General features: G+C 51.8%; 3 protein-coding genes across 5 annotated transcripts; 1 reads left to right on the top strand and 2 right to left on the bottom strand.

Moving 5' to 3' along the window:
* Nucleotides 1-70,852: 70,852 nt before the first annotated feature.
* LOC121151642 (nodal modulator 1) lies at nucleotides 70,853-114,531 on the bottom strand. The gene is made up of 31 exons (XM_040973265.1): nucleotides 114,243-114,531; nucleotides 110,081-110,170; nucleotides 109,053-109,098; nucleotides 107,174-107,274; nucleotides 106,236-106,342; nucleotides 104,077-104,149; nucleotides 102,018-102,170; nucleotides 101,432-101,569; nucleotides 100,707-100,796; nucleotides 98,023-98,128; nucleotides 97,672-97,822; nucleotides 93,555-93,729; nucleotides 93,108-93,249; nucleotides 92,577-92,708; nucleotides 91,525-91,661; nucleotides 90,151-90,238; nucleotides 89,313-89,376; nucleotides 88,449-88,544; nucleotides 85,812-86,030; nucleotides 85,646-85,728; nucleotides 84,551-84,710; nucleotides 84,269-84,395; nucleotides 81,694-81,807; nucleotides 80,770-80,897; nucleotides 78,955-79,096; nucleotides 75,299-75,382; nucleotides 74,270-74,380; nucleotides 72,722-72,823; nucleotides 71,930-72,049; nucleotides 71,726-71,818; nucleotides 70,853-71,421 (listed from the first exon to the last, which is right to left on the bottom strand). The coding sequence occupies exons 1-31, from the start codon at nucleotides 114,408-114,410 to the stop codon at nucleotides 71,290-71,292; spliced, it is 3,672 nt and encodes a 1,223-aa protein (XP_040829199.1). The 5' UTR covers nucleotides 114,411-114,531; the 3' UTR covers nucleotides 70,853-71,289.
* Nucleotides 114,532-118,898: 4,367 nt separating this feature from the next.
* Nucleotides 118,899-157,833, top strand: ABCC6 (ATP binding cassette subfamily C member 6). The gene is made up of 31 exons (XM_040973724.1): nucleotides 118,899-118,937; nucleotides 119,978-120,160; nucleotides 122,774-122,899; nucleotides 123,056-123,184; nucleotides 124,671-124,796; nucleotides 125,729-125,790; nucleotides 128,851-128,982; nucleotides 132,439-132,636; nucleotides 133,089-133,266; nucleotides 135,506-135,667; nucleotides 137,854-137,946; nucleotides 139,266-139,469; nucleotides 140,195-140,341; nucleotides 140,719-140,806; nucleotides 142,743-142,818; nucleotides 143,542-143,668; nucleotides 143,773-143,949; nucleotides 145,571-145,738; nucleotides 146,507-146,681; nucleotides 147,927-148,002; nucleotides 149,098-149,182; nucleotides 149,745-149,952; nucleotides 151,213-151,523; nucleotides 153,252-153,451; nucleotides 153,842-153,968; nucleotides 154,840-154,941; nucleotides 155,477-155,623; nucleotides 156,473-156,631; nucleotides 156,747-156,913; nucleotides 157,300-157,494; nucleotides 157,725-157,833. Exons 1-31 carry the CDS (start codon nucleotides 118,899-118,901, stop codon nucleotides 157,831-157,833), a joined length of 4,476 nt encoding a protein of 1,491 aa, XP_040829658.1.
* A 2,602-nt stretch (nucleotides 157,834-160,435) lies between these two features.
* ABCC1 (ATP binding cassette subfamily C member 1) lies at nucleotides 160,436-262,963 on the bottom strand. 3 transcript variants are annotated; one of them, XM_040973263.1, is made up of 31 exons: nucleotides 262,744-262,963; nucleotides 229,213-229,389; nucleotides 223,541-223,666; nucleotides 222,481-222,618; nucleotides 220,643-220,768; nucleotides 210,853-210,914; nucleotides 209,153-209,284; nucleotides 205,031-205,264; nucleotides 204,669-204,846; nucleotides 204,357-204,518; nucleotides 200,743-200,835; nucleotides 198,957-199,160; nucleotides 192,899-193,045; nucleotides 191,865-191,952; nucleotides 189,140-189,215; nucleotides 187,161-187,287; nucleotides 185,739-185,915; nucleotides 184,560-184,727; nucleotides 183,017-183,200; nucleotides 177,957-178,047; nucleotides 175,670-175,814; nucleotides 174,123-174,330; nucleotides 172,018-172,328; nucleotides 170,142-170,341; nucleotides 168,605-168,731; nucleotides 167,979-168,080; nucleotides 165,615-165,761; nucleotides 164,407-164,565; nucleotides 164,046-164,212; nucleotides 162,729-162,923; nucleotides 160,436-161,804 (listed from the first exon to the last, which is right to left on the bottom strand). In XM_040973263.1, exons 1-31 carry the CDS (start codon nucleotides 262,789-262,791, stop codon nucleotides 161,696-161,698), a joined length of 4,608 nt encoding a protein of 1,535 aa, XP_040829197.1. In that variant the 5' UTR covers nucleotides 262,792-262,963; the 3' UTR covers nucleotides 160,436-161,695. The 3 variants fall into 3 exon arrangements, 2 of the variants coding, with proteins under 2 accessions (XP_040829197.1, XP_040829198.1); XR_005883190.1 differs by lacking the exons at nucleotides 160,436-161,804; nucleotides 162,729-162,923; nucleotides 164,046-164,212; nucleotides 164,407-164,565; nucleotides 165,615-165,761 and adding an exon at nucleotides 165,502-165,513 and having other exon boundaries at nucleotides 167,857-168,080; XM_040973264.1 differs by lacking the exons at nucleotides 210,853-210,914; nucleotides 220,643-220,768; nucleotides 222,481-222,618; ... (1 more) ...; nucleotides 229,213-229,389; nucleotides 262,744-262,963 and having other exon boundaries at nucleotides 205,031-205,260; nucleotides 209,153-209,252.
* Between the last annotated feature and the right edge of the window lie 23,007 nt (nucleotides 262,964-285,970).

Genomic DNA, 285,970 nt, shown 5'->3' with positions numbered 1-285,970 from the left:
TCCCAAGAGCATTTTGACATCAAGGTTTGCTCACAAAGTCTACTTAAAGATCTCCCTGAAAGACTAAAAACAACAGGGCTGCAGTCTGAGCACGTGAGCCCACCTAACTTTCTTTCCTGGAGTTGTAATTCTCTGTGCAAAACACCCAGCACACACATTAGACCTCTAACCACTGCTGCTGTGTCACTGAGGGTTGAGCAGTCTTACTCTGCCAATGCTGAGAAAATGACACCGATGAGTTGTCTAGCTACCATCAATAGGATTTCTAGGAAGAAATGAAGAGAACACTGGGCCATAAAGCATTTGACTTCCTTTCCATTATTATGGAAGCAGAGTGGGGCTGCATCCAAGCTAAGTTCACAGTTTTCCAAGCAAGTACTTGGATCCATAGACTTTCTGTTGAGTTAGGCTGGACACCAGGGCCTGCCTTCAAAGGCTCTATTCTCTCACTCTACATACAAAAGACAGTTTTAAGAATGTGCACACGATAAGCACATACAGCAGGTACCAATGTGATTGCACAGATAGGGGGTGATCAAACATATACCTTTTAGCCTTCCTTGCTGTAATAGTAGAATTAAAAAAAAAAAAAACTCTGGGCATTATTGCAGGATGAGTAGATATATCTAAAAAAAAAATACCTTTCTGATGTAGAACAAAAAAATAACAGCTCTGAGCCTTTTGGGACTGTTTGGAAATCACACTATTCCCATCAAGTAAGAACATGAAAACAAAAGGAAAAAACAAAACACAGTTGATAGTGATGGCTCAATGGCGCCATCGTGTGATGAGCTCTGCCCCATCCTCTGAGTGATGACTGGCCCTACTCTGTCAGTGTTTTCTTCAGTGTATCTGAGTCCCAGCAAGCAGTGAGGAAGGATCTGGGCCAGGAGCAAAAGGTGTCTTTAAGGAGAAGAGGTTTCAGATGGATCCTAAAACAGACACCCAAGCATCAAGGAGCAGGTATGGCAATGCTGATGAAGGACATGGCAGGAACCAGAGTCGGTGGCTAGAAAACGTCAGGTCCTACTAGAACGTAAGGTGCAAATCATTCCAGGCTGGTGACAACTCTGTCCTTGGCCTCCCTGGGGAGGTGTAACTTTGAGCAAAGTCAAAGAACATCTCAGTGTCACCTCTGGACAAGCAATGTGCTAAATCACATGGAGCCACCAGGTCATCCACCCAAGGAGAGCAATGACATGGTTATTTCCACTTTACAGACCAAAAAAGTAAGGCTCCAGGACATCAAATCACCTACATGAACTGACCCAGCTAACAAATGGCAGGGCCAAAATTTGAACCAAGGCCCCTGAAGCATACTCTTGCAGGTCTCTGCCAATCCTTGTTACAAAGATAGTTGTCAAAAGTGTCCTACCGCAGACACTTCTGCTTTGAGCCTAGGTGGCATCCTCACAGCCTGTCCGTGTGCCTAACATTCCTCCTACAGCCCTTTGGATTTCTACCCGGACTCTCTTGTCACCTGGCCATCTGGTCACTATGTCTTTGACCAACTGGAAGACCGATGTGGCAGAATGGGAAGGTCTGAGGTTAATTTTATGTGTCAACATGACTGGGCTGAAGGATGTCCAGATAGTCAGTAAAATATTGTACTTATGGGTATAACAGTGAGGAGATGTTTAAAGAGATTAAGATTTGAATCACTAAATGGAGTAAAGATGTAAGGGCATCATTCAATCTGTTGAGAGCCCAAATAAAACAAAAAGCACAGGAAGGGTAAACCTGCTGCTTGTTTGAGTGGAGACATCCTCTTCTGCCCTTGAACGTCATAGATCCTTGTTTGTGAGCCTTTGGATTTATATCATCAGCTCAGCAGCTCATGGGACATGTAAGCCTCCCTACTAGTGGGAGCCAGTGCCTCTGTGAACTACACACATGCCGTTGGTTCTATTTCTCTGGAGAACTCCAACCTCAAAATGTTGGGAAGCAAAGGGGACAAATCCCTCTATCCTTGAGTTGTTCAAGCATAACATATTTAAAACTGAGCCCAATGGCACCAATGTTGTGAATAGTGGGTAAAGTGACAGCCTGCAGCACCAGTATCTTAAAAAGGCAACAATTCCAGTCTTGGTTGTGTCACTTCCAATACAGCTCCCTGCTAATGCCCCTAGGAACGTAGTGGAGGATGGCTCAAGTCCTTGGGCCTCTGCACCCACGAGGGAGATCCAGAAGAAGCTCTGGCTGCTGGCTTCAGCCTGGCCCAAGACCTGACTGTTGCAGCCACTTGAGGAGTGTGAAAATAATGGAAGATCTCTCTCTCTCCCTCTCTCTCTCTCTCTCTCTCTCTTCTTCCTTCCCATCCCTCCTTCCTTCCCTCCCTCCCTCTCCTTCCTCTAGCTCTGTCTTTCAAATAAAAAAAATAAATTTCAAAAAAAAAAATCTGAGCTACTGAACTTTCCTCTAAACATGCCCAGGTTTCTGATCTCATCACTTGCCTCTGCCAACCACAATAATTTCCCTGAACACAGTAGATTCCCATCATGGGACTTTACATTGGCCGGTCCCTCTGCCTAGATGTGTGCTGCCCTCAGATAGGCACATGACCCACTCTGTCTCCTTCATGTCTGTTCAAATGCCATCAGCTCTGTCAGGCAATTCTGGACACCATCACCTTCAAGTGCAGGCCATAAACCCCTTCTGCTCTACATTCTCCATAGCAATGATGCCACCTTCCCAAATGCTACATGACTTATTCACAAAAGGACTTCAACAAGTTGATAGGAAATCCCTACTACAAAAATACTAGGCATGCAGTTCAAACTTTGCACAAAAATAAACTCGTCTTTTTTTACTCCATTTTCCATGAACTTTTTGAAGCATGCTCATATTTTGTTTATGTTTTATTGCACAATTTAAAACTTATGAATTGTTTATTTCTGGGATGTTATATGTAGTATTCTTTGGCTGGCATTGACTGTGGATAACTGAGATCAGGAAAAGTGAAACCCTGGATAAAGACAGAAACCACCATATCCATTTCTTCTTCCTTCCAGATTAATGGACTCCTCTCCACCCCTGATAAGACAAGCAACAGATCCAATCAAACACTTTTCTTTCCTAGGATCTCTTGCAGCTATGGCTGGCAAATAAAAGGAACAGTGTACAGAAAGCCTTAGCCTTTGGCCCTCTGTCCTCTTACATCCTCCACACCAGTTGACATGATATATGGAGATGAGGATGGACCGCATAGCAGAGAGGGAAAAGGAAGAGGCTGCCATCGCTGGTGGCATTTATGGTTTGCTCTATCCATCGTGGCTTGCCTACCGCCAAGGTAACCACCAATCAAGTTTCAATGAAACCTGTCTGTTGAAACCATTTTAGTAGAATTGTCTGATATTACAGCTGTAACCCCTTAAAAGATGTTAGTGAAAGTAACAACATGAAAGTGACATGCTCTAACCAAGGCCCAGAGCTATGGACCAATGAAGTCAGTTTGGCCAATACAAAGTTCAGTGCATCTGGAATAGAACAGATGAAAAGACAGTGGTAACTGAAGTGTTTGAAGACATAATCAAGGGTTCTATGGATAAGTGTTTGGTAAATCAGAGGTAGGCATGCGGCAAGCAGTTGTCACCTCCTGAGATACTTATGTTCTTTACAATAGTGCCTGGTTCAAGTTCTACTTCCAAATCAGCTTCCTGCTAGTGCACACTCTGGGAGGAGGCAGCATCTGATTACTACTTGGGTCACTGCTACCCATGTAGGAGACATAGGTGGAATTCGGGGCTGCTGCCTTCAGCACTGGTTGTTGTGGATAGTTTGCTTTCAAGCAAAATGAATAAATAAATGAATAACAAAATCAAGATAGTAAACAAGGAATGCTGTAACTGTTCTTTAGCAATCTTGATAAATCAGGGCCAAAGCATTTGCTCATCTGGTTAATTGTCCACCTCTCCAAGACCCAGGTTTCCATATGGGTACCAATTCATGTCCCAGCAGGAAGGCTGCTCCACTTCCTATCAAGTTATCTGCCTATGAGCTGGGAAAGCAACAGATAATCTCCCAAATCCTTCAGACCCTGCTCCCATGTGGGAGACCTGCAAGAAGCTCCTGGCTCCTGGCTTTGGATCAGCTTAGCTTCAGCTATTGCAGCCATTTGGGGAAATGAACCAGCAGATGGAAGATCTTTCTCTCTGTCTCTCCTTCTCTGCAAATATGCCTTTCCAATAAAAATAAATATTTTTTTAAAGTAGCGAAATCAAACTAGAGAAGCAGTATTAATTTATATGAAGTGTTCAACATACAAAGAGTTCCCCCAAAAAAGAAAAGCAGAGCCCAATGTGGTGGCCTAGTGGCTAAAGTCCTTGCCTTGAACACAGCGGGATCCCATGTGGGCACAGGTTCTAATCCCAGTGGCCTGGCTTCCCATCCAGCTCCCTGCTTGTGGCCTGGGAAAGCAGTCAAGAACAGCACAAAGCCTTGGGACTCTGCACCTGTGTGGGGAGACCTGGAAGAGGCTCAGGGCTTTGGATCGGCTCAGCACCAGCATTGCAGTCGCTTGGGGAATGAATCATCGGATGGAAGATCTTCCTCTCTGTATATCTGACTTTGCAATATAAATAAATAAATCTTACAAAAAAAAAGAAAAGCAATTTATCACTTGACCACTGAATGCACACAAACAACCCCTTCAATGTAATGAAATGACTGCACCTTTGGCTGCAAGTGTTTCAGAGGTCACATACACATGTGCAAACCACACAGCTCAGTGAGGCAGGGAAGGGAAACAGCACAAGGGGGCAGGGAGCGAGCCCTAGATACCTGCCACCCTCCGGCTGTGTTCTCACACAATACCTTTCCTCAGGCCCCCTCTCTAACCGACCTTGCTGAGCAGGGATGGCCCAGCTCATCTCAAAAAGCAGCAGACTCTCCAAGGCAAGGTGGCCACCCAAGATGGCCTTTTCCTTTCCTTTCTCGTCCCTGAGCTGTTTCCAGCAGACTGCAGTGAATGCCTAAATGAGGCTTTGATCAATGGAGGCCAGGTTGATATTGATAAAGTGGCTGCAGTTTCCGCAAATCACCCAGTGCTCATAGATACTGAAGATTAATCATTACAAATATGGGGCAAAGGGGGAGAGAGAAAAAAAACCAAGTCGATTTAGTTTCCGATTATTACTTTCTCCAGAAAGCACTGAAGAGTCAAAAGTTTAACTGATGTACATTAGACAGGGAGACAAATCCAGAAATATCACCCAATTACCCAGTAGCTTCTAGAAGGTATTTTTCATGACAGCAGGTGGGTTTGCTTTTCCTAAATCAGGAAGTAGACAAGACGCCTCTAAAAGGATGTTGACTTGGTCCAGTGCACAAGCACTGAACTCACCAGACAAAATTAAGTTTGAAATTTGCCCTCTGTCTATAGTGCGTCCTTGAAAATAGGTTTCCAATGATTTCCTCATTATTTTTATTTTATGCTGCACATAATCTTCAGAATTGTACTGACTATGCTTTCCTGAAATAAAATGGATGCTTGAACTTGCTTTGTTTTGCTTTGCTTTAACTAAAAAAAAAAAAAAAAAAAAAACAATAAATAAGTGAAAGTGCTGGTCAGTCCAGAGTTGCCACTTCACATCTGGAAAGTGGGTACAGTCAGGATGTAAGGATGGCAGGCTGTCTCAAGTGATACCATGTCACACCAGCGACATGTGAGGCTGAATGGTTCTATACAACGGAGCTGTCCTGTGCCCCATGGGGTGTTTAGTAGCATCCCTGGGCTCTCCTACCAGTGCCAATAGCACCTGGCCCACTCCATCCCCAGCTGTAACAACCAAAATGGCTCTTCACATTGCCAAGTGTCCGTGGGAGTCAAAACCACTTGTATAGTGATGACCAAGTAGGTCACTCATGTAAGGATTGGAACAATACTCTGACAAAACAAAAACAACAACAAAAAAACAAGCCTTTCTTACAATAGCCATGTATGCAACAAAACCAACCTCCTGATAACCTCATCTGCACCACAGCCAAAGAACTTCAGGCAGAATTGTTCAAAACATGAGTTACAAAGTATTGGTGTCACGGTTTTCGTGATATGTCTTGCGAAGTCCCATACTGCCCTTTCTTAGAAGATTTAAAAAGAAAAGGACACCCCCCACCCCACTGCCTCCATTTTCACTTTCCCCTGGATCCTATAAAATTATGTACCAGATTCTGCCCAGGGTAGGTGAATTGAAAACCAGTTCATGAGCTTCTATCCACTGATCCACTCCCTAAGTGACAGCATCAGCCGGACCTGAACTGATCCAAAGCTAGGAGCCAGGAGCCTCCTCCGGGTCTCTTATGTGGGTGCAGGGTCCCAAAGCTTTGGGCCATCCTCTACTGCTTTCCCAGGCCACTAGCAGGGAGCTGGAAGGGAAGTGGAGCAGCTGGAACACGAATCAGCACCCATATGGGATCCCAGCACATGCAAGTCAAGGATTGAGCCACTAAGCTATTGTGCCAGGTCCAGCTCCATTGCTTTTTTTCTCAGTTAAAGCCAGAGTGAGAATGAAAAGAAAGGAGATATACAAATGACAGACTAATAGATGCATAGGCAAACAGAAGTAAAACAGATAAATAGATGTAGACAGATGATAGCTACAAAGAGAAGGAGGAAGAGGGGATGGAGGGAGAGAAAGAGATTTCTCTCTAATATCTAGGGAATTCAATTAAAAGTCAACTCTCATTATCAACTGAGTCAATGCAATGTATGGCAGAGACACAAGATGGGTTGAAAGGCAGCAGGATTTAGCAACTTCACAGGAATGAATATGAAAATATTTAAATTATCTAACCTTTCTGTTTTTACTTCTAAATGAGCTGAGAGAAAAAAACGCAGATTATTTGAGAGGAATGAAAAAGAACAACCTTTCTAAAGCCGAAATCACATTCCTGAACCCTTCACCGGCTTCGCACGGGGGATGAGCGTGATGTAGACTCTTCCTTGCATGAGACGGAACACCAGGTCCCCAGTGGGGACACTTAGCTAGTTAGTGTTTCCAAGCAGAGCTCATGCTGCAGAACTTGCCTAATCTGATTTGGGTTTCTTATTTTTAATCTGTTTTCACTTGCACTCCAACTAGACTCTTAAAAAAAAAAAACAGAGAAGAAATGCAAACGAAGACCTTAACTCTTAGGAACATTTTTGTGAAAGAAATTTCCCAGGTTACATCAGGGTGCCTTTGTTAGGAGAGCTAGACAGAAGGCAATTCCAAGGAGTCACTTCCACGTAGCGATGTCACATTGCAATGTACGTGTCATGCACGTGACCTCACACTGGGTCATGTACGTGACCTCACGCTCAGTGAGGCATGGTCTCCGCTTCTGAAAGGCAAACAGAAGCAGAACATGGTCCCGATGAATTCCAAGTACTGGACCACATGAATGCTGAAACCCACCTTGCAAAGCAGAAGATGCAACCTGGAAGATTCAATAAAATCACAAAATGCTGCAAATGGGGATCTCCTCTGTTATTATGAAGAAAATGCATGCTTTGACTACAAGGAGGAAAAATAGCTGTGTTTTTTTTCTTAGAGTTTCTTATTGTTTATTTAACTTCACCAATAATGAGTTTCTTATTCTGCCAGAACATCTAAGGAAGAAAATTTGGAAGACGACGGGAGAGAAACAATCTATCTAATAAAACAGGAAAAACTTTGAAGGAGCAGGGGTAAGAGAACAGAAGGTTCTAGAAGCTTCCATCATGTGTCAGAAAGCCATCCCCCTCACAGCCTCCTGTCTGCTAGAGTCCCATGACCTCACCAGCCATGAGGCAGTTTCCTGCAGGCAATGGAGAGAGGCCGCGTTCTGTGTGTGAGCTCCTGTGGAATGAGGCAGAGAGGACAAGCTGGCCACCAGATCCAGAGGCAGATGTGTCTCTGAAAATACTTCCTGCTCCAGATTAGCAGGAATTTGCCTAAATGTTACCCAGATCTTTGACGATCTCCCCCCCATGGAAGATTCTAACTGTTCTCACTTTTTAACATTTTATTTCTGCATAGCTTTAAATCTACAAGACAAAATTTGTGAGGTCATAACACCACAATGAATTCTCTCATGCCCCTCACTCCATTCCCCTTATTAATATCTCATACTAGTTTTTTGTCAGTTTATGAACCACACTCAGTTTCCCCTACTTTTTAATCCACGTTTATCTCTCCCAGCCTCTCATCAACATTTTGTATTTAGATTAGGGTTTTTTTTTTTAATATGGAGATCCCAACTGGCAAATCCAGGTGATTCTACTTTGTAATAAAGGATTGTGACAGCTTCCAAACTTGCCTTGCTACCACGGCCTCCTGGAGGTGGGGCAGGGGGCTGGGGGTGGCAGGAACATGTTTCCACCTTCTTGGATACACCTGTACAGACACAGCACTCTCAGGTACCTTCCACCTTGAGCCTCATCATCAGCATCCATGCTCACCTGGCTCCCTGTATCTCTCTGCTTTGAGGCACAGCCCATACTACCTGTGCACCGCAGGTCAGAAGCATTCAGACATGAACACACCCTAGGATTAGGACTCCATTGTGCCTGATTAGGGAAAAGTGACCACACTCCAGCTCCCTCAGGTGGGGTAACATTAGGGTGTTCAACACATGGTGTAAACAACTTATTGTATAAAGAGCCAAAAAGCACACATTTCTGGTTTTGCAGACCATGCAGTCTCTCACAGCTGATCACTCCACAAAAACAGCCACAAACAATACACAGGGAACCAGCAGGCCTGAATCCTAATAAAATTGTAATTGAACCTCCAAACCTTCCAACTAAAGAAATTTCTTTTCTTCATAAGTTAGCTGCCTCAGGTGTTCGTTGTAGTCATATGAAAACTAATATATTCTATTGCATCATCTTACCTACCATGCCTATCCCTATACCCCACCTTTCTTAACCTAATGAGCCACTTGCACTCAGATTCTAACTTCATAGAGTGCTGGGAGACCCGAAAGAAAATAGCTAATTAGGACCCTACTGGCTGCAAAGTTGAACTAAAGGTGCTATTAACGGCATGATTTTATTACAAATGCTACAAAAACCTTAGGCATAGATGAGGAAAACAGGTTGATTCAATCATCCCTTGGCTTTAGTTTTCTTGATTTCCTCAGCTCATTGCCAAGAACACAGTCACATGCTCTGAGGTACACCAGTCACTGATGAGGCAAGCAGGATGAGCAAGCCTGGCTTAGGCCACATGACGACCACACCCTAAAGAACAGGAAGGAGGGTGCCACTTGGCACTGGGCATTAGGCAACAGATGCAGCCTTTGGCATTTTGTGATAGCTGCCAGAGCTAACACACACAAAAAAAGATGCAAACCATTAAAATCAATAAGTAAATTTGGTAGAGTCACTGAATACCAGGTCAGACTATAACCAAATTACATATCTAAATACTAACAACAAACAATTTAATTTTCTAATTTAAAAATAAAGTGACATTTAGGTTAACACCAAAGAAATCTAATTAAAGATATGTAAAACCTCTATCCTGAAAATTATGAAACACTGTTGAAATCTAAAAAGACTGAAACGAATGGCCCCAACAAACAGAGAATACATGAATTACAAAACCCAATGCTGCTAGGGTAGAAATTCTCCCTGTTTTAGAGAATCGATGCCACTTCAGTTCAAACCCAGCAGGGGGACAGATGTTTGGCTGAATGGTTAAGACACCAGCATCCCACATGTGAAAACTGGATTCAAGTCCCAGTAGGAAGCTAGATCAAGCAAGCTTCAAACAGCATGAGTAGTTGGGTCCTTCCCACTCATGGGGGGGGCACCTAGATTGAGTTCCTGACTGCCCCAGCTTTTGGCTTGGCCCAGGTCTGACAACAGTAGGCATTTGAAAAGTGAATGAAGAAATGGAAGCATTCTCTCTCATTTTCTTCCTCCCCCTCCCTCTCAAATAAAAAAGCAATCCCAGCAGTCCTGTTTTATTTGTGAAGTTGACAAAATGATTCTTCTCAGATTTATATGGAAATACTAAATGCCAAAAACAGCCAAGGCAATTCTGAAGAAAAACAATACTGTAAAAAATACATGACTGAATGTGAACACTTATTGTGAAGCTAAAACAACAAAGACAGTGAAGAAATAGCATGAGTCTAAACAAAGAACTAGAAGAGGAAGATCAAAATTTTATGACAGAAATATCACTGTGACTCAGAAAGGAAAAGTGGTCTTTCCAATAGGTGATGCAAGGTCAGCTTGGTACTGGTGACCATCGCTGGTCAATGGAGACAAAGGGCAGGTGGAACTCTGGCACAGCATTATGGGAATACAGCTTAGTTTGACTACCTCGAAGAGTTGGCTCTTGCTCTATCTTGTAAAGTTGAACCTATGTATGTCCTACCATTCAGCCAATTTCACCTCTGAGTAAATGCCTAACAGAAATTACTGCACGCATTCACCAAATACAAGGAGGCTACTCCCAATAATTCATGAATACAAGATATAGAAAAATGCATAAACTTTTAAAACTCACCTCTTACTTTCACTTTCCAGAAACTTTCTGAAGTGCCCTTACATAAGAATTTTGTAACAGTTTTATTTATAATTGCCATAAACTGAAAACAACTCAAATACCCATTCCCTATAGTTTATTTTTACAGTAAAATGCCACATAATAATAATAATAAGGCACACAAATTCACCTTAGTAAATATCTCAAACATGAAGCTGCCCAAAAGATATCAGATACCAAAAGAAAACGCATAAAGGATGCTTTCACATATAGCAAGTGAAGAACAAGCAAGTTCATGGGGGAAGGAAGACAAAATAGCGGCTACCACCCAGAAGCTACTGATGGAGAAAGAAAGGGCTCATAGAGCTTTCTAGGGTGTTCAAAATGTTCTGGATCTGTATGGTGGCTACCCAGCTTTTCACCTATGTAAAACTCTATCGTATATATTCTTATTTATATGCTTCATATATCATAACTCATTGCAAAAGAAGTTAAGGGGATATTAAGAGATATTCAATGGAAGATTTCCTGAAGTTCTATGTGCCTACATTTCTGAGGATTTGACTCGAAGCAAGGTGGAAAAGCCTAGAATACCAGAAAGACAGATAAGGAGCTCATCCTAAGGGTCAGCTTTTGAGTGACAATCATTTCATTCTCTTTTGTAGGGGCACAGAATCTTCGGGTGAACTGGGCAATACAAGATCTCTTAAAAGTATAATAGCCAGGTTTGACTGTCATAAAAAGATATCCGAAAGCCAAAATGGATCATACCAATGGAAAGACTCATATTTTGCATCAGGAAAGCAAGCATTTGCAAGTTTTTGTTTACTTTTGGCAACCTCACAACATCTAAAGAGCATACTTGTAGGCAGCAAAACAAAAACAGAAAAGTTCTCACTCCAATACTTATTAAGCAACACTAAGTCACGATTTTAAAAAGTAGTCCCTGCTCTCCTCTCTGCATAGAATCTCAGGTCTCTCCTATGGGTTTCTCTCTCCTCCTCAATACTCGTAACCCCTTCTTGTCATTACCTGGTTTTATAATAGCTTCCTAAACCTGACGCTATGCCTATTGGACTCAATGATCAGTGAAAGTAAAATAAATAAAAATCTACCAAACTCCAGATTTTTTCATGCAAAGTCAGGCTAGCTATCAAGAGCCATGGATATTAAGTCTCCTGTGATTGAGCCACCTCGCAGTACCATTCACTGGTCTAGAGCCAATGTTCAGCCCACAATGAGCACTGAACGTTGATCAAGCATCTTTGCCTATAATGCTGTAAGAAATCCTGAAGACGATTAACTACCTAGCCAGAACTTTCAGATTCATTCAAACCTAAATGTCCAACTCCCAGGGATTTCTAGGAAGCAACCAAAGCCTACCCCCATAGGTCATGAGTACCCTGAAGCTCTCATGTCATCTGCCTAAACTCAGGTCACTGCTGCTAAGGGCTATGGGGTCAGCAGAGCAAGAAGCTGAGCTCACCCTACAGCATTTCACAATCACCATATTTAAATTTTTACATCTTCTAGAAAGAGGCAATATCTACAGTGCTTGGTGAGAGGGAAACCATCTCAGAGTGACTGGCAAGAAGGAAGGGCTGAAATAAGGAAGAAACACTGTGAGGTTCTGCGATGGAAGCCACTGATGAGAAAGCCATCCTTCAGAAGCATCTCCCACAGTGATACCTACAGCCTCAGTACTGAGAAAGAGACAACATCGGTGCTTTGCACAACTCCAGCTCTGATCTCCGAGTGGCCTAAAAACAGCCCTCCAATGGGCCCAGGGCAAGCCCCCTTCAGGTGGATGCTCCTGGCTCATGGCACCTGCTCAGCCCCACCTGTCACTGGGATCACCAGTGAGGGTTCATGTTCTGTCCTCAAGACGGCCTCCTCATTGGTCTTTCACGGCCTTTCCTCTAAGAAGTTATTCAGGGACAGCTGAAACAATTTACTTCAGTAAGTAAAAAGCAACAGAATCTGTATTTTTTTTTAAGTCAGCTTACAATACAGTAAACAACACTGCCAAAAGCAAGGCAGAAAGTGCTGAGAATATTCATGTCCACTCCAATCACTCTGACTCTGATGCTCTCAGGAAAGAAACACACCCATGGCTGCAGCATCAGGTTGGTGAAATCTCTCATTCCTTCCCAGGAGCAATTTTACCATTTCCCTTCAGATTCTTTGTCTTCCAGCCCATAACTCCACTCCCATTTAGCAGCCAAAAATAAAATTCTTGTAAGGAGAAGGGAAATAACGTTTAAATAAAAACAATGCATTCCTAGTGTTCATCTGCCCTCTTCATCCTCTCCCAGCCCCCACCAAAAAAAGGAAAAAAAAATCTCATTTATCATGTTGATTTTCTCATCTCTTCTGAACACCACACAATTGAGTAAATAAGTTCCGTGTTCAATCTTTTAACGGGGGTTATTCAATTTACTCAAGCCAACGTGAATATTTCCCCCTGGTTTCCATGACAACCTTTCAGCACATTCAGTCTTCATATAAATGAGTTATTGCTTTTATGTTCTCATACCCTAAGACAATAGGGAAATTAACATAATGTGGTCATACCAGGAAAAAAACAATCAAAACAATCAAAATCCTCATATCCTCCCCAGAAATTCATAGATAGCGTTCAGTGAAAGAGAACCAAAGAGAAATGGGGCCTTCAGGTCTGACAAGGTGGTTAACATCAGAGATTTCACTTCAGATGAATTTAAATGAAGCTAGAGTATAATGGGGTTCAAAAACATGTATAGAGAGAGAAACAAACAGAAGCAGGGAAAATGCAAGGAAGGACACATTCCCTTTCAGGCTATGGATCCTTCCAACAAGCCACCATAAGCTGCCTCCCTGTCTGCATTCCAGCCACACCAACATCGCTGCCCCAGGTCCTTCACATGCACAGCTCCCAATACTAAGAATATTCTGGATTTGCAATTCTCACCACATCTGTTTTGCTTTGCTAATTCCTGTATATCCTCAGATCTTAGCTGAGAAGTTACTCCTTCTTAAAAGTCTTGAAAGCTTTGCCACTTGTCAAGATGAGCTTCATTGTCTTGGGCTCGGTTTCTCAAGAAGCAGAACCTAAGAGAAGGATTTGGAAGGTTGTCCCAGGAAACAAGGGTATAACCATAGAGAGATGAGACCAAGAAGGGGAAGAAGCCAATCCCGATCATCCTGATAAGCAGGTAGAGTTCAGTCCCACTGGGCCATCCTGAGAAAAACCTAGAGTATGCCTTAACCTAAGTGAGGAAGGTGGAACACCAGCCCTTAGTGCATGGTTAGGGAAGACCCTCCTCCTGAATACACATTTCTCTGCATTTGTGTCCTGCCCCACATGAGCCTAGCACATTATGGTGGCCAGAAAAAGTCCTAGAACATAGTAGCAGGTGCTGGTGATAGGAAGGGTGAGTACTAAGCGCAAGTGAACAAGGCGTCAACAGCATCTGCTGCACCACCCAACAAAAGAGACACAACTGCTACTGGACACTGGAGATCGAAGGAATAGACAATAAGCTGCTCAATGCAAAGTCATCAGGCAAAAGTGATGAAACAGAGGATAAGTTATCAATCCACTAGGTCTGGGTGAATGATGGGCTAATGGGTACAGCCTTCAACACAGAGCTGGAGACATTTGGGGAGCTAAGAGTCTAAGGGCCTTAATGCCCGACTGATCACCTCTTCACCCCATTATCTCTTCTGCCAGCCATGGACTTGCTGAGCAACACAGTCCAATCCAGACAGACTGCAGTTCACAGTTCAAGAAGGATGAACCCCTGGTCCCAAGTGCAGGAGAGACTGCTCCCCCAGAGCACCGCTTGACCTCTGTTTGCTCATCTTAGAATTCTAAGCCTCCAAGTCTCTAAGTGGTTCCTATCGAAAAATTTGCTTCAACAAGAAAAGCACAACAGAACCTATTGCTTTGCTCAAACATAGAGAGCAAGCGAGCTCATTAAACGACATACCCATTCATTTAAACATGATGCAACCATTCAACATGATGGCTATTTAGGGATAAACATTCAAAAGACTTATCTGAAGTGGGGCAATAATACACATGAATGTTACTGATCCAAAATTATTTTTAAAATGAAAGAATTGGGGGCCAGCATTGTAGCATAGCAAGTTAAGCCAACGCTAGCATCCCATCATCGTAATACCTATTTCAGTCCTGGCAGTTCTGTTTCCAATCCAGCCCATTGCTAATGCACCTGGAAAAGCAACTGAGGACGGCCCACGTACTTGGGACCATACCATTCCATGGGAGACCTGTCTGGAGCTCCAGACTCTTAACAGCCTGGCCCATTGTGGCCATTTGGGAAGTGAATTCGTAGATGGGAGATCTCTTTCATCTTTCCCTCTCTGCTTTTGAGTAAATAAAATAATCCTTTAAAAATAAATGAGTTAAAAAATATATAATCACTGAGCGTACTCTGGATGACAGGAAAGGCTGACTTCCATTATACCCAGAGATGCTGGATCCTCCGACAACTGCTAGGAGGAGCTGGGTGACATCGCTGCGCAGTGTCCGGGGGGTAGGCAGGAGAGATCCTGCAGATCAACCACTCCATGGGCAGTCCATGTGACAATACATGACCCATTCCATGAGATGCATCAGCACCTGTCTTCCCTGTGTGGCTCATCCTGCTTTCTCAGACTGTGGAACCCAGTGAAGCATCAACGAATCTCTAGCAGCCAGTGTTGCTAGGCTGAGATGATATCTTCCCTAATCTGCAGCACACAGAACACTCCCAGGAGGATACTATTCCGTTTAATCCCCAAATATCAAGGATTTCAGAAACACACACACGCGTAAGTTTTATTATAGCTCATAATGTTGACTGTCAGGTATCCCAGAAGACTCTGCCACAGTGATGCTGTCCAGAGTATCTGCTAAGATCACTGTGTAGTATTCCACTGGGTTTCCACCTGCTCTGAAAAGCCCAAGACGGCTTGGGTGTTGTACCAGATACTTTGGCGGAGCAGTGGGGCAGAGGCAGGCAATTGGGAGCTGGGCTCAAGATGGGCCCCACCTATGTCTTCTTGGAGTTCTCCCACTTAGATCTCCAGCTGGCTGCTCAGATTTTAACCTGGTAGAGTCAAAACTCCAAGGCCATGAGTTCCCGGAGGCAGGAAGCAGAAACAGCAAGGTCCCTTACAGAAATGTCCTTGTGTCACTTGCAGAGCACTCTATGAGTCAGTCACATGTCCACTAGGGTTCAGGAGCAGAGGAAGTAGACACCACTTCTCACAGCACCTTGGGTCCAGAGCTGGCAGCCACCATGAACCTACTGCAGAGACACAAGATGCTGGGCAGAGGAGAAGGGTCAAGATGGTAGCATTAGGGGAGCAGGAATGCTACCATTCCCCCCTACCATGGCTCTCCTTTCATGCACACTGCTGTCATCCAAGTAAAAAGTGAGAAAGGGCAGAAGGAGAGGGGGAGGAACAGTTGTCTGTAAGCCAAATCCTCATCTTCCCCGGCAGAGTCAATAGAAAATGTCTTAAATTGATAAATCAAGAAACAGCCACATAAGCATCTTATTTTGAGTTGCAGAGATAAACACCAGAAGACCTAAAAATGGAAACAACATTTCAAGCAGTTGCCTCTGGGAAGCAGGACTTGGGGAGGGGAGCAGGAGCGACAGGGGCGAGAATCCCCCAGCATCATTAGGAATCCTTCTGCATTCTTCACTTAGCACTATGATTTAAAATTTTTACAAAAGGGAAAAAAATAGTGATGATTATTTTTTAAATGATGTCATTGAGCCTCGGAAAAAAAACCTCATTTTGCTAAATGAAAAGTAACAGGATATAAAACTATATTCACAGTATGGTTATAACTATGCTTAATTAAGAAAAAAAACAGAACATGTGTGAGAGAGACTACAAATGATAAGTGGGTGAATTTTTCTTTTCTAGTTTTCCAAACTTGTAGCCATAGGATCCTCTTATTTGCACAAGAAAAAGCAAAAATTCATTATATTACATGAACTGAGAAGAGATTAAATGAAAATATCAGAAGCCTCTCTGAAGAACTCACTGGCCCTCCACTAGAGGTTTAAATTCCCTGAGTCTCCACCCCCTATCTACAAATGTGGGGCTCTGTCCTCAGGTTCCAGAAGATTTCAGTCAATCACTTTGATGTGCTTGATTATAACCTCTTCCCAGGAAGAATCTAGCCATTTCAGTTCAACTCAAGAACTTTAGCAGCCTCCCATGTCATCAGCTCTGAATCCAAAATGATTATCCAGCCATTAAATAAGCATTTAACAAGGACCTACTGTGTGCAGACAACATTCTAAATTCTGGAATAAAATCTCCCAACCTTTAAAGTCAACCTTTAATGAGAGAGGCAGATAGGTAGTCAGGCAATTGAATCTATCTTTTTAAAGATTTATTTATTTTTATTGGAAAGTCAGATTTACAGAGGAGGAGAGAAAGAAAGATCTTCCATCCACTGGTTCATTCCCCCAGTGGTTGCAACAGCCAAAGCAGAGCCAAAGCCAGGCAGCAGCTTCTTCCAGGTCTCCCACGTAGATGCAGGGTCCCAAGGCTTTGAGCCACCCTCTACTGCTTTCCCAGGCCACAAGCAGGGAGCTGGATAGGAAGTGAAGCAGCCAGGACACAAACCAGCACCCATATGGCATCATAAGCAGTGCCAAGCTCTGGGGATGCAGCAGATTCTAATGCATGCGTCTGTGCCCTAACAGGTGGTTGCTAAGGTGCATCAATAAGGATGGTTAAAGCCACATCATAGCGAACTGCAGCTCTGAGCTTGGTCTTGGAGGACACAGGAGTGGACATCTCAGTGCAGCCCCCACAATGCAAGTAAAAGTAGCCCTCTTTATGGCCGACAGACTCTAGGTCAATGGCAAGTGTCTGCCCCCTTTTCTCCTGCCCAAGGCCTCTGGGGAGCCTAGCAGCCTTTTAGTCTCCCAAAATTAAAGAACTCCTACCAAAGAAACAGCTTCTCCCTCCTGATACGCAACACACACACACACACACACACACACACACACACACACACACACACACACACACACACCAGCTTAGCTGATTTTCCAGTTATTCAATGCAAGAGACTTGGCCCAGCTAAAATTATTCAAAATCGACCTTGAGATCAGGAACAAATTGGCTACAGCAGTCAGCTATTGGAGAATGCAATCTACATGCCCCGGGTGCAATCAGAGCTTTCTACGCTGACAGGAAGAGCCAGTGTGCATCCTGGAAAATTCTGAAGGAAAAAAAAATTAAAGGTCATCACATTTGTAGGCAGAATGGATTTTCTTGAGACCACTGCAAACAGACTGCCTGAATTACAAAGATTCTGGAAGATTCCATGTGACAGTTCCCAGAGGACTCTGGGTAGAAAGAATGCCGCTCCTCATCCGTATGCAGCCATGTGGCCATCTGCGGACACCTGAAGGTTCTCCCAGGAAGATGTCCTTCTCCTGCTGGAATTCCAGCCAGCCTCGCCCCAGCAAGTCACTAACTTGGTGGGGAGTGTCCGTCTGGGGACAGCCCCAGGTTCCCAGGGTCTGACCAGGCAGGGCAGCTCCAAGGCACAAATCTGCAAGATGAACCCAAACATTTCTATAGAGGGGACGCCAGGAAGAAATCAGAGCAAAGAGGGATTCCCACAGCACTGGAAGGAGCCTGGATGGTCCCTGCAAGAAGAAGACAGGCTCCCAGCAGCACAGACCAGGGCCCTCAGACAACAGTGTTGGGTCCTTGCTCTTAGCAACACGGGAACATGTGCACTGTTTCGAGTTTTAAGAATCATAGTTCGATGAATACAACCGCTGATACTTCTTTGGTGCTTTCTGGAACCAGACATGGTGCTAAACTTTTCTTTTATTATTATAATAATAATATAATCGATCATGCCATGGTGATTGACTGGAATCTTCCAGAGCCTGAAGACAGAGGCCCCCATCTGTATTATTAAATTTTGGTGATCTTTACATAGTTGATTAGGGCACAAAGGGTCAAGGGCTAGAGGAAAGTGTGTGTGACCATTGTTTCCACATTCTCTTTTTTCTTTCCTGTATCTGGGAGACAAAGAGAGAAGCCCCACCTACCCTCCCAACCATCCCAGGGTCCCTGACATGGAGCATGCTCTGAGGGCACTGCTCAAGTGGTTTCAATAGTTCAACAGTTCTGAATTGCTGCCAGTTTTGCCAGTCCAAGCATGATGAAATCTTTCCAGAATCCACTGGCTGACACAGTTCACCTTAGAGACTCCGTTTGCCCAGGTATTCAATGCCAACACTTGGCTGGGGTAGTCAATCAATTTGTTCTGTCCTCTGTCATGGTACCAAGTGTCCTCTGCAGGCTCCAATGTATTGCCATATCCTCCATGTGTACCTGGAAATGCTGTCCACTGCTCCATCTGAGCCACTGAGGAGGCTCAGCTTTGAAACATGCACTCCACGATCAGACCATGGAACCTGCATTTCTCTTCATGGTTGGGGTTGAGTCCAGCAATTCAGTTGGATGGAGGGATCACAAAAGAATCTTCATCTGATGTGATCCCAGACATGATTCTTGTATGCTTGCCAGAGCAGGGTCCAGCACAGACCATCTCCCCACTCAGCCTATGCATATGCTGCTGGTTGCAATTGCTGGGTCAGTTCTGCCTCCAGCCCTGTCTTCTACACAAACCAATGGGTGTTGGAGCCCAGTTCGATCCTGCCCACACTCAGCCCTCACACAAAGCAGTGGGAGCTGCAGCCTAGTCGGAGCGACCCGCAATAACCCACACCAGGTCTGCCCCCTGCACTGATTCCCGTGCTTGCCAGTATGCATAACAGACTGGTGCAGTCTGTCCCACATCCCATTCAGCTCTCAACATGTCAATGGGCACTGAAGCCTAGTTCAATGCAAATAACCCCACACATTTCCTGGTGGGTGCCATTCTCTGTCTAGCCATGCCTTCCCCAGTTCTGATTTTCATGCTCACCAGTCAGAGTGGCAACTCAAGAGGGAGGTGCCTACTGTTTCTCTAATAGACCCACTCCCACTCCAGGATCTTGCACTCTCCAGGTGGTTCTGAAGTTTAACTTGACAGAATTAACCCCAGTGTCAGCATCTGACATCTGATGCTACAGCAAAAACCCAACCTGGCTTTTCCCTGATCCAGCTCACATGAGGTAAACAGGTATTGTAGCCCTGCCCAGTCCGGTCTGCTCCCATCTCAACTCACGCTTTCCAGTGGGAGTGGTGGTTCAGCAGGGGAAACCCCTGCAGCCCCACTCCCAGTTTTGTCCCCTCCTCCACCCCGCCAGGATCTCATGTGTGCTGGTTGGGTGCTGGTCTGGCATGGCCCGCCTGACCTTGGCATTTGCCAGTGAGTGTTGTACCCTGGCTAGGCCCAGCCCACCCCCAATTCCAGCTCACACTGGTGGAGGCTACAGCCTAGCCCAGCCCAGCCGGCACCAAGCCCCAGCCCTCATGCATACTGGCATGTGCTGTGACCAAACCTGGCCCAACCCACACTCCATTCTGGTGCTCAGATTTGCCAGTGGGTGATGTGGACTGGCCCTGCCTGGTTTGCCCCCAACCTGTGCCAAATGTATACCACGGGTTACCCTTCCCTGGCCTGGGCTGGGCTGCTCCCTATCGTGGTTCTTGCGCTCACCTGCGGGGACTGTGTCCCAACAGAGAAGTTGCCAAAGTTCCTCCATCAGAACCTACCCAATGCCAGATCTCATGCACATCGGTAGGGCCATGGGCCAGTCCGACTCAATCCACCTCCTGTCCTAGCAGGAACAATGGCCTTTCCTGACCGACCTTCAACCCATTCTGGTTTTTATTGCTGGATGTTACAGCCCAGTCAAGCCCAGCCAAGCCCGGCCCACACGCAGAACACAGTTCACATCTGGCTCAGCAGGGGCAAAAACTTAGCCTATCCCATCCTATACCTACCCTGGTTCTCACGAGCACCAGTTGGTGCTGGAGTCTAACCCAGTCTGGGGCACCCACCCCTGTCCACACTTGTGCCAAAAGACAATGCAGCTATATCCTGACCAGAACACAGCTCCTACTCTGGCTCCCACACTCACCAGTGGGAACCACATCCCAGCCAGAGCATCCTCTTTGTTCTTCAATCAGGCCTGTTCCAAGTCACAGATCACACCCATGCCAGTGGCTGCTCTGGCCCAGCTTGGCATAGTCCCTTACCCATCATGACTTTTGCCTTTGGATGCTGTAGCCTGGCCTGACCTGGTCTGGCCCCTGTCCTGACTGGGTACTGAAACCTGGCCCTGCTCAGTCTGCTCCCATCCCTGGCTCATGCAAACCAACAGGTGTGACAGCCTAGCTCGGCACGACCTATGCTCCAACCTGGTTTCTGCTGTTGCCGGTGAGCTAAGGTTTGCTCGGCCTTGCCCGGTCTGTCCCCCTCTAAAACCAACTCACACATCTGTCAACAGTTGGAGCTACCTTGCCCAGCTTGCCTGACTTGAAAGGCCTGAACCCTGTGATCACCAGCAGGAACTATGACCCATGAGGAGAGTTTTCCACATTCCCCCACTTGGCCCTTTCCCAGACCCAGATCTCATGCATGCCAGTGGGTGTTAGGCCCTTGCCCGGCATCCTGCCCCTCCAAATTGGCCTTTATGAGCTGGTGGATGTTGTGGTACAGCCCTCCCAACACCCTGTTTTAGGATGCACAAGTGGGAGCTGCAGCCTGGATCTGCCCAGACTGTTCTCAGTCCCTATACCTGTGAGTGATGGCAGGTTCCATGGTCATACCTAGCTCAGCCCATCACCACCCCAATTCTTGAGCTAACCAGTGGGACCTGTAGTTCCATAGGGTTGGACCCACATATTCCCCAAAGAGTCTACCCCCAGACCTGATTCTCTCATTGCTGGTTAGTATCTTGGCCCTGCCTAACATGACTGACTCGTCCCCTATTCCGGCATTGTTTCAAGTACTAGGATCTAGCCCTGCTATACTAGTCCCCAGCCATAGCTTTTACGTGGACTGGCATGTGGTGGTCAGCAATGTTCCATGCTAACAAGCACAACTCTGGGTTCCCATGTGGGCTGGTACATGATTCTGACCCATTCAGATCTTCTGGTCTCTTGCCTCCAAACCACCAGATCTTCTGGTCTCTCCCCTCCAAACCACCAGGTCTCAGTCCCCTTGCTTACCTGCAAGTAAGTGATCCTGCTGTTCGGAATCCCTCAGGATTCATTCCTTACCTACATACACAGTGACCTTATCCATGGATGTCACTAGGCAGCAATTCCATACCCCCAAGATCCCAGAACTCGCCACTGGGGGCCAGCTGGTGGAGCCTGGCGCCAGTTGGGGTGCTGGCCACCCAAAAGCCCAGGACTCACTCACCATGTGGCAGCAGTGGCTGTGGTTAGGCCCCAACCATTGAGTCTCACCTGGCTCAGGTACCCCCAGCAGCCACCACGCTGCTGGAAGTTCCTACTACTCAAGCTCCAAGGTTGAACTCCTGTGCTAAACTTTTCCCTACACCCTCACAGAGCTCTCTGAAGTGGGTTGTTTCACAACCATTTCACAGAGAAGATGACTAAGGCTCAGAGATGCCTCTACAAAGTCACACAGGACCTCAGTGGCATCTGAGCTCATGACCTTGTGCATGCCACATTATTACACATGGCAGCTCCGTGTGTGTGGTCACTTAAATAAGGACTCCAAGTTAATTCTCGACACAAATGGATCATTTTTATTCCAAGGAAATGAATGTCCAGTGAAAATGAAAGTCTTCATGGAAACATGGGGGTCACAGAAGCAAAAAACACAAACACAATTGCTAAGAGTCTGGGTGGATTGGTTCCAGAACTTTCCACAGATACCAAATCTGCCAGTACTCAAGCCCCATAGAGAAGAAGATGGTATGGTGTTCACACGTAAGCTACACTATCTGCCCATATATTCTAAATCATATCTAGATGACATACAACACCTAAGGCAACATACACACTTTGTAAATAGCTAGACTGTGTTGCTTAGTGAAGCAGAACAAAAAGAAAAGTCTGAGTTCAGTACATTTGTATTCCACCCCCCATCCCCTGAGTATTTTCAATTTGTGAGGTTGATTGAGTCCACAGATATGAAATACACGCATACAGAAGGTTGATTTTCCACCCACGGCTAGTAAAAACGCGATAGCTGGATGTGTATTCTTTTCAGCAAATTTCACTTCTTTCCCAGTCCCTTCACCACCCCCATTGAGTTTGTCTGGGCCAGTGGAACAGAGGTGCAGCTCAGGTCTGCAAGGCATTGATGATTTCTCTGCCAGTCCCCTCCTCTCGCCGGAAGCTGTCATAGGTCACCAGGAAGCCACAGTTTTTGCACTCTAGGATCTCAGAACTAAATACAGGGATGGAACCTGAATTTGACCTACAGCCTAAAGCAGAGTCTCCACAAGCCATAGATGCAAGGGCAAGAAAACAATGCTTGTTTTACAATTCCACAATGGGTGGCTGACAAGTTTACAAGTGGATGGATATGTGTCGGTATTATACACACACCGATGTATTGGATACCTACCTGGGAGTATGCTGCTTGGAGATATCTATGTAAATACTGAGTATATTTGCATGTATGGACGGGCGTACCAGATAAAGATACAGGACTTGGAGAAAATCAGAACTAAATTTGCATTATTGCTGTGACACATACTAGCTGTGTATCTAAGGGGAAAGTTATTTGACCTCTCTGAGGACATTAGTCCTTTGCACAGAGACAAAAAAAATGAAGGGATGACCATTTAGCATCAAGATAAAACACTGGTTAACATGCTGGTTAACACACCTGTTACCTAGCTTCCTGCTAAGTCAGACCCTGGGGGTACAACAGGAATGGCGTAAATAATTGGATCCTGCCACCCATGTTAGGGAAACCTGAATTGTGTTCTTAGTCCTGGCCCTGACCAGCCTCGGCCATAGCAAGCTGCTGAGGAATGAGTCAGCATTGGAAGTTCTCAGTCTCTCTGCCTCATGAATAAACAAATTTTTAAAACTTGGAAGGAAAGGACCCGGTATGACAGCCTAGTGTCTAAATTCTTGCCTTGCATACACCGGGAACCCACAGGGGCACCAGCTCATGTCCCAGCTGCTCCACCTCCCATTCAGCTTCCTGTTTGTGGCCTGGGAAAGCAGTAGAGGATGACTCAATGCTTTGGGATCCTGCACCTACGGGGGAGACCCAGAAGAAGCACCTGGCATTGGATTGGCTTAGCTCCGCCATTGCAGCCACTTGGGGAGAAGTGAGATCTTTCTCCCTGTCTCTCCTTCTCTCTGTAAATCTGATTTTCCAATAAAAATAAAATAAATATTTAAAAAATTGAAAGGAAAAAAATTATGCCCCTTACAGGATTACTGTGAGATCAAAGTGAAATAAAACACATAATAGGCTTGGCACAGCACGTAACACACACTAATTTATTCACTCAACAAGTAATTTTTACGCAACTGCATTTACCAGGCCTTCTCTCTCCTAGGTGTCAGGAACAGTTACTGGCTACAGACAAAGAAAGAGAGGTAAGGAGAGCCGAGAGCTGGGAGCCAGGAGCCAGGCGGGTGAGGGAAGCATTCAACATGAAGTTTCCCACACACCTTCTGGCACACAATAAGTACTCAATAAGCCACAGTCACCTTTATGCTCAGAATGATTAGCTTACAAGAAGAACAGAATCAGCCAGCCACAAAAATAAAAGTCAGCCTCTCCTGTCCCCAACACTCCCATGTCCTTGAAACTCTTGGCAAGCCACAGCTACAGATCAAGGGCCTCCAGCAGGTGGAGGCAGCCGCCGGGGTGTGCCCAGAGCTGACACACGGTGCCTGCCACTCGAGCCAGACTCACACGGCAGCTGAACACAGACAGGATAGCTGCTGGTGGGAGACTTGAGCTCTGCTTCTCCACAAAAGAAGAAGGTTCCTGGGGCCTGAGTCGGACTGCAGACCCACCAATCACATCAAACATGTGTTGCCAGGGGAGGCAAAGGGGCTCAGAAGCTGGAGGGCAAGGTCAGCTGGCCACAACCTTGCACGCCAGTGTCTGCAGTCAACGATGCCTGCTGGGATGTCAGGAGGTGGAGAAACACACACGCCTTTGAAAACACATGGAATGTGTTACCCTTGAGGCCGCCTCCTGGTTTCTGGCCGTAATTGCCATGCCTTTCTTGTCTCCTCGGAGGCAGCCACAAGAGACAACATTGCAAAACCCTTTAAAAATGCAGTCCGTGAAGTAAGACGGTCTGGATTTTGTATCCTGAAACTCACTCACACACCATGTCCTTGGCTTAGCCACCTAACCCAGGAGGCACCCTCTCCTGTTGTTACGAGGATTAGGTGTGATAAACTCCAAACACCTTGCATGTAAAACACCTGCAAACAAAGCACATCGCACAGAACCAGTACAAGATCCTCACAATCACGGCTCTCATGATCAATTCATTTTACAAATGAGGACACACTCAACTTAAGCAATTCACTCAAGATCAGATGCAGCACTCCGATCTTTGCCATCAAACCCTGAAACTTCTCCCACGCAATCCCCAACCAATCTAATCCTCAAACTTTAAAAATCCAATAAAGACAGATGCTCATCTACCTGGAGTCTTGCTGTCTTAACTCAAGGGCCTACAGACACATATTTTCTGAATAAGGGAGAGAACTAGGCCATGTCCTTAAAAACGTTGGGTGACAAAGTAATTACTAATAAAATTGGAAGTGGTTCTGGATCCCTAGATCAATAGGAATTAGCGCAAAAGATGAACTCAGTAGGTTGAACAGCACAATCAAGTCACGCACTCAGATACTGACAAAGTCTGCCTTCTATCACAGTAACCCTCCCAGCTTGAACATTCGAAGTTTCATGATCTGGGAAACTGCTCAGTCCTGGGCACACCAGACTGGCTGCTCACCTGAGCTGTCATATGACAATTGTGTGAGGTGTGGAAAAGCTGTGCCCCCGTCTGCTTGCTGGGGTTTTCCTTTGATAAGAAGCAATCCTATACGATGTTGGGTAGCCAGCCTTACTTGGTCTATATCCTGCCTCCATGGCTTGCCAGCTGTCGGGTGCCAGGCAGGATTACCCAACTTCCGCATGCCTCAGGTTCCTCACCTGTGAAAACAGAGACACTAGAGCAGTCAAGCCCAGAATAACAATTTTCGACCTCAACATCATTGAAATCTGGAACCTGCTTACTCTTTGCTGTGTATTACAGATGTAGAGCAACTTCCTTGGTCTCTATATACTGGATCAAAAATATCTCCAGACACTACAATCTTCCCCTTTGCAGACAACACAGCTGAGAACCACTTCATCTAGGCAGGATATGTAGAATCTGTCTCCACAGAAAGAGATGCAACAGGGAGGTAGTTAACTGAGGAATGCACAGGCAGGGCCTGGAATGGCCCAGAGGCAGAGTGTATGGTAGCTGCTGCGGGGAACAAACTCTGAAAATAGAGCCTGGACCATCCACTGCTCCTACAACATAAAATGCAAGTGAAGGCTTTTTATTTCACTCCCCATACAGAAAGCTCAGTAAACTCCTCCTTGGTTGCTGACCAAGTACAAAACTCACTTATTGGATTGGCTCCTTCTTGTTAATTTGGTCATCCAAGACTACCTGCTCACTGTAAACCAAGGATACATAGAGAACAAAACAGGCTAAACTCCTCCCCACACAGAGCTTCTGTTTGTACCTAACACACATTTAACCAATAAAAGCTGTGTCGTGCAACAAAGTGGATTTAGTGGTTAATGTTTTCCCCCACTTAGTGCTATCTCATTAAGATCTACCCACCTTGGCATGCAAACAGATCCAGTCCTTAACTGCTACACAGGATTAAGCCACATGTTCTGTTTCCCCTTGGATGGACTCACACTCTCCTTGAACATTTCTCAAGAAATCTGTGCTATGCTGGAAATCCAGCAACAGGAGAAGACTTTAATGTGTGCATGGCTCACCCAGGACGTGGCAAGGACACGCAAGACAAGAACGCAATGCAGATAAGCTACCGGGGGCAGACCGAGCCTGCCGGTCTGGGACCTCTGTGCAGCCTTCCTCTGCTTTAGAACCAGATTGCTCTGGAATGCTACACTCCTCCATGTTCCAAGGACTTGCCTTCCAAGGGAACCCAACTCCACTAGACTCAATGACAGCCTTAATTTGAGGGGGCCTACCAACAACTGCCACCAACCAAAAAAGTAATGTCTGGATTCTCTTCAATCAACATCCTCAATCTCCAAGCACAACATAAAATCAAAGCCCCTAAACACTGGGATGGAATGATAGAGGAGGGTATTCAGTCCAACATCCCAGTTATATAAAAGGGAGAAACTAAGACTCCCACAGATGAGCAGGAAATCAGAAAAGACTTTAGCAGCGCCGGGTTCAGAAATTCCTGCCTCTTGGTATAGTGCTCCTCAAAATAGAACAACACTCTCTAAAAGATGGGAAATTTCACTTTACCCATCTTTCCCCCATTTCCTGTTCCCCACCCCAGTCCCACCTCACCATCCCATATACCCCAACCCATTCTGCTTTTTAATCCTTGCCAGGACCATCCATTTTGTGACCAAGTGTTGAATTCCAATGAGAGATGGGACAATTGACATTTCAAATATTCCAAACAGGATACAGGATTCTGATCACAGCCCAGACAGAAGCACCTCCTCCACACCTCTTTCTTTATTCCTTCAAGGAAACAATTGTCTTCCCCCAGCACCCCCACCAGCCCAGCATCTCGCACCTCCACCCCAACATTCATTTCCCCTGATACATTTTTCATGCCTTTGAATGCTGCCTTTTTAAAGTAGAAGATGTTTCTGGAGCTGTTTCTCCTTCCTGCCTTCCCCTCATGAATATTTCAGATGCCACAGCGATAGGCTCGCTCAACCTCAGAGGCACACCAACTTTATTTATCTTACGGTGCTGCTTCCAAACCTGGGATTAAGTCCAAAACACCCTCTGAGAGTTTGTTTGGGTTGCTTTCCCCCAGGTCGTTGCTGCTGTGTGTATAAATTAAAAAGACAGGGGGCCTCTCCCCTCCACCCCAGGCCTTGTCCTGGGCGCAGTGCCCATGCCCCAGACACCTGCCCCACCTACAGCAATCCATCTCCATCCTGGGAAATGCGACATGTACTCCTCTCAAAGCCAATTGGCAGCCCTCCTAACAGATCCCTAGCACAGCATGAATCTCCTCTTATTGCCAGACCAGTGATCCCTTAGAAGCATGAAACTAACTCACAAGGTAACCTTGGGAAGGTCGTTTAGCCATGTTGGGGCCAAATTTTCCCTCCTGCAAACAAAAAGGTTGAACATCATGACCCTAAAATTCCTTCCACTCAAAGCTTCATGTGCAAGGATGTGAAAAATAGAAATGCAAGATTCTAAGTCAGGCACTGCCTGATTCAAACCCCGACTCCACCAGCAACTAGCTGTGTGAGCCCAGTTAGCCATGCCTACTGCCAACTAGTAGTGTGACTCCTACCATCAACTAGATACATCACCTGTAACTAACCATGTTCACCACCAACTAGCTGTGCGAGCCCAGCTAGCCATGACAACCACAAACCAGTCACTAACTGCATCACCTCTGACCAATCACAGCTACCACTGACTAGCTACCTGGCTCCAGGTTGTGTCTACCACCAACTTGCTCTACTAAATCATCCCATTTGGTTTGTCTGGGACAGAGGAAGTTTCAGGTATGTGGAACTTTCAACGCTTACCTAAGCAAAGTGCCTAAGAGGAGAAGACAAGCTGGACCCCGCCCCCAAAGCCACGGGGAAAATCAAGAGTGAATTGGGAGACATGTAACAAGCCCAGCCCAGGGCCCAGTACGGTAGCTAAATTTTCACCTTGCATGTGCCAGAATCACATCTGTGTACCAATTCGTGTCCCAGTTGTTCCAATTCCCATCCAGCTCCCTGCTTATAGCATGGAAAAGCAGTAGAGGACAGCCCAAAACCTCGGAACCCTACACTCATGTGGGAGACCTGGAAGAAGCTCCTGAGTTCAGATTGGCTCAGCTCCAGTCATTACAGCCACCTGGGGAGAGAGCTAGCAGATGGAAGATCTTTCTCTCTGCCTCTCCTTCTCTATAAATCTGACTTTCCAATATAAATAAATAAATATAAAGAAATAAATAAATCCCAGCCTTCTGATAAAAGTCAGTGTTTAGCATTGATCACTGTTGCTCTTGTGGCTAGAGAGGATTTTTCCCCTTCTGATTTTTTTTTCAAAAACTTTAGGTTTTCTTTTTATCAAAGCAATACAAGCAACATGATACAAACAGCTTGAAAGAGAAGACAACTCTCCTACTCTAGTCCCTGTCCACACCCAGCCCTCTCCCAAACCACAGGCAGCTTTCAGCCTTTGCAGCCTCTGGACTTCACAAGCGGACTCTGCCACATTCACTCTTTGTTCCCAATACCACCTGCCTCAAGGACCAGCTGCCCACAGCCGGGGGGGCCTCTCCTACTGACAACTCTCCAGCCAGGGCACCAGAGACCAGAATAAGGGGTAGGAGCAAGCCCTCGAGACCCCTCTGGTACACTGCACATCACCATTCAATACTGGGCAGCGGGGAAGTGGGTGGCCCGGATAGCAGTCAGCAGACCAGCTGTCTGGCCTTGGGGTGGACATATTCCGACCCTGGTGAGTGTCACTGAACATTAGCTGGGCTTGTGAGTTGCTCACCACTGCACCCCAGAGATAAGGAAATCAGCCAAGCAGAGCAACAGGAAGATGAGCCAGACATCTGGAAATGGTGGGCAGAAAGAGCCGGGTATCCTGGACACCTGTTCTGCATCTGGGTCTCCCTAGCAAACACTGTCTCCAGATCACAGTCAACAGGTCCAGGTCAAGACAAGTCCACCTGGAGCAAGAGTAAAAAAATTAGCTTCAGGAAACCACAACCTCCTGGCTAAATCCAGGTGGCAAAGGAGTCCCAGCAACTCATGTCCCAGACAGGAAGACGGCTCTATACTAGCTGCCAAGTGCCCTGCCTGGCCCAGACCATCAGTTTTCATTATCACCACCTGACAGGTGAGACAGCTGGTTCACAGTGCTGTCAGCTCATCAAACCTGGTAAAGCCCTAAGTTCCCAAACCCACCTCCCCGCAGCACTGAGAAGACAGCAAAGCAGTCCCTCCTCTGGTCTTACAGTTGGCGAGGCAAAGAGGGAATGCCCCAGATTCCAGAAGAGTCTGAGTGAGGTGTGAAAATCCAAGGATGGAGACATCAGAGACACTGAACATGAGCCTTGATTCAATCATTCATGGAGAGTTGCCCTCAACTAGTCATTTTTGTCTTGCTAAAAACGGAAAGGAGAACATTTATGGAGGGCAGACTGCCAGAGGTCCATTGGCCTGGTGTTTCACTTGGGCCTCATCTTTGAGCCTTCACTTATAAATGAGGGGTAATAGTGCTCCCTAACCTGTGAGTTACTGAGAGGTCTGAATGAGATGACACTTGTAATATTCTTAAGTAAAACATCAGGAATACTATAAACTCCCAATACACTTATTTTATTATATCATTATTAAATTGTGTTGTTCCTGGCAGAAGTGTTGGTGGTGTTAAAATATAACAGCCATTAAAGAATTCATAGAAAACTGTAATTTAAAGATATGTTTATTTGGGTGCAAAAAAAAATGAGCCCTGCATAGTGTTTTCTCCACAAAATGTACGTTATGTAGACTATGAACTCAATTATAAAAATCTACCAGAGACAACTGGAAGAGGATAATCCAAAAATTACCTATTCTGGGCCCTGAGCATGGGATTTCTTATGGGTTTGTGTGTTTTTCCAGACTTTCCTCAATAGCCACCTTTATCATCAAGGACTCCTGGATAGGCAATGATGCAATGGATTTGGCACACTAGATAATTAACCTAGATTAACTCTTAGTGGATATGCCAGGAAGTTACAAATCTATTCTTAAATGTGGGCAGTCTTTAAACTGGAAGTGAACTTCAAGCCTAGCAGTCAAGACACCCACATCGGGGTCCCCAGGTCCCATACTCAGTTCTGGCCCCTGACTTCAGCTTGCTCCTGCCGCAGACCCTGGGAAAGCAGTGATGGTGGCTCACAGGCATGTACTATTACTACCCATGCAGGAGACCTGGATGGAGTCCCCAGTGGATGGGAACTCCCACACTTGAGCTTCAGCCCAGGATCAGCCATCATGGACATCTGTAGAGTAGATCAGCAGATGGCTGTGTTCTTTCTCAAATAAATATTTTTTAAAGAGACAGACTGTTGAGAAGAGAATTGAAGAGAAGAACGGATAATCATAGCTTGAAATGTTCAGGGCATACATGGGACCAAAGACACCTGACACCTTGGTTGAGCCTGCTAGGAGTGGGAAGAGCAGAGGCAGCCAGATCAAAGTCTTCTGTCTCGTTCTCATTTCTGTGTCACAAACTAATGGCAGAACTAAAAGCTATATGATCTACGGATTGAGAAGGCTGGAGAACCATCCTGTTGCAGGTTGGCAGATGCTCAATTCAGACTGGCTGAATTAAGAAATTAACTCTTGGAGTAGATGTTGTGGTGCAGAGGACTAAGCCACCGCTTGAAATGCCTAACATTTCACATTAGAATGCTGGTTCAAGTCCTGGCTGCTCCACTTTTGATCCAACTTCCTACTGATGCACCTGGGGAGGCAGGAGAAAAAAGGATCAAGTATGTAGGCCCTTGCTACCTATATGGCAGACCTAGATGAGGTTGCTTCTCCTGGTTTCACTATTACAGGCATTTGCAGGGCAAACCAGCAGATTGAAGAAGTGTGTGTGTGTGTGTGTGTGTGTGTGTGTGTGTGTGTGTGTGTGTGTGACCCTACCATTCAGACTTTGGACTAAATAAACCGCTTTTTAAAAGAATTAACTCTGCGCCCAGCACATTGGCCTAGTGACTAAAATCTTCGCCTTGTATGCACCAGGATCCCTGATTCTAGTCCCAACTGCCCTGATTCCCATCCAGTTCCCTGCTTGTGACCTGGGAAAGCAGTCGAAAATGACCCAAAGCCTTGGGGCCCTACACCTGCGTTGGAGACCCAAAATAGTCTTCTGGCTCCTGGCTTCAGATCGGCACAGCACCGGCCATTGCAGTCACTTCGGGAGTGAATCTAAGGAAAGTGAGGTGGGGGCTGAGCAGGCAAAGCCCACTGAAAATCAGCACACGAAGATATCCCCAGTTAGAATATAAGACAAGGACCCAAATTATCCCCCAGGAGGTCCCAGGCAGAAGGACCCCACAGCACCATCTTACTAGGGACATGGTTCTTGGGCTGGGTGACTCCTCCCTCCACACAGGGGACATTTGGCAACAACCGGGTCTCAGAGTTCTACTCGACCTCTAATGGGTAGAGGCCAGGATTATTGCTAAACACCCCACATTGCACATCACAGGATCATCCATCCAAAATGTCAGCAGTGCTGAAGCTGAGAAATCCTGAATTAGGGTGACCCTACAACATAATTTGTCAGCTAAGCAAGATCAGTTTTAAGACAGGCCAAATCCAAAACAAGGCAAGCAAACAAGGGACATATGCCGGCTGTACTCCCAACACGCTGACCAAGAATGAGGTGAAACCATCGTTGTTTGGGCTCAGATTCGGCAGACACATTTCACTCTCTCTGTTGTCAATCACAGGACCCCAAAGATGCACACCCCTGTGGAGGCCTATTTTGAACCCCATCTGTCCTCTCCTACCTCTGGCAATGTTGACAATCTCTGATGTCCACTTCCACGAGGCCACTAAAATCAACTAGGGCCCTGCAGCCTTGCCGGGCTGCCCAAATGTCAGTACACAGATGTCGCTCGGAGAAATTGTCTCTGGTATGGCCCATGTGCAGCGAGAGGCAGGCTACCAGCGGGAAGCAGAATCACACCCCTACTAAATTGCAGGAGCCCTGGTGGCAAGGACTAAACGGGTAGAGGACAAGCGGGGGTCGGGAGCCTCGTGTGCCACTTCCTGCCTTTGCTTTTTCATCTTGGAAGAGCCAATTTCAAGCTTGCCTTGGGTCACAAAAGAAATTAATTTGATTCTCTCAACCTTGCTCCAAGTGGACACATGCTGTCCGCCGGAGCAGCTGCTGCTGGTAGATCCAGAGCAAGGAAACCATCCCTTGGAAATGGACCCGCTAACAGGACTCAGCCAGATTTGACTGCCTGGAGCTTGACAGACAGCTGCCTGGAATTCTAGGGGTGATCGCTTTTGCTGGTCAGTTCCAAAATCAGGCGTCACAACCAAGGTGAGTCCCAAGTCACAGGAGGTTTAGCCTAGGGGGCTTGTAGGGGAAGGGCTGGTCTCTATGGGAAAAAGAAGCCTTGAGACACACCACACCTGGTCCCTGGTGTTGTTTCTGTGATTCCCATTTGCTATTTCCCCACTTCTCCCTTCCTCCATGTCTCTCTGTGTTCCTCTCACTCTCTCTCCCTGCACACCCATTTTCTCTGCCACATGTCATTGCCAATGCTCCCCCTCCTCTAGTTTCACACACCCACCAGAGAGGAGCTCAGAAATCCTCAACTCCACGTCCTGGGGAAGGAGCTCTCATGGAGTGGCTGGGGTCCTTGGTCCAATTAGTCATGGTTGCCACAAGAAGTTCTGAATTGTCCAGGGCCCTGGGCAGGATAAGTCTCAGAAGGAGACATGGTGTGGGGAGCATATGAGTCCCTGAGAAAAGGGACAAAATTCCTGGTGCAGAAGGCCATAGGCCGCTCTGTTCTAGAACACAAAGCAAAGAGCAGACCTTCAGATGTCTCAGTGCCTTGAAGGACACACAGATCTCATGCTGCCAAATTATAATGACCATGAGAGGCCAATCTGGGGGAACAGCATTGTGGTGCATGAGGGTAAGCTACTACTTGCAGTACCTGCATCTCCTGTTGGAGTGCCAGTTGGAGTTCCAGCTTCTCCACTTCCAATCCAGCCTCCTGCTAATACCTGGATAAAGCAATAAATGATGGTCCACATGGCTGGCCCCCTGCCACTCACACAGGACAACAGAATGGAGCTCCTGAATTCTGCATTTGGCCTGGCCCAGCTCTGGCTATTGCAGACATTTTTCAGATAAATTGGTCAATTGAAAACTGATCTCTCAGTTTCTCTTCTCTCTCTCTCTCTGTTTCAAATAAACACATCTAATTTTCTACAAAAAAAAAAAGAGGACCAATCTTTTAATACAAGCCCTGCTCACCTTGCTGCCTGTGGCTTTCATTTCAGAGAATTGCAGTGCCATTGTGATGAGGACCACAATGTGATCACACAACAAACACTCCTAAGTAACTCCCTAGCATAAATACTGAGAAAATCCAGGCTTATCGCAGCTTCACGCACATGTCAGATTTTTGCTAAAATGGCCTTTGTTAAAGCATGCAGTCCACCTTCGTCACAGAAATCAGCCTCTCTTCTGGACCTCGAATTAGCAGCCCCAACTGGCAAGTGCTGGGTGCAGAGTTCCCTGCACACCAACAGTATCTTACCCAGGGAACATTTCAAGTTCTCTCCACCACTCCTGGTCCAGAGGGAGGAAGATAGGCAGCAGAAGGGATAAGCTGGCATAGTCACAGGAGCTGGCTGCTGCCCAGATAACAACCTGCCAGCCAGGCTGGAGTGGAGAGCTCAGACCCTCACAGAGAAGAATGTGGCTTGGCTCCAGGATAGACCAGATCTGGGGCCAGAATCTGAATTTTGATGGGGGCTGTACCACTTTGCCTAAATGACTCATTCTGATGATCAACACATCCACATGCCCAGACACTCAGAATGATGACTGACATCAAAAGGAAGGGTTATTCACCATGATTGAGAAAGGAGTTCTAGAGAAAGAGAACTGGATCCTATATAAGTGTATAAAGGCTGTGGAGGTGAGCAGGACCGTCCAAGTGGGCTTCCCCAGGGTTGTGACATCTAAACCAAGATTCAAAAGACACAGAGAAGCTAGCCAGGTATGAAGAAGAGAGTACTCAGAGATGACAATATGTGTGTGAAGACCCCAAGGTGAGGAGGCGTGGCATGTGTCAGAGGAAATGAGAGCCTTTGAGGGGTGGGGAGATGAGCTGGGGAGGCAGGCATGGACATTGTCAGGGTGAGTAAGCTCTGTCAAGGATTTCACAGAAACTCATCGGCACAAAGGCCTGAATGAGGTGATGAACAGATATGGGCTCCCTCTTCCTGGCCTCAAGTTGAGGAGGAGAAAGGCTGCTGCAAGTGCTGTGGATGGGCATTCCATTCTTGGGGGGAGGAGATACCACCTTCCCCAATCCCAGCTCCTTGAATGGGGTGCTACTCTCCCCAAGACCAAGAAGGACACATCCCTTCCAACATTAGAAGACATCCCATTGCACCTGCATATACACTTGTTTCTCACCCACGTACATTAGCAGGGAGCTGGATCAGAAGTGGAGTAGCTGGGACTTGAACCAGTGCACATACGAGAAGCCGGCATCACAGGCAGTAACTTAACTCATTGCATCACAGCACCAGCACCCACTCTTTTATATGACAAGGGCATGTCTAGAAGGTTTCCACAGAAGCCCATGATACTTGGGACTATTAAGAAAATAGCACTGGTGACTGGATGAGGAGATTTTAGTTTCACTGTAATCCTTTTTCTCCTGTTTGGTTGTTTTCTATATGCACCTGGGAAAGATTCCCTACTCAGAGAAGATATTTTTTAAAAAACTGGAAACCAGACGAAGTCTTACAAGCTTATGAACTAAATGAATTAGCCATTCCTCTAGCTCCATCATGCTCTTAGGTTGGCAAACGCCCTGGCCTCCAAGATTGATTGGCTGTAAGTCGAGAACCTCAGCATTTCATATCCTGGGACAGATGTTGACAGGGTTCCTGCATTTTTCACAGATGTTTGCCTTCCAGCATCTTGAAAGTCAGGGTTTTTTTTCCTGTCAATTTGGAAATCCCAAATTTTTCATATTGAATTGAGATGAAAGGAAAATCCAAAGCGATTTCCATGGTTTGAAAGAGTTGATGGATGGCAACTGGAAATCAGAGGGCAAGTGTTTACAGAGAAGCCGTCATCTCTCACTTAAGCCCTCCCCATCTCCGCTCAGTTCACCTACGTCAGCCAGCTGCGTGAGGGAGCATTCACCAATCCTGGACGCAGACTCTGCAGTCTGAATAACGGTGGGCTCTCACGTGGCTCCATGCCTTGCCAGCTATTTCAGCCCATGCTCTTCATCTGTTACACTGGAATGATGTCCCCTACCCTGCTGGGTGGTTCTGTGACTCATCGAGGCAAGTAGGAAGTGCTCACTATCTCGTGGCTTCCCCTTCCCTCTCCCTTCACCCTCAGGCATCTCTCCTTCCTTCTTTCTAGCCATCTTCTGCTTCCAGGCACCAGAGGCTCTCACAGGGTCTCCAGGTTTGCCCACTGTGGAGAAGCTAGGTGGGAATGTCCCCGAAACCCAGCAATGTGCCTTATGTCTTCCTCCATTAGGGCTCTGCTCTTCCCAAACAAGAGGTAAACAGAGGTGAGGAGGAGGCAGCTGCCCCGGGATGCCTCAGTTCATTTCTCCTGCCAAGGCACTGCCAGTGGATGCTTTTGTGTCCTGAATATAATCAGGGCCCAACTTCTGATTGTATTTAAAGAAACATCCTAGTAACCCTGAAGTAATTTATTTGTATTTAAAGATATATTTATTTTTATTGGGAAGGCAAATTTGCAGAGAGAAGGAGAGACAGAAAGATCTTCCATCTGTTGGTTCACTCCCCAGATGACTGCAATAGCCGGAGCTGAGCACTAAAATTCTCATGAGCAGAGTATTTAAGGTGCTAAGCCACAGCCAGGTAGAGGGCAGGATCCCACAGCTGAACCATCTCACACTGCCTCTATGTTGATCCATGACACTCCCTCTAGTAACAACAACATGAGAGTCGGGGAGCAGAAAGCTTCATCCCCTGCAGTTTTCAAAAACTAATTCAGTCGTAATCACAGAAGATTGAAACAAGGATTCGTGACACATCGCCCTTCCTCCTGGGCAGATGAATCTATGATTTGTATTTTGATTTTCCGTGTGATTCTCTGTATCTTCAGTGGGCTTGATTGATAGGGCGCAGGAGGCCACTCAGCAGAATGATACAGTGGAAATCAAAGCATGAAAGATCATTTTTGCCAAAACGTCTGCGGCTGACAGTGAGTTACAAGCCTCTGTCTCTCCCTTTATGGAACACAATTTCATTGAAAGCCCAAATCTGTCACTTCAGCATTGTTTATCGAGATGCATTCCCTACCGTGGTCCCCTGAAAAACACCATCAAGTCAAAAGCTAGAAAAATAAAATGGGCACAAACACCCCAGGACCAAACATAGGAAGGAGACGAGCTTCCCATCTGCATAAGTATGATTCAGTTGTGACGCACTGAGGACGAGGGATGAAGTCGTATGTGCAAGATAAACACCTGCTGTCATCGGAGGTGCCTGGCAAAGTGTAACTGTCCTAGCTGTCCTGCTCGGTGGCTCCCGTGTCTCTGCCCGGTGACTTGGCTTCATTCACAGGTCTACACAAGCCACAGCTGGGATTTTCCCTTCGCAAAACTCCTTTTAATGATTTTGCATTCATTTATATCTTCAACACATCTTGTAAGAGCAGAGGCATCCCTGGGAAGCAGAAGACGACCCAAGTATTATGCCTGAAATGGAATCCCAAGCTCCTGGATTGCCAACCCTGGCAATTGCAGCCATTTATGGAGAAAACCAGCAAGCAGCAGATGGAAGAGCTCTCTCTCCAACATGCTGCCTGTCACATAAACAACATAAATTTAGGGGGGGGAAAAAAAAACCTCCTCCAACCCAAAGAAGCTAATGCTTACAGGGAGCCGCTCCCTCCTTCCGCACCAGCAGCCAGCCAGCAGCGCCAGCAGCACCGTCAGCATAGAGCAGATACACTCCAAACATCTCTGCGAACTTCACTTCACCTGCAAAAGTTTCCACCTTGACTTTGCTCTCCAAAGGCCACAGCAATAATTACACAGCCCAGGAGCCCTGGAGCTTTCTGAATTTGAAGCCAATCTGGAGCTCAAGAGACCCAAGGAGACGTCTGCATGCTGTGAATCCAGACTCTGAGGAACAGCATAGGTGAGCAAACCCTCGCCAGGATGCCCATGCCCTTCCCTGGTACCACAAGCAGCAAACCCATGTGCTAATCTCTGCAGCTCCTTCACTTCTAACGTAGACATAACGGTGACTCTGAAGACAGCATCGCCTCCTGACACTGCAGCCCATACAGAAGAGAGAAATCTGCTCATCTCAGAGTCAAAAAGCATGAATTTAAGCCCCCGCTTCTTTCCACCTGGGGTCCACTAAGGCCTTCCTTCAAAGGACAGTGATGGTTTGTGGGGTTTTAGTGCTTCTGGGGAGAGGCAGGATTTACTAGTGGTAAGAAATAAAAAATGGCAAATGTTTTATTAATGAGATATGCATGGGCAGCACATGATTTAGAGCCTGACACAGAGAGAAAAACACTCAGGAAATGCTAACCATCAGTATTTATATCATCAAGTTTATTAATATTGTTCATGGGGGCTGGTTCAATGGCTAACCCTTCGCCTACAGCACTGGCATTCCACATACAATGGCCAGAGCTGAGCTGATCCAGAGCCAGTAGCCAGGAGCTTCTTCTGGGTCTCCCATGAGGGTAAAGGAAGTGGAACAGCCAGGACATAAACCAGCACCCATATGGGATGCCAGTACTGCAACCAGAATGTTACCCAGCTATGCCACCATGCCAACCCCACAATGCAAGGCTTTTCTTTTTTTTTTTTTAAGATTTAGTTTAGGGCCCGGCGCGGTGGCACAAGTGGTTAAAGGTCCTTGCCTTGCATGCCCGGGATCCCATATGGGCGCCGGTTCTAATCCCGGCAGCCCCGCTTCCCTTCCAGCTCCCTGCCTGTGGCCCGGGAAAGCAGTCGAGGACGGCCCAAAGCTTTGGGAACCTGCACCTGCGTGGGAGACCTGGAAGAGGCTCTTGGCTTCGGATCGGCATAGTATCGACCCGTTGCGCTCACTTGGGGAGTGAATCATCGGACGGAAGATCTTCCTCTCTGTCTCTCCTCTCTGTATATCTGCCTTTCCAATGAAAAAATAATAAAAATGAATCTTTAAAAAAAAATTTAGTTTAATTTTATAAGTAAGTCAGATATACAGAGAAGAGGAGAGACAGAAAGGAAGATCTTTTGTCCGCTCATTCACTCCCCAAGCAGCCGCAATGGCTGAGCTAATCCAAAGCCAGGAGCCCAGAGCCTCTTCCGGTCTCCCACACAAGTGCAGGGTCCCAAGGCATTGGGCCGTCCACGACTACTTTCCCAGGCCACAGGCAGGGAGCTGGATGGGACATGGGGCCACCGGGACTACAGCTGGCACCCATATGGAATCCAGGCATGTGTGAGGCAAGGACTTTTATCCACTAGGCTACCACACCAGGCCCAATGCAAGGCTTTTAAGACAGTTACCAAGGCCAATGCAATGGCTCACAGGCTAATCCTCCACCTGCAAGTGCCAGCGTCCCTTGGGACACCATTTCATGTCCCACCTGTTCTACTTTGATCCAGCTCCCTGCTTATAGCATGGTAAAGCAGTAAAGGATAGCTCAAAGCCTTGGAACCAGAGAATGGGAGACCCAGAAAAAACTCCTGGCTTCTGGCTTCAGATCAGCTCAGTTCCAGCTGCTGTAGCCATTTGAGGAGTGAACCAGTGGATGGAAGATCTTTCTCTGACTCTCCTTCTCTATGTAAATCTGGCTTTCCGATAAATGTAAGTTTTTAACAAAGATTTATTAATACCTCTGTTTTCCAGATCAAACACAAAGGCTCCAAACAAGGGTTGTTGTGAGCTGACTGATCTATCCCAAAAATGATACTCAGAGGCAGACTCTTAGAAGCTCAGGAGTCTTGACTCACTCACTGGCCAGCAGACTATCCCGTAATCACCACAAGTGATACTCCAACAGGTCCAAGTTAGGGTCTTTTAAACTCACATCGTCAAGGAAAACTAACTAATCAACTAAGACGAAGGTGGAACTGTCAGGAATTCTTGTCTTCTCCAGGTTGGGCACTCTTTCTTCCCAGAGTTGTAAAGACCTGTGTTTTGGCTTGGGTTATTAGGGGAAACTTTAAGCTCCGTGCTAACTTACGGATAAGGGGAGCCTGCAGCCCAGCTGCCAGCATCATTAGGAGTAACACAGTAACACCACTAATTATGTGAAGCTACCCAATGGGCAAGTGTTTATACAGACTAAGCGCTACTCCAGCTTGGTAACGAGAGGCAAGCAAGCCTGGTTTGCAGAAGCCAGATTTGCAGTTTGCAAAGTTTTGAAGTTGACAGTAGATGTCTTTCTCATACTCTGGTTCTGCCTATGTGTCCACAACAGAACACTTGCTTTTCTGCTCGCCCTGAGACTCCTGTAGACTTAGAGGACCTGACAAAACAAACACCATTTTGAATTTTCAGGCTGCCACAGGTAAATTAAATAGTGTTCCTAACATCTTTCAGGCATGAAGTGGTAGAAGTCAGCATCAGAATTCAGGGTTAACTGCTACCAGCCTGGGCTTGCCCAGCCCCATTGGATCACACTCTTCAATCAGCACTGCCTTCCCATATAATACTCTGACTGGAAAAGCAAGAAAAGGGTAAAGAAGAAATAATTTTTCAATTGGGAAGAGATTTATCCACAATAGGCCTCCACTCGATTGTACTGAGTTGAATTGAGTATGTTTCCATAACTCTGGTCTACATGCCCTTTTGCATTTGCTCATTTCCAAAACAATCAGTGTGAGCATTTAACATAGTGTTTCTTTCTCCCTTAAAAAAGTAATCATCAAAATCAGCGATCTAACTTACAAATCAATCATCTCATAGACAAAGAAATTCCGGTGCTAATGGTTTTCAGTGGGTAGGGCACCTACTCATCCAACAGGGAGTTGTCATGGTGGAGCTAAACCTCCACCTGCAAGTGCAGGCATCCCATACGGGTGCTGCTTCACTTCCGGTGTCCTCTGGCACTCTGTGTTCGGATGTTCCTGAAGAGACAGCTCACTCTGTCTTCCTCCCCTGCACCTACCATCCCCCATCCCCTACCAGCTCTCATCAAAAACTCACACTGAGGCAGTTTGGAAAGACAGCCCCATGATCCTGCGCTCCACCTGCTCACAGCCATGCACATTCACCTGCTCATAAACACTACAGGGCCACCAGACTAGGTGACCTTGGCAGGCCAGGTGAACAGCCTAGCTTCATTGACCAACACCAGATTTTGAACACATTTGAATGTGAAATGCTGCCTTTCGGAAGTGCAATAAAGTCTCCGGAGACGCATGTAGTAGGTTACCAGAACTGCAGAATTTCCTTCTTGCATCAGTTCAAGCTCACTTAGCTATCCCCTCCCTCCTGGGGAAGCAGGACTCTCATTCATCACCACAGAAAAGCAAACAGCTCAGGACCATCCTTGCAGATAATTTAACCATGTCAAAATCTCAAATAAGCATGTACCCTTCCAACCCAGCAATTAGACCTCTGGAAATATGCACAGGATCATTGATAAAACATCACAAAATAAAAACACTGGCAATGCCATCAACAAGAGACTGGTTAAACAAATTATAGGTTAGCCATTCTATGGAGTATTATTTAGCTGTGAAAATGACAGGAAAAATTCCTAAATACTGTATCCAGTATCTTTTTCCAAAACATCATACTCAGAAAAGCAAATTTCTAGAACAATATCTGTAACAGCTGTGTTTGGAGTAACACAGAACAAAGGATCTATATTTGCCTACCTTTGCATATGTAAATTCTGAAAAGAACCCAAGGAACTCTTGAGAGCGGGAGGTAGCAGTTATCTTGTGCTGAGTCCTACAGTATCTGAAACATAGCTTGAAACAAACATTCATCATCCTGCCATTGTCTTTGGAGCTACACAGCTTCCCTGAGTGTTTATGGCTCAGGTCTCTTGTGAAACTGTCAGTGGGCACTCAGCTAGAACTGTAGCCACCTGAAGGTGGTCTGGGGTGGAAGGCTGTGTTTCCAAGGGCACTCCCTTGGTTGCTGGCAGGCCAAGGCCTCACTGGCTGTTAGCCAGAGCCCTCAAATCCCCAGCCCTCAGTCCTCTCCTGAAAATACCCAATTATCTTCCTAGGGTGGCAACCTTTAAAGCAACAGATCCAAGAAGAGGGACAGAAAGCACTAAGGAAGTAACCAGCGGCCCTTCCTAGCAATCTCCAAGGGACACCTCAGAACCTCCACAGCATAGCCACTGGCCACACAGCTCAGCAGAGGGAACAGCAACCAACCCAGTCAGGGAGGGTGGGTTAGAGGAGTGTTGGGAATTTGGAGGTCGATGACAGGAGAGAGAAACGGTTGTGTTTCTCTCTCTCTCTTGCTTTCTTTTTCTTTTTTTTTTTCTCTCTACATCCCCATTGCTCGACCTTTCAAATCAAAAACTAAATACCTGTTTTAAAAAAGATTCCCTCTAATAGAGCCAAGATTCTCAAACCATGGCAACAGGTACCCCAGGAGAACCCTACTATAACCTGGTAGATACAAATCTGCTGCATAACTATGACTGTCTCCATTGGCTTATCAGCTAGACTTCACTAAAAATAAGCATTAATTGAAAACAGATGCAGCACAAAATAGATCTAGAAACCTCCAAGATAGAACTGACTTCGAAGAAATGTTCACCATTGAAGAGGCAGTTTCAGGCTCCACTCCACAGGGTTTGAATTCCTTCTCCTTTCCTCAAAGGAGCAGTTTGTTAAAAGTTTGAAAACCACGGCTCTGGGGAAATTGCACTCCAGAGTCGCACAAAAAAGATTCATCTCATTATGGTAAGATAAATTTCATCTCAATAAAAATTGTAATAATGAGCTTGATCATCCACCATTTTCACCCGACTTGGCTACAAATGACTTCCAACTGGTACAAAATCGAATCCCTCCTTACGGGAGCAATATGCTATGAAGTCGAAAGACGGCCCTCAAGGGAAGCTGCCTGCACGGTGTTGTCCTACAGTGGCTATCACAAAGGGCAACTTAGTAAAACCAGGAGCTTGGCTTTGGGTTTTTACTTTCGCTCATGCCCACCCACAAAGTGTCCGTCCCTTGTTCCCAATTTCTCAGTGTGCACTTTTCTCTTTCTCCCATGCCCTACCCCTTCGAAGCCAAAATGAATCTTTCCCTCTCTTGCTCAACATGAGGATGGTAACAGGATGAAACCCCGGACTCCAGCGCCTACCTACACCCAACTTCTAGCTGCCTCAATCAGCTTTTGTGTGACTGTGGATAAGTTCTTAGCTTTCTCAAGGCTGTTTCTTTACACTGAAAATAAAAGCAAGCATGGGACCATATAGCCAAGGCTTTTACTTAACCAAGACTCAGTAGGAAATCAACACTCAATAAATAGTAGCATCCCCAAGGACACAGCTCTCGAGAAAATGATTTTCATTAAGCAATGAATGTCTGCAACAGGAATGACCTCTGCCCAGCCAACCCAACAGACAGCAAGAGACAGATCTAACTTTACACTTTCCTTCCTTATAATTTCCCTTGTAGATTCCAAATTCTCTATAATGTACAGGGATGGCTTTAGTCATAAAGCTAACCTCAACGTTCAGCTTGTTCATGCTGATCCCCAAACCATGAGCCTTCAATTTCTATTTTTGGCTGAGAGACAACTACCCTACTTATAGACAGCCTTGTTTTGTGTTTTGTCTGGTTTTTTTTCCTCTTTAAAAATAAAAACAATAAATAACAACAAAGTGATACATTCTCCAGACAGCATGTAACTCCCTAAGCTGAAGAGAACTGGAAAAAAAAATTTTAAATGTGCGTCTTCTCCAATCCAAGTTTCCTACTGTCTCCCACTAGGGACGTTAAGACTTTAAGAGAGAAATCAAGCAGCTCACTTTGTGTCTTCACTCTGGACCATCACAACCGTGGGTGCGATAGCGCTTCCAGGGTGGAAATACTGGGGACATGGAGCTACATGTGAGAACTGCAAATTCTGGAGCATGCTTTTGCCACCCCAGTAGTCCTAAGCACGTGGAGCTTTCAACCCAAGGAGCCTCCAAGCCCCTACCCTTGAGTTATTTAAGAGATACGACATATCCAAAATTAGCATATAGATCAGAGCGTGCAGTCAAGTGCTGCTTCAGTGAGCTATAAATGCCAGCGGAGATGAAACAGTTGTTTTTCTGAAGAAGATCTACACCACTCCAAAATCTTGTTTTCCAAACATGTGAACTGTAATCAGATGAACCCCGCTGCTAGGGACTGAGTTGTGTTTCCCCTAAACTGGTGTTGAAACCCTCACCTCCCTTGTGATGGTGTTTAGAGATGGATCTCTAAATTCACCAAACAGAAATGCTAGTGGGCAGCCATACATGCAGTGCTCAGCACAACGTCTAGCACTAAAGCACACAGCGTACACACTACCTCCTCCCTCCGCCCCTCCCCAACATGCACACCACGCAGGGAGAAAGCCCACAGCTTTGACAGAGTCCAGCAGAACTGGCTCCTGGTCTTATCTTTTCTATATGGAAGGCATTAGCTAAGTCTTCCCCAAACCTCCATTCCTTCACATGGACATCAGTAGCTCAACTGTCCTCAAAGATGCACAGGGTGACAGGAGATGCTGAATGTCAAGGATCTAGCCTGGCAATTGTCAACAAACAACAGCTACTATTAATGTCACAGCTGTATATATCAGAGTGCCAATTCTTAGAGTAATTCAAGTAAAACCCCTCACGGTGCTTTAAGGCAACAAACAACAGCATTACCTCCTTCCTAAAATTAACATGAATTGCCTTTGAGAAAAGAGACCACAACAATAAATGTTCGCTCTGTTTCTCTTTTAAAAATATTTACAATCCTTACACGTGACGTGGAAGTGTAGTACTTTGTGGCACCCTACAAAGAGCAAATTTGGATTGAAGGAACAGAATGATGCAGAGAATCCTTGTTTGGACTTAGTTCGTAGTCAAGTTCAATAAAACCCTATCCTGCAAGCCAGAGTCATAAAACTAAAAGTCGGGAAGGAGAAGGATGGCTAATTAAGCACTAAAACAAAAATCTCTTTCTTTATCACTATTTCGCTAAGTCCTAACAATTGGTCAGGCACAGGGGCTTAGCAGTGCCATTCTAGTTAATGGTCGGTTACAAATTTCCACTATAAACTCATCTTCTTTCCTGTGCCTTAAATCTCAGGCACTGGAAGCTAATAAGGAGAGAAAGCTCTTAGGCCCAGGGCAATCTCTCTCTCAATCTCCATCTCCATCTCCCCATCAACTACCTCCCGCCCCACCATCATAACTGCTAGTGAAAGCTCTTGGTTGCATGCCCAGAAGTCAGACTCTAGATAAATTAATCAAGAAAGGAAAACAATGGCTCATCTAGCTGGGGTCATTTACATAAAGAGAAGGATAAGAACCAGAGCCCCAAAAGCTAAAAGCAGGACTCACTGCAACTAAGGGACATCAACTCTCCTATCTCTCTCCCTCCATCTCTCCTCTGTGTGCCTCTGCACAGCCATATTCCCCATCTGTCTCCATGTGGGAGGAAAAGAGTCGGGAGGAATCTTCAGGTTCCCATTCTATTGAAGTAACTGGGGGAGGAGGGGCGCCCGGTGCCATGGTTAAGCTGCCACTTGGGACACTGGCACCCCATTTCAGAGTGCTTGGGATCAAATCCTGCCTCCACTTTTGCTACAGCTTCCTACTGTTGCACACCCAGGCAGGAGTAACTTCAATGACTGAGTTTATATCATCCACGTGGGAGATTTGGATTGTGTCTACTGGTAACTCTGGCTGTTGTAGGCATTCAGGGAGTAAGCTCACAGATGGGAGATTTGGGGGCTGTCGGCATCCATTTCTTAGAGTAAGAACCAAGTGAAATCCTATGAAAGAACCTCACAATAGGACTTGGATGGATCCTGCCACTGTCAGCCAAAAGACTTATTCAGAACACCAGTGGAAATTAGCATGCTTTCCTGATCATTAGAATTAGAGCTCAAAGACTAAACACAAGCACGAGGAATGAACCAATGACAGCTGTGAATGGGGAGAGGTTTTTGGGGATGGAAATATTGGGCAACTGAACTATGACAATGATTATAAAGCTCTAAATCATCCTAATTCAGTAATGCATTCATGGGTGAATGTTCTAGCACATAAACTGTATCTCAAAAATATGTCAGAAACTAAGCAGGAAGAAGAATACTGCAGATCTCTTCTCAATCACTTCCAAGTGTAGCATTAAAGCACCTAGGTCCAGCCACACTTGAAGTCAAGGTCAATCTGTAGGCTTTGAAGGGGCATTGAATAATAACATGAGTTAACAAAGGGACTTTTGGTTAATAAGCCAGCTTACCTCTCATTCAGTTTCATGGCATAAGAAAGATATTCTGTTAAATTTTATTAAAGCAGGAACTGGTGTGATAACTCAACTGGCTAATCCTCTGCCTGCAGGCGCTGGCATCCCATATGGGCACTGGTTTGTGTCCCAGCTGCTCCACTTCCCATCCAGCTCCCTGATTATTGCCTGGGAAAGCAGTGCAGGATAACCCAGAGCCATGGGACCCCACATCCTGTGGGAAGCCCAGAGGAGGCTCCAGGCTCCTGGCTTTGAATCAGCTCAGCTCTGGCCATTTTGGTCATTTGGGGAATGAATCAGTGGATGGAACATCTTTCTCTCCCTGTCCTCCTCTCTTTAAATCTGCTTTAAAAGAAAAAAAATATATATTAAAGCATTAATAAAGGCATGTTTCTATGTCTTACTCTTTGCCTCCATGGCCTAAATAAATTCCTAATTTATTCTGAGTGTTAGTTTTTCTCTCACAAACAGAGCAAACATTTGTATTATTTACTGTGCCTGCCTTGGCAGGCAATCAGAATACTTTATTCAAGAAAGTATGGAGAAAGACACAAACATTATTTTCAAACAACACCTTAAATTTATTATTTTCCAGGAGCACCTGAAAAAGAACCTAAGGGCCAGACCTCCTAGATTCAGATTATAACTCTTGCTGGCTGCATAATCTTGGACAAGGCAACTGACCATTGCGACCACCTGTTTCTTTACTGGTAACACCTTAGGCCTATCTGTGGTGGAGTACAGTTACATAAATCAACAAACCCATAAACTGCTTAGTGCAACATCTGACACACACACACACATTGAGTATGTTCATTGTTGGCCTATCCATACTGCAGTAAGAGCTGCTAACATTGTTATTTTTGACTTGTCTCTTTTGAACCCAACATAATTGCCTGCACTCAATAGAAAATCCCTAGACTCTCCTAGGTGGTTTGCCAAGGAAATAACTTCTCTGATTAAAAAAAAAAAACACCCTTCCAGGAAGAATATAGCACAACCATCCCAACTCCAACTGCCACTCAGGAAAGTTTCCCAATTATGGCAACACTTCAGCACATCAAATATGAATTACTTTAATTGCCCCATAAGAACACACTGTTGAAACATTTGACTTGCCTCGAACTAATTGTCTGTCAAAAAGATATTCTGCAGCCAAGCAAATCGTTTAATTGGACATCTAATTTAACTGAAAACCCTTTTTTTTTTCTTTCTTAATTTGTGCTTTTGTCCCTTGTTTTTGCCAAATTCTGATCGCTGGGCACTGCTTTCAAAATGAACTTATCTTGGGATTTTTTTTTTCCTATTATAAAATTAACACATGTTCATTATAGAAAAACCGGGCGGGGGAGATGAAGATATGAAAGGAAGAACAATAATTGACCCTAGACTCTGCCCAGAGAAAGACTACCAACATTTTAGCAAATTTCCTTCCCACAGTTTGTGATAATAGATCCTTGTACAGTTAATAAAAAAAAAAAAAGTCAATTTGAGTGGCTTGATGCTTTTTTATTCCTTCAGCGGAACATTCCCACTAGATAGTCTAGGATCTACAGCAACATTTTTAGCAACACCCGTATCTCCCGACAGCAATCTGATCCCAGTGTGGGACCTGGGCTGCTTCAGGAACAAGTGAGAGTTTCTCCATAATGGGTAGTCATACTCTGTTGCTGCTCACATTTCTGTACATTGAATATTGGCTTTTGTCCGCATTGTCTTAATAAGGAAGTGTACATAACGAAATAACAGGTAGCAAGCCGGCATTGTGGCAGGTTAACACCAAAGTTATCATTGGTGAAGACATATGGGGACACACGGAGAATGGCCTAACGCACTACCAGCTCCTACTGCTCCGGTGCATTTCTGCTTCTACCATGGCATGACTGGGGGTCGGGGAGTGCGGCAGGGACCGGAAGGATGATCTGAAAGGCGCCCTCCAAAGCTTTAGGCTCACCTTAGAACGGAGGGAAGGTCCGCCGCTCTGCTCGCGGCTCATGCACGTGAGCGTGCACCGCCTCCTCTCTATTCTGAAGACGCCCCTGCCGTCCACTGCTCCGGAGCCCAGTGGCGAATTTACCACCATGGTAAGGAATCTTCGGCTCCAGTGTGCTTCCCTGTATCTGCCTCTGCGGATGCTGAGCTCACGGAGGGCTCTCGGCAAGAAGGAAAGCCAGCTTGCACCTTCAGGCTCACACTCCGATTCACCACACAGGAGAAGGGAAAGTGAGGTTCCTAACGCCCCCGGAATTTGTCGTGTGTTTGCTCATTCCAAAAGATGATTCTCTTAAACAGAAAGTCCTGTGGTGTATAAACGTTCAGGACCCCAAAAACCCTTGCATCCAGCTCTGCCAAAGAGATAGATGGTTCACGGCATTTATAAGCAAAGCCCTAGTTATTCCAAGGCAAGTTCAACTTTAAATGTCTGCTCAGTTAACGATAACCATGCCCAGAGGAAGCCGGGCCCTTTGTAGGGCCATGGAAGCTCGGGGCTGGATGGGCTCCAGGCGATGGGCTAACAGAGATGTCCGATTAATTACTAATGGGAAGGACAAAAGGTAAATCTCCATGCGCATTAGCCTTCAGAGAACTCCCTAACCCAAGGACCAGGCAGAAACGGAGAGTGAAAGAGAATTAAAACCAGTTAGTATTTGCTTACGGAGTGTACTTCATTAGGCTATTCTACCCTAAGTGACAGAAACAAGTGTTTCAAAAAAATTCAAGTCAAGGGCCCAGAATTATGGCTCAGTGTCTAAATCCTCACCTGGCATGCGCTGGGATCCCACACAAGTGTTGCTTTGAGTCCTGGACGCTCCACTTCCCTTCCAGCTCGCTGCCTGTAGCCTGGGAAAGCAGTAGAGCAAGGCTCTAAACCTTGGGACCCTGCACCTGCGTGGGAGACCTGGAACTAACTCCTGGCTCCTAGCTTTGGATCAGCCCTGGCCATTGCAGCCACCTGAGGAGTGAACCATGGATGGAAGATCTGTCTGTCTCTCCTTCTCTCTGTAAATCTACCTTTCCAATAAAAATAAATAAATCCTTAAAAAGAAAATTTAAGTCAAAATCTACATGGTGGTACACAGTAGCAAAAGTAATAGCTAACGTCCATCAGCACCTACTATGCTACACCCTAGCTTCAAACCTCAGCTTCTCTGCTTGTTAGCTGTAGGGCTTAGTTCCTCCATTTCCCCATCTAGAAAGGAACCCCTAAACTTCACTGGGATTAAGAATTAAATGAATTTATATAGAGCCCTCAGAGCAATGCCATAAAGGCACAAACTGTTGTATATTTGTAGTTATTATTATTATGTGCCAGGCCCTGTTCCAGATGCTGGAGTATATGTGGCAATGAATAGGACAAACAGGGACTCCCAGGTAGGGGAAAAAAACCTGGTTAGCCAGTCACCCTGATCCAGCCGTGCCTGAAGTCCATCCCAGAGCCACAAATGTTCCCATTTCCTGGGGCTGAGTTTATCTCTCTTCTGAACCACCGACACAGCCTTTAAACAGAGACTCAGAAACACTCAACAGTAAATTGCAACAAGCGCAAAATGGAAGCACGTGCTGCAACTCATTCCACGTGACAGTAATAGACCTCAGGGCCCACATGCTTTTCTAGAAACTATGCGTTTGAAAACATTTGTATAAAGAATAATTTGCTAAGTAAATGAGATGCCTTCATGTTTTATGTAATTGATCTAGCCATTCACATATGAAAGATCACTTCTTAATTGCCAGTTAATTCCATCAATAAAATGCATTTGCTCGCTCCTTAGAGGTCTTTCCACATCAACAGGATCCTGTCACTCTGGCAGGTGCAGGCACAAGAGGTGGTGGGATGCTCATCCACTACGTGGGGGTTGGGAGCCGGGCATGCCCAGCTGTAAATGATTTCTGCCACTCAGCAGCTGCATGCCTTAGTTTGAGTTCCTCTAACTCTGAGGATCCAAGTGCAAGCAGTGTCTTTGGGAAGAAGCTGGAACATGACTGGGGGAAGGGGACAGATGACGAAAGCCAGGCAGCACAAGCTGAGTTAGCAAACAAGTGATTCCTTTAAGCCAGGAGAGCTTTAGTTCGAGATGGGAACTCTGGAAGACAGTGGAAGCAGATGCGCTGGTCCATGTGTCACAACAGACCCTGCAGAACAACACACCAGCCCCGATGTGCAGCATCTGCTCATGTCCATGGTGCAAGCACTACCCATGGCTGATGATGCAGTAGCAACAAAATGGCTCTGAAGAAAGAACGTGGGGACAGGCGCCCTGGCCAGCTCCAGCACATCACTTGACCATGGCTCACATGGGGTGAGGCCAACAAGCCACCAGCTCCCATCAGCTTCTGGTGGAGGGTCGCTGTCATGGGAAAGTGTGAATTCCACCCCCTGCCCTCACTTCCTGCTATTGGGTAAGCGGGGGCAATAAAAGATTTTACAAGCAGGAAAAAGGTCTCAGCCCAGCCCTGGCTATTGCAGGCATCTGAGGAATGAAATGAACTAGCAGATGGGAGATTCCCTCCCCTCACCTACCTCATTTCTTCTCTCTCAAATTCATAATAATAATAATAATTAATAACAAACCCCTGCTATAGGAGCCTGGAGCAGAATGATATGAACAAGCACCATACATTCCCAGCAAGCAATCCTGTCTCAGTCCCACACGTTCGGGTTGGCTGCAGCAGCTCTGCCCCTCACACATGCCTCCTTTTCTAGAAGCAGCAACCGATGCATGCTTCTCAAGGAAGGACAGGGCACACCCAACCACACAAGCATGTTTCCTCTCACATCCTACTGGCTGAAAAAAAAAGAGAGAGAGAAAGTCCTCGTCAAGTCAGTGGTCAAGAGTGGGGAAGTACTATGCCCATCAAGAAGTCAAAGCAAGTCCCACGGGCCAGGTTGACACCAGTGAGGTAACAGAGGACAGGAATATTTGCTGGACAATAATCTGACCTGCCACAAAGCTCAAATATTTGACAGAAGAGCCACCTAGGGGACAGCTCCTAGCTAATCTATTTTACAAGTGGGTCAGAAGGACAGCAAGGCCCTTTTAATACTACGCACCCTGAACTCATGTACTTTTGGAGACACTCCCCTCCAACAGCATTTCAAGCAAATTTTAATCCTTGATTCTGCCTTCACAAATTCAGCCCAACCGTGCATCAAAAATAAGTTTCTCTTGTTTTAAACATTAGTTTTATCTTTTGTAAGATTTATTTATTTTTATTTGAAAGGCAAATTTACAGAGAGAAGGAGACAGAGAGCCTCCATCCACTGGTTCATTTCCTAAATGGTCACAATGGCTCCAATCTGGAGCCAGGAGCTTATTCTGGGTCTCCAAGGAGAGTGCAGAAGCCCAAGGACCTGGAGTATCTTCTTCTGCTCTCCAAGGCGACAAATAAGGCGGTCAATTGGAAGTGAAGCAGCCAGGATATGAATTGGCAACCATATGAACAGACAGAGGCTTAGCCTGTTAACCCACTGCACCAGTCCCCAAATCACATCCGGCATCTACCTTTGTGGAGCCACAGATTATGCTGCCATCCATGATGCTGGTATCCTGTATCCCAGATCAAGTCCCAGCTGCTCCACTTCTAATCCAGCTCCCTACTAATGCATCTAGGAAGGTAACGGAAGATGACCCAAGACCTTGGGCCTCCCACCACTACCACCCATGCAGGAGACCTGATGGAGTTCCAGGTTCCTGTCCATCGCAGCCATTTGGAGAGTGAACCAGCCGATAAAAGAGCTCTCTTTTCACTATTTCTATCTCTCTTTCTTTTAAATAAGTAACTTTTTTAAAAGTTACATCTGTTCTAAACATGTGCGGACTTGTTTTCCTTGTCATTATTCCCTAAACAATACAGCAGAAAAAACTATTTCCATCCCATTTCTATTATATTAGATATTCTAAGTAATCTAGGAACAATTTAAAGTGTGTGGGCAGATATGTATAGGTTGTATGCCAATACCACATTATTTCATATTTGGGACTCGAGCAACACTTGTGAGTTTTGCTACCCATGGGGTGTGCTGGAGCCTTTCCCTAAGAGAACTGTAGAATCTACCTCCATCTCATATTAAGTGGATTTGTTTTTTTTGCAATACTGTTTCAGAAAAATTGTAAAATTGTGCTCCTAAAATTATCTAGCAATAAGAGACTTTTTAAAATTTTTGACTGAATGTGATTTCTTGGTAATTGTACATACTTAGAAGCTCTTGAAAGTGAGAAAATCTAACCACGCACATTTTCAGATGTAATGAAATCCCAATGAACATTACATTTACCAATTAGAGATATTGACGGAGCAGCACAGCTTGTGGCTAATTTTTGAACTCTGCATTAATATCAATTTTGTCATTTTCATTTTTGCATGTTGTAGCCAATCACTCTTTTGGATTTGGGAGGCCTCAAACATTTTTGGAGACCCTTAAAAAGTCTTAAATCCCAGAAACACCTTATTCACTCCTAACACATCAAAAGCACATATGTTGCCTCCGTGGGGATGGGGCATAAGGCAGGCACCAGCCTAACTCCAGACTGCGGGTCTCAGGAAAGCGAGAACCACTCACGACCACAGAGCATAGAGACACTGCCTCCGTGAGGGTGAACAGTTATGGCCATAGCCCAGCTCAGTCACGCTGTATACACCCCATTTGTAAGACGAACCAAGCGTCATCTTGCAATCTTGCCTCATTTCATCTGATATGAAAGGGGCCCCCTTTCAATGCCTTTCCGTCATTTCTCTGTTTTGATTAAAACCAAAACAACAGGTAATAAAAGTTGGCCTAGCCGGTGGCTCTCAGAGGACCCAGACATGATTGAAGGAGCACTGGCTAGCCCCAATGCCCTAAGGAAAGTTTTCTTAATAATGTAACAGCAAACAGTGGCAGCCAGCAGGGGCCTCCCAGACCCCAACCCTGAGCCATTCAATTAATTATCTGCGTCTTAAAGCGGGTTGACATGGATGAACAGCAACCATTTCCAAGGACACAGACATCACAGGCATTTGGCTCTCCTTCTCTTCCACTGATTTGGCTGCGTGGGGCTCATCACGGGTCACGGAGGAGATTCAGGGAAGTGACTCATGTTCATCTCTGGCTGCTGGTACCCAGCTCCTACTGTGTGCCACACACTTCCCAGTTGCAAGTGAGGCTGTGTATGTCTCAAATGAGGTCACCCCAGTGCTACTTAAGATCCTTGCCACCTGGTTCAGCACCTGGCATGAGAGAGACACTCAGCAAACACAGCCTGATTGAACAGGTAAGAGACAGTGGCTCCAAGACTCTACTGTTCAGATTATCCACCCCAAGACCCTGTTTTTGAGGTCTCTACACAGTCTCCTTCCCCCCAGTTTTTCTTGGGAGTGTCTGGGGGATGTCTTCCATGACTTACCACATCAGCCACACCTGTTCGCCATATTTGCCTTGCCACAGCCATTCCTTCCCCAGAAGTGTGTTTATCCAAAGCAGCTGGACATTGCTTTGTCATAATAAATATTTGGTTTCTATTAGGAGAGTGTCTGTTAGCAAGTCAGGAAGCCGAGCAGCTAAAGTCCTCGCCTTGTAAAGTGCTGGGATCCCATATGGGCGCCGGTTCTAATCCTGGCAGCCCTGTTTCCCATCCAGCTTCCTGCTTATGGCCTGGGAAAGCAGTCAAGGATGGCCCAAAGCCTTGGGACCCTGCATCCATGTGGGAGAGCTGGAAGAGTTCCTGTCTCCTGGCTTCAGATTGGCGCAGCTCCAGTCATTGCAGTCACTTGAGGGATGAATCATCGGATGGAAGATATTCCTCTCTGTCTCTCCTCCTCTCTCTATATAATGGACTTTGCAATAAAAAAAAAAAAAAGAATTGGGATGGTGATGGGGTGGGGGGCTGAGCCAGGCATGACCATGGAACTTACTGCTCATCAGCACTGGGGCTGGGAACAAGTAGGGCAGGTCTAGGCTGCAGCACCCACATGAGCACCCTAAAACAGGATGTGGGGTGGGCGAGGCCACATCAGCTCATACAAAGGCCAGGACAAATGGGACAGGCCATGTTGGACAAGGGCCAACCACACACTGGCATGCGTGAGATCTGGGTCTGGGAGTGGCCCAAGTAAGGGAACCTGGGAAATTCCCCTAGTGGGTCATAGCTCCTGCTCCTGAGTATGTGGTCCAGGCCTGGGGGTTGGGCAGGCTGGGCAGGGTAGCTCCATCTGTCAGCAACTGTGTGAGTTGCAGGACCCACTGGCAAGTGCAGAAAACTGGAGGGGACAGGTCAAGCCAGAGTAGGCTGCCATACCTACTGGTTTGCATCAGTCAGGGATGAGAGCAGACTGAGCAGGACCAGGCTCTAGCACCCACCAGCAAGATTTGGGACTGGGGGCTGATTGGGCCAGGCCAGACTGCAGCATTCAAAGGCAAAGACCAAGGCAGGGTAGGGTCTATGCCAACCTGAGTCAGAGCAACCTACTGGCATGTGCGAGACTAGTGGCTGGGATCAGGCCTGGTTGGAGAGCTAATGGACACCCTGGGTTGTGGTTCCCTCTGGTGAATGTGGGGACCAGAGTGGAGGATGTAGTCTGGTCAGGATATGGATGCAGTCTCCCTCAGCACAGGTGTGTACAGGGCTGAGTGTACAAGACTCGGCTAGACTCCAGCACCCACTGGAGCTTGTGAGAACCAGGGTAGGTGTAGGACGGGATAGGCTAGGGTTTTGTCCCTACTGAGCCAGGTGTAAGCTGTGTTCTGCATGTGGGCCGGGCTTGGCTGGGCTTGACTGGGCTGTAACATCCAGCAATAAAAACCAGAATGGGTTGAAGGTCGGTCAGGAAAGGCCATTGTTCCTGCTAGGACAGGTGGTAGACTAAGTAGGGCTGTCCCATGGACCCACTAGTGTGCGTGAGATCTGGCATTGGGGGAGGTTCTGATGGAGGAGCTTGGCAACTTCTCTGTTGGGACCCAGTTCCCGCAGGTGAGCACAAGAACCAAAAAAGTGAGCAGCCCAGACCAGATCAGATTATGGTACCCATGGGCTTACCTTCGGCAGAGGTCTGGGACAAGCCTGACTGGACCAGTTCATATCACCCACTGGTAAATCTGAGCACCATAATGGTGTGTGGGTCATGTCAGGTCAGGTCGCAACACCAGCCAGTTCACACTAGGGCCAGGACTGGGGCCTGGCTAGGCTGGCTAAATTATAGTCCCCACCAGAGTGAGCTGGAACTGCGGGTGGACTGAGCCGGGCCAGGCTACAATACCCACTGGCAAATGCCGAGGTGAGGTGGGCTATACATACTAGACTCTGCTTCAGCACTCAACCAGCACACATGAGACTTGGGGGAGAGGGTGCAAACCTGGTAGCAGGGCTGCAGGGAGATCCCTTGCTGGACCACTATCCTCACTGGTGAAGGTGAGAGCTGGGATCGGGGCAGACCAGGCTGGGCAGGGCTACAACACCGATTGGAGTGCATGTAAGCTAGATCGGGGACAAGCCAAGCTGGGTGACCTGTACCTACTGATACATGCATAAGTCAGAGGGGGTAAGGTTTGTTTGGGTTTTGCCACAGCATCAGCTGGCAGATGCTGGCATGGGGCTAATTCTGTGGAATTAAACTGTAGAACCACCTGGAGAGTGCAAGATCCAGGAGTGGGAGTGGACCAAGTAGGGAAACAGTGGGCACCTCCTTCTTGGGTAGCCATTCTGACTGATGAGCTTGAGAACCAGGACTGAGACAGGCATGGCTAGACAAGATTGGCACTTGCCAGCACACGTATGGGCTGGATATTGGGGCTGGTTGGGTTGAACTAGGCTTCAAAGCCCTCTGATACATATGAGAACTGAAAGCGATGGACCAGTCTGCTATACATACTGGCAAGCACAGAAACCAGGGCAGTAGGCAGGCCTGGTAGAGGTTATTGCAGGTCACTCTCACTAGGCTACAACTTACATGGGAACCGAGTATGTGGTGGGCAGGATTGGGCTGGATTGAAGTACCCATTAGTTTGCACAGAAAACAAGGCTGGAGATAACTGACCCAGCAATTGCAATTAACAGTGTGCATGTAGGCCGATTTGGGCAACAGACTATGCTGGGCCCTATATTGGCATGCACACACAAGAATCAAGTCTGAGATCACCTCGGATGAAGTTTCTTTGGAAATTCCCCAACTGAACCACTGGACTCAAAACTCCAACCATGGAGAAAATTGCAGGTTCCATGGTCCGACGGTGGAATGGATGTGTCAGACCTGGGTCTCCTGAGTGGCTTAGACAGAGCAGTGGACAGCATATTCAGATGCAAATAGAGGAATTGGCAGTACACTGGAGCCTGCAGAGGACACCTGGTACCATAACAGAGGACAGAACAAATTCATCAACTGCCCCAGCCAAGAGTTGGCAGTGAATACCTGGGCAAACAGAGACTAAGGTAGAACATGTCAGCTGGTGGATTCTGGAGAGATTTCATCATGATTAGACTGGCAAGACTGGCAGCAATACAGAACTGTTGAACTATCAAAATCACTTGAGCAGTGCCCTCTGAGCATGCCCCACATCGGGTATTCTGGGATGGCTGGGAGGCTGGAAGTGGCTTCTCCCTTTATCTCTCCCCTTCCCCCAGATCAGAAAAGAAAAAAAAGAATGTGGAAACAACGGTCACACCCACTTTCCTCTAGCCCTTGACCCTTCGCACACTAATCAAATACATAAAATGTATCAAAAATAAAATTTATACAAAAAAAAAGAAAATAGTTTTCCCCCCCCAACTGCATTTAGTATAGTTCCTGGTACCTGTTAAGTACTTCATAATGTTTGTTGAAGAAATCAAGAAGCCTTATTTTCCATGTGTCAGTTCTACATTAACATGAATCGTTAATAAATTCAGCTTGTCAGGAAAGAAAAAAAAAAAAGAAAATGCACAGCATCATCAGTCGGCTTCAATTTGGGAAAGAGGCAGAGGCAAAGGCAGCGACACTTGTCCCTCGCCATTCTTTTTAATAAATGTGTCCTAGGGAGATGGCTGGCCAGCACTGGACAGGCTCCGAGATCCTGCCTAAGCAGTGGCAGAGGGGACGTCGGGAGGAACTCAGCATAACTCAGTATCCTCTGGGATAACGGGTCACACCTCCACGATGCAGACAAGACCGATCTTCCTTCCTCGTTGCCTTGGAGCCCTGAAGAACTGCCACAGCAATTTATGGGAAGGACAGCTCAAGGCAGACCGTGCCTAGATATTATTCCTGCCAGCTCATTTTAGCTCGTTCAGTAAACACTTTGTGTTTGCAAGTTGACACAGTTTAATAACAACTGTCATTGTCAATGATAAATGCAATCAGTATGGCACACATGTCCCTCTGGACCTGGGGGAGGGGCATGGGGGGTGTATGCTCCATTGTCTCCTGGCCCTTCTGTTTTTATTAATGATGGTGATGATTCCTTCCCGTGTAGCTTTCTGATTTCCAAGGGTTAGGGAGCTTTATGAGAGCTCCCGTCCCCCACCATTTTTCAATGAATCCGTCCACAGCATGGAATATCTGGTGGGGCCATCTCTGGGAACCCAGGGTTTGACAGGGTCAGGAAAGGTTGCACCATCCCAAGGTCAGTATAAAATAGGAAGCACAAGTAAAAACGCTTACTGCATACAAAGAGGAAACAAAAAATGGAGAGAGAAAGGAAAGGCTAAGAAGCAAAAGAGAGGACTGGACTGGAATGCACACCTCACCAAAGGGCAGGGCTTTCTGCTTCTTTTATCCCCACTCTTATGTTCCACAAAGGAATATGGGTGCTGCCAGAACTTCCACTACAGGAAAAAAAAATTAAAAACCAGGCATGATGTCAATTCTTCAACACATACATGATTGCAACCAAGCAAACAAAATACCTTAGGGTGCTAGAAACAGTCCTTGGGGTCCCCAGCTTGCAACCTCTAGAGCCACACCTTAGAGGGATTGATGGTGATCAACCAAAGCCAAGCCCTATTCCAAAAAAGCATTACAGTGGTTTACACATGGCTGCTCTCGATCAGAAACCAACTCAAACTGACTTAGACAGAAAGGATGAGAGTGGACTCGGGCCCAGCAGTCAAGAACACTTGGGGTGCCCCCTTCCCATGCCAGAACGTCTATGTTTGAACCTGGGCCCACTTCCAATTCTAGCTTTCTGTTAATGTGCACCCCTGGAGGTGGCACATCACATATGGCAGAAGATATTTCAGTTAGCGGAGTACCTGACATCCACACGGGAGAGTTCCTAGCTTCTACCTGGCCCAGTTGTGGTTGTTGTAGGATCTTAGAGAATGAACCATCAAATAGGTAATCTCTCTTTCTCTTTCAAATGAATAAAAGTAAAAATCACATTGCACCCTGTAAAAAATATGTAATCAATTAAACAAAACATTGAAAAGGAGGATTTAGTAAAATGGTAGCTCAAGGAAAGATTATGCAACCAAACCATGGGGAAGACAGATGAGACAGATCAACTACTCAAGCAACAGAAATTAAAAATGGCAGCCACCCAGGTCAAAACAATGCCTTGTTCTACGGCCAGGGCAAGATCAGGTTTTACAAAGTAAGCCCATTGCTCACCCTGCTCCCACATCCTCTTTTTAAGATTTATTTTCATTTGAGAGTCAGGTTAACAGAGAGACAGAGCGAGATCTTCCATATACTGGTTCACTCCTCAAATGGCCACAATGGGCAGAGCTGAACCTATCCGAAGCCAGGAGCCAGAAGCTTCTTCTGGGTCTACCATATGGGTCAGGGTCCCAAGGACTTGAGCAATCCTCCATTGCCTTCCCAGACTAAAAATAGGGAGTTGGACAGGAAATGGAGCAGTTGAGACATGAATCAGTGCCCACATGGGAACTTGATGCTTGCAGGTAGAGAATTAACCTGTTGAAAAACGGCGCTGCTCCATACTTTATGTCTTCTTACTCAAGGCAAACACATAAGAGTAAGGTGGTTCATGCAATCACTGACCAATCGCTTAAAGGAAGATGAATTGATGAAACCGCTCAAAGGGGCTAAACTGCGTCCTAGGAAAGAGCAATCCTGGACAAGGGAGAAGAGTAGGACTGGAGGAGTTAAGAAAAGTCCTGACTCCGGGAGGGGAAGTGTCATGATTGCAGCCAGCTGCTCAAAGCAGACCCTTCAGAGAAGCAGAGGAATGCCAAGCTTCCCTGCCTGCTTGCAGCATGGCAGCCACCCAGAGCTCAGGTGTCCCAGAGTAAAGAGGCCACAATGAGAGCACAAGGAGCTACAGCTGGGCTCTCACCCACAGTCATAGCACTCAGAAAGAAGGTAGCGAAAGGTCCTTCTGGAATCCATAGGAGGAGGCCAGGGAATGGGTGGGTGAGAGGGAAGGGAAGTGGGTGAGGAGGGAACAGCAGACACTGGGGACCATGCCCACTTTCCCATGGCACCCACAGGCGCTTCCACCCTCCTGGTATAGCTCTCACAGCTGAGCTTAAAGCCATATCATGCAGGATGGTGCGGTACATAAAGAGATAGTGGGACAACAAACATGTACCTGGTACTGTTGCCCCCATTGTACCAGTAAGATGCTCATGATCTCGAAACTGAGCTGGTGACCAACCTGGGCCAATCTGAGTCAGTCATCCCTGTTGTGCAAGGAACAAGGCTGAACCAGTGCACATGAAGGACCAGGCCTGCCCCAGGCTTTCTGCAACCAGAGGGAGGTGGCAGCTCAGATGAGCCCACTGTGGGAAGATGGGGGATGTCCTTCCTCACCATCCTCTAAATCAATGACTAGCTGACCCTGGTGGCTGGCATGGCCCAGATGCTCACTGGCTCAGCCCCTGTTGTCAGAGCCCTTATGGAGTGCCAGGAACAGACTGGGCAAAGAGGGTCCAGAGGTGGACAAGGCAGCCCAACTCCTGACCCCCCAAAACTTGCTCTAATGTAATGTGTCTCCATGTCAGTATGTCTGAGACCCAGGATGTGGCTGATGCCTGCAAGGCTGCACCAGGCAGCTCTGTGCACCTGGCCAGGGGCCTCTCCCTCTGGACCATCAGCAACCTCAGAACTGGCAGCTGTCCACGTTCACCAGACCCCAGGACCTGTGATACGGCCTTCACCCATTGGATTCCATTCACTCACAAGGACCCAATAGGGTGGGATGTGTCATTCTGCCCATCTTACAGTCCAAAGAATAGAGGCGGCTCTTGTCTGAGTTCTACATGGCAGTGCCAGGGTAAATGGAGAGACCCGTGCAGGAGGCCAAAGACATCAGTGGCTCTGGGGGGTGGTTTGGCTGAGTCGGATCTCAGGTCCTATGCTTGCCCATCACCCACCATGCAACCTGGACAGGGCTCCCCCTCAAAGCTTGGCAGCTCCATGCAGCTGGCCAGACTGCCTCTGACATGAGCATCAAGGGATACATGTAAAGGTCATGGGAGATACAGACAGTGAGACTGCAGGGACCATCAATGTAGCTCTCTGCCTTCCCTGCCAGCCTCCACGCCTGGCTTGAGTGCCCGCTGCCACTCTGTCTGACTGCCAGGAGTCTCATCAGCCCACTGGCGCACCCTGGAGAACTGGGCTGTTTGTCTTGCCCCTTGGAGGGCAGCAAAATGGACAGCCATCTCAGGGGCATCACAACTCCTGGTTGCAACCAAACATGACAGATTTACCATTGGGCAGACTGTTGCATTTATTATTTAACACCCGCAATAAATATTTGCATAACCCAATGCTGGAGGGAACAGCCCGTGATAACTCATGCTGCTTCCCTGCCAAACACTACCACTGCCATTGCATCCCAAAGGGTGGAAGGAATATTTTATGCGGGGCTAAGGACCCAGGAGCTGGCTCTCCAGTTGAATACATTTTCTCACCTATAAAAAAGGGAGCACAGGGCCTGACATTTCAAGAAGCAACCGGAAGAGGAAGAGGAAAAAGAGGAAGGAGGAGGAAGAGGAGAAGGACAGTTAACATTGATTTAGCACCTGCTGCCATTCCAGGTCCTATACTAAGGGCTCACATTCACTCCATACATACCTCTCATTAGAGCTTCCAGACCTAACAAATGAAAATACAAGATTCACATAAACAGTACATGGCATATTTTTTTAGGATAAGAACAACCTGTGTAACACTAAAAATTAGTTGATATTTACCTAAAATTCAAACTTAACCAGGGACCTTGTTTTTATCTGATAAGCATAATAAAGGTCCAATATGCCTGCACTGAGAGACAAAAGGGGCTTGGCCACAGGGCAGGAAGCACATTGGCTGTTTTTTAAGAGGCTTCATTTTTGTTTTTGTTTGTTTTGTTTTCTTTTTTTATGTGCTTCTTTCTTAGAAGCTTCATTTTTTAAAATGAGTAGGGAGGGGAATGCGAAGAGAGGGGACCTCACACAGCCTAAAGTCATCATAGAGAACTTAGATGCTGGGGGGCTTGTGTTGTGGTGCAGTGGGTTAAGCCCCACCACCTGTGACACCAGCATCCCACATGAAAGCGCTCATTTGAATCCCAGATGCTTTGCTTCCAATTCAGCTCCCTACTAACGCACCTGGGACTGAAGACAGAGTGCTTGGGCCCCTGTAGCTACATGGGAGACCCAGTTGGAGCTCTGAGCTCCCTGCTTTGGCACTGCCCTTCGGGGAGTGACCCAACAGACAGTATCTCATTTTATCTTTTTCCCTCATCCTCTCACACTCTGCCTTTCAAATACTATTATTTATTTTTATTATTATTGCTTGGGTTTTTGTTTGTTTTTTTTTTTTAGTCTGGGTTGCAGGACAGACCAGGGTCTGACCCCTTGCTACAAGGACGCCAGAATTCACATACGGCAGGAAAAGAAAACACAATCAATTGCTGGAGAAGAGAGCTGGAAAGATCCCACAGTAGTGGTTCAGGTAAGAAAACCAGTCACCCTCAGCCCCCGGCTAGGTGGTGGTTTGCAGTGGCGGGTCTTCTCCCTTCCCCCACCCCAGGGTTGTGCCCCCAAACACACACACTCTCCCACCCCAGCCAGACAGCCTGCGGGAGAACAAGGACGTGCCTGAGCTGACAACGCTGTCAATTTCCCCTGTGCTTCGGCCAAGTCCAGAAAAGGACTCCTCAAAGACTTTCACAAAAAACATGCAAACGAGAGGGATGGTGGAAGAGAGAGAGGAGAGAGAACCAGATCTCACAACTGACACACTGGCTTTTTCCCTTCCAACCCACTGGCACTCTGGGAAGCAGAGACTTGGCGCCAACAGTCTGAAGGCCCTAGGCCAGAACTCCCCAAGGTCCTCGGGGCTGGGGTGCGTCCCGCCACACCGCAGTCTCCCCATCTCAGCCTCCCTCCCGGCCCAGCTTCCCCATCACCCCGGCTCTGGCCTCCAGGAGCCTGGCTCCTTCAAGCGGGTGGCACAAGAACCGCCCAGCCATTTCCCAACTGGCTGAGAGCCCACCAATGGGGAAACTTCTCCCCTCAAGGTTCCCGCCCAGAGGTCAGGGGACCCTTAAAATCCCAAGGCCCTTCGGAAAACCTTCAGCGTCTCCCCCTCTCTCCGTTCTAGAGCCCCCCGGCACACCCCTCCCGTCCCTCTCTGAGGAGGTGCTTTCCCGTTGCCTCTATCTGTGTTCACCTCGTCACCTCACAAATAAAACTTCTCTCCCTGCAACCGATTTCCAGCTTTTTTTTTTTCTTCACTAAGCTGAGGAAAGAACTCACCGAGCTTTCCTGGTAACAGCCAGCCCAGCCCTTCTGTCGTCTCCCCGGGGCAGTCACACACCTCCGCACCGGTCACACAGGGCGTCCCAGCCGGGCGAGGAGCACGGCCGAGGAGCACGGCCGGGAGCACGGCCAGGGAGCACCGCCGGGGAGCACAGCCGGGGAGTACGGCCGAGGAACACAGCCGAGGAACACAGCCGACGCATTGGGACTTCTGAGTTAGCATCTCAGCTCCAGGGCTCCACTCAGGGGCCTCGTCACCTCACACAAGGTCGCCTCACGCCAGCCCGCCTCAGGCCAGCTCACCTCAGCGCGTCCGCTGACCGGAAGCCCGGGCATGGCCTTCCGCCGGGTGGGACTAGCACCGCCCACCCCAGGAGTGCAGTGGGTGTGGAGTCAATTATTGCGTCTGAAACTTGCAAAAGGTGGCTCGATTCAACAGTACTGAGGAACGCATGCAGGATTGATTTGGGGTGTCAGTGAGGGTGTTTGAGGACGAGACTGGCGCGTGCATCTCAGCAGGCAGAGTAGGAAAACCTGCCTACAGGACGCACCCCGGTGGTCACCACAATCTTGGGCCTAGCACTCAGAGTCATGCCAGCGGCTTCCTAAAGTCTTGGGACTGACACTGAGCCACACTCCCCAGGGCCTACCGCATGGGAGGAGCCGCTTCCCCTCAGAAATCCTTCCCTTGCTCGCACACAGGCAGCAGCCACTGCAGCCATGACACACTGCAGTCATGGATCGGCTACCTGTTTAAACCATTTGGTTAACATGAACACCTACAACATGCCCCAGGCACTTGCGGTGAGATGAGTGAGACACTCTTAAGGAACTTGGAATACAATGGAATGGATAGGCTTTGAGTATAATGAAACAAACACGTTTATTTTGAAGAAAAATTAGGGGCTAGTACAGTGGCTCAAAAGATTAATCCTTCACCTCCAAGTGCCAGCATCTCATACAGGTAACAGTTTATGTCCCAGCTGCTCCACTTCTGAACCAGCTCCCCAGCCTGTGGCCTGGGAAAGCCGTGGAGGATGGCCCAAGTGTGTGAGCCCCTTGCACCCACGTGGAAGACCTGGAAGAAACTCTTGGCTTCTGGCTTGAGATCAGCTCAGCTCAGCTCTGGCCATTGCAGCCATTTGGGGAGTGAACCAAAAAGTGGAAGATCTTTCTATCTCTCTCCTTCTGCTAGGGGGCAGCCAGTGAAACCACCACACCATTTTTTCACTAGCCCACCCTGCCCCCACCACCCTGTTCTATTTGCCTCATGGCATTAATCACAGACCAAGAGGATTCCGTCTACTCAAGCATTTATCTATCAAAGCCTGTCTTCTCACTAGAAAATCAAGCTCCATGAAAGTGAGGACTCAGTATTTTTTTTACTGACATATATGTCCAGGAGCGAGACCACTACCTGGCTCAGAACAGATGCCCCCTAAATTATTTTAAGTGAGTGAATGGTTTCATCTCACACACACACATTAAGAGGAAACTAACCTGTAGCAAATGTGATTCAGGCCAGATCTACATGCCCAAACACCATCCCTGCCTAGAACAGTGAGGCTAAAAGGTCTACCAGCCTGGACAAAAGAACCATTTCACAACTAAAAACTGGAGCATCCAAGGCTTGCCTCGCTGTCTTTGCAGATGGCTATCAACCCTTGGGAAAGCAATAAGCTAAGAAGCCTCAACGTCACGAAAATGTTCCCTCATTAAACAGAGTACTTAAACAATTCACAGTAACAAAGGTCTTTTACATAAGGGTGTTGGCTGCTTCTGTTTTCTAAAACTACAGCATGTCAGCTCTCCAGTCGCTGGCACACATGCAGACTCTGCCACCAACTGAGCCACACGGAAAGAGAATTGTGACAAAGGAAACTAAAATAAAACTAGACTATATGTGACGATCACAAGTTGGAAAGCAACTTGCAAACAAGGAATGGAAGAGAGTAAGAAACAGGGAGAATGCTACCGTGTGAACAGAGACTGCTGGCTGCTCTCAACCTCCACACTTTTCTTGCCCTGGACCATCTCCAAGCAACCCTTGCAGGAGGAGGTGGAGACCATAGGGACTGGGATGAAATTAGCAGAATGGAGATGGAAGCCATGTGCTGCTCCAGCCCATGAATCCCTACCACGTGTGCTCCACTGAGTTCTGCCTCCAGGGTGGCCTGAGAAGCCATGTGCTTCCCACAGCCCTGGTCCTCCCCTGCGCTTCACCTGGTGCCATCCTGACCTAGAGCAAAAGACAACCCTGACCCATATGCTGCAAAGGATGAAGGTATGGTGGGGTTGGGGTGGTGGTCCTGGCTAGCACTGCAGATTTGACAGCCAGTCGGGGTAACAGTGTCTGCTGTGTGACCTCAGGAGCTGCCTCTGATGGCCTCATCCATTTCTGTTGATGGTCTCATGGAATCATTCTATTCGGCCTCTTAGCACTGCACCTGAGGTGACAAGGGGCTTGGGTGGCAGTCTGTGTGTTCCTGAGGCTGTCTCTCACTGGGCCACCTTGGAGGCCTTGAGACATCAGCCTAGGCTAGGTTGAGTTGGGTATCTCTCCCTTGGAAACAACAGCTCTGATAGGACACTGCTTCAGATGTTAACCTCTTTCTCCCAATCCATCAACCAAGTGGAACTTGTCCAACCTGGGCAAACCCAGGAGGAAGCTAATTCTGCCCTAGGCTGGCCTACTGATTGACTCAATGTCCTCAAGGGCAAATGGGTCCGGAAGCCAAGCAGACCCCCAACCAGCCCTTCTCAGAACATGGAACAGAACCTGTACCCACTCAGGTCAGGCTGGGACATTTTCCTGGACAGAGAAGCCACAGCTATTGCAGACAGCCATCAGTGGGCCGTGCCCAAACTGACAACAGTCCCCAGACCAGATGGCATCCCTGGCAGGCCCTCAAATCCATCAGAGGCCAAGTTCCATCCCAGGGGCCAAAAGGCAGGGCTGGGCCAAAGTCCCGATGAACAAAGCATCCCGGTACCCTCCTGGTTTGCCAGCTACCCACTGTCTGGGGTTGCCTAGAGCAACAGAGGGGCAGGGCCACCCAGGCAGGAGCCCTGGGCCAGAAGGCAGGTTGGCAGGCTCAGTACACACACACACACACACACACACACACACACACACACACACACACACATTCATGCAGAATCCTTCTGAACTCAGTTCCTACTATAAGCACAGCAAACAACAGGGCCTCAGTATGGTATGCAGGAGCCCCTGGAGTCAGACCTCATTTTTTCGCATGTGTCAAAGAGGTAAAGTTATTTAACAAAACCCCTGCATTCCCTCCCCTGCAGCAGCCCTGCTGCCTGCAGACCCCACAAACTAGTTCCATGTAGATGGGCTCCCAGCTCCATCCCCCAGTGCATTTCCAGAGGCTGACCACTATCCTGGAAACTGCAGAAAGATCTAAATCTGTAACAGCAGGACTCAGCTTTCCAAGAGGCAGAGCAAGAGATTGGGACTCGAACAGAGAGGGGTTTCGTGAGAGAGAGCTCATAGCAAATGGGAAGTGGCAGGGGGGTGTTCACAGGATGCAAAAGGGACTGGAGTTCAGGGGGAGTGTGGCCTCCCAGAGTCTGGCCCTGGATTGCATCCCAGATGAGGCTCAAGGGTACAACCTGATCACAGAAGCATCCGAGCTGTGGGTCTGGGGCCAGCCATTCACACCGCTCTATCAGTCTGCCATGGCTAGAGAAGGGAACAGCTGGGAGCTCTTGGCCATGCCCAGCATGCCCAGCAGTGGGGAAAGGGAATCTGTCCAGGCAGAGTGGATCTGGGTCAATGATGACATCTCCAGTGTACACCTAAAGGGAAAGGGGATTCATCTGCAGCCAAGGACGATTTTTTAAAATGTCAGACACTTGACTCAACCCAAGCACTGCTCACACAGGACACACATGGGCATGAGCCCAGCGGCTGGTGGCCACCAACGGCTGTGAGCCCTGCCCCTGGGAAGTTATTTGACAAAACCCCTGCATCCTCTCTCACTGCTTCTCTCACTGATGTGGAACCACCTTTATCACCTTCTCATGGCTGAACACTTAGACAAGAGGTAGCCCCCTCAAGTCACTCATACCCCCCAAAGTCACACTGCGCTGTTGATAACCAGGTTTAAAAGAGAATAACAAAGGAAGTTAGTCTAGCAAGTCCCACTCTTAAGACACAAAAGGCCCCCAATGACACTAGATTGTGATTTCAGAGGAGAGTGGCAGAGCAGAAAGCCCGCACCGTGTCTCAGCAGGAGACACACTCTTTAGAAGGACATGTGCTGTACAAAATCCATGCACACTCAGGCCTCAACTCTGACCCTACACCCAGAGCCCCGTCAATAAAGACGCTGGAAATGAGGCTGAACCAAGCGGAGCCCGTGAATGGTAAAAGCCCAACATGAACCACCTGTTTTAAACCCAGAGAAGTCAGCCTGGGGCTCTGTCTAGCTGTGTGCTCTGTCACACAGCTTGGTACAACGAGTTGTTGGTGCAGAGAGTTAAGCTGCCGATTGAGATGCTCACAACCTGAGTTCAAGAATTGCCTCTGCTTCTGCTCCAGTCTCCTGCCAATGCATGCCCTGGGAGGCAGCTGGCGATGGCTGAAGCACTTGGCCCTGCCATCCATGTAAGGAACCCAGATGTAGTTTCTGGCTCCTGGTTTCAGCCTGGCCCACTTGGAGCTGTTGCAGGCACATTCAAGACGGGAAGGAACAGCAGGCACCCTCCAGAGGCACAGATGCATCCCCGTGCAGATTTGAGGAGCCCTTGTTCCAAAGCATTCATCTCATTTTGCACAAGTTCTAAGATCTGAACAGCAAGTACAAGAGGGCCTGTTGGTTCGCCCATGTGAGATGAGTGAAATGTTCTCACCCAAAAGGCTATGCACATGAGTGGCCTCTTAAACAACCCCAGGGGTTAAGGAGTGTCAGAAAAACATCCGGGGGGGGGGGGGCGCACTGGGCCTAGTGGTTTAGACATGGTTAGGATGCGCGGGGCGCACACTGCAGGATCTGGGTTTGATTCCTGCTCAGGCTCCTGATCGCAGCTTCCTACCAGTGCTGACCCTTGGGAGGCAGCAAGGATGGCTCGACCAGCTGGGTCCCTGTCACTTACAGGGTAGACCAGCTCCTCCCAGCTCTGCTCCAGCCCAGCCTCAGTCAGTGTGGGCATTTGCCGAGTAAACTAACAGAAGGGAATACCTGCTCACTACTTCTCTCCCTCTCCTTTTTATAACAAAAATGTCTGTGATCCAGCCAAAATCCCAGCCCTGTCTCACGAAGTATTAACACCTGCTCCTCCACCCCCTGAAGATGCCAGACTGGAAAAAAGGAAAAAGTGTAAATACCTTCCTCTACCTCCACCAAGTTCCAAGGCTGCAGGGGAGTGTCCTGGCCCCAGAACACGGTGGAATTCATTTCTTCCTTCTCTAGACACATCACGGTCAATGTCATAAGGTCATTTTGTTGAAAAAAAGATAAAAATGGTTGGCAGGGGACTCTGACCAGGCCTTGTCATCGAGGTTCTGAAGGAAGCAGAGCTGACTTCAGAAGCTTTCACCCACTTGGGGTACAGGGTCCTGTGGACAATACAGGACCCCTGCTTGTAGAAGCTGCGTTGGAGGCAGCGAGTGATGGCTCAAGTACATGGGTGCCTACCACCCTCGTGGAAGATCTAAATTGTTCCTGGCTTGGCTGTTGCAGTCACGTAGGACTCAATCATCACACAGGAGCTCTCGGCTTGTCTATGTCTTTGTCTCTCATCTGTTTGTCTCCCAGCTTCTCAACAGATATATATTTGTTTATTGTTAATAATATTGTATTATGTGATACAGTTTTATAGGCACTGGGATTTCCCCCGCCCCTCCCACAACCTTCCCCCCATGGTGGATTCCTCCACCTTGCTGCATAACCACAGTTCAAGTTCAGTTGATATTCCTTCATTGCAAGCACATACCCAGCATAGAGTCCAGCATCTTATTGTCCAGATAACTTTAACGGCTTCTTGGGGAGACCTTCTCTTGTCTGAAAGCAGAGCTAACAGAGTAAAATCCCGGTTAGTTAGAAGCCCCAACAAAACATCAGCAACGATATACAGTGTTATGGAATTGACATAGTATTGAGTAAACAATATGTTAAAAATAATGCAAGTTCAATTTTTCAAAACACGGTTCATCTACTTCATGGAATACTACTCAGCTACTAAAAAAAACCCAAAATGCAGTTCTTTGTGGCTAAATGGGCCCGACTGGACACTATAATGCTCTCAATAGATATTTAACAGTCCAAGTCACTTAAGAGTGACCTGGAGCCAGACAAGAAAAGACTGCCACTTACTGGTGGCATCCAGAACTGCAAGCGACACACCGACATTTATGCCTATCTTTCACAAGCTCTTAACCTTTACGCCTTGTCAATAAAAAGCCCCATTAATATTTACAAGGGTTGTTTCTGGGGGTCTCCCGGAGCAGGAGTTAGAAATGGAACTGGCATGAAATCTGCCCCAGATCTGCAGCCTGGTCCGCCTTCCTCCCACAGGAAGCAAAATGCAGACCCAATCAGAGGCCAACTAGGCAAGAGCCAGGAGTGGGAAGCATGACCCCTGAGTGCTGAGACTGTATGGGGGCGCCCAACAGACTCCCCGCTTTCCCTTTCCTCTCTTCCTCAGCAGGACTAAGGTGGGGTTTCCTAATATGCCTGTGGCCATGGAGCTTCCTCCATCGGGACGCCCACGACACCCTGCGCTGACCTCGTCCACTCACTGGCTTGTCTTCTACCCAGCAATGGGCCGTGAGCTCTCTGAGGGCAGTTGCTGTGTGCCCATCCGTGACACACCAAGCATTGGGAACGCAAGGTTAGAAGCAGACATGTAGCCTCATCCTCTGGAAGGCCCTGGAGAATGTAGCCAACTCCACTCTTCATCGCCCCCTTGGCTGTCTTACATGGGACCTACCTAGCATGTCAGACCTAGGAATGAAGGCTTCATCTCCCATACAAGGCAGCCAGGGGAGGCAGAGGCATGGCTTCAGTGATTGGGCTTCTGCCACTCAGCTGGAGGACCTGCATTGGGACTTCCTGGCTCCTGGGTTTGGCCCTGACCTGGCCCCAGCCTCGGTGGGCCTCCGCGGGAGTGAATGAGCCGATGTGAACTCTGCTGCTTCTCCAACAGATGGATGCGGCCCTGCCTCGCACACAACTGCTTCCTACAAGAATAAGGTTTAGGCCACTGACGTGCTGTGATCTTCTGTGGCTTGCATGAAAACCAGTGAGCAGCCCTCAAGCCTCCCTCGTGGGCTTGTCAGCCTGGAAGAACAGTATACAAAATTCTGTCTTTCAGGCTTTTCCAGAGAAATGAACGCACCCATGGACAGGGCAATCCTGGGCAGGAGATGAGTGAAAACAAGCCTCCTGTGAGGGCCGGTGTGGTAGCTGAACAGGCTAAGCCTCTGCTTGCAGCACTAGCATTCCATGTGGGCACTGGTTCTAGGCTGCTGCATTTCCAATCCAGCTCCCTGTTAATGGATTGGGAAAGCAGTGGAGGATGGCCCAAATGTTTAGGCTCCTGTATCAACATGGAGCTCCTAGAGGAAGCTCCTGGCTCCTGGCTTTGGAACGGCTCAGCTCTGGCTGTTGCAGCCATTTGTGGAATGAACCAGCAGCTAAGAGTATCTGTTCTCTCCATCTATCCTTCTCTGTAAAAATCTGCCTTTCGGGCCCGGCGCGGTGGCGCAAGTGGCTAAGTACCTCGCCTAGCACGCCCGGGATCCCATATGGGCGCCGGTTCTAATCCCGGCAGCCCCGCTTCCCTTCCAGCTCCCTGCCTGTGGCCTGGGAAAGCAGTTGAGGACGGCCCAAAGCTTTGGGACCCTGCACCCATGTGGGAGACCCGGAAGAGGCTCCTGGCTTCAGATCGGCATAGTATCGGCCCGTTGCGCTCACTTGGGGAGTGAATCATCGGACAGAAGATCTTTCTCTCTGTCTCTCCTCTCTGTATATCCGCCTTTCCAATGAAAAAATAATAAAAATAAATCTTTAAAAAAAAAAAAAATCTGCCTTTCAAGTAAAATAATAATTATTATTATCACTTTAAATAAAGGGAAAGCAAGCTTCCTGCAGCTGGAGAGATGGGCCTTCAAGCTGCTGCATGCCCTACTCCCCCCTTTACTCCGCCCCCGAGGCTGGCAGTCATGCTGTGTATCCCACCCACCCCCATTCCCCAGCCAGTGTCCTTCATGTCCCACCCACACCACTTAGGACAACCACTGACTCCATGGACACCTTGGCTTGTGGGCCCCAGCATTAGACCCACGTCACCCAAGAAACATGTACAGTGTGAGCTACAACACAGACGAACGGGCAGTTTTATTGCATTTTCCTCCTAACAGTTGCTCTTGGTGGTGGACATAGGCTGCTGTGGTTGCCAGCGAGGGGAGGGGATAGGAGGGAAGGGAAAGACAAATCTGAAAAGGGTTTCACCATGGAACCCAACACCACGTGAACCACTGAAGACTAGGAATCACATTCTCACGCCACCAGCTCAGCTTAAATACTTCTTTGACAAAAATAATAATAATAAATTATCTCCAACTCAGAAAACAAGTTGTGTTCAGCAGAGTGACAGGAGGGTCCATTCATTGCATTGCACCAAGGAGGGGGCGGGTGGCACAGGAGGCGCAGGCCTGTGGCACGGGCAGGAGCGACATTGGCATATGCTTTGCCCCGCGGGCCACTGGCCACCCCCTGGGAGAGCCCGGCCGCCCCTCGGGGTCCTCACGTCCGCCTGGTCTTCTGTTTCTTGGCTTGTCTCTTTGCGTCTTCAGGGCCGCTGTTGTCGGAGGCCGCCTGGCCGAGGGCACGTACGCCCTGCAGCCGACTTGTCAACTGCAGCAGTAAGGGAATGAGCTGCAGGAAAAAAAGAGCGTGTGATGGACAGAGGCCTGGATATGAGTTTGCCAGCCCACCACCCTCCTCCAGCTCCTTTCTGCAGGATGAGCATTTGCCCTGTGTCAAAGGCTGGCCTCCCAGGAGTAACACGTTCCCTGGGAGATCTCCCAGCTTAAGAACGAGGAAGGATGTAACTGGATGTTCACGGTCCAACCTGGTGGCCAAGGGCCTGCACTTCAGGCCTTTCCCATGCTGGCCAGGCTTCCACCACCCCCAGTGTGCAGCAGCTGTCCCGCCTTCTCTGAGGCCTCTGGTGCCCTACCTTGTCGTGGTTATAACCGGCCAGCAGAACGAGCAGCGTCAGTGGCAGGGCGATGTACGATCCTTGGGCGATGTCTTGCTCAGGGAGCTTCCTCTGCGAACACGAGCACTGTTAGACCTCACTGTCCTCCCATGGGTACTGCACTGTGGCCACGGTTCTCACCACCCGCTGTGGATTGATTCTGTGACTCGCCCTTGTACTCACTGTGGGGTTAAAAATCAGGGTGACGTGCTTGTGGTAGCCCACGGCCGCAAAGGACACTTGAGGCAGGACGTAGTCGTACTGTGATCTGGGGAGCGTGGAGTCCAGCAGTACCACGTAGTTCTGCGCACAGGAGAGGGACACTGTATATGCAGGAGTGAGACACTGGGCAGACGGGATCCCATGGGGGACAGCCAGGTGTCCCGAGGGTCTCTGAGGCCATGGCGGGACCTCCAACACCGTCTGAAGAGAGCGTTAAAACCTGACAACTTGCGGTCCTTGGAGGACGCGGCTTCAGGAGCCAGCTCTGATGCAGTGACCACACTGTGTACAAAGCCGTCTCCGTCTGGAACGAGGCTGACTTCTCAGGGACAATACCTAAGTGGCTGACAGACCGGCAAGTCCTAGAAACACAGGGTATCTTGAGCAGTCCCAGGGACAGTCCTCCATGCTGGGCCTCGACCAGGTGCCGGGCATCCTTACACTGTACACTGGGCCTGTGCCTGCTCTGTTCTCAACCACTGACAACAGCAAGATAGCTGTGCCCATTGCGCAGATGGGAAAGTAAAGCCTGGTGACAGGTACCTTGCCCCTGTTCACTCAGTTGGTCAGGAGACCAATCAACTGGACTACTTCTGAAGTGATGAGATCGTGTTCGATATCTTGGTCCTTCCCAAATCTCCTGTGAGTGGATATTATTTTTTGCAAAGAGGTGATTGAGAAAGAAGACTGTCTACCAAGCGCAGCCGCCTGTGGCCCGGGAGGAGGTGAGAGCAGAAGCCGCCCCGGCCTTACCTCACCATCTCTCAGCAGCGGGGGGAAGTGAAAGAAGAGGGACTGGCCCAGGGACACGGTCTGGATGGGGTTGTCCAGGTTCTCGCTTTTGTACAGTTTCACCTGAGGGAAGGAGCACAGTGACACGAGTGTGAACGGGAACCACGCATGACACGTGGCTCATTCCACACGCCCATGGCGGTTCACCCTGTAGGGGAGGAGATACAGCCGCCCTACCTGGCGTGTCACACACAGCACCCTCCTCGCTCCCCTGGGAGCCCAGTGCTGGCCATGCACGGAGGGTGCGACTTTAAACCAGGCTCTGAGCAGCAACGTCACTGCCCAGGGTTGTCAGAATTGTAGACATCTGTAATAGGCGCTTAGCCGATCACCGCCAAGCCCAGGAGCATCTTGACCACCCCTATGGGGACTCTGAGAGCTTATGTCACACCTGACGTCGCACAGCTCACACAAGCAAGAGCCGGGACTAAATCTGTGTCAGGGTCATGGCCATGTTGCGCTGCGCTGGCACACAGGGAGATCTTATCTCCCAAGTAGCAAACTGAGCATGCTCAGCCCGCACTGGTTATCCGGGCAGCTCCAAGCAGCCGCTGAGGGCTTCACTCCCCACCCTCGCTTTGGGTATGCTGGCTGTCCACACTCCCACGCAGCGGGAGCCAAAGGTAGGAAGGATTCCCTGGAGGGGAATCCTGGGTTCAGGCTAACACTTCAGACACATAGCACACAGGTCCCAGACTGTTCCAGCCTGGATAGTTTGGGTCACAGGTCACATCCATGCCCTTCTTGTTTCTGGCCTCTGGGAAGTTGGGAACTGACTCCAATGCTGGGTGGGAAATTCTAACAACAGAACAACTGAATGGAGCTATTTGCCACCCGTATGTGGGAGACTAGGTTCTCGACTTCCACACTTTAGCACCTCAGCACCTCCTGCCTGGCCCTGCAGGTATCCATGCTCCCAGCCGCAGCTGACGGGAAGCTGGGAGGTCAGCTGAAACCTAAGCACGTGTCCTCTGCCCAGTTCAGGCCCTAATGCACCCAATGCTGCTGGTGTCTTCACACAGGTGCTGCACTGGGAATCCATCTGCATCTCCCAAGGGAGGCATCCCAGGTCCCTTCACAGAACAGGTGCAGATCTGGGTAGAGCTGAAGCAGACCCTGAGGGTCCCCAGGTCCAAACTCCTGGTTCTACTGGGAGGAAACTGAAAACAAACTGACCAGGCCAATGTGGCAAGATGAGCAACTACTGGCTGGCGAGAGACTTGAGGCCGCTGCCCACGACCTGCACCTGTGCAGAATCAGAAAGTGACAAGGCATGTGGCCTTAAAACTGCCCACCCACTCTCAATTCCAGGTTGCAGAGATCTGGTGCTGAGAGCCGGCAGACACTCGTGTGCAAGTATAATGCATCTCCTCCCATCGTCAGCCACCCCTCACCCAGGCATGACCGCACTGTGGGGCGCTGCCCACCATGCAGGTGTGCGAGACAGGCACACATGTCCAATTTGTGTCCTGCTCAAACGCGGGAAGAAAATGGTTACCGTGGTCTTACCCATAGCGTGGGGAGGTACTCGGAGGAAGTGATCACGTTCCCACTCAAATCAAACTGATTAATCTGCCGGAAGACGATAATGTTCACGTCATCGATGTCATTATTACCAACCTGTGGGGAACCAGGGAGGCGGGCACTGAGACAGCGGCATTGGGCCGGCTCAGAGCTGTGTTACATGGAGCTTCCCTCCAGCCAGGAGGACCCCAGCTTCCTCGGCAGCAGCCCGATTCCCGGGCCAGCCCCAGCTCGCAGACACAGCTTGTTCTGTGAGCACAGGATCTCCTCCCAGCCCGTCGCATCCTCACAACTTGTCAAATCACAGACAAAGCTAGAGTTTTCTTTTGGCTTCTCTGGAATGAGGACAGTGAGACAGTGAGAGCACGGCAGGCCTTGTACCTGCTGGTCCACAGGCCACCTGCTGGTCCACAGGCCACGTGACTGTCCTGAACTAAGTCACTGAGGCAGGGAGACACAAAACCACATCTTGGGATGAGCTGCAGCTATCCAGCCATTTAAGATGCCAGAGACACTGAAAATACGCCAGCTTGTAAAATCCTACACCAAGGGCCCTCACCCGCCCTCTGAACTCAGCCCTCAACCTCTGAGGGAAAGCCTGACCTCCAATCATGCCAGGCCTCCTCCCTGGGACCTGCAGAGATCAAGTTCACCACGCCAAGACCTTGAACATTAATTCAACCCACCAAACGGTCAGGTGCATCTAAGTAAACCAGGCAGCCAGGTGCCATGGAAGCCCAGCTTCTCTTGGTGGCCCCGCCATGATCACAAATGCAGCCTGTGCTTTGAGACTCTCAACTCGCAGCATGAGACTCGGAGCCCGCAGGAGAGCAGGGCAGTGAGGTCGCAGTAGCATGTCTCCCTTCTGCTCGTGAAAACCCCACCTACACTGCTGCTTGTTCTGAAGAGGGTCTTTAATCAGCAGTTCACGTTCCGTAGTCAGAGCGGCACTGGAGGAGCTGCGATGGGGAAAGGCATCAGCCTGACCAGCAGCAGAAGAATGGGGTATCTTACCTCGACCACCCGATGGTGGGGCAGTGCCCGCTCGATGTGGTCGTTGCCTTCCGCCTTCAGCTGGACGTGGTACACGCACCCCGGCTGCAAACAGACCCAGGCGTCACACCTCTCCAGAGAGGGACAGTCGCGCACACCTGACCCGACCTGGCCTGAAAAGGCTTTCCCTGTCCCACTGCATTTCCGGTTCTCATGAGCCCCTGCCTACGGCCCTGCCATCACCTCAGTTTGCCAGCTGCCCCAGGGCCAATTCAGCACCATGTTCTTCTACCCCGGGGAAAGCAAATTGGGTTTCTCGTTTCAAAACTACAAGCAGCAATGCTCTTGGGGTTCTAAAGCTATTCTTTGCAGACTGGCTACCTCTCCTTTTTATTTGCATACAGTTGCCCCTCAGTAATCCATGGGACAATGGTTCCAGGACCACCCTCCCCTCCCCACCAAATCCAGACATCCTGGTCCCTTGTAAAAACGGTGTCGTTTTTGACAGACCCCTTTAGTCACCTCGGGGCTGCTTCTACCGTCAGTGCGATGTAAGTGCTACGCAGAGTTGCCGCACTGGGGTGGGTGGGAGGTGAATGCTTGGTGTGCAGCTGTTACCTGCTGCCTGGGACGCTGCAGCCCGTGTGCTGGAGTGTCTGCTTCAAGCCCGGCTCCTGCTCACGGGCACCCTGGGAGGCAGCAGTGAAGGCCTGCTGAGGCCCTGCCTTCCACACGGGAGGCCCAGATGCATTCCAGGTTTCTGGATTCCGCCTGGCCTGGCACTGACTGTTGTGGGTTGTTAACCAGTAAATGCGAACTTTCTTTTTATCTGTCTCTCCATTTTCCTCTCCCTCCTTTTTTTTTCATACATTTATTTTTCTTGAAAGTCAGATTTACAGAGAGAAGGAGAAACAGAGAAAGATCTTCCATCCGTCAGTTCAGTCACCAAGTGGCCACAATGGCCAGAGCTGAGCTGATCCAAAGCCAGGTGCCAGGAGCTTCTTCTGGGTCTCCCATGTGGGTACAGGATCCCAAGGCTTTAGGCCATCCTCTACTACTTTCCCAGGACACACACAGCTAGCTGGAAGGGAAGTGGAGCAGCTGGGACACAAACCAGAGTCCATAGAGGATCTCAGTGCATGCAAGGCAAGGATTTTAGCCACTAGGCTACTGCGTTGGGCCCTCTGCATATCTTTAAAGATAAGTGTTTTGTTTTTGTTTCTAAGATTCATTTACTTGGGCCTGGCATGGTAGCCTAGCAGCTAAAGTCCTCCCCTGGCAAGCAGTAGGATCCCATATGGGTGCCAGTTTTAATCCCAGCAGCTCCACTTCCCATCCAGCTCCCTGCCTGTGGCTTGGGAAAGCAGTTGAGGATGGCCAAAGACCTTGGGACCCTGCACCTGCATGGGAGACCTGGAAAAATCTCCTGGCTCCTAGCTTTAGATTGGCTCAACTCCTGCTGTTGCAGCCACTTGGGGAGTGAATCAGCGGACAAAAGATCCTCCTCTCTGTCTCTCCTCCTTTCTGTATATCTGTCTTACCGGTAAAAATAAACCTTAAATAAATGAATAAATAAAAGACTCATCTACTTGAAAGGCAGAGAATAAGAAAAACAGAGATCCTCCTTCCGCTGGTTCACTCCCCAAATGGCCACAAGAGCCAAACCTGGGATAGGCTGAGCCAGGAGTCCGGACCCCCGCTGCATGTCTCGCACACGGGTGGCAGGGCCCACGTACTCATGTCACCACCTGTGCCTTCCCTGGTACAGTAGGAGGGAGCTGAGTAAGCAGTCGGAACTCAAGCTGGTGCTCTGACATAGAATGCTCTTGTTGCAGGAGGCAGCTTAACCTGCTGCCCCACAGTGCCGGCCCCCCAAACGAATTAGAAGACATGGCAAACAGTCATTAAACTGTATTGTTTAGGGATTTAGGATAACAAGAAAGCCTGCGTATGTTCAATGCTGACACGGACCCTTTTTTCACGAAGTTTCAACCTCCAGTTGGCTGACTGTGCATACAGAGGGCAAATATGTATGCATCGAGGGACAGCTGGAATGAGCTTCAACTCTTTACAATGCATCCTATTTCTGGAGAGCAGGATTTGAGGGTTTTTCTCCTTTTTATATGTATATAAAAAAATTATCTGTATTTTATACTCTACTGTTCAAACTGACAGCATATAAGATTGGCTACTGAAAATCACTGTTCTTAAAAAGACTTAAAACACCTTTTGCTTTTTTCTCCAACAGTACTGCTGACTCAAGCTCTGAAACATTGAGTCAAGTTCAAGGGTGTCTGTGAGGATCTAAGGGAGATGGTCCTAAGATGTGATAGGTCACTGGGCACTAGCAGAAGGGGTGGGGACCACAGCCCTTGACTCCCAGAATTCTGTCGGCTTTGGTCACCTCTGGGCAGGCAGAGTGGTTCTGAAATAGCATTCCTTACACACTAACCACTCCCACTTCCCGGTGGTGGTTTGAAGGGTTCTCACCCTTTCAAGCTCTCCTTGCCTGTATGTTGTTTGAACCTTTTGCACACACAGGTGTTACTATTTATTAAAAATTATGAGGACAAATCAAAGTTCTGATCACCAATGCTGTGTTCAATGAGAAGTGCCAACACTGGGCTTGGTTCAGTAGCTATTTGCACTTCTATAGAGAAGCCAGGAACCACTATTGAGGGCAAGGGAAGACTGTGCTACCACAGCTTGAAGAGCAGGCCCAGCCGACTGCTCTAGGCCCAGGACAGTCAGGCTTTTCAGGGCAGCCACTCCAACCCTAACCACCTGAGATCTGCCTCTGTCCTCTGCTGGTATGGCCTCTGTCTAAGGCGTGATGATGAACACGCTGCCCGGTGCTCACCTGTCCCGTGTGGACCCTGCACTGCACTGGAGGAAAGACGGGAGCAGGCTCCCACATCTGAAAAGTGTGAGTTCCTGTGGTGGCAGCTCCACAGGGGCTGGAAAAGCTAGGGGGAGCATCTACAGTAGAGGTGCCCACAGTCTCGTGGATGGCAAGGAGTCACCATGATGACCTGCAGAGGGGAGTGGCAGGCAGCATTGGGCCCTGACAGCAGGTGGGCAGTCCACTCTGCCCATAGGATCAAGGAGTGGACATACTCAGTCAGCATGGCCACCCCAAGTCTGCCCACCTTCTCCACCCTTAATGCCCCAGGCTCCCTAAGCCACCTGCCAACCCAATTTCCAGGTACCTAAATGTGAAGATGCCCTGGACACTGGGCAGGAACATCCTTATCTTGGACAAAACAGAAAAAGTGAAACAGTATCCTCTACCTGAAATGCCTGGGACCTGAAGTGTTTCAGGTCTTGGACCTTGTCACATTTGCATAGCATGAAACCTGCTACCTTGGGCCTGGGAAGAAAAGCTACTGAACACAGAATCACACATGGTTCACATGTGTCTTATACACAGGGCCTGAGGATAATGTCATGCAGTATTTTTACTAATCGTGTGCAGAATGCAAGTCAAAGGTACACAAATTTCCACTTGTGCTTATGTTGGTGGTCGCTTGGGCTCTACGGCATTTGGGATGTCACGTGCTCAGAGCAAGAATGCTCCACCTGGCAACTCAACCGGCACCTCAAACTCTAGGACGGGGGTGGTCCAGAGCCCACCTCAGTTCCCCTGGCCACCCACAGGACCCCCTCCAGAGTCTCACCAGCAAGCCACGGAGCCTGAACTTGCCCTCCTCGTCCGTCACCGTGTCTTCTCCGTAAATGCTGCAGTCCTTCTGTCCCACAGCTTCCATGGCGACCCCCTGCTCTGGCTCTCCGTTCAAAGATGACACGGTGCCGTAGCAACTGGGGGGACAAGAGAGGCAATGGAAGGCATTGTTTTGGGGGCTTCGTGGGGCACACAGGTGCTGGCTCCCAGGTGAAGTGCTGAGCCCTATGACCAACAGCCCAGCTGCAGCTGCGCCGGGTCCAGATCAGAGCGTGCTGACAGAGAGGCTATCCTACGCTTTGGGGGGCTCTCTGGAGAAGGGTAATTTTCAAGGGCTACATTTCATTTTTACTCTTGTTAGGCATTATTTTCAACAATGAAGGATTTGGCAACACGGAAACAGCTCACTTCCTCTTTCGTTCACATATTGTTCAAAATGGTGCAACTGGGAGAGGTGCTGTGTCCCAGCAGGGAAAGCCGCCCCTTGGATGTCTACCAAGTACCTGGTTCAAATCTAATCTGGCTGCCCGCTAAGGCGGACCCTTGGGACATGTAGGTGACGGGCCATTTACTCGGGCTCCTGCTCCTCACGTCGAAGGCCCGAAGACCCAGATGAAGTCCCATGCTCCTGGCTTCAGTCCTGCCTGTCCCAGCTGTCGCAGGCATTTGTGGATTGAATTAACAGACAGAAGATCCCTCTGGGTTTTTTTTGTTGTTGTTCGTTTGTTTTTTAAGATTAATTTTTATTGGAAAGTAAGATATACAAAGAGGAAGCTCTTCTGTCTACTGACTCACTCCCCAAGTGGCTGTAACAGCCGGAGCTGAACTGATCCAAAGCTAGAAGACAGGAGTGGGTACAGGGGCCCAAAGGCTAGGCTTTTCGAGGCCACAAGCAGGGAGCTGGATTGGAAGTGGAGTAGCCAGGACACAAACCAGTGCCCATACAGGATACCAGCACTTCAGATGGAAGATTAACACATCCCGCCACCACACCAGCCCCTGATTTTTTAAAAATTATTTATTTGTTTGTTTGTTTGTAAACCCTTGTGTCAAGGGCTGACTTTCAATAGGTCTGTACGTACAAAACCCCGACTCAGAAGCAGGTCATCTATGAATGGTTTAGTGCCAGGCTAAACTTTTTTTAAATTCCATTTTTCTAAAGCCAATCTTTCCAACTAACCTTCACATAAGTTTTCTGTACATGTGTAAAATCCAACTACATTTGCGTTTGTTTATACCTGCATCTGTGTATTAACTACCCTTCTATATAGGAGGATAATCATAAAGTCTGTAGAAAAATAGAAATGAAAGAAAAAAGTTTTGAAACCCAGGCAGAATTGTTCCACAATATTTTTATGAATTTTCTGAAGCCCTCTTGAATGCACAAAACTTCTTCAGCAAAACGAAGTTGCCTTTTAACACCCTTTTCCACGAGAGTTTGAAATATCTCTGCAGATAGCCCATCTACCCATCCAAACACGCACAGCTCACATCCATCCATCCATCAGCAGTTCATATTGACATAAACTGTTTCCGCAAGTTGTTATACACACTGGAAATCCTGGCTGCCTGCTGGAAGGGGGCGTCATGTGGCATCTCCCTTGCCAGAATATGGGGCTGCGTATGCAGGGGGCAGCAGTAGTATGGCTCCCTGGCCCGGCCCCGTGGGGAGGGGAGGGACTGGGAGGGTTGAACATAGGGCTGGGTGTGGGGGGGCGGGCAGCAGGAGCCTGGGTCCCCAGCGCTGGGTGTGCGGAGGGCAGCAGGAGCGTGGCTCCCCAGCCCCTTAGGGAGGGCAGCGCCGGCTCACCTGTAGGCCGTGCGGTACCCAGTGATGGTGATCCTCAGGTTCTGTCCTTCTTGCACCTCGATCATCTGCGAGGATGGCTCAAACCGGAACTCCTTCATCATGGGCTTGAAGTAATACTGGCCAGGGCTCTGCCGGGAGACAGGCACAGCCTGAACCTCAGCTGGCTCAGAGGGAGGGGCTGGAGCCCTGATTCCAGAATCTTCCCCAAAGAATAACAGCAGCAGGGGGACTGCAGGTCCAACCACCCAAGGGCAGCTGTCACCATCACGTGCCTAGCACTGCTCTTGGGGGCGTGAGCTTTCTGAATGAGTAAACCAAGACTCAGAGAGGCACAGCAACCTGCTTGGTTAACACAGCAAGTTAAGTAGTAGCGGGGGGATCTGAAGCTGGGTGTGTATCCCCCAAAAAATAATTTCTCAGACACCCACAATTCCCATCTGTGAGACCCCCATGGCACCCACTGGATTCCCTATCAAGATGGGCCATTCACCTGCCCTCCCACCAACAGCATCTCAAATGAATACTTGGTGCCATGCTCCCACCATGCAAGATGTGCTTTGCAGGACAAACAGGAACTAAGCACGAACAAGTCCCCGTGTGGGAAGCAGCATGCTCCCACAGACACGCTAAGAGCCGCCTAAGACAGGAGCCGCTGTGGCGGCAGTAATTAATTACACCGCCTTGGTGACAAGCGGTGGCCAGAAAACAAGACGTGTGCGTGGAAGGGGACATGAATCACCAGCACTGAGTTCGAGTGGGAGCAATACTCTAATTAGATGTGGGCCCCGGAGGAATCGAGAACCCTCGGCCTGGCTTTTCTGTTCTCAGGCTGTCAAGCACTATAGGAGCCACACGCGTTGCTTCGCGTCCCTCCTCTCTCCTGGGGCGGAGGGCGGGGGCGGGAGGTGCTCGGGGACTCGTTACCAGGTTGGAGAAGGTCAGGATGCCGTTGTCTTGAGTCAAGAGGTTGGAACGGAACACGCCGCCGCTGAGGGATAAGAGGACCCCAGGGAGGGGCTGGTCATCTTCTGCTTTTATCTGGGATGAGGCAGGAAGGTTAGAGCAAGGTTAAAGTGCTATTAACTGGCAAGATGCCTTTCCTAAGTCAAGAGAACATTCTTAAGGCTTTTTGCTTTTTTTTTTTTTCTTCTTCTTCTTGTTATTCAGGCAGGCAAGAAAGCCTTCCTTTGCACAGATAACAAATGCTACCTAACACTCGACTGTGCAACCTCCCAGAAGGCTTCCTGTGCCCCGACACACGTCACCAACAGTACAGATACTGCGGACAGATGTGCAAGCTTGGGGTGGGGTGGACAAGTGAAACAAAGATGGCACTAAACAAAACCACAGGCAGATCACCAACAGTGCTGCTCTCTTCTCAGCAGCTCACCTGTGCCTCAACCACCGCAGAACACAGGCAGCCAGGCCAGCACCAAAACAGCCCTGAATACATAACAGAGGCATGGCAAAAGCTTGGGGCAGGAGAGGCAATAGAATTAAAGGATACGTTTATTTTGGTGCAAAAAAAAAATGCTGAGATTTGGGCCCGGCACGGTAGCCTAGCAGCTAAAGTCCTCACTTTAAATGCATCGTGTTCCCACATGGGCACCAGTTCTAATCCCAGCAGCCCTACTTCCTTCCCACTCAGCTCCCTGCCTGTGGCCTGGGAGAGCAATCAAAGACCCCAAGACCTTGGGACCCTGTACCCGTGTCAAAGACCCAGAAGCTCTGGGCTCCTGGCTTCAGATTGGCTCAGCTCCGGCCATTGCAGCTGCTTGGGGAGTGAATCAGTGGATAGAAGCTCCTCCTCTCTGTCTCTCCTCCTCTCTGTGTATCTTACTTTCCAATAAAAATAAATAAATCTTTTTTAAAAAATGCTGAGATTTGTGCAGTCATTGTGACAAGACATGTACTATGAAAAAACTGTCCATAGATCTCAAGATTTCTTCATACCAAAGTAAACTATCTTTTTGTTATATTTTTTTCATGAAATCTATGATGCCCTCATATATCTCCTTGCACACTTTTTTCCCTTTTTTCTGATCGGTTTCTAGGAACTCTTGAATGTGTACATTCTAAGCTCAGAGATACCGTTAAGCTGTATTTTGTAGTATCAGTGTCACTTCTACTCCCATAAACAACCTAAGCGCACCACAAAATGCCTACTGCCTTCCTTAGCGCAAATCTAACCTCCCAAATCAGTGATCCGGTGGGCACCAAGGCCGAGCATTTCCCTCCAGTGGCCAGGCACTTGCACTGCCTTCACACACTGCCCTTTCAGAAGCCAGTGCTCTGGTGGGCCTTGCGGCACAGCGGCTGAGTCTCCACTTGTGACACCCTCACGCTTTATTGCAGTGAAAATTCAAATCCCAGTTCCTCTGCTTCCAACCCAGCTCCTGGCTAATGTGTCTAGGAGGGCAGCCAATGACGAACTTGGGGACCTGCCACCCAAGTTCCGGGCTCCTGGCCTCAGCCTGAGCCTCAGACTGGCTGGTACAGAGTTATCTGAGGAGCAAACCATGCACAGAAGATACATCACTTCTCAAAGTCACTGGATGGAAGCTTGCTCTCTCACACACATACACACACATCCCTTGTCACTCTCTAGGTCAGTGGAGGGAAGTTCTCTCTCTCTCTCTGTCTCTCATACACACACCCCTACATCACTCTCTAGGTCAGTGGAGGGAAGCTCGCTCGCTCTCTCTCTCTCTCTCTCTCATATACACTCACACACACACACACACACCCCTACATCACTCTCTAGGTCAGTGGATGGAAGCTTTCTTTCTCTTTCTCTCTCTCTCTCTCTCACACACACACACACATCCCTAGCACTTCCAGAGCACTCACTCTGTCACACAGCTTTTCTGCACGCTGCCTTTCTAATAAATAACTCTTTTTTCTCCTCTGTGGCATTATCTTCCTCCTCCTGACTCCAAGCTCCCTGTAAACCAGATCTACTAATTATGATACAAATATTTCTTCTCATATTGGGTATCTTTCCATGTGACGGAAGACTGTGTTCAGAATGGTAACCTTCCCTGTGATCTACTGTCCTCCAGCCGGCAGGCCCTCGAAATCCCCAACACCCAGCGGGTTCTTCCCTGGAACAGCTGCCAGGAGACAGACAGAGGGTAAACGCTACCACGGGAACGTTCTGTGTCCTCCAGCACAGGACAGTGAAGGATGCTTAACGCTCCTCAGAGGGAGACACACGCTCAAGTCCGAGCTCTCCAGACCACACTGTCTGAAATAAGCACATCCTGCCTCATTCCATTGAAGTCCAAACTAAACCCGACCGACAGGAAGCAGATCAGATCCATGCAGATAACGACAGCAAGACCCAGAAGGGATCCCGGAGGTGAAGGATATGTCATTTCCACAGCCGTGGCCCTTCCCTGGGTCTACATGGCTATTGGGGGCCTACAATTCTGTGTAGCACGCCATGAGCTCACGTGCATGGACACAGGACCCCCTTGGGAGAGTGTGCAGGATTTACCTCGAAGCTCACGCCTGCCAAGGCGTAGGCCTTGAAGTCACCTATGGTCCCTTCCACGGCTGTCAGCACGTAGCCCTCCTTCTGGGAGCTCACGGTGTATTCCAGGTCACTGTGCAGGGGCCCAACACTGAGCGAGAGAAAGCAAAATGCTGCAAACACATCTGCTTCCAACCCTGGCGGGGGTGCCACCTCCCCGCTACTGCCAAGGAAACCCGGGTGCCCACTTTCTCTAGGAGGCACCCCGGCTGGTCCTGCACAAACACCCCTGAAGCAGAGGCTCACCTGTAGGCCCCTTTGTCATCAGTGAAGACTGTGATGAGGGGCGAGCTCGCCCCCTTCTCGCTAATGACAATCTCCACTCCTTCCAACTCGGGCTGGATCTGGCCCTCTAAGAACAAACCTGCCTTGCCCTGGATCTCGATCAGCTTCCCGGGGCAGCTTTCTGGAAAGAAAGGAAATCGACACAACAGGGGGACTCAGCTGCACAGGGGCAGGGGCTTCCCATGAGAGAAGAGCCCAGCGCAGCTCTATCAGAAACTCCCTCCAAATGCAGGTCTAGGCTGAGCACCCCAAATCCCAAGATCTAACATGCCCCAAATGTGCCTCCATGCCAACAACATTCCTGGTTTTGGTTAGGGATGCTCAACTGGTAGGGTCTATGCGGATACAGTCTTAAATCTAAAAATCTCACACATCTGAAACACTTCACACAGTCCCCATGAAGTCCCCTAGTTCGTGTTTAACACTCCATTACCAAGTGAGTGTGGCCCAGGCCCCTCCCCTTCCTGAAAGGCTCGGTTCTCCCTCTTCCTCAGCTCTCCCCACGGATGAAGAGGAGCCTCCAGAGGGACTGACATGCCAGCCTGCCTGCTGGCGCTGCGCCCTCCACACTCTCCACCTCCAAATGCAAACCGCATCACACCCACAGTGTCATGAGCCCAAAAAGCTGGGAAATGCCTGTGGGCGAGTAAGGGACCCACACTCCACAAGCAATGACTTCCACTGCCCGTCCTACAAACACCCGCCTCTCACGGCCAGTCACAAAGCAGGAACAACCTGAGCACTTCACACTCAACAACAGTGTTCACACTTTGCCCACGGGTGGCTTTGCTTTCCACCTACCTTCTGGGAGACACCCCATGATGTTGAAGAAAACCAAGTCCTTTTCCAAAAGGACTACTCCAGTCCCAACAGCAAGCATTGCTTTCTTTATGGAGACCATTCATTCATTCACTCACTCACCCATCCATCTAAGAGTGATGCCCACGTGCCCGTATAAAGCAGAGGTTTACAAAGAAGAGCTGTGAGAACCAGGAGGCAAGGTACATTTGTGAAGCCAGGCCAAGGGTGCGGCACAGGCTGGCAGAGCGGACTCACCTCCACTGACCACAGCCTCCATGGATGGGGGGTAGAAGAGCAGCTCCTTAGAAGACGGCGTGACAGTGATCTTCTCTCCAGACCTGAGGAGTGACAATGTACCTGCTGGGCTGCTCCGGGCCCTCCAGAGCCGGGGATGCCGCCGAGCAGGCCCAGGAGTGCTTACCGAGCCCAGTAGGAGAAATCATAGGAGAAAGGACCTTGCAACTCCTCCACCATCTCCTGCGCAGGGGGCTTGGTCCTTCCTTCTCCACCCTCTTCCTTCCCGTTCTTCTCCCTTTCCTGCCTGCGGGTCTCAATCTGGGCCAGCTGCTGTTCCCGCCGCAGCTCCTGCACAGACTTCAGGGGGCCTAAGACCAAGGCCGGCTCGCTGTCGATGGAAGACCTGGGAGAGAAGGAGGGAGGGATGGCCCACTGTGCCCGGTCAGTCATCCTGCCACCCGAGGGAACCTGCCAGTCCCGCAAGCAGGAACACAAATGAGGACACCACAAAGGCACAGTCTTGTTTCAGCAGACTAACAGTGAACAAAGACTGAAAACTTCTCAGCCAAGACAGCAGTGTCTACTGGATTTGAGCTACACTAAAACACCTCTGGATCTGTGTTGGGCTGACGGAAACCTGTCCATTTCCGTGCAGGAAAAGGAGCTCCAGGTTCTTCCGCTCACCCTGCTCAGAGACTATACTCTGTAGGAAAGCCAGCCTCCCTCTGGGACAGGGACATGGCAGCAATCAAAACAGACCACAGCCCCTGACCCAGCGGAAGGCATCTGCCAGCAGCAAGGGGTGGATGGTAAGATGAAAAGTAATATCTGAGGGGCAATACAACAAAGGAAATCAACATCAGCCAAGGCCCTTCCGACAGGGTGACCTTGGGCACACACACAGGTGCAGGAACGGAGAGCAGAGCCTAAGTGGCTCTGGGCTGCAGCAGCAGTCACGAGGGCTTGGGGTGGACCCTGGGTTTGACTCTGAGTGGGACAGGAGACGCAATGGGATCTCTATGGGACAGAAGCGCTCTGGCTACCAGGTGGACAACACATAGTCCTGAAGCCAGACAGGAAGCTGTGGCCATGATCCAGGCAACTTACAATGGTGGGTTAAGCCCAAAGGAAGCCAGCACAGAGCCAGAAAGGTTCCACTGCAAGGCTACCTGTGTGTTGTGGGACGGCTTGAATGAAGATGGGGGGATTGGGGGATGAAGAACCCAGGGGCAGCCAGGAAGCTGCAGCGCCCCTACTCAAGCCTGGGAGGAACAGGGAGCAGGCCTGTGAGGAGTGATCACCAAGGGTCTGGTTTGGGGCACTCAAGTGGGAGACACCCAGAGGGATCCAAAGGCCTGCATCCAGCTGGGAGAAGCATAGTTCAGGGTATCCAGCACAGGTGAACACCACAAAAACCCCACTGAAGTTACAGAAGCAAACTCCCTAAAGATCAAAGCAAACTAATAGGCAGTCACTCTTAGCAAGGAGGTATTCAGTCCTTCCAATAATGACTACATTCTAAAGAAGCAGATAGTGAACACCATGGCCCCAAACCAGGCACTGTGCTGAGCCCACTGTGGGTACTCAACAAACACTCACCCTAGGCTAAAAACCTGCTTCCCTGTCTACCCAGCCTCCCCAGACAGGTACCAAGGGCTATCTCTGCCCTTTCTCCCTCCTTTACCCCAGCAGCCAGTCTACTGGCATGACCAGTTCCTCAGCTTTCTCCAAAACTACCATGTGCCCACTGAAAGCCGTGCCCCCTCTCCCCTGGCTCCTGAGAGGGCCTCCTGTCCCTGTTCCATCTTCATCAACTCCCCCTCTTAGGCCTCTTCTTCCTGTTCTCCTCTCAGAAGTCAGGGGACCTTTCTGAGACAGAAGTCACCCCCTCTGCTGAAAACACTGCAGGGATGCCCAGGGGACAGAACTGGAGACCCTGCATACAGTGTGAGCACAACCAGCCTCTCTCTCCCACCTGCTGCGACCCTCAAGGTCTACTCCAAGCAGCTACCATGGTTTTCATCTCTCAGCTCCACACATAACCCTCCAATACTGTCTGCTTCCCCCACAAAACTCTCAGTGCTGGGAGGGCAGGGGCCGTGGCCTCACAGCCCGACAGTTCTCTAGAACCTGCTCTGCCTGGGTGATGGACAGATGAACAGGTGGTAGGGAGGCAGAAAGAAAGGCCACAGAAGGGCAGCTGCGATGAAGGGGAAATCTCGGATTTCCATCCTATTTGACACAGGGGCAGCTGGTCACGTGGTCGGAGTGCTCCCGTTTCCCGAGAAGATGAGGGTGCCAGATGAAGTTCAGCAACACCACGGACACAGCCCTCAGAGGTGGCAAGCACAGCACTGTGACCAGGCAAGAAAGGCTGCCTTCCAGAGTCCCTCTCTCACGACCCTTCTCCTACCAGGGGCCAACTCTATTCCCCAAGCCTTCCACAAAAGGTCTAAGAAAAACAGGCAATTTTTTTTTTTTATTTGAAAATAAAACCTTAAAATACAGAACAAACTCCAGGGATTGTGTGTGTGTGTGTGTGTGTGTGTGTGTGTGTGTGTGTGTGTGTGTGTTGCCACAGCAAAGGTGAGAAGCAGACAGAGTTCAAACAGAAACCAAAGATGTTGAATGCTGCTGGAAAGACCCCCCCCATCCATGCACAGGTAATTTGGGAACCATGAAGAAAAGGCTGCAGCGAATGCACGGCCACATCACAGACAGAGGGCCATTTGTACACTCGCCTGGTGACAAGAAAGCAAAAGCTAGTTGCAAGATGGAGTATGTTAGAGAACTCCCAGCCCACCTCGGGCACTCCTCTTACTTGATGGTCACAGTGACATCCATCATCTTGTCCGTGGTGATGGTCCCGAGGACGTGGTGGCGAATGGCTGTCAACGTCAAGATACTGGGCGAAGACCTGCAGATCAGAGAAGTAGACAGAGGCATTACAGTGTGACGTGGCTGCTCAGCAAGGACTGCCAACAGAGCCCTTTACGGGAGACCTCCCTGGCCCTGAAATTCAACTCATGAAACTACACTCGGAGCAGTCTGGTTGTGGGCAGGGGGAAGGAAGGGGTGGCAATTGTGGTTCAGTACAATGTCTGGAAGCTGCCATCCCAGATTAGCACACTAGCTCCAGTGCCAGGGTGCTCTACTGCCACTGCAGCTGCCTGGAACTTGTGCCCATGCCACTCATGTGGGAGACCTGGATGGAGTTCCAGGATCCTGGCTTCAGCTTGGACCAGCCTGGGCCATCACAGCCATTTGGGAAGAAAACCACTCAATACAAGTTTCTCTCTCTCTCTCTCCCCTTCTCCCTCTCTTTGTTTTTCTGCTTTTTAAATAAACAAGTCTTTTTAAAAGACTTTGGAAATGCATGAAAAAACTGTAACAGAACATTGATTCTCTACTACAAAACTTTACACTTCAAACTCCCACACGTGTTAAAGTATAAAAAGTCAGCCTTGACTGAGAGCCATTCCCAGTAGTGAGGGCTGGGGGATTGGATTAGCAGACTGCCTAAGCCACTTCGGACCCTTTTTACCCTGGGTCTGCAGAAGGCTTAGGGACTTCAGTTTTAATGCCTAAGCCTGCCTCTCACTTTTGTTCTCAGGAAGAAACCAAGAAGAGATGCCAGCTCGCCCTCCTGGCACAGGACGCACAGCCAACACCATGCCCCGCTTACGTGTCGTAGGTGTAGAAGGCTTGCTCGAACCGGTGGCAGGAGCGAGGGGTCACTTTGTAAACGCCTACGGACAGGAGATCAGAGGCAAGTTTCAGACAAAGGGTATCAATTATGCCAAGCAAGTCCAGCAAGTGGAAAACTCGAAGCTGTTGCACATGTGTGATAATGGCAGGAATCTCTTCTGCTGCCGGTGACAGCTCCCTGTCTGCACACCAGGGGGAGAGGTGTGGAAATTAACTCATTCCTAGAAAGGACATTCCCACCTGCTGGCTCACTCCAACAGGACTCAGAGAATAAGAGTCCCCTGAAGGATTTTTAGGCAAGGCGGGACATGATCCACTTTTTACAAGCTCATCAGAAGGGAAGATCAATGGCCAGTGGCATAATTTTATTATTATTATTAGAGAGAAAAAGCTCTCATTTGCTGGTTTGCTCCCCAAACATCCTCAACGGGATGCGGAAAGGGGGTTGAGCCCAATGCTGGGAACTCAGCCAGCCCTCCCACGTGAGTATCAGCAACTCAATCGCTTCAGCCATCACCATTACTGCCTCCCAGGGGCTCCGCTGTGAGCTGCGGACACACCAGGCAGCGCCATAACCCCGAGTCGCTCGCTCGCCCCGGCACACTGGTCTTAAAGGTGAGAGTACCAAAACACCAGGGTCATTTCTCCAACACCACTCCTTCTGGAGGAGAGATGCAGAGAAACACAAGTTTGCACTGAACACGCTGGACAGCTTGAAGTGAACAGAAGCAAGGCAGGCAGCAGGACATCAGGCAGACCCTCTTCAGGGCCTCTCCATTTTCCTAACGCGCATGCGTCCGTCCTTTGGGGCTTACCAGGCTTGGACAGGCAGAATCGGTTGACTCCTTTGGAGAGGTTATAAATCCCCACGTTCTCGGGTCCATTCCCATCCTGATAGAATTCCTAAGGGAGCAGAGCCAAAACGGTGACTCACTGGGGAAGATGGAGGCACCAGCATGATTAATAATATTTCTGTTTCCGGACCAGTCATCTGTTTCTCCCATTAATCACTGGAACAGTTGGGTGCCAGAGGAAAATTAAAAACCTTTCAGAGAGCCCACAAAAACATGCTCTTTCTCCTTCGATCCACTAATATTTATTGAGCATCCGCTATGTGACAGACACGGAGTTGGGCTCAGGGGGCATTAAGGCGGCACCTGTTCTCAGGGGGCTTACCCTGTAAGACAGAAAGCCAAGGCACCAAGAGATGCATCGGTGTGTGACTTCTGCTGGGAGGTCAGAGAGCTGGCTAGGAAGGGGGCTCTATTTAGCACGCTAGTCTGAGGGTAGCACACCCCTAGTGGGCAACATTGGGGTTGCAGTCTGGACAAGTACCCAGTCTACTCATTCCTGGAGATACTAGGGGAGGAAGCCCACTGCCTGGGGGCCCATTGCTACATTCAGATCTTAATGTCAGAAAAATGGGAATCCACTGAGGGCTTCAGGAAAGGCACAGTTTCCTAAATGTCTACCCACTTATTGTTCAGCCAGATACTACTGAAGCCATATCCTGGAACGAGTTAGTGGAGCTTTTATATCAAGTGGTTACAGTGCCAGACTGGTGATTAATGAACACTAGAAGCCACTCAGCGGCCTCTGGCCTCAGTTTCTTCGCTGTTATGTGACAATGGTGTTCACCACTGCTTGACATGGAAAACTACACAGAGCTCAGGAAGGAACCTATGCAGGTGTGTCCTTCGCTGGGCACAGGTGGCACAGGGACCAACAGCAACCCCTGCTGGACAGCTGAGCCCTCTGCACTGGGGGAAAAATATCCACAGGAGCAGATCTGCCTGCAGCTCACAATAAACAGTGCCAGGGCAGCTGAGGGAACCTGAAACACTGAGAGGGCCACTTCAACCCCACCCCCGGTGCCTCAGAGAAGCAGCCACCAATTCTAAGGGAGAAAAATCGAGCCTCAAAAACAGGAAACGAGCTTGCCCAAGGTACATGAACCAGAATGCTCAGCCCTCCACCAAAGAGCTGTCAGATGGAAGGTTGGACCAAGATAGGGAAATCCTCTAACCGCAGGTATTCCCTGCGGGATCCTGACAGCCTCCCATTAGGCTTCCCCCAACAGGTGCCCAACAGTAATCTTCCCTGACTGTGCCTGGCATGCTAGTCTTTTCTCCACATCCTCAGGGGCGAGCCTTCTCCTGGGCCAGGGGCTGTGGGTCAGCCTCACGTACCAGCGTGATGGCGTGAGACAGGGAGCAGCGTAGCATGTAGCCCGTCTGCCTGAACTCCACAGCCGCCACGTCCTCCTCCACAGCCTCCACCTCCACGCTCTTGTTCTTCCAGCACCAGTCCTCATGCACGATGCTCACTGCAGAAGGAAACAGCGCGGGGAGACATGGCCATGAGGCACACAGCCACACGGCGCGCCGCAAAAGGAGGGGGGACACGACGGCCACACACTATTCACTTGGACAGCTACATGCACGTGCAGACACATAAAGCTCGCAAGGCCTGGAACAGATGATCACCAAAGAGGAATTGGAACCAACGACCATTAATGTGACCAAGAAAAAAAATCCAACTGGATCTAAATGGTCGGGTGACCAGTAGGATATTTAAGATTAGCAATCATTTCTGACATTATCCGCAGGCAGGTAGTTCTCTGGGATTCGACTCCCACCTGGCAGCTCACAGGTGCCATGGACAGAATGGGCGCAGCTGTGTGCTGAAGAAAATTTTGTAAAAACATGTCATTGACCCTTAGGCTGTGGCCAAATTCTTGATGTGAGAGAAAGTATCATTCCTTAGGGAAAAAAATTAAAATCTGTTTTATAAACAATGCAACTGACAGTAACTCCAGGTTGATCTTGAAATACAGGTCAGAGGCAGCACCCCAAGAAGGGCAGGGAGAATGGGAAGGGGTTAGCCAGCAACTCCCGTACCAGATACCACAGGGAGCTTCTCTAATGGGACCATGTGTCCCTGCGTCCTGCACAACGGCCCTGTGACACACCCTCCCAGAAATGCTGTCATGCACTGAGAAATGAACCAGTATGAATTGTGAATTGGGGCCCCCTGCCCAGAATGGATGCAGCAGATGGCTCATCCTGAAGAGGGGGTGGGCAGTTCACAGAGCCCCTACTCCTGCCGCACTGCCCAGGGCTATGTAAAGCAGCCAAGGTCATTGGGAAAGGCATACAGCGGCAGAGGCACTACCTAAGAAAGGGCTGGGTGTTGGAAAGTTTCCAGAGACGGGACGGGAAGTGCTGTGCTCAGTCCTTACCTTTGTATTTCCCCGGGAGGACATTGTCAAAGGTGAAAGTCATGGAGTTGCCCTTGCCGGAGAGCTGGAGGCTCCTCTTCTCGCCCTGGCGGCTCAGGGCTTGCAAGGTCACCAGCAGGTCTCCGCAGGTGTCTGCAGAGGAAACACGGAGGGTCTCACATGGCTGTCCTCATGATTACACACATCTGAATAGATTTCTGCTCAAAACTGAACATCTGAGCCAGCGGGGAGGACTGGACTGTGAGGGCAACACAAATAGCGGCCCTCCTGAGGGAGACGCCATCAATGGGAGCACCAAAGACAGCCAGAGAGAGAAGGGGGAGAAAGCCGTTATTGAGTACCCACCGTATACCAAGCACAGGCCTGGGCCCTGTAAGCAGCAGTGACAAGGACTCACTGCGGTGCTTACACAACCCGGACAGGGTCTGCATCCTTCTTTGATGCCACCCAGTGAACAGCCATTTGCCCACACTCAGTTCGGCCTGCCCACTTCCCAGAATCCATCTGTCCTCACTGAGGCTTACATCTTACCCAAGCAGGAGACCTTCCCAGAAACTGAAGCCAAAAACTGCACGAAGGCCACATCCATCACGGGCCTGTCGGTCACGGTCAGAGGGAACAGCTGAGGCTTCAGAGTCAGGCCCGCTCTGGTCTCTGCCTCAGGCACCAGCACCTGCAGAACCACACAGCATGGGTCAGGGCCAGGGCCAGGGCTGCACTGCCCTGGGCCCACAGGACACTGGGACATCCATGTGGGCCCGAGGCAAGACAGATCACAAGTAACTCCTGGGACGAGGACACATTTCCCTACAGACATAGAGAACCAGTTCTACAAGGATGCCTGCTTGCTGATGGAAACCCTCCAAATCCACACCCCTCTTTGGCTTTTGGGCACTCACAATGCCGCACTAGCTCATCCCCCTCTGAAAAAACACTTCTGCTTCTCAGACACTTTCAATTAAACGAAGCTGACCATACCTGGACTTTGTAGTTGCCCGGTTTGGCTTTGAAACAGAAGGACCCATGAGCGTCTGTCTCCACGGTGACCACAGACTTCTCCTTGTCTTGAGAGGACAGGACGACTTTGTATTTACTCATCTGCTTGACAGTGTCAGGGAAGCGGAGAATGGAGATCTGACCGCAGACACTGAACCTGCAGGAAGGAGGCCGCGCACAGCAGTGAGCAAGTGGGACAACAGCACTGGTGCGACACCCTCCACGAGGCACGGCGTCCACCATGAGGCACACCCACCATGAGACACAGTGTCCACCTCAAGGCACAGTTCTCACCATGAGGCGTGGCACCCACCATGGGGCACGGCACCCACCATGGGGCACAACGCCCACTGCAAGGTGAGGTGCCCACCACAAAACGCAGCGTCCAGCGAAAGGCGCAGTTCCCAACAACCAAGGGGTGCAGTCCTCCACTGGGGCTTGTTCCTGACACGTGTTTTATCTGAGTTATCAGAGCGAACACAGCCCAAACGCCTGCAGCTTTGAAGAGCAACCTTGGGAAGGCACATGGGAAACCTGGGCCTCCTTCCATGGAACAGGGATCACAGCGGGACTGTGTGCTGAGTGACCACTGGCAATGCCCAGCTGCAGACACAACTGGCAGAAAATCTGTGTGTAATAACCATGCTTCAGGTAAGTGGATCACAGATGCTGCAGCAGCAGTGGACAGAGATGGTGGGCTGACATTGAGAGGCAAGAGCTGCAGGCTGACTAGGGAACCGAGGCAGGGCTACCCAGCACAGCTGCCTTGCGTGTGATGTCAACTAACAATGAAAGCCACCTGAGAGATGTGGGCAGAGGGTCACGAGGGTGAAAAATACACAGCTGTGCCCAGTATGTTAATCTAATGGGTAAAGTCCTCACCTTGCAATGTACTAGGATCCCAAAGGGGTGCCAGCCAGCCCCCTGCCTGTGGCCTGGGAAAGCAGTCAATAACAGCCCAAAGCCTTGGGACCCGGCACCCGTATAGGAGACCCAGAAGAAGCTCCTGGCTCCCAGCTTCGGACTGGCTCAGCTCTGGCCACTGTGGCCACTTGGGGACTGAACCAGCTGACAGAGGATCTTTCTGTCTCTCCTCTCTGTAAATCTGACTTTCCAATAAAAATAAATAAATCTTCAAAAAAAAGAAAAATGCACAGCTGCCAATAAATGCCTTAAGTGCTAGCAGCCGCAGAAGCCAGTGCTCACTGAAAAGCAAAAACAAAAACAAAACAATGCTGTTTCAAATGGCTGCACCAGTCAGGGCTGGGTCAGACTAAAGCCAGGAGCCAGGAGCTCTGTCCAGGTCTCCCACCTGAGTGACAGGGCCCAAGCACATAGGCCATCTTTGGCTGCCTTTGCTCACATGTTATCAGGGAGCCGGGTCTTAAGCAGAGACCAGCCAGTGTCCACATTGGAAGCCAGTGTCACTAGCAGCAATTAACATGCTGTGCCATAATACTAACACTCTAAAAAATTAATTTTAAAAAAAGTGATAGCAAGTTTGGTAAGAAAGCAAGAAAAAATATCAGGGTGTCAAAAAGATAAACACGTCATTCTGGCTAATTTCTTTTAGGGTTTTTCAAAGATGTTCAACAAACGTTACTTTTCTTTCCTTGACCCCCATGGTCCATTTTAAGAGAGAAAACAAATGAGGACATATTTCCCCCATCTCTTCCTGAAACTCTGACAGCACAGGTCTGTGGATTGTCTCTCCATCAGAACTATCAAATCCACCTGCTCCTCGCGCTGGTGCCAGGTCCCCGCTACCACCTTATCACCTCCTCCAGACAACTGCCAAGGCCTCCTATCTGGCCTCCCCACTAACACTCAGGCTTCCCTCAACACAGCAGCCAGCAAAAAAAAGGTGTCAAACACCATGACCTGTATCACTCCCCAGCTGGCCACACTCGCTAGGGGTTTCCCACAGCACGTAGGGGACAAAGCCCATCCCTACATAGGGCCAACATCACCAAGCTCGCCTCCGGCCTCCCACCATGCTGCTCTGTCTGTCCCCTTCAGGCTGGAGACATGCTGCTCTGTCTGTCCCCTCCAGCCTGGGGACTCGCTGCCCTCTGTCCCCTCCAGCCTGGGGACTCGCTGCCCTCTGTCCCCTCCAGCCTGGGGACTCGCTGCTCTCTGTCTGTCCCCTCCAGCCTGGGGACTCGCTGCTCTCGGGCCTGGGAAGTCCCTTCCTTAGCTGACTCCCTGAGCTCTTGGTCCACACGAGGACTTCTGGGAGCTCCAGCCTCTTCCCTGCATGACACAGCGACCTCCCGTGCAGGGAGGCTATCCCAGGCCCCTCCCAGACCCCCACATCCACAAGTGCTCAGCTAGCTCTCTTATACAAAATGGTGCAGCATTCGCACACAACAGCACACCTCCTCCTGTGTCCTTACTGCTACATAAGTAATATGACACCATACTGTTTAGGAAATAATGAGAAGCATATATTTAAAAAAAAGTCTGTACATGTTCAGTACCATCTCAGGGTTACTTAGAACACAGCAGCAGCGACACACCCTTTTCTCTTAAAGAATTACAATCAGACTGGTTGGTTGAACACATGGACCCAGAATCCATGGACAGGAAGCCCGAACCACATGACCACATGTCCTGTAACTTACAAATGTATCCATCTCCTGTCAGGCCTCTGAACACCAGAAGGTTCAGTACTCACTGTCTTGTATCTCACAGTGCCTTAAAGTTGTTTGGGAAGAGAGAAAGAGGGAGGATTCAAATCCCAGAATCAATTTCTGGTGCTGCTTTGCTTCCTCATCTCCCATTCGTCCTATGACCTACCCTAGCCGTCAGCCGTCTACAGAGAATGTTCTTTGGACTTCACAGGCAACCACGCCAGGGCACCCACCATGCTTCCAGGGCTCAGTCCCCTGGACCCTCCTTCCTCTCAGACATTACCTCAAAGCTAAAACTTACATAGTTCCCACGATCCCACATACCCTAAATCTCCTTTGAGCCACCCCTTAAATACAAAATCATCATCAGGCCTTGCCAAAGCAACCACAGGCAGGACTCAAAATTTAGTCCATCTGTAGCACTCTGGTTTTTAGGCTAATAATTCTGCACGGTTCACAAATAACATCATAAATATTCAAATGGATATATAAACAACAGGATTCCCCCGCCCATCGAAAACACTGGCATTCCATTTCTGGTCTATTCTTCCTCCTGCTTTACCTATATTCTTACAGATTCAACACCCTGGCTGCCGCCTCCAACTGATTCCTGAACTTACAATAAATCTGTATCACAGCACTGATTAGAGGGCTCCACCTAGCGGTCCTTCAGACTCCCACAGTCCAACTGGAGCTGTCGCCCTCTGACAAGTTCCTCCTTCAGCCCTCAGCAGGTGGCACCCATGGCCACCCCACCTCTCAGTCTGCTCGTGACTTCCCTCATCAGCTTTCTTCAGGCCCCCTGAACCCTAATCCCCTGAAATGTGACTATCCTGTGTGCCCTGCCAAAACATGCTCCCAACAAAAATGAAGCGATAATACCTTGATGCTCAACCCCACTATGGTAGGGGGCTCCTGGAGGAGAACGCCCCTGGAGCGAGAGTGGAGGACCCTGTGATCTGCCTCCTTCAGGCTTTCCTGCCCGCCCAGCACGTCACACGCCTGCAATGCCAGGCTTCATGCCCCCTTGTGCCCTGTGTGCCTCTGCTTGGGCCAGGTAAGAAAACTGTCTGATTTCAGCCAGAGGAAGCCCCTTCCTGTTCTCACAGTCAGTGCACCCAAAGCTGGAAAAACTGTGACTAACTCCCTCAACCAACCAAGCACTATAGCACCTTACAGAGTCTGCAAGGACCAAGAAAGAAGGCGGCCACAGATGCTGTCACAGATATTTCTCTAATTTAACCGACCCGTTTTAACACTAAAGGAAGAGAATGTTTTCTCTTTCTGTAGCATCTAATGCATCAGTTCTTCTGTTTAAGAGCCTTCACAGCGATCTTCCTGAAGAAGCCAGCCTACGCTTCCCAACAGCTGTCTGAGACAGGTAAAAAACACACTTACATCAAGGAGACTTCCCCAGCAACTGCCAACAGCAGCCTGGCCCTCCCAGACATGCGCAGGAAGCTCACCCTGTGGCGATGATGTCCGCCAGCTGTGGGGTGTTGGGCGCGATCTTAATGGAGACCGTGTCGAAGTAGAGGTGCTCCTTCTGTGCGTGGATGGTGTAGGTCCCCGTGGTGATGTTCTCCAGGCGGAAGGAGCCGTCAGCCTTGGTTTTGACTGCAAAATAAAAACGCGCACTCAAGACACGAGGCCGGCACCACTGTGCAGCCTCCCACCGGCACCATGGTGGATTCTCACACTACCATCATTGAGCTTTTGTCCCTTTCCGGTTCTCGCTCCAATCGTAAAACAGCCGATGCCAGCACAGTCCCCAGGAGGGGAAGGGGTAAGAGGGGGAGGTCAGCCTGTCTGCCCACCTTTGATCTGGTCGTTCAGAGTGACCACTGCCTCTGGAACCCCTTCTCCTTCGGGCCCGTTCAAGACTCTGCCGGTGACGGAGAACCCCATGACGTGGAACACGGGCTGTAAGTGAGGAACGGGAGAGGTGGGACCCACTTGTGAAAGCTCCCCAACCCTGTCCCCTTTCTGTCTCTTCCCCTCCAGACATCCCCATTTTGGGGAACCTCACCCACCTACCCTCTGGCTGCCCAGGCACAAACCCAATGTCATCATGGACACCCTGCCATGCTCTCTAGCCATCAGTCATTCAAGGACTTCATCTCATTGGTTCTCTGACTTAGCCACTGCAGCCTGTGCTAACTTTGTCAGTGGCTCCACCTAGGCCACAGGTTCAACTCCAGCTGCCGCCCATACCCCATGGTCTATCGCCAGTGTTTCTGCCTGCACCCCACTTGCTGGGAACACCACACATGTGCTCCCTCTGTGGGCCTTGATCTCAAACTCCTCTGTCTTTATCTCCATCAAAGGCCTGGATGGATATCCTGTGCTTTGCCTCGCTCCCACTAGAGGTTAAGCTCCCTGAAGACATGGACCTTTTCTGCTTTAGTCACATGGCAGGTGGCAGGCAACTGAGAAATGATGCCTGAATGAAGAAGGCAGCACCTGCACGGGAGCTTTGGAGAAATGAAATGGCTTCTTTTTCCTACAAGGTGGTCCTTCTAGATCCTTCCAAAAAGATGTGGTTGACCCCAAACCACTCACTCACCTATTAATTCATACAGGTAGGTACTCAATGACTATCTTCAGTAGGTGCTTGCTGTGTGGTAGGGACTAAGTCACGTTAGGAAAAGAGCAAAGGGACAGAAGGCTCTGGGGGCGAGCATCTGGCGCAGTGGTTAGCTCGCCATGGGGAATGTCGGCATGCTCTGCCACAGTACCTGGGTCTGAGCCCCAGATCTGCAGATTCCAGCTTCCTGCTGGTGTTACTCTGGGGGCAGCCAGGGATGGCTCCAGCAGACTGGTCCTTGCCACACATGAGATCCAGACTGAGTTCTCAGCTGCCAGCTCTATCTCCTTCTGTGGGCATTTGAGCATAAACAAGGGGATGGGGTTCTCACTCTCTCCTTTTTTCTGGTATGGCATTTGGGAAGTGAGCCAGTGGGTGGGAGAGTTCACTGTGTATGCATGTATGCATATGTATCTCAAAAAAAAAAAAAAAAGATAAGAGTTCCTGACCTCATGGAACTTACTGGCTGAACTCTCTGAAACTCCACTTGCTAATCTAACTAAAAATGTGTATTTGGCCAGGAGCTGGGAATGTCCTTGCCCATTCACCTGCTCCTAGGCCTCTGAGCAAACCTCTATGGCAAGTCAAGGCTTTATCTTTTCCCCTCCTCTTGGCTGCACAGAACAGGCAAAAGCTTTCCAGAGTCTTAAAAGGCAGTCAGCACCCCAGTGCACATGTGACCTCAAAGCCAGTGCCTACCAGCTCACACACCTTTATCACAGTGCTTTCAAGTACAACATTAAAAAATATGATTAACAGGCCCGGTGCGATAGTGTAATGGTTAAAGTCCTTCGCCTTGCGCGCCCAGGATCCCATATGGGTGCCGGTTCTGATCCCGACAACTCCACTTTCCATCCAGTTCCCTGCCTGTGGCCTGGGAAAGCAGTCGAGGACGGCCCAAAGCTTTGGGACCCTGCACCCATGTGGGAGACCTGGAAGAGGCTCTGGTTTGGGATTGGTTCAGCTCCAACCATTGCAGCCGCTGGGGAGTGAATCATCAGACAAAAGATCCTCCTCTCTGTCTCTCCTCCTCTCTGTAAATCTGACTTTCCAATAAAAACAAATAAATTTTTTAAAAATATATGATTAAAACATAATTTTTTCAGTAATTCTCCCACTGGGTGGTCCATTTAGGAGAGACTGCTATTTTCCCTGTGGGTTTGTTCCATTTAACAAGTGGGCCATGGTAACTATTTCCTTTTTCTGTAATTAAAGACAACCTGAATGTGACGAAAAACATGCTTACTGTCTATTTTTTAATCACTATCACACCAACAATTCCTGACAGCAGGGCCTAGGTTCTGCCAGCTCTCACCTCTGCCATGGCCTCCCTCCTGTGCTCTGGCTCCCTGCAAACCCCTCTGGGCACAGCAGCCAGAGGAATCATAGCACTGCCTGCACAGAACCTTCCAGAGTTACTGAACTTCACCAGACAACAGGCAGAAGGCCAAGCCCGCCAGGCCCTGAACAATCCACCCGACATCTTGCTGACCTTCTTCCTCTCCTTTCCCTTCTCAATCCTCACCCTGCCCCCTACTGCAACTACATCCCAAACCTCCCATCACACTCCTGCCCTGCGCCCTTCGCATCTACTATTGCCTCTGGAATATTCTTTCCAGGGATATAGGTATGGTTCACTGGGGAACAGAGCCTGAAATGTGTACCTTTGACATCCAATACATTTTCTTGAATGAAACAGATACAACTCTGAATCTAACTTGTACAAGGGGAGATGTTACCTAATGAATACCATACTAAACTGGGATAAAGTACAAGATCCATTTTTTCCAACAGCTCTTCTGGACAAAATATTGGTGTGTGTGTGTGTGTGTGTGTTTTCTTAACCATGTTTACGACACCTGTGCCCAAGGTTGGGAACTCAAACACCTGCTGCTACAGAAGATGAAGCCGTACCTCGATTCTCAGGCTGTCGTGCTCCACCGTAAAATCAAGCCTGGAAGGGGCAACATCAAAGGTGATCCTCTCCCCTCTGTAGAACGGGACCTGGAAGGCAGAGAGCAGCAGCTACTACCAACCAACAGTGTTAACACCGCCGCCAACATGCACATCAATCAGTCAGCTGCTGGCCCACAAGGGTTCAGGTCAGACCAAGAAAACATATTAGCCATCATCAATACTAAATTTTACATAATTTCAGCCAACAGGCCAAGGAGCAGTGCCACCACTGCCAATTTTCGGCAGCTAGGATGCAAGGGTCCAAGTGTCACTGGGAATACAGGTGGAGGAGCCCACATCCAAAATTCTTGAGCAGGAGGGCTTGTGAATCGGGATGGGATGACTTTGGGTTCCAGAGTATTTGCATATACATAAAGAGATATCATGAAGCTGGGACTCCACTTGTACATACAGCCCACAGGTCATTTCTTATAAACAATTTTGTGCATGAAACCAAGTTTTATAGCATGGAATTTTCCATTTGAGGGCTTCCTGAAGATATGGAAAAAGTGTCAGATTTTGGCAAATTTTGGGCTTCAGACTTGCCAGCAGAGGATGCGCAAACTCCACCTGCTAAACAGTGTTCCTACCACGCATGCCAAGCCTGCTTCCATTACCACCCAAACGGCACCCACTCTGATTGAAGCCAAAGTGTCCCTAACACCCACAGCCTCTTTACTCACCACAGTGTAGTCCCCACTGGGCAAGGAATAGAAGGAAAAGGAGCCATCTTCTTTGGAGACCGCATAGCACAAATACACCAAGCTCTCATCTGGGGGCTGGAAGCCGGGCACCGGCGAGACATTGCAGCCCAGGACATCCTATGCCACGGGGAGAAAAAATAAAAATGTCCTTTCCCACTCATGCGTCTTGATTACTGCCAAAGATACACACCATGAGTTTTATGTCACTATACATATGTGTATATGTGTATTTCTGCAACTGGGCACGTGTTCAAAGAGATAAAAGCAACATAAGTCTTCAGACACAGATTGAAAAGTTAAAAACTAGTACGGTCACCATTCTCCCAATATGTGGATAGAGGCTCTGGCAGACCAAATAACTGCTCTAAGTTGTACCTGTCAGAAGGGGTACCTCAAATCTTGGTACTGCCCCCACCAGGGGACACATGTCCAGTCTCTCAGGGGTCCCCAGAGACATATCATGTTCTTAATGCCACACTTTGCCTTCTGCAGCCTGTTCTGGGGGTCAGCCCCACCTCCCAGCTGTTCACACAGTCTCTTCTGGTCTTCCCTTTTCTTTGCTTACCTCTTTGGTCACTAGAGAAGAGAAGAGGAGAAACTTCACCCCTTTCATGGGCTCCCCATCACTCCGGACAGAGCCAGACACGTTGTAACCAGCAACTATGAGGGGACCAGCCGCGTTGGCATTGGAGTTGGTCACGCGCACCGTGGTGCTTGCCTACAGGAGAGGAAGTATTTCACGTACAAAAACTACACATGTGCTAAGCTGTCAAGTAACATATGGGCATCCTCAGGTGGAAATAGTAATTGGGGAAAAGTTATGGACTTAATACATAAAACTGTATGTGTAGTGTGATGGTTAACTACTTGTTTAATGCTCAAAATGAACAGAAAAGAAGTGTGGCACAATGTAATCACAACGATTTCATCTATACAGTGGAATCAGAGCGTGAGACTGTGTTTCGGGGCGTGTGTGAAACCACCACTTGGGATGCTGCATTCCATATTAGAAACCCTGGGTTCAAAGCCTGATGGTAATTCCCATCCAACTTCCTGCAAACGCACACCCTGGGAGGCAGGCAGCAGCAGGAGATGGCTCGAGTACTGGAGTTTGCATCCTGTCCATACAGTGACACTTTACTTTTAAACTTCACTACCTTCTAAGGCAGTGTCTAACGTTGTTTCTACTCCTTTATATTCCTCTGTGTGTTCCGGTTTTATAAAAAGAACACCTTTTTTCTGTTTCATGACATAGGGATATATACATGTCTAAACATTTTTTATTAAATTACAATTTGCATAGAGAAAAACATATACATTCCAAGTACACATGCACTGATCTTGTCACTTGAAACACAACATCCTGGGAAAGCAACACCCAGAGGCAAACAACCCCAGCATCCTCAGAACCCCCTCCCACTCACTTCTGCTCACTAACCCCAAAAGCTCATTAGCAGCTTGACTTCTGACAGCTTCACTTTCAAAATCACAACTGAAAAGATGTGTTCTACCTATAACTACGTAAGCTCTGGAGTTAGAAATAAAATATTTGTAAGTGTTGCCACAGAAGAGAAAAAAACCTGAAAACCAAAAGTCACAAACAGTATGTAGAACACAGAGCTACGAAACGGTGCAGTGGGGGTGGGCATTTGGCACAGCAGTTAAATCTCTACTTGGGACATCACAGCCCATCTCAGAGCCTGTGCTTCCAAATCCCAGATGTATTTCCTATGCATCTTCCTGCTAATGCATACCCTGGGAGGCCACAGGCAATGACTCAAATACCTGGGTCCCTACCACTCACAAAAGACCTGAAACGAGTTCCTGGCCTCAGCTTTGGCCTGGCCCAGGCCCAGTTACCTGGATGTGTCTGGGAAGTAAATAGAAGACGGAAGATCTCTTTATTGCTCCTTCTTTGTCTCTCTACCTTTCATATAAATAAAGAACAAACAGAAACTATGCCATCAACCATACATCCAGAAAATCTACAGAGGAAAATCTGCATTGCTCTTCAGCAAGATGAGACAGCTGGGGCCAGCACCATGGCAACGTAGGCAAAGCCTCTACCTGCGACTCCAGCATCCCATATGGGCACCAGTTCCTGCCCCAGCTGCTCCACTTCTCCTCCAGCTCTCTGCTTGTGGCCAGGGAAAGCAGTGAGGATGGCCCAAAGCCTTGAGACCCTGCTCCCATATGGGGGACCCAGAAGCAGCTCCTGGCTCCTAGCTTTGGATTGGCTCAGCTCTGGCCACTGCAGCCACTTTGGGAGTGAACCAGCAGATGGATCTTTCTCCCTGTATTTTCTCTCTGTATATCTACCTTAACAATAAAAATAATAATAATAAAATAAATCTTCTAAAAAAAGAAAAAGAACAGCAAATACATTTCCTTGGATTCTTCAGGTGTGGATTCAGCTTAAAAGAGCGCCAGCTCCTAACAGACTTTCTTTCATGACAGGAAAAAACACTGCTACCTACAACCGAGATCAACACAGCCACGGTGTTCCACCTTAGGAATCCCGCCAGTCGGAAGTACCACTGCTTCCGCATCTACATCTGGGAAAATCCTAAACCTTGTGCCCAGCCCCTGGGTGGCTTGTTCCCAGACACGGCTGAAATGCTCACCTCTTTCAGGGCCCAGGTTGGATGGGTTGCGAGGATTTCGTAATCTCCAGGAAGAACTTTAAAAAACGCAAACCTGCAAAATGCAACATGCTGCTTAAGCGTCTCAACATCATGGGATTTATTTCTACCAAGATTAAGAGCACAAGAAATTAAGGTTTGGATTATCATCACCTTGCCACTAGATGGTTACATCAGCGTGAACAGAATTCAATCCTTCACTGTACAAATCCACAGAGGATGCTTATTAATCACTTACTGTATGCAAAGAGGTGTGCACTGTGTGCTGACAAGAAGGAAGGCTTATGTCTTCCTTAATTGCAAGGAATTTTGGCTTAAAACCAAGTGACTGTCGTTATGCAGGGACTGGTCATAGGAACATCCAACTGAGTTGGCAGAGGCGACAGACACGGGTGGGCAAGAAGAGGAGGGACGTGTCTGGAGGAATAGAGATGAGAAGGCAAGGGTTGTGTGTCAGGAACAGAAAGCCCACCCCTAGACTGAGGCGCAGGCTAACACAGGGTAATGGTACCCAGCTTTGACCCCTACACACAAGTGTTCAGATCTGCTATGAGAAGCAAATACAAGCCATTCTGGGCTCTCATGCAAATCAACTGTCATGAGCCAACGGCCCACAGCAGTGCCATACTGCAACTGGCAAATGCCTAAGAGTTACTGGCAAATAGTACCGGAACAAGCCTGGCTGTGGCTGCAAGCACGATCGCCAGGATTCTGACAAGTCTGTGGGAAATCCGGAAGAAGCTTCTGGCTCCTGCTCCGGGCATTACAGCCATTTGGGGAGTAAACCAGGAAACAGAAGATCTTTCTCTCTGTCTCTCTTGCTCTCCATAAATCTGCCTTTCCAATCAAAATAAATCTTTAAAAATGTTCCTTTAAAAAAAAAGTCAAATACTATGGACAAACTTTACAAGGAACACAAACAAATTTCTGGCTGGAACTTGGGTGTAATCCCCATGATAATTAATAAAAGCAAATATTCAAAAATACAGGACATTCTGCATCTCTATACAATCAGATAAGGAACATTCAACCCACATTAAGTAACCAGCGAGAAATACAGCTCCACACTGCTGCTGCAGACCTGAACTGACAAGATGCCCATCAAGTAGGAGTGGATATTATTTCAAAAATGGAAAATCATTTCAACAGCACCTTTAAGACTGAATGACTAACTGACAGATCCATTATACACTTCTATTTGGCAATTCAGTCAGTTCTGTGTACTGAAGGCATTAGTGACGACTTGAATACTCTCAAAATTATCTGTTTGGATTATTCTAACATTAATCTTGGTATAACTGTTAACATTTGCAACTCAACTATCTAAACCCATTAAATAAATGCTTGAAATTTCACTCAGCAAAGTTAATTAGGTAATCACCAGTTTCTACAACAAAATGGTTTTGACATAACAGTTATAATGATATATATATTTTTTTATCCTAACTGAACTGTCCTACATGAAACAACCATTTTTCAAAACACCCACTCCAGGTGGTTCTGGAACATCAATCTTTCCGGTCGCCTACAACTGCCTTCATTCACAAACGTGAAAACTGGGGCACAGCAGGGTAAGTAAGTTGGCCCAGGTCAAACAGCTGTCAGACTGCCGTGCTCCAGAGCCCGTCCCAACCACTAAACGAAGGCCTACTGAGAGCCAGACCCCACAGCAGGTGCATGATGGGCAAACTCCACTGAGTCATCCGATCAATGCCAAGTCACAAGACCTCCATTTCCCAGTTAAGAAATTTGTGATGCACTTGGGGGCTGCCCTTTCAATGTCTGTTTCACATTTCAGAATGACATTCGAGTCCTGGCTACTCCTCCACTTCTGCCCCTGGGAAGGCCACAGTATTTGGACCCCTGTCACCCACATGGCGAGCCCCAATGGAGTTCCACGCTCCTGGTTTTGGCCTGGCCCAGCCACCTAAGGAGTGACCCAGTGGGTAGATCTCTTCTATCTCACCATCATTTCTCTCTTTCTCTGCCATTTAATTACAAATAAACAAATATTTGTTCCAAAAATGGAAAAGGGAACTTGAGACTTTGAGGTGCACAAACTTGCCCAAAGTCAGAACTTGAACTCAGTTCACACTAGAGCCAAGCTCCCTGGACTGTGGGCATCAGGGGACAATACTCACTTTCCCCCGGGCTGTGTCACCGTGGACTGGATCTTCGCCTCCGTGCCGGTGCTTCTCAGGGACACCTGAACCCCCGCGGGTCCCAGCGGCTGGCCTTTGCTGAGCACCTGTTTGGAGAAGGCGGTTAGCACCTGCCAGTGGCAAGGCTCTTGCTTCTCAAAGCCTACTCATCCCTGACCACCCTGCTTCCCAGGAGTGGCCTGGAACCTTCTATGTATCAAGAACCCCTTAGAAAAGCTGCGTTAGAGTAGGAACGCCCCGTCTATGGTGGGAGAATGAGGGTAGGAGGAGGGAAGGGAGAATAGCAATAAAACAAAATTATTCCATGGAATTCAAGCCTGCTGGCAGTTGAAGGTACATCACTGTCTCACCAAGAAAGGAAAAAAAATCCCAGGACCCCCATCTCTAATAACAAACTCACACCTAAAGCGAAGGGCCTTACTCTTAGCACGAGAAAGAAATAAACCCAGCACCGACTCAACGACAGCAAAAAAGGGACACCTGCACTTCTCAACCCTGGGCCCTGGGTGGAGGGGAGGAAACCAACCTCTCAGAGAGTCTAAACCAGGAGCTGGAACTCACTCCAAGTCAGCAGCTCAAGGTCACACCAGGAGTCCTAGGCCCCTCAGGGAATGCTATTTCAACACCCAGTGAGAAGACACCCAGGTGAGTGGCAGAAGCACATTCAAGTTTTCTGCGAGGTGACTCACCCACTAACGGGCCGCACGCCCTAGAGAGATGTGCTGCTGACCTGACAGCCTGCAGGTGGCCAGGCAAGGCAGCCATACCACCCAGGGCAGGAGGTGACAGCTGGCAACCTAAGCCTGACTGAGCGCCAGGTGCACAAACACTCCTGCAGCTGCTCTGTGAGTCTCTGGTGGGCTAGATTTCCCCAGGCTGAGAGGGCCCAGCATGAGTGACACAGCATGACGCCATACCTTTCCATTCACAGAGAAGCCTGTGAACACAAAGTTGATGTCCCCGCCCTTGGTGCAGATGTCGCTAACGCCATCCACGTACAGCTCCACGCTCGTCGGCTCTGGGGAACAGAGCAGAGTGGGGAGATGGGGGGAGGGGAGACATTAGTTCTGGGACAGAGAGAATCCAGCTGAAGTCTGTCATTTGTATATCTGAACACTTGAAATGATTCAAATCACAATATTTAATACACAGTTTCAAACCTGCAGGAGCGCCGAGCACATCTCCCTCCTGCCTGTACCTCTGAGGCTCCCACCCCAGGGGTCAAACACCCTAACAGAGGAGCTGTAGCTCAAGACTCCCTACAGATAAACACCAAAATAGGTTTGCTGAAGTTTGCCCTGGACCGGGTATCAGGCTGAATACATCGGAGCTTCACAATTGAGTGAGACCCTCCCGAGACCACAGAGGCTGTGATTAATACAGCTTCTAATCCGATTCCCCCAGCCCTGGCTCCAACTCCGCCTGCTGACCAAAGCATGCCAAGTGCTGCCGTGTGAAAACCCTACTCAGCCAAAACAGACATACACGGGCACTGAAAGGCATGCCCAAGAGCACGCACTTGAGCGCTGTTCTTACTGGTCACACCACAGAGCAAGCCCAGCATCCAGCAACAGCACAACAGCTAAGTCCTTGTACACTGCTCACACATCCAAGTTCTATGCAGCAAGAGAGAATGGCCAAGAGCCGCACATCATACAGATGAATGCACCAAAAAGCCAGAGAGAAACCAGATACAAAACAGTCCCCTGCATGACTTCACTCACAGAAAGAAGAATCTGTAACTTAAGAAGGACAGGGTGGAGCAGGAGCTGGGGGTGTGGCTAATGAGCATCAGGGATGTGGTGCTTCCAAGGCACAGGACCTGGGCTGTGGGGACACGGTCCAGCTCTGTGGAAATGACTCAGGTGACACTCTCATACTCACAGCCGTTCTCTGCATGTCGTCACTCAAGGGGAAAGCTTATCAAAAGAGAAAGCAGACGCAGGAGGGAAGGGTCACAAAACACAAATGACTGTCGCCCCCGCCGGCTTCGCCAAGCTGTGGGCTGACATCAACCACCCACTGCACAGAAATGACCAGTGCTTCCTCTTTCGAAACATCAGTCACATCCAGACAGATGCCTCTCCTCGGATCTCCTGTGTCCAACTTCTCCAACCACGCCTCAGGCAACTTTGGAGCTTGAGTTGGTATGTGAGCGAAACGGGCTGTTAGTAAGCATTCAAGTGCTTGCTAATTATGTGCCACAATTCTGAACACTTATAATCGACCCATGACTCCAAGTACCTCGTGGGGCAGGATTTGAAGCAACCCAGACTCCACAATGAGGCGACAGAGGCTGCCATGGGCAAAGTCAACTGCCCCAGGTCAGCATCTAGTTGGTGAGGCTCAAGGCTGCCAGAACTTCTGATTTCTTAAAGAGATGGGAGCTTAGATTTGTCATGTGTTGCAATTAATTCAACAAAAAGATGAAGCATATATCCCCCAAAATTACTGAAAGAGCTAAAAAGGAAGGCACCCTGGGACAGATAAAAGTCCCCATTCATGGTTTCTGTACCGTTCTACCTCAAGATCATGGGTAAAACGGCAAAAGCAGAACTTCCAAGAAGAGGCCCAGTACAAGGAAACACCTATTTTAATGACAGCAAGCCTTCAAAGAGGATCTGAGGTAAATTCACAACTGAAGAGACAAAGCAAAAGGAAAACCACAAAACCCTCCGCTACCCTAAGAACTGAACCCTTTAACTGGTTAAATCTGTGGGCTCTGCCAATCTAAATGAATATTCAGCATCTATTCGAACCCTTTATCAAGCATGCCCAGTCAGGCAGTTAACTCACCAAAACTCCACCCGAGGGGGGGCTCGATCTTCAAAATGAAATCTCCCTACAAGGAAAAAAAAAAGGAATTTGAAAGGACGGGCACTGGTGAGCCTGGGTTCACCTAGTTCGGCGCTGACAGTTCTTCTCAAACTTTTATACCCGAAATGAAACTCTACCAGCAGGCAGGGTTTGGAGGCCAGTGGATGCCTGGATGCCCTTAAGGTGCCACAAACTGAGGCTGGCTCCCACAAGATTCCACTAAAACATCCAAAAGACACTTATGCCGGCCAAAGACATCCCCCTCGGTCCCCCATTGTCCCCGGACACCAAACATACCATGAGCCCCTCACAGGCCTATACAATTGCAGGGGGCTGTAGTGAATTTTATAAATTAAACTCATCATTTAACACTAGCAACTACGGTTCCTTTAAGACTTGTTTTTTAAAGAAGTTTATTCACTTGTATGTGCTCATTTGAAAGACAGACCAAGAAGCAGAGGTAGAGGTCTTGTAAAGGTCTGCAATGGGAGCAGGGGAAAAGGGACAAAGTAACTTCATACACTTCCTAAGACAGCCTTGTTCCCTCCCTCCATGCCTCCACCCCCCACCCTCCCCTCGCCAAAAAGCTCCCGATTAACCTGTTATTTGCTTCAATGTTAGCAATAGTAACAACATGTTTCTGCTGCACACACATGCACACAGAGTTTCTCAGTCCTGCCCCCACGGGCACTGTTCCAGGCACTGAGCGACACTGGGTAACTGTAGCACCTGCCATCCCCGCCTCCCACCAGCACACACAACTACAATCATCTACAATGTCTATGTTGCCACTTGTCTCTGGAGATACGGAGACCACTGTGTTCAACCCAACCAGCTGATGAGCTGTCACCCTCGGAATGTGGCCAACACTGCCCTACTTCATGCGTCCTTTTGTAAAATAAACAAATGTGCTGGTACAGAAAAGGCCATTCTTCTGATTGGCAGAGTCTCGTGGGGCACCCAAATTGCTTCCCATCATAAAAGAATGAAGTGCCCTCGTGTCTTACCTTATCATACAAGGGGATCATAAAGTAACCATTATTAGGGGCACAGTCTGTTTGGTATTTCAAAGTCCCATGCTTGGTGTACAACTTTATCTGCAGAGGAAGAAAAGAAAGTATTAGTCATAAGACTACCCTGGGATCGCCCTTGAGAATTATCTACATACATTATTACTGCAAGTTTTTGGCCAAGACTCATTTGCTGAGGACCTGCTAGGTCTCGGCTAGGACACTGAACCTAAGGGATGGAGGGAAATAAGACAGAGTCTTCCCTAAGCAAAACAACTGTAGGTTTTTCAGATTACACCCGTCTAAAGCCCATCCCAGAAGTCTTATTGTTCAATGCTTTTAGTTTACTTTGGTGCCTGGCTGTGGTTCACTTTTAGTTTCTGGGTCTCAAGGAAAAAAAAAAAAATTAAAGAATTAGTTGTTTATCTGAAAGGCAGTGGCAGTGGACCTGGATGCTGCAAGGGGACAGATGGGGCGGGGGGGCAGGATTTGCAGGGACATCTTCCATTCACTATGGTTTAATCCTCAAATGGCCACAACAGTCAGAGCTAGGCCAGGACAAAGCCAGGAGCCTGGAACTCCATCCATGTCTTCCACATGGGTGGCAGGAATCCAAACATTTGGGCCACTTTCTGCTGCTTTCCTAAACACATGTACAAGGAGTTAGATAGGAAGTGGAGCAGCCATGATTCAAACCAGCACCCATATGGGATGCTGGCATCACCAGTGGCAGCTTAACAAGCTGTGCTGCAACACCGGCCCCCTACAGCCGATTTTCAAACTCTGCTGCTAGTTGGTGCTTGCACCCTGCCTCATTTGCTCAACTAGCAAGTCTGAGCCAAGGAATACTTTTTATTAACACAGCTGCTCCCTGTACACCTGAGTCTTGGGGTGCTTGAGCCTTGCACGGGGCGACTTCTTCTGCACCTGGTCAGTGCCCTGCTGTTTGCACTGTGTCGCCTTTCAGTGGTCACACTAACTACCTTCTGTTCAGGCCATGGAGGTGCCAGGACCTTCACAGGCACTGCTGTGAGTGTCCAACTGTTGTGCAAGACAGTGGCACTCTTAGCCAAGAAGCCAGGGAGCCCCAGAGGCGTCCACAACTTGGCCAAGGTCACACGGTACAGGAAAGACCCAGATACTGCTTGAGTTCATCTTACTGAGTTAATTGCTTGCCTCTTAGCCAGAATGACGCTCAGAATGTGAGAGTTTGAGAGCGCCCTTGAGGATAGGATGTGCGTTAAATGTCTTTCTGATCTATTTTTGCTCTGAGAATGAGAAACAGAAAATTAAGTAGCTCCAAGCACTCTTACCAACTAAGTAGATCTTTAAAGCAACAACCTTGCAGCACGCATGTCTGTAAAGTCACACACAGACTAGCAGCTCTCTGTGGGCTGCACCAAGGCATCCAGTGCACAGTGCACAGCACTCCTTTACTCCAAACACCCAATAAATACTCGGTGAGTTAGGCACAAACCGTAGAGCACTTTCTGGGCACGCATTTAAAGCAGGGAGTGGAAGTGCACCAGCCCACAGCAGTTAGGGGCAGCATCAACAGACACTCGCCTAAAGTAGCTTGCAACCCAAGCTGAGTTCTGCAACCCGAAAATTAGAGGATGTTCCACAGAATTCAGGATTGTCATTTTTAGTCTGAAGTTTCCTGATTCCTAAGTGTGAGCAACCAACTCTGTCAACAGGACAGGCTACTATCAAAAATAGAATGTCCGTCTCAGGAGGGCAGGGGTTTTTGTCCACTCTGTTCACTGCACCTGCTACATCCCCACCAGAGACTTCAGCACTGATGGCTCAGGTACCTGGGTCCCTGCCTCCCCCAGGGGAGACTCAAACTGAGTTCCTGGCTTCCTGCTTCAGCACAGTGTTAGAGGAGTGAACCAGCAGATGGGAGAGCTATTTCTCTCCGCCCTTAAAAGTCTCTTTCACACCAATTTTTAAACAGGAATCAAGACACTGGCTCCAAAAATAGGATGTCGAAATACCCCAAAGGCAAAAAGGGAAGAAAGCTGAAGAGTGTAGATAGTAATACTGCAACTATAAACCACAACCAAGAAGAAATTGTGGAATGGCTCCAGTATTTATGTTTCTTTCATGTAGGAATAAGTAGGACATGCGATTGCAATATAAATGACATCGAGATTATATGTATGAAATGTGTGATTTCACAACCAGACATCGGGCAAGCCATGAGGATAAGCAGCCCTTTGGAGCCAGGCACACACTTCACACCGGGTGACAAAACCTGCTCTCTGCCCTCAAGGCCACTGTGAACCCCGGGGGTAAGGGTGCCCCTAACCGCTTCCCCCTCTCTCCCAGAGTCTCAGGAAGCTACAGGTTACAAAAGCCAAGGAAGCTTCCAAGGCAGCATCGGAAAGGCCCTGGGCCCAGGCACCGAGGCAAACGCAGGCTATGTGCACCTGTCAAAGGCCAGGAGCCCCAGCACTGCAGCAGGCAGAAGAGCTCCACCTCTGAGAACAGGAAAGGGTGCGGGAGGCCAAGGGGCTTGAAGAGGAGCGATTCTGCTCCACGAACATGTGGTGTTGGGCCTGCTCTATCCTGACACTAGCCTACAGGCACAAAACTGGGATCCGAGCCAAGGACAAGTCCAGGCTTCCTTGGAGCGCGTTGTCCACTGGCTCCACCTCCCGACCCTCAGAGCACAGTAGCTCAGGCCTTCCCAGCAGCACTGGAACTGCTCAAAGGCTCCTTCAGACAGCCTTTGGGATCCTACTCCCCCAGTCCCTGCCCCTGGATGGTTTCTCAAACCCCCTCAGGCACCTGTTCTTTGCCTCTTCTGTTTCCCGCTCTTTCATTCCCCTCCTACCAAAAAAACAAGTCCAGCCATCCCTCCAGCACATCCCAGCCCCACTAGCCTGACATGTGCCCTCTGACCCCACCTCCAATCTCCCTTCCTCTTTGCAGAAGCTTTCTGGATCACGATCACACTGTGTTGATCTTCACAGCAGAGGGCCAGGTGCCACAGCCCAAAGCCTCTCCCTGCAAGCACTGGCATCCCATATGGGTGCAGGCTCATGTCCTGGCTGCTGAACTTTCCGTCCTGCAGCCTGCTTAAGGCCTGGGGAAAGCAGTGGGGAATGGCCTAAGGCCATTGGTACCTGCTCCCATAAGAGAGGCCCAGAAGAAGATCCTGGTTTTGGATGGGCTCAGGCTCAGGCTACTGCAGTCATTTGGGGAGTGAGCCAGCAGATGGAAAATCTGTCTCTCCTTCTCTGTAAAATCTACCTTTCCAAAAAGTAAAAAAAAAAATAATAAAAAGAGGACAAACCTCTAGTGTACTGGCAATAAGCACCCAATAAGACAACTGGGGTGGCTGGCAACTGCCCATCTTCAAGGAACAGGTGGCAGGCACAGTCCCATAGATTCTTGACCGCAAAGATCTCAAACTACAGGCTCATTAACTCAGGGGAGGTCGCACAGGTCCTCACAGCACCAGGGGTAGGCCGGCACTTGGTTCAACACAGGTATTGGGATGCTGGCAGCTCATAGCAAAGTGCCTGGTTCAAGTCCCATCTGTGCCATTCCAAGATTCCTGCTAAGGAGCATCCTGGGGGCTGCAGGTGATGGCTCAGCTAGCTGGGTCCCAGCCAACCCCACAGGAGAACCAGATGGAGTTCTGGGCCCCCGGCTTCAGTCTGGCCCCGATGTGGCTCCTGGGGGGGGGGCCTTTGGGGATTATACCAGCAGATGAATGATAGAGCACTCGCTCTCACGCTCTCTCTATTCCTTTCAAATAAAATAGAAAACACAATTTTTTAAAAAGCATCCCAAGGTTTGTAGGAGTCTCATGTGGTCTTTAAGGCTCTGCATTATGGTTTTAGGAAATCTGAGCTTTAGAGGTTTCTGGTCTAGAGGATCCCGGCCGATGTTTTTAAGAACTTGGGGGATCTGGGGTCTAAATGTAGAGGACATAGGGTACACAGGGTTCCAGGGAGAAGAATCTGGGGTCCCGCACCCCCTACTCCATAACCGACCCTGCGACCACCACCTTGCCTCCAGCGCGTGTCTAGGGACAGGGCGGTGGGGAAGCCCCGCGCAAAGCAGGGGCTGCCAGAAGGGAAGGACTCCGGGGGCCGAGGCCCAGAGAGGCTGGGCGACCGGCCCAGGGTCACACCGCGAGGCTCACCTCGATGAGCGAGTAGTTGATCTCCACGTCCGACTTGACGAAGCCCCCGCAGCCCACCACGATGTCCTCGGAGCCGCGCGCCGGCTCCACGCCGCTCAGCAGCAGCAGCACCACAGCGACGGCGACCGCCATGGGGCCCGGAGACCCAGCACCCCGGCCCGCCCGCATGGCCCAGATGCCTCCTGGCCAGACCCTCAGCAGGCCGCCCGTCCCGCCCCTCACTCCGCACGCACGCTGCCGGCTCCTTCCTCCTCTCAGCCCCACTGACAGCCAGGCCCCGCCCCGCCGCGCAGGCGCACGACGGCCCCATGCCCACGCCCACAGAAGGGCGCACGATCGCGCATGCGCAGCCAGGAAACGCGTCCACTTGTGCCCTCTGGAGACCTGGAGGACTCCGCGCACCGTCTGGCAGGTGCCGGGCGAGGCACAGACGCCCAAGCCAAATATTACCTAGGACTCATTATCAGGGTTCAGTTTTCCGTGGTGCATGCGTCTGTAACTTTCTGAAACAAAGCACGTTATCTAAGTTCAGCGTAGTACTACTAAAGAAGGTATTTATAATTCATTTTAGTCCCAGGTGTAACATTTGTATAGAACACTTCAAGAAGTTTAATTTACCATGAATTAATTCTCTGAGAGGAAGTGTGGTTTGTCTGGCAGTGAGTTCGAACCTCAGTATTTTGTCTTTTGGCCCCAACTGAAAAAGTAATATATAGACAGTTTTTAATTAGAAAATTTGCATCAAGGGCCTGGCGCAATGGCTCAGTGGCTAAATCCTCACCTTGCATGCGCCAGGATCCCATATAACTGCCAGTTCATGTCCGGGCTGATCCGCTTCCCATCCAGCTCCCTGCTTGTGGCCTGGGAAAGCAGTTGAGGACGGCCCAAAGCCTTGGGACCCTGCACACGCGTGGGAGACTCAGAAGAAGCTCCTGGCTCCTGGCTCCTGGCTTCAGCTCAGCTCGGCTCTGGCCATTGCGGCCACTTGGGGAGTGAACCCAAGGATGGAAGAGCTTCCTCTGTCTCTCCCTCACTCTGTAAATCTGCTTTCCCAATCAAAATGAAAAGAATATTTTTTTTTAAATAAGAGCATATTTTTAAATGAGTGTTTTCTTTGGATAATTTTTATATTTTGTGTCTACATGACAAAAGAATATTTTCCGCTGCAAATTGCCGCTCTTGGCTAAGACTTAAGCAATCTACAAGACTCACAATGCAATTCCCCTGCATGATGATCCGAAGTGTCGCTGTGGTTATTAGGGAATGAAATGTTGACTTCAGAATCACAAGCATGAGTACTGCTGATTTCAATTTCTCATCCAGCCCTCTCGCTGAAAGTATAGAGTGCTGCAAGCTTACTGATCCTGTGCCAAAGAAGAGCCAGAGGCCGACTCTTCCAAGTACTGGAGTCTTTATTCACCGGCCTGTGGACTACCTTGTACTACCACAAGTGGAAGAACGGAGCAGCTCAGTTGGGCCGTGCTGTTAGGGGCTCTTAAGCTCACGCTGGCATGAAAAGCTGTCCAATGAGCTAAACCAGCATTGGCGCAATATGACGAAGCAGGAACTGTCAGGAATTCCTGTCTCCTCCAGGTTGGGTACTTTTTCCTCCCCAGGGTTGTGAAAGACTTGTGTCTTAGCCTGGGCTGCCAGGGGAAATTTTATAACTGAGTGCTAATCTAAGGACCAGGGGAAGAGGGACAACCTGCAACCCAACCCGCAGGCACCATTAGGAAAAGCAACACTGTTAACTGTGTTACAGTGTCTCTGTCTAAACTTTAACACCTTCATGTGCTCTCTGATCAACCTCCTAAGATTTCTGGGAGCCCAGTGAGTCTAAGTATCATGTACTTTAAACCATCCAATGGGCAAGTGTTTATACAGACTAAGCGCTACTCCAGCTTGGTAATGAGAGGCAAACAAGCCTGGTTTGCAGAAGCCAGATTTGCAGTTTGCAAAGTTTTGAAGTTGACAGTAGATGTCTTTCTCATACTCTGGTTCCGCCTATGTGTCCACAACAGAACACTTGCTTTTCTGCTCGCCCTGAGATTCCTGTAGACTTAGAGGACCTGACAAAACAAACGCCATTTTGAATTTTCAAACTGTCACACAGATAAGTCTTATACTACAGAGTTAAGAAAAGAAGCTGTTTAGATTGGTTTATTTAGACATCAGTGCCCTGGCATAGTGGGCTATAAGCCCCCACGTGAGGCTCTGGCATCCCACATGGGCACCAATTTGAGACCTGGTGCTCCATTGCTGATTCAGCTTCATACTAATGTGCCTAGGAAAGTAAGGGAGGAACACCAGGTTTTCAGGCTTCTCCACCCGTGTGGAACACCCAGAAGAAGCTCCTGGCTTCGGAGAAGCCCAGCTCAGGCCATTGTGACCATTTGGAAGTGATCTTGACTCTGCCTTTCAAGCATAAATAAATAAATCTTTCTTTAAAAATTTACTTTTTAAAAAGATCTACTGGGCCCGGCACCGTGACCTAGCGACTAAAGTCCTCGCCTTGAATGCACTGGGATCCCACATGGGCTCTGGTTCTAATCCTGGCAGCCCTGCTTCCCATCCAGCTTCCTGCTTGTGGCCTGGAAAGGCAGTTGAGGACAGCCCAAAGCCTTGGGACCCTGCAACCGCTTGGGAGACCTGGAAGAGGTTCCTGGCTCCTGGCTTCAGATTGGCGCAGCACTGGCCATTGCGGTCACTTGGGGAGTGAATCATCAGATGAAAGATCTTTCTCTCTGTCTCTCCTCCTCTCTGTATATCTGACTTTGTAATGAAAATAAATAGATCTTTTTTTAAAAAAAAAAGATCTACTTATTTTTATTTGAGAGGCAGAGATACAAAGAAAGAACAGACAAAAAGATCTTTATCTGCTGGGTCACTCTTCAATGGCCGGAATAGCTGGAGCTGAGCCAATCTGAAGCCAGGAGGGAGCCACGGTTTCCCAGGTGGGTGTAGGAGCCCTACAACTTGAAGCTTTGCTGCTTTCCCAGGCCACAAGCAGGGAGCTGGATGGGAAGCGGAGCAGCTTAGACATGAACCAGTGCCAATAAAATGGCATGCTACCACCATGGGCTAAACTACTTTGCTACCACACTGTCCTCCCCCCATAAATAAATATTTAAGTTGATTTATTGCAGGTGGTTATGTATAACCTTTATTGAAAGACACATATTTTACCATATTTAACGTGAATTCTAGATTTGTCTCAGCGGCTCACTGCTGGTGAACTGAAAGCCTCAGATTGGGAAGTGCTGCCCTGTGCAAGCCCAGGCTCAGAGACCCTCTGGGGTCTGAGACGGAGCCTGGCAATCCACAGACCAGGATGCCCAAGTCTCACTCTGGGCTCACCCCAGCTTCTTCCTTCCGGGCCATTCCGGTCTTCTGACTCCTTCTTCAAGTTCATCCTCAAAAACACACAGTGGCGCCCCAGGATGGTGACATCACCAGCAATCATTTCCACCAGTCTCCATCAAAGCCACCTCGGATAAGCAGGCACAGGTTCAAGGTAGACAAGTCTGTGAATCGTTGTGTCCCTGCCCTTCCAGGTGAAGGGAGCCCAAGCAAGGATGGGAAAACTCAGAAAAAAAAAAAAAAACCCAGAGGAAGACCAGGTGTGGGGAACCCCTCTGCCAGAGGCAATCAGGGTTCATGCACAGGGTAATGAGTTTTTATTCTTCTCCCAACTGAACATCTGTCTGTATATTTTAAAGATTTATTTTTATTGCAAAGGCAGATTTACAGTGAGAAGGAGAAACAGAGAAATCCACTGGCTCATTCCCCAAGTGGCTGCAATAGCCAGAGTTCAGCCGATCCAAAGCCAGGAGCCAGGACTTGAGTCTCCCACGCGGGTTTGGGCTGTCCTGCACTGCTTATCCAGGCCACAGGCAGGGAGCTAGACTGGGAGTGGAGCAGTCGGAACACGAATCGTTGACCATATGGGATCCTGGTGCATGCAAGGTGAGAATTCAGCCACTGAGACATCGTGTCAGACCCTGCGTCTGCATCTTGAGAAGTGTGTGTGCTCTTAGGCCAGCAGGTTAGGGGCCTCACCTGAAATATTGGCGTTCCACCATAGACTAATTCTGCATTCTAATCTTTTTCACAGCCTTTAGTAACCGTAAGTTCCCTAACAATACTTCTGAATGGCCTTGTAACTCAAACTAAGTGGTGACCCTACCAATGCTGACGATAATGGCTAATTTCTAATGAGCGCTTACTTCACCCTGTGCTAAACTCTTCATCAGCTTCTTAGATTCTTGCCACCATCCTCCAGGTGGACTACGTCCATTCCCGATTGCTGGTCACCCAGCACAGGCACACCTGTGGGGAGTCGCCGGTAGGGATTCCTGGTCCTAGAGTGCTCCGGAAGCCGAAGATATTTGAAGCAGCAGGAAGAGGAATACTGGGGAAATGGCTGCACTTTGGGGGGTCCCGGCCCCTCCTCTCTGAGCTCCCGGTTCCAGCCTCGCCTGCTTCACCCCTAGCCACCCCACCCCAGCCGCGCGGCCGGACCTTGCCCGGGGCCTCCCGATCCCGGAGCTCCAATCCCAGCCCGACCCGCTCGGCCCGCCCCTTCCCCCCGGCCCGGGAGCTCGGTGGAGAAGGAAGGCACCCGGGACTGACCGACGCACGGACATCGGGCGCTCGATGGCGGCGCCGTCCGGCGAGCCCTGCGCGGGGCTGGGGGTGAGTGCCCACCCTTGTCCTTGCTGTCTTACGCTCGCAGATACCTCGGGGCTGCTGTCCCTGGGAAAGATTCTCTCACCCCACAACGTCCTGGCCCCCAAACTGCAGAGGTTAGCCCTAGAGCCCAGAACTACCCAAACAGGGCTTGGACCCTGAGTCGCGTGAAGACAGTGAAACCCCACAAGCCTTTCTGGACGCCCTGCCTCTCCGGCCGCCCCTTCCAACCCGGCTGCCAGGGAAGGGGGTCCTTGGGTGAGCCAGAGCAGGGCAGCTCAAGAGCCATCAGCTGAGGTTAATAGAGGCCTCTCTCCGTGCCTGGCCTCCTGCTGTGTGCTTTGTTGCTCCTAACCTCTTTAATGCAACCGTTGGAGGTGGAACCTGTTATTCCCCTTACGCTCAGAAAGGTTAACTTGAGACAGCTGGCGAGTGGGGCTGGGTACGAGTGAGGGGAGGGTAGCTCATTGGGGAGAGAACGGAAATGACTCCGTCCTATAAAATTTGCTCAGCTCCAAGAGGGCGCACAGGGGGGCTGAGGTCAAAATTACAGAGCAGGACACCTGTTCACTGACTCCTGCCTAGAGCAGTCTCGGGCTGAGACAGCATGGCTACATCCAGTGTGTGGGGGCCTGAAGGAGGCAGGTCCTCTCCTCTTGGTGCCTCAGCTTCCTGGGCTGTGAAATGGGGAAATAGGACCTACACCCCCAGCGTTGCTACGCAGATAAATGACTGTCTGCACCAAGCACTAACTACAGAGCCCAAGCCTGGTGGACTCCAGGGCCCAGTTCCCCAGGTTCAAGTCCCAGCCCTGCCACGTCCCAGCTGACCGCCGTCCACCAAGTGGCTATACCTCTCTGGAGCTGCACTTTCTCATCTTTCCAATCAGTAAGACAAGTGCATACACCTGGCAGGACCACGTGAGGGCGAGGCAGGAGAGAAGCCTCGGGCGTTCCTGACAACGCTTAGTGCTTTTCTTTGCGGATCGGAGGAGTCGCCGGGCTTCTAGGCTGGAACCATCCGGAGTCTTTCTGCTATTCCTCCAGGTCTGGAACCAGTCGGAACCCCAGCCTGTGGCCGCCCACCTCCTAAGCCTGTGCTTCCTGAGGACAGCAGGGGTGTGGGGGCCCCCCATGTACCTGTGGGTCCTCGGCCCCATCCACCTCTTCTACCTCCACCGCCATGGCAGGGGCTACATTCGGATGTCCCCGCTCTTCAAAACCAAAATGGTAACCACGGGGGAGCTGCTGGGAGCCTGGGGACCACACAGGGCGGGGGGCGGGCGGAAAGGGGGTGCGGGGAGGACAGTTTGGAGCCGGGCAGAGAACCCAGAGTAGATGCGCCTTCCGCCAAGAAGAGCGCCTGTTCAACAGATCAGTGCTAGCCGGGCGGCAGAGGTGAACTGGACGGGACAAGGTTGCTACACCGTCCTGGACACTTACCACCACCACGTCAGACAGTTCAACATGTGTGCACACAAAGTGATTGCCAAGCCACACTAGGATGAACTTTTTTTGTTATTTATTTGAGAGAGTCACGACAGAGACCTTCATGCACTGATTCACTCCCCAAATGATTGCAATGGCCAGAGCTGGGCCTGTCTGAAGCTGAGAGCCAGGAACTTCTCTTCCAGATCTCCTTGTGGGTACGGGAACCCAAGGACTTGAGCCATCCTCCACTACTTTCCCAGGCCGTTGGCAGGGACCTGGTTGGGATGTGGAGCAGCCAGGACTCGACCTGGTGCCCCTGTGGGATGCTGGTGCGGCCGGCAGAAGATTATTCCGCAACACTACCACTGTGCAGGTGTGGGCCTGTAGGATAAAACTTTCTTTTTTAGCATTTGAACAGCTAGAAACTTGTTTTGACTTTCTTTTTTTCATTTTTTTTATTATATTTTTGACCATCTTTACATAGTTAATTAGGGTAAATAGGTTCAAGGGCTACAGGAAAATGGACAAGACTATTATTTCCATATTGTTTCCTTCATGTATCTGAGGTAAAGGGGAATTTTAAGGGAGAAGCCCCACCCAGTCTCCCACCCCCCCCCAGGCCCCTGAGGTGGGGCATGCTCCGAGGGTCTTGCTCAAGTGGTTTTGATAGTTCAACAGTTCTGAATTGCTGCCAATCTCGCCACTCCAAGCACGATGCGGTCGCTGAAGAATCCACTGATGGACATAGTCCATCTTAGAGTCTCTGTCTGCCCAGTTTTTCACTGCCAACATATGGCTGAGGTGGCTGATTGACTTGTTCTATTCTCCGTGTTTTGACTTTTCTGAACTGGCAGTGCTAACGGGACACTTCGAAAAGCTATGGTGTGTTTGCTGGAGTGTCTGAAACGCTGGCTTTCTGGGCGTGAGTCACCCCATGCATCTGTCCCCCACTCGCTGTCCCTCTGTCCTGCAACCTTCTGCCAGAATGTTCTTTTTCTGAGTCCATCCCTGCCCACTGCACTCCGTTCTGTTTGGCTCTAATTCCTACTCCACCCCAACCCCCAGAAGGAGGGCCAAGAATACCAGAGAATTTCAAGAGGTCATGGGGGAAGGTGGAGTGAAAAGATAAAAGTTTATTTTGCTGAAAACCCACATCGAGAGCCATGCATAGTTTTTCCATCATATGCGAGTTCCAGGAGTTTTTTCCGAGACCCTGGTATATTTGAGGCCCTGTAGGCCGCAGTAGGCTGCACAGACTCCCCTCTGCTGTGGAATGGATGTGAGTTTGTGGAAACATTGTCAGGGCCTAGAGCAAATAGGTCATTGGGATGTGTCCTTTCAAAATAGCTTTTTTTTTTTTTAGATCGATCTATTTTTATTGGAAAGGCAGATTATATTTACAGAGAAAAGGAGAGACAGAAAGATCTTCCACCTGCTGATTCATTCACAATGGCCAGAACTGAGCTGATACAAAGCCAGAAGACTTTTCCAGGTCTCCCATGTGGGTGCAGGATCCCAAGGCTGTGTGCCATCCTTGACTGCTTTCCCAGGCCATAACCAGGGAACTGTATGGGAAGTGGAGCAGCCAGGACACGAACCAGTGACTATATGGGATACTGGTGTTTGCATGGTAAGAATTTAGCCATTGAGCTATTGTGCTGGGCCTAAAGTAGATTATTTCTAACGTAGTTCTCTCGTGCCAGGGTTGTTTAGGAAGGATGAGCCGGAGTCCTGAGTCTGCCTCTCCCTTCCTCCTTCCTTTCTTCCTTCCTTCCTTCCTCCCTCAGGTGTGTCTCCCTACTGCTCACAATCACTGGGATCCCATATGGGTGCTGATTCATGTCCCGGCTACTCTGCTTCCCTTCCAGTTCCCTGACTGTGTCCTGGGAAAGCAGTAGAGGGTGACCCAAAACCTTGGGACCCTGCACCCCTATGGGAGACCTGGAGGAAGCTCTGGCTTCTGATCAGCTCAGCTCTGGCTGTTGCAGCTACTTGGAGCATGAATTAGCAGATGAAGATTTTCCTGTTTCCCTTTTTGTAAATCTGCCTTTCCAATATCAAAAAATAGAATAAATCTTTAAAAAATTATTCAAAGATAGTGTCACTTTTTCACCTGAAGAATAAATTGATTTCATGCTATTTCTCCCTGTCTGAAGCTATCTCACCCCCTGTGGTCTCAGAACACCTGCATTTTGGAGAACATGGGATTGGCTCAAGTCCTTGTGTGTTATCTGACAGTGATGGGACTGCCCCCAAGTGCCCTGCGTGTGTTCCATGAGCTAGCACGTGGATGACCTGTGACACTGACTCATGACAGGGCCCAGGGAGCATGTTCACACTGCATGCAGTGTCGCTTACCAGTTTGTTGCCAACTTACTTGTCACCCAACCTCACCTAAGCCTGTGTCCCCAGGTGCTGGGCTTCACCCTCATGGTCCTGTGCACCTTCAGTGTGGCAGCTGCTCTTTGGAAAATCCAGCATGGGGTGCCCGAGGCCCCAGAATCGCTCATGCACCCAACGGTGTGGCTCACCACCATGGTAATGACACCCCGCCCCCAGTTGGGTAATATTCCACACCGACCCCCTACTCCCTCGCAGCTGTCTGGGTTCTGGCTGGCTCCTGGGCACCGCTCTTAACTTCCTCTCGCATCCCCAGCCCCATCTAAGCGGCCTGTCTGGACTTCTCTTGTCTAGAGTTTCGCTGTGTTCCTGATTCACGCTGAGAGAAAGAAGGGGATGCAGGTGTCTGGGGTGCTCGCTGGGTACTGGCTGCTCTGTGTCGTCCTGCCGGCTGTCGGCACCGCCCAGCAGGCCTCTGGAGGGGTGAGTAGGGAGGGGCCTGGGCTCCCTGGAAAAACTGACCTGGCAGTTTCAAACCTTGGATCTTATCCTCCCTCCTTGACTTTGCACATGGGACTTAATGCGTGTACAGTGATGCCCATGGCAGACCCTTCAGTTCCAGAGATGCACACGCACACTGGCTCACCCACAGCTACCCGTGTCTCGTGCAGTTCTCATGGATGCGTGCTCGCACATCACACATCCCGTTTTCACACAGGAGGCACGCTTGGATGCCTCCATGCGTGCCTTTCTTAGGCACAGACACACGCGTGCACGCCTAACATCCTCTGGGCTCGTTTCCCCTCCTTCCCCCTCCCTGCCCTGTGCACCTGTACCTCTGCATGCCAGTCTTGGAATCTGGGGGATGTGCTGGTTTATTTGCAAACTAAAGGATTCCCTGCCTGTGGCTCTGTTGACATTGTGGCTGGGTTAATTCTCTTTGGGGGTTTGGGGTGTGGAGGCTGCCCTTACTGTATCCTTGGCCTCCACTCACCCAAAGCCAGCAGGTCAGTGCCCCTGGACTGCACAATCGCAAACCCCTGTGGGGTAAAATCACCCACATATTGAGACTGATTAACAAGATGGTCAGCCCAGGCTTTGGGGAGAGGAGACACGTCCAGGCTTCAGGGCATCATCCTGTCCTTTCATCTTTTTTTTTTTTCTTAAGATATATGTTATTTGAAAGGCAGAGCTGTATAGGGAGAGGGATCTTCTATCCACTGGTTCTTTCCCCAAATGGCTGCAATGGGCAGGGATGGGCCAGGCCAAAGCTGGGTGCCAAGGACGTTTTCTGGATTTCCCATGTGGGTTCTGGGCCCCAAGGCCCTGGGCCATCCTCTGCTGCTCTCCCTGATGCATTAGCAGTTTGCTGGATGGGAAGTGGAGCAGCTGGCACTGTAAGCTAGTGGCTGAAGTCCTCTCCTTGCACACGCTGGCATCCCATATGGATGCTGGTTCTACTCCCAGTAGCCCCACCTCCCATCCAGCTCCTTGCTTGTGGCCTGGGAAAGCAGTGGAAGACGGCCCAAAGCCTTGGGACCCTGAGTCCACAAGGGAGACCTGGAAGAAGCTCCTGGCTCCTGGCTTTGGATAGGCTCAGCTCCGGCCATTGCAGCCACTTGGGGAAGTGAACCAGAGGACGGAAGATCTTTCTGTATTTCCTTCCCTGGTCAACTGCCTTTACAGTAAAAATAAATCTTTGAGAGAAAAAAAAAAAGCAACCTTTGGGGTTAAATATTGGCTCAATTGGCTAATCTGACAGCTGTGTGCTGCCAAGGGCAACACGCCATGCCAGCCCGAGACACAGTTTTTCAGAGTGCAGGTACTTCACAATCCTTTAGCACTGGGGCATGCTGGCCCTGCCCCCAGCCTTGGAAGCTCCATGGGGCCTGAACACTGTGTGTTCTCTGGCTGCGCTCCCAGGCCTCGGGTGCCGATTCCTTGTGGACTGGTCCTTTCTCTCCCACAGGGCTTCCGGAAGGATCCCATCCGCCACCTGTCCACCTACCTATGTTTATCTCTGGTCGTGGCACAGTTGGTGTTGTCCTGCCTGGCGGATCAACCTCCTCTCTTCCCCAAAGAGCCCCAGCCGCCTGTGAGTCCTGGGGTCCCTGTCGCAGCACCTCCTCACTTCTGGACCCTGCACTGCCCCAGTGGTCTGTGCCTTCCTATGTAGCCAGAGGGGGTTGGGCTAGAGCATAGGTCTGTAGTTTTGGTTGTTTTCTTTTTAAGATTTATTTGTATGTATTTGAAAAAGGCAGGATGTTAAGGAGAGACAGAGATTTCTACCTTGTTTTTTTTTTTTTTTTCCTCCCAAATAGTCCCATTGGCTGGGGCTCAGCCAGGACATGTGAGGAATTCCACCTGGGTCTCCCATGTGAATACAGTGGCCCAAAGGCTTAAGCCATCCTCCGCTGCTTTCTCAGGTGCATTGGCAGGGAGCTGATTCAGAGGTGGAGCAGCCAGGACTCCAAGCAACACTCTGATATAACCTGTTGGCATCACGAGTGGTGGCTTACCTTACTGTACCACAATACAGGCCCCAAGGCGTGGTATCCAGTTAGCTGGGGGTGTGTTATATTGTGCCGTAGTTGGCCCATCCTTTTCTGTCCAGAAAACTTTTTAAAATGTGTATTTGGAGAGCAGAGAGAGATAAAAACACAGAGATATACCAGAGGCCAGAAACTCAGTCTGGATCTTCCTCACGGGCAGCAGGGCCCAAGCACTTGGGCCGTCACCACTGCCCTCCCCAGCGTGCATTAGCCGGAAGCTGGAATCGCGAGGAGCGTTAGGACGCAACCTCAGGCATTCTGATACGGGGTGTGGCCATCCCATTGGCATGCTAACAACCACACCAGATTTCTTTGAGCTCTCTCTCCGCCCCTTTGTCACCCCAGTTCCCCAGAAAAGCCAGGACACTGGGCACTGAGCTCATTTTTGGGGTATCTCATCCTCACCCTTGGCATCCCTCTGGCATGTGCTTGTCACAGGTGTGAGACTGAAGCTCCCCTCCCCCACCTTTTGCAGAATCCATGTCCAGAGGCTGGGGCCTCCTTCCCCTCCAAGGTCACATTCTGGTGGGTTTCTGGGTAAGTCAGGTGGCAGGGCAGGGGCTGGATTGTGCTGGTTGGGGAAGGGGTTACCACCACTGTTCTTCCTGGGGTAGGGTTCCTGCCTACCAGACGAGGACCCATCCAGGTGGTCTCCATCACAGCCACAGCACTGCCCTCTCTGTCTCCTGTGCCCATTGTCCACATCCCACCCCCAGTGACTTGCTGGAGTAAGGTCTGGATTTGTCCTCTTAATAACCAGGCACAAATAGGGACAGTCTACCTTCCTTCAGTGGAAGATGTCTGATGCTTGGACACAGCAGGTGCTCAGTAACAGTGTCTCTTGCTCAAGCTTTGATTGATCTGCCAACACTTAGTAAGCTCCTATAGTGTACCTTGTGCCAGGGATGGAGGGGTGTAAGGGGACAAGCCCTTGCAGTCCCCCCTCTTCAGTGCCTCCACTTGTGGGAGCCCCGCTGGCCCCCCTGCAGTCTGACATTGGGTATCTGGATCCTGGCCCCAAGGTTTCCTGTGATCTTGGTCAAGCAACTTACGTCTGTGTGCCTCAGTGTCCACACCTGTAAAATGGGACTGATAACCTTGTCTCCCTGTGGCTGTGAAGATCACGTGAGAATAGGGTTGTGACAAACTTAGAGCAGAGTCTGCACCTACTGATGTCGTAAAAGGGAGTATGGGATTGTCCACTTTAAAAAAATGAAGATTTCTGAATTTATTTGAAAGGCAGAGTTAGAGAAGAAACAGATCTTGTATCTGCTGGTTCACTCCCCCACATGGCTGCAGTGGCCAGAGCCTGGGCCAAGCGAAAGCCAGGAGCCTAGAGTTGTATCCAGGTCTCCCACATGCATACCGGAACCCAACCACTTGGGCCATCTTCTGCTGCATTCCCAGGAGCATTAGCAGGGAGCTGGATAGGAAGTGGAGCAGCCAGGACTCGAACCCATGCTCATATGGGATGCCAGTGTTGCAGGTGGAGGTTTATGCTATGTCCCAGCCTGGGCTTTTTGAACAGCCCTCTAGGGACAGCTTCCCGCTCCCCAAAGTCAGGCATTTGTGCCTCTCCTTTGGCTTCTTTGCATTATTAGGCCGTCACTTTATTTACTCAACGTTTTTCTTTAAGTCAACTTAAAAAATATTGTTTTCCTCGTTTATTTTTTTTTTTAAGGAAATCTTTCCATTGCTGCATTTGTTAGAAAATTTTATAGACTCACTCGACACGGTACTCTCAGGGTAAACCAAGCCTGTTAATGGTTTCAAGAGCTGACCTGTTGCTAGCCCAAGTTCAGTGTTAGAAAACGGAGCTGGTGAGGCTGGGAGAGGAGACAAAGGGCAACATCTATGCAGAGAACCCTTCCCCTGGTGTCATCAGAGAGAGAGACTGTGGTTACAACAGAAGACAAACCCGGCCTTGCCCTGCCCCTCCTCCCCACCACTGTTCAGCAAGGCTCCACACTTTCATTTTGTGTATGTGCCAGCTATAGTCGCCCATGCCAGGCCGTGTGCTGGGAAACATCCTTATTTTCAATAGATTTATTTATTTATTTTGAAAGTATGACAGAGCAAACGCTTGTATCCGCTGGTTCACTCCCCAAACAGCCACAACAGCTGGGGCTGGGCCAGACCCAAACTGGGAGCCAGGAACTCTACCTGGGTCTCCCACATGAGTGGCGGGGGCCCCTGGTCTCGGGCCATGCCCGGCTGCCTTCCCAGGTGCATTCGTGGGGAGCTGGATTAGAAGTGGCGCAGCCAGGACTCAACACTAGTGCTTCACAGCACAGCACCAGGACACTGCCCTGTTGTAATGAGAAACCTGAGGCCCTTTGGTGGGAGGGGTCTCTTGGCTGGAGTCCTGGCTCCATTTTGGGTCAGCTTCGCTGATGCTCGTGTTGGAAAGCTGCAGGCGATGACCCATGTCGTCGGTCACTGCCTGAGCATCTGTCATTCACACCTAAAGCATAATGAGCAGGGGCAGGCACCATGGTTACGCCTCCGCCATGGAACCAGCATCCCTTATGGATGCTAGTTCAAGTCTCAGCTGCTCCTCTTCCCATCCGACTTCCTGTGAAGGTACCTAGCAAAGGAGCCAAAAACGAGCCATGTGCTTGGGACCCTGCACCCAGGCAGGAGACCCAGAAGAGGCTCCTGGCTCCTGGCTTTGGATCGGCTCAGCTCTAGCTGTTGCCGCCACTTGAGAAGCCAGAGGATGGAAGATCTTTCTGTCTCTCCTTCTCTTTGTAAATCCACCTTTCCAATAAAAATAAATGCCTCTTTAAAAATTTTTTTTTGAGAAAAGAGTATAAAAATTTTTGAGAAAAGAGAAAAAATGAGGCAAGCCCTACCTTACCCCTGCAGAGTTCACCATCCAATGGAAGAGAAAAGACACTGGCTCCTTAGAGAATGAGGCCTCGACAGCAAATAATTGTGATCATAATGAGCATTCCAGAAAAGAGACGGGGGAGCTGGTGGGCACTCAGAACAGAACCAGCTGGGGTCTGGGGAGGATGGTGTGTGCCACGTCCAAGCTCAGATGTGAGGGACAAGTGACAGGCAGCCAGAGGAGGGGTGTTGGGGACACACTGTTCAGCCATGACTTTCATGTGCAAAGGTCCTGGGGCCAGCCGACTAGAGCAGTGAGTGAGCTGGAGTCTGGGGACCTGAGGAGCATGATTGAGTTTCTGCCACACTGGCTGGCAGTGAAAAGCCTGCAGGGGCACTGCGAATGATTTGTGGAGGGGAAAAAAAGACAAGTAAAGGATACACGTATTTAGACGCTCCTCCATGAACTGTGTGACGTCGAAGCATATTTCTCTTGCCACTCTGTTCATTCCTTGGTTCAACTCTCCCTGAGCCTCTATTTTTCATCTGTAAAATGGGTCCATCCTAACAGTGAATCAGATGAGATGATCTTTGTAAACAGAGGAGTGGCCCTCTCAGGTGGGGTGGTTTGTGTTTTTACCCACGGAGTGGCCAGCAGAAGGACAGAGAGATGAATTGGCTTCCCCAGGGTCCCACAGCTGCCAGGCAGGGCCCCAGCAGGACCAGGCGGCAGGAGGAGCTGGCCTTAGCACTCCTCTTTTGCAGGCTGGTCTGGAAGGGCTACAGGAAGCTGCTGGAACCCAAAGACCTGTGGTCGCTCGGAAAAGAGAACTCTTCTGAAGAGCTGGTGTCCCGGCTGGAGCGGGAATGGACAAGCAACCGCCGGACGGCCCAGCGGTGAGTGCGGAGCGGGCAGGAGCTGAGGCCACACCCATGCCATGGCTGGGGCCCTGTCCAGTCCCCTGCCCACCGCTGACACCACCAAGGGAGGACTCCTGGTCAAATCTGGGTCTGCCCTGGCTGCTTTGTGGACCCCAAAGGGAAACGGAAGGAACGGGGCATGTTCCAGGTACCCCGAAGGAAGCTGGGATGGATGGTGGCCTGGGTGGCAGTCTAGGGGTTCAAGACAGGGTGGGGAACTGGGGGTGCCTGCAGTCTCTGGCAGCTGCTGCCTCCAGGCGGTCCACAAGCACGGATCTAGGAAGGGTGAGACAAGATGAGCTGGGGGGAAGGCGTGAATTCAGGAGTCCCAGAGGGGGACTTGGAGACCTCTGCAGTTAGCTGTGTCCACCTGGGAGGCCCCATCCAAAACCTGACAAGGAAGGAAGAGCAGGACAAGTGGCCTGGGGCAGCGCAGCCATCAGGATGCAAGCCAGGGAGTGCACACACTGTGTGGAGTGACAGCAGAGGGCAAGACTGTGGAGCAGGCCACAGTCTTCATTCCGCAGGGCTCCAGGAGGCTGGGCTGCTCTCCTGGCTCCTTCCTGGCTGCCCCAGCAGGTCCTGAGATCACAGGAACCTGTCCTGGGGCGGGGAGGCAGGGCCACTTCCTCAGAACACCTTGCAAATCCTGCTGTAGGCAAAGGACGGAAAGGAATGCGGGCTCATCCCCGCACCCATTTTCTGAGCCAGCTGGCTCTACACTCACAAACATAGACTTTGGTCTGAAATATTGTGCAACCCCTCAGGTGGGGGAGTGGGAAGGGCAGGTCATCCTGGGGTCACACACCTACTGGCCAGAGGATGGTTACAGAGCAGGCCTGGCACCATGCTATTTTCTGATTGGTTGGTTGGTTTAGTAAGTTGCCCATCTCTGAAACTTTGGAGCTAACCAGAGAGAAAGAGAATATTCTTGGTGTTTCTCTTTATCTCCAGATTTGCTTATTTAAAAAGCAGAGTGACAGTCAAGATTTGCTTATTTAAAAAGCAGATTGACAGAGGGAGGGAGACACACAGATTGTCCATCCGCTGATTCAGTCCCTGAATGCCAGCAACAACCAGGGCTGAGCTGGACTCGAGCCAGGACGTGGGGACTCCATCTCTATTGCCCCATTCCACAGATGAAATACCGAGGTCAGAAGGGAGAAGACAACCAACATTAGAACCCCCATCTGCTGGCTCTAAGGCTTGATTCTGGCCACCAACCCAGCTCCTTCCTCGCTCTTTCCTTCCACAATTTTGCATAATGTTATGTACCCAGTGCTCTTTTTTTTTTTAATTGAAGATTTATTTATTTATTTTTGGAAAATCAGATTTACAGAGAGGAGGAGAGACAAAGAGGAAGATCTTCTATCTGCTGAGTCACTCCCAAGTGGCCGCAATGGTTGGAGTTGAACTGATCCAAAGCCAGGAGCCTCTTCCAGGTCTCCCATGCAGGTTCAGGGTCCTACGGCTTTGGGCCGTCCTTGATTGCTTTCCCAGGCTATAAGCAGGGAGCTGGATGGGACATGGAGCTGCTGGAATTAGAACTGGAGTCCATATGGAATCCCGAGCATGCAAGGGGAGGACTTTGGCCGCTAGGCTACTGCACCGGGCCTGTGCCCTGCACTCTTTAAGATTTTGTTTGAAATAGTGACAGAGAGGCAAGGAGAGAGATCTTCCATCCACTGGTTTACTTCCCGAATGGCCACAGCAGCCGAGGCTGGAGCAGGAGTTCCAGCTGGGTCTCCCACATGGGTGACGGAGACACAAGCGTTTGGGCCATCTTCTGCTGCCTTCACGGTTGCATTAGCAGGGAGCCGGACCAAAGTGGAGTAGCCAGCACTCAAACTGGCAATTTACATGGGATGCCGGCGTTACAGGCGGCAGCCTAGCCCGCTCTACTACAGCACAGCCCCAATGAACGTTCCTGTCGGGCTCTGGGTGTGCACCACTCGGTGTTCATCTGATAGGTATTCCTGCTGTATTCAGGAGACAGACAGGGGCTAGGGAGGTCCAGGTGGGAAATACAGCTGGGGGCTCCACTCACCTGGAGTTCTAAACAGACACAGACAGGGGGTGTGGGCAGTGGGCATGGCTAGGAAGCTACGAGGCAGGATCCCCTGGGGACGGTGGCCAGGGATGGCCCTCTGCTTGGGGGTGACATGAGACCTAAAGCCCCGTTTTGTGGGTGGCAAGCCACACCGATGCAGTGACAGTCCGACAGCATCTCCCTGATGCTGTACCAGACAGCAAGGCCAGCCAGCCAGGGAGGAGGGGCTGGGGTCTTGGCTTTGCCAGCAGGTACCATCTGCCTGAGCTCTCTGGAGCATCTGCATTTTTCCATCTTCCTTTCTGATGACAGCGTCCCCGAGGCGCCAGAAGATGCCCTGAGAACTATGAGGTCAGCGCTGGGCTCTGCTCTGCCCTTGCTGGGTGACCTCAGCAGTGGGCACCAAGAGTAACAGCTTGAGGGTTCTGTGGGCATCCACCTGGCCAGGAGGAGATGGAGGACTCACAGGTCTGTGAGCTGGGGGTCAAGGTGACTGGCCCAGCTCACCCTGTCATATAAACACCAACACCATCCACCTGGGGCCACACAGCAACAGGGCTGTCGGCAGCCTCGTCTCCTGTCCTCCACCTTGTCCCAGGGCTCGTGAATACAGTCAAGACCCCGGGGCAGGGAGAGTGGTAGCCTGCACAGCTACCTCTGGTTCACCCAGAGCTGGAATGCTCTGGGTGCTGGGAAGGAGGCAGAAAGATGGACCAGAGAATGCCGGGGGTTAGAGGCAGGCACTTGGCTCAATGGCCAAGACGCCATGTGGGGTGCCCCACATCCCCTGTGGGAGTTCTTGGGCTCGAGTCCCAGCTGTGCCCCGACCCTAGCCTCCTGCTAAACGCACACGCTGGGTGACAGTAGGTGATGACTCGAGGAGTTGGGTCCCTGCCACCCACATGAGAAGTTTGAATTCCAGGCTCCCGAAGTCAGCTCAGTTCCAATCCCAACCCTGGCTGTTGTGGACATCTAAGGAGTGAACACGTTGGTGGAGGTCTCCCTCCCTCCCTCCTGTGTGAAGGCAGAGAGGGGAAAGCCAGTCCCACTTGCACTTCTCAGCTCTGGGCCCTTGGACGAGCTCACCCTTTCTGAGCCTCACTACGCTCACCTGTGAAGTGGGCGGAGGCATTCCTGGCGCATGGTCCCCCAGTGTGTGTCCTCTGCCATCATCCGTGCAGCCAGGAGCTGCCCTCTCGCCTCCCCTTCCCCTGATTCTGGGCCTTTGGTGCATAAGGAGCAGCAGGTGAGGGAGCCAGGCTAGACCCTCACCCAGCCACACCCCTCATTGAAAGCTGCTTGCTAGTCCAATGCCTGGGTTCATTGTTGGCGGCTGAGAACATCAGGTGCGGCTCAGAGCTCCTCTCTATCTGTTCCAAAAGGCCCACGGAAGCTCTCAGAGGGAAAGGGGCCAGCAGCGAGGAGGCCCCAGAGACCGAGGCCTTCCTACAGCACACAGGGGTCCCACGGGGCCCGCTGCTCAGGGCCATGTGGCAGGTGTTCCGTTCCACCTTCCTGCTGGGTACCATCAGCCTCGTTGTTGGCGACATCTTCAGGTTTGCTCTCCCCAAGCTCCTCAGGTGAGTGTAGGCCGGGGGAGCCTGGGGTGGGGACCTCAGCCTGTGCCACCTGCTGCTCAGGACGCCAGGGGTGGGCCAGGAGGACAAGGAGGAAGGGAACTGACCCCCTGGCAGGGCAAGACAAGTCAGCTGTCATCTTAACTGTTCATTTGCTTTTGCTGGGCTGCACAAAATCCCCAAAGCGCGCGGGTTAAGACTGCAGGTGTTGCCTGTTTTGCTCATCCGTTGAGTCTGGGCTCAGCTGGGCAACTCTCCTGTCTCCTGGCTGGGGTCCTGATGGGTGTGGGGTCAGCTGCTAGTTCACCCAGGGCAGTCTGCACCAAGCCTGGGTGGCTCGGCCCGGTGTGCCTCTCTCACTGAACTGCCTGGCCAGACCAGGCCGTGCACCGGCCATGCTAGGGTGGCTCCTTGCACTGGCTCTGTCTCTCTCTCTCTCTCTCTCCTGGCACAAGCCTGTTTCTGGAGTTTGTCAGTGACCCCCAGCTCCCGGCCTGGAGGGGTTACGTCCTCGCCGTGCTGATGTTCCTGGCCGCCTGCCTGCAGACCATGTTTGAGCAGCAGTCCATGTTCCAGTTCAAGGTGCTGCAGATGAGGCTGCGGACGGCTCTCACGGGCCTGGTGTACAGAAAGGTGAGGCCCCTGGCAGCATGGGCGGGGTGGGTGTGGGTCCAGGCAGCCCACAGACAGGCTGGAGGATAATATCACTGGGCTCGGAGCGCAGGCCGGCCTCACTTAGTCGCTCACACTGTACTATCGCCTCCACGCTTGCTTCTGTAAGGCCTTGTGTGGTCTGACCCCATTACTCCCTGGCCTCATCACCCACGTCCTCCTTGTCCCATGCTCCCCCTTTTCCTTTTGGTTCCTCAAGGTGCCCAGGGCTCTTGCGCTGGCTGTTTCTGCTGTCGGATGAACCCCTAGCCTCTGTCTTATGCCGTAATCACCTTGCATTCCAGTCCTGGTTCAGGCACTTCCAGGCTCTCTGACCCCCCAACAAATTGCTCCGCTTCCCTGCACCTCGCTTTCCTTACTGCTAGGTTTCTGGGTTTCCTCCTCTGTCTCATTAACTCCTGCTGGCCCCCAGGAGGACTGGCAGCCATCACCAGGCCAGAGCCACACTACATGTGAGAGAAATGACTCCGTTCTTAGTTAGTGGCAGCCTTGGTTAGTTGCACCTGGGCTGGGAACGCTCTGGATGAACTTGGGACCACCTGGTAGGAGGCCAAAGCCTTAGCTCCTCTCCCTACTGTGACCATGACCATCATGGCGACGCTGTGAGCCAAGCCCAGGAGACCGCAGCTGCAGGGCCGATGGGCTCCCGCAGGGGTTGGAGCAGCTGAGCCATGGCAGGTCCAGGGATGGGCCTGTGGGAGCCTCCCTCACTGTCACTCGGGGGAGGAAGGGACCAAAGGACAGACCTGGATAGCTGTGAGGGCGCTCGTGGTTCTGCCCTTCACTCGGCAGGAAGTAGATGGTGTGTGTGTGTGGGGGGAACTTAGCTTTGAGCAAGTTACAAAGGGCCCACAAGGACCAGCCACAAGCCTGCAAGCTGTGTCTCACAGGAAGAGCCCTGGGCACTGCTTTGGCCCACCTACAGCTGGCCTTTGCTTTCCTGATGCGGTCACACCCATCTCCTGGCTGGGCTGCCCCTGGAGAAGGAATTGGGAAGTTTTGGTCCCCCACCTCCACCGCCTTCACAGTGCACAGTGGGAGCTTTGTAAAGATGAGTGGGGAATTTCTAACTCAGCTGTCTCCAACTCCTCCCCTCCCCCACAGACAGCACCTGCATTACAGCTTAACATTCAACACTGGAAGGGGGCCCACTGGGACCCCAGCGTGCAGGCCAACTCAAGGGTGTCAGGCATGTGAGCCTGTGGAGCCTTAGGCCGGTTCCGGTTCCAGCTAAGGCACTGGCAGGACCTGGGATTTTACATGAGCTGCTCAGTCGGTGTCCCTCCCTGTAACGTGGGGTCGAGATGTGTACGTTGCTGGGGGTGCCCCCTCTGCTCTTGTTCCTTCCGTTCATCACTTCTGAAATTGAGGTGCGTCTCCCGCATCTGAGTTTAACTGGGGAAGGTGGTCTTGTTGCACAGCATCCCACAGACTAGCTGGAGGTGTTTTGCTGCAGAACCCCCAGCCCAGGCCCACCCTGCCTTCCTATGTGCACACAGCAGAAGCAGGCGTATGTTGACTGCTCAGCACAGGCGAAGAGGTGTGCCCCGAGCCTGTGTCCGTGTTGCTGCTTGGTCTGTGGTGCCCGTGACTTTCTTGGATGAGCTGGCAATGCAGTGCTCTGGGGAATTTTGACACCGGCCCAGTGGGCTCCGGATGGTCTGGGGTGGGGAGTGTGTAGGGGGGTTATAGCTAGATGGTGGCGATTATGTTCTGCCTGGGTAATAGTGGCCGGCAGGGTGACCTGTTGGAGAGGTGATTGGAACCTGGCAGGGTGTCAGGACCACACCCTTAACTCACCAAGTGCTTTCTGGTAAAAACCAGTCAAAGCCACAAGGACCAAGGGGACAGATGTGGGGACACTGGGATTCGGCCTCGGTTTCCCTGGCAACTCCCAGGGCTTTTAGGCTAATGGGTGCTTGTGGTACCTGGGTCCTGGCTGTGGAAGCTGCCCCTGACCTGCCAGCATGGGCCTGGGGCACAGGTGCACTCAATTGACACCTGCCCCCACGTTGTTGCCGTGGGTCACTCCCTGTCGTGGCGTGTCAGGACTTGGGGGATCTTGGTAGTTATCCCCCTAGATCCTCATGACAGTCCGTGAGGAAGCTGGCCCAGGACGTATCACTGGCCCATTGCGCTAAGGCTGAGAGCGAGTGCTCTTCCTCGGTCACGCCCCTGCCCCCTTTCCCTGCTTGCCCAGGTCCTGGTGCTGTCCAGCGGCTCCAGAAAGGCCAGTGCGGTGGGAGACGTGGTCAACCTGGTGTCCGTGGACGTGCAGCGGCTGACCGACAGCGTCCTCTACCTCAACGGGCTGTGGCTGCCCCTCATCTGGATTGTTATCTGCTTTGTCTACCTCTGGCAGGTGCGTGTGGTCCTGCCTGGCCAGGAGCTCAGTTCTCCCCTCCTTCCCACCTGCACGGCGGGAACATCCCAGGGCAAGTCTTGGGCAAGGATCCCTTTCTGGTGACCCTGCGCCATCCTAATGGCCCGGGCTTGTTGGCGTTTGAGAGGAACTGATGAGGCTTGACGCCTCAACTAACATGCTTGATGCCTGAAGTGTTGGGAGGTTTTCTCCAGCATTTACATATGTGTAATGAACAATTTCGAGGGATAGAACTCAGAGTTTCAATGCAAAATTCACACCTGCTGTGTGTAGCCTGGTGGGGATGGTGTGCAAGGTTCTCACTGGGTCTGTGTGTATGTGTAAAGATCTGTGTATCAGATTAAACTTCTGCCTGCAGGACCAACATCCCATATGGTTGCTGGTTCAAGTCCTGGTTGCTCCACTTCCCATCCAACTCCTTGCTAATATGTCTGGGAAAGCATTGGAAGATGAGCCAAAACCTTGGGTCCCTGCCCCGACATGGGAGACCTGGAAAAAGCTCCTGGCTCCAGTCTGATCCAGCTCTGGGTCATTGTGGCCATTTAGGGAGTCAACCAATAGCAAGATTTCTTTATTTTGAGAGCTAGAGATCTTCCATCCACTGGTTCACTCCCCAGATGGCTGCCTTGGCCAGGAAGAGCTAGGATCTCTCCTGTGGATGCACAGGCCCAAGGCACTTAGGCCCTCCTCTGCTGCTTTCCCAGACCATCAGCAGGGAGCTGGATGGGAAGTGGAGCAGCTGAGGCTGAAACCGGCAGCTGTATGGGTGTCAGCTTTAGCTGCAACGCCACAGCGTGGGCCTCCTGGTCAGCATTTGGCCATGACCTAGTCAGGTGTGGCTGAGCAAGTGCTGGAGTTTGAAGCATTCTGGATCGGAGATCTGCAGTACAGGGAGGCTCAGCCTGTCCATGCAGCGTGCTTGGGCATGTGTGGCACTCAGCGGTGCTCTGGGGGTTTGCTACAATTACTGCTCACGCTGTAGTGGTGGGGGTGAGCTCCAGGGCAGGTGGGTCCCTGTGGTGACCTAAAAAGGGGCTGTGCCCCACCCTGGAGGCTGAGACGTCTGCAGCTTTGTCCTGGGACCTTGCACAACAGGGGCCCGACAGAATCCCAGGTGCGGTTGTTGCATTTTGAACTTTTCCCCAAGTCACAGAATCTTTCTCCTTGATTTTGCTTTTTCCAACTGTTCAGAAAATATAGAAGCCATTAATACTCCTTGTGTAGCTGCGGGCTGCACAGAGCTGGAGGCATCTCGTCCACGGGCTGTGGCCCTGACGCCCAGGCTTGTGGACAGGGGGTGGACACTGGATCCTGCGTAATGCTTGTGATTGACTCTGTCACACATGGGCATGGGATCTGTGTGACTCACCTTGACTGTCAGCTTTGCCTGCAGTTGGTGCTCAGCATCCGAACAGTGCCCTGTGTGTCACACATAAACGCAGCTGCTGGGAAGGACAAAACTCCAGTCTTGGTTGCTCCACTTCCCATCCACTTGAGTAGGTGGATTCACGGCCCCGGCTGGTAGAAAACAGAGATGCCCGCCGATAATTTACCTGTGGCTTTTCTGGCACACCCTTGCCGCCTTGCAGACGAGGGTCCCTATTCCCTGCTGCGTGGAGATCCTGCCTAGTGAAAGGGTTGCCATTGAGCTGCAAGATCCTGTTTTTTCACCTTGGAATTGTGGTCTGTTTGCTTTCCAAGCACTTCTCCATTAAGCCACCAGGTGGCGCCATTGCTACATAAATGAAACCATGGCTGGGCCAGTTCCCAAGATAAGAAGATTGTGCTTCTGGGGGGCAGAGGGAAAAGCGAGGCCGGTTACTACAATCCTTTGTTCCCCACAAGCTCCACATTTACCAGCAACGAGGGTACAGAAGGACCTGGCAGACTGTCCCAAGTCAGACCTAAGTGTATCCTTGACACTGCATGGGACATACTTAGGCTAAAAAGATATTCCTGACCTGAAGGCGAGCCCCTTCCCCTCCCCAAGCTAGAGGGTCCCCGTGGTCAGGTGCAGGTGTCTACCGGGGGTCCTGGGCTCTGTGATCTGGTGGCCACCCTTGTCACACTCCTTGGCACCCCCAGGTCTGTGGGGATCTGCAGCTGGACCCTGGTCAGCGGTGGGGGGTTGGTCCCTCGTGACATCCTGTGTCCTCTGTCCCCAGCTCCTGGGACCCTCCGCCCTCACTGCCATTGCTGTCTTCCTGGGCCTCCTCCCTCTGAATTTCTTCATCACCAAGAAGAGGAAGTACCATCAGGTTTGGGGGTCCCGGGAGGAAGAGGTGCCCCAGGCAGGGAGTAGAGAGAACCCCAGGAGCCTGCCCCCCAGGCTCTGCACCCACAGGAAGTTGGAAGTGGCAGCCAGAGTTCTCAGACGCCCCGCCCCTCCCCGCAGGGTGGTCCTTCCCACCAGCCTGGCACCGGGCAGGCATCTGCAGGGGCCAGCCTCCATCTCCTCAGACTAGAAGCTTCCCTGTAGCAGGAGTCACTCAGTGTGGGGGTGGTGGTCTTGGGGTTTAGAGCTGGGGTGCCTCTGTGTGTGTGTGTGTGTGTGTGTGTGTGTGTGTGTGTGTGTGTGAGAGAGAGAGTGAGTGACCCAGGGCACCCTGCCATTTCTCCATCCTTCTCTCTGCCCTCCTCTCTGGAGTCTGCTCACAGCTGTCCCCCTTGGTGACAGAACTGGGGAGACCCCAAACCGTCACCTGGCCCTTAGTCCCTGTGTGATTGTCAACCACCACCACACACAGGTGCACACAGCACACACATGAACATACATGTGATTCATACAATGTACACATATATATGCAATGCATGATACATAAACACATAATGTATACACATACATGTATAGCAGTGAACATATGCACAGTGCACGCACGCACACTCTCTCCCCTTTGCTGTGCTGGTTTTCACGCTGTTCCCTGTATCTGGGTCTTTACTACCCCATCCTTTTTCAGTTCTTCCCCCGCCCCGAGCCCAGCTTCTTCCCTGACACTAAGGGTAAAATCTAGGTGTTACCGCCACCTCCAGGAAGCCTTTCTGGTGGTGCTCCACCAAGGTTGGCTCAGGCCCCCCTCCACGGCTGGCTCAGGCCCCCCCACGGCAGGCTCACCCCCCCCCCCATGGCTGTCTCAGGCTCACTCCTCCCCATGGCTGGCTTGGGCCCCCCCACGGCAGGCTCACCCCCCACCCCCATGGCTGTCTCAGGCTCACCCCTCCCCCATGGCTGTCTCAGGCCCTCCCCCCACGCGGTCTCGGGCCCCCCATGCTGGCTCAGGCCCCATCTGGGCATCTGTGTGCTTTGAGGTGGGTCATCCCATGTGATATGGACTGGTGCAGCGGGGAGGAGATGGAAGAGGCTTACTCAGGGCTGCAGGGCAGAGCTGAGGACGGGTGGGGCAAAACTTGCAGATCAGCCGACGCTGGGGAAAGAGATGTCCAGCTGTCCCCCCGCCCACACTCTCCCTTCTCCCCTCCCCAATCTTCTCTCCCTCCCCCACTTCCTTCTCCCTGTCTCCTCTCCCTTCCCGCGTGCCCCTCTCTGCCCCCTGCCCTCCCCTCTCTGCCCCGTGCGCAGGAGGAGCAGATGAGACGGAAGGACTCGCGGGTGCGGCTCACGAGCTCCGTGCTCAGGCACGTGAGGACCATCAAGTTCTCCGGCTGGGAGGAGGCCTTCACGGAGCGGGTCCTGCGCACGCGTGGCCTGGAGCTGGGCGCCCTCAGGACCTCCGGCCTCCTGTTCTCCGTGTCCTTAGTGTCGTTCCACGTGTCCACATTCCTGGTGACGTCACTCTGCTGAGCAGGGGCTGGGGGAGGGAGTGACCCGTCCCACCACCTGTGCATGGTCACACCCGGGGTCCCCAGTCCGCGGGGTCGCTGCCTGATAGGTCAGCTACTTCCCATGAGCGAGGAGACCTCCTGGCTTCTCTTCCCGTCCCCTCATCCTCCAGCTCGTCCCTCTGTCTAGCTCCAGAGGAGCCTTCCTCGTGCCAGCTTTGGCACATGCTTCCGGAATGAACCCTGACCTCTTCCTCAAGGCTCTTGGCACGTGGCCCTTGAGTTTGGCCAAGTCTCTGGAATCACCAAACCCCCTGCTGTGACTCTGCCCATGTCCCCACGGGCCACGGCATAGAACCAGGAGGGTCACCCTGCCCCCACAGGATCCTGGGGGTCACCTGGAGTGACATCTGCCATCACCCAGCCTTGAGCCCACCCTCATGACACCGGGAACCCCTGCTCCATCCAAGTTACCAGGGTGGACCTCAGGGCCATCTCCAATGCCCGACCCAAGCTGGCGTCCTCAGTGACACTGCCATGGGTGGCAAGCTATGCTCCACTCAAACCCGGATGCCCAGGGAGCAGGGACGCCAGAGCCGTGGGGTCATGCATGCGCCCACCCCGAACCCAGGGCAGGACGGCCTGCACCTGTGTCCATCCACCTGGCCCCCTGAGAAACATCCCCAGGCAACGAGTCTGGCCTCACCGTGGCCCCACCTGTCTCACCAGGTGGCCCTGGTCGTGTTTGCTGTCCATACCCTGGTGGCCAAAGACAGTGCCATGGATGCAGAGAAAGCCTTCGTGACCCTCACAGTTCTTAACATCCTGAACAAGGCCCAGGCCTTCCTGCCCTTCTCTGCCCACTCGGTGGTACAGGTGAGACGGCGGGGAGCACTGGAGGTGGTGCCTGGGCAACAAGTCCAGCAGCAGTAGAGGGTGCGGGGCTGGGAAGAGGCTACGAGTCGTCCCTGGGGGCAGGGGAGGGGAGTGGCCAGCGTGGGAGCCACCCACACACACTTGCTTTAATGGTTCTCCAGTTTGCCCCCATGGGGTAGGGAGTGAGGAGGGCGCCCCCTGGTGGAGCAGGCTCCAAGGCATCCAGTAGGTCCTGCTCTGTTGATGGAGAGCCCAGAGCTGGCTGTCTCCCGCCTCTCAGCGCACCAGGCTTCCTCCTGGGCTTTGAAGGGGCTCTGGGAGTGGCAGACAGGAAGCTGAGGCTCTCGGTGGGGGGTGGGGGGCTTTGGTGTCCTTAGGCCCGTGTGTCCTTTGACCGGCTGGCTGCCTTCCTGAACCTGGAAGAAGTGGATCCTGGTGCCGTGGCCCTGAGCCCCTCTTGGAGCTGTGAGTGCTGAGGAGACTGGAAGGGCCTGGGAGGAACTGGACAGGGCAGGGCAGGGCCACTGCTGGCCTGGTGGAAATGCCCCCACCAGGTGGGCTGCGGAGTACCCAGCCCCGGGGAACTGACTAAGCCAAGTGACCTCAGCGAGTTTGTATCTCAGAGCTCAGTGTTGCCAGCTGCAGAATGGGCACAGTGAGCCCAACCTGCCTGGGGCTGGGAGGCTCCTGTGAGCTCAGAGAGCTGCTGCCCTTGGAGGAGGTGTCTGACACAGAGGGTTCAGCTGCTGCTTGAGACGCCCGTTTCCTGTATGAGAGAACCTCGACCCAGATCCCAGCTCTGCTCCCTGTGCGTGTGCACCCTGGGGGGCCACAGGGGATGGCTCAGCTGATTGGTTGGGTCCTTGCCAGCCCTGGGAGAGACCCAGACTGGGTTCCAGGCATCTGTCTTCAGCCTGATCTAGCCTGACTCAGCCTCAGTGCTCACAGGCATTCAGGGAGTGAACCAGCAGATGGAAGGTTTCTGACTATTTCTGCCTTTTAAATAAAATTTGTTGGGGATGGCACTCTGGCAGGTTAAGCCACCATTTGTGTTGCTAGCATCCAATATGGACACTGGTTTGTGTCCTGGCTGCTCCACTTCCCATCCAGCTCCCTGCTTGTGGCCTGGGAAAGCAGTCAAGGATGGGCTAAAACCTTGGGACCCTGCACCTGCATGGGAGACCCAGACGGAATTTTAGTTTCCTGGTTTTAGCCTAGATTAGCGCCAGATGTTGTGTTCATTTGGGGAGTGAGCAAGCAAGTGGAAGACCTCTCCAACTGCAGTTTTGAAAGGGCCGGGAGGCCTGGCACTGTTGGTGCCTGAGTGTGTTCATTAGTATAATTATCATTTAGGAAAAAACAGAAGTCAGAAAAGGGGCCTTTGAATGCCCTGGAATCACTGTTTCTGAGTTGTTGGAGTTGGGTGGATGGGCTCTGGGCACTCAGGCTAGGTCCTGGCTTCAAGTGCGGGGTGGCCCTGGGCAGTACCCTTGTCCCTTTCACTCTGGGTTCCCAGCTGCCCAGTGGGGCTGGTGTCAAGCTGGGTCAGGGGCCGTGTAAGCCACACGAGATGCCTGGCTCTTGGGAGCTGAGGGTCTGTGACAGCCATGCTGGTGCTCTCACTGGATGATGCCTGCGTGTGGGCTGGATCTGAGGCCCGGATGTGCTTAGCTAGCTGGTTGAGGCCTCAGCAGCCCTGCACAAGGAGCTCCGTGTCCTGACTCACTTAGCCGTCTCCTCACCAACACAGGGAGCTAATTCCACCAGCAGCCCATTTTACAGATGGGAAAACTGAGGCAGAAAGAGGCAAATCCCCACCCCCCCCACCCCAGCCAGAGATTCAGACTAGACAGATTTGACCCAAGCCGTGGATAACTTTGCTTTTTGAGAAAAACCTTCCATTTGCAGAATCAAGAACTGCTCATCGAATTTTTCCCTCATTACACAGATAAAATCCCAATCCCACAGACACAGGGAGACCACAGCTCGCTCAGCCCCATTTCCACTGCTTGTCCCTAGGTGGGGTGGAGAGGGTACTTCATGCCCATAACCTTGGGCGAGACAATGAATGATCGTAGAAGTTCGCTGGCTTCCTCTGCAAGGGGCCCACCAGCACCTGTTTCACGGGCCACCCAGTCCCCGTTGCAGCGGCAAAACAGTCATTAAAAAGTATACAGGAACGAGCATGGCTGTGTGCCAACAAGACCATCAAAGCAGGCAGCAGGTGGGGTTCGGCCTTGGCTATGGTTGCGCACCTTTGAGTTAAATAGCCAGGGAGGACAGGGAGAGAATAGGGCCCCTACAGGATCCCCCCACCCAAAAGCCAGGGTGTTGGGTTCAGTGGGAGGAGTTTGGGAGCATCTGCGGGGATCTCCTGGAACTGCCTCTTGTGTCCCCGCAGCCCCTGGGAAGGACTGCATCTGTGTTCGTGGTGGCACCTTCGCCTGGGCCCAGACGGGGCCTCCCTGCCTGCGCAGGTACGAACAATCCCCCTTCACATTTACAGGGAAAAAGTGGGGACCCCAACCACTTTCTGCCTAGGCAACCTGCCAGTCTCCAGCCTGGATGACCCCTGAGGATGGGGGAACAACAAAATTGTCTTCTATTGAGAGCCTCTGCCTTCCAGAAATGTGCAGAACTGTGGGAGGCCAGGGTCCTGACTGTCAGCATGTTAGCTTTGACCTTGAGCCACACGGAAGCACAGGGAGTAAGGTAGTTTTACCCAGGAAGTGTCCCGATCTGGACCTGTCTTGGGTTCTGACTGGGGGGCCTCGTGGCCACTGGGTGAAGGGTGAACTTGGGGAGACGGGCAGGGGCAGGGCAGAGGAGACTACCCCAGGAGCCAGGGGGAGAGGTGATGCTGGCGAAGGCTTCACGCCCCCATCAGCTGTGTGCCTACCTACAGGAGCGTGTGCGTGGTGTGCACCTGTGTGTGGGCGTATATGCAGGAGCTCCTGCCTGCGTTCATATATGTGGTATGCATGCACTGGTGTGAGAGAGAGTGTGTGTGCACAGATGTGGGCAGGATGGCATCCCGAGTTGTGACCCGAGGTCTGGGCACAGGAAGAACTGGCCTCTGCAGCCCTCAGCTGCCTTCTGCCCTCCAGGTCGACCCCTGGGGAAGGCTGGGGTGCATGGGGCTCACTGCACAGAAACGGGCTAGGCCCTGACCAGGACTCATGTCCCCTCTTGGCCCACAGGGTGGACCTCACCGTGCCGCAGGGCTGTCTGCTAGCTGTCGTGGGTCCAGTTGGGGCGGGGAAGTCCTCCTTGCTGTCTGCTCTACTTGGGGAGCTGTGGAAGATGGAGGGCTCTGTGAGTGTCAAGGTGAGCCCCCCCACCCCTGCCCAGGAATCCCCTCTCCTTCCCAATCACTGCACCCCCACTTCCTGCAAGGATCGCTCGTGGCTTCACAGCATGCTGCGTTTCAGGGTTCTGTGGCATACGTACCGCAGGAGGCCTGGGTCCAGAACGGCTCCGTGGTGGAGAACGTGTGCTTCCGGCAGGAGCTGGACCTGCCATGGCTAGAGGAAGTGCTGGATGCCTGTGCACTGTGGCCAGATGTGAGCCGTTTCCCTGCGGGGTTGCACAGCCCAGTCGGGGAGCAGGTGAGGGTCTCGGGGTACCCTGTGGGACGGGAGGGGGCCGCACCTGTCCCATCTAGTCCCCTGACCAGTGGCGGGGGGAGAAGTCATGGACAGATGGGAAATGGGAGAGGCAGTGAAACGGAAACAAGGGCCCAGGTTGAACCCAAACAGGTAGTAAGTGCTCAGCAAACAGTTGTAGGTGCTGAATGAGACCGGAGTGAAGGACTGGGCAGAGTCACAGTGGCCAGGGGCTTCGGTGATAACTGGACAGGAGGAGTTCTGGACTCCTGTCCAGCTTTGCTGGGCCACACTGGTCTGCAAGCTTCCCTTCTCTGGGTCTTACCAAAGGGTGTGGGCAGAGGCATCCCACAAACAGGATGTGAGTATCTGGAGTTTAGAATTGGGCACAGGGATCTGCTAGTTTTGATCCATGGGCTTCATCCAGCCTACTGCTCATGTTTTTATAAAGTTTTATTGGGACTAAGCCCTGCCCACTGGCTCGAGCTGTCAGAGGAAGAGCTCAGCTGCTGTGCCCAAGATTGTGACCTGCAAAGCTTAAGGCCCTTGGCATCTGGCTGTTGCTCACACTGGAGCTGGTTACTTGTCAGTGCGAGGTGGCGGCAGGATTAAGAGAATGGCGAAAGTCCCCCAGGGGAGAAGGCTGGGCAGGCCCAGGGGAGGCTCTGAAGGAGCCAGGAGGAGGAGGTGGTGACCAATGGTCTCAAGCAGGCAGAGGGCGCCTGGTCCCTCTACACCACGGCTGCCCTGCCCGCTCCACCCTGGCAGAGCTTCATGCCTGAGCCCTGGGTGTCCCCTTGACCCCTCGCTTCCTCCCACCCCTGCGTCTCACCCTGCTGAGTCCCCACCCTCGGCTCTCCGTGTAGAGGCTTCCTGGCACTGCCTCGTTTCTGTCCTTCCCTGCTGTCCAGTCCCAGCGTGGCAGCCAGCGGGGCTGCTTCCAATGTAGGTTACCTCCTTTCTCTGCTCAGAAAGGGGTCTCCCCAAGCTGCTCAATGCCCCATCTCTCCCATGTCCCCTGCCATTGGTCCCGCTGCCCCCTCTCCCATCGAATACCCCCTCTCCTGTTTCACAGTGGCCAGCTGGGTCCCCACAGTGTACCCCCAGGCACACAGAGCAGGCCCCCGCCTTAGGGCCACTGCACCTGCTGTTTCGTCCCCCAGGAGGCCTTCGCTGGCTGCCTTGTCCGGCTCTGCCTGCTCTGCTTTTCACAGAACGCTATCTGCTTTGCTGCCCACCTTGCTTGCTTGTGCATCACCTGCCTCCTACCCCACCCCCATTAGAGTGAAAGAGCCAGGTGTGGCTTGCTGTTGTGGATTCAGAGCCTGGACCACTGCTTGGCATGAGGGAGCCACAGAGTGAAAGGCAGTTAATGAATACCAAGAACATGATTGGTATTCCTGATGGGAAACTGGACCAAGACTGACATGGATGAGAAGTGGGTAGGAAGGGAAAGTAGAGAGACTTGAGCCATCTCCTCCATGAAGCCCACCTTGGAAGCAATTCCTGGGAGGTGAGCGTGGTCCTGAGGACAGGCACCATGAGCCTCACAGCACTTTGCGTGCCTGGTGGCAGACACCAACCCCGGTCCCTGCCCTGTCCTTGTCCTTCTGTGTGACCACAGGGTATGCACCTCTCCGGGGGCCAGAAGCAGCGGCTGAGCCTGGCACGGGCTGTGTACAGAAAAGCCACAGTGTACCTGCTGGATGACCCGCTGGCAGCGCTGGACCCGCACGTGGCCCAGCTCGTCTTCAGCCGGGTCATCGGGCCTGCTGGGCTGCTGCGGGGCACGGTGAGTTGAAAGCACCAGGATCCTTCAGAGAGAGCCTGTGGGGTCCTGACCTACTCTATGTTCTCCATCCCCTCCTTGAGTCCCAGTTCCTGCCAGTCAGCTCTGACTGTGCCACCGGGACAAGCAGCTCCCAGCTGCCACAGCTTGCATACTTACACTGTCACAGGTGCTCACTTAACCGTGTCAGCAGAAGCTGTACTTCTCAAGATTGATTTATTCGAAAGGAAGAGAGAGAGAGAGAGCTATCTGTGGTTCACTCCCCCAAGTGGCTGCAGTAGCTAGGTTCGGTCCCGGCTGGAGCCAAGAGCTTCTACGTGGATATAGTGGGTCCAAGGAGTTGGGCTAGCCTCTGCTTCTTTCCCAGGCTGTTAGCAGGGAGCTGGAAGTAGAGCAGCCAGGACTTGAGGGATGGTAGCATTGCACTCAGTGGTTTTATACACTATGCCATGCTGCTGGTCCCAGTTAAAAGCATCTGAATTTGCCTTCGTTTGATTGTACCATGGGTTTATCTGAGTAATCCTGTCTGAGGTCAAGGGGCATCTGGACAGCTTCAGCTCAAGGCCCTGGCTGCCCTGGCTCCATGTTGCCCTGTTCCCAGGTTGAAGGCACCCCCTCTGCTTTCAGCAGAAAGAGCAGCAGTGCTGCAAGGGGAGGGGGGGGTCCTCCCTGGCCAGGGCATCATACCCCGGACCCTGGCGCCACCCCTGTCCCCCTAGCTCAGGAAGACCGGCCAAGCATGTGGCGTAACTTCCACCCTCCCCTGTCCAGACACGGATCCTCGTGACCCACGTGCTGCACATGTTGCCTCAGGCTGACTGCATCGTGGTCTTGGAAAATGGAGCCATCACAGAGATGGGTTCCTACCAGGAGCTTCTGCGCAAGAACGGGGTGCTGGCGGGCCTCCTGGAGGGAGCCAGACGGCAGGCGGAGAGGGGAGGAGGAGGTACTGGCTATGGGGTAGATCTGTGCCTGGCTCTGGCCAGCCCTGGGGAGCGGACTCTGAGAGTCCCATTGATCACCAGCAACCCCCTCCACCACCACCACTGAGGACCCAGATCCAGAGGCAGGTGGCTGTTCCTGGAAGCCACCTCTTCTCTCTTTGAGAGCCAGTGACACCTTGTTGGAGCCAGGGCCTGTGTGTGCTATATGCTTTTTTTTGGTAAAAAGTGCTTGTTTGAAAGACAGAATTACACAGAGAGAAGGAGACAGATATTCCATCAGCTGGTTCACTCCCCAAATGGACACAATATCTGGAGCTTGGCCAGTCTGAAGCCAGGAGCCAGGAACACCCGTATGTGTGCAAGGTCCCAAGCACTTGAACCACGCTCTGCTGCTTTCCCAAGCCATAAACAGGGAGCTGAGTGGGAAGTGGAGAAGCCGGGACTCAGACAAGGGCCCATATGAAATGCTGGCACCAGAAGTGGAGGCTTAGATTGCTGTGCCACCATGCCAGCCCCCATGTGCTGTTCTAATGATCCATTTGCCCTGCTTGTTAGCCCCGTGGGGTGTGTGCAGCAGTTGCTGTAATTTTAGAAATGAGCAAACTAAGAGTTAAATAATTTTTAAACATTTTTGTTTCCTTTTTAGAAGATTTATTTGAAAGGCAGAGTGACAGAGAAGAAGGGAGGGAGGGCGGGCGGTTTTCCACCTGCTGGTACATTTAACCAAATGACTGAAAAAGTCAGGGCAAGTCCACGCCAAAGTGAGGTACCTGGAGCTTCATCTGCGTCTCACCCGTGGGCAGCAGGGGCCCAAGCACGCCATCACAGAGCTTAAAGGAGCTCGTGGGAAGTGCAATTAGAAGTGTGCCTTAGGTGGTGGGGCTCCAAGCACAGGCCATCCCCTGCTGCCATCCGAGGCGCCTTAGCAGGGAGCTGGGCCGGAAGTGGAGCAGCCGATCCTCCCGGTAGGGCTCCAGTGTGGGACTGCGGTGTTGCAGGTAGCAGCTTAGCTCCCTGGCCCTGCACATTGATCTTTTACTCCTACGTTCTGTGAACTTTTTGAAAGTACCGTCATTTACTGAATGAATGCATCATGTTTGCAGGAGAACCAGGGAGCGAGCGTACAGAGACCTTGCTGGGGAGGGCAGTGGGAGTGAGCACGGGGCACAGTGACCAGAGGATGAGGCTGCATAGCCTGTGCGGGTCAAAGCCGGCACTGGACCCCCTCCCTTCCCTTGGCCTTGCAGAGACGGAATGTGTGACTGTTGCCAGGGCCCCCGGGAGCTCCCTTGTGGGCAGCGGATCTGAGCTGAGCCCCGAGAGGTGAGTTTATAGGGGTGGGTGGGGGCACAGGCCACGTGACCACCTGCATTTCAGTGGGTGGGGGAGGGATGGGCACATCTGTCTAGGGTGCACTGCCTGCTGGTGGGCCCAAGTACTCAGCGGTGGGATAATTCATCAAGGATGGTTTACAGGTCAGTTGGCCAACATGGTGAAGTCCCCCAGTGGCTGGCACACTGAACCAATGATTTCCTTTCCCGCATGATAAAGGCTTGTCAGAGTTCTTTGCTCAAGTAGGCAGGGCCAGTTCCAATGAAAGATCTTCCACACAGCCGGTCACAGTCAAGCCAGGTCCTGTCACCTGTGAATTGACAGGCCACGCAAGGGGCCTCACATCACTCGGTGCTTTCCAGGACAGGCAGGTGAGGGGTCACCAAGGGGCAGCCCCACTAGCCCTGTTCCTCCTGGCTGCTAGCTGTCGCAAAGTGGGGGCCGACACTGAGGGTCTTGGTCCCCGGGAATATTGCAGCCGGCTTGGCTCCTGCCTTCCCATCCCAGCTGGTCACATTGCAAGCAGACATTGGGCAGACTGGCCTCTCTGGAGTGCATCAGAACTTCAAGATCAGATAAGCTGGAGGCATGAGCAGGCATACGCACGTGGAGAGGCAGATAATGAATCAGTAGCCAATCCCTGGTACACCTTAGGTGATGGAAAGAAAACCTTGTGTTACTGTCAAGAAAACTGAGGCGTGCAGAAAGTAAGAAAAGGTCATTTGTAGAGGAGAGGGAGTCGTGGGCAACACGATTGTGCAAATCTGAGGCCAGTCCTGGCGGTGAACAAATGTGGCTAAGCTCAAATCAACATGAAAACTCAGAGCTGGAGAGCTGGGAAAATGAGTTCGTCATGGGGCGTGGCGCTGGAGGGACAGGCTGGCGTGGCTCAGGGCTGGTAGGAGGCTTTTAGCTGGACTTCACCCGGGGAGGAGAGAGAAAGACATAGTACCTAGTTGGTGCTCAGTGCTGAATACATAAGGGAAGGGCACACCCAGGCTCAGCGGCTGCCACCGGGTCCTGGGGGGTGGGTAGGACAAGCCCAGCAAAGGGGACCTGCTGATCTGTCCTCATTTGCTCTGACAGGTCCCTCAAGCCAGCCCCGGTCCAGGATGGGGCTCTGCTCGATGACCACGAGGGGGCAGGAGAGGACAGCATGCAGTACGGCAGGGTAACCCCCAGTCCTGGCCTGCCCTCTCCACCTACTCCTGCCACCCCCAAAACCTCCCCACAACACCCCAGGAGCTTGAGGCTGCCCCCCCCGATACGGCATACAGTAGAGTGAACCCATTTTCATTGATTGCCTACCATGTGCCAAGGAAGGTTCTAGACCTTCAGGGTCCCTGCCCCAGGCAGCTTCCCTGAAGAGCAGACAGTGAGAGCTGCATTTAGAGGTAAAGAAAGCAAGATCTGAGAGCGTTAAAAGATATTTCTGTGTCCTCACAACTGGCAGGGGACCATCTTAGGGCATACTCGTAGGGCAGCCTACATGGAACCTGGTGCTGCTGCTCCTGTGGCTGTGCCCAGCCATCCACCCACCGTCCACCCAACCTTATAATGTTGGTGGGGGGCGGTGGTACAGTCATGGTGAGGGGCACCGAGAGAGCCCCTGTGAGGCCCCCAGAGGACTTCATCCACCACCCTTTGTGGTGTGAGCTCTGGTGCCTCCCCTGGCCTTGCTTCAGCTCATTCCCACCCCAGGCTCCCGCTGCTCTTCCCACTGTGTGCTGCAGGTGAAGGCAGCCATGTACTTGACCTACCTGCGGGCTGTGGGCGTCCCGTTCTGCTTCTGCGTATTCTTCCTCTTCCTGTGCCAGCAAGTGGCTGCCTTCTGCCGAGGCTACTGGCTGAGCCTGTGGGCTGATGACCCTGCCGTGGACGGGCAGCAGGCACAGGCGGCCTTGCGCGGCTGGATCTTCGGGCTCCTTGGCTGCCTCCAAGGTACTCCTCCTCCTGGCTCCGTGGGGCTCTGGGCTCCCTCGTCCACTGACCGTGGCTCACCTGTCTTCCCTCCAGCACAGGCCTGTGTTTCCAAGATGGGGCTGGAGGGAGCAAGGACCACAATCACCCCTTTTCTAGGGGTCCCAGAATTGGTCCCAGCCCCTCCTAAGCTGCTCCTGACCTGCCATGCTCAGGCCACACCTCTTTGTCCCCCAACAACCCTGTCACTGTCCCCATCACCCCTAATTTCTCCTTACAAATGACTTATTCAATGTTGTGTTTATTTGACAGGTGTTGAAAGGGGTTCCCATCCACTGGTTCATTCCACCGATACCCACTATGGCTAGGGCTGGGCAGGGGCCAGAGCTAGGAACTCAATCTGGGTCTCCCACGAGGGTAGGAGGAGCCCCATCCCTGGGCCAGTGTTGCTCCTTCCCAGCGTTTGCATTAGCAGGAAGCGGGAGGCTGGAGCCGAAGTCAAACACAGGCACACAACTGAGCACTGTGTCCCTCTGCCTTGTTTCAAACTCACATCAGCTGTGATATACACGGAGAGACCATCTTGCACACCTGCCCAGTTCTCCCAGTTTGTCACATGTCCACCGCGATTTTGCCTTGCATCAACCCGCCCACCTTACTCTGCCTTCCTGGGTACATGTGCAGCTGTGTGAGGGTTTACATCCCTGTGACTTTACCACCCGCACAAGTTCCTGTGTCCGTCACTGCTCCGGGGGAGATACTGGACTGCCCCATCACCACTTGGAACCTCCTGTTGTCCTTCTGACAGTCACACCCATCCTTCCTCCTGCTTCTCCCCACCCTCTCCCTCACTCCGGCATTGCCTGCTTTCCAAACATGGTCCAGCCCTGGGGGAGAACCGGCTCCACTCCTGGCTGCTGGTCAGCCTTGGGTCTCCTGCCTTGTGGATATGCCCACCCACTTCTGCCTCCACCTTTGCCCCCCCTTCTCTGTGTCCTCGAAAGGGTGGGCGTTTGGTATAGCACTTCAGCCACCTCTTGGGATGCCTATGTATTCCATGAGAGTGCCCAGGTTAGAGTCCTGGCTCCATTTCCAGTTCTAGCTTCCTGCTAGCGGACACTATGGGAGGCAGTAGTTAACGTCCCTGCCACTCACATGGGAGACCTGGATGGAGTTCCCAGCTCCCAGCTTGAGCCTGGCCCGGCCCCAAGTGTTACGTTCTGGAAGTGGATCAGTGGAAAAGGGGTTTCTGGGAAATAAATGATCTTCTCTTCTTGCCAGCGCTTGGGCTGTTTGCCTCCGTGGCCACAGTGTTACTGGGCGGAATCCGGGCGTCTGGCATGCTCTTCCGGAGGCTCCTGTGGGATGTGGCACGGTCACCCATTGGCTTTTTTGAACGGACGCCCGTGGGGAACCTGTTGAGCCGCTTCTCTAAGGAGACAGACACGGTGGACGTGGAAATTCCAGACAAGCTCAGGTCCCTGCTGATCTACGCCTTCGGACTCCTGGAGGTCATCCTGGTGGTGACAGTGGCCACCCCGCTGGCGCTGGTGGCTATTGTGCCATTGGTGCTCCTCTACGCCGGGTTTCAGGTAAGGCCAGGTCAGCTGGGGGCCACCCTGGCCAGTCCCCAACCCCAGGCAGGTTGAGTCTGCCCAGCTGGGCATCTGGGGTCACCCCTGGGAGAATCTCCAGCTGTGGAAGAGCAGTCTGTTGGGAGCTTCCAGTGTGGCCTCTGTCGCCCAGCTGGCTGGCCTGTCATGGCCATAGCTCCTGCATTTCCCTGGAAGCTGAGAAGGCATGGCTGCTGTCAAAGGCTACAGCACTTGGCTGCACTCTGCCTGTGCCAGGGCCAGAGACCAACTTGGAGAAATTTGGTGGTCTGTGGAGCAGTGACCCTAGGATATGGTTACTCTCTCCCTGCCTTCACTCAATGCTTAGCAAGGAGTGAACCCACAGCAAGCACCATCACCCCGGGGCTGTTCTAGACCTCCTGACTGGAGCTATAGGATTCCAACATGGGCTGGTGTTAGAACGACTGGATTACCACAGGCCAGGGGTGATGGCCGCTAGCAGCCTCTACTCACACTTCCCATCTTAGCAACTCCAGCATAGGGAAAGCTTTCTCTAGCTCAGGATTCATTCATCATTCCCAGGGAAGGTTCTGGTTGGTGCTTTCTGGGTCATGTGCCTAATCATTGGCTAGGCTGGGTCATATGATTGCCTCCTTTCTCAGGACCCTACCACAGGCAAGCAAAGTCAGGTAGACGGGAAAACATGTTAGTTGAACAAAACCCAGAGCTACTGTCTCCCATAGCCAGCCTGGGGCTTCCAGAGCGCTGACGTCAGGGATGTGGGCTGCTCTTCATTGTGAGTAGGGCAGGGAGGTGGGACTGTATCCCATGCACTGGCTGGAGACCCTCAGGGGTTTTCACCTGAATGGCACTCAGGCCCACCTTATGGCGAGTGAGACTCCACTTCTTGTCATTTATTTGAAAGGGCAGAATTAACAGGAGAGAGAGAGAGAGAGAGAGATCTTCCTTTGGCTGCTTCACTCCCCAAATGGCCTCAACAGCCAGAGCTGAGCTGATCCAAAGCCAGTAGCCAGAAGCTTCTTCTTGAATGTAGGGGCCCAAGGATTTGAGCCATCCTCCGCTGCTTTCCCAGGCCATAAGGAGGGTGCTGAATAGGGAGATGGAGCAGCCATGATCCTCCACGGCAGGTGGAGGATCAGTTTACCATGCTATGGTGCTGACCCAAGACCCTGCTTCTGAAGGAAGAGCCTGGCACTTGGCTTGTTTGTCCCAGCACACGCAGGCTCTCTGTTGTGTACCTGTTGGCTGTGGGTCGCTGGCAGCCCTCAGCCAGAGACAGACACGTGTATGTGTTTTCTGGCCTCAGGCCTGTGACACCCTCACCCTGATGTGACACGAGTGACTTCTACCTCGCCTACTGCCTCCATCTTCTTACATGCTTTTGGTTCCACAATGACCAGCCCTAATGGAGGGGGCTGGCCTTGGTGCTAGGCAGGGTCATGTGAAAACGAGACTGGTGGGCTCTCCAGCAGTGGCCTAGAATTCTCTAGAAGGCTTGTAAGGCACCGAGCCAATGGGTTCTGGGGTGGGACACTGGGGGTTTCTGACACTCTTCAGTTGATTTGTCAAAAGAACTGCAGGACACCAATTCTGCAAAGAAATTGGAGCCCAGAGCTAGCAGGGCAGCAGCAGAGCCCGGCCTAGCCTTCTTTCAGGGGCTCCCTGTGCTCCTAGAAGCTCCCTGACTGTGTAATGTCCCTCCCCCTCCCACCCGGCCCACCTCAGAGCCTGTATGTGGCCAGCACGTGCCAGCTGAAACGCCTCGAGTCAGCCCGCTACTCGTCCGTGTGCTCCCACATAGCCGAGACCTTCCAGGGCAGCGTGGTGGTCCGGGCATTCCGAGCCCAGGGCTCCTTCATGGACCAGAGCGATGCACACGTGGATGAGAGCCAGAGGGTCGGCTTCCCACGGCTGGTGGCAGAAAGGTAGGAAAGAGCCTGGGTGCAGAGCAGACCTTGTCATCCATCTGTGTCCCCATGTGGTGAGGCCTGAGGCCATCTCAAGTGGCTAGAGGGGTCAGGTAACCTGCCCACAGTGTTAGCAGGTGGCACCTGGCCTGAGAGGTCCCCAGTAGCAGGTGTAGGAAGCAGCTGCTGCCTTGGAGACACAGCAGCTGCTCCACTGTTCTTGGTCCTTCCAATCCTAAACAATGGGGCTGTGACCCAGGCAGATGCAGGTTCAAGTCCAAGCACTGGGCTCAGATGGGAAGAGGCCATAGCTGGGAACTTTGGAATCTGGAGCTGCCATCTCCATGTTCAGAGGAGCGGGTCCCAAGGGCGCTCACTGACCCCTCTGTCACCTGTCTCCTCTTGCAGGTGGCTTGCTACCAACCTGGAGCTCCTGGGGAACAGCCTGGTGTTGGCAGCTGCCCTGTGCGCAGTGCTGAGCAAAGACCACCTCACTGCCGGCCTCGTGGGCTTTTCTGTCTCTGCTGCGCTCCAGGTATCCCCAACCTGGGCTGGGGTGCAGCAGAAGGGGCAGGCAGCCTGCCAGTGGGGCCAGCAAGTAGCCCTGATGCCTCACTGCCCAACCAGAGGAAACCATTTCTCTGTGAGAGCTGGATTTAGTTCAGGTGGCCTCAGAGTGCTGTCAGGGTCACATTGGTATGTGTGTGTGTATGTGTTTGTGTGTTTAAGATTTATTTACTTTTATTGGAAAGTCAGATTTACAAAGAGGAGAGATAGAAAGCTCTTCCATCTGCTGGTTCACTCCCCAAGTGGCCACAGTGGCTAGAGCTGAGCTGATTTGAAGCCAGGAGTTTCTTCCAGGTCTTCCACATGGGTGCAGGGCCCCAAGACTTTGAACCACCCTACACTGTTTTCTCAGGCCACAAGCAGGGGAGCTGGATGGGAAGCGGGCCTGCTGGGATTAGAACCAACACCCATATGGGATCCTGGTGCATGCAAGGGGAGGTCACGTTGGCCGCTAGGATGCTGTGCCTGGCCCACAGTGTGCTTTAGGCATCTCTGGCAATGTGGAGTGGTAGACTGAGTGAAAAAGGGGACATGGTGTGGGAATCAGTGGAGGCCCCCCCCTCCAGGGAAGCTCTCGGAGTGCAGCCAGTGGGCCTGGGTGCTTCTGGGGGCCCAAATATTCTCTCTGGCCCTGCCTCCCCCACAGCAAGAGGCTAGCACAAGGGGAAAGGTAGGGTTCTGGGAGAGGGGTGCTATTGTCCGCAGCCCAGTCTCTTCCTTGGACCCACATCCTCGGACTGTCCCCTTCCTGGTCCGTTCTCCCCCTCTCCTCCCACTTTGACAGATGGATGCAGACCTGGGTGTGGCCTCAGCAAAGCCAGTGTGTCTTCCCACCCCAGGTGACACAGACACTGCAGTGGGCCGTGCGGAGTTGGACCGACCTGGAGAGCAGCATTGTGTCGGTGGAACGGCTGACACACTACGCCCAGACGCCCAAAGAGGTGACCAGGGGTAGTGGGGCATTGGGCCCAGGGTGGCTGCTCAGGAGTCAGGCAGCTCCGAGCCTGGTTCTGGAGCAGAGAGAAGCCCTGCTTCTGTGCTATCAAGGCAAGTTGCCTGTGGGGACAGGGACTGTAAGGGATCCGTAAAAGGGACAAGGTAGCCGGAATTGTCACGTGAGAGCCTATGCAAGCCCTTACCATGTGTCCATTGCTGCTTGTAGCCCCATTTCACAGGTGGGGACGCCAAGGCTGGCTGGGCAGGGATGGGGCAGGAGCTAGCCCAGGTCATGGGAACAGCCAACAGTATGTAGCTCTGACTCTCACCAAGGGAAGGGTCCCTGCTAACCCAAGTTAGAATGTGGTTAATTCTAAGAGCACAACATACAGACTGTATTCTAGGGCACTGCTGTGGTCCATGCCCACTGATATAATTTACATGAAGAATGTGCAACAGAAGCGCACACACACAGGGCAGTGGTGGGGAGGAGGGAGGCTCTGGAGGAAGGTTCCTCTGACTCCTGTCCCCTTCCTCCAGGCACCCTGGAGACTGCCCGCCTGTGCTGCCCAACCCCCCTGGCCCCGTGGGGGTCAGATCGAGTTCCGGAACTTTGGGCTGAGGCACAGGCCTGAGCTCCCACTGGCTGTGCGTGGGGTTTCTGTCAAGATCCACGCGGGAGAGAAGGTGAGTGGCCGCCCCAGACCCCAGCCTGGGCCCCCTCTCCACACCAGGATCTGCACTGGCCATCCCTCCTCCGTTCTGAGCAGCGTCCCCACCATTCTGCAAGGGACAGCTGCCTGCCTTGACTTTGAACAAGTCACTTCGTGCCTCCCTGTAAGTTTGCCCATCTGTAGAATGGGAATCATGACCCCGCCCGATGGAGTTGCAAGAAAACGCCAGGCACACAGCAAGTTTGACCCAAGTGCTTTCCGATGCTTTTATTACTCGTGTCTTTCACTTCCATGCTGGGCTTCTAGTCTTGCAAACCTTCTTGGTGGTGTTCACCTGGAGCTTTTCTCAGAACTCCTGCTTCTCCTCCAAGTGTGCCCCCTCCCTGATGAAGCCTTCCTGGATTGCTCCCCTCCTGTCCCACCCCAGGCAGCATGAAGGGTACCTCCCTTCATGGTACAGTAGGGTCCAGAGCTTACTCTGTGACACCATTTCTGAGACTAGATGGTAAGCAGCTTGAAACAAGGCCTCTTGGGTTTCCTGTGCCAAAAACCTGGGCCTGGCACACAGCAGGCGAGCCATGCATTTCCTTTGTTCATTGAATGGTGTTGAAAGAATGATGGACAGACAGGTACACACATGAGAGGGATGGGTGAGCAGTGCAGAGGCAGGGAGCAGCGGGAGGAATCAGAGGGCAGGAGTGGCCAGGGGGGACAGAGATGGTGGGAGGGCCCTGTGAAAAGGAAGGTTATTCCAGGGTGGGCTCCTGGGATGACACATGAGGGCTGTCTTAGGTACAGCAGAAAGCTACGGACCCTCTGGCCAGGCCTAATCAGAGTAAGCCTTCCCTGCCATCCCCGGCAGGTGGGCATCGTGGGCAGGACGGGAGCCGGCAAGTCCTCCCTGGTGGGGGCCCTGCTGAGGCTGCAGGAGGCGGCTGAGGGAGGGATCTGGATCGACGGGGTCCCCATCGCCGACGTGGGACTGCACGCGCTGCGGTCACGGATCACTATTATCCCCCAGGTGGGCATGGGGCAGGTGGGTGGGAGGCGGGGGCAGGGCTAGAGGGCAGAGTGGCAGGAGGGCGGGGGGCAGGGCTGGAAAGCCCTGCCCTCAACTTCACCGCCCTCCTTGCCAGGACCCCATCCTCTTCCCTGGCTCCCTACGCCTGAACCTCGACCTGCTGCAGGAGCACTCGGACGAAGCCATCTGGGCCGCCCTGGACACGGTGCAGCTCAGAGCCCTGGTGGCCAGCTTGCCCGGCCAGCTGCACTACGAGTGCGCCGACCAAGGGGACGATCTGAGGTATATTTGCCCTGTGGGGTGCTGCGGACCCCCACAACAGGGCACACAGTGAGGAAGGACCCGTTAGCCTGCACCTCTAACCACGTGAACTCCTGGTGTCTATTTCCTATCAAAAGGATAGAATGTAACTGCCTTTTAGGCCATTAGCTGTGTGCACACGCTGTCTTTGCTGTGTCTACCCAGGGCTATTTCTAGATACATGCTAACAGCCATTTCACAGGCAGAGAAACTGAAGCTTAAGGTCAGCTCCAAGATGGCAGGGTGGGGGAACCTTGCGTGTGGAGACATATACACATCCAGGCGCCCGACTGTGGTGGCTCTCCCAGCGAGTGGGCATGTGAGGAAAGATTCCCCTGGCCTGACTGGCGCACTTGCCCCCATCTCAGTCTGGGCCAGAAGCAGCTGCTGTGCCTGGCCCGGGCTCTGCTCCGGAAAACCCAGATCCTTATCTTGGATGAGGCCACGGCCGCCGTGGACCCAGGCACTGAGCTCCAGATGCAGGCGGCCCTGAAGGGCTGGTTCGCGCAGTGCACCGTGCTGCTCGTTGCTCACCGCCTGCGTTCTGTGATGGACTGTGCCAGGTAAGGTGTGCCCCCCGACCCCTGCGGCAGGGGAGGAAGGGGGCCCAGGGTACAAAGGTGCCTCAGAAAGTTCATGGTGCAGAAAACTGCACTCTCCTGGGATGCTTTCTGTAACACATCCCACGTTGAGAGCCTTCATATGGACAGCGAGCCTGGGACGTGTGCTGCTCCTGGGGGTGCAGAGCTCAGATGGGCTCGACTCCCACAGCCCTTTGCCTCTCTCCCTACAGGGTACTGGTGCTGGACCAGGGGCAGGTGGCCGAGAGTGGCAGCCCAGCCCAGCTGCTGGCCCAGGAGGGCCTGTTCTACAGGCTGGCCCAGGAGTCAGGCCTGGTGTGAGCCAGGTCTCCTTTGTCCAGCCAGGCTCCAGGCTCCACCGCCGGCTGCCCCTCCTGGGACATCCAGTCTCATTCCTGCCCTGGGAGGAAGGCAACAGAGAAAGTGACTACTAACGGCCACGTCAGACCTGGAAGCCCCAGCTCTCCGGCCACTTCCGGCCCGGCCGTTGTACTCACTCGGAAGCTTGTAACTCGTGCCCTGCCCCTGCCCAGATCACTGGGGCCACGCTGTGTGTGCTTTACACACATCGGCCCTCTTCCCTGGAGATCACTGTGGATTTCCACGTGGCTGGAAGCCAAGAGGTGCAGTGGGCCCTGCATGCCGTGACTCTGGCTTGGTCCAGCTCCAGGACAGTGTGGCCACCACTCTACTGACATGGAGATGGCCTGCCCATCTTTGTCAACATTCCTTTGGTGTAGTTGTGTGGCTTATGCCATCCTGTCACCACGGGGACCGTCCTGCCCCCACTGCTAAGTTCTTGGGAGTATTTCAATAGTTCCTGCACACAGTATTGCGTGCAGTCTGAACTGGGCACCACTGCCCCCCACCGCAATGCTGCTGCTCTGTGCCCCCTGGGGGTGCTCCAGGGGAGGGTCTCGCCCCAAGTGGACACTCAGGCCAGGTTCCCTCTGCTCCACAGTCCCTGAAACAGAGCTCTCCAGGTACCAGCAAGTAGGAGTGTCAAGTTCAATGCCCCAAAGGCCCTGAGAGGATCCCAGACTCCTGGCCTCAGCGGGACCATGTGCCTGGGTCTTGGGGTGTGTGGTACGTGTGGTGGCCAAGGAAGCTACAGCGACTCATGGGAACTCATGCTGTACTGGGCAAGCCCGGGGGTCTGCTTCGCACACTGATGAACACCCAGGTCTGGCCGGGTGAAGGCTATGTACTCGATTCAGCCAAGGACAAGGGCACAGCTCCCTGTCCAGCTTGGCCCTGGTGCTGACAGCAGCCAGGATTCTAAGACTGAACTCAAACCAGATCCTGGGGGCTGGCATTGGGGTTGCCAATGCAGGGATCTCACGTGAACATCGGTTTGAGTCCTGGCTGCTCGACTCCCAGTCCAGCTCCCTCCTCAGAAGCCTGGGAAAGAAGCAGAAGGTGGCCAAGTGCAAGGGGTCCCTGCATCCCGCACAGCACACCTGGATGGAGTCTGAGGCTCCTAGCGTCAGCTTGACCCAGCCACAGTCATGGCAGGCATTGAGGAGTGAACTGCAGATGGAAGATCTGTCCCTATCTGCTCCCTCTGTCTTTTAAGTAAATAAATCTTACCAAAAAAAAAAAATTATAGAAATTAGGAAATAGTTCAGAACTAAGTGTACAGCAGCTAAGCCCGAGGACCTCTGTAGCAAGGTGTCCAGGGCTGTGGCAAGCCAGGTTCCTACAGTGGTGGCAGCCCGGTGCACCCCCCTGGCCTCGCAACGCTGCTGGGAAAAAGCAGCAAAGACTTGCTGCTTCCTGCTGGAGCCAACCTGGACATCCAATGGGAGTGCTCTGCTACCACATGTCCCTGGGTCCCCTGGGAGTAGTGACCAGTGACCAAAACATCTGCATACACCATCAGTCCCCAGGGCTGGCACGGGGGAATAGGCACTCCAGTTTTAACTTACCACTCTAAGCTGCCTGCTGTCATCCAGAGCCGCCGGGTGCTGGAGCAGCTGTTGTATGCGGGCTCAGGAGTGGCCAGGGCTCCCTGCCTGCCCCTTGTGCTCATTCTGCTGCAGCCAGGCTGTGGGGACACTGCAGTGGCCCAGCATGACACAGGCAGTCCCCACCTTCCCTGAGTCATGTTGACTAAGCCCTGCATCTGCTAGCACCCACTGCCAGCTGAGGAGACTGCACTGCCAAGGTTACAGGCTAGCCAGAGGCAGGGCAGGGCCTCGCTCTTGCGTGGTGAGAAAAACGGCTTCCCCCCTGCTGTACCACTCCGTGGTGATGGGTACTAGCAGGCAGCCAGCCCTGGAGAGGCACTAGGACCCATTCAGTCTGGGGAGGATCTCTCGACCACTGCACAATGCAGCTGCTTGGCATGGCGCCCAGCCTGCTCCAAGACTGCATGGGTAAGAAATGGATTCAGTGTCTTGAGACCTCATGGCTGCTTTGTAGAACAGCACAGAGCATGTGCCCCCACGCGGGGTTTAAGGGCAGCGCTGGTCACAGGAGATGTCCACCTCGCCTGCACCCCACGTGTGACTGCGCATCTTCATAACCATTATTTCTCAAAGCAACAGAGCCCCGGTGGCCTGCCCACCAGAGTCACATGACTGACGAGGGACAGGGGCTCCAGGCCCTGCCCCGCCACTCGGACCTCAGACCCCCTTTTCCTCCCTCGCCTGTAAGTGACCACTCTGCCCAATCCTGACTTAACCAGAGGGGCCCTGACAGCTGCTGATGCTCTCAGAGGAGACAGAACACTCATCTAAAAAGAAAGAAAAAAAAATTTTTTTACTGCAAATGATTTTTGCATATATTCACGTTTCCAGTGTAGGTCATTACAAAAAGATGCCCAAGAAAATCTTGGCTTCCTCAACGTGAAAGAATGGTATAACTTACAAAAAAATAAATATGTATTTTGCCTAAAAGAAAAGATGTTTTCTCTGGTTGGAAGTCAGCAACGTAATTCATAGCGAGTATGAACCGGGGCGTAGAGTGCGCCCTGCGGTAGAGTGGCAGCGACCCCTGCCCCCCACAGCAGCAGGTCAGAGGAGGAGGGCTCCCAGGAGCGCAGGGACCAGCGGAGCGGTCAAGCGCAGACCCGGCCTTGGCTACTCCATTCCTGGGAAGGCCAGTTCACACCGAGCCTTCTCCCCAAGGGACCTCAGCTCTTCAGAGAGATTATCTCCTGGGAACAGTACTGGTTTTTTTTTTTCAATTAAGGAAAAACAAAACAAAACAAAACAGAAAAAGAAAGCAAATCTCTGACACTCGCGGGCGGGCTCTGGTCCGGGCAGAGGATCAGGAACTGTTTACCTTCACCATGCTGCCCTCGGCCAGCCAAGTGGACACCAAGGGTGAGATGCGAGGACCGGTGCACCACGAAGCGCCTTAGGGACCCTGGGTAGCGACTGGTCCCACCTTCAGGTACGGCGTCACACATGCGGCAGGCCCTCCTTTGGGCTGGCAGCAGCGAGGCCACCTGGGGGGTGGGGAGAGGCGAGTGGGCAGCAGCAGAAGGAAGGAGAGCTGGGGTGACTTGGGTGGGAACTGGGAAGTCGGTTCTCAGACAAGAGACTTTGGCCCCCCAGTCCTGGGGCTTTGGTGGCGTGAGGGTGTATGGGACTGCCCTGGAGCCCTGGGGCAGGTCCCAATGGAGGCAGTGCTGGGTCCCAGCACCCCAGCTCCTGGAAGACCCGTGGTCGGTGAGGGGACAGTTCAAGCCCTCAGGACACTGCCTGGGGGTGACAACAATGTTCACCATCAGGCCCTCACCCTCCACCCTGCAGCCCCAAGCACACAAAACCATGGGGGATGGTGGGGAGAGTGGGCAGGGGGCCAGGGGCTTCTCTAAGCCAACACCCCACTCCTGCACCTCCCCCCTGAAATTTAGGCTGGAGATCTGAGGCAGACGTCTGGATTTGGTCATGAGCGCCTTTCACGGCCCTGTGCGTGCCCAGCTGGCTCTCTCCAGGGGACCGCAGGTAGGTGTGTGCGTGTTGTGGGTGGGCCGCATCTCTGGGTCATGTCTCTCCGGTTTCAAGGCCGACGTGAGGCAGAGGGCTGGAGGGTGGCTGATGCTCCTGGAGTGTTTTGGTTTCCGGGGTTTGGTTTGTGTGCGTGTTTGGTTTCGCTGCAGGAGGCCGGGCTCTCCGAGAGAACGCTGGTGCGTGGGTTCTGCAGTGGCGCCAGGGCACACCAGCTCCGAGGTTCACGCCAAGCCTGCGTCTTTGGCCATGCTGTAGAACAGCCCCTTTTGCTGCAGGAGCTCGGACGGTGGGCCGTACTCTCGCACTTCCCCTTTGTCCAGCACAATCACCCTGCAGGGGGAGGGCATGGAGACGTGAGGGGGAGGGCAGGACTGGGCAGCTCATGTGCTGAGGCTCCAGCTCAGGCCCCTGCTGTCTGCTGCCAGGACTCCTGCGGTAGCCTTCTGCTCGCCCATCCTCAACCCCTACTCATAGTCAACCTCAAGTTCCCAGGAGGCTTCCTCCTGACCACCCACCCACACGTCTGCACTGGAGGGAGGGCTGGCATTGAGGCCCAACTGGTTAAACCACTGAGATGCCAGCATTCCTCCTCAGAGTGCTGGCTTGGGAGCTGGCTGCTCTGCTTCTGATCCTGCTCCCTGCTGATGCACCTGGGAAAGCTGTGAAGAGGGTCCCAGTGCTTGGGTTCCTGCACCCACGAGGGACACCTGGAAGAAAGCTCCTGGCTCCACACTGGCCCAGCTCTGGCCACTGCAGCCCTATGAGGAGCGAACCAGCAGCTGCCCACCCCCGTCACTCTGCTTTTCACACAAATGAACGCCCACATGGGCTGCTTTCTCCATGCAGAATCTTAACAGCTGCTTCATGACGCACATCAGGTCCAGGCTGGACTTCCTGTGCTGCTTTCCTTCTAACATTCGTAAAGAAGCAAGATGTGCCTGGGACTCCCCGTGGGCTCCAGGCCTCTGCTCCTGGTGTGTGGCGGCCATGGGCTCCTGCCCGGCACTGCTGCCCTTAGGGATCCGCTCACTGTATGTGTCCCCTGACTAAGCTGCTCTCTCCGAGTCAGGCGACTTGGCTGCCAACAGCCTGTGGAGGGAGCCCCAGTGCCTACCACTGTCCCAGAGAGCAGTGGGCACTCTACTGAGCACCCATCCAGGGTACAGAAAAGGCCAAGGCAGGGCTGTCACTGGGCACGTGGACAGTGAGCGAGCGGGCATGAGCACAGGACAGACCGCAGAGGTGGGGTCCCACCTGGTGTAGTCCATGATGGTGTTGAGCCGGTGCGCGATGGTGAGCACGGTGCAGTCATCGAACTGCGTCCGGATGGTGGACTGGATGAGGTCATCGGTCTCCAGGTCCACGGCCGCTGTGGCCTCATCCAGCACCAGTATCTTCGTCTTCCGCAGCAGAGCCCGCGCCAGGCACACGAGCTGGCGCTGCCCAACACTGGAGCAGGGGAGAGGGAATGGTCAAGAGGGCATGTCAAACCAGCCCTGCCCTGGTCCTGAACCCAGGCTTGAGTTGAGGGGGAGGGATGGGAAATGCCTGGTGTCCCTTTAACCAGGACAGCCTGTCCATAGTCCATGTTTATGCCACGGCAGACATCACTAATCAGATCCAGCATACCTCCTGTTGGGCTGGAAGCAGGGTCAGGATCATATACCACACATGGCCCAGAGGTAGAACTCGGCACACTTGTCCAGTGCTGCCATGGGGAGGCGTATGGGCCACAATGCACGCCCCACAGCAGCGCAGCCCTAACCCAGGCAGGGCGTGCATGGCTGGTTCTGAACTCTGCAAGCACGAGAGGCTGACACAGTGAAGGCCAGCAGACGGAATGGATATGCTTTTCCTGTCTGGCTTCCTCGTGACACCAGGCCTGCATGCTCGTGACAAGGGTGTGCCCTCACTGCCCCAGGGGAGGCCACGTCAGTCATGTCAGACACCTGAGTGAGCCTAGCAGGGGTAGGGGGCGGTGGGCGGGCCACAAGGACAAACAACCCTCTAGTTGCTGTGTACTGTGGAGTGTGGCAGAGGCTGGGCGTCACAGCCCTGGGTAACTAAACCACACACTGACTGATGCCACACACCTGGGATGCCAGCGGCTCCCAGCTTCGCCCTGCCCCAAGTCACGTGACCGTTTACAACACCACTCATGGGCCAGATGAAAAAGAAAAGCCAGCCGTTGTAGACAAACTGAATTTCAAATCCCACCCATGGCTGCCTTGGCAGGGCCAGCCTATGTGATTCTCCAGGCTCAGCGTTCCCAGCCCTGCTTAGCTGCTGGGTCACAGGCAGGTTCTGAGAACCGGAACAGAAGGGTCCAGGCCAGGGTTGGGGCATAGGACTGCCGACTGGAACGGAAGCCTTCAGGTGGTCACCCTCAGTCAATCAGAGCTGCTGGCCATTCCGGTCACACCTCAGGGTTAAAGGATGGAGACCCATTTCACAAGAAGGGGACAACAAGGTTCAAGGACAAACAGCTTGGGTATGGGTAGAACTGGGACTCCTCCCGAGTCTGACACAGGATACACCAGGACAGAACCCCCCAGGCAGCCCCCAGCCTACCTCAGGTTCTCCCCGCCTTCTGCACACTCGTGGTTCAGCTTGTCGGGCAGGCCGGACACGAAGTCCTTCAGGTGTGCCAGCTCCAGGGATGTCCACACCTCCTCGTCCGAGTACTGGCTGAAGGGGTCCAGGTTCATACGCAGGGAACCAGAGAACAACACTGGGTCCTGGCCGGAGACAGTGGTGCGTGGGGTCAGTGGCTCACGCCAGGCCTGGCACGGCCAGACAGCAGCCCCTGCCCGCACGCCCGGGGCTTCACAGGCTCCGACGGGGTGGCGGGGGGGGGGGGCGGGGTTGAGTGGGGATGGACCGTGCTGGTGTGCCCTGTGTGTGCACCTGCTGCCCCGGTCCCCAAGCCCACCTGGGGGATGATGGTGATCTTGAAGCGCAGGTTGTGCAGGCCGATCTTGGCAATGTTGACGCCGTCAATGATGATCTCGCCTTCTGCCGACTCATTGATCCGAAACAAGCCCAGGGTCAGGGAGGACTTCCCGGCTCCTGTCCGCCCCACGATGCCAACCTGTGGGATAGGGTGGGTAGGAATGCTGTTCCCTGGAGGGACCAATCCTACTTGGGTGCCTTGCTCCACAGTGGTCAGCACATCTGGTCAACCTGACACCTACCACTGAACCCCTACTCACCCTTCCTGCCCCCTCCCCACCTGTAACTTCCCACAGATTCCTTCAAGGAACTTTTCTTCAGTTACAAACTGAAGGTCTGCTACCCACCCACCTCCCCAGCCAGGGAACTCATCAGCCCTTTCTGTAAGGCAGTAGTGATCTCCAAGGTCATGGGCCTCTTGCAGAAGGCATCCAAAACTCTTAATTCATAAGAATACTAGGGAGCCCTGAGCAGTCCCCGCCTGGTCTGTGGTGATTTTCCCATCCCAAAGTGTTGAGCTGTCTCAGATTCTTGCAGATTCCCCTGCACCTCTTTGCACGTGATCTGGCCTCCACTCATCCACCCCTCGAGGGACTCGGGCATCCTGGACACAATGGCTGGCATTCCTGACCTCCAATCCCATTCTCGTTCCCCTGGGGTCCCAACAGGCACAACTGCCCATGAGAGCTGTCACGTGGGACAGTCTATCTCGTGGGAGCATCATGCTCTGGTCCCGAAGTGGTGACAGAAGAATGAATCCACATGTTCAGAGATGCCAAAAGGCCTGAAGCCTGATTTCCAAGGAAATCTGAAGGATCTTGAGGCAAGGACATTTTCCGGGAACAGCTAGGAACCAGGGAAAAGTTCCAGATTCCTGACCATTTTAGGCTCCCATCAGCCACTCAGAGCTGTGGGATGACTGTATCTTCTCATCCTGTGGGTCACTAACTCGGAGGCCCGAGGGGTCAGGGCTGGGGTGGTAGAGCACACACAGCAAGCTGAGAGGTGCCAAGCAGGGCCCAGGGTCGCCCAAGGGTTTGATGTGTCACATGGACAGGAAGTAGGATTTATACAAAGTGCTGCAGCTCTCTGCCCTGTACCATGGCTCTGTGAGCCGGGGGTAGGGGTGGGGACGGGTGACAGGGTGGACAAGCCACCAGGCTGGGGGACATCATGATGTGTCCTCACCTTCTCGCCGCCATCGATGGTGACGTTGATGTGCTTCAGAACCAGGTCCAGGTCTTCCCGGTACCGGAGGCTGTAGTCCCGGAATTCCACCCGGCCCACCTGGGGCCAGCTGCTGGGCGGAGCTGTCTCCTCAATTTGCCAGGGAGCCTGTAGGCACAGCAAGGGTCGGGGTCATGCCCAGAGCCCACCTGTGTGCCAGGGACTCTAACCAAACAGCTCTCTGTGACTCCTGACCTCACCAGGGATGGCATGAGGCCTCAGGACTGGGTCTCTGACATTGGCCCTGGAGGCCATGGCAAGGCCCCTCCCTCATAACAGGAGGAGGGCCCACTTTCCAGATCAGGCCTGGTTATCGGTCAGTGCCGTCCTTCCCGGCACTCACAGCACACAGCAGGTGTTCACTAAAGGCCCAGGGATGGAGGAGCAGCCTCTTTGGGACAGATGGCAGAGTGAAGGCACGTTTCCCTGTGGCCTGCACATTCACCAGCTGACAGTGACGACAGCAGCTGACACGGAGTGCCCAGCACCAGGCCTGCCCTCACCCGACCTCCATGCCCCCACTATCTCTCAGGGCCTCTGTTGCTGCTTCTGATTCACAGACGAACACTGGAAGACACACAGAGATGCCTCTGAACTCACTGTTGGCTGTGGCCCACACCCACTGTGCCCTGAGCCGACTGGTCCTCGGTGCTCTGCGTCCAGCCTGCAGGAACACCGCGCACACAGCCAAGGCTGGATGCAGAGCACCAAGGACACAGCTCAGAAACACCAAGCAAGAAAGTGGCCCCACGGGGGAAACTTCGTCAACAACACTTGTATTGAGCGCCCACACACGTGGGATGCTCTGCCTGGGGTTCTGGGCGAATGGCATCATTTGCAGCATCAAAGGCAGAGCCCACTGGTTATTCAGAAAACCCAGTGGCATCGGCTTAGCCTAGTGGTCAGCATTCCACATTGGAGTGCCTGTTTCATTCCCACCCGTGGCTGCAGACTCTGGGAGGCGGCAGGTGACGGCTCAAGTCCTGGGGGTAGCAGACCACCCATGTGGGAGACCCAGTGAGTTCCAGGCTCCTGCCTTCATTCTGTCCCAGCCCTGGAGGCTGCACACAGGTGGGGAGTGAACAGACAGATGGGAGATCTCTGTCTCCCCTGCCCCTCAAATGAGCAAATAAAGCAGCAGATACAAGATCTCTTTCTCCCCGCCTTTCAAGTAAAGCAATAACCAATGGGAAAAAAAATTCAACTTTGGTGCAAGAGCTTTCAGGGTAATGCACCATTCTGAACACGGCCTTTGGAGCTGGTGAGATCTGGGGTCAGCCTCCAGCAGCCCAGTGCGCAGGCCTCTGCTGGGGACCCTCTGGGCAGTGGGGGGTGGTGGTGGCACCAGGCATTCCTGTATCACTGTCCTCACTGCAGGCAGCCAGGTCTGCAGCTGTGCCTCTGGTCTCAGGTGTTCTGCTGAGCCACACGGGACCACGGATCCTGCTTTTGGGGGTCCTTTTCTCTCCATCTAGAACCTAGAAACTCTGGCTACCTTAACTGCAGGACCTTCCAAACTCAGGTCAGCTCCTTCCCATATAAAGGTTTCTGCCATCTGTGTACTTTCTCTTAATACTTAACTCATTTGTTCTTCATTTCTCAACTGCTTTCATACACCAAACACAAGTGGAAAACTTGTACCATTTTCCACCAACAGAAACCCCTGATAAAAATATGTAACATGTAATGGCAGGTTGCCTGGTGGGGACTGCTGGCTACTCATCTGTTGGAGGAAGATTTTCTGAATTAAGGGTTTCTGTGACATCATCGAGAGGTATGACACGGGAGCTGGCACTGTGGCATAGTGGGTGAAGCCCCTGCCTGCGACGCTGGCATTCTACATGAACACTACTTTGAGTTCCGGCTGCTCCACCTCCAATCCAGTTCTCTGCTAATGTGCCTGGGGAAGTAGTGGAGAACGGCCTACATCCCTGGGCCTCTGCCAGCCACGTGGGAGACCCACATGAAGCTCTTGGCTCCTGGATTCAGGGTGGTCCAGCACCAGCCATTGTGGACATATGGGGACTCAACTAGTAGATGAAAGACCTCTGTCTCATTCCCCCACCCCGCCCCATAACTCTTTCAAAAGCAATAGAGAAATATTAAAGAAAAAAGAGCACAAAACATAATTGGAAGAGAAAAAGTTCCCAAGTTGGTGATACATGCTGGTTGACTCAACGCCCTGGCTCAGGTCAGCAGCCACGGCTCAGGTCAGCAGCCACGGCTCAGGTCACCGGCCACGGCTCAGGTCAGCAGCCACGGCTCAGGTCAGCAGCCACGGCTCAGGTCACCGGCCACGGCTCAGGTCACCGGCCACAGCTTTACCTCCTTCTCGGTCTCAGAATACTCCTGCAGTCTCTCCACGGCTACGATGTTGGTCTCCATCTCGGACGACATCCGCACCAGCCAGTTCAAGTACGCAGTTACCTGTGAGTGAGACAGTCACACAGCGCTTCCTGAGTGGGCAATGTGACTTTTTTCTTTCCCTCTGGTTATCTAAGAATCATGAAACTTTCCAGGTACAAAAGCTACAGAAATGAGCCACCCCCCAGCACCTCACCCAGATTTGCCACACATCTTTTCCCAACTACCCATGTGTCACATGACTCAACTCAAAGCAAATCAGAAAATGTTCTGAGCTATGTGTGATTTGAAGTCACAGCATGCAGAAACTCAGGAGATGCAGCTGATGCAGTGCCGAGAGGGAAATTCACAGCTTTAAAGCTGGTTCCCTTAGAGCTGAAATCATCCCCTGGGGCCAGCAAGCAGTCTCTCTCTTGGACAGCAGTCATGATTGTATCAAACTCCACTGGGGCTGGGATTGGTCACCACCTTTGGTCCATTCCTTGAACTCCTCTCAGGCTCTGCCCAACCCTCCCCTACACCCACAGACATCCCCAAGAAACCCCACAAGGAGACAGCGATAACCCAGGCAAGCACAGCCCCCTTACCTGAAGTGAGTAAGACACGGAGAGGCCCACCATGCCGGCGCTGAGGCTGTGCCGGGAGATGACCGCGAACAGCGCGGCGAACAGGACGATGCAGTTGCCCACGTACTCTAGCCGCACGGCCAGCCACCTGCAGAGGCACGGGGGGCCCACAGGGAGGCTGGAGGTCAGCTTCCCAGAGGGTCACCCTCCAGCTCACGGGAGGACACGGGGCAGGGGCGGCCATGCTGCTCACTGATGTGGTTGGGACAGAGGCCTTGTTGGCTCTGGCTGTCTCGGACATGCAGCCCAGGCATCGGGGTAGGACCCAGGGGACAGAGTGCAGGCCATTCTTCAGCTCTCCGGGCATCCCAGGGAATGAGACTGAATTCTCTGGAAACAGCCCGCCAGGAATCTGTAGCTTCCTTTTTTAAGGACCACGCTTTTCTCACTAAACACTGCAACTGCTTCAGGGACATAAAACAGCTCTAGCATCAAGAGACAGAGAGGGCAGAGGCAAACTCCCAGTTCTTACTTCTTAAATTTTAGGTTTTCTTTTTTTTTTTTCAGAGAGAGAAGTACAGAGATTCTTTAACCTGCTGGTTCCCCTCCTGTATGAGCCAGGAGGCAGGAGTTCACTCCAGGCCCTCCAGGTCAGTGGCAGATCCCAAGTACTGGGAGCTGTCGCCACTGCCTCTCAGGGTGTGCACTGGCAGCAGCGGGAACCGGGGCGGAGCTAGGACTCGGACCCAGGGCTCGAGACACCTCAGGTGCTGCTTACCCTCTAGGCCAAATGCCTGTGCCAGAAACTTCCTTTTGACATGCCTTCCTAATGTTCCAAGGCCCCAACTGGAAGGCCTGGGGGACTCAACCACTTATGTTACATGACAAACTGCTCAACAGTGCACAGGCCTCCAGGGACAGGGGGTGGTCAGCCTTTCCCACTGCGACCCTGATGTTGCACATGCCAGATCCATGTGTGTATATGACCCACCCGTGGTACAGCCTGACCCTGACCGGCTCGTTAGCATTGTGTAAGGAAGCCAAGGCTACTGGCAGCTGTGGTCTCGCCTCCCAGCCGCACATGGAAGTGGGTGAGACGACGCCACACGAGCCCTCCCTAGAGCATTTTCTACCTCACCCCGACACGAGGGTGCAGAGAGGCGAGTTGGATGCTCTGCAGGATATAAATCAGCTGCTTCTCTAACAAACAGCAGAGTTGTGTCCCGACTCCCAGTACTGCTTTAGGCTCCTGACAAAATGACAATTTCACGTCATGAAGAAATGACATGCACAATGCACAAGTTGCTTGAAATGCACCTTGCACTCCAAGGTGCAGCCTTGCGCGAGAACATGCAGGTGGACAGTAGACCTGCCAGTCAAGATCTGGCATCACCAGGATGCTGGCTGAGCACAGAGCTGCAGTCAACCTGCACAGAGCGCCCCTGCCCTCTGTGGTGCCACAGCCTAGCCACCCCTGGAAGAAGGCAGAGGGAGATGTGGGGGGCCCAAAGACGGGTGCTCAGGGGGCTGCCCCCACCCCTGCAGCTGGCCGGCATACCTGTTGGCCACGATGCTGGGATAGTAGGCCTTCTGGTTCTCGTCCACCTTCAGATCGCTCTGGCGGATGAAGCGCTCCTGCTCCTCGAAGGCCCGGATGACGCTCACGCCCAGCAGTGTCTCGTTGAAGTGCGAGTACACAGGGGAGCGGCTCACCGACTCCAGGCGCTTCAGTTGCCGCGATGAGGCCACGTAAAACCTCTGTGGGGGAGGGTACAGGGAGCAAAGAGATGGGGGAGGTGGAGGGCCCCTCACCCCCTCCTCCTGGGGCTGGGCATCTGGGAGTGACCAAGAGCCACCCTCTCATAGCCCAGAAGCAAAATGTTGGACTGGCTGCTTTTTAATGCTTTAAAGAGATTCAATTAATTATTATTAACTATTAATTATTCAAAAGGCATGGTGACAGAGGGGGACACAGGGAGGCTGGGTTTTGATCCACTGGGTCACAACAGCCGGGTTGACACATTCTGGGACTGGGAACTCCTTGGAGATTTTCTACAAGCAGGTGGCACATCATCCACTGCACCCAGGGGTATCAGCAGGAAGCGGGCCGGCCAGTCCACACACTGGCGCTTTGTAAGGGATGCTGGAGTCGGGAGCAGCAGCTTCGTGTGCCACAGTGCTGCCCAATGCCAATGACCCTGGACGCCGCGCCTCATCAGGCAGGGCAGGCGAGGGTTTCTGCAGAGGGGATGTGGCATGGCCCGCAGGGGGGCCCCCAGCAGCCCCGACTTCTTTGCTGGGGGATTCCTCTTGCTTGAAATCAAACGGGCTCAGTGGGATGGCTATGGTTCCCCAGGTTGCGTGTAGGCAGAGGTGGCCTTGACTAAGTGCTGGACCATCTGATGCCCACGCATTCTGCATCCTTGGTCTCTGCATTCACTGAGTAAACCCTCCACAGAGCCAGCTACTGTGTTTTTAAACAGCTCTGTGTGGAACACAGATCTCTCCCTTGTCAGCATTTCTGGAAGCGCAGACGTCACAGCGCACCAGCTGTCACAAGTCATCGACATGTGGCTTACAGCACACAGGAGGCGCATCTGTTCCATGCCAATACTACATCACTTTGTAGGAAGAGCCTCAGGCACCTGTGGGCTTCATTATCGCAAGGGGGTCTGGCACCAATCCCACAGACAGTGCGGAACAACTTATAGGAGAGGCACTGACCCATGACTGTGGGCTTCCTGCCCTGCTCCCTGTCCTCAATCTTGTCTGAGATATAGATGTGACGGCTGGGTCACCAGCAACTTACTCTGACACATGAGGTCAACCTAAAAAAGGAAGGTTGTGCAGAGACAGTAAGACCAACATTTAAAAAGGGGCTGGAATCTGGGATATTAAATTCACAGGGCTGCTACCCCAGCTGTTAACAGCCTTCCTATTCCCATCTCTGTCGTGAGAGGGGGAAAGAAGCTAAAGGACTGTATATTGGACGATGATGTTAAATAACAAAGCTGTTGGGGGCAGAACACGCCAATCCTCCATTTGTTAGTACCAGCATCCCACATGGGCACCAATTCATGTTCTGGCTGCTCCACTTCCGATCCAGCTCCTTGACTGTGGACCTAAGTCCCTGGGCCCCTGCACCTTTGTCAGAGAGCAGGACGAGGCTCCTGGCTTCGAACCGACTCAGCTATGGCCAATGTGGTCATTTTGGGTGGGGGAACCAGTGGATGGAAGACCATTCTCTCTGTCTCTATTTCTCTCTCTGTACCACTGCCTTTCCAATAATTGGAAATTACAATAAAAATAAATCTTAAAAAAAAAAAAAACTAAAAGCAACTGACCGAAAGGTTCACTCTGACAAAGACCCATCACAGCAGGCTGCCCTCTGCCCCATAGTGGGGGACACGGGGAGCCCAGGGCTGTTCACTCACCTGGACGAAGAAGTAGATGAGGCCCAGCGGGGGGATGCAGACAGCGGCGAGGGGCGTGGTCACCAGGATGACGATGCAGGCGCCCACGACACTGAAGAGCGAGTTCATGAACATCTTGATGGCCTGTGGGATCATGGAGTCGACCGTGTCCAGCTCCTTGGAGAAGCGGTTCACCAGGTTCCCGCTGGGCGTGCGCTCGAAGAAGCTCATGGGTGACCGTAGCACGTTGTGCAGTAGGTCCAGGTGCAGGCGGCGGGAGGCAAAGATGCCCCCAATGGACACGGCCATGGAGTAACCCAACACGGTGATGCCTGTGGACAGGCTGGGGTCAGCGCATGGCAGGGAGCGGCGGGGGGAGCTGGCCTGCACCCTCCCTGCCTTCTAACCACGGCCATGACGGTGTGGTGGCCACGGTCTATGGAGCACTGACTGTGTGCTGAGCAGTGCTAGGGTTCTGCAAGCCTGTCTCACTCTTTTTTTTTTTCCTGAGGCTTCTGAGAAAAGTCTATTGCCACCCATTTCATAGAGGAGGAAAAAAAGCCCAGTTTCAGTGAATTCCTTTGTCCTCAAGATCCTCCACCCACAGGAAAACAGGGCTGAGCCTGGAACGCAGGCAGCCTGCTCTGTGCCTGGTTCATCCAGCCCAGCACAGACCCATGACAATCTCCGAGCAAGGCACGGCATGGCCCTGTCCCTGAGCTGTCCCCACGAGACAGCCACTCAATGCTCCCTGTGACTAATGCACCCCAGTCCCTGAATATTTGAGTTCCTTTTAATTAACTGTAGTTTCAACCGCCACGATGCTGGACTCCACAGCTGTCATCATATGCTGTGTGGTCCCAGGTACATACCAAGCCCTCTCTGGGCTCCACTTTCCCCTTCCTCAGTTATAATTCTAAGGCCACAGTTTTTTGTCCTACCAGGAAGGGGAGGAGGAGGAAGTTAGGGATGGAGAGATCCCAAAACTCTTTTCTGTGTCTGGTCTTCTGACGGTTTGGTCAAATCCACCTCGTGGGCACTCCCAGCTGCCATCACTCCTCCTATTGCCCCATGGAAGCAAGCCACGCTTCTGTCCAGGGAGTCGACCTCACAGGGGCAGAGCATGCTCGGACTCGGGTTCTTTAGGAGGAAATACAACAAGCAGAGGCCCAGCGGCAGAGAGCCAGGCCCACCATCCCAGTCCCACTGAGCAGCGGCGAGACCTTCCATGAGTCACTCAGTCTGTCTGAGCCTCACTTTCCACATCTCTAAGTTGGGGCAAGGGCAGTCAGCTCTGAGGACAGCCAGCACCAACCTGCCGATGTGCTTGGTGCTGGGGAAGCCCTCACACGGGTCAGGTGTGTGCCCCTGCTGTGTCCGTGGTGGTGTCTTGGACACTGAAGAGACACGTGTGGACAGAAGTGCATGGCACAGCACAGCAGCTAAGGGCTCTCAGCCACACTGCTTTGTGCCATGCCAGGGCTGCCCTCCAGCGGCTGTGCTTCTCTGGGCTTCACCTCTCTGCACATCTAAGCTGGGAGAACGGTCAGCTCCTAGCTAGCAGGACTGAAGCTCGTGCAAGTGGGCCCAGGGACCGACGGTCAGGAATGAGGGGCCGGGGAGAGAAGGGCTGTGGCAAGATGTGTCACTGCTGACAGGTGAGGTCAGATGACTGTCATCAGGGCCACACCATGCACAGTGGGAGCGTAAGCAGGGCCCCCGGCCTCCAGGTCAGCAGCAACAGCCCCCGCTCTGCTAAGCTGCCACACGTGGCAAGTACAGTCCAGTGTGCCCAGGGAGACAACAGCATCTCCATCTTCCCAGGACACACCAAGGGCCACCAACGAGACTGCAAAGATGCCCTTTGCCCTTGTCTTTGAACCTGCACTATCCCCAGAAGCCTCTGTCCTCTACTTTCCTAATCCACAAAATGGGCCTTACTGGTGTTTCCCTCCCTTTCTTCTCTCAGACACAGCGTCCAGCCGACACTGGTGCTGCAAAGACCCGGGCGTGTGCCATGTGACAGGTGTGCTTCACACGGGCCTGGGCTGCACAAAGCCCCGAGGACTACAAGAGGACTGAAATGCCAACATGTGTCAATGTCAGGCAGGGATAGAGACACCCACCTTGCGAAATGCCCAGGGCCCCATAGACACCCAGGCGGACGTTGGTGTGCTCCTGGGTCCCGTTGACGATGGGGTCGTCTGTCCATTGGCCGAGCCAGAAGTTGGAGGCCAGGGAAGAGGCGTGGTTACACAGGAAGAGGAAGATGCTCAGGAAGGAGATGAAGAGTCCGATGGCCTTCATGTAGTCCCAGTACACGGACAGCTTGACCTGGAGGTCCCAAAGAAGGCATCGCACCACGACCCAACTGTGGCCTGCCACCACACTGCCACAGCATAGCTAAGCCACGTGGCTCCCTAGGTTCCTGGCTCCTGCCTGGCTTATGGCTTACAGGATCTGATACTTTAGATGTATTTTGAAAACTCCAGCCTACGGCCCAGTGTTGTGGGATAGCCAGTTAAGCTTCCACCTGTGGTTAATATGGGTGCCAGTTCAAGTCCCAGCTGCTCCACTCTCAATTCAGCTCCCTGCTTACAGACTGGGAAAGCAGCAGAGAATGGCCCATGGCCTGGGTTCCTGCACCCACATGGGAAACCCGTAAGAAGCTCCTGGTTCCAGGCTATGGACTGACCCAGCACCAGAAGCTGTGGCCATCTGAGAAATCAATCTATAGATCCAAGATACTGAACTGTTACAAAACACATAAAACGTTCAAAAAAAAAAAAGCCCACCCCCATTGTATCTATTTAAATATTAACTGTACTTATTTTTCAAAATCAATGTTGGCAGTGAGCACTGTGGTACAGCAGGTTAAGCCACCACTTGGGATGCCTGTATCCCATGTCAGAAAGCCTAGTTCAAGACCCAACCCCTCTGCTTCCGATCCAGCTCCCTGACAATGCATCCTGGGGGGGAGCAGGTGATGGCTCAAGTGCTTGGGCCTCTGTCATCCATCTCCAGTCTCCTGGCTTCACATCTGGGGAATAAACAGCTGGGTGGGAACTCCGCCTGTTGCTTCGCCTTTCAAGTACAGAAGAAGAAACTTTTTTTTAAAAGTAACTCTGCATCACTCTCAGAGGTGGAAAACTGACATCTGCCCAAACAGAAGATCTCTGAAGGAATAAAACAAGAGCCTGAAAACGTTCTCCCAGTTATAGAGGCACGTAACCAGGACTTTCTCAGATACAACCACGTGGTCTCACAGAGAAGAGAAACCGATGGAACCAAGCTGCTTGCTGACCACAGTGCGCGGTGCTGGCCAGTACTGGATCTGCTCACAACCCAAGCCCACGGGAGGGGGCCACAGGAAGCCCCGAGGTCGCCCACAGCTACCGAGGGCCCCAGGCGGCTCAGCAAGGGTGGCAGTCCACACAGCAGAGACCACAAGTACCCACGCTAGGGTCTGGCGGTCAGGGTTCAATCCCTGCCTGTGGCTCGGGAGCTGTGACGTAGGGGTACGTCGGCTGCCTTCTGTGGTGGCCTGGGTATCCTGCGCTGTTGACGGTTTTTCTCCAGGCCTGCTGCGAGGGATGCAGGGCCTGAAAACCCAGAGCTCTGCCTGGCACCCAGCACCCAGCAGGTGCCTGGGAACGCTGGTCCTGGCCCTCACCTGCCCTGTCTGGGCCTTGTCCGCCTCCACCAGCTTCCAGGTCTCCTCCTTTGGAGCCTCCGGCTTCCGCAGCTCAGAGGTGCTGTTGTGGTGCTTGCTGAGGTCCCCGCTGCTGCTGAGCTGTCTGGAAGAGCTGCTCAGCTGTCTGGAAAAAGCAGAGTGTGAGAGCATTAACCGAGGGCAGCTGGGAGCATGGGGCGCTAGCTCCCTGGCTGGGGCGGTGTGCCTGGGCCAGAGCTCTGGCAGCAGGAGGGGGCATGAGCAAGGACACCTGATAGCATACCCCCAATCCTCAGGCACGGAGATGTGGGTGCAGAGGCCCCCAAAACTCTCCATGTAGAAGCTCAGTTCCCAGCGGGGTGGTATGGGAGGTGTTGTGGGCCTTTAAGAGGTGGAGTGCGGGGTAGGGAAGGTCCTTACGTCATTGAACAAGCTGTCCCAGGGCACTGTAGGACCCTAGTCTCTCCTCCCTGGCTCCTGCCACCTGCTACCTGCCGCCTGCCAGAGGGCCTTTGCCGTGCCTTTTAAACTCTGAGTCTCTGAAACTCGGAGCGAAGTATCCTTTCCCTCCTAACTAGCTCGTCTCAGTTACTCTGCCGGATGCATGAACCAGGGTTCCAAACACTAAGGTTAGGAGCAACAGGCAACATGATCTGCGGTCACCTGGGTGGGTCTGCAGAAACCTGATGAGCACTGGGGGCGATTCAGGGAGGACTGTTTTCTGAGGGGTGCCAGCACACGGAGCACAGGTCTTCTGGGGCGCCCTCTCGGGGCGTGGCTCTTGGTCCTCTTTCGTTTCTCTTATTTTAGCTTTTGGATCTTTTTCATGTTTGAGAAATGATATCAGACCAATCCTTTCAACTTATTTAAAGAGAAATTATATAAAAGTCTACCCTGTTGTGGTCCGTGCAGTAGATGTGGGGGACACGAAGGTGTGAAGAGTACTGTTCCATTGCAGGAAGGGCCACAAGGAACTTCTCGCTGTTTGGCAGGGCCTGGCGGATGTCTCTACAACCACCTGAATGCAGCTCCCTTTGCGTGGATACCGGACCACCCTGCAGAAGAATTCTAATCCATCCAGGCATTTGTTTGCTACCGTGGGGCTGGCCTTTTACTCGATGTGAGCTTCGAGGTTAATGTCGGTGATAGCGTCTTGCAAAAGGGCCTTCTATTATTCCTACTGTCTTGGCTGTCCCCATTGACCTTATGCTAATCAAGGGACCTATATTTAGGCTTTCATTCTTTCCTCATTCTTTAGATTCCCCTTTTCTTTGCAATACAAGATTGAGTTGTAGGATAAGAATTGTAGCAGGAACTTCTATTGTTTCTAGGTAAAACTAATGGCAGAAGTATGCTTAGAAATTCCCAACTTGACCATGATGTAAAAAGTCTGAGCCAGAGTTTGACTGATTTTGTATAAATTAAGCGGACAGCTTTCCGGCATTGTCCATTATGATCATGAAATCCTAGTGGTCCGTCTTTCTTTCCTCTTTGTGCTTCATCCACGCACCCTTCGTGAGTTCCGAACTCAGCTGGAGCAGGACTCCGGCACTACCCTGTACCCAGATTTACCAATTGTTCACATTTTACCCCATTTATCATTTTTCTCTTTGCATCACACACATCATTCTCCCCACATACAAATGCATCATTTTCTAACACTTCAACTTTTGATGTTAAAAAGATTTCGAACATGAAAGCCTCAATATGCCAAGATACCACATACCCACCAATGATGAGTTAGCAAGTGGCAATATATTGTCCTAGTTCTTTAAAAAAAAAAACCTAGTTCATTAGCAAGTACTAGTGCCACAGACAAAAGTCAAAATACTAAAAACTTTTCACCTTTCCTATCCCTTTCCTCCTGTCCTCTTAATCCATAGAGTTAATTGCATTGTTAATCCATGTTTTTGTTAAAGATTTACTTACTGGGGCTGTTGCTGGGGCAGGGCACGTTGGATGCCACCTGTAGTGACAGCACCCTAAATAGCCACTGGCGAGTCCCAAACAGCTTCACTTCTGATCCAGCTCCCTGCTAATGAATCTGGGAAAGCAGCAGCAGACAGCCCATGCCTTGGGCCTCTGCATCCACGTGAGGGGTCTGGAAGAAGCCCCCAGTTCCTGCTTTTAGCTTGATCTTCCTCCAGCTGTTATAACCATTTGGGGAGTGAACCAGTGGATGGAAGACCTCTCTATATCTCTCCCTGTTACTCTTTCAATTAAATAAAATAAGGGCCGGTCTTGCCACTCTCACTGCCTCCCGGCCACAGGGCCCCACGACCCTTACCTCTGCAGCGGCTTCCCCACGCCGTCGGTCACCAGCATGCCGTTCTCCATCTGCTTTGTCTCCTTCCCCGGGCCACCGCCACCTGGCAGTCCTGGCAGAAGGAACAGAAAGGTGTGTTGGGGGGGGTGTACCTTGAACTTCAGGAGCTGACAACAGGAGTGAAGAGCAACTACTCGGCCACTAGGAAGCTCAGAATGTCAGTTCTGGGGCCACTGCCATAGTGCAGCCCTGCCACCTGTAAGGCTGACATCCTATCTGAGTGCTGGTTCAAGTCCCGGTTGCTCCGCTTTTGATCCAGCCCCCCGCTGATGCGTCTGGGAAGGCAGTGGAGGATGGCCCCAGGTCCTAGGTACCCCGCACCCATGGGAGACCAGAAGAGAATTCCAGACTCTTGGTTTCAGCCTCACCCAGCCCCGGCCATTGTAAAGTCATCTGGGAAGAGAACCGTATAAGGAAGAGAAACTCTCTCATATCTCTCTCAAGATCAGGGAAGGGAGGGATAGAGAGAGTGAATGAATCATTCTGAGTGGCTGGGGCACAGGTGCCACCTAGAGCCAGGACATGTCCATGAGGATGGATAATTCATTCCCTAAACCCCATTATATGACCTGAGGCTGTGAACGTCTTTACTTAAAATTCACAGCTGTCTTTATACAGGAAGAGAGCTGAACTGGCTCCTGCTGCGGCAGCAGAAGGAAATACAACTGACGGCAGGGCAGGCGTCACGGCTGGCAGGTGGCAGCAGGTGTGTGACTTGGCTTCATTCCAGTCCGCAGCTCTCGTTCAAGGACACTGCTCTCAACTGGGGCTCAGGTCCCATGGAAACTTACACTGAGTCTCCGGGACAAGGACCCAGGTACAGGGGAAGGGAAGGTGCCGCCCCGCAGCCGCAACCTAAAAAGCTGAGGTTCCAAGTCAGCCAGGGGAGAAGAGGGGCAAGACAGGCTCCTGTCTTTCCCCAACCTGGGCTGTTGATTTAGCTTTAGTAGCATCCAAGGCCCTTGGTGCTGTCAACGGCTTACACCAGACATGCCCTAAGCCATCAACGGGCTGTTCATTTGGTCACGTACTGAGCACGCAGAGGGATTGCAACGTGCCCTCAATTCCCAGAGCACTCACAGAGCAAGGGATCCAAGAGAAGCAAGAGAGGGAGAGAAAGATACACCAACTGGTAGACCCTTGTTGACTGTCACGCAGCAGTAAGTGCTACAGAGAGAAGAGTAAGGGCTGGGAAAAGCTATGAAATTGTCACGGTTAAGAGAAAACACACATGAGACATGATGCAGACAAGCTCCCAGGTCTCCTGAAAGTACCAGCCTGAGGTCTCCAACACTGCTCAGCTGCAAAAACAACCTGGGCCACGTGTCCGCTGCCAGCCCAAGCACGGGCACCTGGGCCGTGTGTCCGCTGCCAGCCCAAGCACGGGCACCTGGGCCGTGTGTCTGCTGCCAGCCCTGAGCACAGGCACCTGGTCTGCGTGTCCACTGCCAAACCTGAGCATGGGCACCTGGGCTGTGTGTCCGCTGCCAGCCCCAAGTATGGGCACGTGGGCCGTGTGTCCACTGCCAGCCCTGAGCATGGGCACCTGGGCTGTGTGTCCACTGCCAGCCCCAAGTATGGGCATGTGGGCCATGTGTCCACTGCCAGCACTGAGCATGGGCACCTGGTCTGCGTGTCCACTGCCAAACCCGAGCATGGGCACCTGGGCTGTGTGTCCACTGCCAAACCCAAGCATGGGCACCTGGGCTGTGTGTCCACTGCCAGCCCCAAGTATGGGCACGTGGGCCGTGTGTCCACTGCCAGCCCTGGACACGGGCACCTGGTCTGCGTGTCCGCTGCCAGCACTGAGCACGGGCACCCGGGAGGCTTCCCGCTCCTTCTAGTACTGTTTTTCTTCAAGAAGGTTCTGGAACTCTGCCTGGGCAAATGCCTCTTTTGAGAGAAGCACTCGGCTCCGTTGCTTTATAGGCAATGCCTTGTACGTGACCAAAAATGGAAGAGATGGGTGGCAGCACCCAACCTCATCCTCCCGCCAGGGTGCGCCAAGTCCTTGGTCCTCAGAGGAGGAAGAAACACAGGGCTGGGGCCAGTGCTCAGGAGCGCACATGGATGCGAGTGCTCAGCGCTTAGCACAGACCACAGCGGCATAGGAGGCTCGTTTACACAGAGGCCGATCATGTGTGGGGGTGGGTGGTCCGGCAGTGTGACAAAGGCTCATGGACACGCACATGAGCCCCGACTCTGTCGTGGGGGGCATCGCGGGCCTCACACAGGCACCCATCTGCATAAGGCCCCAGGGAAACAGAACACTCCTAAAACTGACTGCTTTAGATTTGGGGCCCCGGGAAAAGAACCCAGAGTCTCACACTTGGGTCCTGCACCTGTCAGGTATACAGGTGTAGGAACCAGCATGTACATCTTAGCCAATCAAAATGCAGAAAACATCTAAAAATAAAAGCACATGTCCTACAAATCGGTCGAGCATATAAAAACCATCTTTCCTTGGGAGCAGGACCACCTGCCCAACCCCTTTGGCCCTGTCCCCTTCTGTCTGGCAGAAACACCCTGATAGATGCAGTATCCTTTTAGGAGGAGCCAAAAACTGTGGTGGCTCAAACAAATCCAAGGTCAGGGCACTTGCACCTGCCCTGACACCAAGCCGCAGGTGGGCTGCTCTGGAAGCAGGGTAGGGCAGGGGCACCTCCTCAGTTTATTTAATTCCAAAAATGGAAGAACCCACCTGCTGGCACCCACCTGGCAGAAAGCTGGGACAGGACAGGGGAAAAAAAAAATCCCACAGGCGGGGAATGGGAAGGCTATTTCCATGTTCAAATTAAATGCTGAAGGACACACGAATGTAAACAGCAACTGGCAACAAGCCGCGTTCCGTGTCAAGTTTGGGTAAGGAGCTGCCACAGCCACAGCTGGCTGAGGAGGAGTGCAGGATGTCCGAGACCAATGGAGCGCCCAGGTATTCCCTGCTCTCCTGGAGCGGAAGCAGGCGAGATCTTATTTTGGGGATAAAGATTCAGTGAAACCCACACGCCCCTAGACTCAGTTCCTACGGCTCAGCACCCAGGCCAGCAGGAAGGAAGCAGGCAAGACCCAGGGCAGAACTCTCCTCTGTCAAGAACACCAACACACAGCAACACACTCCACCCACAGAACGCGTAATTTTAAGGAAATGTTGGGGAATCACACCCTGGCAAAATTCTCTTAAAAGTGCCAGTCGGAGGGACCAGCACTTTGGCTCAACTGAATAATCCTTCAAGTGCCTGGATCCCATATGGGCACTGGTTTCTGTCCTGGCTGCTCTCTCCACTTCCCATCCAGCTCCCTGCTCATGGCCCGGGCAAACAGGGGAGGACGGCCCAATGCCTTGGGACCTCGTACCCGTGTGGGAGACCCAGAGGAAGCTCTTGGCTTCAGATCAGCTCAGCTCTGGCCATTGAGGCCCCTTGGGGAGTGAACCAGCAGACGAAGATCTTTCTGTCTCTCCTTCTCTCTCCAAACATGCCTTTCCAATATAAACAATAAATCTTGCTTTAAATACATGCCCTAGTGGGGGCCAGTGTAGTTTCAAGACTGGGTGAAGCCACCACCTGTGACACGGGCGTTCTATACTCAAGCACCAGTTGGCTGCTCTACTTCTGATCCAAATCCGTGCTAGTATTCCTGGAAAAGCAGCAGAGGACAGCCCAAGTGATTGGGATCCTGCACCCACGTACGAGAGCCGGAGGCACTCTTGACGCGTGGCTTCAGCCTGACCCAGCTCTGGCTGTTCTGGTCACTGCTGCTGCCCTAAGACTCACAAGAGTGCTGCTTGGGGTTGGATTATGCTCCCCCCAAATTCACACATCCCCACAAAGTGATGCCATGATCAGTCAGGCTCACTGCAGATGTATTTACTTAGGATGTGGGAATACTGCAGGGGTGGGGTAGAGGATTTGCTAACCCAACAAAAATGGTGGCTCCCCCAAAGAGGAAAATGCAGGCAGGCAGGCAGGCAGGCAGGCAGGCAGGCAGACACACACACACACACACACACACACACACGCGCGCGCGCTCTGGGACACTGCCATGCAGGATCAAGGTCAAATCGTGTGATGCTCCCCTCAAGCCAATGAAGACTGAGATTACAGGAAACCACTCGAAGCTGGCAGAGCAGCTGGGCACGGGCCCAGGGAACAAAGGTGCTGCCCACACTGTTCTCTGGCTCCTGCCTCCAGAACTGGGGGCCAGCAAGCGTGTGCTGTCGAAGGTACGTGTCATATTGGCCACATGTGAACCTAACATACCACCAGCGGCCTGAGTATCTCAACAGAGGGACAGGAACCAGTTTCACCTCAGCATCCCTCCAAGCCCCTGGCACGGCCGCACAGAACCGCAGGGCACACAGGTCTGCAGAGAGAGCTGTGAGACTGGACAGTCCTGCGGCCTCACCTGGAGGGCAGTGTGTGCGCTGAGGCCCTGGAGTCCATGTAGGACACATGCCCTCCCTTTAGCCCCACCTCAGTGCAGGCTCCTGGAACCCAAACAGCAGCCTCCACTCTCAAGGTAACCCCTCAAAGGCCCCCGAGAAGACAGCATGGTTGATGGACCCAGGCTGCAAACTGAGCAGCCTGACGCCGGTGGTGGGAGGAGGCAGGGGGTTGGACAGATCAGACGAGGCGGCTGGCAAGTGGGCAGGATGACTGCTGCCTGACGCCATTCCTCCCCAGTGCCCACGACAATGGCTACCAACTTCTGACCCAGCAGAGAGCCTCCTGGCAGCGTGTCACAGGGAACCCATGCCCAGTGTTGGGGGGCTGCTTCTGCCCACTGACTACCTCATTAGCGAGGAAACAGAGGCCCTGAAGGGGCAGAGGTCGCACGGGAGTTGGGATCAGTTGCACACACTTGTTAGTGCTGTCTTGGAAATGGTGGGCCCTGTCCCACATGACACCTATGCCCCCTCCATGCAGCCCTGTGGGAGCAAAGCTGGCCCACCTCCCTCTCACACCTTCCCCCTTCGCGGCGTGGGGGTTGGTGGGAACCTCCGCGGCCGCCCTCACCCTCACCCTCATCCTCTGCCGCCTGCTCCTGCTCGGTGCTGGCGTAGGTGCGCAGGAACTCGGCGAAGGCCCCTTCCCGGGCCAGCAGCTCCTGGTAGGAGCCCATCTCGGAGATCTTGCCACCACTCATCACCACAATGATGTCCACTTGTGGTAGGAAGCTGATGCTGTGCGTGACCAGGACCCGCGTCTGCAGGCAAAGGGGGAAGCGTGTCAGGTCAGAATGGTCTGACACAGGCATCTGAACCCATGCATGCTGAGGGCTTGCCCGGTGCCAGGTGCTCTGTTCAGAGCTGGGGAACAGCGGGAAACAAAACCAATCAGGGCTCTGCCCCAGATTCCAGAGTCACAGGGGTGGTGAACAAGGGACAGAAGAGCAGGGAAGAGAGAGGGCGCTGTGTTGTGACTAAGGCAGATGGGAGAGGCCGATGCAGTGGCCCAGTGGGATGATGCCAGCATCCCAATACCTCAGAGCACTGGTTCAAGTCCCAGCTGCTCCACTTCCCATACAACTTCCTGCTAAGGCACCTTGGAAAGCAGGTGCTTGGACCCATGCCAACGCTGTGGGAGACCCAAAGGGAGTTCTTGGCTCCTGGCTTAGCCTGGCCCAACCCTAGTCCCTGGTGCTACAGGTATCTGGGGAGTGAAAAAAAAATCTGTCTCTCCCTCTCTCTAGTTCTGCCTTTCAAATACATCTTTTTAAAAATACAGGGGGAGTAACAGGAACGGCTAGTTTTAAAGAAACTCCCCCCTAAAAAGCAGCAGAAAGAAGGCACGAGCATGTGAAGGAACAGAGAGGCAGAAAACCAGCTGGCATGCCAGAGCCTGGCCTGCTCCATGAAACACCAGCCCTGACTCCCTTACGCTGTCAGGAAACGTGGCTGGGGGAGATGTGCTCTCAGGACCTGACAGCTTGGGGAGATACTCAGCAAACCGTTCAGAGGCGCTAGGCAGACTTGCTCTTAGAGGGCCAGAGAATGTGCAGCAGCTGCTCTGTGGGCGGTCCTTGTGGTCGCTACGGCAGCAGCTCAACTCCACCGGCCGCAGCAGGAAGCAGCCATGGGCTCAGAGCTGGCTGCAGCCCAGGAACACTTTATTTAGGGACATCCTGTGCGACGTCCCCACGCCCCCAAATTATTCTTTAGCTCTCTCCCCTCCCCTACTGCCATCATGAAAAAATTTAAAAGCTACGCTTAGCTTGCCAACTGATTTGAGGCACAGGACGAGGAGAACCGTTTGTACCCGCAACGCCACGGGCATCACGACGCTGGGTCTTGTAACTAGAGACGTGGGCTCCTCTGCACTCTAGACAACGTTCTTGGGTGTTTAAGGATCACTTTGGCACACAGTGGGAAGCCCTGTGATGTAATGCACCTGGGGAAGGTAGGTCCCTGCGGCAGGAAGGCAAAGAATTCAAGCCAGAGCCCAGGACGTGGTCCTACAAAGACAAGTGCAGCTGGGCCGCCCGGGCGAGGTTTCCAGGAAAGCGTGGGGACGGCTGCGGGATGGGAGCCCGGTGTAAACGCACCGAGGGAGCCCTGGCACGCACCTTGTGCTTCAGCAGGCCCCTGGGGCCGACCACGTTTTCAAAGATGTGCTTGCCTACGTGGGCGTCCACAGCCGAGAGGGGGTCATCGAGGAGGTAGATGTCAGAGTTGCAGTACACGGCCCGCGCCAGGCTCACACGCTGCTTCTGGCCCCCGGACAGGTTCACGCCCTGGAGGGAGACACATGCAAAGGGTGGGTTCCCGGGAAGCCTTGAGACCCAACGAGGGGTGCAAAGCCACCTGGGGGGTGCGAGGGGTACTGAGCTGGCCAGGAGGACGGGCGGCACGGCCGAGGAGCAGGTAGCCTGATGCTACATCCGTGAGTGGCTGGGTGATGGCAGTGGTCACCCACAAGGCTCACCCGCCCAGCCCCTCCTGGGAGATCCCTGGCCTCCCTGTTGTATACCAGGTCCTCTGTGTTGGGAACCCCTCTGGCCACAGCAAATGGGACCCAGGCTATGCCAATCAGTCTCTTGCTCCAGATTTTGGGACTGCGACCATTCTCTCAGCGCCAGCCACTTGTGAGAAGAGGATAGAGCTGGTGGCAAGACTGGGAGAGCCAGGGCAGAGCACGACCTAGCCCCTCCCTGAGCTCCAACATTCCCGCCTGGAGAGCCTTCCCTCTGCACCTGTCACCTTAAACTCCGTTCTCATTTCCACCTGAGTGCAAGGGCCTCTGCTCCAAGCCTAAGGACCTCCGTCAGTCACCTCCTGCTTCCTTCAAAGGAGGTGCAGCCTTATCTCCATGACAATAAATCATTTCCCAGATAAAGGTGTGGATGAAGCAACTGCCTGGGCGCCAACACCAGAGGGAGCACGCGGAGGACAGCCACCAGGGGGCGCTGGCACAAGGCAAGTGCAGAAGTAGCTGTGGGCAGTGGGTCCCAGGCCTGGGGAAGGCACCTGCCTAGGGGTGGGAAGGGACTGGGAGCTGTGCGGGAAGCCACTCAGCCATTCAATGAGAACAGCAAAATTCCAGCTCACATTGTGAGGCTCACACCAGTGAGTGCAGGGGCAGGAGCTGTTGAGTGAAGACAGGCTTTGAAGACACATGGCACTAACTGTCATGCAGGAGGTACTACCTGCTTGCTTTGTGGGTGGAAGGGGCATCTTGCCTTAGGGAATGCCAAGTGCTTTCTCTCTCCCAGGGTACCAGGGACCCAGGGAGGCCACACACTGACCTTCTCCCCGATCTCTGTTCGGTCCCCGCTGGGCAGGATCTCCAGGTCCGGGAGGAGGGCGCAGGCTTCGACCACGGCGTTGTAATAACGCTCCTGCAGCGGGCGGCCGAACAGAATGTTCCCGCGCAGAGTGTTGTTCTGAATCCAGGCCTGCTGGGGCACGTAGGCCACGGAGCCCTGCGTGGTCCCCGGAGAGCAACACAGACACGTGGGCCAGACGCACAGGATGGCCACCTGTCCACCCGCCCACCTGTCGGGAGGGGCACCAGTCACAGATGTCGGCACTGCACACACTGCGCTGACCGCTTCCACAGAGGGGAAACTGGGTCACTGGGGCCACGGGGGTGCCGGGGGACCTGACATTGCCAGGACCTATAGAGTTGAGCTCCCTGCAGAGGAAGTGCAGCTGCTTCCGTAATCAGAGCTTTCTTGAACACCTCCAGCCTCAGTTAAACGCTCCCCTTTCCTCCCCACCGCAGGTGTCCCTGGAGGACCCAGAGGACCTGATGACGGATGTGAAAGCCCAAATGGGGGAGCCCTCCAACAGGTCTGCCCAACTCGGATGCCAGGGAAAGGGTGGATCCCAGCTAAATCACCTTTCCCCACCTCCTCGCAGGACTTCTCAGGGCCTTTGTTTTGCCACTTGTTGGCAGCAGAGGATGCCCAGTGGGACCTGGGACCCTTGATTCGCCAAAGGAAGCCGGCTGCATGGGGTGAGCCCACAGCAGACCACACCGGGACAGGAAAAGGCTTCCTTGAGGAATGGGCCATGGGTCCTGGATGTCCAGCAGGATTTGTCAAGCGGCCCCTTAGGCTTCCTCCAGGGGCTTCCTCTCAGGCTGGGCTCTCCATCAAGTTAAAAGCAGTAAAACGGCAGGCTCCATGCAGCCCCAAATGAAGAATTCAATGCAGTGGCTGCACTATGGCAAGTGAGCCATGCTATCACCAGCTGCGCCGCTCCCCTGATGATGTGCCCGCTAACGCAGCAGAGCATGGCCTGAGAATATGGGCCCCTGCCACCCACATGGGAGACTCAGCTGGGATTTCAGGCTGCTGCAGTCACTTGGGGAGGGAACCAGTGAATGGAAGATCTCTAACTTTTCAAAAAAAAGGAGGAAAGGCTCTACGATGTGAAGAGATTAAGACAATGTGCCATGAGGGGCAGGAGAGCGAGTGAGCATTCCAGGGGAATTTATTGAGTGCCTACTGCATGCCAGGCAGTCCTTAAAGTGCTGGGACACAGTCAGGGACTGACTGACCCCTGGAGGGCTCAGAGCGAGAAGAGCAGAAGGAAGGAGAGAAAGCTGGGAGAAGGAGGGAGACGGAGAGAAGCCCTGTTTTTGCTTTGTGGCCAGGAGTCACAACTCCTGACCTTTCCTCCCTGCTGGCCGTCAGCACCCCTGGCCCTGGTCCCCAACCTACCTTGAGAGCCACGTGCCCCTCGACCTTGTCCATCTCGGCCAGGAGAGCCGAGAGCAGGGACGACTTGCCGCAGCCCACCTGGCCCACCACGGCCACCAGGGCGCCTTCTGGGATGGAGAAGGTGATCCTGCAAGGACAGGACACAACCAACGTGAGCCGTGCTCTGAGGGTGTGGGCCTGCCCTGTGAACCCTGCCAGCCACCCACCCACACGAGCCTAGAGATGCTCCAGGTGCTGAGAGACGGATGCCCGCACGGTCCTCCCTCCTGCTGCTGCCGCCGAGCTCAGCTCAGCAACCATGTGGGGGCAAAGCGGACTACAGGCATGAGGCAGGTGCAGGTGCCGGCGTGCAAATTTTTACCACCTTGGGGAAGGGATGCAGCAACAGGAACCTCAGAGAGACACAGAAGGCTGTGATCAAGTGCAGGACTGGCTCGCAGAGGCAGTGGGATGGTAGTGGGTAGCGTAGGGCGGAGAGGGGTGCTCAAGGATCAAGGTGGTGCTACCGCTGGGCTGGGCTGGCCTGGACGGCGAGGTGCTCTGAGGGGCTCATGGCAGAGCCCACCCATGCATTTCCACTGGTGTTGTTGCAACATCGGGATGAGTAGAAACACATGCAACTCGCCCAGGCTGATTGTCTAATGCTCAGAAGGTCACGACCCAGGCCCAAGATGACACCGCCATGCCCGTGATGTAAGGGGGTCGGATCATCGGGCAGGTGTGCACGGGAAGTCCTGTGAGTGGCACCTGTCACTGTCCAGGGCCAGCTCCCACCTGCTGGGGTCAGGACAAAGCTGGGAGCTGGTCATTATTAGCACAGCATATTAAACTGCCACCTGCGCCGCTGGCATCCCATATGGAGTGTCAGGTGGAGTCCCGGCTGCTCTGCTTTGCACGCAGCGCCCTGCTAATGCACCCGGGAAGGCAGTAGGCGATGGCCGCATACCTGGGTCCCTGCCACCCACATCAGAGACCCAATAGAAGTTCTTAGCTTCTGGCATCAGCTTGGCCCCACCCAAGCCACTGCTGCCATCTGGAGGAGTGTGAACCAGTGACAGATCTGTCACAAAGCCTTTCAAATAAATCTTTAAAAAAAAAAAAGGTACAGAACCTTTTCTCTACAATTTGCCCCTTGCCTGGTAAAAAAAATTGGGCCACCCAGTCAGGCGTGCAGGGGAACCAGTTTAGCCTCTTCAAAGGTCCCTCTGTCCCTGCATTTTGGGCATCCTCTGAATAAAACCTACAAGAGCAGTTAGGCCAGGCCTCTGAGCGCAAAGAATCCAGAGGTACCTGACCTGCTGCTTGTGGAACAGGGTCACTTCCTGGGACAACGAGTGTCTTGCAAAGATAAGGACTGCGGTAGGCAGAGGGCCAGGCAGGCAGTGATGGAGCAAGATGGAGGGGCCAGGCAGCCAGTGGACGCTGGAGAGGACAGAGAACAACTCCCTTCGGAAACACGGAGACAGAACCTTGCAGCTGGTGTAAGGTGGCCACAGGCAGCAACGGCGTCCTGGGTTCACCTAGAGCCTGGCTACCGAGTGTGCTTGCTCCCTCCGGTGCAGTGACCACCTCAGGGAGGTGCACGGGACGCAACGCGGGCCAGGAAGTGCCAGGGAACTCCTAAGGTGACGGGACATACACCTGCAGCTCCTGGGAGCCACCTGCCTCCGTGTGTGAGGACAAAATGGCACCAAGAGGACGCAGAAGGTACTGCCCACGGCCCTGGATCCCACCACACCTGAGCATGTGCTGTGCACCCAAACAGCTCAAGCCTGACCATGCAAGACTTTTGTCCCTCCCATTTAGGTCATCGTCAGATCCAGCCCCTTGAGGTAGCCCAAGCAGATGTGAATGGACCCATTTCCCAGATGGGTTAACTGAGGCGCAGAACAAGAAAGGGGCCTGTTCAAGGTCAAAGAGCTGCAGCACGACTGGACCCGATACCCACGTCTGACCACAGCAGCCTGGGTCTGGCTTACCCGTTCAGCGTGGGAGGCTCGCCCCGGGCCCAGGTGAAGGTGGCATTCTTCACGGTGATGCTGTTGGTACTGCCACCTGAAAGGTATGAGGGCACAGGTGCTCACAGGGGCACAGGTGAGGCCCAGGCCGGACAGGTGCCCTCATTCCGCGCGTCCCCCAGTCAAGCAGTTTAGCACCCCATGCTGGACAGTAATGGGACTATGCGTTATGGAAAGGACTATGTGCTTCGGTCAGGTTTGGGGGTTAACCCAGAGGGCAAAGGGGCTAAGCCGAGGCTGAGGCCAGTGGGGAGCCGGGCAGAGCCTCCTGCGGACTTCCCTGCATCACGGTCCTAGGGGCCTGCTTTCCTTCTAGTTCAAGGTCAGGTCCCTTTTAACTCCTGGTTCCTGGAGTGGTCTCCTGTCCCCTCCCTACATACCACACCCCACCACTGATCAACCTTCATTTTTTTTTTTTTAAGATTTGTTTTATTTTTATTGCAAAGTCAGATACACATGGAGAAGAGAAAGATCTTCTGTCCATTGATTAACTCCCCAAGTGGCTGTAACAGTCCTAGCTGTGCTGATCCGAAGCCAGGAGCCTCTTCCAGGTTTCCCACGTGGGTGCAGGGTCCCAAGGCCTTGGGCCGACCTCGACTGCCTTCCCAAGCCAAAAGCAGGGAGCTGGATGGGAAGTGGGGCTGCCAGGATTAGAATCTGCGCTCATATGAGGACTTTAGTTCCTAGGCTACCAAGCCAGGCCCAACTTTAACCTTTTCAAAACACCAGACACAAGCAATTAAAAAAAAAAGAAGAAGAAGAAGAAAGGAAGGGAGAAAAGGAGGGCAAGAGAAAGATGAACCGAAAGCAGGGTATTAAGGTGGGAGGAGGGTGAGCCTTGCGACAAAGCCTGCATTCTGTGGTCTGCGGTCTGTGAGGTTCCCAGGGCCTGGGGCTGCCTCCGATTCCCTCACTTGGAAAGCAGAAACAGAAAACTCTCCTTCCTACTTCTGAACCCCACTGAAGATGGAGAAGTTACTTGCCCCCAGGCATCACAGAAACAAAAATCTGGGGAGGGGAGGGAGCTTCCTGGTGGACCTCAGCCCCACTCCTTCAGCTGCCACCTCAAGGACCCAGGGAGAGCTGCTGGGCTCAGCAGAGACTGGCAGGCCAGGGCACTTGGGTGTATGACGCCGTCCCCAACGCTGGCTGCCACCTGCTAAGAGCTTCAGTCACCTCCTGGGCAGCCTCAAACTTCAGCCCAGGCTAGGAGGGGAAGTTGGGCTCTGGGCATATGGCTTCGTTCCCACACCCACGATGGGCACAGCAGAACCTAAATGACCACAGGCCGAGGGTGCTGGGGTTGGGGCGCCAGCCTCTGCCTTTGCAGTGATCCTCACGTGGGGGCGACACGCTCTCTCCCCCACACACACAGGGACACTGCAGACCCCTTTGATGGCCACAACTGTCCCCACTGAAGGAGTAGCCTGGCATGCTGGTATGCCACTCACCACCCTGCAACATACAGGACAGTGGCCGCCTGCAAGGAGCATTCCCGCCCTGAATGTCAGTGGGGCTCTGTCCTTGAGGGTCCAGGCTCTTGTCCGTGCCAGGCACCCCCCAGGGCTTTCCAGGCTGTCGGGGACACTGGCAGGCGGCCTGGGAGGCAAGCACCCACACCGTGTCTGCCGATCACGCCTGTCACCAGCCCGCGAGTCTGTGCCCCCTGGTTGTAAGGTGGGGTTGGTGACAGTGCTGGTGACCGCTGTGGGCTGTGGTGACAGCCGAGTAAGGTGAGACATAGGGTACTGGGGACTCAGTGAGGGGGGATGCAGGACAGCAAGCGCTCCACTGGCCAGTGGCAGGTTCAAATCCTGCCTCAGCTCATTTGGGCCATCTCAGGCCAGTTTCCTTATCTGAAAAACAGGTGTCCTGGGGGAAGGAGGCATAACCCTGTATACAAGTCAGGCCTCTGTTAGTGGTTTTGGCACCCCATACGGGTGCCAGTTCAAGTCCAGGCTGCTCTGTGATCCAGCTCTTTGTTTATGGTCTGGGAAAGCCACGAAGGATGATCCACGTCCTTGGACCCCTGCACCCACAGAGGAGACCCGGAAGAGGCTCCTGGCTTCGGCCCAACCCTAGCCATTGCAGCCATTTGGAGAAGAAACCAGCAGATGGATGATCTTTGTCTCTCTTTCCCTCTCCATAACTTTTTCAAACAAAAATAAGTCTTTAAAACAGAAAGGGTTTTGTAGCCCTCTTTGTGGTATCTGCAGTAAGCACGGGATGAGTCAGTATGCCGATGCCCTCAGAGAGGACCATATACGGTAGATGTGACACAAAAGTGGAAGTGTCCCTGCTAAATTCCTGCTACTATCGTCAAGTGCCCAGAAAGAGAGGCACAGTCAAAAGGCCCCAGCTCAGAGGCATCAGCAGGGAAAAGACAAATGAACAAGCTACGGAACCAACCACGGGACTGGTCACGAACCAGGGAACGGTCTTTTCGTTCCCATTACCCAGATGAGCAAACTGAGGTCCAAATCTAAACAGACACAGCCGGTAGGTGGTGGGTCCTTATGCTGCCTGCCCAAGTGCATCCTCCCATAACGTGTGCCACCATTTGAGAGAGGCAAGGGGAGACCCCAAGAGGCCAGGCTCCCCTCACTGCCCCCAACTTCCCTCTGCTCTCTGCGGTTCTCGCAGACCAGCCAGGCTGGAGGGCAGTGGGCAGAACACCGGCACGCACCGTCCTTGATGGGTCTCCGCTCGATGCTGTCGGGCGCCAGCTCCTCGTGGGACAGGAAGATCCTGAGGCGCTTAAGGGAGACGCTGGCCTGTACGGAGAGCAGACACAGCCAAAAGTTATTTCTGAGACACATTTCTGAACAACAAACCGAGGTGGCTTCCTTCTGCCTGAAAGGTCAGCATTGGCGTCAAGGGAAAAAAAAAAAAACGTAAAACAGGTGGTGGTGGTTGTTTGCTTGCCTTTAGAAGCTTCCAGAAAGGCCTGGAAAAGAGAGAGCCAGTGGGACTTGCCTGTCACGGAGAGGGACTTCAGAAGCATTTACTACCCTTGAACCAGAGGCTCTAAGATCCACCTAGTGATATTGTGAGAAAGACACTGCTTGGTTCCTTAGGTATAATACGATACAGCGAGTTGAGCTCTCCAAGAAAGGCACGTTCAAGTATTTATGGGTGCAATGCCTAAGACTGCTTTACAAGTCTCCAGCAGAGCAAGAGAAGCAAGGAGGGGGAAGGCGGGAGGGAGGCCAACAGAAACGCCTGGAGGGAGTGGGGTCGGCAAAATGCCGAGGCCCAAGCCTCATGGTAGGTCCATTACCGGCGAGTCTCAGTAATGAAAGCGTCTTCTTGCTCCTGAGACAGCCTGTGTACAAACGGAGCTCTATCCCAGTGCAGGGTTGGGAAAGAGGACGAGGAGGGCATGGTGGCAGAGAGGGAGGGGCACAGAGAAGGACCCCAGGACTGCAGGGTTCCCAAGGGTGGGTGTGAGATCAGTCGGCTACATGGAGAGCCACATTTTAGGAGGCAAGTGGAAGGCGGGGCCAGGGAATGGCCTGCCAGACGCAACAGAACAGAAGGCATGAGAAAGTCTCAGGGCATAGACTCATTCCACAGACTTGCCGAGTTCCTCATGAAGAAGGGCCTGGCCTGGGCCACAGGCACCATGGGGAGGTGGGAAGTGAGGGCAGGCAGAGGGAGGCAGGGTCCTTTCACCCTGTGCCCTGACCCTCTCGCTGGCCCTGGCACTGCCTGCCGTACCTGCACAATGCTGCTGATGACCATCGGGAGGATGTTGAGTGGGAAGCGGAGGATGTTGAACAAGGCCAAGGACACGAAGGCTCTCTGGGCATCCAGGATGTTGTTCTTGTCGATAGTCACGTAGACGGCAAATGTGGACAGGGCCACCTGCAGGTGGAAAGCAGACACTGACTACCGTGTCTAGTGGGGGAGAGGGTGTCACAGAAACACTCTCCTGGGGGTCCTCCCAACGTGGCCTGGCAGGGATGGCAGCCAAAGCCACTGGCAGGGTGTAGCGCACATCGGAGGTTCAACATGTGACCCATTCATTCCTGAGATAAACCAGTGACCGATCGGCAGCCAAAGTCGCCAGCTCTCTCACTAGCCTTCACAGCAACCAGTCAGATGAGCATTCTCACAGGTCCTCAACAACGTCCAGCATGGTCCTGCCGCCCGGCCTCTGCCCCTGCAGTGGCTGCAGCCTGGGTACTTCCCGCCTGCTGTCTGACCGACACACTCCGCCCTGGCTTTCCCCCCCAGCACCCGCCTCCACCTTCTACTGTATCGGTTTATGCATTTACCTTTCACCCCTTTCAGGCACACGAAGACAGGGACTTTGCTCTGCACCTGTGTCCTTGACTTCTGAAGGGACCCTTGGCATTGAGCGGGTTCGTCAAGACCACCCTAGGCAAGTTCACCTCCCCTCCCAGGCCTTCAGGACTCTGTTTCCAGTTCCCCAGTGTGTGATCAGATGCCCCAAGGAAGGAAGAGACCCTCCAAAAATAAAGGCAAATACAGTTTGTGGTTCTGGGGAGGCCCTCTTGTGGGAGCAGTGGAGCTCCCTCGAGGGTTTTACTACCCCTGAACGTGGCCTTGCCTGTGAAGGCGGCAGCATCTTAGTGCCATGCTGGCTGCCTCCACTGTCGAGAGAAGGGCAGATCCCCTGCCCGATGCAGGGTGTACAGCATGGCTAGGGAAGGAGATGAGGATGATTGGTGGAGCTCCAGGCCACCAGCGCTGGCTGGCATCCCTGCCTCGCCATCGCAGCAGGAGATGGGAGCCTGGCAGATGTCCCCCTGCAGGCCAGACAACAGAATCCTAGAACTGGATCAGCCGTGACACAAACTCATAAGCAAACTTGGAAAACCCTGGTAGCTGCATCAAAACCCTCTCCTTACGGTATCCCTCACACCTGGAGCACTGGGGGGTTCTTGCTGGAGGGCAAGGGATCACCTCCAGTCCCTGCCTTTGGGGTCTCAGGAGATCCGAGCGCCTCAGCTATGGGGCAGCAGGATTCCCGAGCCTCTTCAGGATCTCAACTGGAAGTTCCTAGCTCCCGGCTTTGGCCTGGGCCAGCCCCAGCCACTGTGGCCATCTAGGGTGTGACTCAGCACAGAGGAACATTAGATGGGCCTCTCCCTCTCTCTGCATACATTTTGTTGTGTCTCAGTGGGCAGCCCTGGGTAACTCCCTGAGCAGGACTCTGCTTCCCTGTCCATGAAATGGGACTTATGAGACACCTCCAGGACCTGAGCATAGGGCTCACCCCAGGGCCAGTGTGTGGGAAGTGCTGGCAGGTGGCAGCAGCTCTCAGCTCTTGTTGCAGGTTCGGCACCTGAAGAACCTCTGAAGCCCACATTGGTTCCGATTCTGGGACTAACAACCTGGTTGACCCCGAGGCAGGCACAGGAATTTCCCAGACTGCACCGCCAGGAGGGAGGGGAGGCACTTGCAGGGTCAGGGATACGGGATTCCTGAGTGGCCGAGATATGACACTCTGGCCTCTCACCCACAGGGGCACTACAGCCTGCTGCCTGGCTCAGGAAGACAGCTCTGGTCCTGGATCTATAGACACCAGGGAGGGGCCTGGGAAGCCATTCTCCCCAGGCACCTTCTCTAAGTCATCTAGCAACACCTTTCCCATCGATCAGACCTGAGCCTGCGAGCACATGGGGTGGGTCATCTCGTTAGGAACAAGTGGGTGGGACGCACAGTGGGCCTGTCTCCCAGCGCAGGCGAACATGCCTGAGGGCAAGAGGGTTCCACCCACAGTAGCCTCTGCTGAGGACATTGCCTGGACTCTCTGGAGACCGGGGGATGATGGGGATGTATGGTGGGGGCTGGGTGGAGTGGGTGCAGGGATCCATGGCAGGAGGAGGGAGGAACTACACTCGGAAGTGTCCCCACAGCAGCAAAACACCAGGCCCTGGGGAATCTGGCCAGAACACAGCAGCCGCTGGGGGCAACCAGGCGTTTCAGGTCCACATGACCCAGCTCCCAGCAGGTCCTTCTTCTCCCTGGGGCCTGGCTACTCCAGGAAGTGGAGCTCTGCCCTCCACATGTGTGACCAAGCACCACATGTGTGTCAGGCGTGTCAGGCTCCGCACATGGGGAATGGGGCAGTGTGGGGCAGTTGGGGCAGGAGAGCTTGGCTGCCGGTGGATAGGCATGGTCTGCCCTGGCCTTGTAGGAGACAGGGGCTGAGAATGCAAACTCCCAACCCAGTCCCTCCTCCAAGCATCACAGCAAACTAACAGCCGTGACCCCTCAGCTCCTGCACGTGTCTCAGAACACTCAGCAGGCTCCTGGTCCAGATATGACTCTGCCTGCTGCTGGCCCAGCACCGAGGCCGCTTCTGGTTGCATTCCAATCTTCTTCTGGGGGAACCCAACTCCTTCTCCTTTTAGTCTCTGAGCTTCAGATGCAAGCAGAGCCCCGTCGAGTGCCTACCCCAGCCCTAAATGCTGCCATGCCACTGACCCCAGGCCCGAGACCCAGGCTAGGCTCAGCATGACATGTGACCAAGTGAGACCAGCAAGACCCAACCACATAGATGACAGCGGTTCCCTTGTAGGACCCGCTGCTCCTGGGACTGCTGGGAGAAGAGAAGCATGCAGAACTGCCAGGCCACGGGACACCACTGTGGAGAAAGCAGAGCTTGACTCCCCGTGGTATGCTGGGGGCGCCTAGATCCAGCCATGCCTGGAACTCCAGCCATTATATTCCTTGGGAGGGGTTTTTGATCTAGTGGGTAAGATGCCTGCATGGCATTTCTGAGTTCCCAGGTTTGACTCCATTCCCTAATTCAGCTTTCTGCTGATACATGCCCTAGAAGGCTGCAGAAAATGGGTTCAAGTTGTTAGGTTCCCTGCCACCCAAGTGGGAGACCTGGCGGGGGTGGGGGTTAGGTGCATGGGCTCCAAGCTTGGGCCTGGCCCAGCTCCAGCTCTTAGATGCACCTAGGGAGTGAACCAGGGGATGGCAGCCTACACACACACACACACACACACTCTCTCTCTCTCTCTCTCTCTCTCTCTCTCTCTCTCTCTCTCACACACACACACACACACACACTCACTCTCCAGTCCACAACAGTTAAATCTAGAAAGTGATTTTCTAGGCTGTTGGGATCTGCGACTCCAGTTGCCGTGCGCTAGCTTTTCTGCAGGACAGCTCCTGACTGCTGGGGTTTGTCAATCTCTCATCCACATATGTGGCCTGAACCAGTGTGGGATGCCCACGGTCCTATACTGTACACACTGAGGACACAAGCAAGATACAGCCAGGTTCACGCATCCCGCTCACGACCAGCAGGGAACGCTGTTGTCACAGGAGAGGCAAGGTGCAGCGGAAGGCAGGCAGCTGACACATCAACCAGAGTGGGAATGCCGAGCGCTGATGGCAGAGGCCTGGAGAGGCTATTTCAGGGCAGTACATTAGGGTACAGGATGAATACCAGGCTCTGTGCTCCTGCGAAACAGCTCCATCAATCTTGCACAGGATGGCAACCCTGAGGTCGACCCCCCAGGGCCGCTGTCTTCCATCACGCCGAGCGCTGGCTGCCATACTTGAAGCACAGGAATTCGCCAGTGGAAAGAACTTGCGGACACCTTCCAAGGCCACATATTTTATCCTAATGTAGTCAGAGGCTTCTGTTGTCTTAGTCAGGGCCAAGGTCTCTTCCAGCTGGCAGGCGGGGTCAGGGGTGCCCCCACATCTCCCACCCACCTACCAGAGACTGGAGTAGCAAGTTCAGAGACAGTGGCGGTGGGGGATGAGGGGCAGGCCAAGCGTGTTCAGCAACCACCCGTGTGATTCGCAGGCCCCGTCCACAGGCCCCTACACAGAGCTAAGGGCAGGGCGCACCCCGCCCAGCCTGGGAGGAAGACAACTTTCCTACCCTCCCTCCAGGGCTGCTGTAGGAGTCCGGGTGTCATGCATGCCCATGGGGTTTGGGATCGCCCGTGCATCAGTCAATGCAGGATGTGCCCAAGTATAGGTAAGGGGAAAGCCCAAGACATTCATGGAAAGACTAGCTGACTCAGGCACATGAAATATTTGACAATCCCCATGTGTGGTTTCTGCTAGAGATGTATTTTTCCATGACTGGCAGAAGACAGCCCTGTAGGCACAGATTTCAAAACAATCTGTGCTAAAGCTAAATCATCTTTAAATTCTGTTTTCTATGAACTTCTGAAGTGTCTCTAAATGGTTTCTACTTGTATCTACCTTTGGGTCTGGAAATACAGGCACCCAAGGGTGGGGCATGAGCAGGAGGAGCCAAACCTTTCACTAGGGACCTACGGGTATCAACACGGAGGGGGGACACCCTTAAGATGACACCTGTCAGGGCCCGGTGTGGTAGCCTAGCAGCTAAAGTCCTCGCCTTATACGCGCCAGGATGCCATATAGATGCCGGTTCTAATCCTGGCAGCCCCACTTCCCATCCAGCTCCCTGCTTGTGGCCTGGGAAAGCAGCAGAGGATGGCCCAAAGCCTTAGGATCCACGTGGGAGACCTGGAAGAAACGCTGGCTTCGGATTGGCTCAGCTCCAGCCACTGTGGCCACTTGGGGAGTTAATCAGCGAATGGAAGCTCTTCCTCTCTGTATATCTGACTTTGCAATCAAAATAAATAAATCTTTAAAAAAAAAATGTGCCAACTCCCAGCACCTGACACTTGCTCCCTCATCTAAAGGAGCCACCCTGAGTTTGTGCTAAATGCAGGTTCTGGTCTAGGCAGCCAGAGCTGAGGCCCAAGAGCCTGTGTCTCCACCAGCAGCCTAGTGGTGTGACTGCTACCACAACATAGAACATACTCATGGTTGTTGGGCTCCACTCCATGGGGCTGTACCAGAATGCAAATTTCCAGACCCACTTAGACCTGCAGAAACTGAGGCTCTGAGTGGGGCAAACTGGATTTGCACAAGGCCTGCAGGGGATCTGATGTCACTCGTGTTGTATCACAGCAGTTGGCAGGTCCAGGCTCTGGGAGGCGTTATGATGCCACCCAGAAGAAAACACAGCAACGTCTCTCAGTGTCAGGGGTTGGGGGTGGGCAGTGCTGGTGCCAGGCTCTTCAGGAAGACACCAGAACCCATGGATACTCAGGTTCTGCATGGCGAGTATTGACCTCGAGTTTACCCACAGCCATGCACCTACATGCATCAATGCCTTGCTACTGGATAGACGCACCAAACCACCGCCTTGGAAACGAGGGACCAGCAGCCAGTAGAGACTGCATACTTCTCATGGTCAGCTTTCTGTATGATTTCCCTTCCAGTCAACAACACATACGTGCAAAGCTCCCTACTATGCACACCACCTTAGGCACTGAGGGTTCAGCAGCCAACACAACGACGTAACAGTACTTGTCCACCTTCTTTGAGCCCACCGCTCCAGGCGAGAGAGAATGGCGGTAGGCTAAGTGACCTTCAGAATGCAGGTGGCAGTGCCCCCTCAATATGCACTCCCTGAACCACGGACAGCTCAGGCTGTGGCCATCTGGTCAGCACTGAGTGGCATCTTTCCAGGCTTGCCCCAGGAAGGGGGGGAGAGAAGCTCCAGGTTACATTCTGGGATAGCCAAGTGTGTGACTCACAGAGAACCTGGGACAAACAGTTACTGACCTGGCTGGCTGAGAGCTGCTGTGTGGGCTGGGCAGGACTAGGGGACTAAGGTGGCAACATATTTCAGCAAGAATGGGCTGGACACATGGTCAACCTTTAACACCCACTCAGAGATGCAAACAAAAGACAATGGCAGACCCTATGGGCCTGGGAAAGAGTTGGCTTCACTTACCAGAAAAGGGGTGCAGACCCAGGTGAAGGTGCCCACAGCTGCCAGGTAGGCGGACTTCTTCAGCACCTTCAGCTCCTCCTGCCGGATGTCCAACACCTTGTCCTTGAATGCCAGCTCCCAGGCGTACAACTTCAGCACTTTGATCCCGTTGAGAATCTCATTCATGAGTTTAATCCGGTTGTCTTTGCTCTTCATGTGCGCCACCTTCACAGACAAGGCCCATCAACACCACGCCTGCGCCTGGCCACCCGCAGCAGCCATCACAATACCACACCTGTGCCTGCCTGCCTACAGCAGACAGCACAATACCATGCCTGCGCCTGACTGCCCACGTCAGCCATCACAATACCACGCCTGTGCCTGACTGCCCACATCAGTCATCCTGTGACATCACTGCCTATACCTTTTATTTCATTGTCCAGGAACTTTTTTTTAAAAACTTAAGACATTTATTTGAAAGGCAATGTAACAGAGGGAGAGGAAACAGAGTTTCCACCTACCAGCTCACCCCCAAGATGGTCAAAATGGCCAGTACTAGGCCAGGCCAAAGCTGGGAGCCTGAAACCCCATGTGGGTGGCAAGGGCACAAGCACTTGGGCCATGCCCTGCCTGCTTGTCAGCAGCATTAACAGAGCTGGTGCTGATAGGGGATGCCAGCATCGCGGGCAGTGGCTTAATGGACTACATCCCAGCACCGGCTCCAGCAACACCACCTGTGGAAGATGAGCTTTCCTGTGGGTGGGGCGTGGACTCTGCAAATCCTACAAACCCTTCTTGTGGCTTTGAGACCCCACACAAGGACCACTCTAGCAAAGCAAGGACGGGCTGGCATGGTGGTGGAAAGGGTTAAGCCATCACCCGTGCTGCCTGGGACACTGGCATCTGACACAAGTGCTGGGTTGAGTTTCAACTGTTGCACTGCCAGCCCAGATTCCCACTAGCACACCTGGGACAGTGGTGACAATGGCCCATGGCTGGACCCCTGCCGCTTCACATAGGAGACCGAGACAAAACCCCATGCCCTCAGCCTGACCCAGCTCTGGTGTCTGTGAGCCTTTAGGGAGTGAACTAGCAGATGTAAGATCTCTCTGTGTTTCTCCGTCTCTCTCTTCGACTTAGCCTTTCAAATAAACAAATAAATCTTAAAAAAAAAAAATCAAGAAAACTGCTTCAGATGCCCATGTCACACATCAGAGTCCTGAGGTTCAGTGCCCACCCCTGGTGCCAGCTCCCTGCTGCTGCACACCCTGGGAAGCTGCAGTGAGGGCTCTTACAAGGCAGAAATTTTATTCAAATGTCATGTTCAAAGGTCAGAACTGTGGCGAGTGACAGGGATGAGGTCCTAAGGTGGAGACTCTGGGAATAAAGCCTGGTGGGCAGACAGATGCGACACTAAAGGCCACCTCAGGAAGCTGCCAGCCAGGAGCTATGCAGAAACCTCTTTTCTTTACAGTGACCGCACCCCCCCGCTCAGGTATCTGGTGATAGCAACAGACAAAACATGGGAAAAACAGCCACACACAGGAACAAGGGATCCCTTGGGGCTCGGTCACACCCCTGCTGTGTCTCAGGTGTACCTGCCAGGGACCAACCACCACAGACCCTGGGGAAAGCTTGGACAAAGCCCCTGCCCAGGCTTGTGCACACTGACACGAAAGCCCAGCAGCCCAGCAGCAGGCCTGCACATCAGCACTTGCTAAAGCCTCTCCAGGTAATTCCGAGGGCTGAGGACCTCATGGTGGGGGAAGGCGTGCGCATCTGGGAGCCCCGCAGAGCAGACACACACCTGGTAGGTCTTGGTCTTCATCGCCATCACAGCGTTGAAAGGCACCATGAGGATCATCACGGCCACCCCGGCCAGCACGGAAGGGCCCAGGTTCTACGGGAGAGAGGAGATGTCTGTTCCCCCGTCGGACTGGAGCGGACGAGGGTCTGAATGGCCTCCTGGTCCAGCCCATGTCCACGCCGCCCACAGCTGCGAGGACATGGAAGCAGCTGCAGTCTCAATCCTCCCAACCCCTTCCAGGATCAGGTATGGCCACAGCCCATTATCTGACACCCAGGGAGATGGACAGTTGTGTGAACGATGGCTTTGGCCTCCCAGGCAGTAAGATGAACAGAGAACAGGTAAGACAGCCACCACCTGACGCTTCTCCCAGCTTCCAGGCTGTGTACAAGTTTGGCAGGCATCTGAGAACGAGGCCATCACGGGGGAGGGGATTGTTTCCATCATGAATAGACTGGTCTAGAGTAGCTCCCTGGGCATAGAATTCCCAGCTCATGTGGAACCACCTGCTCCCTTCTGAGAGGCTGGGACACGCTGGACAGAGGAAGTCCAAGGGGCCAGCCCTCCTCCCAACACAGCCCCGGTGACCCAGTCTCAAGGGGGCTTTGCTGGGTGATGACACTTCATGCATGAATGCTCATTGTGGCTGTCTCTCAGTCACCCAAGCTGGGCAAAGACCCCAGGAAGCTTTTTTCTGGGTTTCTCCCAGGGACTGGGACCCCTTGCATCTTTATTCTTTGCTAAATTCTTTTTATTCACTTGCAGCCATGTATATGACCCTGAGGTGAGGCATGCAAGTCCTGGCAGGTCATAGCACCTGGTGTGAGCCTGGAGGAGGGAGCCACGGGGGTCAGAAGCTGTAGCCTTCAGGGACACTTCCAGGGCAGGCTGGCATGGGGCTCCCCAATTCAGCACACTGATTTCTCAGCACGGGCACCTTGTTGGCTCAGGCTAGACCTTGTTGCCCAAGGAGCAAAGGAAAACCAGTGCTCCAAGCCTCGCGGCGTTGAGATGTGTGGGTAAGAGGCTGACCTGTTCTCCCGCCCCGTCTGCCGACCGGGAGATTCTGTGAAGCTGGCCGAGAAGAGACTGACCTGTGGCTTTGTCCCAGTTTCTAAGCCTCACACACACACACACATACAAACGGATACCTGGAGAGGGCAAGCTGTCACCCCACACCTAGCTGAACCATACGAGGGTAGCCCCAAGAGGTCACGAGCAAACAGAATTCTGGTATAGTGAGATGTTGAAGTCTACTGGTTTTCTCCACCCACTCCCCTGTCCACAGTATGCATTTCTGACAAACTTTCTGCCAAGCCTCATGTGCGCAGATTTCAAAAATTTGTGCATAACAAGCTTATCTCATGCTTGCTCATTTTGAGAACAGTCTGAAGCACCCTGACACACACGCAACAAGGGAACATGATTAGTTTCCTTCTACTAAAGGTGTGTTACAAACAAATAGGTGTTTGTCCCTTCCAAACCATCACCCTCTGGGGATGCCATTCCAAGTACCACAAAGATGCTGTTGCCGCTCCAGCAGGTGTTTCAACAATTCCTGCCCAGCCAACACACATAGTTCCTCTGCAGACCAGAACATCCTGAATCGGTTCCAAGAGCAGCCAAGCACCCAGGTACACTGCACACACTTGCACGCCCGGAGCTGGCTCTGTGAATGGGACCTGCAGCCCTCACTGAGGTGTCTCCTTTTCTGCGACTGCTGTTACCATCCTGAGTACCAACTGAAGATGATGCAGTTGAGGCTCAGACTTGTGTGAGGCCAGAGCCCGAGCAGAAGAGGAGCAAGGATGAGAGGAACCACAGCCTCTGCCGTCAGTCCCACCCCTAGGCTATGCTCAACTCACACACGCAACCCCTCCCCTCCCCTCCCCATGGCAAAGGCTGTGGCCTCGGACGTCAGCAGTGCAGGAGCGTGTGACACAGTGACGGTGTGATGCTGAATGATATTCCCCAACAGCTCCAGAAGCAAGCCTGCAGGTACGGCGGCAAAGAGCGTCCGGTAAGTACTTTTACCCATGGCAGTCCTCGCTGGGGATACAGAGACCACAAACTGCCAGTCCAGAAAGAACTTCTATTTGGGCATTTCAATTCCAATGGGGTTCTTTTCTCTTTGAGTTTCCAGAAACTCACACACAAAAAAGTATCACCTACAGTCAAGACAACCTCAGGAAATGACATCGTGGCAAGGCACGTGAAGTTGCTGCCTGCAACATGTGCATACTAACTATACGAGCACCAGTTCAAATCTCAGCTGCTCCACTTCCGATGTGACTCTTTGCCAATGCGCCTAGGAAAGCAGCAGAGGATGGTCCAGGTACCTGGGCCCCTGTGTGCACACCCGAGACAAGGATGGAGCTCCCAGCCCCCGGCTTCAGTTTAGCTTAGCCCCTGGCCATGGCAGCCATTTAGGGAGGGAACTAGTGGATGGATTTTCTCTCTCCTGTCACACTGCCTTTTAGATAAATACATAAAAGGGAATGTGAGTGCTCGCTTGTAGGGACCCTGCTGTGGCTGTAACCGCAGAGAAGACAAAAGAGAAGTCAGATGCTGTCCACCCACAGATATCCACGAAGAGAGAAGGGCATACAGCCCGAGCACAGAGGGAACCACTTTGGAAGGTAACACCACACCACTTGTTACACCAAAGCCATCAGATCCAAAAGAGAGGAACACTGAGGAACTGGGGGTGGGGGTGGGGGGCCTCTGTCACAGGCTTGAAGGACAGACACAATGACACTCTTTGGGAGAGAAGCAAGTGCATGAGTGAAGGCCCCTGGGGAGGCAGAGCCAGGTACGAGTCACGCGACAGGTCACTCTGCTCAGCATCCCCTTGCTGCCTCGGTCCATGTCCAAGTCCACGTGAGCCACAGCGCTGCTGCTGTGGGAGAGGAAGTGGGACCCAGGCTGGCCATATCAGGACCACTGCCTCCTGCTGTACTCAGACACTCCGCCAGGATGGCCGAGGCAAAGGCAGCCTCGTCCCCGCTGCTGCTGGTATTCTATGCAAAGATGACCTAACCTCAAAGCTATGGGAGCCACGCAGGGAAATTCCCAGTGAGGACGAAGCCAACCCAGAGGCAAACAGGCCTGAGACATGCCAAGATGAGAATAAGTTCCTAGATCCACCTGTGCCTGAAGCTGGGACCCTACACATTCAAAGCATATGCATCCCCAATGCACACCCTGCTTGCTTTGGCTATTTTCAGAAGGATTTCTTTGCTGTGCAACTAATAGCCTCTTCACCAACATAATTAGGAACCAGGGAATGAATGTCTTGGTTAGCACTGGGGAGGACACGCAGGGGGAGAAGAGACAGTGTGCTGTATGTTGTGGGGTTGCTAATCACACACAATGTCAAGAGAAGACAAACGCAAACAGGTGCCATGCCACGAGAAGAGGACCAAGCCTGGCCACTCAGGGAAGGAACAAGACATCCAGGAGACAGCAAAGAAAACATGAATGACAGCAAGACACACCCACAGCTGAGCATGCATCCATCAGCAACACCCACTTCCTGCAACTCCACTCCCCATGCAAGTCCCTCCCGATGGGCAAAGGGGGGGTGCAGGGGAGAGATGATGTCAAATACACACCAGCCACAGGAGGTAGAGAGCAAGTATGACTTGCAGAGGGGCTGACCAGACCATGTTAATGTACGTGGCCAGGTCCATGAACCTCTGGGCGTCCACAGACATGAGGTTGACAATCTCGCCCACTGTGGAGGACTTTCTGGCCGAGTTCGTAATCACCAGGGCCTGCGGGGCAAAGCGGAAGGGGGAGACGGTTAAGTGTGGCACGGGATGAGCCCTGAACTCTTCTCTTTCTTTCTCTCTTCCCCTATCCCCCACTGCATCCTGAGTCAGCCACCTGGAGGGGAGAGGGGTGGTTTCCCAAGCAGCCCCTACCTTGCGGTAGACGGCGCCGATGACGGCCGTCTTGATGCGCATGCCGCTCACGAAGCAGATATGGAAGTACTGGTGCAGCACCAGGGTCTGCAGGCAGGCGCTGATGAAGAGCAACGCCGTGTAGAAGTAGCCCTGCCAGTTGGGGGCCTTGGAGTCATTCACAAAGTTGATGAGCAGCCTGTGGGGTGGCAAGCAGGGGGCCCGGGCTGACTAGTGCAGACCCTCCATACTGGGGCAAGGACAGGGGAGCGCAGACTGGAGCAGGTGACCCTCTCAAGCACCACAGGTGGAAGGTCCCACCAAGGAGGCATGTGAGAGCCCAGTGAGGGGCCAGAGGGGTGGAGGAGAGGGAAGGGGCTTACTTTAAGATCTCGGGGCCAGTAAACATCATCAGGTCGTGGATGGCCTTGAACAAGAAGCTCATGAGGAAGTATGGTCCAAAGGTCTTATACAGGACCTTGAACAAGGAGGGGTCCCGCTCCTTCTGGGGTGACTTGACAATCAAAGCCTCCACCTCCTCGTTCACGTCCGTCTTGGAGCTCCCTTTGGATTTGGTGGACTCCTTGGTGGAGGAATACATGACCTTCGCCGGCTGCCTGGAACAAAAGGAGTGTGAGGGAGTCCCCGGGGGCAGTTGACCTGGACACACAAGTCACCACATAGGGTCCACTTGGCATATGGGCTGTAGACCTGGCCTTGGGAGTTGTGGGTTTGAAACCTGGCCTGTTTTCCTTGGCAAGTTTCAATGAACCTCTGTGGCCCTCAGCTGGTTCATCTGTCAACTGGGACCAAAGCAGCCCTATACCTTACGAGGCTGCTGCAAAAAATGAGTTCGAGAATGCCAGCCCTGCCCCACTGGCTTCCTGATGGAACTTTAAGGGAGCCACGATGGACAGCCAGGACCATCCTGAGAAAGGGACAGAGTTAGAAGACTTTGGGCAAGAGCCAGGCACTGGCTAAGAAACCCACATTTCATGCAGAAGAACCTAGGCTCATCACCCAGCTCCCCCTGGCAGCGTCCTGCCGACGCAGACCCCAGGAGGCCACAGGTGATGGTTCCAAGACCCTGTTACAGGGAACCTGGTCTGAGCTCCAGCCCCAGTCATGGGGTGGGGAGCATTTGGAGAACAGACCAGCAGATGGGAGCTCTCTCTGCCTTTTGAAGCAATGAATGAGTAAATAAAATCTTATTTTTTTTTAAAGGTGAAAGATTCATACTTGCTGAGTTCAAAATTTACTATGAAACAAGCGTAACCAAGACAAGCACAAGAGGGGCCGATATTGCAGTAAAACTGCAGCCTTAGCACCAGCATCCCACCACACTGCTGGTTCTAATCCCAGCGCATCCTCTTCGGATCCAGCTCTCTGCTAATGCATCTGAGAAAGCAGCAGAGGATGGCCGGAGTGCCTGAGCCCCCTGCACCCATGGGGGAGACTCAGAAGAAGTCTTGGCTCCCGAGATTTGGTATGGCCCAGCCTTGGCTGCCACATGGGGAGTGAATCACCTGGATGGAAGATCTTTGTCTCTCTCTCTCTCTGCTTTTCAAATGAATGCATTTTATATAAATAAATAAAAGCCCACAAATAAATCCAACTGCTTTTTGAAAAAGGTTATCAGGTTCATTGAACAGGATAATCACTGAGCTCTGCTAAAATGGGTCCTCGAGCCAAGCCTCCTGGTAACTTCCAAGGTCCCCAGTGTCCCCTCCTATACAGCACAGAAGTGACAAGAGCATCCCTCCCAAGGCTAGGTCCCAGAACACACCTGCGACCTGTAGAGTCCCGGGTACCACAGCCTCTATTCCTTCTGTTGCCGCTTGCAAGTGACAGCTCTGGGCTGCAATATCCCAGCAGGTACCCAAGCAGGTGGAAAGACCACCTGAGTGACTTCCATCTTCAGATGAAAACCCATACGCCTTTGTACATTTAAGTATACTCTGACTTTAATATTTCACTTTATGGCAACCGCTGTGCAAACTGAGGGAAGGTTGTATTTTACTGGGGATTTTACAGAGCACTGTCACCCCACTGTCAAACCTCACTGCTGTGGCCCAGTGGGGTGAAGCCATCACTGACGACGCCTGAATCCTGTATCGCGGCACCACATTCAAGTCCTAACTGCTTCACTTCCCAGCCAGCTAATGCTCCAAGGCAGGCAGGAGAATGGCCCGGGTGTCTGGACCCCTGGATGGAGAGGAGACACCTGGATGGCTGGTGACGCAGGCTGTTTGTTGCAGCCATCCAGGAGTCAACCAGCAGACTCTCTCCTCCTCTGCTTTTCAAATACACAAAATGAATCTTTAAAAAAAAATGCTCCTAATGTGATGCCTCAGTGGCTAAAACCCTTGCCTTGCATGTGCCAGGATCCCATTTGGGCACCGGTTCAAGTCCAGGTTGCTCCACTTCCCAGCCAGCTCCCTGCTTGTGGCCTGGGAAAGCAGCTAAGGACGGCCTAAAGCCTTGGGACCCTGCATCAGTGTGAGAGACCTGGAAGAAGCTCCTGGCTCCTGGCTTCAGATCAGCTCAGCTTCAGCCATCGAGACTACTTGGAGAGTGAACCAGAAGACAGATCTTTTTCCATCTCCTCCTCCTACTCTGTATATGTTTTTCCAATGAAAATAAATCTTACAAAAACAAAACACTTCATCATCGCTGAGGATGCTGCCACTGCTGTGAGAGTACTTCGGTCCTCAGGAACCACAGAGGGGCGGGGTGGGATTGGCGCAGGTTCCAGCATGGACACCGGGACACATGGCACTGGGCTTTTTAGGCCCTGGTGCCTGGGGACACCACAGGTGCTGATGAGCTCCTCAAGGCGTGCAGGAGAGGTGGCATGGGGGCAGCGCACTCCAGGACCCAAGGTCAGGCCCAAGGACGGCTCCTCCCTGCGTCTTTTTGTGTCATTTCTGGTTTGTGCTATTTACATTCCTCTGTGGAAAACAGACAAGAGGGAAGGTGCTGGCCCTTTCTCTAACTGTGACCACTTTCACATGACAAGCTCACTTCAGGAAGTCCACAGAAAAGGGAACTCCAAGGGGAATTTATTTTGCTGCAAACCTCATTTTCTACAAACACGTTGAGGAACCTCCCTGTGCATACTGATGTCACAATTTTCTGCACCAAAACCAAGTTGCCTTTTCACCCCATTATTCCACAAACACCCTGAAATACCTCCGCATTCACACTGTACAGTGGGCCTCAGCACACAGCCACTGTGGATGTCCACAAAACCATCCACACAAGACGATGAACTTGGCTTTTTGTTTTAAAAAGGCCACCGTCAGCTCTCCCACCCACCTCCTGCCCGCACCCCGACCCCTGGGGATGTCATTTACGTCTGAGCTCTCCAGAGTCATACACATAAGACTGCAGCAGTGTGGACACGTTCCAGCCTGGGGTCTTGCACTTGGCGTCATCACGCCATGTCCAGCCCTGCCACCCCGTGCATGGCTGGAAAGCCCATTCGCAGGCCGCATGAAGGTGCAGGCCGCTACGTGAACACACCCGCGTTCACTGCTTCATGCGCACCTGGGTAGTCACCCATCCCGCCTCTTGCATGGCAGACACAAGTCTGTGCCAACTTTATCTCCCAGCAGTGAGGTGGCTGCTGATATGCTGCCTCTGTTTTTCTTCAGAAAGACAATAACAAAGTGCTAGATCTTGTCCAGGGATGCAGAACCATTTCATATCCCGACTTGGGAGGAACGTTGAACCAGGACAAGCTGGATTCTGAGAGGGTGCTACAGCAGTCAACAAACCTAGGCTGGCCTCCTATCCAGGGTTCGCTTAGAGAAAGGAATCGGACCCCAGCACCCTAACCTCCCCACTCCACCCCAGGCAGAAGGGATCTCATTCCTTTCTCCAGCTGGCAGGTGCCAAGAGGCCCCACCAGGGAATCCTTCTTTCCCTCTTTGCAAGACTTCCAGGGGCCAGGTTTGGCTCCTGTTTTAGTGTTCCAAGGCAGGGAGCCCCCTACTCATGCACAGCAGGCCCCCTGGTGACCTGCCAACAAGCCCATTCTCAGCAGGTACAGCCTGAGGCTGAGCCCAGTGGATAAAAACAGCCAGTGCAGCTGAAACCTGCCCGGGCTTTCCTGGGACAAGCACACAGCTTACCAGGCATTTTCATCTTGCCAAGGGCTCAGGAACCCCTCCAGGAAGAACATGAGAGCTCCTTGGGCAGTGTGAGGGGCTGGACATACAGCCTTTGGGTCTCCAACACAGTCGGCCCTGCCCATGCACGTGCCCTGAGGACCCGCTTAACCCCAGGGCAGCCTGGGGGCCACTACAACACAGAAATCATGGCATGTCACCGCTTGGTCTTTTCCAACCCAGAGAATCTCAGGGATGGACACTGGTGCCACCAGTGATGTCACAGCATGGGACAGCCCATGTTCCAGCCGGCAGTGCCTGCACCCAGGGCTGCTTGCACCTGGAGGAATCGGGTGACGGCTCAAGGACTGAGTTTCCTGCCACCACACATACCTCCTGGATTTGGCACATTCCTTCTTCCAGTTCTTCACCAAAACAGGTACCACCTGCTCCGACGTGTCCTCCTTGTTCAGAGACCACAGGTCGCTGTCCTTCAGGGGACGGTGGTAGCCCCGCACCATCAGCCTGAGGCCGAGACACAAGTGGGCAGGTGATGAGTGGCAGGGATGGAAAATGGAGGGTGGTGGGGCTCAGTGCGCGCACACACATGCACATGCACACTCAAAGCCGTTGGTCTGTCCTCCACAATGTGGCCGCCACCCCCACACCCAACAACACACACACACACATACCACCTGCCCCCAGCCTCCAAAGCCGCTAGTCTGCTCTCCACTCATGGTCACCACCTTGAGACTGAGGGCAGCCACCAGACAGCTGAGGAAAATCCCAACACAGATCAACGGACATCAGGGCATGGGATGTAACCACTGCTCATTCTTGAGGAAAGAAGAGGTCTTGGGTTCTTAAGAGCTGTGTACGTAATATTGAGGAGGGGCCGGCACCATGGCACTGCGGGTTAACTTGCCATCTGTGACACCAGATACCCACACTGGATCCCCGGTTTTGGGGGCTGGCTACTCTGCTTTTGAGCAGGGTTCCTGCTAATGCAACTGGAAGAGCATCAGAAGGACAGGTCCCTGCACCCGTATGGGAAACAGAGCAAACATTCTCTTGCTCCACGCTTCCTCCTCTGTTCTATAACGCTTAGGCCCCTAAGTGCTGCAGGTTTTAGATTCTTTTATGTGTTTTTTCTTTCTTAAGATTTATTTTTATTGGAAAGTCAGATCTACGGAGAGGAGAGACAGAAAGATCCTCCATTCACTGGTTTGCTCTCCAAGTGGCTGCAACGGTCAGAGTTGAACTAATTCAAAGAGAGGAGGAGCCAGGAGCTTTTTCAGGGTCTCCTCTCGGGGGGTTGCCTGACCAGCTGCTTTCCCAGGCCACAAGCAGGGAGATGGAAGGGAAGTGGAGCAGCCAGGACACAAACCGCCTCCCATATCCTGGCACATGCAAGACAAGGATTTTAGCCACTGAGCCGTCGTGCTAGGCCCCGGCTACCTTACTTTTAATCCAGCTTCTTCCTAATGTGCCTGGGCCCCTGCCATCCATGTGAGAGACCTGAATGGAGTTCCTGGCTTTGGCCTGGCCCAGCTCTGGTTGCACTGACATTCCAAGAGTGAATGAGCAGAAGGAGGTTCTCTCTTCCTCTCTCCCTCGGTGGCTCTAACCTTTCAGATGATTTTTAAAACTGCATCTGGGACCCAGTCCATATACCTAGCTTTTACAATGTACTAGCTATTCCAAGTACTCCTGGGATAACAGAGTATACCAGAGGATGCTGTAATTCACACACAAATGCTTCACCATTTCATACAATGCACTCGAGCGTCTGTGGATTTTTCATATCCACGGGGATTCCTGGAACCGATCCCCTAAAGCTACCCAGGGATCTGTAATTTCGTAGTGAGCTTGACAGGAAAATCCCAAAGCCTCTACAGCACAGTGCATAGCCGACCCAGACAAGGCCTTCTCGAGCATCAAGGCACTCAGGGTTCCTGAGTTTTCCCACTTGAGATCATGAACTTGGGAGATGGGGCTGGTGTCTGAGAGCACACATCTAGCGCGGGCACAGCCAGGACACAGGGGTGTCTGCAGTCGAGGGAGGTGCCCATCCGGAGCCCAGCCTTACTCACCCTGTGATCCACCAGAAGGTGATCCTGGAAAGGAAGGAGGCGCCAGACTCTGGACAGGGATTCTGCGAGACAGAACACACAGGGCATTAGAGAATCACCCTGTGGGTGAGGCCAGGATCGGGCAGCCGGTGACGGTCTTCCTTCCTCAGGCCCATCGGCTGTGCACTGACCTGTGCCCCACACGGAACCCGGGAGGAAGTAGCTCAACCAGCAAATACGGCAAACTCAGGGCAACAGGCCCAACCTCTGAGCTAAGTGTCACTATCATCTCTCCCTTACTCATCCTCTGTTCACTGAAAAAGTGGCCAGTCACTGCGCGCCCACGAAGGGCCAGGCATTCCTCCCTGAACTACACACCCACGCGGCCTTCTGTTCCCACAGAACTCCACGGACGGGGCATTGCTGCTGCCTGACTACACGCACTACACGTTCATTCATCAACGCCGTCTTCCTGAGCAGCTGTCCCACAAACGCCAGAGCCAACGTGACACGTCAAGGTCCGCCACGGTAATGACAGACACACCTGTCCCTGCTCTCTACTAGCCGATTCTGGTGTCTGCATGAGACATTGGGGATCTCACTTGAGCTTCGTTTACCAGTTCGTGAGGCAGGCCACAGAGAGACACGGAGGCAAAGGACCTCGCACAAGGCTCCACAGCTGAGAGGGGCAGGGACAGGGTGGACGCCTCCAACAAGTCCCAGAAAGACAGGGGAATCCAAGCACCGCATAAACCAGCGGTAAAACTGCAACGGTGACCTGGGCCTTGCAACCGGGGCTGACCTAGTCTTCTGGTGTCTCACTACCATCACACAGGGAGGACAAGGGAGAGCAGAAGTGAGCCGTGTGTGTAAAGGTTCTGGAGGCTCAAAGCAAACCCTGTAGCCTCCAGGAACAAGGAGGGGGACCAAGCAGGCATGTCTGTCTGCATCCAAATGGCAATGGGAGGTCACAAAACAAGCCTACACACAAGAGCGCCTCCAGGGCCACAAGGCAGCCACAGTGAAGGCTTTATTTCCAAAGACAGAACTGAGCATCATCATATGAGGATGGGATGTACAGCTGAGGACGCCCCACCTCTGGCTTTCCCACATGGCTGTCGGGGACCCAGTTACTGGGACCATCTTTTGCTGCTTTCACAGGGAGCTGGATCAGAAGTAGAACAGCTGAGACTTGAACCAGCACATATATGGCATACTGGCATCAAAAGTAGCACTATGACCCACTGTGTCACACTGTCCCCTCCTCCCCAAAAGTGTTTTTTAAATCCTTGGGTGAGCACTGGAGTGCAGCAGGGAAAGCCACCTTTGAGGATGCCAGCATACCACTTTGCAGCACCGATTCAAATCCTGACTGAGCCCCTTCCAAGCCAAGTGCATCAGTTCCCTGAGAAGGTGCCTGGCCAGGCAGCAGAAAACAGCCCAAGTGCCTGGACCCCTACCAGCCACGCGGCAGACCTGAATGGAACTCTTGGCTCCTAGGGCCATTTGGGGAGTGAATCAGAAGGAAGATCTGTGGCTTTGTGCATTGAGTCAACTTCTAAAACAATACAACAAACACATCCTTATCTTGCAGATAGCATCACTGGAGAAAGTGGGGTAAAGGACATACAGTAGCTCTACCACTTCTGCATTTCTCTGAGTCAAACTATTTTTTAAAGTTACTAAAAACTTGAAAAAAAAAAAGGGTAGATGCAGGTGGTCCAGATAGACCAAAGACCAGCTGGACTTGGGTTCTAACCCCATCTCTGCTGTCTTTCTTCTAGCTCCAGGCCCTGAACAACCCCCAGAACCTCACAACCCTGATCTCACATGCAGGAAATGAGGGTGGTGGTACCCACTGCTCAGGAGCGCTGGCAGGATGACCTGCTGGGATGGGTGACCCAAATTTCTCCAGAACTGTGCTGAAGACTGGAGTTTTTGCACCCCAAGGCAATGACATTGCTCAGGGAGGCGATGGAGGCATCTTGGCTTAGCAAGCTAGACAGGGTCTCACCGCAGCCCAGGGTCGATGCTGTCCTCCCCCAGACCCTGCCTACTGCCCCGGTCAGCCCAGGGGGTTACCAGCCAGCTCCACTTCATCTGCAGCCCCCATGTCCTGCCCATGGTGCAATGTGAAGGAGCTGGTGGGCTGAGGGTGGCACAGGGTACACAGCTGGCTGTGGTTCACTGACCACTTGGGCAAGTATTAGTGAAGACCTGTTGGCAAAGTGCTGGGGACAGCAGGGTGATGAGACAGCGAGGTCTCCTGAGCTGTGCAGCTTTCCGCCTTAACGGAAGGCAGAGTTAAAATAAGCAAACCAAGATGCAAACACAGAACTAGAATCTGTGAGCGTGTCAACAAGGGACAAAAGCAGGGTGTCACAGAGGGAAGGGAAGTTGGGGGGGAGGGCAGTCCCAAGATGAGGCAGAAACCTGTCCTGGGGTCTCCACATGGGCTGGGCAGGACCCCTGTGGGTATGTAACATGGTGTGGTGCTGACATAGGACCTGGACACGTCCCCTGGGTTAAAACCATCTCCAGATTTCCTGGAATCCCTAACAGCATGGGCACTGGATAACCAGCCATTAAAGAATGTTGGTTACAGGGACAAGCCAAAAGTCCTGTACCTGCTCAGAACAAATGCAAACTTTTAAAGATTTACTGGAAAAGCAGAGCTAGGGGACAGCGGGAAAAGACACAGCAAGCAAGCAAGCTAGCAAGCTTTAAGCCTCTGGTTCACTCCTTGAATGGCCAGGGCTGGGGCAGACTGCAGCCAGAGGCTCCGTCCAGGTCTCCCCTGCGGGTGACGGGGGCTCAGGATGTTACACCATTTTCTTTTGCTTTCCCAGACACACTAACAGGGAGCTGGACTCAAACTGGTGCTCCTATCCTAGGCAGTGGATTAACCGGCCATGTCTTAACGCCAGCCCCATAGACATGATTTCTTTCCCAAATATTTCCAGTGTAAACTTGTCTGAATCCACAGACACAGAACCTGGGACGGTTAGCAATGAGTGCACAGAGCCAAGGGAGCAGGGAGCAGAGGTGCGTGAATCCTAGTCCTGTTGGTAACTAGCCTCGTGACCATGGGCGTTAGTGGCGATGCACGTGAAATGAGCAAGAGGTCCAACATGTGACACAGTGGGTGAAATAGCCACCTGTGATGCTGGTATCCCATATGGACACTGGTTCGAGTGTCACTATTTGGGATCCAGCTCCATACTAACATGCCTGGGAAAGCAATGCAAGAGGGCTCTGTCCCTCCTGAGGAAACAAGACAGAAATCCTGGCTCTGGCTTCACCTAGTCTCAGCCACTGCAGCCATTTGAGGAGGAACCAGTGGAAAGAAGATCTCTTTTTCTTTTTCTTCTGTAACTTGTCTTATAAATAAGTAGATAATTTTTTTTAAAATAAAAATAATGACCCAGCGCAACGGCTCATTGGCTGAAGTCCTTGCCTTGAATGTGCCAGGATCGCATAGGATTCATGTCTCAGCTGTTCCGCTTCCCATCCAACTCCCTGCTTGTGGCCTAGGAAAACAGTCGATGACAGCCCAAAGCCTTGGGACCCTGCAGCCATGGGAGACCTGAAAGAAGCTCCTGTTTCCTGGCTTCAGCCCCAGCCATGTGGCCACCTGGGGAGTGAACCAGTGGACGGAGGATCTTATGGTCTGCCTCTCCTCTCTGTAAATCTGCCTTTCCAATAAAAATAGATAAATCTTAAAAAAAAAAAAAAATCAACAGACTGTCCCTTCAGAAAGAAACTCAACCACTCCAACTTACATGGACCCTCCCAACAAGCCCCTGGGGACATGGAGACTTCCAAAAGATGAAACCAGGCCTCCCCCCAGGTTGACCTCCAGAGTCCAAACCCAGTCTTCTCTCAGCCTTGGCATCAATGTGGAAGATGCCAACTGCCTGTGAAGGCCGACCCGCAAGGCTGTGTGCAGTACAGCAAGACCCTGAGGCCACCCTGGGCACAGGGGAGTACACAGGCACCAGGAGGAAGCCAATCTGCATCTTGGACCAGATGCTCATGGCGCCCCTCTGCGCCCGGGGAGAACCTGGTCCAGACCTGCCCAGACCTGCCCCCTCTTCCGCAGGCAGACATGCACGGTGGGGTTATCTGAAGTTACAGACGCAGAGGCCAACATGGGTTCCTCTTGCTGGTGGCTAAGGCAGCACTCTCTCGGCTGGGTTCCAGAAGTCTCTATCTGACACAGAAAAGAATGGTTGGATGACAAAGATAACCGAGCTTTTGAAGGAGCCAATGAGAGGGAAAACAGAGTTCAGGAGGTAATGACCCAGGCTGGTCCCACACCACTGAAACCCTGGACAACATCCTGAGGTCATGCGTGCAGGGGAGACACACGGCCTGCTGGGGAACTCCCAGACCAGGAGCGCGACTGCTCATATTCATTTAGAAATGAAAGGCTCCAGAGCAGGTTCTGGCTGGGGTGGGAGGACCAGTTTGACTGACATGAGCAGAGTGAGCTGCGGACATTGGATGTTTGGCACCAGGGGACTGGACCAGAATCCCTATGGTTTACAGCAACTTAGTACAACAGCCCCAGGCAGGACTCCCTCGGCAAGCGGAGCACCGGAGTCTACTAGCACTTCAGCCTTTATGTCAGAAACATGATTCCCATGTGTGTTGCAGCCTCCCCCTCCTAGCCCAAGCAGTCTCCAAGCCAAGAGTGTCTCACAGGTTCCCACCAGTCAGGTGGGTGTTCTCAGCCTCCAGCCTGAAGTTTCCACCCTTGACCTCTCATAAAGGGCACCCTGGCTCTTCCGGTCTCTTCCACTTCTGCTTGGGCTCCCCAGACATGCTCCCCACCAAGCTCCGCCCACTGTTGGGCCAAGCCCATGCTGGAACCTCAATCAGGAGCATCCCCTCTTCCAGCCTCCAGCACTGGCCACGGAGCTACCCTCCAGCACTGGCCAGGAGTCCTTCCTTCGACTGTGGGGCACAGTTTCCATCCTGTCACCACCCCCCCCAAAACTGGAGCCCCAGGCTAAGCTGAGTACCACACCTGGGCAGCCAGAGCCCTCACTCAGCTTCCAATGGGGGAGGTGGTGGGGGGAAGGGGTGGAGGGGTGGAAAGATGGGGCGGGTGGAGGGGTCTCTCTGGCAGTCGCTGGCTGATCTGTCTGCTGCCCGATCTGTCTGCTGCCCAATCCCGCCCTTGTCTCCACAGCAAAGGTCCAGCTCAGCTTGGCTGGACCCTGAATTTTCAAACGATAGAAAGGAGGAAGGAGAAGAGAAGAAGGAAGTTCAAGATTAGGCTCCTTCGGGTGGGGGCAGGAGGGCAAGATGATCATGAATGGGTACGGGGCAACTTCCTCCCCTCCCACTTCCACTGCGTATCCTGACAGGGGCTCCAGGTAGTCAAACCAAACAATGGTCACTCGACATCAGGAATGCTGCCAGATGTGAGAGAGGAACGAGGGGAACTCAAAGAAGACAATGAAGCCTTCAGTTTCAGAAAGTGAACACCCAAGCCATTTGCCTTGACATACATGTAACTGAAGCCCTGGAGCAAAATGGGAACTGCATCTGCCCAGTGCTGGCCATGTGGGTCGCCATGCACACCCTTGTGTTGGTGTGAACTGCTCGCAGTCACCGTTCATGAGAAAATTCCTCCTGTTCCCAGAAGCTCAGCGGATTCTGCTAAATCACTCAATGATTGGAGCCATGAACCTCCAGGGGCAGAGGAGGGGGCTATACACAGGTCCGGGGCTGGGGACAAGACTGCATTCCAAACAAGTTTCCTGCTGGTCCAAGGAACCCACTAGGAAAGGGGGAATCTACCAAGTGGCCTTACAAGGCTTCCTTGCCCCTATTTACAGATCCCCTACCCTGAGGAGCGGCAGCAGCATCAGCCATAGAGGATAGGGCCTGGGACCAAAGGGAGACTCCCTCCAACTGCTGAGACCTAGGAGGTGTGGTCAGCCATGGCCTGGCTCCCAGAAGGACGGATGGGAGGAGCCCCACCCAGACGCCAGGCCAGGCCCAGAATAACCATCTGAGTCATGCAGTGGGTGCGGGGTCAGTGGGGGAGGCCAACCCACTCTGTGACTCAGCACCAGGCAGCAGCCCTGCCTGACCCTGACACTCCAGGGCAGGGCCGGGACCACTGTCTGAGGTTGGGTGCATCACATGACTGCCCAATGGCAGAGTGGCTAGACAGTCCCAATCTTCCAGGATGCCCGTGGCCTGAGCCCAGCGTGTGACAAGGATACTAGCAGAAAAGACCTCACATAGCTCCCTCTCTGTGCACCACAGGCCTCTGACTCAGGCCAGGGGACATGGTAGAGCCGACAGCAAATGCAGCCACAGTGCACATTAAGGAAGGAGATGCCAAAGTTGGCCAAAGGAAGGGTAACTTTGCCCAGGGTTGTAAATCTAGCTGATCTCATCCTGCCTGAGCCTACCTGCCCCGCCTTCTTCAGGGGCAGTTAGCTGGCTACTGCCCTGCTGACCCCAGCAGAACCCAAGCGTCAGGGGCATGTGACTGGTGCATTTCTCAAGGAGGGCCAGGATGTCATCACCCTCCTCAGCCCACTGTGCACTGTCCCCCGTCTAGAGGAAGGTCCGTACGTCCACTTCCCTTGTCCCAGGCTGATGATGCACATGACTGCCCTGACCATGGAACATGGCAGGAGACACACTGTGTGCCAACTAGGATTCGGTCATAAAATCCGATGATAGGGTGGGTATCTGGTGCCATAACTGAGCTGCAGCTAACACACCCACGCCCCACACTGCAGTGCCTGGGTTTAAGTCCAGACTCAACTGCCAAGTCTAGCTTTATGCTAAGGTACACCCTGGGAGGCAGCAGGTGATAGGTCAAGTGTACTTGGGTCCCTGCCACCCCCACGGGAGATCTGGGCCGAGCTCCTGGCTCCTGGCTTTAACCCAGCCCAGCGCCAGTCACTGCAAGCATTTACGGAATTAAATGCCGGATGGCAGCTTGCTCTTGTCCACCTGTCCCTCTGTGTCTTTCTCTGTCTCACAGACATCAGGAGGTGCGCAGTTAGGCCTGGAGCGCTCTTGGGATACTCCCACTCCTGAAGACCAGCTGCTTAGGTGTGAGGCTTGTCAAGTCCCAGCACAGACCCTCCAGACGCTACCAGATAACAAGGATGCCTCTCCACTGACCTGTGATTACAGAGAACACTCAGCAGGGCTCCGTCAGCATCCAGGACCACTTAACTGCAGTTACTTGATGCTACCGAATGCAGTGGTCTCGGACGGAGTTGGGCACAGCACGCTTGTACCTCAGCTTCTCAGGGCTCTGGGGGTCCCCACACCCACCCAGGCTCAAGTCCCTCCTATGAAACAGGGCAGTGCCTGCATGGACCCTGTCCAGGGCTCATGTATACCCAGTCCTCCCGACATGAGGGATGGCAGGTGGATGCCCTCTAACAAGGCCAGCACACGTGCTGGGGCGGCAGCTGCCAGATGGCACGCTACGGGAACAGCGACAAGTCTGAAAGTGCTCAGTGCAGGTGCGAGTTTTTTTCCCTATGATCAGTCCATGCTGAGTTCAATCTCTGGACACTGAGCCCATCGGTGAGGGGGGAGTGACTGGTCACAGGATACTCCAAAATGCACCACTGTGGCACCTGGGATTGACTCGGGCTGAAGGAGAGTGAGAAGCCGCATAAACAACAGCGAGCCCTCCGTCCGGAAGCAGCGTGCTGGCGTTCCACTTCGGCAGGCCTGCCTTCTCTCACTGGCGAGCTTTTTAACCTTTAGAATGACTCCAGCTAAGGACATTACAGGGTGACTGGGGCATGGCCATGTTCCAATACAACTTTTTTTGACGAGGTCATGCTTGCTGTTTGCCAACCCATGGTCTAGACTGCAAATCCCAGAGGTCAATGGCAGTCCTGCTGGGTTACTACTTAGAAAGAAGCCCGAGGAAGGCCAGGCTGATTCCACGGATGGCACCAGCCAATGGCATTGTCCTCCCCAGGCTGTGCTCAGATGGCAGGCACGGACCAGCCCATGCCTGGCTTTCACCATCCTGCAACCAGGCTTTCCTCCCTTTGGAAGAACAGGAACAACAGGACCAGACACATAAGAACTACAGAGAAGACACGGGTCATACTGACCTGGCCCCAGGGCCTTGCCACAAGCTGCCAAGCTGGGAGCTTCACGCCGCCCTGGTGAGGACGAGCAGGCCTGGGCTCAGGATGTCAGGGCTGTGCTCAGCACAGAGGAAGAAGCAGGCCAGCTCCATGAGTCAGCCAAGCACCCTGGGGGTGCAAACAAATAGGCCAAGGAGACCAGCAAGTCTCGCCCAGTGTTACCAAAATGGGCTGCAGCCAGGGGATTCAGCCTCAGGGTCCAGGGCAGCTCCAAGGATCAGGCGATCCCCACATCCTCCCAACTCAGTTTACCCCCCAGAGCCTCCCAGGCTCTACGGAGCACTTGACAGCCAGTAGCTGTCCCTTGCGGGGATCAGCCACACACTGATCAATCACTCATCCTACCTGGGACGCATGGGCCCCTCCTTGGGGAGGCCCCAGGCCTGCCTGGTGAACTTCATACATAAGTATGTACTCCACACACACAAATATATTCACAAGTGTACACTCACACTTACAGACCCTAGAATGCACATTCAGACACACACACACACAATCTCATAAACAGATCACAAACTTCTCCAGCTGTGCTCATCAGGAGCCGAGAAATCCCAGGAAGTCCCTTGGAAAACACACTGAGACTCAGGTTCCTGAGCTCCTGCAGCTGGTACCAACCCCTCCCTCACCCAATGCCCGTACACCCCAAGCTTTCCTGTCACCCCATAGAGCCTTGACATTCTTCCAAAAGGACCCTGGCAGTGGACAAGCGCCCCCTGCCCCCTGTCCCGCCGCAGCCTCCTGCACCACGCTCGATACAGCCCAGGAGACTGCCCCACGCTCAGGCCTCCGCTCTTAGCCCCCCTCCAGCCACTAGCATTTCCCTCCTGGAATGCTATTCCTCATGGGTGTATGCTCTGCTCCCTCCTTCTCTGTCACCCAAAACCACACAGCACCCTGAGCTCCACTCAGGTACCACCGCAGGATATGCATCTGGGTCCCAGCTCGCCGTCTGTCTCCCCTCCCATAACAACACTGGCCTGCAGGGGACAAGAACTGCGTTGTGTGCAGGGCCATGGCCCCACTGCCAGATGGGGCCTGACCCGTGGGGGATGACGGAAGAAGAGGGACACAGAGAGGAGAGAGGAAACAGACGAGCAGGACACAAAGCAGGGAAGGAGTCGGGCAGGAGACAGCCGTTTTTTTATTCCACCAGCAGGAGCGGCAGGCCACCTCTCGCTGCCCCCGGTTCCTGATGGAGAACAGACCAAGGGTGTCACTCCAAGGGCACACCACAGGGCTGGGAAGGCAGTATGATGTGTGTAGAATACTGTGATGAGGATGCGTGTGGAGACAGACTACTGCGGAGCCCTGGACCACCCCTCAGCTGCAGCCACAGAATGACAGTGCCACCTGCCCAAACCTCCTGTTTTTCTACCAAGCCTGCACAGAGTATGGAACCACGAGGTGACATCTGCACATTTGGTTGCCTTTCCTGAAATCCCCACACCAGGCAAGCAGACCCATAGTCCTGCAGGACAGAGCATGGCCTGCAGCTGTACAGTGGATGCTCTCGGTTGAGGCCACTTGGGGCAGAGCCTCGTTTTCCCATCTGAACAGTGAGAGAGGACAGAGCCTAACGGGGCATCAGCTTGGTGCCATGCGACATCGCTCACTCGGGTGCACACATGCGTATGTGTGAGTCTGTGGTCACTTACCGGGTCATTGATGGTTTCGGAGAACAGGGGCGAGCGGTCTGAGAAACAGGACAGCACAAGCTGGACCAGTACGAGGAAGCAGTAGATGTAGAAAGTGATGTCACGGAACAGGTCCACCTGGGTGACCTGCAGGGAGTGAAGAAGGAACAGTCATTCCCGAGTGGGCTGTGGGAGTCGGGCACCACCCGCCCCCTCCGAGCCTCCTGCTCAGGCTGCCCCTCAGAGTCGGGCACCACCCGCCCCCTCCGAGCCTCCTGCTCAGGCTGCCCCTCGGAGCCACCACCCGCCCCCTCCGAGCCTCCCGCTCAGGCTGCCCCTCGGAGTTGGGCACCACCTGCCCCCTCCAAGCCTCCTGCTCAGGCTGCCCCTCGGAGCCACATGCACACAGCAACCAGAGGTGATTAGGATCGGAGGATGGCAAGGGGGCGAGATCTCAGGCTGGCAGGTAGGACTACGTATGAGGAAGGGGACCCAAGCTCGCATCAGGGCTGTCTTCCTACCTGGGGACTGTGAGGTTCAAGGCCAGACCTTTGACCTTGACCCTCAAAAGCTCCCTGAATAAAGCTTGATTCTTTACAAACTGCCAGGAGAGCTGGCTTCGGCCCATGTACACACATCTCTGCCCGTGCCCTACCTTCTCCCATGGGACAGAGGAAAGACAGGGAGCAGCACTGCCTGCCAGATCCTGGGAGGACGTCCCATGACGGGGAAGGGAGTCGAGGCATGGGAGTGAAAGAGCCGCATGAGAGGCCAGGCTCCGTGGGCAGTGGCTGTGGGATCCGGAGTCTCCTCTCCCTACCTCAGCTTCTCCACCTACAGATAGACCAGCCATCCTCAACCAAGGCTGATTTTGTTTTTCCAAGAATGCGTGGCACTGGGGACACTTCTTTCTTAACTCAAGGGCAAGGGTGGAGGTCAGGAAGCGGCATTTTGCGGGATGTTCAGGCCAAGATGGGGGCAGGCACTGTGGCACAGCGGGTTAAGCACCTGCAATGCCAACAATCCCACACGGGCACCGGTTCGTATCCTGGCTGCTCTACTTCCGATCAGCTCCCTACTTCTGGCCTGGGAAAGCAGCGGGGGATGGCTCAAGTCCTTGAACCTCCACAGCCATGTGGGAGATCTGGATGGAGTTCTAGGCTCTGGGCTTCAGTCTGTTCTTAAAACCATTTGGGGAGTTAACCAACAAATGGAAACAAAACAAAACAAACTTCTCTCTTTCTCACTCCCTCTCCTTCTCTGTAGCTGCCTTTCAAAATAAATACATTTTTAAAAAGTCACTTTGGGGCCTCCGGGAGCACTGGGAAAACGCAGTCCCAGTCCCACGGTAGCTGCCACGGCGATTCAAGACAAGCTATGCTGCGCTGCTCACTCAGCACTCGCTGCTGCTTTAGCTGCCTCCTGCCAACCACTCTGATAAGCCCCGGCACACAGGGACGAGCAGGCGGCATTCTCAAAGCACACACACTTCCAAATTCCTGGGAGCCATGTGCAGCAGGGTGGAGGCTGACCACACAAAGGTAACCCAGGGACACATCCAACTCCCCTGAGGGCACAGCCACTCAACAATCACAGCTCCTTTACTGGAGCTGGCCCTGCCAGCCGCTGCGGGAAGGAGGCTCTTGCAGAGTGGTGCACTTTGGCCCCTGGGACCCATACGGCTGCACTGCGAAGTAGATCTCAGAGCCAAGAAGGTTCGAGAACAAAGGCTGGGCCAGTTCCCAGTGAGAACTGGATGGGATCAAGCCATGGTTCCCATAGCATGCCTGACACCTTCCCAGGGCATTTGTCCCCAGGGGCATTGCGGGAAGGCTACATGAGAGGCGGTCACCACTTACCTCTTTTAAGGCAGTCATGATTTTGGATCTCAGGATGGCCAGGGCGCACAGTAGGGCTATGAGCCAGAAGGTGAGCATGATCCCTGAGGACTGTACCCCCTTCCTCCTCTCGAGCTGTATTAGGAAGGTGGCGAGCAGCTGGAAGAGATGGGTGCCCACAACAGGCAGCAGTGAAGACAAGGCGGGACCCCAAGACGCCAACATTCCCAGGGCCTCGGCAGGCAGGTAAGGCTGGGGCAAGGACTGACGTCAGCTCAAGGGGTGCAAGAACTGCCGAGGGGCGATCAGTCTCGGGAGGGATCACTCCCTTCCTGTTCCCAGAGACTAGGACAGTTGGCGTCTGTGTCCACAGCTCCCGCCCCCTGCGGCTGAATGACATCTGGGAGACACTTAGCATCCAAGTCCCAGTGGGGTCCTTATTCCCTAATGACACCTAATGGCACGCTGTACTGGGAGGTGTACTGGAGGTGACTCAGAGCACGTGACAGTGTGCGCTCAGGCTACATGCAGGCAGCATGATGTTGTACATATCAGACACGAGTCCCTAAAGAGCTCGCTGTTCGTGGAGGGTCCTGGAAACCAAGCCCCCTTGGACGCTGGCAGGCCACCGCTCAGTGTTAAGCAGAGGCCAGAGCCACGCTGCACTCTGGCTTGACTAGTTCCTGGCTGTGTAACCTTGGGCCGTTTCCTTCATCTCTCTGTGCCTTAAGTTCATCTCCAATTTGGGCGATGAGCACACTGCCTGGCGTGGACACTGCCTGTAGTGGGTGAAGGCTCACGGGCTTTCCCAATCTGGCCACTGTTGCGCCCACCACGAACCCCTGAAGCACCACAGCCCAGCTGGTCCTCCTTCCCACACACTCTCTCCCACATTCCTTGGACAAATGGCTCTCCGTGCTCAAGTCGCGCCGCCTCCCCCGGTCTTGCCTCATGTTTGTTAACATTCAAGAACAACCAGCCTAACTTCTCAGGGAACTCAGAGCACGGACCTCCCTCAGGGGAGCAGCCTCTGACCTCAGTGTGCCCTGCGGCTGAAGGGTCACGGCCAGCTGGTACTTACCATGGTGATGCCCAGGAGGGTTGGGCTGACCAGCAACACTGGGGCCAGGGGCTCACCCTGACTTCTTTCCCAAAAAGAGTAGAAGAGATCTGCCCAGCAGACAATCCATAGCAGGAACCCCAAGGCCTGCAGGGAAGCAAATGAGGATTTCAAGGGACGGCAGAGAGCTGGCAGGAGGTCAGCCTGGCACGGCTCTCCTGGAGTTTTGCCAAGGTCCAGGCAGGCCCTTGTCTGCTGGTCCAGAGGCAGCGAGCCACCCCCATAGAATGAGGCTGAGGCTGCCATTCTCGCAGCAGCTGGAAACGCAAAACCTCAGCCTGCAGCACTGCTGTAGCTACAGACCCTGTGTGTGGGGCCTGCCATGACCCCCGACCACGTTCATCCTGACAATGCCTGGGAAGGTGTTGGGGGGATACCACAGTGAATGAAACAGACTCCAGGTCCCACCTTCCTGGAGCTGACACTCTAGCGGAAAGAAAGAAGCAAGAAACAAATTGGAAATTACAAAAAGGACCATGCAGGGAAGCAGAAAGGAGTCCAAAGATGTAACAGTTAAGACAGGGGGAGGGAGGCCTCTGAACAGCTGATGTCAGGGTCAAGAGGAGACAGGAGGGCCCAGCACAATAGCTCAGTGACTAAAACCTCGCCTTGCATGCACTGGAATCCTGTATGGGCGCAGGTTCACGTCCTGGCTGCTTCATTTCCCATCCAGCTCCGTGCTGGGAGGGTAGTCAAGGACAGCCCAAAGCCCGGGGACCTTGCACCCACGTGAGACAGCTCTTGGCTCTTGGCTCCTGGCTCCGGAGGAGCTCCAGCCATTGAGGCCACTTGGGGAATGAACCAGCAGACGCAAGAATTTCTCTCCTCTTCCCTGTAATCTGCCTTTCCAATAAAAACAAGTAACTCCTCCCCCTGCCAAAAAAGAAGAAAACAAGAGACAGAAGCTAATGCCTGGAGAGAAGAATGACTGGGGAGGGTGTGCAAAGGCCCTGGGGTAAGATATCCTGGGAGAGGGGTGTCAACAGAAGGGTAGGCACAGCAGGGGAAGGCTGCCAAGGTGCCTGGAGCCTGATGTCACCAGAAGAATTTCTGAAAATTTCTGAAAGTAGACATTGTTCCCTAAGAAATATACAAAGTGCTCCCAGGGTCTACAAGTAAGACATCACACCTGGTAAAAGACAGGATATTTCTTTAAAAAAAAAAAAAAAGACAGACTTTGACAGCAGGTTTGAGTTCACAAAAATAACCAAGAGGAAGGTACAGAGAGTTCCCATCTGCAGAGTCCCTGCCTCCACCCAGGCCTCTCACCACCAACTTCCTGCAGCATGGTCATGAGCCTGTATCACAGGTGGTGACCACGCATGGCCGAAAGCCATGGTCATGGGGCCAAGGGACAGGTGCACTCCCTGAGCCGTGCACTGTGTGTGTGTCCACATCACTGCACTAGCACACGGGCTGCCCTCAGCTGCCTGGGCCCTGTCTGCTCAGTCCCCCCACCTCAGCTCTTATCTCTCGCAGTCCTCCGAGCTTGACCTCTTGTGGGGTCCGTTCAGAGCCTGCTGGGATGGGTCTCTTTCACCTGGTGACCCCATGTCTAAAGCACGCACACATCCTGGCAGGGCATGACAGCTCCTAGCTCCTCGATGCTGGGTGCTCGTACATGGTCAGGTATATTTCAGTTCCACTGGCAAACTAGCCTGCAGTGGTGGGCACCACCTCAGCAGCCTGGATTTCAGACACGCTCGGGAAGGCTATCCCTGCACATCCTCGCTGGCAGCAACTCCATGGTTCTTGATGCTCCCCAGTCCCCTCTGTGCCATCACTGTATTCTAGATGTGGGCCATGCATTCCCATGGGTGTGCAGCGGGATTTCACGCTGTTCTAATCAGCCTAGTGAGTGACGTGTTACAGACAGGCTTGACCTGTGCTAGGAGCCAGCCACATCTGCAGAGGGGTGCGAAAAGCAAAAGGCTTTGGCAGAACCACCAAATCTGGCCACTGAACCAAGAGCGCAAGGATGTGAGTCTTGGAGAATGGCTTCATTCAGTGCACAAGCCACAGAGAGGAACAGAACAGAAGAAGAAAGCCACAGGCTATGCACCACCACCAGAAACAGTGAAGAGAATGGGAGAAGTAGACTGTTACCCAGGAAGAATAACCTTGAATGTGAACGAGTTAAATTCTCCAAAGGAAAGAGACTGACTGACTGGAAGAGAACCAAGACTCAAGTGTTACGGATGCTGGCTACGAGATGGTCACTTCCGACACATACCACCTAACGCTAAGAAAAGGATCAGTGCAGATGGGGGAGACAACCATCGTTAACGCACTAACACCGCTGAACGAAACTCTCTTATCTAAAGGGAAGTAGAGGTTTCTCAACAAAAGCTGGGGCTTCAACCCTCCATGTGTCAACAGACACGGCACCCAGACAGGAGGACAGCAGAGAACGCTGGAGTTCAACCGTGCTGTAGACTGCACGGACAGCCCATCTCTGGGACACCGCTTCCCACAACTGCAGGATATGCGTTCTCCTCGCCAGGGTTCGCCACCTTCTCCAAAATAGACCCTGTGTGACACTAGATCGCAAGACAATCAGCAACAGAGAAAAATCAAAATCATCTCTTTTTTCTCAGACAGCAATGAAAAAGTTAATAATCAGCCAGAGAACTGGGGAAATCAGACAAATGCATGGAATAAAACCACAGGCTCCAGGGCAGTCAAAGGATCCTGTTCACCACTGTGACCCAGAGCAACTAGGCAAGGAAGCAATAAAAGCATCCAGCTTGTAAAAGAGGAAGTCCAAACTGTCCCTGCTTACCCTGACAAGATCCTATATGCATAAACAAACAAACAAAAACAAAAACCTTCACCAAAGGGGAAAAACGCCTGTGAGAATTTCTACGGCCAGTCCTGGCACCATGGTCTAGTGGCTAAAGTCCTCACTTTGAACATGTCACGATCCCATATGGGCGCCGGTTCTAATGCACTTCCCATCCAGCTCCATGCTTGTGGCCTGGAAAAGCAGTCGAGGATGGCTCAAAGCCTTGGGACCCTGCACCGGCGTGCGAGACTCAGAAGAGGTTCTGGCTCCTGGCTTCGGATTGGCTCAGCTCCAGCTGTTGTGGCCACTTGGGAAGTCAACCATTGGATGGAAGATCTTCCTCTCTATCTCTCCTCCTCTCTGTGTATCTGAGTTTCTAACAAAAATAAATAAAGCTTTAAAAAAAATTATGGTCTATTCAGTAAAAATGCAACATACAAGGTCAGCTTGTAAAAATCATCATTCCAATACCTTGGTAACAAAATCAGATGGACAAAGAAACTAAGAAAGCAATCCCACTTTAAATAACAGCTGCAAAACAGCAAATAATTCCTTGCAGTAAACCAAAATAAGGAGTGGGAAGTCACTGAGGAGACCACTAACAAGTGGGAAGCCCCCCTCGGTGGTGCATCTGAACAAGTGATGTTTTCAAATGTGTACCCCACTCCACTTCCCCTCCAGATTCAGAGGAGTCCCTGTTGCAAGGCCAATGATGTCCTTCACAGGAATAGAATACGATTTGTGAGCTGCTCAGCTGATGAAAGAAGACAGCCCCAGAGCCCCCAACCCGCTTCAAAAATCCAGTTTAAACACAGGGCAGATGAGTAGACACATCTCAACAGACAACACACAGATGACCAACAGGTGTGAAATCACCCGGGAAGGAAATCACGGTGAAATGCTAGCATACCCCTAAGTCAGTAAGGCAGTTAGCAGAAAGACAGCCAATGCTGGGGAGGACTTGGAGGGTGGGCAGCTCTCAGATGCCGTACACGGGAATGTCAACCAGCGTGGCACCTGCAGAAGACAGCATCGAGCTTCCTCAAGAAGCTAGAACCAGGGGAGCAGCACGATGGCTCAGTGGCTAAATCCTCACCTTGCAAGTGCCAGGATATCCTATGGGTTCCAGTTCGCATCCCGGCAGCTCCACTTCCCATCCAGCTCCCTGCTTACGGCCTGGGAAAGCAGCCGAGCACAGGGCAAAGCCTCGGAACCCTGCACCCACGTGGGATATGCAGAAGACATTCCTAGCTCCTGGCTTTGGATCAGCTCAGCTCAGCTCAGTTTGGGAAGTTGCGGCCACTTGGGGAGTGAACCAGTAAACAGAAGATCGTTCTTCCTGTCTCTCCTTCTCTCTGTAAATCTACCTTTTTTAATAAAAAAAAACAAATAAAGCTTTAAAAATAAAGCTTAAAAAAAAAGTAAAAGGAAACAATTTTCTCCAGATAGCTAGTAGGATTCTGAATGTTAGCAACACAAGGGACAAACACTTGGTGTTAATCTGATTATTACATCTTGTACACAGGCACTGAGATATCACAGTGTTCCCCAGAGGTATGTACAATTATGTGCCAATTACAAATAAACATACAAATATTTAAGAAAAGAAGAACTGAAGCAAAAGCTAGTGTTGGAGGGTGCAGCACCCTCCTTGGATTTGAGCACTGCTTCAAATCCAAGACGATCCCAGTTCCCTGGTCCTGATAATATGACAGGGAAAGACGGCCTGCGGGTTGGACCCCAGCCACCAACATGGGAGACCCAGATGGAGTTCTTGGCTCCTGTGGTCACTTGTGAAATGAATGAACAGATGGATGAGCTTCCTTTCTCCCTCTTTCAAAGAACCAGCAGAATGGACTGCTCTCACTTCCTTCAAAGGGAAATGATGGGATTTGTTAGCTGAACTTAAAGCCTTTCAAGCACCTGGCTACAACATGTACTGCAGCCAACTAAAGACTCCCCAACACACAGAAGCCCAGGGCTCACTTGGGCACCAGTGCAGCAAGAGAGGGAGCCCAGGGCCATGGTGTTGGCATACTCTGGCAGTCCCCTGGGCACAGACAGGAATGACATAGCCCTGGGAGCAGATGCTCGCCGTTAACACTTGACTTTGAGTAAGGGGAATACGGGGTCAGGGAATTCTTAGTATGATTCTTGTAACTTTTCTGTACCTTGAGATGCTTTCAAAATGAAAACTACCTTTTAAGGAAGGAAGCGAAAAATGAGAAAAATGAAGACACGTATATGTATATGTAGGTGTGTGGTAGACTTTTGGCCTGGTGGTTAGGTCAGTCTTATTCCATACGGGGAACCCGGGATTCAGTGACCAGTTCCAGAAGCTCTTGAACCCAGCTTCCCACTACCGCCCATCCTGGGAGGCAGCGGGTTATGGCACAAGTAACGGGGTCCCTGCCACCTGTATGGGGGATTCCAGCTAAGCTCCCTGCTTCTTCCAGCTTTGGCCACTGTGGAGATTACTAACTGGTGAGAGCATACTCCATCTCAAGTAAAAATGTAAAACAAAACAAAAAAGAAACGGCTTTAGTCAAAGAGGAAGACCTTCTGATAACCTCCAAAAAGCATCTACCATCCCACTGCACAAATGGGGACACTGAGGCTGGGGTGGTGGACGCAGCTGCCCGCAGGCGACAGAGCTGGCAGGAGGTGGGGGTGAGCCACGAGCCCACATTCCGCCCTACAGCTTGGGCATTCACCTGCCACATGCCCCTTCTGTCTCCAAGGAAAAGGTACCGGGGGAAGGGGGCGATGGAGCAAACAGGTCCCGCCCTCCGTGGTTACCCACCCCCCACCCGGCAGTTTACCCGGCAGCAGGTCCCCAGGGACTCACGGTTTTGACTTTGTTGAGATGCGTCATCTGGATGTAGCCCCGGTCATGGTGGGAGAGGTGGAGGAAGTAGAAGGGGAAGCAGACCCAGAGGTAGAAACAAGGCACCCATACGAGGACGGTGTTCTGAAAGCACTTGGTGAAGTCAGGGTTGCTGGTGTACCACGTGAGGTTCCAGTCCTGCGGGCACACACACACACACACTCATGCAGCTTTCAATAACACAAGATCCCACGAGAACTCAGATGGAGCGGATGTCGGAAACACAGAGAAAGAGGTCCCGGGAGCTGGGAGGGGTGGGGTCAATGTCCCCCGAGCCAGTAGCAAGATTCACTGCTACAATTCTTGAAGTACACAGAGCCTCCAACCATCCTAGCTCTGAGTCGGGGGACTTTCTCATCTTGTCTATCAGCAGAGGCAGCACCATCAATACGGACTGTCTGCCCCCCCAATTGTGTTTCAGTGTGCGAGATCTCCCTGTAAAGAAAGAACTTGATCAAGGAGAGGAATGATCAGTATCCAATATGGATTATCCCAGGAGGTTTCTGGCAGATCCTGAAGGTGATGGTGCAAAAAGGATTAAACTGTGAGTGGTTATTAAAGACCCAAGAGTTTCTGAGCACTTTCCAGAAGAAACTCATGCCAAAGGAATTTGCCCTGCTAGAAAGAAAATAGTGCTGGAACTGGCTCTATGCAAACACGACATAGCAACAGTTCACACGCGTTATTCACAGTTCACCAACTGTTAGTGTGTGTGGCCCATTACTCCTTGTCTGGATCTTTGTCAGACCATCCCTCAAACTTCCCAAGCCCACCCTCTCCACAGCAGCCAGAGCAATCTACAACCATCGACAGACCTGAGCCCATTCATCCATCTACCTATTTATATATCCAGTCCACCCACACACACCCATCCATCCGGCTACCGAAAGTGCATCTACTGGCTCACCCACTCATCTATCCATCCCATGTATATATATTTAGCAGCCCATTCATGTGACCATCCATCCATCTGTTCATATATCCAGCTACCCACCCAGGCACCTATATCTATACCTGTCCATGCATCCACCTGCTCACACCAGTACCCATCCACCCAATTGTCTACTCACATACCCACTGAGCCACCTGTCTGCAGCCATCTACTCACCCATGCACCCACACGTACACCTATCTAGGTGTTTACTGACCTACCTGTGCACTCAACCCTTTGTCCATGTCTGTTTCAGTATTTATTTTTAATAGATACCATATTTATGTGCCAAGACTTTCCAAAGTACACAGAAGGGTCTAGAGTGAAAAATCTTTCTCCCACTCCACTCATACGCAAACTCCCATTTCTGAAATCTATACACAACGAACCCAAATTCACACATACAAAAGGTCTTCAAAATGGTCAAAAAAAATGTTACAGAAAAAAATAATAATAATAAACGAAACTGGGTGAGGCAGATGTGCTGCAGCAAGTACAGTCACTGCGTGCGATGCCAGAATCCCAGTCCTTGGTCAAGTCCTGGTTCTCGGATTCCTGAAGTTAGCAGAGGACAGCTCAGGTAGTCAGCTCCCCACCCACTCACACGGGATACCAAAACAAAGGGTTCCTGGCTGCTAGCTTCAGCATGACCCAGTCCCTCCTGCTGCAGCCGCTTTGGGAGTAAACCAGCAAATGAAATGTTCTCTCTCTCAAGCTCTGTTACTCAAACAAAAAAATCAGCAAACAAACAAACAAAAAACCCTAGGTATGAATCCACAAACTTTTTGTATGAAAATAAACTTATCTTTTCATTCCATTTCCCACAAACCATCTGAGGGCCTTTGTGGAGTCTCTCACACATTCTCTTCTTTTGCTTTCCTAAAAGACACTGCAGTCCACACTCGGTCCTGTCATTTGCTTCTTTTACTAAGACTGGAAAGCAGCCTCTAACACAGACCTTCTTCATTCCTGGTTCTTAACTTCTTCTGAACTCATTCTTTCCCTCCCCTCTGCTAACCCTCACCCTGTCCTACCCCCTGACCCCATTCATCCTCTTCCCAGGGAACAACCATTACTGGCTTCCTGTGAACCCTTCCAGAAAACAGTTTGTGCACAAATGACGAACACAAACATGGAATGGGAGGGGGCTTAACCTGTACCTTACTTTTCCCCTCCACAGAACACATCTTCAATTAACACAGAATGCTTTCTCATTCTTGGTTACTGCTGCTTTCTACGATGGTGTTGACTTTAGCCCCTCTGGGTTGTTCTCGCAATCAAACAACCTGGGAGGTGCCTCCATTAAATGCCACAGCTGGCTACAGGTGAGCCTGCCAGATCACTGTTGTTCCGCTGTTAACAGTGATTTATACCCCGCCTAATCAGCTCCAAGGGGCAGCTCTTCCCAAACCACAGTGTTCAACACGCTTCCATGTCTGTCGCCCTGACGGTGCAAAGTACATTCTGTGGTTTAAACTTCCTCTTTGGGATGAGCACAAGATCTTCCAGGGTGTGTGCCTAGGAGTGGTCAGGCTCTCCAGCTTCGAGGAAAACACAGACCTCGGCAACTTACATCACTGAACCAGACAGCTCTGACCAGGCCCTCTTCTACAGAGAACACCACGCAGCAGCCTCCCTAGGGCCGTTTAAAACCCCATCCTCAGGCTGTTCCTGTGCCTGCATGTGCCAACTGGGGCCCTGACTCACAGGGGTGTGCCTGGGATAGAACACATCCAAAGCCCGGGAGACCAGCAAGGCAGTGGTCCTGGGCGTAGGGCATGCACGCTCTGTGACTTGAGGGACACGATGGCTCTTGCATCACCTCTGGCTGGACCCTCGTTCTGTGATGTCCTTCCACCTTGACAAACTCCTACCCATGCCACGGAGCCTTTCTGCTCCCTGCCCACCTCTGCCATGATTTTCTGACTTGTTTCTCACCACCTCCGCCGTCCACACTTGAAGGATTTCAGGGTTGGGGTCACCTTTGACCCAGATCCTCCGGTCCCTACAGGTACCCAGAGATGACTGAGCAGACAGTATGATCCAAAACCAGGTTTTTCCCAGAGCCTGGGGGTAGGGAGTAAGACACTCACACCCATGGCGGATGGCCTGGGTGTTAACTGTTGGCTAACTCCAACCTCCTGCCACTGCAGGCCCTGGGAGGCGACAGTGCCGGCTGCCGGAACCGGGCTCCTGCCACCTGCGTGGGAGAACTTAATTGTGCTCTCGGCTTCCAGCTTTGGCCCCTGGCCAGCCCCACCCTGGCCGTTGCACACACTGAGGGAGTAAGCTGGTAGGCGGGCATAATCTCTCCCTCTCAAATGAAAAAACAAAACCACACCTTCCCTTCCTCACAGTATGTAACACGTTGGTTTGGCTTCGGTTTGATTTCACAAAAACCATCTTGCCCTAGTAAAGCTTTTAGCTGTGACCCCAGTCGGGGGGCCTCCTGGTCAGGTAGATACAGATTCGGCTTGCCCACTTTCCCACTAACAGGACTCCCCACGTGAACCTCAGCAGCTCCTTCACCTCCTCAAGTCTCGGGGATCAGGGTCAGGCCCGCACGCTGCCAGCAGTGGCTCTGGCAAGGATAAGGTAGGAGAATGTGTGCAGGGGACTGAAGGGAGCTGCGACAAGGACGCTGTCGGGGCCAAAGCCCTGAAGCCCAGTACAGGAAGCCTACAGGTGGGTGTGGCCCAGAGAGGCTCCCGCCAGGAAGCAGGCCGCTGGAACAGGAGCGTCTGAGGACACAGGACCCGGGAAGGAGAGGTCGGGCGCGTCCCACAGAGCTGGCTGTTTCCTCTGCAGCCGGCGGACCCAAGGGCACACAGAGCTTCTGACTTCCTGCTGCAGGCCAGATGGCAGCTCCGGGAGGGCAGGAGGAGGAAGGGTGGGCACACAGAGGGTAACCACAACTCTGAACATGAACTTTCATTGCTGCCCTGTGCACATAGCCAACACAGCTTCACAGCTGGGCCCCTGGGGGAGGGGGTGGTACCCTCCGGCACGACCCTTGTGAGGCTAGGACCCCGCTGTGCCTTCCACAGAATAGGACAACACCCTTAACCCCAAGAGACATGCAGGGCCACTCCCCGGAGGCTCCCATGCGCCCACACGGCTGCCAGCCGCAAGGACCACAGCTCTGAGCTTCCCTCCCTGGGCTTGGAGGAAGCCCTGGAGATCAGGCCAGCCCAAATGCTTCAGCCCGGTCTCCCACACGGCCCAAAGCCTTGGAACCTGCAATCGCATGGGAGACCCGGAAGAGGCTCTGGCCTCCTGACTTCAGGATCAGTTCAGCTCTGGCTGTTGGCTTGGGGAGTGAATCAGTGGGCAGAAGGCCTTCTTCTCTGTCTCTCCTCCTGTCTATACATCTCTTACCAATAAGAATAAATAAATCTTTAAAAATAATGGCCAAGAAAGAAACTGGTGACTATGGTCCCTGTGGATCGTGCTGGCCTGTACTCCACCTGCAGCCCAGTCCCCTATGGGACTTCTCCCTTACGTCCACCTGACTGCTCCCTCCTGATTCAAATGGATTTGCCCTCACCAGACAAGTTCTGACCCACCGAGCCAATTTCTAACAAGGACACGGAGGAGAACCCGACACACAAGAATTCAGGACCAGATGCCTGACGACCCCAATCCCCGATCCTCCCTGAGGGACTCAACCAGCGCAAATCACCATTACCCACCGCGGCCCCCTTCCCCAGCTTCTCCAGAATCCCAGGCTCTCCTCCCCTCCTCCATCTTCTTGTGTTCCCTACCCCGCTGTCAGTTTCTGTCAGAGTTTCTCGGTCCCTGATACTATTCCTGATAGGTCTCTCCTCTCTAAAGGGTGGACTTCATCACCAGCCCCCGGCACCAGCTACACGCCAGGCACTGCTCGATGCAGTTTACATGAATTAACTCATCTTCATGACCACAGGGGGGCTGTTTGCTCACCCATTTTGTAGACGAGGCAAAGGCAGGAACAGAGATGTCTGACAGCCAGCTTCATGAGGCTGGGTCGGGGGGCACGAGGGAGGTATGACTCCCCCACCCCATCAAGGGCTCCTAATGATGGCGAGAACGCGGCAATTGCTAACACATAATTTTTCCCTTGGCAAGCCCACATTTGAATAAGAGGAAGAGCTGAAGACTCAAAACGCTGCCCAACTTCACAACTGCATTAGTTTCCGGTGCTGTGATGGCAAACATGAACAAACAGAGCAGCTTAAATCCGTGTGACAGAGCAGGGGAGGCCACAAATCCAGGATGGTCCCTTGGGGTACAACCAGGGTGTGGGCAGGGCGGCACCCCTTCCAGACACCCTAAGGTGAACTCGCCTTCCTGCCCCGGCCAGCTTCCAGAAGCTGCCCACACTGCTGCGCTGGCAGCCTCTCTGTCTGCCTTCAGAGCCAGCGGCACCAGCTGAGTCCCACACGCTGCCTTGTCTCTGCTTCTTGCTCCTCCCCCATCCTCCTCAGTCCTAGTGGCCCTCAGGATTACACTGACCCAGCCCAGACGCTCTCCATCACCTCCCACCTCGGCGTTTCTTCCATCCCTGACCTTCTCTCGCTTGTACTGCAAACCAAAACACAGCAGAGCAGTCACAGCTGCATCTGCAACGCCAGCGGGGCCGTCATTCAGCCTGCTGCACCAGGCAGGCTAATTCTCATCTGTTTCTAACTCATCTCTTTGAACCTCCCAGGAGCACCAACTCGACCTCTCAAGGGAGTCACTCTTAGAAGTTGTACAATGAGGCCAAAGGCTGAGTCCTTGCTCTGTAAGCACCAGGATCCCATATGGATGCCAGTTCACATCCCAGCTACTCCACTTCCCTTCCAGCTCTCTGCCCGTGGCCTGAGAAAGCAGAGAGGATGGCTCAAAGCCTTGGGACTCTGCACCCACACAGGAGACCTGGGAAGAAGCTCCTGGCTTTGGCTTGGCTCAGCTCTGGCTATTGTGACCACCTGGAGAGTGAACCAGCAGATGGAAAAACTTTCTGTCTCTCCTCCTCTCTGTAAATAAGTCTTAAAAAAAAAAACAAAAACATTTATTTGAATATCTGAAAGGCAGAGTGAAAGAGGGAGAGCTCTTCTACCCACCAGTCCACTCCCCAAATGCCTACAACAGCAAGGGCTGGACCAGGCCAGATTCAGGGGCCAGAAGCTCCACCCACATGGCTAGAAGGGACAGATATTCAGGGCATCTCGCCAGGTGCACTGGTAGGAAAGTGGGTGGGAAGTAGAGGAGCCAGAACTCCAACAAGGCATCCCAAGTGTGCCTAGCCCTTGTAGTGTGTGTTTGTTTTGATATTTTCAATTATAGCTTCAAATATTTTCAATTACAGCTGGTGGGAACATGGGTTCAGAACCTACATAGAGGACCAACTGTGTGAGCACACACATACACACAAACCCCTACCTAGGCAAAGACCATCCCGTGCAAGGATTTAAGGAAGGGGGAAAAAAAAAAGGAAGTAGCTACTCAGCAGGGGGCAGACCCAAAGCCAAGGTCAGGAAGCCAACTATTAGTTTTTGTTTATTATCTTCTGTCCTGTCGGAATTTTTATACTCTGCGTGTATTCCCCCAGAAAGAACAATAATGAAACCAGTTCACACTTCCAATAAATAAACAGCAGCAGGAACCTCAGGGGAAAAAAAACTCCGTCTAAACACTGAGTTGGAAGTTAATAGAAAACATTATCAGGTGCCACGCTGCTACTCCCGGTCGGCGCCACATGTCTGCACGCACACGTCTGCTGGACCCCTACAACAGCCCTAAAAGTCGGTAGGATTCAAGCCCCCTCCCCTTCTCAGGCGCCGACATCCAGAGACTGACCGCAGTTGTTCAGGTGCCTCATGAACGGGCACCTGCCTCCAAACCAGGTGTGTGTAGCCTCCAAAGAGCTTGGGAAGGTCCCTGGCCACACCATCGGGCCTGAGGCCATTCAGGACAGGACAACAAAATGCCCTCAGGCCAAGTGGAGCCCAAGTTCATGTGTGCAGACCCTGGAAGGAGGAGTCTAACTCACACTTGGAAATGTTCAACGCTCTGTCCTCCCACCACCACCACCACCACCACCAGCATAGGTGGACATGAGCAGTCCAGCGGCTGACCACACAAGAATTAGGCCCTCCTTGGCAGGAACCTGCCAGCACAGCTCTCAGTCTCAGAACCACTGACACGGGAGCCCACATGGATCTCAGTGGCAGGAACCCTCTTACACGGCACAAGATCACGTGGCACCCTCTGTCGCTCAGCGGGTGGGGGGACAGGGAGGCAGAGGAGGTATGACTACAGCAGTAACCCAGGACCAAGATGGGGAGGAGGGAGAGTGCAGCTGTCTGGAGCCAAAGGGGATCTTGGATCCATGGTGAGGGGAGGACAGGCAGCCCTCTATAGCTGGCTCTTCAATGCTTTAAGAATTCAAAACTAGAGCCAACACTGTAGCCTAGTGGGTAAAGTCCTCGCCTTGTATCCCATATGGACGCCAGTTTGCATCCCACTTCCCATCCAGCTTCCTGCTTGTGGCCTGGGAAAGCAGTGGAGGACGGCCCAAAGTCTTGAGACCCTGCACCCATGTGGGAGACCCAGAAGAAGCTCCTGGCTCCTGGCTTCAGATCAGCTCAGCTCCAGTGGTTACAGCCACTTGGGGAATGAACCAGCGGATGAAATATTTTTCTCTCTGCCTCTCCTCCTCTCTATAAAATCTGCCTTCCAATAAAAACAAATATTAAAAAAAAAAAATTCAAAGACCCAAACTATTCAGGAACACTGCCAGAACTGCACTGAGCACTGAACATGACAAGCAGTGCACCCTAAACCAAGCAGGAGTACAGCCACGCACACAGCAGTCACTGCACTGGGTACTGTCAGCAACCCGGAAACGACACAGTATGCAGTAGGATGTGCTAAGTCACACGCAAATCCTACGCTGTCTTCACAACAGAGCCGAGCACCTGCGGAGGTTGGTATCTGCAGGAGTCCTGGAACATACAGCTGACCCCCCACCCCGAGACTGCAAGATCCCCTGCTAAAAACAGAGTAAACAGAAAAACAGAAGGACATATTCAAGGCACAAATGGGGTCCTGGCTTCACAGGTGCACACCTGTCCTCAGGCTCAGCCAGCAGCACAGCACACATGTGCAGTTTGTCCTGCACACTCATGAACACAGGGAAAGGAGCATATCACACTGCAGGGAGAGTAGGGACAGAGAGGAGAGGGGGCCCAACTCTGTAGCCCTGGGGCCGCTCCCCACTCCAGGAGACCACGTGGAATAGTGGTTGACACAACAACCACACACCCTGAGCAAGAACATGTCCCTTAGGTGAAACAAGGCAGGGAGGAGGAGAACGGATACCCGCCGAGGACAGCAAGGACCCGTATGGGAAAACAGACCTTCTTGCAGGAAAAACCCTAGAAAGTGGTCACAACAGTGACTTCCAGGAAAACAGCCCCAGGAGATGGGGCCAGGGTCAGATGGGACAACTCCAAGCATATATATATAGATTTTTTTTTTTCTCTTCACACCTTCTGAATGTTCAACCGCGAATAAAAGCAGGCCAGGAGGAAGGAAGCCAACACAGGGAAAGAACACAGACATTGGCCAACAGCAGAGCGTGGGGGACGGAGACCCAGGCCTGACGGGTGTGCGCCGAATCCAGTCACCCCCTCTGAGCGGGCGGGCAGGCAGGCTCCTGGCCCGGCACTGGCAGTAACAGGACCACATGGAGGGCTGACAAAGGGTGCAAGCCCAGGGAATGGAACTCAGACAATAAAAGCAATCGGTGCAGGCTTGGCATCCCTGACCCAAACCAGCAGGAATGCTCACAAAGTTTTAAGTTTTTGGAGCATTTCAGACTTCACATGTCCAACCAACAGAGTCTATGCAAATATTCCAGAAACCCAAAAAACTCCCCCATCGGGGGAAGCAGACAGGGACTTCTGATGGGGACGTTCAGCCTGTAACACAACAGAGGTTCTTCTCAAGCCAGGCATTGTTCTCAGGCACGCCCCTCCATGTCATCAACACAGCAACCCTTGGGGCAGGCACCTTTCATGATTGCTTTTAAAAAAATAAAATTGGCCATAGTTATTCAAGAGGCAGAGATACACTAAGATACAGGGAGAGAGATCTTCCACTCCTCAAACAGCCACAGTGGCTGAAGCAGGGGCAGGGCCAGAGTGAAACCAGGAGCCTGAAACTCCATCCAGGTCTCCCACGTGGGTAAATCACCAGGGAGCTGCACTAGAAATAGTGCAGCTAGGATCTGAACTGTTGCTCATTTAGGATGTCCATGACACAGCACCTGCACCCTGTGACTGCCATTTCAGAACAGACTCATCATGAGGCACTTGGGCAGGGCCTGCTGGAGCTGGATTTAGGTCCCCAAAGGCCAGCTCCGGCACCACACAACTGAGAAAGGCACCTGCCCAGGCATTTAGCTCCAGCTGCATTGAGAAGCAGCCCAGGCCCAGCCCAGAAGCCAAGGGACTGAGAAAAGGAGGGGCAGGAGGCCAGTAGCCGGGGCAGGGGCCTGCTGAGCTGCGGACACTAATCCTGTTTACAGAGTCAGCCTGGGGCTGGCGTCCTCCCGTCCTCCCGCTGCAGTCCTGGAAAAGCCTGGGGAAGGATCTGAGATTTGCTGCCTCAAGCAAAGGCTGGCTGGCATGGCCAAAAGCAGGACCGTCCCTGCCCAAGAGAGTTCCAAATCCTCCAGGGAGCACCCTGGGGAGTGAAGAAGGGAGGAATGGCTGTGACACCAAGGTTCCCATTTTACTAGGGCTCTGGGTGCTGAGATGACCACAGAGGTCTGGCCACCCATGGCAGATGCCCAAACATCACAGCAGGTGGCTTGCCCTGCCCTGCCCCTGACTCTCCTAAAGACCAATGGGGCCCTTCATGACACCTGGCCTTCTAGAACCCTCCAGCCACAGCCTTGCCTCTTATCAGACTTCTGAGTGGCCTCAAGTCCCTCCGCACCCATCCCAAGGACTTGTCGGGGAGAGGTCAGGTCCACACCAGGCATAATAGTATCTAGACAGACGGCACGCATCCATCCGTACATACACCGAGCACCAAGCACCTGCTCATTCCTGGTGCTGATGCCTCGGCAGGGGCCAGAGGCGGGGCTCTGTCCTTTGATGCCCTAAGACAGGAAGGCAGATGGTAGATATGGAGACAGCACAAGCATGTAAGAGCGAGAACCACTCAGGGAAGGTGTGGCCTAGGGGAGCTGGGGTATTTGCATATAGGCTAGGAGGCAGCAGGTGGCCACCTGGAACAGAGGCACCAAAGGTCCCCAGGTGGGACTGCACTTGATGCTCCTGAGCAATCACAGGCCAAGGGTATGAGTGGAAGGCAGGGACAACCTTCCCACAGCTGAACCATAGCAGACAACTTGACTTTCACGTGAAGTGACACAAAGAACATGAACCTGATGTGCCAAGGCCAGATTTATGCTTCCACTCAGTTCTCAACTCAGGGATACATGTGTTCCCTGGTGGACACAGGACAATGGGTACAAACTAAAGTTCTCACAACACAGGTGGGTAGCGGATTGAGCTGGTGGCATTTTGCAGGCAGAGAGGCCAGACAGGTGGCTAAACCACCACAATACACAGGGCAGTTCAGAACCACTAGTCCCAGGCCGCTAAGCGGAGAAGCCCCATGCTTGGTCCACACTCCCCAAACAACCCCCTTGCCTGGCAGCTCAACCTTCAGCCCCCTCAGTCTTCAAGACTGTCAGGTGGGAATACTCAGATTATGCAAATAAGCACTTAATGAAGCACAGGCCAAAGCACACCTCCGGGCTCCTGGTCACCGTGTCCTCCACACCCTCCAGCCTCCGACAGGACCCACTCGTTCACTCAGCAAAGGTGGATTCAGTCCCTCCTGTGTGCCTGGAACCAAGCTGGCCAGGGCTGGCAGACAAGCAGCTCCACAGACCCCAATCCGCAGAAACCAACTGTGTGACTGTACAAGACAAAAAGGATCTGCAGGTGGCTTTCAGTTAGGGATCTCGGAATGGGGACACAGGCTGGGGTGTCCAATGGCCTCTCCAGGAGACACAAGGGAATAAACAGGCCAACGGGCCTTGGAGACATCAGTCAGGAAATGGAGGAGCCCCTAGAAGCTGGGCCAGGCAGGACAATGCCTCCTCCTCAACAGCTTCCAGGAGGATGTCAGCTCTGCGTTTGGACTCTTGCTCTCCAGGACCTGGCTGAAGCCACCACGCTCCTGGGTCCATCGCAGAAGCCCCAGGCAATCTCTGCAGCAGGTGGTGAAGGCAGCCAGTGGGGAGGCAAGGCTTGCATCCCGCCCTCATGCAAGTTCACCCCACCACAGCCTTGCCCCGGCCGAGCCCACAGCCTCCAGGTCAAACTGCACCTAACAGGGCCCCCTCTGGGAGCTCTGGGTTCCATATTCCTTCTAATTCCACCCAGAGATGGAGACAGAGATCACCCATGTGTTGCTTCCCCTGGCTTGCAACAGCCAGCACAGGACAAGGCCCAAGTCGGGAATCCAACCTGGGTCTTCCGTGAGCCACCACCTGCTGCCTCCCAAGGCATGCATCCACAGGAAGCTGGATCAGAAGCAGAGTTGCCAGGCCTGGATCCAGTCTGATGCAAACATGTGGGTCCTATCAGACACTTGGAACCCTCCGTGAGACACCATCCACAGCCCACGACCTGGATCCAGTCTGATGCAAACATGTGGGTCCTATCAGACACTTGGAACCCTCCGTGAGACACCATCCACAGCCCACGACCTGGATCCAGTCTGATGCAAACATGTGGGTCCTATCAGACACTTGGAACCCTCCGTGAGACACCATCCACAGCCCACGACCTGGATCCAGTCTGATGTGGACATGCGTGTCCTAATCAGGGCCTTCGACATCGCCCAGACACCTGCCCTTTCCCAGATTCCTGGAACCCTCCATGAGACACTATCCACTTCTCACTGTGGAGCCACTCTGCAGACCCGTCTAAATGGCAGGCACTGGGGATGGACTACTAAAAGATGAGTCTACTATTAAACTTCCCTTGAAGAGGCAATGCACAACTCCGACTACAAAACACACGTGTGGGTTTGTACATTTGGGTACATACACACAGGGAAACTAGGATCCATTACAGTCTCTGTCTCATCCCTCCCCGCTTGCCGGCACATTTCTGTTTCTTGTGTGTCCTTCCCGGAATCTCTGCACAAATGCCATCGTGTGTTCTCGAGTCCCCTTCTTCACACAACGGGTTATCATCACCCCCAACGAGCCATGGGGAAGCTGTCACTTAAAACTTGGAGCACACGAGCAGTGAAGACATTCCCTACCAGAGCGCCCAGTGGAGTCCCAGCTCTATTTCCGAGCCAGTTTCCTGTGTAGACACACCTTGGGAAGCAGAACTGATGGTTCCAGTACTTGGGCCCTTGCCTCCCATGTAGGAGATCCAGAGTGAGTCTGGACTCGTTCTGAGTTGGGCCTGGCCCAACCTTATTGTGGGCATTTAGGGAGCTCACAGGTGCGTCTGGTCATTCTCTTTCAAATAATAAATTTCTTTAAAAACTTGGGCCTTTGGGGTTGCCCCATACACCAGTGTATCCTCTCGCCCATTCCCTCCTCTCACAGTGCACACAGCAGGCTCTGCACTCAACCAGCCCCCGGGGATCGCCCCGCCAGCCATTTGGGTGACTGCCAGACTTCTGCAATTCCAAACAATGACACAGTAAATTCCCTTAGAAACCACTAAAGCTAAAGGAAACAGACACGGGCAGTGCCTGATTCACAGACTAATCGGGGTGGACTAACGGCTGCTAAGCTGGAGGTGGCAGGAAATCAGAAAACAGGCTCAGGTTCCGTCTCTTCACCTGCAGATCACACACAGCAAGAACCTTAAAAACAAGAGTAAGATGCGGACCCAGGAACTCCTACGGGAATTACATCTCTAGAATCATTACAGCACATGCTATCATTCCTGTACACAGTTTAGATTTGGATACGACAATGGAAAATACCTAAGCCTGCATTGTCCAATAGAGTACCAGTTATTAAGTGTTAGAAATTTCCAATGGTAGCATCTCATTTTTTTTTCTTTACTTTTTAAAAATGGCTGGGACCGAGGACACAGTCCAGGTCTGCCACACAAGCAGCAGGGAGCTAAGTTCCTGAGAATGCCCACAGCCTCCCCAGGGCTGCACTAGCAGGATGCTGGGATCGGCTGCTGGGAGCCAAGGAGGACCAACGTTTTATATATTACAGATCTAGCTCCCCTGCTCTCCCTCCCATGCCAGGCTGGCAGACAAGGCTCAGTCATGTTTGCTCTGTCGCTCACTCCCCACTCCATGCACAGTCCCCGGGGCCAGGCAGACACTCAGCACGGACCTGCAGAACCGCAAAAATGAAAATGTTAAAGTGCAGCCAAAGCTGGCGGTCCAGGTGCCAGGCCCACAGGTAGGCCAGTGTAAAGGACACAAAGACCAACATGCAACATGCAAGGTGATGAGAACATACTAGAACACTGACAACAGGGACACAGGTGCAGCTGGCCGGCCTCCACAGGAGACACGCAGCGTGTCAGTCACGGCTCAGCACGGCTCTTGGGAAACACACACAGGTGTACTAACACAACACACGGCACACCAGAAACGCAGCACAGTTGTTACGTTCAAAGACAGGGAAGGGCTGGGGTTGTGGCACACCAAGGTAAGCCTCTGCCTGTAACACTGGCATCTGTGGCATTCAGTTTGAATGCTGGCTGCTCTGCTTCCAATCCACATCCCTGCTAATGTGCAGAGAAGATGGTCCAAGTGCCTGAGTCCCTGCCACTCTCCTCGGTGACCCAGACGGAGTTCCTGGCTCCTGGCTTCAGGCTGGCCAGGCACTGGCTACTCTGGCTGTTTAGGGAGTACACTAGCAGATGAAGACTGATCCATCACTCTGTTACACTGAACTTCAAGAAAATAAATCTTCTATAAAATAATGAGACCCAGGGTCATTTTGCTGAGGCAATACTCATCTTCCCTGTGAATATCTGCCCCCCTGAACAATTAATAAGCACACATAGATACACTTCAGCAAGGAAAGACATTATCTAGAGGCAGCCTCATTTGCATTTGTTAGAAATGTGTCCGCGTAGTTCCTTTTCCCACTGCTATGTCGCCTGGAACTAGACTACACGGCCCCTTAGCCCAAGGTTTCTCAGTCCCAGCACCGCTGACACTTCCGGTTGGATCACCACGTCCCATGCACTGTACCAAGTTCAGGGACATCTCTAGCCTCCACCCACCACACGCTATTAGCATCCCTCATCCCATCACCTGCCATGACAACGATGAACCCAGACCTTACCCAGGTCCCCAACAGTGCAAAACTGCTCCTAGTTGAGATCCGCTGCCTTGAACCACTTTCCAACGTGGCTCACTCCTGCTACCCGCATCTCCCGACCCTGAGGCCCCCTCCCATTTGTGTCAAGACCAAAACCAGAAACCACCTGCAAGACGCTTGGAGACAGTGACAGGGACCTAAACAGTGGGGCTAACGTGTGGCTCGGTGGGTTAAAATGCCACATCAGATGGCAGTGTCCCACATCACAGTGCCTGTGCAAGTGCTGGCTACTCTACTCTCAATCCACGGTCCTGCTGGTGCCCCTGGAAAAGCTGGCAGAGGGTGGTTCACATACGTGGACCCCTTCCATCCACGTGCAAAGGCTCAGCCACTGCAGCCTCTGGGGAGTGAAATCAGCAGGAGGGTCTGATTCTCCTCTCAAGTCACACTGCCTTTCAAGTAAGTAAAACACATCTTAGGCCTGGGGGTGGGGAGGTAGAAAGCAAGAGGTTTCCAGAGAAAAGAAAGGGGTTCACTCACAAAGTAATGACAAAGAAAGGAGGTGGTGCAGGGCACAACTCACCCACACAGCAGGGATGACACCTGCACTCCAACCCTCCCAACTGGGGGCCACTGTCCCCACCTTGCAGAGGAAGCTGCTTGGGCAAGCAAAGGAGCTTGGCCAGAGTCACAGAGCGTGAACGTGGAAGAGGGCCACGCGGATTGCAGGGTAGCCTCCCTGAGTGGATTCCCCCACAGCCACTCAACAGAACACCAGCTGGGCACCCAGCAGCCACTGTGTCAGCACAAACCAGGCTCGCTGTTGTCACTTGGGAGGTAGGCTTCCTGGAGGAGGTAAAACAGCCCAAGTAGGCCAACATGTCAAGAGGCCATGCAGAGACAGGAGGGGAGGACACTGACCAAGAACCCAGAAGGAAGACAGTAGTGGGCCCGCTTATGGCAGGCATGTGCCATCAGAGAGCCTGGCATCCCTACCCCTCTGCCAGCACACCCTCAGGGACAGCAAATGCTAGGCTCAAGTGGTTGAATCCCTGCTGTCCACATGGGGGACCTGGACTGAGTCGCTGGATCTGGGCTTGAGCCCCAGACCATGCCAGCCACTATGGCCATTTGGAGAAGGGAGGGGAGGGGACACTGAACCAGCAGAGGGAAGCTCACTCACTGGCTCTCAGGGACAATGAGTTCCAGGTGACAAGAGCAGCCAGGAGGACTGTCCCAAGGCCAGGTGGAGTAAAGTGCCTGGGACAGCGCTTCCCAGGGATGGGGGTGAGGGGGTCTCAGCAGGGAAACCCACTGCCCAGCACATTGCCAGAGCTGTTGCAAAAGCTCCCAGGAAGGCGGCACGTTGTGAAACCCCAGAGCGTATTTCTGGCTCCTCTCCTCCGAAGCCAGCTAAGCACAGGAAACTGGAAAAACCGCTGTCATCCTCAAATGCTCCCTTGGAGTTGTCCCAGCCTCTGATTCCACACTGTGCCCCAGTGCCTCTGTCCCGAGGGGTGACCCGCCTCACCCCTCTCCCAGTCTGGGGTCTCTGAGGCACAGATGGAGCCCTCGCCCTGTGCTCCCACCCCTACATGCAGTTGGTGGGCAGAGGGAAAGGAGAAGGAAGAAGGGTAGCTAAGCAGCCCTGTGACTTGGCGGCCAAAGACACGGCCCAGTGCCTGGCACTCCTGCTTCCTGGCCTTGGGAGAGTCACCCCACCTCCCTGCTCCCAGCATCCAGGGGAAAGAGTGATGGTTTCGGCTGCTGCGGCTGCAGTCTTGGCTGCTGAGTCTACAGCCAGTGGAACCACAGCCTGTGGCGTGGCATCCCCTCAGCAGGAACCATTTTTTCAGTCTGTCTTGCTCCAGGTCCCTCCACTCTGGGTCATCCTGCCACTGGCTTGGGATGCACCCAAGACAGCTGACTGAAAACAGGTCATTATTGCAGCCCAATGGGGATACATCAAGCACTGTGGCAGGACCATGTTGTACCCAACGGCCTAGAATCTGGGTCAGACAGCCAGGTTCTAAGCCAGCCATGCTGCTGTGTGAACTGGGGCAAATCACCCAAGTTCTCTGGGCCTCTTTCCCCAGCTATAACATCGGGGGTGATGCCACATAACCAACATGACAGAGCTAGGTTTTTAAAATGATTTCTTTTATTTGCAAAGGCAAAGAGGGAGAGAGAGACTAATCTTCCAACTGCTCGTTTCCTACCCAAATACCCACAACTACAAGGACTGAGCCAGGTCTAAGTCAACAGCCAGCAACTCCATCTGGGTCTCCTGCGTGGGTGGCAGGGATGCAACCACTGGAGCCACCATCAGCTGAAACCTCTTAGGGTGCCCATCAGAAGGACGCCAGGCTTGAAGTAGCGGCAGGTTGGAGCAGAGCCAGGCCTGAAACCGCAGGTTCTCTGATCTAGGGATACAAATGTCCTGTATGGCGTGTCTGCCCGCCCCCACAGAGTCATTCCGAGAGTGAAGTAGCCAGTGGTGCACCCAGGGCCTGGGGCTAACGGGCAGCACATGAGCATTACTCACTGTTCCAAGCAGCAGCCTCACCAAGCCCTGCAGGTCATGCCAGGACCGTGCTGGGAAAGGACCTTCTGCCCCTGGCCTCTCAAGCTGTGGCCACAATGTTCGCCCCTCCCCCATCCTTCAGACCAACCAGCTGTGCCATCCTTCCCAACCCTAACCCCCCATGGCTGCTCATGGTCTGGAGTGGCCAAGGCCCGGTCCACTGCTTCCCACCCACCCAACCAGGGTGGAAGAACAGGTCTCTCCTATCCACAAAACCTTCTGCCTGACCCTCTGTCCACTTAGGTGCCATGACCAAAGCCTGGCTGTCCCCGCTCAACCCCCACGTGCTCATGCGGCAGCACAGGGCCACCCCGTCTCAGTTTGAAGGTGGTCTTGCCATTTCGTAACAGGTGGCTACTTCAGCTCTCAGGCACCTTGCTTTGTTTCCACATCCACAAGGCAAGTACGACCACAGCCGCAGCTTCACAGCCTGCTGGTGCAGGTGAGGTCACGGGCACTGAGAGTGGTGACCAAGCACCAAGTCCCAACTGCCCACGTCTCTGTTGACTTCCCAGGGTCACCCACAGAAGGACTATGCCCATCTCATCCACCTGCTGGTGACAGGTCTTCACTGAATACTAAGGAGGTGGTGGGGTGAACCACTCCACCCATCTCAGGAGGGCAAAGCCTGAGAATCCACCCCCATGCCTTCGACCCAAGCAACCCTGCTGAAAGGCCAAAGCCAAAAATAACTCCAGGAGCAGCAGCAGCAGCAAGAGCAACAGGGAGGACAAGCTTGGCCACTCGTAACAGCAAAACCAGGACAATTCCCGAGCCCAGAAGCTCCGAGCAGGCCAGGACCAGGATCTCTTGTCAAAAATAGCTCGGCTGTCCTGAGGCCAGCTCTGGGCCCTCCTCATCCAGGCCCACAGAGGCCAGCGCTCAAGGAACAGAACCTGGCCACCGACCATGGACTCACATTCTCTGGTGAGGATGCTTAACCCACAGGAAGCGGACAGGTGTGGGACACAGCGGGTAAATCGCCCCTGGGGAGCCTCACATCCTATTTTGGAACATCTGATGCACAACCCCTTTGCTTCAATCCAGTTTCCTGCTCAGGTGCACCCTAAGAGGCAACAGGTGATGGCCCAAGTACTACAGCCTCTGCCATCCATGCCAGAGACGAGGGCAGAGTTCCTGGTTCTTGGCTTTTGCCTAGCCTGGATCCAGACATTTCGACAGTAAACTAGAGAGAAGCTCTCTCTCTCGCTCAAGCTCTCCCTTTGAAATAAATAAATCTTTAAAAGGAAGATGGGAGGCCCTGCCTCCTCGTCCACACACAGCATTACAGGCAGTCACAGCAAATTCTCAAGTTGCTTCGCAGGCAGCGCTCAGCTCATCACATCCCCAGAGCAAGACTTTGAATTAGCTACTATTACTGTGCCCCTGGTACAGAGAAACTAAGGCAGGCTCTAAAAAGGCTCCCTGAGCCAGGTCAAGGAGCCCAGGGCTCACAGAGAACTTGAAGTCAAGCAGTGCTGACCTGGCTGGAACTATTGCAACTTGCTCCATTGCAGCTTCCAGCTAGATGCACAGTTCTCACCTGGGGCAGGGGTGGGGACCGCGTATAACTAGACATGTAGCTGACCACTGCACAGTGATGTTAACAACCACGCTGAACAAGGACAGCCGCGTTCACTGTGCATGAAGCCGCTAGCTCGTTCACTGTGGGAAGGCACAGAGAGGGTAGTCATTCGTCTGAGGTCACAGAGCTCAGGATCTCAAGGTCCAGCTCTATTCTGCCTTTGTGGTCATCTTAAGACAAGGACAGCGGACAGCCCCCTCACCGTGGTGCGTGTCCACAAGCACTTAGCACAATAAAGGACCTGCACCCAGAAGAGGAAGAGAGGAAGGAAGGAAGGAGGAAGGGAGGGAAGAGCGGAAGTCATGGCTGCACAGCGCTGATTCTGGGTCCCCTTCCTACTTCAGCGTCACAGTCAGTCTGGGTCCCACCAATGGCTCCTGCTGCAAACACTGCTGGCCTCATCTTCACATGCGAGCATCCCGAAAGTGGGCATGCAGGACATGCCTGCTGGCCTCCAAGATGCCGTGAAGCGTGGCTGGTCTGACCTCTTTCCTAGACTGAGTGCATCATGCGAAGATGGCAAGAGGCTTTGCCCCCTCTCTCTAGAATTGAGCAAGACGACGCCAAGGCCGTGCCAACCCCTGGAGAAAGGCAATCCTCTCCCTTCCTCAGCCGCCCACACCCACACACAGCTCCCTTGCAACTCCATTACCTTTAATAGGAGGCAGAGGGTAACTGTCAGGGATGCAAGGTACCCTGCCAGGCCAGCTCGAGCACAGCTGCGAGGGGCCGGATCTCTGGTCCCCTGGGCCTGCCAGCTGCCTTCCCGACTCCACCAAGCACATGCCTGGGCCAGGTTGTTTTTGCCAAACCCAGGCAGAGAGGGAGGTAGTTAAAAACCTCCTCCTTGCCAAAGCATCGCCCTTTCCAAAGGCCATGGTCACTCAGAGGCCACGGTTCCTTCCTGACCTCCCTGAGTACAGTGGCCACTCCAAACCAAGCACCAACACAGGGCTGACCTGGCCAAGGGGCCTTTATCCTAACCCTTGCAGTTTCACAGCCTAGAAGCTGCCCCTGGGCCATCTCCAGGAGGGACATACTTGGAAGTCACACCCATGCTTCAGAAGGTATTCCTATCCATTTAAAAGACAGAAAGACACAGATTTCCTATGCGTGGACTCATTCCTCCAATACCCACAACAGTCAGGGCTGGACTAAGGGAAAGCCAAGGGCCAGGAGCACCCACAGGGTGGCAGGGACCCAGGTGTCTGAGCCATGCTCTGCTGTCTCCCAATCATACACACTATCAGGAAGCTGGACCTGGAAGCAGAGCCGGGACCTGAATCCAGGCACCTGATCAGATGTGGGATGCAGGCATCCCGGGCAGCATCTTAACTGCTACCCCAAACACGTGCTCCCGCAGGACAAGGTAACTACATCTCAGGATTGCAACAGAACTGGTAATTATCCTGGGAATAGATGCTGAGACCCAGCAGGTCAAGTTCAGATACTCAGAGATGTTGGTGCACACTTGCCCAGGGGGAGCTGCGATTACAGAGCTTGCAGAGGGCCTGGCAAACAGTGACAGTACAGCCAGTGCCAGGCATGCTTCCCCGGACCAAAGTTTTTCAACCACAGGACTACTGTGAGGCTCAGGACATGGGGCCTCTTGCTTTGGGTGGGGGAGGGAACAGCATTATACCACATTCCTGGCTGCTACCCACTACTCATCAGCCACGACCACCATCAAGGTTCCCCAGATGTTGCCAAAGATCACCTGTGGACAGAATTAGCTAGAGAAAAGAGCTACAGATCTACAGAACTTGCAAAGTATCTCCAACAACATGTCCCACCTCAGAACACTAACTGGAGCCTAGCTGCTCCACCTCCCTGAAGACCCGAGTCTGTGACCAGCTACCTGGAGAGGAACAAGCATTAGCCAGGTCCTTAACCAGATATAGATTTGCCTTTCATTTTCAAACATCTGGTAAGAAAAACAGGTCATATCCAAGATACACCAGCCAAAGGCCGCAGAGTGTGAAGAAAGTGCTTTTACAGGATGGTTCCGGGCTGAGGATCCATGGGGAGGAGCCATGGGACATGGGCATCTCACAGCTGCCAGGAAGATCCCTGGGAAGGCAGGTGATGACAGAGAACCCTCATGTTTGCTCGTGTGCACTCATCATCATCTTCTGTACCTCTACCATAGCAGGTGAAGAAAAAGTCCCAGGCAATTCAATCATGCCCACCTTTACAGTCACAGAAACCCCAGGATGCCCAACGCATACGTATGTCAGCAGCTCCCAGCGCTGTCACAGGCCAGCTTGGTGCAAATTTTCTCTCAATTCTCAACTGTGAATGCAACCTGGCAGTGTGGGTTCCCCCCCGCCCCTATCTGTGCTCCTGCAAGAGCTGACACCAGAGGCTCATTTTGGGAAAAAAAAAAAAAAAAAAAAAAAACCTCCTCTGCTTGCCTCAACCAGACCTTGGGACTCTCCCCAGAGATTCCCCCGCCCAGCACAGCATGAATGGACCTGAACTGTCAAGGTGCTCCGCCAGGAGACACTGGGATGATTCAGGACTGACTCAGGGATCAATCAGCCCAAGCAATGGGGCTGCAGCCTAACCCTAAGGAGGCCTGTATGGGCCTGGATGCTGCAAGAAGAAAAACTGTAACACCAGAAATCGCCCCATGTGCCCAGCTCCACGTGCCCGGCTCCACATGCCCGGCTCCACGTGCCCGGCTGAGTCCTTCATGACCACAGCCAGCATCTGCTGGAAATACCCGCAGGGTGCCTCCTGTATCCCAGGTTCCCCTACCTGTCACCTCTTCTCCTCTCACACCAGTCCATCAGATTGGCATTGCCACCACACCACCTGCTCTCCAGAGACTGCCAAGAGAACAGGCTGGGAGTGCCAAGACTGATTTCCCAATCCAGGCTCCTGAAGCCCACCCCCCCTCCCCAAACACCTCTGGGATTTTCTGTACAGAAAGTCACTACAGAAGTCACACCTTCTCCCAACACCCTCCTCTCCTTGTGTGTCCTCAGAAAATAAGCACTGGCTGACACACATCTCCCTAACCCTCATCAGGAGACTCCTCCTGCCAACCCCTGCCTGTACCAAGGAGGTATCGATCCAGGCATGGGCAGGGGGAGAGGAACTCTGCCTCCAACACCGATCGTGAAGTGGCTGGCCCACCATCACAGATCTCAAGAGTAACAAAAAAGGGGTTGTCACTGATTTACACCGCAGTCACTCTCTGTCCACCAAATACATAAAAATGTTTTTTAAAAAACATTAAGGGACCAGCTGCATGGTGTAGCAGAGTTAGCCTTCACCTACAGAGATGCCAATTTGAGTCCTGGCTGCTCCACTTCCAATCCAGCTCCCTACTAATGTGCCTGGGAATGCATCGGAGGATGGGCCAAGTGCTTGGGCCCCTGCACACATGTGAAAAACCGGAAGAAGCTCCTGGTTCCTAACATTAGTTCGACCTAGTTATAACAGTTGTGGCCATTTGGGGGAATAAATCAGCAGATGAAAGATCTCTTTCCAGCTCTTTCTCCAACTCTGCCTTTCAAGTAAAAATAAATCTTAAAAAAAAAAAAAAATACTACACACTACAGTCCTGCAGGGAGATCTGAGATCTGATGTAATGCATGTGGTCTCTTCTCCTAGATTGTGAGTTAACACATTAAGGAAGCCTTATCAAAGGACTCCCAGATAAGCCAACCTAATTTTAGCCATCAGGTCACCTGTCCCAGCATGGGACAGCTCTAGCCTTAGCAGCCTGACTGGAGAGACTGAAGACAACTCACCATCACTGAATGATGGGTTAGGCCAATCCTTTTTTTGGTTACACACAAGGCAACAGCTGAAACGGAACGGTCTTAAATGCTCTGAACTATGTATGTGATCCACCCCTGAGAATACACTCTAAGGGAATAAGCCAGCAGGTGCTGTCGCCAGGAGACAACCATTGCATGTTTACAAGGCGGAAAAAAAAAAAAAAACCTACAACCATGCAAATATCCAACCACAGGTAATAATTACAGTTCAGCAATATGAGGGCGGGTTGATCAACATTTAAAGGCCTGATTCCCATGGCCATGTGGGAAAATAGGAAATTCTCAACAACAGTAAAGCATACAGCTACAAAGAGGTTTGCGATCTATAAACACAGCCCTGCAGGCCTACCCAGAATTACAGACCAGACTGGAATGTTAACACAGCCACAGACAAACAGCAGCTGGCAAGAAGCTGCCTCTGTCACCTGGAGACCAGAGGTCTCCACCTGCTCTCATGAGAGGCAGGAAAAGGACACAGGCTCTGAAACACAGCAGACAGCATGGCCCAGCAAGACACTATCCGTGCCCAGGAGGAACAGCTGGACATCATCAGGCTAAGCCTGGATGAGCGAATTTAGGCAGCAGTGAGCAATGGCGGTCAGCACCGAGGTTGATACTGGGAGAGGTGGCTGTGACCATCACAGAAACTGATAGAGAAACCCACGAAGCGATACACAAACCAAGGCAACAGAGCATCCCAAGGATCTCTGTCCAGGGAGATGGGGTTGTGCAGGCTGCCCTCCACTGAGTTGGCTAAAACCAAGAACTCATCATGTAAAGAAAATGGGAGACTTTGGGTACAATGAGTTCAGCCATCACCTGGATACCAGCATTCCACAGTGGAACACCAAATCGAGTCCCAGCTCCACTCCTGATCCAGCTCCCTGCTAAAGCACTGGGAAGGCACCAGCAGACGGCCCAAGCTCTTTGGCTCCTGACACTCGCATGGGAGACCTGGACAGAGTGCTTGGATTCTGGCTTCAGCCTGGCCCAGCCCTATCCATTGGGGAATGAACCAGTGGATATAAGACTGAACTCTCTCCTTCTCTGACTTTCAAATAATTAAGTCTTAAAAAAAAGAAGACCATATACAATTGCCTCTTTAAGAGTATGAGGAGGGTCCAGTGTCATGGCTCACTTACCTAGTCCTCACCACAATCCATGGGGAGTGAACCAGTGGGAGGAAGATCTTTCCCTTTGTAAATCTGCCCTCCCAATAAACATAAGTAAATCTTCAAAAACTTAAAGTACAAGGCAAAGAATAAATCTGCATACAATTTGATATTTAGATTCAAGAACTCTTCTACTCCTGAAATGATATGCAAATTACTTAAAACTTTCTTTTTGGGGCGTGTTTATTTATTTGAAAGGCAAGCCTACAGAGAAAGAAAGAGATTATCTGTCTAATGGCTCACCCCCTAAATGCCTGTATTAGCCAGGGCTCAGACAGCAGCTTCAGCCAGGTTTTCCCCATGGGTACAGGGGCCCAAATACTCAAGTCATCCTCCACTGCTTTCCCAGGGCATTAGCAGGGAGCTGACTGGAAGCAGGGTAGCGAATGAACTAGTGCCCACATGGGATAGGAGCATTGCAGACAGCAGTTTAATTCACAGTGCTAACCCCTCTGACTTCATAAGCAGAATGGCATTTTTTTTTCTCCAGCCCTTACAATAAACGAGTCCTTCAAGATAAAGAACTCTCCCTGGAGTTGATCTGTATTCATATTGACCATCTTCAATTTTTTGTTAAGTGTGATGTTTCTTTTTTTTTAACTTTAACAAAGAAATACATGCAGTGCAATGTGACAGACCAAGGGGCAACAACCCCTACACACCCAGAGCCTGAAAAACACAGAGAAAACAAGCCTGCGTAGACACTTGCCAAGAAGGGCCTCAAAAAGAACACACAGGCTCCTGGGCAATGAGGTAGAGGCTGCTCAGCTTCTAGCCAGAGGAAATGCAAAGGAGAAGATGTTTTTTACCTAGCCAATCAATCGCATTCAGCGGCGGACAGTGCCCAAGGAGGCAGAGATGTGGCAAGTCCCATGCACTCACTGGGAATGAATCTGCCACCACCTTTTTGGAACCTAACCAGCCTCCAGGTATTAAAGATAAAAACTGATGGGATTTTGGACCACACGCAGGACCAGTTACTGGAGCACTGCCTACTGGAACAAAACATACAATTCAATGCAAATGACGGTCGCTCATAGGAAATGAAGGATAGTCAATGTGTAAGCAAGCATCTTGGACAACCAGCACTAAGGATTCGTGAGATGCTGGGTAGCAACATGCATGACATGCTAAGCGAAAACAGCAGAGTTATGATTATAATCCATTTTGATTCAAACAGATGATTACAGAGAAAGGAATGGCCAAATACCTTGGTTATTGCTTAGCCCAACGGCAGTAGACGCAAGCTGACACATCTATGGTGTTTGTTTTGTTCTAAGGAATATGTGTTCTTTTTGTAATCAGAAAACTATGACTCAGCTGAACATGTGTGGAAAAATTGAATCAGAACAGCAAGATTATGAGTGAAGCATTTACACAATGTTAAATCATTGACTTTAAAGACCTTCTTAAAATAATAGAGAAATCCAGGCCTGGCACAATAGCCTAATGGCTAAATCCTCGCCTTGCAACCACCAGGATCCCATATGAGTGCTGGTTCGTGTCCTGGCTGCTCCACTTCCATTCAGCTCCCTGCTCGTGGCCTGGGAAGGCAGTGGAGGATGGCTCAAAGCCTTGGGACCCTGCACCTGCACAGGAGACCCAGAAGAAGCTCCTGGCTCCTGGCTTTGGCTTGGCCCAGCTCTGGCCGTTGCAGCTACTTGGGAGTGAACCAGAGGATAGATCTTTTCTATCTCTCCTCCTCTCTCTGTAAATCTACCTTTCCAATAAAAATAAATCTTAAAAAAAAAATAGAGGAATGCAAAAAAAAAATGTTGAAAACTTAAACACAGCTTTGAAAATTTTAAGAAAACCATTCACTGCGTTGGTCTCCTGGCCCAAAGATTGAAGGCTGAAGTGGGCAAAGCCCCTTCCCTCACACAGAGGGAAGCAACAAGATCCCAAACAAGCCCTTGGTGCTCTATACGCTGATAGGCCAGGAACCCAACAGGTGCTTAATCAATGCTGGTGGGCCCATCCGCGCCAGTGCAAACTGCTGGCATTACCTGTCAGTTCACTCCCAAATTGGAAACACATGAATTTCTCAACATCCCTGGGGAGGGGGGAGCTTATTAAGCTGAATCAGTTACATCTACTCACAGGTATGTGCAAAGAGTGAACTCCAGAACAGGTCATTGCAACGTACTAAATCACTCTACAACAACAAAAAAAGCAAACGGTTGCAACAGCCACCAAGCAGGGACTGGTGAACACAAAATGTGGCCCAGTCTTATAACAAGCAAACGCACACTTTGCAAGAAAAAGAAATTCTTCCCTCTTTTCTTTCGATTTGCACAGACTTCACACAGGAAGAAAAATCAATGCAGGCTTTTTGTTGTTAATTTTTTGAAGTTTTGAATTTTATGGTACAATTTCATAGAGACTGGGATTCCCCCCCCAAATGCCCACCCCCCCCAACAGATTTTCCCCAGGGTTGCTACAATAGTATAGTCCTTCATAAGGAGTCATAACTCCATCAGTCTTGTTATTTAAGTGTGCCCCGACACTGCTGATACAATGTCAGACAGTCCAGCATCAGATTGTCTACACATTTCCAACAGTTTCATTGGAAGTCCATCTTCGATTTGGAAGCAGGGATGCATATTGCATTGTATTCCCACATCTGGATATGGCGGCCTCTAAACATAGGCTTTTAAGAGTACAAGACAACAAGCAGTATGTGGAACAGGAACCCATGGGAAGAAGAAATAAAATTACACATACACACACATACCCACATGTACATATATGTCACCCTTCTAGAAGGACAACCAAGAAACAGTCATTGCTAACGGTTACTCCTACGGAGGGCAGAGGCAGGAAAAATGAAGACTCATAGTTTTCCTTTAAAATTCTTTAGATTGTTCACCACTTTTCATTTCTTCATTTGACACAACATGGCGCACTGTCCCGGCTTCCCTTCCTAAATGCCCATCACAGACAAGGCCAGAGCTGGGAGGCCAGAAATTCAATTTGGGTCACCCAACCCCCAGAACCACCAGCGCTGCCTCCTCGAGTTTGCATGAGCAGGAAGTTAGGATCAGGCCCCGCTACTGTGGGACGTGGACGTGGGCGAAACACCTGCTCACTGCTTAACCTCTGAGAAGTAACAGCACTGACAAAGTTCCCATGCAAGGTTCGCCTCATGCAAATCAGCCAGATCAATCAATTCAGTAACATCTATTTTTAAGAGAGGTTTCTAGTAATCTATAGAAAATCATCGCAAGTATGAAAGAAAGCAGTTCAGTATCTTCAGGGCCTTGAAAAAACTGAGTAGGAGAATTGAAGGCCACCAGGTCTTGGGGCATCCCACAGAATCACCCAGAAAGGTCTCAGCTACACCCCCAGACGGAGGTGAGACTTAGATCAACTCAATCTTAAAAAGCTAAGTGTCAGGGCCCATGTTGGGGTGCAGTGGGTTATCCCTTAAAGGTGCTGGTTCAACTCCTGGTTGGTCTACTTCCCATCCAGCTCCCTGCCAATGCACCTAAGAAACACAGGGAAAGACGGCCCAAGTGTTTGGGTCCCTGCACCCATGTGGGAGGATCAGAGTTCCTGGCTCCCAGATTGTGGCCCAGTCCTCACCATTTGGGGAGTAAGCCAGTGGCTAGAAGATCCGTCTCTTCCTCCTCTAATTTATGTAATAAGAGTTAAACACACTCGGATCTGAGGGCTCACTGCCCTGTCTTGCTGGGATGGAAGTCTGGGGGTAAGGATGAGAGAGAGGGGCTGGCCTGCACCCTCACCAGCCATCTTTCCAGAACCTTCCTTACCTCAAAAGTTCCTGTGTCAGGGCAGGTGAGCATCTTGCAGAGTGCTGTACGTAAGATTTGTAGGAGCCAGGCTCTGTGATTCCCTTGAGTTAAATCACACACCAGACCTCATGGGTTATTCACTTTCAGACTCTCCTCCCCAGATGCTGCGGGGGCCAGCTTCATCTTTGAGATGGTGGGTGAATGTCACCCCCTCCCTCTGAAACTTGACCTAGTTCCTCAGGCTCAGAGATCTGCAGTGTCCATCTCAATACGCAGTCCTTCTGGTCACCCCCAGGGTGAGCTCCACCCTGCCTTGACTTTTGTTGGACTGACCCCCGACACCCAGGGTCTAAGAGAAGGGCAGCATACAAGAGGTACTCAAGTCACAGTAAACAGCAAGGAACAGTTGTGAGAAGAGCCAGAGCAGGAAACCATGGTCTTCAACGAGCACACTAAGGTTCTTGCAGGGCAAACTCGGGCATTTGATGGGGTTGGGGGGGGGGGTCTTCCCAAACAAGCAGCTACCCTAGTGACCAAGGTGGCGGTGGGCCCAGTTCTCCAGGAGAACCCTGAGCCAGGCAAGGGGTGGGGGCCACCAAATCACAGTCATTACTGGAAAGTTCCAGAATGCCAGCCTGCAGCCCCTGTCCCTACGCTCAACACCCACTTACCAGGCCTTGGAAATCTCCCGAGGAGGGGCCTCACAGTGAAGCGGGGAGCTGGGCGCCTCAGAGATATTTTGGCTTTCTAATTGACCAGCAGGCCTGGGGCAGCTACAAATGAAGGGGTAGGGCTTCAAAGAGCCACCCACCCACCCAAAAAGAAACTGAACTTTCCCTGCTGGGACCAAACCAGCTCTTAGCTGGCAGCACTTTCATCCCCTGCTAAATGGAGTTTAACCTCTTGAACGTCTCATTAAGCTTCTCCAAGGCAACTGCCATAAGCCAATTACAGCACAGGTTCAACAGCCTGCAACCTGCCAGGGAAACATAAGGATCAACAGACAAGATTCTGGCCAGAAAGTTCCCCAGTTTCTAATTCTGCACCATTGGCTGTAATGTCTATCCATGGTGGCCAGACTGAGAAATGGCGTGCACACACCACCCCACCCCTAGTCTGGCTTCCCTAAAGGCCTTGCCCAACCCTGCAGCCTCCAGGATGCCAGCACAGGTCCTGCGCCAACTGTAGCAACCATTCACCCCGTTTTCCTGCCAGGTTAGGCTCTTGTCATGACCCCCAACCCATTCATTTACTGTGGCAAGGTGCCCAGGCAAGTTCTCCTAAGCTCACATTTGACTGACCCTTAAAACCAAAAATAAGGCTTCACCTCCTCTGTGAAGATGCAGAGCCAACCCACAAATGTGAGGAGACGCCTGCTTCCAATTCCTTCAGCGGGCGCCTGGGCGGCCCCCTCCTGCAGCCGCCATACCACTTGCAGCCAGTGCCTGTGCGAGGTCTGACCGCCAGGCAGAGAGCTGTCTCCAGAAGGGTGGCTGAAACGCCAGAGATACAGTGTCAAGGTCGAGAGGTGTTGGGCAGGTCCCATCAGAGAGAAGGCAGACCAGGTGTGAGAAAGAAGCCCTGTGAGGGGGCGGGAGGAAGGGAAGTGGAGAACTACAGAGGTTTGCAGCAACTTGGCGAGCCTCACCGGTTCTGGCTGAGCAGCTCCAAGGCTCTGATCATGACTGTTCCCATAGGTCACCATGATGCTACGTGGATTAGACCGAATCCCAAGGTTGGAACACAGAGCTCAGCTCAAAGTCAGAAGGTGACTTACTGGAGAAATGAGGGGCTGCAAAGGGGAGCTAGCAGGCTGGGCATGGCATCCCCCAGACAAGCGAACACTGCTTCCTCAGATCTCTGCAAACAGCCTTCGGCCCTACTCGCAAACCATTCTAGCGCCCATGGTTAGTTCCCTCAATGCAGAAGGACAGACTGAACGGACCCAGGCCTGGTACTAGGCGCTGCATTTATCACTGTAAACATGCAGAACTGCCCTTCCAGGGGGAGGCTTACATGACACCAGAGGTAAAACATCTGATGTTCCACAGAGAACTGGCAGAGCAGGGAAATGGGGAAGAGGTCATGTTGGGGTGATACGAAAACAAGACTTTAAAGGGTGGGAGGCAACATGGTGGCACAGCACGTTAGATCACTGTGATGCCAGCATCTCCTAAGAGCACCTGCTGGGGGTCCCAGCTGCTCTGCTTCCAATCCAGCTCCCTACGAATGAGCCTGGGAAAGAAGTGGAACATGATCCAACTACCTGGGTCCCTGTCACCCACATAGGAGAGACCTGGATGGAGTTTCAGGCCCCTGGTTTTGACCTGGTCCAACGTGGATGTGCTATATTGTGGCCACTGGGTGAGTGAACAGGCAGATCTCACTCTTGTTGCTCTGCCTTTCAAATAAAAAATAAATAGTAAAAAAAAAAAAAAAAAAGACGTGGAGAAGAGACATTCCAGGTAATGGGACCAGCAAGTGTACAAAGGCCCTGGGCAGCCAAAGTGGCTGGAACGACACAGGCCAGAGGCTGTCGGGTCCTCAGTTCACTTGGGGTTTTATCCCGAGAGGAATGGGGAGCCCCAGCAGGCTTTCGGGCAGGAGAGCGTATAGCCAGTTTCTTCACAGCACCTGCCCCCCCTCCCCAAACTGCTGCACTGAGACTAGCCTGCCAAGGTTAAGTAAGGGTAGAGGAGGGAAGGCAAGGAAGAAGGGAACGTGCAAATCCAGGAATCCACTGGCGGAGGCACCGAAAAGCAGGTCGATTCAGACACTTGGTGAAGGAGAGGGGAACGGCACATTCTGACCCATCAGATACCAAAAGGGACGGCCAGGGGGAGTTAAGCATGCTCCGTCCTGGGAAGACAGAGGGGAAGGGCTGAGGCAAGCACACTGTAAGTGAGGGACACCAGAAGCCACCCACAAGGAGAGGTCAGGGCCTTCCGCAGATGCAAATGGATATGACTGCTTCCCAGCATGTTCCACAGGCAAGACGCCTCCAGTACTCATGAAAGCGGAGACCCCCAGCCCCTGCCTAGGGGGCGGGCAGGCAGGCGAGCTACGGCTTCCTCTGCAGAGCAAAGGGCATTCCCCAACCCCCGACTCTGAATTCCCTAGTGCTCTCCCCTTGTCACTCTGGGCCCCCTCACTGCTCCATCCTGGGCCTCACACACAGGGCACATGGCTGCTTTCTAGGTCCCTTCCGTTCTTCATCAGCTACGAGCAGGTCCTCAGGAAGGGACCTGGCCAACCTCAAGGCCAGACATTAGCCCAAGAGCCACTTCTAATGGCTCCTAAGACAGTCGTCTTCCCCCTTCCCATGGCAGCTGAGAATGCAGATCCGGAGGTTCCTGGGTTGGGGGTAGAGGTGTGTCCCAGGGCCTCTCCCAGGCAACCAGCAGCCCCAGGACCAGCTCCCTCCAGAAACCCCAACACCTCAGCAGCAGCAAGTACAGCAGCACCAATTACCTAGAGAATTCCACAGACCACGACACCTACAGAGGACTGTGGGCCAGGCAGCGAGGTCCTACCTATGGCCAAGCCTTGGCTGGTTCATTCCTTGGCTCATTAGTCCCTGTGGGGAAGCTGAGGCACACGGGGTGGGGGGGAAGGCTGCCCCCTAAGCTGCAGAGCCAGCACCAGCTGATGACTTTTCCATATTCTCCAACTCTCCCATCACGGGCAAGAAACACAAGCACAGGTTTCAACACCTAACTGGCAAGGAAAAGCCAGGACCTCGTTCCCAATGAACATAAAGCTCCTTCTGCCAGCTCGAATACCCTCACCCACTCACAGAATCTCCTCCTCCCCACCCCCCTCACCCCCAGGAAAAAAGCCAGCCAGGGCTTGACCCTCCATAACCAAGTTATGCATAATTTGCCTGCAGGTGGTAAGTCAGCAAAGCCATTTATCCAAGCTGGTTTTTCTGGACATTTCCTAAGGGCCCAGAGGCAGGTACCGGCCCAGACACATGGTTGACAATGGTCACAGAGGGACCAGCCAGAGGGATCTCTCACAGGAGCCAAGCACGAACGGGTGGCGGGGGGCGGGGAAGGAGACACAGCCCAATCAGCTGAAGAAAAAGGGGTTCCCAGGGAAAGAAGAAGGAGCTAGAAACAGACGCCACCTTCCTACGCAGAACGATGGTAACCACTGTTTATCTGCAAGGAGGACAAGACTGAGCCACGACCATGCTCTCCACAATAACCCAATTTCGCTGGGACATCTTGGGCCCATTTCACAGATGCGGAACACCTGGGGTAACAGGTGACACTGCTTGCTCAAGACTGTAGTTACCTCCTGGCACTGAACACGCCACCTAGCCCGACACAGAAGCCACCTGCTTGGTAGTGCCCTTGGATTCCCCTACTAACTAAAGTCCTCGTGTTTCAACTGCCCACTCTCAAACACCGATGCCTGCAGAAACTGGGCCATCCATTAAGTCCGGGATTTGCAAAGGAGAAAGGCAACACAAGTCAGCTGCCACTATCCCCAAGCCAAACCCCAAACCCAAACCCTGTCCCTTTAAGTCCTTGGAAGGATTTTTTTCAAAAGCACCACACATACAGCCAGGAGTTAGCACGAATTAGCTGTCATCTGCGCACCCCACAGCTCCACTTCCTCCATTTCGGATCCACCTTCCCCATCACACACCTGGGAAAGCAACAGAAGATGGCCCAGACGCTTGGACCCCCGCTGCCGTTGTGGGAGACCTGGAGGAAGCTCCTGGCTGTTACAGGCATTTGGAAAGTGAACCAATAATGGAAGCACTCCTCTCTCTATTCTCTTCCTCTCTCTAACTGCCTTCAAAGAAACTTTAAAGTTAAAAAAAAAGAATCTTCACAGACTCACAACAGGATTTCTTAGATGAATACCTTAAGCTAAATAAACAGGGGCTACCCCGACTAGATTCACCATCCATCAACAGCCAGTCGCCTTGAATAAACTAGACCCTGATATAGAATAACGAAGGGTCACCCGTTTCCCTGTTCCTTCCATTTAGAAGGGAAAGTCCAGGATTAACAGCAGAGCTCCATGAGACCTCCACGTGGGAGTTGACCTAGGCAGCTAAGGGCTAGGCCAAGTGCTAAATGGAAGAGGGGCAAGCGAAGGGCGGGCGTCTCAATCCACAGGTGTACCTCCGTCAGCAAACAAGAGCCCAAGTGCAGACAGCTCCAAACACACGCCTACTTCGGACGGACGCAGAACCAACAGGCAGCCAACAGGTTTGTCCTAACCCTGCAACCCCACTGGCTTCAGATCACAGGTACAGCCAAGTGAGTGGCTGGTGGGTTCCACCAAAAGACCCTCAGCTGCCCCCAAACACAGCCTTCCAGCCGGGTTCTGCCCTGCACACAGCAGCCTACAAGGAAAAGGGGTTTCTGCACCGTCGGGCGCACTTTCCCTGATTCCTACACAAGAACTGAGCAAACAAACCATGTCCGATGTTGCCTGCTGTGCTTACCAACAACCAAGACAGTCTGATGCCCCCAGGCCCTCCAGGAACGGGGTGGGGGAGGCTTCAGGGGTTGAGGGGGGAGGTGAGAGGGCAAATCCCATAAGAGGGACACTAAAGCTCCAACCGCCTGGGCTTAAACCACAGCAGAAAACCAACAAGAGGGGCAGCTCCACGTTTCTCAAAACCACCGCTGAGTGAAACCCACGCCAGCTCCTCCAACTTGCCCTGATGGTCTCAACAGGAACACCCCCCCCCCTCCCCGGGACATCCCTTCATTTCCCCCCACCCCCGACCCTCGCCCCTTCCCCCTCTGGCCCTCAACTCTCACCCGCCCCTCTCCAGGTAAGCAGAAAACAGAACAAAAAACACACGCAGCCACAGGAGAGGAAACTGATGTAAAACTAGGGGTGCAGCGCCAAACCCCAACCCCATCAGTAGGAAATCTCTGTCTACAGCCCGAGCCTGTCCCCAGCTCACCTCTGGGGTGTCTCCGTGACAAAGGGGAGACCCCGGCCCACAAAAGAGATGGGCTATCAGAGGGAGGGAACACCACCCCTCCTTTAACTGTATCCTCATCTCCAGCGTTCCCTTTCCGGGAAGCTTACTTTTAACCCGCAGCGCCCTGGAAGGAAACCCCGAAGCAGACAAGCTTCCTTCTCCCACCCAGGCCCTTTCCCCGTGCCCCCACCCCCAAAACAGGACTCACCCCCTTCCCACCACGCAAGCCCTGCTTGCTGGGAGCCGAGTCCCCCAAGTTTCTCCCCCCACCCTCAACCTCCAGGCCGGCTCCAGGAGCCCCGACTCGGGGATCCGAGGAGAGGCTAAGGGCCCGGCGCTTCCTCTCGCGGGCCCGGCCTCCCTCCCTCTGCCCGCCGGCCCCACGCGGCCGCCCAGCACGTACCCAGAAGGGCTCGGCGCCCTCGGCGCTGCAGAAGCTCCGGAGCGCCATGCGGCCGGCGCGGGCAGCGGGTGGCGGAGCTCCGTACGGCGGGCGGACGGGCCCGGCTGCTGGCGGCGGGAAGGCGGCCGGCGGCGGAGGGAGCCGGAGCCGCAACGCCGCCTGGTTGGTCCGCGCGTCACGGGGATGCGGCCGCTCCGCCCCGCCCGAGGGCCCGGCTTTCCTCGCGCGGCGCGGCGTGGGCAGCGCGCCGGAGCCCCGAGAGCGCGTGGGGCCCGCCCCGACTGGGCACCCCTCTTGGCGCGCCCGCGCGCGCGCGCGTGCCTGACCCCAGCTCCTGCTCCGGTTCTCGGCTCGCAAGCCCACCCCCTATCGGGCAGACCCTGCTACGTCGCTGGGATCTCCCCGGTGCAGCCCCTGCCCCTCCGAGGTTCTGAGTGACTGCCCTCTAGCAACAGGGTTAGAAAGAGCCTTTTAGCCATCTGGAGCGTGCTGAACACCACGTGCGTCCTCGTCTGACCCTCGCTGCTCACCCTGAGGCAGGCAGAGCAGGTGCAAACACGGTGACTTCCGCAAGCTCCACCTGGCTGGCCACGGCAAGACTGGCACTTGTATCCACAGATAATAGAGACACCTCTCCCCCCCCCCACTCCAAAGAAAAAGGTGGGAGTGGGACTATCACCCAGGGACCCTCCCCAAGGGGAGAATCCGAGGCTCAAAGAGGTGTAGTGATTCACCATAGCATGCTGTGGGTGTGGGATTCAAATCCAAGGCCTGCTTGAAGCCAGGGCAAAGCAAACACCCCAAACACCTGTTTGGCTTCACGTTAGTTGAAAGCACCTGGGCTTTCTTCAACGGAAAAAAGGAGGAAGCTGAGCCACATGGTGCTGGTGAACAAGTCTTTGCGGCCATCTGTGTGTGGTCCTGACAGCAGCTGGGGGAGGTTAAGCGATATTATTGTTTCCATTTGTCCGATGAGGAGAAGGCAAAGCCAGGAGTAAGCTAGATGGTGACAAGCTGAGCTGAAGTTTGGACCCCGGCAGTCTGCCTGGAGGAGGACACTTGAGGGCACTGCCTGGGGTTTGTTGGATACCTGGGCAGTCTCAGACTCAAAGAGAGCGGGGGCTGTGTCCTGAGTGTCCAGAATGGCTGCGGAACCTTTTCTGCCAAGGGTCATTGGGATATTTGTAGCCTTATTCGGGGATTAGACAAAATGTCCAGTTTAAAAATCCACCAGCTTGCTGTGCCAAGCGCATTGGTTCAATGGCTAAGTCCTCACCTTGAAAGTGCTGGGATCCCATATGGGTGCCAGCTCGTGTCTCAGCTGCTCCACTTTCCTTCCAGTTCCCTGCTTGAGACCTGGGAAAGCAGTCAAGGACAGCCCAAAGCCTTGGGACCCTGTACCCACCTGGAAGGTCCAGAAGAAGCTCCTGGCTTTGGATCAGCTCAGCCCCAGCCAATGTGACCACTTGGGGAGTAAACCAGAGGATCGGAGATCTTTCTCCGTATCTCCTTCTCCCTAAATATCTGCCTTTCCAATAAAAAAATAAAATTAAATTTTGTGAGGAGGGCTTGGGGAAGGGTTGGAGGAATCCCAGAGCCTATGGAACTGTGTCATAAAATGAAATAATAATAATAAAAACACACACACAAAGAACACACAGCCCCGGGGTTTGAACGTGAATCACACCGCACATGAAGGACCCAGCGAGGGAAGAGAAGCACCCTGTGGGATGCCCTGTGGTTTTGTCTCCTCAGCCTGGGGCCCCCAAGCACGAGTGAGCTTTGACGCGTACACATTCAACACATATTTGTTGAGTAGCTACTATAGGTCAGGTGTCTTGCTAGGAATGAAATAAAAACATTGCTTATAGAAATGCAAGAAGTGGGCATTTCATAAAGTGTGCTTATGGCAGGGCAGCTGTTAGCCATAAAACAAAGGCATAAGAAAAAAGATAAAGACACAAAGTTTTTTTAAATAATAGGGGCCACCATTAACGCACAGTAGCTTAAGCTGCCTTTGGTGAGTCTGGCATTCCACACTGGAGTGCAGGTTCAAGTCCAGCTGCTTCACATCCAATCTAGCTCCCTGCTAATACACTGAGAAGGTCATAGAAAGTGCCCAAGTCAGGTCCCTGCCAGGAATTAAAAATGAGCCAAAGGGATCTGGAGGAGTCCTGACCTGCTGGGGGTGAAATTCATGGAAGGCTTCCTGGAGGAAGGAGCTTCCGAGCTGAGATTGAAGCTATGAATCCTTCAAGTTCAAGGTCCTCACGGCAGAATGCTTACAGGCGGAAGAAAGCACTTTGCGAAATATCCATGCTGCCAAGAACACCTTTGGAGGGAACTGAAAATAACCCAGGGACCTGGAAGTAGGTAGAAAGGAGCTGGGTGTGGCCAGAACGGGCCAAGAAAGGGGTAGTGGGGAGTCCCTGATGGGCAGAACAACAGACAAAGTCAGGGCCTGGAGCAATAGCCTAGTGGTGAAATCCTCCCTCTGCATTTTGTGTCAACTCAGCTGTTGTGGCCACTTGGAGAGTGAACCAGCAGACTGGAGAGCTTTCTCCTCCTCTCTGTAAATCTACCTTGGCGATAAAAATCTTTTAAAACATCTTTTTAAAGGGTCAGATTTTTCAAAGGGTCAGTTATACATATATACCTAAAAAAGAATTTTGATATATATATATGCACATATATATAAAAGAACCTAAAAAAAATAGATAGATAGATAGATATATAAACTTTATTGTATTTATGTAAAAGGCAGAATTACAGAGAGGAGAGTTAGAGATTTTCTAACTACTGCTTCAGATAGCTGCAATGGCTGAGACCTGGCCAGTCTGAAGCCAGGAGATTTACCTGGGTCTCCCACCTGGGTGCAGGGACCCAAGCCCTGGGGCCGTCTTCCACTACTTGTCCAGGTGAATGAGCAAGGGGCTGGGTCAAAGTGGAGCAGCTGAGTCTTGAACCAGTGCCCGTGTAGGAGGCTGGCACTGCAAACAATGGCTTAATCTGTTATGCCACAATGCCAGTCCCAGATTTGTTTCTGTTCTTATCCTCTTTATTTATTCTCTCAACAAACACTTCCTGAGCCAGCATGAAAAGGTCTTCGGCATCATTTGTCATCAAGGACACACAGATAAAATGTTTTAACAATAAAACTCGTGTGATTTCTTCTAAAGCGAAACATGTTATTTCATGGTGACACAGCAATTCCTCTCCGCTCCAGGAGGAAGGAATGCTTTGCCACAAAATGCTCATCGTGGCAAGTAAGTTCAGATCTGACAGCACAGAATGAAGAGTGAAAGAAGCTGGGCAGAAAAGACCCTTTTTTCCTGATCGTGTGTGACCTCCCCAGCCAGATAAACTTGAAGCTGCCAGCTCTCACCAGACTTCTGGCACCTATTTTCAGATACAAGGGCACTTCTACAAGCCCACGAAAAAAAAAAAAAGAATGTAAGGATGTTTGTTTTGTTGTTTCCAATTTTGAAGCCCATGCAGTTAAAATTTAAAAAAAAAAAAAAGATTTATTTTTATTGGAAAGTCAGATTTACAGAGAGCAGGAGAGAAAAAGAAAGATCTTCCATCTGCTGATTCACTCCCCAAGTGACTGCAACAGCCAGAACTAAGCCGATCCAAAGCTAGGAGCCAGGAGCTTCTTCCAGGTCTCCCATATGGGAGCAGGATCCCAAGGCTTTGGATCGTCCTCTACTGCTTTCCCAGGCCACAGATAGGGAACTGGATGGGAAACAGGCTGCTGGGATTAGAACCAGTGCCCATATGAGATCCCCGCACGTACAAGGGAATGACTTGACCTACTAGGCTGTGCTGGACCCAAGACTTTTTTATTTTTATTGGAAAGGCAGATTTACAGAGAGAAGGAGAAACAAAGTTCTACTATCTGCTGATTCAATCCTCAAATGGTTGCAACGGCCAGAGCTGAGTCGATACAAAGCCAGGAGCCAGGAACTTCTTTCTGATCTCCCACATGGGTGCAGAGTCCCAAGGCTTTGGACTGTCTTCCACTTCTTTCCCAAGCCACAATCAGGGAGCTGGATTGGGACGCGAATTTGTGCCCACATGGGATGCCACATTTGGAGGTTTAGGATTAGCCAACTGAGCTATTGTGCTTACACACACACAGCAGCGACAACCATTGCTCTTCCATTGATTCACACGTATTCGTGCAAAGTGGAATTCGAAGATTAGTTTAGAGGTACGTGTATGGCCTTGCAGTTAATGTTACCTAGGACACCTGAGGGTCTCCCTCAGGTTACCTATCTGATACGATCAGTTCCGTATTGGAGTGTCTGGGTTCAGATTGCTCCTCATTCTAGCTCCCCACTCAGGAGAAGGCTGCAGATGACTATTCAATATTTGTAGCCCTGCCACTAATGTGGGAGACCTGGGCTGGATTCGCTGTCCCCAGCTTTTGCCTGGTCCAGTTCCCATCATTGCAGACATTTGGGAAGTGAGCCAACAGATGGGAACTTTGTCCAACCAATAATCATAATGTTTATTTTGGTGCAAATATTTTGAAATCGAAATGCCACTTTATGCATACCATGTGATTCCACAAACTTTCTGAGGACCTCCTCCTGTTGCGTGCTACAGATAGAGCAGTGGGAGAAAAACAGGACCTCTGTGTGGTTGTGAGAGGGAAGCAGGTGATAAACCAGACTCCTTTGTGTGCGGTTTTCAGAGTGGAAGATGAGGGGTCACAGAGCATGAGGTCACTCGCATGCACGTGGTCAGGACATAGCTGAGCCGTGCACTTTGCCAGCAAGCTTTCTCATGCAACTTTTCCAGCTCATACTCAAACCACTCCCTGTCCCCTCCCTTGAGGATCCTTTGTCCTCACCTAGAGCTACCGCACAGTGACAAACATCTCTGGACCAAGAGACTCTGGGCTCCCTCTCACACCCACCCCACTGAGAGCATGAGGATCTGAGATGACAGTGCACGCTTTGCATGGCAGGCGGCAGCAGCCTGGTGGAGCAGGAATTGAGGACATGACCAAGGCAGCAGCCAAAGAAACCCTTTTGGTCTTTTAACTTTCTCTCTCTCTAATCTTTCTTTTCTTTCATTTTTTTTTTGTTTCTTTCTTTCTTTTAGATTTATTTGTTTTCATTGGAAAAGCAGAGATACAGAAAGAAGAAGAGACACAAAGATCTTCCGTCTGCTGATTCATTCCCCGGGTCACCACAACAACCAGACCTGAGCTGACCTGAAGTCAGAAGCCAGGAGCTTCTTTTAGGTCTCCCATGTGGGAGCACGGGCCCAAGGACTAGGACCATCCTCCGTTGCATTCTCAGTCCACAAGCAGGGAGTTGGTTCAGAAGCAGAACAGCCAGGACACAAACCAGGGCCCAATGGGGTGCTGGTGTTTGCAGGCAGAGGATTAGCCAGATGAGCCATTGTGCTGGCCCCTATAGCAATCTCTTTTAACATTTATTTGCTTTTAAGTGTTTGTTACCTGGATGAGGGGTTACAGATCCATGCAGGTATCTGGGTGGAATGGGTAAAGCTGGTGAGGAGGGAGAGGGAAAGAATCCTGCTCTCCCTCCTGTGACTGAAGGTTGCAGATGGGTGGAGATGTTGAGCTCCTCCTTGGGCTAGATTCCATTTCCCATACTTGTGGGCTATCTATGTCTGTTTCAGTACGTACATAGCCTTAAATGCTTGGTAGAGAATTTGACCTATGGCATTGTTTAACCTGCTCTCTTTTCCATCTTCAGAGAGGCCAGCTGTCCTGTCTTTTGTGGGCATCCCAGCATGCTGCCTTTCCTTACATGGAGTTAGCAATGAGCCAGACCATATGCCCAAGTGGTATTTCCTGAGGATGGGGATCGGGTGGAGTGAGCTCATCAGGCCAGCTCCTGAGAATCCCTATTGAGTTGGTCCCCAGACACAGTTTGCATGCACCAACAGGCACTGTAGCCCAGCTCAGCCTGGATCACCCCAGACCCAGCCTTACATGCCCTGGCAAGTGATGTGGCCTGATCAGAACAACCCGTAAGAACCCCAACCAGGCCCACACTGACCTGGCCCCTGTGTGTGCCAGCAGGTGCTGCAGCCTGGCCCCAGCCTGCCCTAGATCTGGCTCTTTCTTGGACCAGTAAATACTGTTGCCTAGTCAGGGACACTCCTGACCCTTCCAGGCCCACCCCCAGGCCCAACTCTCATGTGCACAAACAAGTACTACAGCCTAGCCTGCCCTGGCTCACCCCCAGCCCTGGCTCACACGTGCCTGCACGTACAGAAGTATCTTTTGCATTAACCGAAAAGGGGAAGCAGCCATGGCTACATGAGAGCACAAACCAAATACGTGTTTCTGTACCAGGGAGTATTATTCAGCTTTTTAAAAGAAAGGAACTTCTGACAGACAATAGCATGGGGAACCTGACAGACATTGTGCTCAGCACAGTGAGCCCATCGTAAAAGGACAGCTTGTGTGTGGGCCTGTTTATGGGCGGTTCCTAGATTAGTCATATCCATGAAGGTGAAAAGTAGAGTGTTGGTTGCCAAGGGCTGGGGAAGGGGTTGAGGGAGTGATGCTGTGATGGATGTATGGTTACAGTTGGGGATGATGACACAGTCTGCTGGTGGCTACATAACTGTGTGATTGATTGTACTTAATGCCACAAATCTGTATGCTTAGAATGGCTTACATGGCACACCATTTCATAGATGTTTTACCACAACTAAAAATACCCAATAACCAAGGCAGGTGTCTGGCACAGTGGTTAAGCCACTTGTTGGCACACCTTCCTCCCATATCACTGTGCCTGGGTTCAAGTCCTGGCTCAGCTCCAGAATTGCATTTCCCCCTTCTGGCTTCTGGATGAAACCAGAAGTCTGGAACTCCATGCAGGTCTCTCCCACAGGGGTGGCAGGGTTTGAGGCACCTGCTGCAGCCTTCCAGGGTGCATGTTAGTAGGAATCGAACTGGAAGAAGAGCAGAGAATTGAGCAAAGGCACACTGATAAGGGCTTTGCGTGTCTTAAGCAGTGTCTTCACCCAAGTGTGCTCCCTGGGAGGTCTATTACAGAACTGAGTGAGCAGGCGATGACTCAGAAGGAAAGATGGAGAAGACACGACGTTATGTGGAAAGGAGGTCGCTCTGAACACAGGCTGGGACTGAAACGTGAAGGCCAAGAAGGCTGGAATGTTGGAAGGTCAAACTAGAGCACTCAGGACCTCGTGTGCCCTGGAGAGGGGCTTTCTGGGGGGTCAAGGGAAGGCATTGAGCAGGAGAGTGGCATGTCTTGAGCTGTGCTGGCTGGGGGCTGGAGAAGACTGTGGGTTGGAGCAGAGACAAGAATGCTTGGGAAACCACTGCAGGGGTCCCAGTGTGCATGGGCATAGGCTTGGGTGGCACGCAGAGGGTGAGAGACATCCACTTGCAAGAACTGGTGAGGTCTGCCGAGAGATCAGACTTGGGCTACGAAAGACAGTCAAGCACCAGGAATAAGTCCAGGGCTTTGGGCTTGAGCCTCCAGACACCTGTAGTGTCCCTAGCACTTGGGTGATGCAAGTTCACCCGATGCTGTTGATGAGAACTTCAAGTAAGTGAGTGAACAGAATGAGTGGTGAGACGGAAGTTCCCATTTGTATTTGACATAAAGTTAGTAGCCGGATCCCTTCTTCCTGTAGCATGTTGTAAACATGGCAAGGAGAGGCTGTGGGGAGATGAGGCAGTAAGGGACAAAGCAGATGGAGGGGAGGTGATGTGAATGGGAACAGAGTTCAGAAAACTGGCCACACATTGAGAAGGGCAGAGGGAGGATCCCCAGGAAGTAGAAAGAAGAGGCAGAATGGGTTGACAGCAAGGGTTACAGGGACAAAGTCTGTCATTGCTTGGTTTTCTTTCTAGCCCTTGGCACCTGAGTGCTCCAGGCATCATAAAAGCCCCCTGGGGTGGAGGAGTGACTTCCTCCGTTTTACAGACGAGTTCGCCATGATCAGAGAGCCAGCATGACCTGCCAAGGCCGGAATCAGGAGAAGCAGGAAGAAGACAGGCTCACGGTCATAGCTCCAGAGGCTGCCTTCCTGGCTGCCCTTCAGCTGCTTCTAGTTCCTCGTGTCCTTCTGGAGTTTTGTGCCGCATGTCACACACAAGAGAAATGAGACTGTGAAGGTGACAAAAGCCTGCAAACCTGCTTGTGGTTTCAGGTTTGTACTGCATCTCGCTGACGTCCAGGTTAGCCCCCCACGGCCCCACGGCCCCGTCTCAATGACCCTCTGAGTCACTTTGGCCCCCACATTGCACGCAGACTTACATCTCCCATAGACTTCTCCACTTGCCTTCATGGGAAGCGTAGCTTAGTGAGGACCAACACGGGCAGATAAATCCTTGGGGGGCATGTTCTCCAGTTTCTATTCTCCAGTTGCTGTTCTGCTCTGCACAGTCCTTGTGTGTGTGACGTCTTACATGAAAGTATTTCATTTAGGTAACTTCGTTGATTGCTAGCAGTAGTCTCAAGGGGATGTATGATGACATTCCAATACGCTTACATGCTATGTGCTTATCAGCGAGTGTTTCCCTTGGTGTCATTATTTTATGATTGGGGCTTTGGAGCGCCTTTCTTCTGTTTCCTCAGCAAATACACAATAGGCTATTGTGGACTGTGGTCACCCACTGCGCTGTGTAACACCACAGTGCAACTTCTTCCTTCTTCTTTTTATTTTTTTTTAATTTTTAAAAGATTTTTAAAATTATTTTTATTGGAAAGTCAGATATACAGAGAGGAGGAGACACAAAGAGGAAGATCTTCCATCCGATGGTTCACTCCCCAAGAGGCCACAATGGCTGGAGCTGAGCCAACCCAAAGCCAGGAGTCAGGAGCTTTTTCTGGATCTCCCACATGGGTACAGGGTCCCAAGGCTTTGGGCCATCCTTGACTGCTTTCCCAGGCCACAGGCAGGGAGCTGGCTGGGAAGCAGGGCTGCCGGGATTAGAACCGGCGCCCACATGGGAACCACGGGTGTGCAAGGCTAGGATCTTAACCACTACACTATTGCACCGGGCCCCTTCTTCTTTTTAAAGACTTACTTATTGATTTGTTTGAAAGCCAGGAGCTACACAGAGAAAAGGGAGATGAGAAAGAGAGAGATCTTCTGTCCACTCATTGACTACCCCAGATGATTGCAACTGGCCAAAGCCAGGAGCCAAGAGCTTCTCCGCCATTAGTGGCAGAAAACTAAATATCTGGGCCATCCTCCACAACCTTTTCCAGGTTATGTGGAGGGAGTCTGGTTGGAAGTGAAGCAGCTGGGATTTCAACTGGTACCCATATGGAATGCCAGCGTCACAGATGGCAGCTTTACCTTGTATGCCACAATGCCAGCCCCAGAACTTTTTTCTTTTTCTATCCAACTTTGATTGGCTACCAATTATCCAGTCTCCTTCTGTCCTCTCCCAACCCCTGCCAGCCTTTAGCCATTACCAGTCCATATTCAGACTGAGTTTTCTTAGCTTCCACATAGAAACAAGAACATGTGGCATTTGTCCATTCTAAGTCTGATTTATTTTCCTGAAGGTCCTCCAGCCCATGCATTTTACCACAAATGATAGAATTTCATTCTCTTACTCTTTTTTTAATTTACTTTTTTTATTGGAAAGAGCTCATATTTACAGATACAAGGAGAGACAGAAAAATCTTTCATCTCTTGGTTCGCACCCCAAACGGCCACAATGGCAGGAGCTGAGCTGATCTGAAGTTAGGAGCCAGGAACTTCCTCTAGATCTCCCATGGGGGTTCAGGGTCCCAAGACTTTGGGCCTTATGCTAGTATTTTTCCAGGCCACAAGCAGGAAGCTGGATGGGAAGTGAAACAGCTGAGAAACAAGTTGGCACATATATGTGATCCTGATGCGTGCAAGGTGAGAATTTAGCCATTGAGCCATCTCACCGGGCTCCCGGAATTTCATTCTCTTTATGAGTGAATAATATCCCATTGAGGGATGACATAAGGCCATTTTTAAAATCCACTTATCTGTAAGTAAATACCTTGGTGGATTGCCTCACTTGAATATTGTACATAGTGTTGCAATAAAGATGGTGGCTGGAAAGCTTGTTGAGATAATGAGTTCATGTCTTTTGTCCACTTAGCCAGCAGTGGGATTGCTGAGTCACGTGGCAGTTCTCTGTCTCGTTTCTAAGGCAACTCCATCCTGTTTTCCAGGGTAGCTGCACGAATGTACCTTCCCACCGAAAACGGACAGGTTTGTGTCTTCTCCACATCCTTGTCTGTGCTTGTTACCTTTTATCTTTTCAATCACAGCCGTTCTGCCTGGAGGGAGTTGATATGTCCTTGTGGCTTGGATTTGCATTTCCCAATGGCAAAAGATAGCATTTTTTCAGTTATTTCTTGGCCATTTGCATTTCTTTATCTGAGAAATGTCTGCTCATATCCTTTGTCCATTTCTTAACTGGATTGGTGGCTATTTGTAGTCCATCTACTTGAGTTTCTTGTATAGCCTGGTTGTTGAGTCTTTGGCAGATAAACAGCTAGTGAGTCTTTTTCCCCTTTCTGTCAGTTTTGCTCTGTTGTTTCTTTTGCTGTGAAGAAGTTTTTAATTTGATGTAATCCCATTTCTCTAATTTTGTTTTTGTTGCTTGTGCTTCCGGGGTCTTTCTCTAAAAAAAAAAATAGTTGCCTACCCCAATTTTATAAAGTGTTTTCTCTATGATTTCTTCTAGCAGTTTCATAATTTTATAGATCTTACATTTAGGTCTTTGATCCATCTTGAACTGAATTTTGTATATGGTGAGAAGAAAGGATCTAATTCATTTTTTTTAAAAAAAGATTTACTTGTTTTAAGGGCAAAGCAATGGAGTGAGGGTGGGCAAGAAAGAAAGGGAGAATTTTTAAATTCTTTTTTATTTGAAAGGCAGAGTTACAGCGAGGAGAGACAAAGAGAAATCTCCCATCTGCTGGTTTACTCCTCAAATGACTGCAATGGTTGGAGCTGAGCCGATTCAAATTCAAGAGCCATGAGTCTCCTCCAGGGTTCCCACATGGGTGCATAGGCCCAAGGATTTGAGCTATCCTCTCCTGCTTTCCCAGCCTATAAGCAGGAAGGTGGCTTGGAATGGGACAGGCGGGATCAAAGCAGCACACAATAGGACAGGACCGCTCAAGGCAGTGGCTTTACTCATGAGGCTGTGGCGCTGGCTGCAACGCATCTTCTTTTCCTCCTTTCGGTAATGAGGGTCTGTGTGTCCGTCCATTTCCAGAAGCCCAGTGCTAAGGCCGCAATACTTCTAGGGCTCTCGTTCTAATCCTTTCAAATCGGGTAAAAATAAAAGCCAAGTAATCATGTTTTCTTTACAACAATGTCATCATAAAGTGAAAATTTTTTTCTGTTAGGAAGGAAAGGGTGCCCAGAAAGTCATCAGGTGGCTGTAGCCAAGCCCTCTGAGGTAGGAACTATTGTTACACAGTTTATCCAAAGGAGGAAGCAGAAATCTGACACGGGACTGGGCCAAGGTTAGGCAGCTTGGTAAGGGTGAGAGCAGGGATTTTAGTCCCAGCCGAAGGACCCGAAGACTTATGTGGTCAGCTTGACCAGTGCAGCACTTTCATAGCCAGAGGACATGTCTGGCAGGGGAGGTTAACCTAGGAAGGCAAAGCCTCAGAAGACATTTAACAAGGTCCTGAAATACTCCGAGGGCTGTCATGTGGAAACAGATTAGCTCTTTTGTCTTGCTTCTGAGAACAGAGTGAGGACGGGCGGAGTGGGTAGCTGAAGGGAGGTTTTGAGCCAGACATATAAACAACTTCCTGAAAGGAGCACAATCGATGGTGGTTTGTTCTGGACAAACCACAGATGGGAGGAAAATTCAGATCACAGCTGTGCAGCAGAGATGGGTTGCCTGGGATTGGGTGTTGCAGAGTGCCAGGTAGAGTCCCACCTCCTTCTAAATACTAATATTGGACTGTTGTGAGTCTGTGCATAAGTGGTGTAGGGGAGTTGGTATGTACCCTCCCCACACCGGTCTCAATTTCTTTCATCCTTAATGAGCCCACCCACTGAGTGGAGGGGACCACGGTTGAGATTATCCAGGGCAGGGTTGCTTGGCACCACCAATTGAAGTTTACAGGGTTGCTACCCTTTGATGTAGCAATTGTATCTTCACCTAGGAAATCCTTGCTACACTCAGTACCACAAAGATGTACAGCCATTTCCCAGGAATGTTCACCACAGCGTGTTGATACTGGCCACAGGTTGGCAACAGTCTAAATGTCCATCACAAGACTGGTTAAACAGGGGCAGGCGCTTGGTGCATCAGTTGGGGCAGGCACTTGGTGCATCAGTTGGGACATGTTTCAGATGCTGGTATCCTGTATTAGAGGGCTTGATTGAAGTCCCAGCTTCCCATGGGTGCCAGTGTGGGAAGCAGTAGATGATGGGTCAATGATCAGGTCTCTGCTACCCATATAGGAGACCCAGATTACATCCTGGGATCCTGGCTTTGGTCCAGCCCTGCCGTGGTTGTTGCAGGCCTATAAGGATGAACCAACAGATGGAAGATCTTTGTCTTTGCCTCTGTTTCTCTATGTGTGTCTTTCAAATGAAGTAAAAATAAATTTTTGTAAAGGAAAACTGGGGACATTATTGATAACACAGTTGCCCCTTGGTATCTGTGAAGGTTGAATTCCAGGACTCCCTGTGCATACCAAAGTATGTGAATGCACAATCTTTTATATAAAATATTGCAGCATGGGGTTGTCATTGAGGAATCTCAGAATTTGTACTGCTGGTATCCCATTTGGAGTATTGGTTCAAGTCCCGGCTGTTCTACTTCTGATCCAGCTTCCTACTAATGCACCTGGAAGGGCAGCCAAAGGTGGCCCCAGTGTTTGGGCCCCTGCCAATAATGTGGAAGACAAGGGTAGAGTTCCAAGCTCCTGACTTCAGCCTGACCCAGCCCTGGCTGTTCCTGCCATTTGCAGAGTGAACCAGCAGATGAAAGATTCTTTTTTCTCTTTTCTTTTTTCTTCCTTCCTTCCTTTCTCAGTCTCTTGCTTTCTTTCAAGATTTATTTAGTTTTACTGGAAAAACAGATCAGATTTATGGAGAGAAGGAGAGACAGAAAGATCTTCTATCTGCTGGTTTTCTCCCCAAATGGCTATAATGGCTAGAGCTGAGCTGATCCAAAGCCAGGAACTTGGAGCCTCTTCCAGGTCTGCCTTGTGGGTGCAGGGTCCCAAGGCTCTGGGCCACCTTCCATTGCTTTCCCAGGCCACAGGCAGGGAGCTGGGATGGGAAGTGGAGCAGCCAAGACACAAACTGGCACCCATATGGGATTCTGGCAAATGCAAGGTAAAAATTTAGTTATTGAGCCATTGCACTGGAGCACTGGATCCTTTTTTTCTTTCTCTCTCCCTCTCTATACATTCTCTCTCTCTGTCTCTCTGTGTGTATCACTCGGCCTTTCAAGTAAATCAATAAATCTTTAAAATATAGAAACATGCTTCAGGATTTACACACAGCCTTGTCCTGTTCTCCTTTATGCCTGAAATCTTCCTCTAGTTGCCTATAATAAGTAGTACAGCAACTCACAGTATTCGACATGCTCTTTAAATAGCTGCCCTACAGTACTGTGTAGATGATACTAAGAAAGTGTACACATGTTCCTTACAGATTCTTCCTCTGAAGATTTTCCATCAGCATTGGGTTAAATCTAGGCTTACGGAGTGCACAGACAGGGAGGCCAACCATTTCCAATTGAGACATTGTATAGTGTCGTCATGATCCAAGTTCCTGGATCCACCAAGGGCATGCCTCTCATGGTGGGTGGGGGCTGTTAGGGCCATAAGCAGGTGGGCTGAATAAATAAATCATGAAGAACGGTGTACAATGGTAAGGACCATGAAGAAAGCTTGGGAATGTGGGCTAGAACTAGGGGCAGATTGCACCTGTCGCTGGGGTGGACAGGGCTTAGGGAGAAGGTGACCATAAAACAGAGATCTGAAGACTGTCTAGGGGACACCTGCCCCTTCCAGCTGCTCTGTGTTGGCAGCTCCCTGCGAGCCTGGCACCCAGCTGTCCCTGAAAGGACAGTAGCTATTGTTCATTTTTATTCTGAAATGAACAAGAGCTCATACAACCTACCCAAGGAAGCCTTCTAGAGAGCCATTCAATTTGCACATGGTGTTTGGGGTAGGACTGGGTTCTGGTAACTTTTCTATCTGCCTCCCCAGAAAGGATTCAAAACATCTTGTCCAAGTGGAAGGCTCCTGCCTGTCCCTTTTCTCCCTTCTTCCCACCCTCATGCACCTGCTGGCTGTGTTCCCAACACTGTAATCACATGGGGGAGGGTCAGCACTCTCTGTCCTTGGAAAGTTCCATAGGGGACTTGCCCGCTGAGCAGTGATTAATCCCTCCCTAAACCAGGGTAGCAGTCAGCAGCTCAGAGCCTCTGCCAAAGCTGGACTTCCTACCAGGGCCTTTATCCTGAGTCGTTGAAATGAAAAGATGAAAGTTTCCCAAGGAATCAGTTCATTGCTTCCCTTGACTCCAAGCAGGCTTTATCTAGTTCCTTCTAAAACTGACCCTCACTTCCCTTTGGGGGAAATAGATGTCTACTCTGATCTCCTGAGTCTTCAGTATTCTCTGTAATCCTCATGGGAAGAGGTCAGGCGATTTCCATACAGAGCCAGAAATAACTACTCCAGGAGAGGGGAAAGGTTGCAACCGAGGGGAGAAGGAAGGGCTCCCTTGGCAGGAGGGCATTGGTGAGGAGAGACTATTGGGCTATTGGGCAGTTGTCCTAGGTAAAGCACATAACAAAGAAAAAGACCTGCAGCCTGCTAACTATGGACCCATTCAAGCTGTTCTAAGTAGCTCTTTTTATCTGAATCATCATGATAAAGATACAATGAAGAAAGGTAATAAGAGATTCTGAAGGTGCTTGTTGCCTAGACCCGGATGGCTTTTTGAGCACATTCTGCTCCTTCTAGCCTTTGCAGCAGTTCTGGGAGGAAACCTGGAACTAGTCCCAGCCCTAACGGTGCAAAGACAAGCAGAAGAAGGTGGCTCATTGGCCCTTTGAGTCGTTGAGGGTGGGGTAAAATGCCACCATCACCACTGACAATGACAGATACAGCACTACGACCCTTGATGGGTCTCCAGGCACTGGCCTGAGTGTTGGACACCCTCTCAGGTAAGGAAACTGAGGTTTAGGGAGAGCAAAAGTCTCCTTTAAAACTATGGAGTGGAGGCTGCTGGTTCAGTGACTTAAGCCAGTGTTTGCAATGCCAGCATCCCCTGACTGAGTGATGCTTTGAGTACCACCTGCCCCATGTGATCCAGCACCCTGAGAAGGTACCTGGGAAGGCAGTGGATGAAAGATCAAGTGTTTGGGGCCCCATGGGAGACCAGGATGGAATTCTAGGCTCTGGTTCTTAGCCTGTGTGTATATCACAGTGCTTGGGACTGCTGAAGAAGATAACCATTTCTGGGAAGTCTGAGTCAGTCATTTGAAGTAGGGATTTTTTTTTTCTTTACAGAGAAACATTTATTGAATAATCAACATCTGGATATTTCTACAGTGAAGCTAAAGAAATGTTATAAACATCTCTTAGTAGAAATATAAATTACCTCAGTTGATCCTTTTTCCTATTTTCTAAATTCTCATACCAGATCCTTCTATTACTAAATAGAAGACAAACTATGGTTGAAATAAAGACTTTTCTGAAACAAACAAACAAACAAAAAAAAGTAAGACAGATGCTTCCTTAACTTCTCCTTTGTTGTCAGTTCTGCTATTGCTAAGGTGGTTGGTAACTTCAAACAGTAACTACAAAACAGGTTTCATGTTTACTGGAATCTAAAGTAGTATGCTGGGAAAACGGAGATGAGGTAAACCGAGCTATAGTTGAGTTCAAATTCTGTTTAATCCTGTTTTGCTGGGACACCATGAATTTGGGTAAAATCAAGTACTTCTTGTTTCAGCCATCAGCGGCGGTAAACCCTGTCCTGCCTCTTCCACACTCTCTGCCTTTACTCTATTTTCTAGATAGTCTACAGTCCTATTTGTAGCTTCACTGCATTTTCCCCCCATTTTATGCTAACACACATTTGCTCCAGGAACACGCTTATCATTCCTTTGTTTTAAAGTGCGACCTATATTGGACACCCATCTCTGCACAAACTTCATCACTTTGTATAATCTGAACTTGTAGCTAACTATAGGCATTGCTTGTCTACCGTCTCCCACCTACTAATACACACACACAAAACTACATAGCAGTTACAAAACTGTTTAATGTGTCTTTGAGAAAATGTTTTAAAACTTCCTTTATTTAAAAGGCAGGCAGAGAAACAGATCTTCGATCCACTAATTCATTCCCAAAATGTCTGTCATAGCCAAGGCTGGGCTAGGTCAAAGCCAGAAAAGTCTGGAACCCTCTCCAGGTCTCTCCCACGGGTAGGAATGATCCAAACCCTGGAGTCATCATTTGCTCCTCTCAGTCATTATACACACTAGCGGAAAGCTGGGTGGGAAGTGGAACAATCAGGGCACAAACAGACACTGAGGATGTCAAAGGGCTCTTCTTTTTAGCAAAGGTTTCTGGCGCCCAGCAACCCAGGAAATGGACTGAACTCTGCAATCTGACATTTAGAACTCAATTTCTTTCTTTTATTTATTTCTTTATTTTAAATTACAGTGGGAAAAAATCATATACAGGTGGAATTGGCCAGCTGGACTCAGTTTAGATAAATCCTACGTTGTTGGTGACATCCCAAGCTTCATAATGAGGAGCGGGTTCAGAATGTGCCTTCTAGTTGGGCCTGACCACGATGTTGACCTTGGCCCCCTCAGTATTGCAGAGTTCCTTCATGGCCTGTGTGGTCTTCACATTCACAAGAACACAAGGGTGGTGTTATCTTCTCCATGGCAGGATTAGGGGTCAGAGGGCCGCGATGACGGCATTGCAGCCAAGCTTGCATCTCCTGGTGTTCTGTTCCAAGGATATTGGGCAGCCTTCAAAACCAAGGTGTCTGAGCTACCAGGAGGTGAGTAATGTATGGAACTATGGGAGTGTGTGTGGCTGTAGACACTTTTCAGCATTGCCTTGGTGGCCTTTCAGCCATCTCTGCTTCTTAGCAACCTCCCCTGACTCCATTTCCTCATCTACAGAGTGGAAATAAGAATGATAGTTATTACAAAGGGTTGTGCTAAGGAGCCAATGAGTACATGCATGTAAAATGTTTACATAGGGCTGTGACCAAGGGCAGGATATAATAAGCATTTGCTGCTAAGGTAATAGCAGTGGTGGGAATAGGCTACAGTCAGATTCTATTCAACTTACATAGACTAGTCTTTCCCAAAATGCTTCATTATCCTCCTAGGTGACCACTGGAGAGAGGATATTCTTTCTTTGTAAGACTTAGTTTGGGACTCGGTACAGTGGCTCTGTTGGCTAATCCTCCCACTTCAAGGGCCAGGAATCCATGTGGGCATTGGTTGGTGTCCTACCTGCTCCACTTCCCATCCAGCTTCCTGCTAACTGGGAAAACAGTAAAGGATGGCCTTGGTACCTGCACCTAAGTGTGAGACACAGAAGAAACTCCTAGCTCCTGGCTTTGGATCAGCTCAGTTCTGGCTATTGTGGCCGTGTAGGGAGGGAACCAGAAGATGGGAGATTTTTCTCTGTGTCTCCCTTTCTCTGTAAGCTTGCCTTTCCAATAAAAATAACTTTATAGGGCCTAATGCAATGGCCTAGCAGCTAAAGTCCTTGCCTTGAATGCACTGGGATCCCACATGGGTGCCGGTTCTAATCCCAGCAGCTCCACTTTCCATCCAGCTTCCTGCTTGTGGCCTAGGAAGGCAGTCCAAAGCCTTGGGACCCTGCACCTGCATGGGAAACCTGGAGGAGCTCCTGGTGCCTGACTTCAGACGGACATAACACTGGCCATTGCAGTCACTTGGGGAGTGAATCATCAGACAGGAGATCTTCCTCTCTGTCTCTCCTCCTCTATCTTTGCAATAAAAATAAATAAGTCTTTACTAAAAAAAAAAGTCTAAGAGCCAAAAATGTGAACTGTAGGAGGACATTGTGTCCCTGGAAGGTCAGCAGCACAGGATTGCAGTTCATTGGGCAGTATTTGCATAAGAAACAACCAAATAGCTATCTCTTGCATACCACGGGTTGAGTAAACAACATGTAAATGAGAACACCTGGCAAAATGTAAAGACTAAAGGAATTCCAATCTAGAGTGCGATAACAGTTGATGGTTTTGTTTGTGAGCTCGATACTTCCTCCCCTACCCCATACGGACTTTCAGAGTATAAAGTCTGATGCCCCTAATAAACTTCGGCTTTTGACCATCAGTCAGGGTCCACGCGTGTTATTATCGGCTCCGTGCACCAAGTCCGTCGCTGCGGGACAGCGACAAGTGGCGCCCGAACAGGGACTTGAAAGAAGAAGAGAAAGTGCAGCGGAGACCCCCACAGAAAGTGGTGAGTGGGACAATGGGCCAGAAGCAGTGTAGAGCACAGTCATTTATCTCTCTTATGCAGAATTTTTTAGTGAAAAGTGGAGCAAAGGTAACTAGGCAGCAATTGCTTTCTTATTTAGAGCTTATTGGTGAATATAATCGTTGGTCTCCAGATGAATGGACACTAGAAACTGGACTTAAGAATTTTACTCAGAAAAATGCTGAAAAAGCCAGAAGGATAGAAGATAATCAAGTTAGTTTTTGGATTATATCAGCTTTAATTAGAGCTGTTATTATAATTTTAGAAGGGGAATGTGCAAGAAACTCCTTTAAGAGGAGACACCCCCAAAATGCAACCAAAAAAAGAAGTGTTTCATAATATGGACAAGGAAGAAAGAGAAAGAGGACTCTTAAGAGGTCCACCTAACAGGAAAGGCTACTGTAATAGTTCTAAAAAAGAAGCGCCTCATAGTACAAATGAGGAGGATGGCAAAGAGCAGCCTGTGAGAGACTTCCCTAACGGGAGATGCCACCGTAACATGGCTAGGAAAGAAATGGCTTATACTACAGATGAAGAAGATGAAAAAGAATGTGTTAGAGATCCTCCTGTGAGGATATGCCACTGTAATGCAGCTAAAAGAGAAAGGCCTTATGCTGCAGATGTGGAAATTAGGAAAAGAAAACTCAGGAGAGATTCTCCTAATGAAGGATGTTACCATAATGTGACTGAAAATGAAATGAGAACTAAGAAAAAGAAGAAAATTTGTAGTGTTAAACCACAGGATTTCTCTAGTGAGGTAAACAAGGATAGGATAATGGAAGAGTTAAATATCCGCCCATGCCATCTCACTCTTAAATCTGATCAAAGACGTTTCCAAATGTCTGATGTTCCCCGGAGACCTCATGAACTCCGATTGTTTTTTCCAATCATACTTAGTCAAGAAAACCATCAACCTACGTATGAAAGCTTAGATGTTAATGCCATCACAGCTTTTAAAAAGGCTTGCGTGTCCTACGGACCTACTTCCTCATACGTGTGGGAATATTTAAATGGCTGGAGCCAGGCAGCAAACTGGATTCCTTATGATTTTGAAGTAATAGCAAAAATAGGACTTTCTCCTTCTCAATATTTACAATGGAAAATGTGGAGAAGCGATATGGCTAAGGAAAAATTGCGATCGTTAGGAGCATCAGGTCGCCAACTCCCTGGAGGGGAGCAATTGACTTATGATATGTTAGTCGGAGATGGACAGTGGGTTACTACAGAGCAGCAGATACTGCTACCTCAAGCTGCGTTCATTCATATACGAGACGTAGCATTGTTGGCATGGGAAAAAATTAAAGCTGGGTCTGAATTTGCAGGCAGTTATACAAAAGTCTTTCAAGGAGCCAGAGAATCTTATGCTGATTTTGTAAGGCGTTTGACAGACTCCATAGAAAAACAAGTTAGAGGAGAAGGCACTAGGAAATTGTTATTAAAGCAACTGGCTTTTGAGAATGCAAACGAGGACTGCCAGACTGTTATTCGTCCTATAAAAGAAAAGGAAGATATTTTTGGTTACCTCAAAGCCTGTCGCAACATAGGCACATTTAAACACCGCGCCCACCTAGCAGCACTTGAAACCTTTGCCATTCAAAAGCAAATGAATGCTAAATGTTTTAACTGTGGCAAGCGAGGACACCTGAGAAAAAATTGCCGGATGCTTCCTACAACTCAAACATACCATGTTGATACTTTTAACAGTCACTGGAAAAAAGAATGTAAATCTAAATTTGATCGTGGTGGCAGACGTTTGTGGCCAGAAGGCTTCTGGAGAAGCCAGCCCCAGGCCCCAGACATTCAGGAGTTTACAAAACAGGAACATCCTATTCAATTTGTGCCTGCAAAGAAGCTTCAAACTTAAAACAGCCAGCAAGTAAATCCTGGAAGCTGAAATTCCAATCAATTGTGGTGAATGCATGTTATTCATATAGCACTTTTCCTATACAGCATTGCTTAATCATGTATGCCAATTTTTAAGTACAAGTTTTGTATTAAGTTATGTTCTCTGTCTCATTAAGTTCTTACTGTTTAAAATGAACAAAGTGATGTTCTTGCTTTAAAGAGTATTTGGGTGACGGCATTATATCGTTATAAGGTGAAAGTTTGCTGTTTTTGTGTTAATGTACCCAGGTTGTAACTGCATGTCTTTTGGAATGTTTTATCCATTGCAACTTTTGGGAACTTGGAATTCAAAGAAAAGACTGGGCTTTTGTAAATCTTGAAGGTTTTTTTGGGAGACATTTTTAAAAAAAGGGAAGATGAAATATTTTATCGTTAAAATTGTATGTGTGTTTGTATAAAGATATCTGAGTGATGTTCTCACATCGATAACCAATTGTAATGTATAATGTGTCATGCTAACTTCAACAACAAATCTTTCAGATATTTTTAGCTACCTTTAAAAAAGCATTTAAGTATTCAAAGGTTTCAAATCCTAGGGCTTCCCTTGGTATTCTTACGAGGCCTCAAGAATGCCAACGGATCTATCTCCTGTTTTGTGGAGACAGTTGACCAGACTATTGAATTATATTAAGATTATTGCCAAATGCAAAATGGAGTAAAATTTTATTGTGTCAAAATGGTGTATGCTTCCATGGAATTGTGAAGGTTTAAATTTTAGTTTACATGCTTTTAATGATTTAGCTCTAAAGTGGTATCTGGTTGTTAATATGTATTCTTAGGATGCCTATATTACTGGGAAACTGAAATTTGCATTTTTAGATTGATAGAGGGATTTCATAGCGGCGATCAATGTTTTTCACTGAGTTTCTTGGTTCAAGATTATTGATTTAATATCATTTCACTTACAGATTTCTGGTGAACACTGCTACTAAGCTTGGTTGAGAATAATATTTTAAGTCTCCAAAAGTGTGTGTGTCTGTGTGTGTGTGCGCGCATACATGTGTGTCTTAACATTTTGTCTTTTGTAAAAGTTGTTTAAAATTGTTATCATGTGTTGCTGTTTGCTTATCTACAAGAACAGTTGTCTCAGGACTATGCACCTGCAGCCACTCCCAGAGCTTTCTGACAGAATTGTAAAAGTATCTGCATGATTTTAAACTGTTACTAAATCTAATTTACTTTGTCCAACAATATATGTTTTAAAATCAGAGGGGGGAATATGCTACCCCTGTGCGTGCACTAATTTGGTCTTATTCACCTTAAATTTTCTTCAGATTTTGCCTTCTAGTAAGCAGCAGCTCTGTATTACTGGAGGCAGTTTGCAGGCCCAACGCAGATGTCTTTAGCTCAATGGAGGGACCTAGCCACTCACAAGTGTAGAGGTCCTGACCCCTTGCTAACTGTGGGAAGAGGATATGCTTATTTTCCCAGAAACTGAGCTGCAACCTGTGTGGATGCCTACTTGTAAAGTCCTGGACTCCATTCACTGGAGGAAGCTCCTGCGGTAAGACAGCTTCACGACCTCATCCTGAAAGATCCATCACCATCAAGGAAATATTGGAGAAGGACAAACCCCTCCCAATACCAGATCTTCAAAACTGTGGTTTCCCTATGGCTCATCTGACCTTGGAAGTGCAGCAACTTCAACGCAACGCTGCCCCTGGAGAAGATGGAAGCCCCAGTAGAACTGCCTCTAAGAACTGAAAACTAAATTGGTTTAATATTCCTCTTGTTCCACTACAGGTCAGGAGTGCAAAGAAATTCTCCACCTTCTTAGGATGTTTGAGGAAGACTTTAAGTGTAAATTATTATTCATAGATAATAAATTCTTAACTGCCTTAGACATTAGAAAAGCCATATTAATTTGTGGTGGGATCCAAGGACGACTCTGACACCCTCTTAAAGGAGGTTGTGTGTACAGAGCAGGAAGGGATCTCAAGGCGGAGCAGGAGGATAAGAGGAGCTCTCTATCCTAGTCCCAGAGACCCCCGGAGGTCTCCCATGTGCTTTCACTGCAGAAGCAGTGGATACCTGCCTCATCAAGGAGGACCATATCCCGACTGCCAAGGGGATTACAAGGAAGGTGAGTGCCCTTGGAGGCCAAGAACTCTGAGGTCAGTCCTTTCCTAGTGAATTTCCCACACGGGATTGAAGTAGCCCAGTTCCCTCGTGATAGGGTCTGGTGACATCGGAACTTCAGCCAGGAGCCCCGGGTGGCACTCAGAGACAAGTGGACTCAGAGGAGGAGCTTGCTCTAGTTCTTACCTAGCTCCAGCCGTGGTTCCCAGACCTCTCTTACACCGACCATCAGGGTTGCTTGTGAGCCCAAAAAATTATTTTAGATACTAGACACTAATAAAGGTCAGCTAACTGATAATCACCCAACTTGCATCTGACTGATCAGGCTACAGAGAGACAGGATAGACATGAAGTCAAAAAGGCATTACTAATCGCTCAGCCTGTACTTACTGGTCAGGCTCCCTATTTGCTTTTCATAGACTTTACTAGGTTAGGATATAGAGTTAAATTCTTCCTCATTCACTAGGTTGTTGGAGATTTCCCTGCTTACCTGCCTAACGCTTTTCTATGATTTGGTAGAATTATAAGACTGTTTTGATTATCCTAAATGCATAGAAATCTGTAAAATCACACTTCAATTATATAAATGGCAAGGCTTAAATTGTAAGTTGAGATCTTCTCCAAAACTTTCATCAACTGTTAATACTAACTGTATAGAAACTATGATGTTAAGTTTATACTCAGCTGTTACATATGATGGATGTTAACTGTTCACTGTTCCTGTGCAACTCTGATTTAGGTTGAATTTAA

This window comes from Ochotona curzoniae, unplaced genomic scaffold, assembly GCF_017591425.1.
Source record: "Ochotona curzoniae isolate NIBS_2020 unplaced genomic scaffold, NIBS_Ocur_1.0 contig_2321, whole genome shotgun sequence".
Classification (NCBI taxonomy): domain Eukaryota; kingdom Metazoa; phylum Chordata; class Mammalia; order Lagomorpha; family Ochotonidae; genus Ochotona; species Ochotona curzoniae.
Note: the sequence above shows the minus strand (reverse complement) of the source record. Positions and strands in the feature narration are given on the sequence as shown.

What these genes read in the sequence shown, in the direction of transcription:
- LOC121151642 (XM_040973265.1), bottom strand. Translation starts at nt 114,410, where the DNA reads ATGCGGGCGGGCCGGGGTGCTGGGTCTCCGGGCCCCATGGCGGTCGCC. An exon ending in CCCCCTCGGGTGGAGTTTTG is followed by an intron (nt 107,275 to 109,052) that starts GTGAGTTAACTG and finishes TCTGTTCCCCAG; the next exon opens with AGCCGACGAGCGTGGAGCTG. An exon ending in GCGGACATCATCGCCACAGG is followed by an intron (nt 93,730 to 97,671) that starts GTGAGCTTCCTG and finishes TCCTTCCTGCAG; the next exon opens with GTTCAGTGTCTGCGGTCAGA.
- ABCC6 (XM_040973724.1), top strand. Translation starts at nt 118,899, where the DNA reads ATGGCGGCGCCGTCCGGCGAGCCCTGCGCGGGGCTGGGG. An exon ending in GCTTTGTCTACCTCTGGCAG is followed by an intron (nt 135,668 to 137,853) that starts GTGCGTGTGGTC and finishes CTCTGTCCCCAG; the next exon opens with CTCCTGGGACCCTCCGCCCT. An exon ending in TCCTCTACGCCGGGTTTCAG is followed by an intron (nt 151,524 to 153,251) that starts GTAAGGCCAGGT and finishes GGCCCACCTCAG; the next exon opens with AGCCTGTATGTGGCCAGCAC.
- ABCC1 (XM_040973263.1), bottom strand. Translation starts at nt 262,791, where the DNA reads ATGGCGCTCCGGAGCTTCTGCAGCGCCGAGGGCGCCGAGCCCTTCTGG. An exon ending in CCCTCCTGGGCATCACCATG is followed by an intron (nt 222,619 to 223,540) that starts GTAAGTACCAGC and finishes CATCTCTTCCAG; the next exon opens with CTGCTCGCCACCTTCCTAAT. An exon ending in ACCTTCTGGTGGATCACAGG is followed by an intron (nt 209,285 to 210,852) that starts GTGAGTAAGGCT and finishes TCTCGGCCTCAG; the next exon opens with GCTGATGGTGCGGGGCTACC.